The 279,485-nt window shown below is 44.0% G+C and overlaps 19 protein-coding genes and 1 non-coding gene across 34 annotated transcripts; 9 read left to right on the top strand and 11 right to left on the bottom strand.

Moving 5' to 3' along the window:
• The first annotated feature begins 13,793 nt into the window (after nt 1–13,793).
• Nucleotides 13,794–31,657, top strand: SLC25A43 (solute carrier family 25 member 43). The gene is made up of 5 exons (XM_062502928.1): nt 13,794–14,065; nt 16,535–16,776; nt 17,794–17,966; nt 29,676–29,810; nt 30,872–31,657. The coding sequence occupies exons 1-5, from the start codon at nt 13,794–13,796 to the stop codon at nt 31,073–31,075; spliced, it is 1,026 nt and encodes a 341-aa protein (XP_062358912.1). The 3' UTR covers nt 31,076–31,657.
• Nucleotides 31,658–34,125: 2,468 nt separating this feature from the next.
• Nucleotides 34,126–35,856, top strand: SLC25A5 (solute carrier family 25 member 5). The gene is made up of 4 exons (XM_062502852.1): nt 34,126–34,236; nt 34,353–34,839; nt 34,955–35,095; nt 35,699–35,856. Exons 1-4 carry the CDS (start codon nt 34,126–34,128, stop codon nt 35,854–35,856), a joined length of 897 nt encoding a protein of 298 aa, XP_062358836.1.
• Nucleotides 35,857–41,641: 5,785 nt separating this feature from the next.
• On the bottom strand, nt 41,642–45,668 carry STEEP1 (STING1 ER exit protein 1). Of its 2 annotated transcripts, XM_062503096.1 has the most exons (7): nt 44,738–45,668; nt 44,370–44,487; nt 44,184–44,225; nt 43,942–44,080; nt 43,324–43,413; nt 43,110–43,202; nt 41,642–42,385 (listed from the first exon to the last, which is right to left on the bottom strand). In XM_062503096.1, the coding sequence occupies exons 1-7, from the start codon at nt 44,859–44,861 to the stop codon at nt 42,323–42,325; spliced, it is 669 nt and encodes a 222-aa protein (XP_062359080.1). In that variant the 5' UTR covers nt 44,862–45,668; the 3' UTR covers nt 41,642–42,322. The 2 variants fall into 2 exon arrangements, with proteins under 2 accessions (XP_062359080.1, XP_062359081.1); XM_062503097.1 differs by lacking the exon at nt 44,184–44,225.
• A 274-nt stretch (nt 45,669–45,942) lies between these two features.
• On the top strand, nt 45,943–53,489 carry UBE2A (ubiquitin conjugating enzyme E2 A). Of its 2 annotated transcripts, XM_062503098.1 has the most exons (6): nt 45,943–46,134; nt 46,416–46,496; nt 46,606–46,631; nt 51,682–51,771; nt 52,813–52,901; nt 53,301–53,489. In XM_062503098.1, exons 1-6 carry the CDS (start codon nt 46,091–46,093, stop codon nt 53,427–53,429), a joined length of 459 nt encoding a protein of 152 aa, XP_062359082.1. In that variant the 5' UTR covers nt 45,943–46,090; the 3' UTR covers nt 53,430–53,489. The 2 variants fall into 2 exon arrangements, with proteins under 2 accessions (XP_062359082.1, XP_062359083.1); XM_062503099.1 differs by lacking the exon at nt 51,682–51,771.
• Nucleotides 53,490–56,023: 2,534 nt separating this feature from the next.
• On the bottom strand, nt 56,024–70,431 carry NKRF (NFKB repressing factor). 5 transcript variants are annotated; one of them, XR_009933661.1, is made up of 4 exons: nt 65,875–66,107; nt 61,463–61,584; nt 56,714–59,422; nt 56,024–56,112 (listed from the first exon to the last, which is right to left on the bottom strand). XR_009933661.1 is itself a non-coding variant. In XM_062503077.1 (4 exons), exons 1-4 carry the CDS (start codon nt 70,414–70,416, stop codon nt 57,438–57,440), a joined length of 2,301 nt encoding a protein of 766 aa, XP_062359061.1. In that variant the 5' UTR covers nt 70,417–70,431; the 3' UTR covers nt 56,590–57,437. The 5 variants fall into 5 exon arrangements, 4 of the variants coding, with proteins under 4 accessions (XP_062359061.1, XP_062359057.1, XP_062359058.1 ...); XM_062503077.1 differs by lacking the exon at nt 56,024–56,112 and adding an exon at nt 70,408–70,431 and having other exon boundaries at nt 56,590–59,422; nt 65,875–66,059; XM_062503073.1 differs by lacking the exon at nt 56,024–56,112 and having other exon boundaries at nt 56,590–59,422.
• On the bottom strand, nt 68,131–93,943 carry SEPTIN6 (septin 6). Of its 4 annotated transcripts, none has more exons than XM_062503080.1 (11): nt 93,809–93,943; nt 87,445–87,559; nt 80,350–80,545; nt 79,013–79,199; nt 78,621–78,782; nt 76,173–76,269; nt 75,739–75,907; nt 74,701–74,833; nt 73,855–74,045; nt 71,904–71,947; nt 68,131–69,098 (listed from the first exon to the last, which is right to left on the bottom strand). In XM_062503080.1, the coding sequence occupies exons 1-10, from the start codon at nt 93,833–93,835 to the stop codon at nt 71,944–71,946; spliced, it is 1,281 nt and encodes a 426-aa protein (XP_062359064.1). In that variant the 5' UTR covers nt 93,836–93,943; the 3' UTR covers nt 68,131–69,098; nt 71,904–71,943. The 4 variants fall into 4 exon arrangements, with proteins under 4 accessions (XP_062359064.1, XP_062359063.1, XP_062359062.1 ...); XM_062503079.1 differs by having other exon boundaries at nt 68,131–70,174; XM_062503078.1 differs by lacking the exon at nt 68,131–69,098 and having other exon boundaries at nt 70,469–71,947.
• Nucleotides 93,944–96,785: 2,842 nt separating this feature from the next.
• On the top strand, nt 96,786–97,796 carry SOWAHD (sosondowah ankyrin repeat domain family member D). Its single transcript, XM_062502943.1, has one exon. The coding sequence runs from the start codon at nt 96,786–96,788 to the stop codon at nt 97,794–97,796; it is 1,011 nt and encodes a 336-aa protein (XP_062358927.1).
• Nucleotides 97,797–101,934: 4,138 nt separating this feature from the next.
• Nucleotides 101,935–103,935, bottom strand: RPL39 (ribosomal protein L39). Its single transcript, XM_062502771.1, has 3 exons — nt 103,853–103,935; nt 103,544–103,647; nt 101,935–102,250 (listed from the first exon to the last, which is right to left on the bottom strand). Exons 1-3 carry the CDS (start codon nt 103,853–103,855, stop codon nt 102,202–102,204), a joined length of 156 nt encoding a protein of 51 aa, XP_062358755.1. The 5' UTR covers nt 103,856–103,935; the 3' UTR covers nt 101,935–102,201.
• On the bottom strand, nt 102,367–102,498 carry LOC134050269 (small nucleolar RNA SNORA69). Its single transcript, XR_009933680.1, has one exon. It is a non-coding gene; the product is annotated as a small nucleolar RNA SNORA69 (small nucleolar RNA).
• A 180-nt stretch (nt 103,936–104,115) lies between the features above and the next one.
• Nucleotides 104,116–111,261, bottom strand: UPF3B (UPF3B regulator of nonsense mediated mRNA decay). The gene is made up of 10 exons (XM_062502769.1): nt 110,983–111,261; nt 110,659–110,765; nt 110,440–110,546; nt 109,590–109,688; nt 109,134–109,244; nt 108,405–108,448; nt 107,580–107,768; nt 106,935–107,086; nt 105,916–106,228; nt 104,116–105,089 (listed from the first exon to the last, which is right to left on the bottom strand). The coding sequence occupies exons 1-10, from the start codon at nt 111,160–111,162 to the stop codon at nt 104,943–104,945; spliced, it is 1,449 nt and encodes a 482-aa protein (XP_062358753.1). The 5' UTR covers nt 111,163–111,261; the 3' UTR covers nt 104,116–104,942.
• Nucleotides 111,262–111,408: 147 nt separating this feature from the next.
• On the top strand, nt 111,409–112,331 carry NDUFA1 (NADH:ubiquinone oxidoreductase subunit A1). The gene is made up of 3 exons (XM_062502770.1): nt 111,409–111,650; nt 111,846–111,935; nt 112,233–112,331. The coding sequence occupies exons 1-3, from the start codon at nt 111,549–111,551 to the stop codon at nt 112,251–112,253; spliced, it is 213 nt and encodes a 70-aa protein (XP_062358754.1). The 5' UTR covers nt 111,409–111,548; the 3' UTR covers nt 112,254–112,331.
• Nucleotides 112,332–113,515: 1,184 nt separating this feature from the next.
• Nucleotides 113,516–115,929, top strand: AKAP14 (A-kinase anchoring protein 14). The gene is made up of 6 exons (XM_062502795.1): nt 113,516–113,707; nt 113,832–113,952; nt 114,025–114,116; nt 114,273–114,452; nt 115,412–115,464; nt 115,796–115,929. Exons 1-6 carry the CDS (start codon nt 113,516–113,518, stop codon nt 115,881–115,883), a joined length of 726 nt encoding a protein of 241 aa, XP_062358779.1. The 3' UTR covers nt 115,884–115,929.
• Nucleotides 115,930–116,187: 258 nt separating this feature from the next.
• NKAP (NFKB activating protein) lies at nt 116,188–122,448 on the bottom strand. The gene is made up of 9 exons (XM_062503032.1): nt 122,201–122,448; nt 121,681–121,761; nt 121,254–121,327; nt 120,929–121,048; nt 120,098–120,143; nt 119,592–119,707; nt 119,368–119,443; nt 118,773–118,922; nt 116,188–117,515 (listed from the first exon to the last, which is right to left on the bottom strand). The coding sequence occupies exons 1-9, from the start codon at nt 122,446–122,448 to the stop codon at nt 117,341–117,343; spliced, it is 1,086 nt and encodes a 361-aa protein (XP_062359016.1). The 3' UTR covers nt 116,188–117,340.
• A 122-nt stretch (nt 122,449–122,570) lies between these two features.
• Nucleotides 122,571–132,473, top strand: ZBTB33 (zinc finger and BTB domain containing 33). Of its 2 annotated transcripts, none has more exons than XM_062502973.1 (2): nt 122,571–122,663; nt 127,477–132,473. In XM_062502973.1, exons 1-2 carry the CDS (start codon nt 122,636–122,638, stop codon nt 129,516–129,518), a joined length of 2,070 nt encoding a protein of 689 aa, XP_062358957.1. In that variant the 5' UTR covers nt 122,571–122,635; the 3' UTR covers nt 129,519–132,473. The 2 variants fall into 2 exon arrangements, with proteins under 2 accessions (XP_062358957.1, XP_062358958.1); XM_062502974.1 differs by lacking the exon at nt 122,571–122,663 and adding an exon at nt 126,751–126,769.
• Nucleotides 132,474–135,962: 3,489 nt separating this feature from the next.
• On the bottom strand, nt 135,963–158,563 carry TMEM255A (transmembrane protein 255A). The gene is made up of 9 exons (XM_062502929.1): nt 158,506–158,563; nt 154,309–154,451; nt 149,802–149,864; nt 145,097–145,186; nt 143,301–143,363; nt 142,203–142,291; nt 139,554–139,716; nt 138,140–138,283; nt 135,963–136,121 (listed from the first exon to the last, which is right to left on the bottom strand). The coding sequence occupies exons 1-9, from the start codon at nt 158,561–158,563 to the stop codon at nt 135,963–135,965; spliced, it is 972 nt and encodes a 323-aa protein (XP_062358913.1).
• A 2,525-nt stretch (nt 158,564–161,088) lies between these two features.
• Nucleotides 161,089–170,395, top strand: ATP1B4 (ATPase Na+/K+ transporting family member beta 4). The gene is made up of 8 exons (XM_062503013.1): nt 161,089–161,145; nt 164,005–164,167; nt 166,741–166,869; nt 167,696–167,800; nt 168,056–168,252; nt 168,882–168,938; nt 169,615–169,710; nt 170,234–170,395. The coding sequence occupies exons 1-8, from the start codon at nt 161,089–161,091 to the stop codon at nt 170,393–170,395; spliced, it is 966 nt and encodes a 321-aa protein (XP_062358997.1).
• A 4,112-nt stretch (nt 170,396–174,507) lies between these two features.
• Nucleotides 174,508–186,368, bottom strand: LAMP2 (lysosomal associated membrane protein 2). Of its 2 annotated transcripts, none has more exons than XM_062503083.1 (9): nt 186,146–186,368; nt 184,982–185,100; nt 184,227–184,440; nt 183,432–183,593; nt 182,570–182,787; nt 181,926–182,045; nt 181,574–181,652; nt 180,621–180,788; nt 174,508–174,790 (listed from the first exon to the last, which is right to left on the bottom strand). In XM_062503083.1, exons 1-9 carry the CDS (start codon nt 186,366–186,368, stop codon nt 174,648–174,650), a joined length of 1,446 nt encoding a protein of 481 aa, XP_062359067.1. In that variant the 3' UTR covers nt 174,508–174,647. The 2 variants fall into 2 exon arrangements, with proteins under 2 accessions (XP_062359067.1, XP_062359068.1); XM_062503084.1 differs by lacking the exon at nt 174,508–174,790 and adding an exon at nt 175,521–179,430 and having other exon boundaries at nt 186,146–186,220.
• A 9,769-nt stretch (nt 186,369–196,137) lies between these two features.
• Nucleotides 196,138–219,813, bottom strand: CUL4B (cullin 4B). The gene is made up of 20 exons (XM_062503082.1): nt 218,729–219,813; nt 215,972–216,087; nt 211,353–211,456; nt 210,383–210,452; nt 209,827–209,900; nt 208,637–208,799; nt 208,447–208,536; nt 208,085–208,167; nt 206,967–207,034; nt 205,757–205,875; nt 204,732–204,924; nt 203,556–203,660; nt 203,149–203,259; nt 202,332–202,417; nt 201,658–201,765; nt 201,297–201,410; nt 200,272–200,377; nt 200,025–200,197; nt 199,346–199,498; nt 196,138–198,208 (listed from the first exon to the last, which is right to left on the bottom strand). Exons 1-20 carry the CDS (start codon nt 219,258–219,260, stop codon nt 198,113–198,115), a joined length of 2,664 nt encoding a protein of 887 aa, XP_062359066.1. The 5' UTR covers nt 219,261–219,813; the 3' UTR covers nt 196,138–198,112.
• Nucleotides 219,814–219,981: 168 nt separating this feature from the next.
• MCTS1 (MCTS1 re-initiation and release factor) lies at nt 219,982–228,505 on the top strand. 4 transcript variants are annotated; one of them, XM_062502911.1, is made up of 7 exons: nt 219,982–221,760; nt 221,950–222,269; nt 222,948–223,100; nt 223,790–223,887; nt 224,968–225,101; nt 226,144–226,211; nt 228,287–228,505. In XM_062502911.1, exons 2-7 carry the CDS (start codon nt 222,259–222,261, stop codon nt 228,366–228,368), a joined length of 546 nt encoding a protein of 181 aa, XP_062358895.1. In that variant the 5' UTR covers nt 219,982–221,760; nt 221,950–222,258; the 3' UTR covers nt 228,369–228,505. The 4 variants fall into 4 exon arrangements, with proteins under 4 accessions (XP_062358895.1, XP_062358896.1, XP_062358894.1 ...); XM_062502912.1 differs by having other exon boundaries at nt 219,982–221,568; nt 221,690–222,269; XM_062502910.1 differs by having other exon boundaries at nt 219,982–222,269.
• A 2,535-nt stretch (nt 228,506–231,040) lies between these two features.
• Nucleotides 231,041–232,903, bottom strand: C1GALT1C1 (C1GALT1 specific chaperone 1). Its single transcript, XM_062502930.1, has 2 exons — nt 232,817–232,903; nt 231,041–232,403 (listed from the first exon to the last, which is right to left on the bottom strand). Exon 2 carries the CDS (start codon nt 232,396–232,398, stop codon nt 231,442–231,444), a length of 957 nt encoding a protein of 318 aa, XP_062358914.1. The 5' UTR covers nt 232,399–232,403; nt 232,817–232,903; the 3' UTR covers nt 231,041–231,441.
• Nucleotides 232,904–279,485: the final 46,582 nt, after the last annotated feature.

The following is a 279,485-nucleotide window of genomic DNA, read 5'->3' on the forward strand; positions in this document are numbered from 1 at the left end:
GCAGGTTGACATGCACTGCATTTTCATCATCTAACACTCTGAGCTTTGCTTAGACAACCATTCAGATTCCTGGAAGCACTACACTGAGCATAAGTTCAGTGAAATCCTTCTTCCCAAAGGCCAGCAAGTTTTCAGAAACACCTCTAGAATTGTGAATAGAAAACAAAGATTCTTCTACTGTGGGTTACACAGAAGATGGGACTTTTTCACATTCTGAAATCTATTACTTCTCAAAATTGAGTATAAATGTCCCACACACCTTCCAGTCCCATCATTATACCAATCTGATAGAGGAGGCAGTTCATATGCTTGCTCAAGGACTGACAATTGGGTTTTTTCCCTATGACTCATTATTGGTAAATACTGTAGTTAACATGATTCCCTGCATTCAGTCTAAGTGTAACACTCCAAGATTTCAGTCCGTGTCCTTTCAACTTCTTTAGCCACTAGTCCATGAAAATTTGTTCTGGCTCTGGGGAAGGTTTTGGTCCTGTTATAAAAAAAAAATATTCTGCTTTTGTGGCTTACTACACCAGTTAAATATTTTAACCAAAGGAATTAGCTAAGCAAAAAGAAAAAAATATCAAAAGCAACCCAGTAGTTCATATACCTTTTAATGATCAAAGGGTTTTCTTCTTCCACTTCTTTATAAAAACTTCAGAGCAATAATACAGTAGCTGTTCAGCATCCTCTTCTGGGCTCTCCTCCACAGAAATTATCTGAGAAGGGGTTTGTCTGAATTATCTCAAGAGGAAATAGAGGGCATCCTCTGACATCTGCATCCATCTCTCTTCTCAACATTAATTTCCTCTCATCTCCTGTTGATAAGAAAAAGTTATTTGAAGTGAGTTTGTCAGGTGGGCAGGGAGGGAAAGGGAAGTGGCTGGGAGGGTATCCACCAACCAACTGGAAGCACAGTAAATTGTAAAAGAGGCTGTAAGAACAGCCAGTGGCAATCCTGTATGAACATCAGATATATTTTAGCTGTGTCAAAATTTACTCACCGGAGACAGTACTTCCCAAACAGCTGTGCCACACATTGAATTGTCTATCAATATTTTAGTTGTCTAAAGCATGTTGTTAGTATGTATGTTGTTAACAGAATAACCACCCATCTGCTAATGCCCAGGACAGATACTGTGCCACCCAATTAAACAGCCAAATGAGAAGTTGCACTGTTGTGGGTTTTTTTGTTTGTTTTGTTTTTTTATGCCTTATGCTTCTACCTTTTAAAACCAAAAACCATTCATCATTCTAAGAACTGTGGCAACCTCACCTGCCACAGACCTGTCAAATTCAGTCCCCTTAGCAGTGGTGTCCCTCTCTCCTACCTGTCCTCTGGAGGGTCTCCTGAAAGGGCGAGTCATCATGAAGGGTAACATCTGGTGCTGCCATGGAAGCATGAGGTGTCTTGAATTTCACTTTTTTGTGCAACATTTTCTTACATTTTCTCTGTATCTTTCTGAGCGACTCCAGCTGCATGCAACTGTCCGTCTCTGAAAAGCCACATTCATCAGGTAAAAGATTAGAAGAAAACTTTTTTCGCCTTTTCTTCATTTTATGAGCATTTTTCTCCTTTTCCCTGGATTGTCTCTCACTTTTCTTTCCTTCATACCTTAATTTACTACTAGACCTCTTGCACGACTTTTTAAGTTTACGTTCACACTGCCTTGCCAAGCCCTCATGGACAGAATAAGAACAGGAATTACATTGGCTGATTTCTTTCTCTTGACCTTCCAGAGCTACATTTTTATGGCAAACCAGTAATTTTCTTTCCCCGGCCCTTGCAGGCAAGCACCCTTTATGACAACTGCTGTAAATATCTTCATACCTTCTTTCTGCTCTCTTCACTGAGCCACCACATGCCTCTCTAAAGTACTCAGAATCACTGATCTCTTCCAACAAATCCTTTAATCTGCAAGCAGATCTACATGTTCCATATGGTATAGTGCCTTCATCTCTACCATCTTCTCGTTCGAATTCTTTATTATGATTAACAGTAGTGCACTCCAAAGAATGATTCAGTGCAGCATGTGGTAAGTTATCAACAGGGAGTGAGTCATTCCTCTGCATTTGCAGCTTTTTTGCAAGTTTGCCCCCATGGATCTTGCTTTCTAACACTTCATCTGTTGACTCAAGTTCCCCAAGAGTGATCACCAGCCTATAATTACTATCACTACTACAATTTCTCTTGTGGAGGTGTTGTACAGGACTCACTTCTCTGAACTGCTGACCATGTTTGTTAATCAAGCTGATGTCAAACCCACCATCATCATCAGACACCACTCGCTTCCACCTGGACTTGTTTGCAGTGGTTTTTGGCTCTAAGCAAACACGTGCATAGTGTGGTGTCTGATAGTAGTTTAGTAAATAATGGATGAATTCATCAGTCTCATAAACCTTTTGCTTTTTGCAGTCATCTTCCTCAGACGTTGTCTGCATGTGAGCTACATCCAGCGCTGGGTGGTGCCTTCCATGGCGAGGTTCGATGACCCTGCCGTCCTGGGTAACCGTGATCAGCAAAGGCCCACAGCCTTTGGCGGAGGAGCTGCACACATCTCTGCCAGACAGTCCATCAGAGCTCGGGGCTGGAGAGGGATCATTTAAAATTGTCCTGACTATGTGACAAGTAGGTGCATGGAAGTTACTCACATCTCCTTCCTCACAACATAAACCACTACCTTTTTGGGTTAACGGGCACTTAAACTCCTTACGTTTCAGCTCTTTGCGCGTACGATAAAGAGAGTTAATCAGCTCCTGCTGTATGTCTTTAAATACTGTTTCAGAAAATGAATCGTCTTGCTTTACACCCAGTGAAGGATCCACTTTTTGACTTGCCAACTGCAAGAAAATAGAAATGCATTTAACACATCACGTTCGTAATTAAGAAGGCCAATGTCAGACATAACGGGGCCCTAAAATTCACGCAGAATAGTGAGAACAGCCTCTGACTTCCTTTAACTCATAGTAAATTACAGTCCTTTAGAAATCTTTTATACACACTTGCTAAAAGCTGCAAGCAAATTTTTCTCTGCAAATAGTGGAGACCAAGCCATATTAGAAATTAAAACCCCTGTTTTCATTTGAAACCTCTTTTGCCCAAAGCACTAAGCTAAACCTGCAAACATTAATCTGTGTGCTAAACACTCACATTTTTATCACTTCTCTGCTGACTTTTTCACTACATTATCTGAACCAAACTGAAATAAACCTGGTAATGAGTGCTGGCCAACAAAAAGAGAAGATGCTATTAGAAATGCAATGAAATGAAATTATTGGTATAATCTGTGCCAATTTAATTCAGTCACTTGTAGACCTGAGACCAAAAAAAAGTAGAGAGAGCATCACTTATGTCCCCATTCCAAAATTCCTTGCTTGCAACACTGGAATCAAGTCTAATAGAGCTAATACAGCCTTTCCAGGCCTATGTTTTACTCAGTAAAGACAAGGTCTTGAAAAAGCACCAAAGGCAAAGCTTCTGGGTAAAAATGCAGTACATTTGCTCTCAGGGCAAGATTGAGAGCAGATTGTCACAAGACATGGGTCTCAGGCCTTCTCAGTGTTCAGTCAGCCCCAAAGCAGTCTTCTGAATAACATCAAGATACCAAATGTCTAGTGAATTATTCAAACTCTAATAAATACCCTTAAAAATTTAAAATATGTTTTAAAATAGTCTTACTTTCACACGATTTAACAGCACTGTAAGCAGTCTGACAGACTCCACTCTTCTCTGAGCTAGCAGGGATTTCCTTTCTTCCCATTCAGGCATATTCTCTGGCCACTGCTGTTCTTCAGCTGGTACCTTCTGCTGCTTTGGGGGATGTTCCTCATCTCCATCTATCTGCCTCTCTTCTCTCCTCTCGAGCTTAGCTTTCCTTTTTCTCTCTTGAACTTCTTTTCATCACCAAGTCTTTTTCTAGGTAATTATCAATATGGGACAATTTAGATGACACTTGTTTTACATTTTGTGTCCTGAAGAATTGGATGTAAATCTTTGAACTGCTAATAACAAGCAAACAGTCAAGAATCACATGTGGCTAACAAGGAATCTCATTTTTTTTAAGTAACATGTTTAAAAAAACAAATTACACACACCCAACTGATCCCCACAGTCAGAAAGTTGTCTCTTCAAACGGTTTGTATTCTTGGGTTTTCTTTATAAGCACTGCCAAGACAACAGCATCACATGATTGTTTGTCCCCAGGGACACAACTAGAGACTAATCACTTGGACCTAATTCTTAAATCAACAAATCTCCCCTACAGATTAGCATGAGGGTCCCATTTAGGAGGTATTACAAGAGTAATTCAGGGGTTATCACTGAGCAAGGCTTACCTAGAGCCAAGGCCTTTTCTGCTCCTCACCCACCCCACTAGTGAGGAGGCTGGGGGTGAACAAGGGAGGAGACACAGCCAGGACAGCTGATCCCAACTGACCCAAAGAATACCCCAGACCATATGGCTTCATGCTCAGCAATAAAGCTAGAGAAGGAGGAAGGGGGGCATTTGGAGTGACAGCGTTTGCCCTCCTAAGTCACTGTTATATGGGGTGGAGCCCTGCTGTCTTGGGGAAGTGAGGAATTAATTCCTTGTTTTGCTTTCCTTGTGTACATGGCCTTGGCTTTATCTATGAAACTGTCTTGATCTCAACCCTCGAGCTTTCTCACTTCTACCTTTGTGATTCTCCTCCCATCCCGCTGGCGAGAGGGGGAGGGAGTGAGCATTTGTTGTAGGACTTAATTACCAGCTGGGGTTAAACTACAACAGGCTATCCACCACTTTTTGGAACCTGCCCTGTAGAAAGTGTCTCTACCAAATAATTAACATGACACATCACAAAAACCTCCAGAAAACTCAAGGAACAGTGTTCACACAAATGAGTGTTTAAAAATAGTTTTTAAAGAAGTATTTGAATAAGGAAGAATTAGCAACAGAAGCATAGCATTACTTTTAGAGACCTAGCATTAGATTCACTGTGCTCTGCATTCTAAGTGTCTGTTTTTTTTTCAAGGTGCATAACGTGATTGATTACTAGTGACAGTTTAGGATGCCATCCAAGAACATTATCTAAAGATTAAAAACTTCAATTACTACTATTACTCATATGCAAATTCAAGAACACTGCACTAAAGACATCAACAGTAAAAAACGACACGCAAAAATGGGTAAAGACCGAAAAGAATTAATTTCATAATTTTAGACTTTCCAGTCAACTGGGAGGCACTGAGAAATATACATCACATTAATTTTATTTCAGGGCATAAGGATACTGATTTAAAATGTTGCACCATAGAGCAATAAAGCCAACATGCAGAACCTTAAGGAATCAATCCTCAGAACAACCTGAGAGCAACGGCTCTTTGACTTCACTGCAGGCCCAGAGAATCATAGAATAATCCAATCTGAAAGGGACCTCATCTTACTCCAGTCCAACCTTTCTCATAATCCTGACCCCTGCATCTGATGCCTTACATGCAGAATTATCATTATGGTTTTCTTTCCAATATATAAATTAACAACTGCACAGTATTGTTTCAATTTCTCCAACTCCTGTTTCCTCAAAGCCTAGATTTTTACACAGCCACTCTTTCTGTATTTTACTTGGTATGAGGAAGTGTAACAATCTCAAGAAAACGGGACATTCTCTAAAAATATACTCTCACCTTTCAACCCTCTCTTTTTTTCCCCACCCTTTTTCGAACGCACTCCTGTTCTTGCAGTTTAGTCTTTCCAGGCTTCTCTGTCTTATCGCTCCTTCACTAAAAATGTCTGGTTGTGTCAAAAGCTACCTGTCACAGAAGCAGAATCAGACTTAGCAGCACAGTTTGCTGGATATTTATATAAACAGACAACCTGCTGTGCAAATGAGGACCCCAGGTGACCACCAAAATACCACTACACTCATAAGAATGCCTCTCTCTACCCTGACATACCAGAACTTCTGAAGCCCATACTGGGTTGTCAATCAAGTACAAACACCCCTCTCCCAAATGCCTCCTCCTGCTGTGACATCAGGGGCTCACAATCTGACAACATACCTTTGACCAAAACTGTTCCTGGTAGGCTCTTCTGGGGACTCAAAGTTCAGCATGTTCATCACAGCATTCCTAGTTGCAGGAGTCATGCAGTTCTGCCAAAACTAGAGTTCACTGACTCTTACAGCAACATCTTTTGGAACAAATGCTTGTTTGCTTGCTTAAAAATTGATGGATTCTGTTGATGTGTGCTGCATTTCATGAGCTTCAAACGCCCACATGTGAGCATGTTAAAAGAAAACACTCAAGCAAGTTGCATCGAGGTCTATCTACATAGAAAAAATAAGTAATAGGAAGTATTATTTCTAGCACAGAGGGATATTTCAGGGTCACAGTTTAGAAATTACTAGTTGGGAGGAAAAAAATGAAACAGGGTACTCCCTAGTAAGTGCTTACGGAGGTAAACCAATAGAATGCTGAAATTAAGCTTACAGGTTGCACATTTTCTTTTATAACACCACACTAGGCATAACACTTCAGAGGATTCACCTCCCAACACACTTAAACAAAAAGGTACAGACAAGAGAACAGGTACCATTCTCTACCGAGTCATGGGGCAGCTACACTTACTTCATATTTAACAGTAAGAGACTAAGTATCTTTCAGAGTCTCATCAGTTCCTGAGATTTCCCAGTTTCAGTGCCAACTATACTGAAAATATTGACAGTCTTTAGCTTACCAGAGAATTTTTTCAGGAAATCAAAACAGTATAATGCTGGGTTTTAATTAAAGGACTTAAGTTCAGATGCCTGAACTCCATATATCAGTATGCCTACATCTAGTACACACAGGATAGTCACACATGGATTTTTACCCCTCGCATGCTTAATTATCCAGAAAGTTTACAGAGAGGCTTCCACTGGTTATCAAGAACTTTTCAGGCCTAAATTCAAGGAAAAAGAAACAAGCTGGAAAACCAGAATCTGCACCAGTTTCTTCCACAAAGTCTCAGCACCTAGTTACAAGTAAAGCTTAGTGTATTTTGATGCTGTCCAAATGCTATATTTTTATTTTATAGACACCATTTTAACAAAAATACAGACTAAATCAAATGGAGAAAAAAAAGGATACACCTATAAAGACAACTGCAAGAATGCCACATAAAAGCTTCTACTGAAGAAACATGGAAAAAAGTTTGTAAGATGGTTTTCACAGGTTATAAACTATACTGTTAGTACCTGAAAGATGCCTGTTTGCTTTCAACATGGGAATGTACAAGGGAAGACAAGCACACAAACTGTTTTATAAAAGAAGGTGACTACACTTTATTGAGAATGACGAAGAAAAACACATATATGTACTGGAGAAAAAGCTAGTGCAATTAACATTAACATAAAATAACCAGGAATCTCTGGAAGCACCAGCTACTGCACAGACTGCAGCACTGAATCACTCCTCTTAGGGAATTGCTGCCAAATGCACTCAGAATTAACTGCAATTTTGTCAGGCAAGGCTGAATCTCTTAGGATTAATCTCTTCACACAGCTGTGTATGGATACAGACACACCTTCAGTGTCTCATATAAGCAAAGCAGATACACAAAGTACTTTCACAAAACTGAAACAGTGAGTACTCTCTAGAGTCCTTTCTGCCCACTGTGCATTAAGATAAAGAGCTTCCTAAGGCTTTCCACCAAGTAAGTGCCAACTAAACTTCTGCCACCCCACTAAGATTTGTGGTACAGCAGGTTAAAACATGCAGGACACTGTTACAACCTGAAGAGATATGAATGTCAAGTTTGCAGACCACCTGGTGTACACAAAATCTTGTTCTGTTTTGCAAGTACATCTTCTATTAACCCAGCTGATATATTATCCTGCCCTTGCAAATCTTGTTTCACTTCTATCCTTGCACCATCACAGCTGCAACCATCTTCCTACTACTGTAATAAATCACCTAAAAGCCCTAATCTCCCTTCAAAGAGCTGAGTAAGCTATAGTGGTTTGCTGGTGCACACCATTACCCTTGCTCTTCCCCACTTTTGTTCATAGCCAGGAGCTTTTAAAGCATCAGAAATTTATTTCTCACTACATAACTGCGTACAAAGCACAGAATTATTAATGGCTGATCCACTGAACTGCTGCTCAGCAGCATGGCCTTTTGGAATCAACCCTGACATATCAATAAGCCACTGTCTTAACTTTAACTGTTGAAATTGACAAATCACAAGGAATTTGACATTCAACTCCTTTATCAAATTATTATTTCCTTTTGCCCACTCTGCCATGGTAAAAACATTTGGAACACATCTGCCCTTGCACTAGGATTTACTACAATAACTGCAGGGTGAACTGTCCTTATCTTACAACACCCTAAATTGTGTCACCTAAATTCATACTTAAAACAAACTTACACTTGAAAGAAAAAAAAACAACCTGCCAATATCTAACCTGAAACACTCACATAGTCTATATGAGCAACATGCAAATAGTGGGAATATTTGTTCCAAAGGCACCCCTCACATTTGCTCACTGCACTGCTAGCTCTAACAGCTCTTGGTTTCCCTGCTCTCATGGACAATGTAGTGCCTGAGCACTCCCACCAGCAGAGGTGAAGGCAAGCTCGAGGCAGAGGAAATGTTTTAATTCTGCAGAGATGGGCATGCAGGAGCACTACAAGCTAATGCAAAGTGGCAACTGTATGTATTGATTCACAGCAGCAGTTTATCATGCAGGGGAAAAAGGCTGGGGTTGTTTAGCCTGGAGAAAAAGAGGCTTGGAAGGACCTTATGGCTCTCTACAGTCACCTGAAAGGAGGCTGGATCCAGGTGGGGGTCCGTCACCTCTCTCACGTAATGTGAGAGGAAATGGCCTCAAATTATATCAGATGAGGTTTAGATTGAATATTAGGAAAAACTTCACTGAAATGGTGCTCAGGAATTGAAAGAGGGTGGAAACACAATCCCTAGAAGCCTTCAAATGGTTTGTGGGTATGGCACTTGGAATCATCGTTTAGCGGTAAACACGGTAAATGTTACTGGTTAGACCCTGCGATCTTAGACGGCTTTTCCAACCCCAGTGATTTTGTAACAAGCACTTACCAGAAAGTCTCTTGGAGAAGTTTAAAGAGCTTTAAACTGATTTTTAACAAATTAGTTTTTTCGAACCTGGTCTACGCAAAATTAACTGAAAAGGAATGATGATCAGAAGTGCCGCTACTCTCACGAATATTGCAATAAAGGAGCGTTTCGAAGCGAACACTCCCAGCACCGCTGTACTCCACGCTGTCTGAGGTGAGGATAAAAAGAACGCCAGCCCCGGTCCAACGGACGGAGCCCCTGAAGGCCGCGGTTCCCCGACCTCCGGCAGCCCCTCAAGCCGGGTGCCGGCAGCGCCGGCCGAGGGCAGCCCGGCGGGCAGGGCCCGGCCCTCGGCGGCTTCAGCAAGGGCCGCGGAACCGCGACCCGGGCAGCCCCGCTCCCCCGTCCCGGCTGCGAGTCCCGGACAGGTGCGCGCCCAGCTCGGGCTGCCCGAGCGCCGCAGCGGCCGGGCCAGGCAACCCCCGCGCCGGGAACCCCCGGGCCCAGGCCCGCCGCGCCCTCCGCACGGGCCGGGGCTCCTCCGGCCCGGCCCGGGGCCGGAGCAGAGGGAGGCTCGACCCGCCCGTGCCGGCAGGCCTGCGGGGTCCAGGCAGCCCCAGCGGAGCCGCCGGGAACCGCCCCAGCAACCGCGGCAACTTTCCCTGGCGGAGCGAGCGGAGCGGCGCGGCGCGGCGCGGCCCGGCCCGGCCCGGTCTGGCCTGGCTTGCCCCACCCCGGCCCGGAGCGCCCTCCGCCGGCAGCGCCCCATGCCCGCTCCCCCGGGCCGGCCTCTCTTACCCTCCGGCCGCCGCGGTACCTCCGGCCCTTCGGCCGCCACCCCGGGGCGGAGCGCCGCAGCACCCGTGAACCCGCCCCGGGGCGCGGCTCCTCCGCTCCGGCCGCCTCCCCACACTGCCGTGAGGTCTGTGGGCATTTCACGGGTGTTCTTGAGGAACGATTTACGGAGCGAGTCCCAGGCGGTGCCAGTGGCTGCTCTCTCTGCCCGACCTTCGCCCGTAACCTGCACGGCCGGCCTCGGCTGCAGCCGCCTGCTGCCGGCACCTTCGGCCTCTGGGCATCGTGCGTGTGTGCGTTGTATTAAAAATAAGCCAAAGAGAAAAAGTTACTCCTCGGCAGCTGCCTCGCTCAGGCAGAGCAGATGCTTGGTTGTGATGCAATACGGTGTTTTCCTTTGTCCTGTAGCAAAGATAGTTCATCCACCAGTGCTCATGAGGGACAGGTGTGTGAGGGTTTATGTCAGCCTTTCCCTGGTTTAGTACTGGCTTGGAAGTGTTTTCCCGGTGGCAAAGCGCTGTCTGTGTCGTACGGCTGTCGGCTCCCAGTGTTGCAGCACTCGCCCATGTGCAGCTCATGGTACTGTCCCCTCTTTGGTTGTTCTGAATTTACCATCCCCGTGGAGATTCAAGGCAGGGTAGCAGGGTAGCCATTTTTCAAATACTTCCTCAGTTTTCAGTTTGTTTGGTTTTTTTTTTTTTTTTTGTCTCTTGCAGTATTCTAAATGCAATTGTTCAGCTACATATATATATGTATATACACACACTTTGTTAAAAACAGGCACTTTTTCTCCTGGTTCAATATAGTTGTGACTAGGACAAGTGATGATAATGGGATATACACAGGCCTATGGGCTGCAGGCAGAAGGGGTTGTGCAACCATTTATATTTTCAATGGTCTAATTGCTATGTGTGTCATTACAACCTGAGACCAATGGTTACGCATATATTTACTGTTGGAGTGCATTGTCTGTCTTTTCTCACTATACAAGTTGGTAAGACAAAGATACTATGTTTGCCAGCGAATGTTTTTCTGGTCTGGTTGCCTTCCCCACAGTTGCTGCTTCTTGTGTTAGGAAGGTTTCCTATGAGTTACTATACGCTGACATTTGTTTGAGGGTTTTTTTTATCTTGAAAGATAAAATTGTGCTTTGATGATACAAATTTCCAATATACTCTCTCTACGTTCTGTGTTTGTTCTTTCCTTCTACATAATTTTTCCAAACCCAAACAGGCAAACTGGCATTTGAGATCAGTTTGCAGCAGCAGGGTCATATATTCCCCTTCTGCTTTTCCAAACCAGCAACAAACTGAGAAACTTTAGTGTTTTAGCTCTTGAATAAAAGGTTTAAAGTTGCCATACAAAGCTATTTCTTTCAAGATCTGAGAGAATGTCCCCTGGATGCAGAAAAACAGTTCCTTGCCTGTATAATTAAGCAAATTATGTGTCAATACCATCTATTTTATATTCTGTATTTCAGGGAGCAAGCCACTGTAAACTGTAGTCTTTTGCCATTGGGGAATATCCTGCCTGCTGGGATTGAGCACAGAGCTGGAGCAGTATCAAGGGTTCCTCTGGGAAAGAAGTCAGGGAATGCACAGAGCGGCATCACAACCAAATGAGTTGAAAGCCTGGAAACCAGGGCACATAGACAAACTTCTCTGGAAGCTTCAGGATTAGGCTGGGGAGGAAGATGGTTGGAAGAAACTCTGAACATGAAGCTTGTTTTAATACATAAAAGGAATACTCTTGGCCGTGTTTCTGCTTGTGGCTTGGTAATGTTATTCCAGGAATTACATCTGAATGCTACATACTGCTTAAGTAATGTAAAAGCTAAGATAACTTTCCTGACTGAGGATATAGGTATAGGTCTGCTACCACTAGTTCGTACAGTCTGTATGAAAACCCAAACCCCAGAGCTGTATTTAATTTTGAAATAAAAGACTGAAAGACCTGTTCCAAGGGACAGTAAGAAAACTCACATAGTTTTGTTTCATAAATAACAATGATACAATGATACAACCTTGCTTATTGCCCTTTGCTGCCATTGCAGGTTTTGACTCAGGAAACTAAGTCATGCAGTGCTGAAATATTCTTTCCTTAGATACTAATGTGATCCGTTACTGAGCGAGAGGCAGTTCACCTATGCAACTGCTTTCTAGCTAGGAACAAGTGAATAATGGATTGAATGATGCCATTCCCTAGCTGGCTGTACAGAACACTTGTTAAGCTTGCAAGTCTTTAAGGTAATATTTGAAAGTACCTGGTGGTCTTTTCTTTTTTCAATGTGTCTAACTTTCCCGTCCAGACTTTCTAATCCTTCTGTATGGTGATAGGTTTAATCTACAAGAAGGTTACTTCAGAAATACTTTGTATATAAATGGGTGATTTTGCTTAGAGGGAAGGGAAGGGAAGGGAAGGGAAGGGAAGGGAAGGGAAGGGAAGGGAAGGGAAGGGAAGGGAAGGGAAGGGAAGGGAAGGGAAGGGAAGGGAAGGGAAGGGAAGGGAAGGGAAGGGAAGGGAAGGGAAGGGAAGGGAAGGGAGCTGCCATTGGTACAGACAGTTTCCACTAGATCAGGTTGCTCAAAGCTCTATCCAGCCTGACCTTGAACATTTCCAAGTTTTAATGTATGACTGTTTTTATTTTGTCAGCTCCCTTTACAAAAGAGAAAAAATAACAGAGACTCTCACCAACAACCACCTTCTCCAAGGATTGTTTTGGGAAGCTGAAGTCATCTGGTGATTCATTTTATCAGCCAGAACAAGTATGTAAAAATTTGCCCCAAAATGAGTAAATGGGAAGACTGTATGGAAAATAACTGTGCTCAGTAAGAATCTTAAATTGAGGTTTTTCTGTGCAGATGAGCACAAAAGAAAAACCTTGGAAGAAATATCACCCTTTTCTTTGAAGTCTTGAAGTAAGGTTTGAAATCCTCTGTTTCCAAGCACCATGAATGTATAGCAAGTTATACACATGAATTGTTGTTTTTCTCCTTGACAGTTAAATGCTTTCTCCTCACCAAGAAAATACAACACCATAAATAGCTGAGTTCCTGGAGAGAGATGTAATTCTAGAGAGACGTCTTTCAGCTCTTTTATTGATCTGGGAATAGTGCATTGGATCAGCAGCAGAGCATTCTTGCCAAAGGCAGAGTAAGAGTCATTTGACACTGGTCTGCTGGATGCACTGAAAGAAGATACTGAATATAGCTTTCAGTTTGAGTGGAGATTTTTGGTTGCTTGTTTGTTTGTTTTGGGGGGTTTTTTTGGTGGAGTGGGTTGTTTTGTTTGTTTGGGATTTTTTATTATAAGAAACAGAACATCCTGTTTTGGAGCAAATCTCTGTTACGACCTCGGTACTGGCTGTTATCTCCTCACTCCACAGATTCTGGTCTCCTTTCCACTTTCGTCTCTTCCCTCCCTGTGCCTCGTTTTCTTTTCTCTGGCCGCAAGTTAGGAAATCCTGAACTAACTGACCTCGTAAATCTCATTAATGATGTTCACTCGGTTACTCAACACAGAGTGCTTCAGGAGCAGAACGCGGCGTTTTGTGCAGTCGTGCCGTTGCTGCATTCCCTGTGGAAATACGTTTAATTGTAGAGAAAGGTGTGCGCTCGCTCCCTATGGAAATACGTTTAATTAGCTGGGTCACTGTTGCGAGGGCGCTTTTTTTCCGGCTACATAAATGGCAATAATGTAAGAATCCGTGAAGTCAGGTGCAAACAGGAGCAGGGGCGGGGTCCGGGCTCACCCGCGGGGAGGGCCGCTCCGCTCCGGACATCCGCTCCGGGTTTTCCTTCCGCCTCCACAGCGCGCGCCACAGCGCCCCCCGGCGGCCGAGGCGGGCGGCACCGCCCTCGCTGTGGCCGCGCCCCGCCGGCCCGGGCCGGGCCGGGCCGGGCCGCTCCCTGCGCTCCGCTCCGCTCCGGCGGGGCCGGCGCGGCCATGGCCACCCTGCGCCGGGACGGCCGGGTCACCGCCCTGCAGCGCCTGGGCTGCGCCGGGCTAGCGGGCGCGCTGAGCCTCAGCCTGACGGCGCCGCTGGAGCTGCTGACGGTGCTGGCGCAGGTGGGCACCTGGCACTGCCAGCGGGGGCTGCGCGGCGCCGGGCGCAGCCTGTGCCGCACCGAGGGCGTGCGGGCCCTCTGGAAGGGGAACCTCACGGCCTGCCTGCGCCTCTGCCCTTACAGCGCCCTGCAGCTCGCCGCCTCCCGCCGGTAAGCGACCGGCCCGCGCGGGGCTCCGAGGGCTCCGGGGACCTGCGCTCCCCGCCCGCCTTCGGAACAGCGGAGGGGAGCGGCTGGAGAGTGCTGAGTTCAGTCTCATGTCTCTGTCTCTGCCGGGTGGTCAGCTGGGTGTGCGCCCCTTCTCCCCGAAGACGCGGACCGTTGCTTATAATTTTATTTACCTAATTTATTCAGCGCGTAGCGATTGTTAGGGCCTGGTGATATGCCGGCAATTGCTTATGAAATCATAGATATTCCTCACGTTATGGAGGGTCGATAGTCTCTTCAAATTCTTTTGCTCAGGTTCGTTTAGAAATGGAATTACAGTGCAGCTGTGGCTGTCAGATCTGCTCTTTGCAATCAATTCGTTTAATTAATTTATATGCTCTCAAGTATTTATGTTGTCTGTATCAATGAAAAGAACAAAATCACAAGTCAGATATTTTACCCTATCATGCAGGAGTTGAGCAAATTTGATTGGTTTTGACGTTGATATGTGACATTATTTGTTTTAAGATCTTGTTCTTGATAATACACAGACATTAAACTAAGCTAAGTGCTGGAAGGACTGCAGCAGGATGAACATGAAGCTGTGCTGATGGAGCCCTGCCAACTGTCCTGTTTCCTAGGATTTCCTTCTGCTTCTGCTGCCAGTATCTCTCAGCCTTTGCAGGGAGTGCGTGACTGCACACACCGGAATGTTTTGCCACTCTGGGGGCTGGGCTGCCTTTTTTTTTTTTTTTTTTTTTTTTTTTTTTATTGCATTCAGCTGTTCCTGGTAGCACATGACATTTCCACCCAGCTGGGCGATGAGTTGTTCTGTTCTGGGCAGCAGCACAGCCCCCCTGGCGCTGCCAACCTGCTGGGTTTGTCACTCATCTGCCCCAGCAAGTCACCAGCCCATCACTGCCTGCACCCTTCAGGAGACCACAAATGAAGTCACCCTAAAACTGGGTCGCTTTTTTGTGCCACAATAGAAACAGTGGTCAAACAAAGAGCAAGATAATGTGAGTGGGAAGGCACAAACAGTAATTTAAATGTAATTTAGAGTTCATAGAAAAGGCAGTGTGTTGCACCAACACTAAGCAATTGATTTTGAGCAAAGTAATTTCATTGTTTGTCCAGCTTGAAACAATGTATTCATTTTGCAAGGCTAAAGTTTGTGTCTAGTTTGCACAGGGCGTTCTGAATTAGGGGTGGAAGTAAACTGTCAGGAAATTAAAATCAAGATGCTTATGCTTAATCCTTGATACAATATTAGGGGGTTTTTGAAAGTCTTTTCTACTGGAAGAATGGTGTGCATAAAGGCAAGAAACACAAAAAGAGAAATGTTCTAGGGCAGCTTAGGTAAAGAATCCCAAGAGGAGCCGGACTGAGCAGAGTCAGCTCCCTGGGAACGGTGACTCCCTCCACTCCCTCCACACTCCATGGACTCTTTTCTTTCCATGGTAGTTTTGAATGTTATCACGTAGTGCCTAGAGACACCCCACCACCTTCCCCATGCATTTGTGCACACACAGGAAAATTAGGCAGTGTGGGTTTAGGGGCTGCATAAAGCACACAGGAAAAAAAAAGGTTCATGGCCTTTTGCTTCTGCCTCGCTGGGCTTTCTGCCCTGGGTGCTCCCAGGGCTCAAGACAAGTAGATGCATGGACTTTTAATGCAGTATAAAATGCACATTTATGTGAAAAAACATCAACTGAGCGAGCAGTGACCTGTAAATATTTGCAAATTATTTTGTTCTGCACATGGTTACACCATGCGGGTTAAATGTAGATGTGCTGTTTAGATGTTTTACTTAATGATACCAAAATAGAATAATACATTTCTTTACCTCCAGCTAAAACTCTCAAATGTTTTTACTTGCTTCTTGCTGCCTCCAGGACATTACTCCCTGATGTAGAAGTTTCCTGTCATAGAAAAGTCCTTCAGTGCACCATAAATGCATGATTTGTATGCAGCTTTTAAAACTGTGTTTCAATTTCAAATTTCCAAATCAGGACTTAAATTTCTGAGCATAATAGTGCCTGGACATAAGTCTTCTCTAGAGGTGTGTCCCTGTGAACTTTCCTGTCCTAACATAAGAAGGTTCAGTTGCTCTCAGGAGGCCTGTGATGTCATTATCTATGTACTTCCTCTTATGTGATAACCTTAACTAGCAGGTTGGACCAGTGTCTTTAACTGATGATCAGATAATTTCTTGCAGATGTGTTTTAAATCATGGTAATTTTCATCCTGTATATGGAAATGTAAAAGAAAGATTTTTATCCTGTAGGTGGATGTTTGTGTGGTGTTACATATAATAAGGTCTTGGATGAATCACATATCAAAATTTCAATTCTTGCTGCTGAAGTGGCTTGTGGACAGAAGAACATTTGCATCAAGAATCATCTGCCTTAATTTTTCATGTGTTTTCTTCATAGTGCCATTAATAGTATTTCTTTTATGTGTTTGCTTTAGACTGGTTACCCTTTTCATGGATGAGCTGGGCCATATCTCCCACTGGAGAGCCATCATGGCAGGAAGCCTGGCTGGCATGGTTGCCACCATCGTGACGTACCCCACTGATATGATTAAAACAAGGCTCATCGTGCAGAACCGGCTGGAACCATCTTATGAAGGAATTCTTCATGCTTTTTACAAGATTCATCATCAAGAAGGACTCCGTGCATTCTACCGTGGTGTTTCACCAGCAATATTAGGTAAAACAATATGGGGGTGAAATCACCTCACTGTCTGGTTTTTGTTGCAGCTGTGTGGTGTGATCACTTGTTCACTTGATTTCAAAAGCAAATAGGAATGTTCTCTTGTAGAAGATGTGGAGATTTGCAAGGCACTGCCTTGCAAATATTGATAACTTTTGCTGCAGCTTTATTACTTCTAATTAGGACCAAGTGTGTAACATTTTATATATGGTTAAGTGTTAAGCAAAATACTCTTTTCCTTCTTTTGTAGGTGATCTAATTGTGCTTGGATGTGCAATTTTCACCATTTAACTCTTAAAACACATTTGTATACACACATACACGGAATGCTTGTAGTTCCTGTTGAGTGTGATAGTGTCTCCTGAGCTGTTCAGTGAAACCAGTGTGAGCTGTACTGTATAGTAGGTGTGAAAAGTGAGGATGAATTATATTTTCTCTTTATTTAATTTTTAATTATTTATTTACTCTCCATAGCCTTTAAAAAATGCCATTTAACTGAGTCCACTTTTTCACAGTATGGCATTAAATAAAATGTGTAACAACAACAATAATAATAATAAATGTATAATCCCGCATAATATTGTATAAAACTGATGAGAGCATCAAGCAAGCAAAAGAGGCTAGAAGTATCACTCATGAGCCTGAATGAAGTCATAGCTGTGTTTACCTGTGCAGGTGCTAGGGTTGGGTTGGTCTGGGAAAGAGCACGTCACAAGAGAGAACTTGGAGAAGTACCTGAGCTGTCAGGAGACTCTAGCAGTTAATAATTCTGACAACTTGCACTTTCTAATAGGTGAATGTATGCCCCTATCAGCATATCTAGATGGTACCATATGGGTGTTTGGTGGTAAACCAGGGACTAAAGAGTAAAGTTCCTCAAAATCTGGATTGGGTTTGTTGAATGCGAGGTGTCAATTTGCAGCAGCTCCTCCCATCTTTCTTGTTATGTGATAGGCAGCTCTCTTCTCTTAGTGTACAGTGTGTTGATATAATCCTGTCTGGTTTGCTTTCTAGGTGCTGTCCCATTTTCTGCAGGCTCATTCTTTGTTTACATCAGTCTGGACAAAATCTGGCAAGAACCCATAGTTCGATTCACCCCTCTTCAGAACTTCATAAATGGCTGTGTAGCAGCTGCTGTGGCACAGACACTTTCTTTCCCCTTTGAGACTGTCAAAAGGAAGATGCAGGTACAGAACATTCATTGTTACCAGTACTTCATCCTAAGTGCTTTGTGCAAGAGCTTGGGACAGGACTAGCCAGGTGATCATGGGTGCCACTTTATTTCCCCCACCAGTTGCCTAAAGAGACTTTGGTTTTGTTGAGTTTTTGCTCATTTGTGTGTTTTTTGTTTGTTTGATGTTTTGGTTTTAAAGTCTGGAAATCATTGCTACAAATGGGTTGTTATACCTTTAATGTGACTTCAGGTACTATCATGGGACATGTGTATGCTCTCAGACTCCATCTCTGTAGCTTTATTTCCTTCCTTTTTCATAGCAGTTCCATCAAATTCTCAAAACTCAGAATTGGCAAACCATCAGTGAAATACAGCCTGAAAGTTTGCCAGCTGAAGAAATTCAGTCCCCTTGGGGTGGGCAGGATGAATGAGATCCATGTCATTTTCAGAGCCTGTGTGTCTGCCATTTATGCCTCACCACAAAACAAACCTGCTCAGTATTAAGTCTGAAGGATCATAACTGTCCTTGTTCTTATTTCTGACTCCTCTGGTTAACAAGTGACTTCCCAGCTGCAGGTGCTGCTGTTTTCCTGGAGCATAAGCAAAACAAGAATTACTATATCTTCCTGGTCCATTCTCCAGAACTTTAACGATAATGATCTAAAAAAGACCTAAACCCCACAAAACAGACACTGTCCCACAGCTTCCATCTCACTGACATAATTCACTTGCTGATGTTGACTTTTCATTAGAACTTCATCAGTAGACAGTGAATAGCTTTCATCATATGGCCATTCTCTGGCAGGGGCATATGAGTTTGGGTTGTCAGCCTAGCTCCTAGGAGTGCTGATTTATGGGAGGATTTTGTGATCTTATTAGAAAAACAGTTACTTATTGTGGCAGCCTTATATAGGTCCTTGCCTCCTTCATCAAGTGGTAGTCTGGTTGGCAAGCCACAAGGTAGCAAAAGGTAAGTGAAACTGAATTTCCCTCCCCTGCTCTCCGAGTTCCCCTTTTCAGGGCTCAGATGCTGTGTCACAGGAGCCTTCACTGCCCTCTCTCCATCTTGTAGCAGAGAACCTCAGCAGCAGGAGTAAGGGCTTTTATCAGACCAGCTCACGTAGCTGATGTATCCAGAAGTCAAGATTTAAACTGAGCTCTTTCATCAGGTATCTTATAAAATATTTCAGAGAATAAAGAGACTCTGAGCACAAAAACTGGATCATTTTATCCAGCTGTACCAGTGGGTATAACGAAAGCAAATACTCCTTACCAGCCTTTTACTTTATATCCTTAGGCTCACAGCCATACTGTTGCCCAGAAGAATAAAAGAAAATAAAGGCGTTTACTGTGCTGTTTCCCTTTTAATATTTTCTGTGGATGCAAGAGTTACTTGAACATTCAGCTTTTGTACTCAGTTCAAAAGTAGGTTTTGGCTGTAGCTGGCACGATGTTTTGTGTCAGGCTGTGTTGTGACAGGCATGTGAAGAAGTGGTACAGGCTCGCCTTTGATTTTCCTACCACTAGGCTGTGCTCTTTCACCGAAGGGAGGCTTAATCATCTGCTCAGTACTTCCAGCAATACGAGAACTGATTTTTTTGCCTAAATATGTAGGACGTGGAGAGGCTAAAAATACTTTGCAGGAAAACAAAAGGCTCATCAACAAAGAGAGTTCATTTCTCCGAAGTGCATTGCAACACTGAATAGTGATTTTCTGAGCTTAGAGAAACACCTCCTGTTCAGTGATTTATTCTGAAGGCAAGGGAGAAGGTAAATGTATTTCAAAAGAATGAGCTGCCTAGTGTGAAATACTGTAATTTGTTGGGTACTGGAAATTACTTAATTCAAGTAGAGTTGTCCAAGACCTGTTGAAAATTGTAACCCACATTGTTACCAAGAGCACACTGGAAGTCCTGCAAGGTTATCCAAGAAATTTGGGTTTTCCAAAAAGCACCAGGGTATGGCCCAGCTTTGCAGAGATCAGCTCTGCTTTGTGCTCACTGGTCTGTGCAGTTTGTAGGGTGGTGGTCAGAAGAGAGAAATGCCTAGTACAGCACCAGGAAAAGTATCATGCAAAGGGATGGACCTTGAAAAGGGGGCGAATAAAGAAAAGGAAAAGAACTCCAAGACATCTCAGAGTTCTGTAGAAAATGGGGGAACAGATGCTTTTGATCAGTTTTTTTCAGACATTCTGAGCAGCATTCTGAGCATTCTATTTAGTGATTCAGCCTTTTGGCTGATAGAAAGAGGGGGCTATCAAAACCTTCAGCTACCTCTGGGCCTTGTGTGTGCTCTGCAGTGCACATGGAGATGTGCTGGACTTTTCTGAAGCAGTGAATGCTGGGTTCATTGTGTATGAAGAGGAACCCAGCACACTGTGGAAGTCAGTGTCAGATTCCTTTTCCCTCCCTTTTGTCCCACCAGTCTGACAGATGGAGGGAGTATGTTGCTAAAGAAGATTTTTCCAGTGAAGCTGCTGGTGATGGAGAGCCAGGGAGTTGTAAGACGATCTCAGGAGCTTCAAAAACTAAGAAACTAGGACAGAAGGCTCCATTGATTCTGGGGTGGAGTACAAAAATGAGACCAGGACACTCAGTTCAGATCTTTACCTGATATGCTAGGCAGTGTTAGAAGAGTTAATTCCATTCATCTCCTCATCTGGACAATGCTTGAATTGTTTGCATAGACTTGGAAATTAATTCTGCTGTGGGAGGAAGGGTAAGGTGCTATTTTTGATCACCATTGTAATAATCTTGTTTCATCCTTTCTCACTTTACATATCTGAATCCTACACTTCTGACGTTGGCTGCTTCTGTCACTGACAGCTGTGGGAGTAGGAGCTGATTGCCAGCAAGCAGTTCTTGGGGGAGAATTGTGTTTTGGTGATGCTTTATGATGTCAGATTTGCTCTGTATCCATGGCTTTGCTCTTAGAATTAGCTTTATCGAGTTTACTTTTTTTAAAAAAACGCTGTGCTTTCTATATATACCTGAATGTTTTTCTTAAAAGAAATGCTAATTAATATGAGTGAGTCTTACTGAACATTTGAATCCTCTATGTTGTGCTTATCCTAATTTTATTCCTTTGTCTTCCTTTTTTCACTTTGCTTCTGATTGGCATGTTAGAGAATTCAGAGGTACTGTATGCATGTTTCAGCATGGAAATATGGCTTTTGTTTTGTATCTGTAGGAGGGGATTCATGAAAGACAGGGTTATGTTCTACATTAAGCGTTTTCCTGACTTACTTTTATGATGTGTCAGTTTCTGAACAAAAACTCACTGATCTTTATATCATTCTGACTGTTATTCTTGAATTTCTTTTGTTACCTCACAATATACTATTCTTTGTTAAATCCAGTTTCTAAGCCATATTCAAGTACTGCCCTTTTTACCTTGCATAGTTCCATACAAGAACACTTTTTTCTTTTTCAGTTTTTTTTCCCTACTTTTAGCAGGGAAATTTTCCTTTGAATGACTCTGGATCTAAGGAAACACTGGTAATGTTTCTACTTTCCTACATCTTTTTTGGCTGATGATAACCTTCATAAGTGCCTATTGGACTGGGCTGTGGCATTTCAGTAAGGAAAGATAAATTTAAAGCTGTTACAGGCTGTGCAGATTATTATTAGAATGGCATCCATCCCAGGCTATGTACGGAACTGAAAACATATAAACACACAAATGGTCAATGCAAAGCCAATAGCCAGCCAAGTCTGGCACTTTGCTCTGTGCTCATGACATGCAGAGGTGGGCTCAGACACCCCTGAGTGGCATTTCTCAGCCTCCATCCCACGTTGACCTGTGACCTTGGTAGTTTTTTAAGCAAAATGCACAAAGATCTCCTAAAGCTTCATAGATACTCTACAGTTACTCTCACCTGCTTGCATGAACAAACTTGCATGGTTTTCAGAAGCTCAGCCCTGTCTCCAAATTTTAATATCTTGGGCTAAAACCTTTATTAAACTCTCCTTCACCAGTAAATGCTACTCAGGTATAGCTTTGCCATCAAACACTTGTGATATAGAATAAATCATACTGCTAGTAAGGTGTAGGATTCAGCACATTTTTGGTGTTGACTACACTGCATCCTCAAGCTGTGAGGACACCTCTGTGGGGAAAGCATTGTTCAGTGCTGATCTTTCTGTTGCAAAATGCAGGCTTTGACTTTGCTTCACTCCTGCAAACAAACAGGCTTACTGTTTTTGGTTAGAGTAGATTGTTGCCATGCATCACCCAAGAAGTGGCCTCTTTTCAAATTCAATCAGTTTGGCCTGGCTGCCGATAAATCTGCAATGTGTTTGGGGGTTTTTGTTGGATTTTTTTGTTCATTGGAACACAAGATGCTCTGCAAATGTGAAATCTTGTACATGTGAATGTTGTAAATGCTGTGCATTAATAATGTGAAGAAAACTAAGCAGTCATTTCCTTTGTGAGGTACCCTGTTTAAAGTAAAAAACTCTCTTTTGAAAGGAATACTGTTATTTAAGTATTTATTTTAAATTAGTCCTCTTGCATGGTAAAAGTCAGTCTAGCACCCAGTGGCTGAGTTATATAGAGTTTTGTAAAAGAGAATGATAAATGTTCCTTCTCTCTGCTGAGATGATGAACAGTGTTCCTGCTTTGTGCTCCTACTTTGCTTAAGCATGAGTGACTTGCAAAGAGTTCTGTCACTGGGATACTCACTGGGCTGGCATGCAGCCTCTGGAACCTCACAAACTGTCGTGTCACTGCTGGTGGTGAGATCTGTGTTCTTGTCAGCTGAGAATATCAAATTATTGGAGTCACGACCTGGCTTAAAACTAAGAAGTCCTTTTTGGATCATGTTGTTCACACAAACATCTCAAAAGCGTACATGCTCTGAGACTTTGGGCAGGAAGATTCTTTAGTAGTGAACAGCATGAAACAAAAGTTTTCAGAGATTGAGTAATTTGACCACATAAATGCCATAGTGTGGAAGCAAATAAGGAGCAATATTACTACTTCTAATATGATTTCCTCAGTGAGGCTTATATGGTTGCTAGCTCTGTCCTTGTCCCCAAAAGCTTAAGATTCTGTTGTCCAACTTCAAGTAAACTTGACAAAAGCATGGAGATCTGAGAGATATGAACTTCCATCAAGTGTTGTGAAAAAAAGTGCACAGATAGGTGAAAGATTTAGAGTCTCATCTCTAAGGGCGAGGCTGCAGTGTGAGTTCTTACTTTTCTTACTTCTCTCTATGATCTCATGCTCACCTTCTTCTTGCTGCTGGGGTTCAGGCATCAGCCAGGTTCCCATGCCCTGGGTGGTACTTGAATTTGAGACCAGCCTGGCTCCTCTGATTATCAGCAAATAGGTAATAAATTCTGGTTGTGGTAAAATCCCTTCTCTCGTTCTCTTTTTTCCTGTGTCTGAATACTTTGAGATGCCTGCAATTTTTATTGTTTCATTGATGTTGTTACAAAAATATTTTGTACCACTTTCTGAAGCTGTTGCAGAATCTTGCTCTGCTGCTTAGGGAAGTATTTGGTCTGGTACATGGTTGATACAGTGCCTGAAAAAAGCTGTGGAGCATAACATAAGCTTTGCCTTCTGTTACAGCCTAGATCAGCTTTTATGAATCTTAACAAATCTCAGAAGCATTTCTCTTAGATCCCCAGACTTCCACAGGAGAAAAGAGAACTGACATGAGAACTGACTGTCTGTCAAATTGAAACACTGAACAGTGTTAGTAGGAAAACTGGATAAGAGGAAGAAATTGTAGATCAAGAATTGGAAGCAGGACTGGGCTGCTTTAACTGTGAAGTCTGCCTTGATTCTAAACCTGTTCATCCAAGAAGCTGTGGAGTGATAATTATGTAATACCTTGAGGTAGATTAGCTTTGCACTGCAACACAGTGGCTTGCTGAAAAAAAGCAGGAAAACACATTGCACCTGTTTGAAATGCAGGAAGTCTGACGAATGGCAGAATGCAGTTCTCTCCAAATGCTCTTCCCAGACACTAATGCGGCCACTGTGCCCCCAGACTGAGATTTGGTAGTGCTATCTGATCACATCTTCCAGCCTCTTCCAGCCACCTCATCTCTGTCATCAATGTGTTATGAGTGAGAGCTCTTTAATCTGCTTTGGGACAGATCAGATGGGTTAATTCAGCCCACGTTTTTAAACTCCATAAGCTCACCCAGCAGACAGAACCTGACACAGGCTGGATTCGCTGCTGTTCACACACAGCTACTACAGACATAATTTCCAGGCAGGAGACAATAATGTCTCTAGAGGTACAGCTATTATTGTTACCCCAAATGTGGGTACTTTTGCATCAGTTATACAGGGCAGCCTCGTATCCATTTATCTGTGCTTGGACTGATGAGCCTATGACATGTGAGATGACTAATTATGGAAAATACTCCATAAACAGGAGCTAAAACTTGATTGACACTTGCTTGATGGCCACAACAACCTCCTGCAGCACTGCAGGGTGGGGACAGAGTGGCTGGACAGTGGCCAGGCAGAAAGGGACCTGGGGGCACTGGTGAACAGCTCACTGAGCATGAGCCAGTGTGTGCCCAGGTGGCCAAGAAGGCCAGTGACATCGTGGCCTGTATCAGGAATAGTGTGGTCAGCAGGACAAGGGAAGTCATTCTTCCTTTCACAGGAAGTGTGGACACACCCTGAGTGCTGTGTCCAGTTCTGGGCCCCTCAGTTTAGGAAGAATATTGAGATGCTTGATCACATCCTGAGGAGGCAACAAGGCTGGTGAGGAGCTTGGAACACAAACCCTGTGAGGAAAGGCTGAGGGAGCTGGGGTTGTTTAGCCTGGAGAAAAGGAGACTCAGAGGTGACCTTATCACTCTCTACAACTTCCTGAAAAGTGGCTGTAGCCAGGTAAGGGTCAGGCTCTTTCACCAGGCAGCACTGACAGAACCAGAGGACACAGTCTTAAGACTGAGTTAAAATTCCCCTGCACCAGGGGAAATTTAGGTTAGTTGTCAGTAAAATATTCTTCTCTGAAAGAGTGATAGGGCAATGGAATACTCTGCCTGGTGAGGTGGTGGAGTCACTGTCCTTGAATGTGTTTAAAAAAAAGACTGGTCATGCCACTCAGTGCCATGGTTTAGTTGATGAGGAGATGTTAGGTTAGGTCATAGGTTGGATTTGATGCTCTCAAAAGGTCTTTTCTGACCTAGTTAAGTCTGTGATTCTTTTATAGGTGATTTATTTTGATTTAGTGCAAATCCTCAACTCGTCCACTTAAGGCAAATGAAAATATGTCCTGTGAAAAGCCTCAATCCTGTTAAAAATCAGTTTTCTCCTCACTTCCTACATGGACAGCAGGAGATGCAGGAACTAGCATTACCATCCACTGTGTGAAGTATGGGACCAAGCCAGTCTGCCTAAGAGTTTGTGCCATTAAATAAATTAGTGGTAATGTGCATGAAAATGATGCACCCATTTGTAGGGCTTCAGCTGAACCATCATGAGGCATTTGGAAGCCACCCAGAGCTGCCCATGCAAGAGATTTGCACTTGAGGAAAAAGACTTCCACATTCTGTATTAAAGACTTCTTGACACAGCAGGTGTTAAAGCAGAGGAAGCTTGGGCTCAGCAGCAAAGGAGGGATTCTACAACAAACTGTGAAGCCTCAGGGTACAACAGGCCTGGTGATATATATTTAAAGCAAAGAGTTAAGCTTTTGACCAAGCACAAAAGTGTTTTGCTCACTTGGTGCCATTCTTCCCAGAAAGGCATGATTTGGCCCCAGTTCAGGTTACTGAGGAAGGGACACAGTGTTCCTGGAGTGCAGAATGCTGGAGGTCAGCTGTGCTGTGCTACTCTGAACTGACTGTATCCTGATAGCTTGCCTTGGTTTACCTTCCTCTGTGCCTGAATACCTTTTGGTGGACTTTAACCAGGGGTAAGTCATCATTACCAAACCACTGACAGGGAATGCCTGCTAAGTAAGGCTGACCTTTAGGAGGAGGAATTGATTAAGCACAAGAGGATGCCTTTTTCCCCGAAATATTGACAGATATTTTCATTTTATTTTTTTTTTCTCACTGTAGTGGAATGAAACACTCTTTCAAGCATCCAGTCTTCACTTGAGTGAAATTTCTGTTGACTGGAGTGGTAGTAACTTGAATGAAAACTGCAGTCCTTGACCTTCAGTTTCCTTTGAACTACAGCTGCACTTGCCTGTTGCATGTGCCCTTATTAACACAGACTGCAAAGACTTCTTTTTTTAGCTTCCAGATTAAGAGTGTGAACTCTTGAGCTGTGTGTAAATTGTCTTCCTATGCTTTTTTTTTAAGTGATCAGAAGTGTAGGACACCTGAATCTGCTGAAAATATGTACGTAACAAGCTGTTTTACTTGTATCCACCGTCAAGGTAGCATACCACTGATGACAGCTATTCACTGTTAGTTGTCTTCCATACTCTGTGCCAAGAGTACTGCATACTCAAAAAACAAATAGTAAATATTTGTACCAACAGACTTTATGAACAGGGAAAAGGGAGGAAGTATATTAAATAAATATGTGAATTCATAGTCTCTGATACATGTGAATACAAACAATTGCAAATCAAAATATCCCAAAAAACATGTGAAAAGTTTTCACCTGCAGCAGAGAGGGGCTGAGGGAGGTTATTCAAAAGGTCTGTGAGATCAGTTCCCAAAATGGGATTATGTTGTTGTGGCAGTTACCTCGTAATGCAGACAATGACAGAGATGGTGTCTGAAGAGTCTTATCCGGCAGTCATGACAATGCACCCTTATACAAATATTTTGTTTATTTTAAAAAATATAAGTGCAGGTGGTCAAATATTTTTGGTGCATGTCTCTCTTGGGTTTAGAGTCTTGCAGTAGAACAGTGCTACCTCTGTGGATGTGTTGCAGTGACATAGTCAACTTGGTGGGCTCTGAATATAAAAATACTGTGTTTGTGAAAGAGCAGGTGGAGCTAATTCTGCACCTGATGTGCTTTAATCATTTAGAGAACCCACTGTCCATCGGAGGTAAAAGGATAAGCAACTTAGCCCTGCTACTACTATGAGTAACACCTTGCTTCTCTGTTATCAGCACAGGGAGCTGTATCCTCAGCCTCCTGAATTTGAGACAGCTGCAACTGGGAGGAAGGAAGTCTTTTAAAGAGTTCCTAACAAACAGGTTTCCATGCAGCAGCCTGTAGCATGAAAGTGTCAAAAAGCAAGGAATTCCAGGTGCTTTGAAGTGCATAAAATTCTCTGTCATAAAACTGACCTTTTTGGAATGAGATTAGCTGTTTGATTTGTATGTCATGGTAGGTTTCTGCAAAATAGATAGAGAAACCAGTTTGATCTGTTTTGTTGCATCTGTTTTCTGGCTCTGGTGCCATAGGGTGGTTGTGAGGGTTGCAGTGTGGTGGACATGCTTGGATGCAGGACCACCAAAACCCACAGTAACTGTTTTTCATCAACAGCAGTGCCAAATGTCACACATTTGCAGTATTATTCTTTTATTAATACATTTTAACTTAATTTTGCTATGTTCCAAAATAGTGAAGTTTTAACTATACACTGATACAGTTTTAGTTTTCCTCTTGCAGTAGGTGATTCTGAGATGCTGTGGACAATTGTTATTTAAATACTGTGTGTAGGGTCCTAGAAGCATACAGCTCCTGTAAAGCAGAAAGGTTGGCAACACATACTTCACAGACTGAAATCTTAGAAACAGCTCTATCTGTGGGGAATGGTGCTATTAATAATTTCAATACATCTCTTAAGAGGTCAGTATCTATGGGCAGATTGGAAATCTAGAGATTTGATCTAGAAGTTCCTTTTCAACTGCCTTCTGGAGGTGTTTACTGTGTTACTGAAACCTGCACTGTCCTTGTGATTTCTTCTGGTGTTGCAGGAAAAAGTACTGTAATCAAAACCTTTGATTTGTGCCTTTGCAGTGTGTACAGTAATGAAGGGGATTAAGTCAAACTCATGCAGTTAAATTCTGGCAGGCCATGCCCTCCCCCACAAAGGGACTGGAAAAAAGGAAGGGAATCACATGTTAATAGTATTCTTGTGTTCTTTAAACATTTCAGAAACCTGTCTTTCTTTACTGCTTGGCTGCTTATAACTTCATTGAACAAAAAAAAACTTGTGGAACCTGACTGATAATTCAGAAAGCAGAACAGGTTTTGAATCCAGTTCTATGACTGCTGTTGCATTTTTAGGGATACTTTAATAATTTTAATTTTCTTCTAAGCATTGCTGGTGCTAATATCACCATTCTTATGGAACTGGTTTCTGAAGTCTCAGTTGGAGCACTCAGCATCTTCTGCAGTACAGACATGGAAGTCTTTGTGCAAAAGGTTTTTACTTGTTACCTGCCGTAAGAGGTATTTCACATGCATTTCAATCAGGCAGAAAAAAAAAAGAAAAAAATTATGATATGTGTTTTTTTAGATAAAAAAGACATGCCCTTGGTGTGAAGGGTTATAGGGTTTTTTTTCAGCCTTTAAATTTTAACAGTAGACTTGCCAGTAACTATTTGATTAGCAATTTTTCCTATATACTTAGAGTGTGAGTTTTGAGCTGTTTGACTTTCCAGTATCTCAGTTGCCAAGTACTTGAAATGCTATAGCTAACGCACCTAAAAAATGTCATCACCACTTGTCAATTGATAAGGCTTGTCATCGGCTTAGCAGCTCTGAGAAGCTACAGGTTAGTCTGGACAGGGAGTGAAAAATCACCATGCTGTATGTGGTTTCAGATCAATGTGAGGATCATGATATCCATATTAATCAATCAATTAACTGCACAAGCCCCATTTTCATCAAACTTCTACCTTAGGATGATCAGTTTGCAAGTCATCAACCTGTGTTCTGGGGCCCCTGACACCGAAGTGTCACTTGCCATGTGCTTGAGTGAAACACTGATTTGTCAGTGGAAAATAAAACCATGGCTGCATGTGCACAGATGGATGAGGATGGGATTATTCAAGGTCACGTTATCCTGTCTGTGCTAATGCAGTAGGAGATTAATGAAGAAAGGATTTAGCTGTTAAAAATGACCAACTACACTTCTTCCATGTGAACAGCCATGGTACTGCAGTTGGAAGTTCAGCTGCCAGCCAACAGGATTCTCCCCAGCTAACTTTAACTAGTCCCTATCAACTGAACACATTGATATGGGAGCATGGGTACCAACTGCTCATCTGCAGCCCTTGGTGGGCCTGAACAGCGTGGGCTGAAATCTCCATCCTTCCATTTCTGCTCTGCTGCTGCTCCTCAGCCTGTAGTATGGTTCATGCTTCTCACAGCAGTGCAGACACAGCCTCAGCAGCCTGACACAAGTCAGCTGTTTTGATCAGAGTTACAGGAAGGCAGTGTGGTTCCAACCTTCCCTCTCATAGTGTTCTACTGCCAGGAATGTGAAATATCTCTACCTGAACCTGAGCAGGTGGCATGGGGCTAATGGGAGATGTGGCTCTGGTTCAGATGGTCTGTCCTCAGAAGGGTGGGATTTATTGCTAGTAGTGACATGACACAAAAGGAAGTGCTGTGTGAAATTACTGTTCAATTTCATACCTATAAAAGAGTGTGTTCTTTCCCTTTTAAGTTTATTTTTAAATGCAAATTAGATACCTTTGGGAAGCATCCAGATCAGTCTGTTGAAACCTGGTGTTGACTGTTCTTATATACCAGAATGGAGAAAATAATTAATTACTTTGGTTTTTCTCTGCTTGTTCTAAATCCCCCGGGTGCCTCTTTACAGGCCCAGAGTCCTTGGCTTCCCCACTATGGAGGAGTTGATGTCTATTTTACTGGCATGTCTGACTGCTTCCGGCAAACTGTGAAGAACAAAGGTGTGCTTGGACTTTGGAGTGGACTCACACCCAGTCTGCTCAAGGTGAGATTGTACTTTCAACCCTGTCAAATACTATCCTGAAGGAATCAAGACAGTTTTGGACAGTTGGGGATAGAAAGCTTATGACATACCTTTGTACTTAGTAGCTTATAGATGACAGAATCAGTGACAAAACAGGTTATAAACCAGTCTTGGAACTTGGTTTGGTTGTATTTCCCCAAATGCAAGCTTGGCCTCTTGATGTCACCGCTTGAAAGTTCATTTCAACATCTTTGAAGAAGGGGTTGCTTCTAACACACAAGGTGTGGAATAGATGGGGAATTGCAAGCAATCCATGTAGGACAGCTAAACAAATTCTCCTTCTGACCTGAGCTTCGGTAATTTGACATGTTGTAGTAAGCTGTAAAAAAAAAAAAAAGTATGCTTGCATAAACCACTTGCCCAGAATTCCAAACCAGTGCTTTCAGACAGCCATTTAATGCTTGTGTATCAGCTACTGCAGCCCTTGCTGAGTGGAAAGCATGAAATAAAGCATGGAAAGTTAAACAGAAGGTCATTTAATTTACATAAATATGTTTTGTACTGCTGTGATGAGGATTACCTACATAGAGTACTACAGGTCAGCGAATGAGTGCTAATTGAGTGGCAGTGGGATTGATTGTGATGGCTACCTGTGACTGCCTTACCTTGGCTGATACAAAGCCAGCAGCCCTGGAGCTGCTGGTTCTGTGGGGGGCAAAGGAAGAAAATTGTAGAGTCACTCCAGTATGTAGAATAAATTCTACATTTACTGACAGGATTTGCTGAGATTGCTTAGGATGTGCTTGGGTATTTGACAAGTTCTGGTAATCTACAGGCTAGCATAGACCTTCTTCCCATATTGCTATAATTAGTTATGTAACAACAATAAACTCCTACTTTTAGCACACTGAAGTTGCCAATGTAGTTTGAGATGAGACTGATTTTATATAAATGAGGACAAGGTCTATTAGTGGATCAGATCTGATGTCCTAGAAGTTCCTTTTTTTAAAAAAAAACCATCTAAGCTATGGATGCTACTAGTGAGTCTAATTTTTTTTTTTCTTATATTGCTTTTCTATCAGATTGTGCCATACTTTGGTGTTATGTTTAGCACCTTTGAATTCTGCAAGCGGGTTTGTCTCTACAGAAATGGTTATATTGAATCTCCTTTAAATTACAAGCTAACACCTGGTGTTGACCAGAGCTTACACCCACAAGAACTGAGAGAATTGAAGCTCCTCCGAAGGGAAAATTTTGAGCCAAGGAAATCAACACTTGAAAACTGACATCAGAGTGTCCACTGCAGCTATTCAAATACCTTTCTTAAGGAACTTCACAAGAAAGACATGCTGAGCTACAGGTACTGACATTTCAGAGGACTGCATGGTTCTTGTAGTGAGATATGTGACAGGAAAGAATAAATCTGTATTGTATTTGTTGAATGGATATAAAGAATACGACTGGCAAGCACATACTGAAGAGCAAAGATGCAACTAATTTTAAAACTATACTACTGGAACTTGAAATGACATTATTATAGGTGCTTTTTAAAACTGAATAGCCATTTGAGATTAAACCAGTTGCAGAAAGGCAAGAGAATAGAGATGGGAGTGTGAATTGTCTTCAAAAACATTAAGAAAATGGCTTTTTAAAGCAATCTGAGATACAAGTCACCAAAAATAATAGAATAAAATACATGCAATGTGCAAGAACTTCTACTGACATCTCCAGGTTTTTTAATGATACTGTGTGGATGTGGCATTCTGCAGAGTCAGAATTATTCTTAGTTCAGTCACACTCCCAAATCTACTCCTAAGTTTTTGAGATGTACTTGAGAATAATAATTTTATCTGAATCTCCAGCATAAAGATAAATGTGTGCTGCTCCAACTGTCCTTTTGCTAAGACAGAAATGTAATGTGCAAAATGGACTGTAATACACTGGAATGACAATCTCACAAATTTAAATGCATACTCAAAAATATTCCTCCCTTTATCATGCATTGTTACTGCATGTATGTGAATTATTCCACCCTTTGAAAAACAATTTTCCTGAAGTTCTCTAACTGAAATATTTCCTGGAAAATGCAGTTCTTAAATATGTTAGATATTTCAGAGCCACAAACTGTCATGTTGTTTAGTTACTTTCAAAGCTCTATTTTTTCATTAGACCACATTTTAGTTCCAATGCACAGACCTAGGCCTATTATGCTGCTCTGAACTTGCACACAGAATAGCACCACGCACACCACCTGTGATTGATCCACTTGAACCATGTGCTCCAGGGACTGCAGACAGGTCCTATAGGTAGGCACCTCTGCAAGAGCACCAGGTTACTGCCAGTGCCACTGCAACAGATGGGCCTCTTGGGAGCTTTTGGACAACAAAAGATCATCTCGTGTTATACCTGAGGAACCGTGGTGTTGCTCCAGTTCTTTTGTAGTTCAGCTATGGAATAGCCCCATCCCAGTGCCTTCTGATAAAAAACCCAAACCCCTGCCTGTGTGGGAAGCTGGCTGTGCCCCTGGCACCATGGGAATCACAACAGCTCACAAATGTGTGTGCACGCTGGCTCCAGCCTGAACTGCAGCAGCCTGGGCTCAGCACAGCATTTGATGCTTTACACAGCTCCTCATCTGTGTTTTTGCACTGTTTACAACCTCTGATGGATGAAAATAAGTAAATCTCAGAAACTGCTTGGTTAGAATATGTCACAGCAGGATGAGGCATTGGCAAATGCATGCAGGAACAGTCTCTAACTGTGGAGAGAAACTTTCAGAAAGATTTGGGATAACTGTAAGGCCTGCCTTGCACCTAGAAATCATTGTTGATGTATCTTACAGCTGAAGTCTTATGGTATCTCTCTTAATGGACTTGTTCTGTTCTGCTGCAGTGGTGCTTCATACTGATTTTTTTTCTCAGAGAAGAAATGCAAGCACAGATAGCAAAAAATTAAGATGGTAGAGAGCAGATCTGGTGGCTCATGCATCACATTGAAGTTGTAAGTGCTTTTGGTTCTAATCAACCTGCCTAGTGACCATGATTCTCTGTGCCTCAGCTTTCCCATGAGCACAGTGCAGGTAATAATACTGAAACTTTCTGGACATGTATGGATATGAGATAGGAATTGTAAGCATGTTGGGAAGGAATGGATTTCTTGCCTTGCCCAAGCATACCTGTATGTTTTTTTACTAACACTGTATTTCTAAATAGATTTTAAAGATTGAATGGCTACATATGAATGTCTGATCAGCTCTTCAAACCTTGTAAGAGTCAAGTGAGTCAAAACATTCTCTTATTTCTGATGTGCTACTACCACCCTTGTATCCTAGCGCACTCCTACGACCTATCAAGCACTAACCTTTCATCGACAAAGCCCGTCCTTTGTGATCACCAATATGCATGATAAATCCCCAAAAGGCAGCACTAAAGTATTTGAGGTGTCACTGAAAGAAAGCCCTTCATCAGTGGATCACTAAGATGTGAAATGGTGTATGTCTACGAAGAACCATCAGTAGAAAGGCTAAACACTTGGTTAGGCGAAATTCTACTCCAGTGACGTTTGGATACCGCTGTGTGATGGGTGGGGGGTGTATTACCTGCTGGGATGTGCTTGTCTGAGCATCTCAACTGAGCTCGGCAACTGTGACTGCAGAAGGACTCCATACACGGCCTGGAGCTCGGTCACTGCTGGAGCCCTGCGTGCAGGGTGACAGTATCCCGAGGGGTCTGTGAGCAGAGAGCTGGGCTACAGCTGGCAGAGATGGGGGCCTGTACGTGTCCGTAGATGAAGCAGTCTCAGAACTCGCCCCGTTCCAGCCTGCGCCGCGGCTGTGCCGTGCCCGGCTGCTCTCGCCATGGCATTGGGATGGAGCAGAGGGGCCGAAGGTCCTGGTCACGGATGGCCCCGTCACTGCCATGTGGTGTGCCCGGGGTAGGGATAGGCGGTGTGACCGGGCCGGACCCAAATGTATGTCCCTCCCGCAGTGCTGGTGGGATCCTCCATGCCACGATGCCCCGTTCCAAGGTGCTTTATCCTGGGATCTCCCATTGCGCGGTACCCCGTCCCGGTGTGCTCCATCCCGGGACATCCTGTCCCGGGGAGCTCGGTGCCGGGCTCCTCCATCCCGTCACCTCGGCCATGTGCCCCCCAACGGCGACCCCGTCCCCCTGCGGCGGCCACGCCCCCCTGCCGCAGCCAATGGGCGGGCGGGGAGCGCGCCCCGCCCACCCTCGAGCCCCAGGCCCTATATTAACGGCCATTGCGGCGCCCCCCCCTCAGCGCCGCCTCCCGCCTCCTTCGCCCGCCGTCGCCTCCCGCTCGCGCCGCTCCCGCCATGACCGATGCCGCCGTGTCCTTCGCCAAGGATTTCCTTGCCGGCGGGGTGGCGGCCGCCATCTCCAAGACCGCCGTCGCCCCCATCGAGAGGGTCAAGCTGCTGCTGCAGGTGAGCGCCGGTGGCCGGGGCCGTCCGAAGGTCGCCGCAAGGAGAGGGGATGCGGCGGCGGTGGGCCGGGGGCTCGCGGGGTAGCGGCGCTGACAGCGGCATCTCGGCCCCTGCAGGTGCAGCACGCCAGCAAGCAGATCTCCGCCGACAAGCACTACAAGGGCATCATCGACTGCGTGGTGCGCATCCCGCGGGAGCAGGGCGTCCTCTCCTTCTGGCGCGGCAACCTGGCCAATGTGATCCGATACTTCCCCACCCAGGCCCTCAACTTCGCCTTCAAGGATAAGTACAAGGAAATCTTCCTGGGCGGCGTGGACAAGCGAACCCAGTTCTGGCGGTACTTCGCCGGTAACCTGGCATCTGGGGGTGCCGCGGGCGCGACCTCCCTCTGCTTCGTCTACCCCCTTGACTTTGCCCGAACCCGCCTGGCAGCGGATGTGGGTAAAGCCGGGGCTGACCGGGAGTTCAGTGGGCTCGGTGACTGCCTGGTCAAAATCTTCCGCTCAGATGGCCTTAGGGGCCTGTACCAGGGCTTCAGTGTCTCTGTCCAGGGCATCATCATCTACAGAGCCGCCTACTTTGGCATCTACGACACTGCAAAGGGTAGGTTAACCAGAACGGAACTAAAAGGGAGATGCTGGGCTGTGTCAGGCCTATAGTGCATTTCGACAGTGCTGGTGGCTAACTTGCCGTTCTCATCAAAGCCTCTCTCCTGCAGGCATGCTTCCAGACCCAAAGAACACCCATATTGTTGTCAGCTGGATGATTGCTCAGACCGTCACTGCTGTTGCTGGTTTGGTCTCCTACCCTTTTGATACAGTTCGTCGTCGCATGATGATGCAGTCTGGCCGTAAAGGAGGTAAGTTTCTACCTCACTGTGTAAGAGTTATTGGGCATCCCTGAATCAGTAGCTGGTGGTAGAGCTGAAGTGAAGGCAGAGTGGCTTGGCTTTTATCAGCCTGTGTAGCTATCCTCATCTCTTGCAAGCAGGGGTGTAGGCGGGGCTGTGGAAGCAGATATCGGGAAGGGGCACGAATGGGTTGGCCTGTGCAGCGCACCTGTAAGGCAGCATGCATAAGTCAGGTATATGTCAGTAGGTAGGAACAGCAGAACTCGCCCAAGGATGTTGCAAGCCTGTGTCTCTGGGCCAAGAAAATACAGCCTCCATAGTAGGTACAACCTGGCCAACTGTGCAATAACTTTTGGGTTTGGAAGTGTTGGTATCAAAGCAAGGAGTTGCTGCCTTCTGCTTGAACTGGTCTTTCCAGTGTCTCCCAATGAAGCAGCAGCAACACCATCTCTCCTGGGCAGTCTTGTCCTGTGATGTGCTAGTATTGGAGAAAGTCAGCCAAGAAGTGGGATGCACTTGAGGTTGTAAAGCTAGTAGATACACAAGGCTATTTCTGACCTGGATGTTTGGGTTCGTGGGTATCCAGTTCCTAAAGCTGTCTGTCTCCTGCAGCTGACATAATGTACTCCGGCACTCTTGACTGCTGGCGGAAGATTGCCCGGGATGAGGGCTCCAAGGCCTTTTTCAAAGGTGCATGGTCAAATGTACTCCGAGGAATGGGTGGTGCTTTTGTCTTAGTCCTGTATGATGAAATCAAGAAGTATACATAAGTTGTTTCCTGTTGTGAGCTGGCATGTTGTTCTATGTAATCTATGACCGTTCATGGACTTGTTTGAAAACCATCTAGTTACTAAACAGTGGTGGCTGATGTTTATACAGGTTGGCATGGAGCAGGGGTGACTGCCTGCCCTGTCTTTATCAAACTATTCCTCCTGATGGGACTCATGATGATTTCTATTTCAGTCACTCCTGGTTCAACAGTACAGAGAAATAAAATATGAAACCAGTTGTCCTCATCTCCTGTTTGTTCTTACAGCAGTTGAAGTGTGAGGGGGCTGAGGGTCTCAGCAGTTGTAGAGGAGGAGGAAGATGAACCATCTCCATCCTGCAAGTCTCAGTACCTGCTAAGTACTGGCAGGGTAAACACAGTGCAGACTGCCAAGGAAGCTAGGTAGTGTCTCTTCCTGGGGAAGCCAGTGGTGTAGACTGGAATGGGGACTGGCAGCTCTGAAGGGTTCAACCATCTGACCTCCCTGAGATTCCACTAACCAGGGATGATGGACTGAGTGTGTACCACAGTCCTACCTCTGGTCTTTCTACTCCTGGAAGCTCATGAAACCTGATTTTGATGGTGTCAAGTGGCTAAACTGTCTGTAAAGAACAGCACTCCCTATGGCACTGAATGCATGATAGGCTGGAAGAATTGTCTAAGGGAGTGTTTGCTGCTCCCTGGAGGTGCAGAGCTTGGCATCGTGTTCTCTGTCTTAGAAACTGAGCTACCTACTTGGGCATGTAGGTAGCTAGAGGACACAAGTGCAGTTAATTGCTCCTGTTCTGTAGCTTCCCTTGCTCACACAGAGGGTACTGGGCTGTGGGGATGCAGCAGCTGAGCACAGACAGCTTCTGTACCAGCTGTGCTTGCTGGGCAGGGAGGTGTATTCCCAGACTCATTCCTTACCCTTGGAACTTAAGGTTAAAAAATCCAGGGGAAGGGGAAAATTCCTTTGTGCTGCTGGAACAATTTGGGGAAAACTGCAAGATGGAGCAATGTGTGTTGTGGCCTTTACCCAGATATTTCTGTAGGTCTGCGAGTCACCCCAGTGTGAAGCTGCCTAGTTTCTGCCTGGGGATCTGGAGTGGTGAGTGGATGCTCTCCTGGTCTTCTGCCCTTCAGATCAGCGAGTCTCCTCACCTCCCCCATGCCTTTGGTCCTTTCTGGCTGCCCAGGCCTGCTCAAAGCAGTTGACTTCAATCACTGAAACAAATCTCAACCACTGTCCAAGGCAGTTAAACAAGACCTTGTGTTGTGAAGGGCGAGAGGTGTTTTTGTTGCTGGAATCTAAGCAGGGTGGCCAGGCATGAGAGCACAGCACCTTCCTGCTGCAGGTGGGGTTGGCTTGCCAGGGTCCCTATGAGTGGGCATGTGCCTTCCTGATGGGAGACAGTCTTGTGCCTCACAGTTGAGCCAGCTGTCCTTGCTGATGATTTTCAACTGCCCCTGAACTGATGCAGTGTGAGATCCCCCACTGCCTGCTGTGGATATGAAATCAGCTGTAAAGGTAAGGTGCGAAGCAACGCCACAAGTGGTGGGCAGTGCTGGGGGCACTGTGCCATGGGACAGCTTTACCAGGGAGTCCTCTCTTGTTGTACAAGTGCCAGCTTATTAATTAAGGCCTCTCAGCCTCCTGCTGCTAAGATCACCTGGATTTCAAGGGCTGTTCTGAAATGCTGCTGGTTGATGAGCATGGGGCATCCTTTCCTGTCCTTTCCTCCACAGGGGCTCCACAGCCAGGCCATTGGCACAATAAGGTAAGTGCATAATTTCTTCCTGCACATGGTGGTGGGTGTCTGAGGTAGTAGCTGGGCTGTTGTGCCAGGCTGAAAACAAGCTGAGCTGGGGGATCCCTAAGTCCTTAAGACCCACAGATTGTGCACTGGACTTGGGGTGCAGGGCTGGCACTGAGTGAAATGGGTTTTAGCTAAGCTACCTGACCTATTGTCTGCGTTGGGGATTCAGGAAACAAGAATGTGTTTCACAGCTCCTTTTTAGCTCTGGCCGGTGAGAGATGCAGGGTAGAGCCCACAAGGGGTTTTTCCTGCATTCCACTGTTGGGTAGCACAGGCTGCTAGGCCTTTCTGGGGTTTTAACCTCCTCCCTCCTGGCAGCTCCCTGGGAACAGCTTTATCTGGGGACCAGGATGGGGGTGCTCAGCCGCTGCTGTTGCCTGCCACAGGAGCACACTGCACAGGGATGAAGGGGTTTGTTCTTGTGGGGAAACAGGTGTGAGAAAGGTGCTGGGGCCAGCCAGTGGCAAGGCAGCAAGCTGAGTGCAGTCCCTCCAGCAGCATTTTGTCCACTGGGCTGTGCTGCCCCAAGAATAATATAGATGGGGGTGGATTTTCCTTTTAAGTGTGATTCTCCTGTGGGAAGGGCTGAACGTCACACACGTCATGATTTCCTCCACAGGAGCTGTGTCCAGCCTTAGTGTATCAGCTGGTGGGAAGGGATGGGTGAATGCCTGTAATGCAGGTTTTGTCTCAGTCCCTCACCCAGCAGCCATAAATCCCAGGCTTAGGAGGTGCTGACACAGCACAGCTGCACAGGGGATCGTGTGACACGTTTGTCAGTGTCTGGGGCAGGTGGCCATCAGTGCAGGATGGTTGGAGTAGCTCAGTGTACACCAGCTTCTCCCAACTGGGCTGTGTGCTGAGTCTTGCAGTGGAGAACATCCCACTCCAAGGATTTGACTTGTAAAAGACGAGCAGAGTGCCAGCTCATCCACTCCACTGTCTGCTTCAGCAATTGTGGGGTCACTCCAGGCTGTGTCTCTGGGAGCCAGGAGTGCCCCTGCCTCAATGTCCTTGTCACCTTTGGTAGGCATTGTCCCAGTATCTTTCATGTGCTGCCTGCATGACTGGCAGCATCTGGTGCAGAGGGGCAGGAGAAGAGGCAATGCTTTGTTATGCAGGGTAAAATCAGTTGTTCCCAGTGGGGGTTGTTCCTGCCACTGCCCAGCAATGCAAGATGCCATCAGCTGCCCAAAGCACATGTATGGTGGGTTGGGCTGTAGGGACAGAGCTAAACTCACATGCCTGCAGGGACACAGGCCCAGTTCTGCACACCCTGGATCCATACCAAGCTGTTGGGGGTAGTGGTTTTGTGAACAATGAGTCCTCAGGACCTGCCAAGCCCGCACACCAAGACTGGCAGCATCAGGGAGGTTCTGGGAGGGGTAATCCCACCAGTGGTTTACTGGTTGTCGCTTTCTGATTCTGCTGGGATTGACAGGAGTTACAGCTCTGGCTGCAGGCATGGGGATGGAGTTTTTCTGGCTGATAACAAAAGAGAGATTGGCTGCTTGTGCCTTGAAATCTATCCAAAACCCCAGCATGCTGTGGCCAGCTAGGTTCATAAGGATTCCTCAGCAGGGAGTTACAAGGCTTCCATTCCATCCTTGGAGCCTAGCCCCCGGACCTTTTAAACAAGCCCATAATTTTAAACTTTTAAAATGCCTGGACATGGCAAAACCCCATGGGCTCTTTAGGATAACGCCAGCAAAAGCTGAGACTATTTCGATTCAGGCTGATAAGTTAGTGCTGTTCCCAAGCTGATCACTTTGTCATACACAGTGTTACGTGTATTTTATCAGTACAACAGTCCAGGGAGTCAGAGTGAGCCATCTGCACATCAGTCAGTGAGTAAAATAGCACAGAGGTGGAGCACAAGTAGAGCTTTAAAGGGTTGGCCAGAAATTTTCCCTCAGGGGGCAGGCAAGGAGGATTCCATGCTGCTCCCCAGGCACAGCTATGATTAACAGGTAGGAGGCTGGAATCACTGTTACCACTTCTCTTGAGTGTTCACAAGTTCCATGGAGGTTATTTAGAGGTTAGGGGGAACCAGGCAGCATTGTTATATCCAGACCTGTTCTGACATGGTAAATCAGACTAGGATTTTGTGAAGGTGCTTGGAAACTGGTCTGGACCAAGTCATGAAATGCACTAAGGTAAGTCTGGCCATGTGTGCCATTACTTTTGGAATAGAGTCCCTCCTTTACTTTTATTTCACATTTTGTCATACTTCTGCATCTGGACAAGTTCCTATATACAATATGGTGCTCAATTAAACAAACAAATCTATCACCTTTATCTACAGATTTATAAAAACAAATGTTGACTTTTACAGTAACATGAAAACTGACTTTTCTTTGGTCTGAATTCTGCTACAGATTGTCCATTTGCTACCAGAGTATGGGAAATCCTGCAGGATAGCTGGTTTTATCTGTTTTAACAGGACATTTCATCAATTGTTTGAACTTGGTGACTCTACTTCCTGTTGCTACAGTCAGCTAATATATTTTGATTCATTTAGATTTAGAATGAAAAACTGAACTTGATTTACACTGAACTAGCTCCAATTGAAGTAAGAAATATGTAAAAATGTATTGGATTAGATTCTCTGTGTTGGAGTTGTTTCAGCCATGGACTGCGTAACTTCTAGAGTGTATCAAAAGCACCTCAGAAGAAATGAGGTGCTTCCCTTTCTGTTTGGGTCCATGCACAAGTCCTGAGCCAAACTAGGCAGATTTCCAATGACAAGAACGACAAACACTGACTGGACATGGACTGGCCTTCCAGAAGCCTGTGCTGTGTTGTAAGGTTCCAGGTGGCAGCTGAGTAAGTTGATGGCAGAAGGTAACAGCTACTTTGTTAACTTGTGCTGAGGTGGGGCGCTCACCAGATTTTCTTTGTGCCTCATCAAACTGCAAAGGTGGTCTATCCTCACCTGGCAGCCCCTTGACAGCCCGTCAACAGCTCAAGCCTTTAGTCACTCCCAACTTTATCCCTGACAATAAATCATATCATCCCAAAGTTAACTTCTTCTGGTGTCACTTGAAGCAAGACCACACTTCATCCTTGGACAACTGGAGACTCAGCATCTGCATCCCAGCACCTCTCATGGGGTTCAAAAACTATTTTCAGATGTGAACGTCTTTTACTCTTGCTTGGGGAAAAAAAATCTGAATTTTTATAGTGACCTGCGGCTACCCCAGGCTTGGCTCGCTCCCAGAGGAACCCTGAGGCCCTCGCCTGGCCGGACTATGCTACCACACTGGGAAAGGGTTTGGGTACCCACGCACATCTCCTGCCCTTCCCAAGTACTGCACACCACCAAGGGCCTCTGACCATAGGCTTCACATTAGCAGGTGATGAGCAGGGAACAAGACCAGCACTGCATGAGTTAATGTGAACACCTGCTTACCAGCCTGGCATTAAATTGTCACAGGATCTACAGATCCATCTCTGCTAGCTCTGGGCTCTTTTACTCCTTGTTTCCCTGAGAAAGGACAGACAGATCCTTAGGAAAGCAGATCTGAGTCTTCCCAGTCAGGGTTATAAAGCCAGATGGAATATCTTTATTGATTATTGGAAGTTTTCCATAATAATTGTGGGAGATGGAAGCATCTTGTTCATTGCTCACTTTTATGATGTTTACATGGTAGAGTACGAACACCTCGGGAGAGGTATTTTAGTTCAAATTCATAACATGGTATTTAATCCAACTTAGAGCACTGAAGACATGGACTAGAGAGCACTGTTATTACATCACACAAGAGACACAAAGCACTATTACCCCAAACAAGGTACTTTAAAACCTGGTGTGTAATGTTGTTGATCCAGGTCTTTAGTGGTCAGTACATTCCAAACAAATTTTCCTTCAAATTTCACAACTCCAAATACTGATGCTGTTTTACCCAATGGGCTGGCTAGTTGAGATGTGCAGTTGTATTTAATGATCACTGGCTGTATCAATAACTTCCAACCATGTACTTGAACTCATTAGTAGCAGTTTTTATTTACAGTAGTTTAAAACAGGCTTGGAGTTTTTTATTCTTTTATGTGACTGTTGTGACCATGTAATTCTGTACAACTGCAGCCTTGTGATGTTCAGCAGGAGTTGAGGCTGCAGTGCTGGCTGCCTCTGGCAGGACAGGGTGAGCAGCAGCACCATGCCCAAGCCTTGCATCTCCGTTGTTCCAGACTGTGTTGGAATGGCATGGCTCAGGCTGCTGCACCTTTTGGACACATTTAAAATAGTAAAATGAACAACAGACATAGAGCTTACTTTTGTAAGGATTTCTCTGTTGTACAGTTACCCGTCGTTCCAGTATATTCAAGGAACCACTTTAAAAAACTCCAAAATTAAAAGACAGGTATGTAAAGGTGAACTTGGGAAGACACCCAGCAAAGTAAATATTCTACCTGGAACAGCCTGCTCATAACACTGGGTCTGTAGAGAACTGCAGTTTGTGCAAAGTCTCCAGTGCCATTGGAGTTAAGACTGGTACCCAGAATATCACTTATACAGAGGAATACAGAGAGGTTCTCATCCTCCAAGCTGGCTGCAGCACAGTGTAACTCTTGAACATTGTCTGTTACTTCTGCTTTGTTGACAGGACTGTAATAGCTCTTGGTAGTCTTCTCCTGTCTCCAAATTCTCAGCAGATACACAGCATTTCATTTGAATTGGTTATCAATCAGGGTTCCCTTCATCTTGGCCTTCTTGGCTTCCAACTCAGCCTGAATAGGAAAATTAAGGCAGAATTAAATAATGTCTGGATAATTTTCATTTCAGTGCTCCAATTAAGTTTGCTCTTCTTTTCAATTCCAAAATGCAAATGCAAGTTTTCAATGCAAACTTTTCAATTCCAAAACCAGGAGAAAGAGTCGCTCAAGTTGCTTTGCTGATGTACAAAACAAGGACCATCTTTAAAATCGTAAAAAGCCCAACTGCCCAAGAGACAATTTCATACTTTTTATCCTCAGGCAGAAGCTGCATATTTCCTCCCTCTTTCCATCTACTACCCTCCTGTCACAGGATGTAAGATCAGTTGTGATGTTCTTGCCATTTATTCTTTGAGTGCCCCTTGCAGTAGCAGCTAGGCTGCAGATCCTCTGCAGGAGCCTTGCTGTGCCCTGATGTCTCATGGCAATGACCTGCCCTGCCAAGCAGGCAGGAAAACACAGGCTGGCAAAGACATGGCCTGATTTCTCCTTCCCTTGTTCCTCGTCCAACAGGTCACAGAAAGCCTCCCTGCAAGCACTCTGCTGGCTGCTCTTCAGTTAGCTCTCCAGGCACTGGCATGCAATTTTAAGTTCAGGAAATCTCATCTTCACAAAGCTGCAAGTTGCCTGTGACTGTACCAGGACCTCTCTATACCTGCAGTCTCATCTGCAAGACAGGTTTTGTGTACAAAGCCAACACATCTCAGAGCTTTGTGTTCAGCACCAAAGAAAAACTCACCAATTCTTGTAGCCTTTTCTTACTCATGCCTTTGCGTTCCAGCTGTTTCTCAATCACTTTTGCATTCTGTGCATATGAGTCTGCAATCTCCCTCTGAAATAAACACATCAGTTTGCAACAGCAAACCCCAAATAACATCTCATCCAACCAGTGAGACCACTGTTGGCTCTGCCCAGCTCAGATGTGGCTGCCACTAAGGGCATCCAAAACTCACCGCTTCAATTTCTTCCTCCTCTTCATCAATTGTGGAGACTGTGACAGAACTGAACTTGCCCATGTCTTTGGTCCGTTTGGTCATCATCACCTGGGCGAAAAAGAATAATGTTTTGTTAAACCTTGGCAACAGTTGTGCCAGTAGGGATTGCCTCCTCCTTCCAAAGCTTTTAGGCTTCTTATGCAAGCCATCAAGATTATCTGAACTCTGTGGGTGGGAAAGGGGAATTTATGCTCAGTGATTTCTGGGCTTAGAGGTGTCATTACCAGAAGCAAGCTCAGTGATATACAGTAGATGAGCCAGACGTTGGAGAATCACTGTGCAGACTACCAACCTGACCAACTTAAAATTGGAAGCTTTCAATTAACTGTGCCTAAACAGCAGGCACAGTCTAGATTTTAGAGTTTATTTTGCTCTCCTTTAGTGCTAGGACTCCACGCTGCAATGACCTCTGACAAGGAAAACTTATGGGAGACATGGACAAGACACCAAACTGAGATATTGTTCAGAAGTCCTTTTCTTTTTCTTTTCTCTCCCCTCTGTCCTCACCATTAAGTTATTTTATACACAGCACCTTTAGGAAAAAAAAATATATCATTTTCTTGTAAAGCAAATTACCTTTTTGGGAGGTTCTTGTTTCTGAGTATATATGTTTGTTTTCCCAAAACCCTGGCCAAATTTGACCACAGCCCCATCAACAATGAATGTCACAGGAGCATTTTTCTGTTGGTGTTGATAAAAGAGCAGCAGTCCACACCTGCAAACAGAAATATGCACCGCTGAGAGAAAATCCAAATTCTGTATTCCTATGGTTTCCTCATAAAAAGATTCTAAAAGTCACTCAAAAAAAAGTCACTCACTTGCCACACTTCTTCCTGAACTGCCGCTCTATGCCTTCGGGTCTGGGGGAGAGAGGCAGCGCTTGAGCAGAGCGCACGGACACAGGGTCTCCGTGCCCGGCTGGCGGCTCCCAAACGGGCGGGGAAGGCAGCTCCTTCCCCGGGCCTGGGAGTCAGACGGACGGGGGATGCAGAGGCCGGGCCCACCTGCGCAGGAAGACGCTCTCCTCCTCCTCGGCGTTGCAGAACTTGTGGGCGTGCTTGGCGGCGTCCATCACGCGGGCGCGGTCCCGCGGCCGCATGGGCAGTTTCTCCAGCTGGCAATCTGCGGGGAGCGGCGGGGCCGGGCTGGCGGCGGGGCCGGACGGGCACCCGCGCCGGGAACCCGGAATCCGCACCGTCACCGCTCATCCCGCTTCCCGAATCCGCATCCATATCCCCCATTCCGGTCCCGCATCCCACACCCATATCCCACATCCCGGCCCCGCACCCCGCCGCCTCTTCCCCAGGCTCTCATCGCCGCCAGGCCGCGGCCTGCTCCTCCCTGCCCGGGCCGCGGCCTGCCCCCGGCTCACCGAGCACCAGCACCATCTGCCCGCACAGGCAGTAGTAGACGTGCAGCGGCTTCTCCCCATCGTCGTACTCCTCGCGGTCACGGGTGTCGGAGCACACGACGGACCGCGACACCACCTTGGGCATGGCGGCGGCGGGCTCGGAGCCGCCTGGCCCGGCCCCGCGCACCCGGCTCCGCCCGCCGGGGCGGCCCCGCGGGACTCCGGGGAGCGCAGAGCCCGGCGGCTCCCGGAGCTCCTGCGCCTCCAAAGGCCGGGCGCGGGACAAGGTTTTTGACAAGCGCCTGGAGCTCGCACGGTTCTTGCTGCACAGGCTGGGAAAGGTCCGGAACAGCAGGTTCGCAGTGCGGCCGTGATAACAATGTTAACTTTCTTTCTCTGGGTTTTCTCCCGTATCTCTTTCTTCAGCAGCCTCCCCACACAGGTGGATTATATGACATCACAAATGAGGAGAAGCTCGAGAAACAGAGCCCAGGCAGCCTGTTTTACACGACGGTGGAGAGATTATTTATTTCCAAAAGCTGTTAAAGAAACGTAGAAAATAACACTCTCTGGGGAAACAGAAAATGCAGTGCTGTTTCTGACAGCGATAGAATCGGTTTCCTTCACAATAGCGGGTATGGGGCTGTAGTTTGGATTTGTGCTGGAAGCAGTGCTGATAGCTCAGAGATGTTTTTGTTACTGCTGAGCAGGGTTTACCCGGAGCCAAGGCCTTCTCTGCTCCTCACCCCAGCCCAGCAGCGAGAGGCGGGGTGTGCACAAGGAGCTGGGAGGGGACACAGCCAGGACAGCTGACCCCAGCTGACCCAAGGGATATCCCAGACCATGCGGCCTCATGCTCAGCACATACCTGGGGGAGAAGGAGGAACGGGGGGCATTTGGAGTGATGGCGTTTTCCCAAGACACCGTTGCCTGCCCTGGGGAAGTGGGGAACGAACTCCTTGTTTTGGTTCGCTCGTGCGCGATCCTTTGCTTTCCCCACTGAACTGTTTTGATCTCAACCCGCAGCGCCACCGCCCCCTTCGTGACGCCACTGCTCACGTCACGCCCCCGCCCTCCGCCGCCGTTGGTACCGCCCCCCGCCCTGGTGGTAGAGGCTGGGCCGGGGGCTCAGCTACATCCGGCTCCGCCCCCTCTCCCCGCGCCGTTGGTACATCCCGGGACCGTCCGGCTGCCGGCGGAGGAGTCGGTGCAGCCCAGGTTCCCCCTCCCCCTCCCCCGCGCCCGCCCTAGTGGTAGAGGCCGCGATCGCTCCTGTCCGTCAGCGCTGCCGCCGCCTCAGTCGGAGCTCGAACCTCAGCCTCGCCCGGCGCTCCCTCCGGCAGTGTATGCCTGAGCTATAACCCTCAGCCCGCCATGTCCACTCCGGCCCGTAGGCGCCTCATGCGGGACTTCAAGAGGTACCGAGGCCGCAGGCCGAGGGTAAAGGGGCGGGCGGGCGGGAGGAGGACGAAGGGCCGAGCGCTACCGGGGGAGGAGGGGGCAGCAGAACATGGCGGCGGGGCAAGGCGCGCTCCGCTGATTGCGTAGCGCGGGCGGCGCAGCCTGGCGCGGGTTACGCCGTTTGCGCAGGCGGCCGCTGCCGGGCCGGGTTGCGCCGTTTGCGCAGCGGCGCCCCGGGTTACGCCGTCTGCGCAGCGCGGGGGGCGCGGGCCGCGCTCACCGTCCCTGTGCCCCGCAGGCTGCAGGAGGATCCCCCGGCCGGGGTGAGCGGGGCCCCCTCTGAGAACAACATCATGGTCTGGAACGCCGTCATCTTCGGGTGAGTCGGCAGGGAAGGGGGCGGCGGGCCGCGGGGGCCGCTCAGCCGCCGGGGGGTTGGACTCGGGCTGCCAGCGGGGTAACGCTGTGCTTTGCTTTCCCTTCTCCAGGCCCGAGGGGACCCCTTTCGAGGACGGTAAGTGCGGCGTGCGGGGCTGGTGTTTGGCGTTCTTGGGGTAAACTGCTGCGGGTTGACACGGCCTTGGTGTTAGTACCGTAGGCTCTGCAACAGGTGTGGGCCTGGGGATGGCGGGGGGGCCGTGGGTGCATGTTCACCTGACCACTCACGTGTGTGCCTGATTTATGTAAATATTATTTTTCTAATCCTACTCTCAGAAGGTGTTGTGGATTCAGATTGCTGTGTTGACTTACGGAAACGTACAAATTAGCTTGTACGGTCTTGCTTGTAATGGCTACATCTGTTATAAGTTATTTTAGGGATCTCTACGAACTTTTCTGTTGAACTCTGGATCATGTTTTTAGGGACATTCCTGTTTGGGTAACCAGCGATAACTTCGTATAGAACTGTTATCTTTTGAGTTCTGTTTTTTTTCTGATGCTGGAAGTGCTTTGTGAGAAAGTTCCAACGTGAGTCAGCTGAAGTAGGAAATGGGCTGAATGTTGGAGGAAGTTCAGAAGAGTGGCTTTTTCTTGTCATTTATTTTGCTCTGCTACAATTGATATCATTCAGGGCTTAAGACTGGAAAGACCTTTTAAGTTTAAAAGCTATTTAGACAGGTCCTGGTGACGTACGTGTAGTTTCCATCTGGTCTTACTGATTTCGATAGGTTTACTGATGCTGCATGAGTACTTAAACATCTTGTGAGAACCTGTTAGACATGAAATACTGTCTTAAGTGAAATCAGTGATGCATTTTTTAAAATACTTTCAGTGTAGGCTATAATTAATCTTAGATCTCCATGACTCATGACAAAAGCATAGGAAAAATTCCTTAACTCTTACGTTGTTCTTGGCTAACTCCCTTGTCTTTGTTTATCCTTGGAGGTAGCACCTGTGGATGTGCCTCTGAACTGCAGATTTTATTTTTCTGTAAAGATTTTAAAGACTTTAAATATTTCAGGCCTAAGAAAAAAAGAAGTGAGTCTTCAGAGTTAATGTATTTCATTAGTTAATAAATTTGCTGGAGTAGCTGCTTCAGCAGTCTAATGTTTAGAACTTGGACTTGAAACATTGCATAATAGAACAGCTACACTAAATGTATGTTGCTGTACCCTTAAAGAAGGGCTCACTTAAACTTCTGTGGGGGTTACTAGAGCTGCTTAGGCTCTTGGAGCACTGCTGCTAATAGAGTGAGTCACTGTTTGGAGCAGAAAGCTGTCTCTTTGCAGTGTGCTAAAATGCAGGTTCTTGCCATGCTCAGACTCTTCCAGTTCAGCATGTGGTTAACAGATGCTGTAAGGGCTTTTTTTCCATATATTTCCATTTAGTTGCAGAAAGTTGAGGACTACTTTGAGACCCCTGACATACTTTTACCTCTGTGCTTTCTGAGGCAGCATTGTGTCCTTATCTTGGGTACTGAGGACATGTTGCACTCACAGGAGTTTGAGGTTCAGACAGGTGCTTGAGGCTGCTGCTGCTGTCCTGCTTTGGTTGATGTCATAATGTAATCTCAGGGTGTGATGGAATGCTCTTTTCTTAGCGAACTCTGTGTTTTCACACTGTGTGCTCAAGAAAACAGATATGTCTTGTGTTGCAGGATATCTGCTTATCTCCTCACCTCTGGATGTATCTTACCTTACTAGATAACAAAGCACTAAGTGGTGCCTGGAGATAGGGCTTGTTGGTGCCTCAGCTGTGACTGGAGTAGCACAGTTCAGATAATGGTAGTGCAGTCCAGATGCAGTTCAGCTCCGTGTAGGTAAGAGTAAGGAAATTTTAATTTAGTAGTATGTTAGTTTGGACTTGCTTTGCAACTGCGCAGCTCTTGTAGGTACTCTTGGGTACAGTTCACTGTACTCAAAGGTACAGTGAAACTCTATAATCTATCTCATGAAGCCTTTGCAGGTCTGTGTTCTTTTTCATTTTCAGGCTCCTTCACTCTGTGGTGATACTCTAAAATTTCAGGTAGCTTAGTTCTTGTAAAAGTAGCCTGTGAAATTTCGGGGAGGGAGGTTGTTAATCTAGAAGTATAATGTCAGCATTGAGAGTTACTCTTCTTAATCCTTGTTCTGGTGAGGCCCTTCTCTGCTTGCAGCTTCTGAGGCATCGTGGTTTGGGCTGCAAACCTGAAGTTGAAACGCATTTGTTTACTTGCTGTGCAGCATTCTGCAGCTGATACTCCGCCTTCTCCACCCCCGGCCTTCCGAGGGTGTTTTCACAACTCAGTGTGCAGGCTGGCACAGCTTAGGAGCAACCACTAATTTAGATCAGCAGCATAACTTCCATCTTCTGGCTTAAGAGGAGTCAATTGCAGGTGTCTGCAGTAGGACCCTGGGGATATTTATCCTGCCCTTCACCGTATTTCTAAGAATCTTTGTGTGTGGCATTTTAAGTGGCAGTGACAGCACAGCTGTGGAAGTCCATGCTGTTCCAGTCCTTAAGACCTGTTTCTCTGAAACTGGATGGTGATACTGTGGTTAGTGTAGGATTCCTGGCTCAGAGAGATTTAAGTAGTTCAGCTGCTGTAGTATCCTTCATTGCTGTGATTGTGCAGGAGGCTTGAACAGAGAACACAAAGCATTTATCTTCTGTGTGGTTTATGACTTGCTTATGGAATATGGATCCTGTATCCTTGTGCAGGAGTGAAAGAGCTCATCCCTGTTTTTTGGGCAGTGGAATGGTGGGGTTGCTCTTGGGAGCTGCAGTGAGGGGCCCTGCAGGGACACAGGCTCTGCTCTCTGGAGTTGCTGGGGTTGGTGCACAGGCTGTGCAGAAGCCTCTCTTGGCTGTGTCAGGGTCTCAAATCCTGAGGTAGAAGTGATCAAGGTAAGTACAGGGCAGAGAAGGGAATGTTCTCCTAAGATTAGTGGTGATTCAAATACCAATAATGACAGTAAATATGATAATTTATGTTTTTAAAATGTCTGTCTAGGGTAAGTTGTGAGGAAAAAACAGTTGAAAGTGTTAAAATTAGTGACAGAAGAGATTGGACACTGAAGGCCTTGTCCCCAGCAGTGTGTTGTGATACCTGTTGTGGGCTTTCAGTGTGAGTGACCCTTGGACTTCGATGTGTCAAATATCTGGATTTGCCCTTTAATAAAGCTCAGTAGTGAGGGTTTGCCTACTGTGGATCATTTCCAAAGAGCCATTGCCACTCTAGGCCCTGACTTGGAAATCTGAATAGTTCGGTAATCCAGCTGGATATTGCTCCAGATGAGCCCCTTGCTCAGGTTTGTGTTAAAAGTAGTGCTGTCCTGTCTCTGGTGAGACAATAGCTTCCCTTTCTTTCAGTAGTTTTAAGCAGACTCTTAAGACCAAACTGCACCTGTTACTGTCAAACCTGTGTGATGGTTTGTACTTGGTTTTCAGTCTACTGCTTGCTTAGTCATTCCTTCCTCAGGAGGAGGCTACTAAGAACCAGAACTGGGGCAGGGAGAACTGAGAATATGTACAGTTAAATCTCTAAGCACTTGATTTTAAGGGGCTGATGTTTTCAGCTGGTAGAAGTTGTTGCTGACTTCCCAGTCCTGGGTTTCAAGCTGATCTCAGACCTGACTTTGTGCCTCTGGAGTAAACTTGGAAAACCCCACTGCAGACTTCCACTAATTTGAACAATCCTAGGTCCACTGTTCTGGCTCTTTTGTTTCACAGTGAAAGAGCATAGTGTTGGCTCTCTGCTGTACATTGTTAGGCTGCTAATAAAAAATACAATCATACATTAACTTATTTTTAGGGTGTCCAGACCTCCTGCTGCTGTAGGGAAAGTGCTAAAGCGTGTGTGCCCTGTCTTCTTTTGCTAAGTGGAAATTCAAAACAATGACCTCCATTTCTTCCAACTCAGTGTTACAGTTTATCTCCTTCTAAAGAAAGGAGTCCATAAGAAATCTTGCAGGTCCTTGCTGATTTGGGGGGGAAGAAAAAGTAAAATTGAAAATCTGTTCTCTGGCTCACCACTTGTTAGCACGTTTGCCAGTGAAACAAAGGAATAATTTCATTATATTAGTGCTAGAAAACTCCATCAGAGTAGGAAGCAAGGACAATGAGCATGGGGGAGACAGGGGGAACCTGTCTCATCACTGATACATAAGGATGCCCTTTCAAAAAAGGCAATATGCCCTGCCAGCAGCTTGTTCCTGTTACAACAACAGCTGTTACTGTCAGGTGCAGTCCTTGTACAGGAGAGCTGTGTATTTATAGGAAGGTGCTTCAGATACTCTCTCAGGAACATCCTAAGATGCCTCTGAGGCTGGTTGCTCTTGGTGGTGGCGTGGTTGGAAGGAGCTCACATGGTCTGCAGTGTAGTAGGTAGAGTTCCTTAGCTACTGAGCTGAATCCGGAGTTGTCCTTAATCCTCTGAACCCATACATGCAGCTTGGTTGACAGACTTATTATTCCCAGATTGTCAGCCTCAGGAGCAGGGCTAAAATAACTTAACGTTGGTGAAGGCTGTTAAAATGGTAGGATCTCAGCTACAATTTTCTGTTTCTGCTTAATCAGTCTTTCTCTAAGGATGACCAGTTAGTGTGAAGTAAATGGTCAGGTTTATATTTTAAAGTGTCAGATTTGGATGCTGAATTCAGTGCTGCTTTTCTGCAAGACCCAAGTACTTTACAGTTGTTGAGAAACATGACTTTTTTTTTTAAGGAAATAAATTACAAGGTCCTTGCCATGACAGCATATTCCATAGATAGGGCTCACAGAATGACGTTGTGTTACACAGATGGTTCTACACCCACTGCTGTTTATTCAGTGTACTGGGATTAGGCTTTCTGGAAGAAAACCCCAAGGGCAGATTTATTTCCCTACGTAAACCTTTTGACTGGTATTGCCAATAAAAGTAAGTCACAGGAAATACTCTTGTACCAGTACTGTCTGGCACTTCAGTGTTAATGATTAACTCCATGAGAGTAGAGGAATTGCTGTGGGATTGCACAATGTGTGTTCCATATCCAGCATGCCTGTGTGTGCACAGTAATGTCACCGTGTATTGTGGGGGAATGCTACTTACTCACCCCTTGTGTAAATTCATGCTGAATAAAGGTTGCTTATCTCTCTTTCAACTCCAGGAACTTTCAAACTTACAATAGAATTCACAGAAGAATACCCGAATAAGCCACCTACTGTCAGATTTGTCTCTAAAATGTTTCATCCAAATGGTAAGTTACTTACACAATGCTTGGGTTTACTTTTGCTGTTTTGTTGGATGTTTGGGGGAGGGGGGGAGGAGAGAAGAGAGGGCTGGGGTGTTTTGTTATAGCTTGCTGTATAAAAGGTCTGTTTATTATAAAAATTTCTGCTATCTAATAAGGCAGCAAAATTCCAATGTGGTTGTTTTGGTGAAGATGGATATATGAGCAGTGCTCAGGCTTGAAAAGAAAGGGGCAATAAAAGGAGCCTCTTACCTTTCAGTAAGTACTTACTGTACTTACAGCACAGTACTGATGAGACACTCAACTGCCTGTTAAGCCTTACAGAAGAATGTTTTGTACTTAAATAGCAGTGCTTTGGACTTCTGTCTGTATGTATTGTAGACATAGCTTAGTGATACTGGTGGATGCAGCTGTCTTCTATCACTTTTCTTCTCCAAAATGCCTGTAAGAAGGATACACCATGAAATACAGTGTTAGGGTCCAGCTATAGCCAGTGACAGTAAGGTTATTTAATTAATCCCCTTCCTTGGTACCTAAAGGCTGGAGAGGTATTCCTTGCCCCCAAACAAGCTTTGTGCAGAAATACCAGAAACCTTCCAACATGGCAAGTGTGGGTCCATTGCAGTGAGGGAAGGTTCTCCTGTAGCTGCTGTGAGTAAGGTGACTGGACCCTGTTTTAGAGGCTTCATGGGGAAACCTTGAGTGTGAACAGCTGTTTGTGGGTGTTCTTTGTATAGTTCACTTCTGGGTAGCTAAAAATATTTTTGCCTTGAAATCTCTTCATGGTTTCCCACAGCAGTAGTTGCAATGATATAAAGAAGTTTGTGAGAGAATAACCAGGGGTTCCGTTTAAATACTTCAGGCTTCTGTGGTGAGGAGCTTCACTGCTTCCTACCTACAGGCCTGTTGGCAGGATTTCAACCTGTCAGACACTATGGACTGCTGCAGTGTGTCTGTACACAGGTTTTCAGGACCAGGCAATACTAGGGAGAAAAGCCAGTAGCTGTACAACTTGTGTTTTAAGCTGGTTTTTTTGACCCTTTCCAGTCTATGCAGACGGTAGTATATGTCTGGATATCCTTCAGAATCGCTGGAGCCCCACTTATGATGTCTCCTCCATCTTAACATCCATACAGGTAAAAGAACTCTGCATGAAGAGACAGAATTACATTAGGATGCTTTGACAAACACAGCTCAGGAAACTTTTTTTTTTTTCCCCTCTCCTAAGAGCCAGTATAGCAGCTACACCTGTATACCATTATAGCAGCTACATACTGGCAAAGTGTGAATCCTTCCCAGGTGTAAACTGGCCAGGCAGTGACACAGGTGGTCACTGCAGGGCACCCCCTGGGATGCATTGCTTGGCTGTCACAGCAAGTCACCTGCACTGTGCAGGAGTGACGCTGGTGGCCAAAGCCTCTAAAGCCTTCCAGCTGCAGAGATGCAGTGTGCTGCACCTGGGCTAGTATGGATAGTCTAGAGGTGTTGTAAAACTGTACTTTGCAGTGCCTAAGGATCTTTTTCTCTTTGCACAGTCCCTATTGGATGAGCCAAATCCGAACAGTCCAGCAAACAGCCAGGCAGCTCAGCTATACCAAGAGAATAAGCGGGAATATGAAAAACGGGTTTCTGCAATAGTAGAACAGAGCTGGCGTGACTGTTGACCCAGGATGATGCAAATGAACACTCTGTTGATGAGGAAAATAAACAAAGTGTCCGAGTCATCTTTTTCCTCCTAGCATTTACTTTGCAAGCAAAATAGCTGTTGTGCTGTTGCCACCCTCCCTTGCTGAAGCTTCTTCTCCTTGGACATCAGAACACACCCACTTTCAAGTCAAACGTTCTGTACTTGGGTTACTTGCAAAAGAGTTACTGATGCTGAATTCATTTTCTGTGGTCCCTCTCCAGTCTTAGGGCAGTATTGTGCATTTCTGTAGTGTACACTAAGCTTTTAATTGTAATTGTGTTATACACAGTGATGCTTATGTGTAGCTTGATAAAAGGGATGTTTATATACATACACATTTTTTAACTGATATTAACTAAAGTGCTGATGTGTCCAGGCTGGTCACTTACCTCTACTATTGATTTAGACCCCACTGTGTTTGTAAGTACTGGGTGAAGAAATCATCTTTAGTTTCCCTTTTGTATTGGTTTATCAACTCCTTTACTCATGTTTAAAAAAAAATCAACTCTTCGATTGATTCCAGTTCAAAGATTTAGTAAGACCCTGGAATACTTGTTAATTCTGCACTTCACATGCAAGATTTATGTACAGATCTACATAAATTACTACAGCTGTGGTACTTTGATCTTTGCTGAGGGTGAGAAACAAGCCCCCATTTTTTTTTTTTTTAATTGCTATTTTAAAAGACATGCCTATGGACACTGGCAGTAGGTTTCTATAGTCTTGTCACTGAGGCATTACTGGACAAAACTAGGTAGAGCTGTGGTACTCAGCAAAAGGCCTTCCACATTAAGGAAGGGGTACAACCGACCTGTTCCAGCAATGGAATTACTCTCCTTTGGTGTCTTTCTCCTGCCCCTTACCTTTAGCTGAGAAAGATAAGTTGTTCGGGATCTAACTTTGTCTTATGGAAAGTTTGAATTAAGTCCAGGGTAGGCACTCAAGTCTCTGCAGTTTCCGCTCTTTGTAGATGACCGTGTGGTTTGTGTGAGCTACTGCTGCATGCTTGAGTTCATTCCCTTCAGTTTTATGAAAGTATTTTTTCAATTCTGAAAAAAAAACATTTGTAAGTCTAGTCACTTTTTTTGTAAGGCAAGTTTGTACCTTTGGATACAGAACCTTAAGCAGCAGTGTGGGATGGAACCTGCAATTGTGTTGTCCACTGTTCCAGTGTCTTTTGTGTGCGCATTGGTCTGTTAGTTGAGAACTATAACTTTGCACAAGTAACCCATGTAAGAAACTGTACATTTTTCAAAAGTTGTAAATAAAGTGTAACCTTAGTGCTTATTGTATAAATAGGCAATAAGTGTATAACTGTGCTTATTTAACTGGGCTGCCAACAGTTGGGTGTGGGGTAAAGCTCCAGCACTGTGCAGTACTTCCTCCTGTGGGGAGACAGGGCTGCTGCACCTGCAGGAACAGCAGGGCAGGGACGGGGCTGGGGACAGAAAGGAGCCCGTGACCCTGAGTTAGTTACAACACAAGCTCACTTGATACAGGAGCTGCATTTGTTTTCCTTTTGTGCTAGCAGGTTGAAAATAGGATTTATGAGTGGCAGATAACAAAAGCTGGTTCTGTTGCTGAGCTCCACAATTAAAAGTATGCAGTGCACATTTGTACCTGCAGTGGCAACAGCGTGTACGCTGGAACAGCCCTGTGCCTTGTGTGGAGCAGCTGTACTGCCTGCTGCAGGCACAGCCCCTTGAGGGGACCAAGTCCCTCTAAGGCCACAGGGGCCTCACAGCAGTCCCACCGTTCTTGTGGTTGTTCGGCTAGTTTAAAAAATGGAGCAGATTCTCAAGGCAGCCAGAACAGAGCAGCACCGAGGTGCCAAGGCGGATCAATGCCACCTTCAACCTTGCCCCAACTCCACTTACTCACAGACTCCATCACCGCTCCGTGCTCTCTCCTGAAGGCTGAGGCTCCGCAGCCCCCCTGGGGACAGTGACGCTGCCGTTCCCCACGGCCATGTACGGCCCCAGCAGCCACACCCTGAGCCCCCACCAGGCCCTGCACAGGCACCGCGGGTGGCAGAGAGGGCACAGCCACGACCCGGGACAGGGAAGGCATCATCCTGCACAGCCTGACTGGGCCAGCTGCCCCTGCACAGCTAGAGACTACAGCTGGGCCCCACCTCTCCCAACAGAGGCATTTTTCATCTTGAATACCAGTGGTGCTTACTGCCTTCCCTGGCATCACCAAGCTCTTAACAACCTGTGCATACCCCAGTTAGGGAGGAGGAGCTTCAGTTTTCTTTCCCTAGAAAGTACCAGGCTTCTTCAACTCCTACAGCACCATCTGCTAGAGCCCAGTGTTCTTGAGAGCAGAATTCAGACGTAGGGAGAAGAAATAATGCACAGAAAACAACCCCAAACAAAATGGAAAAAAAACTACTTCCAGAATTAAGTGCCGTATTACTTTTTCACAGCAGCAGCAAGTTGCTACTCAGCAGACCACGCAGGCAGAAGCTGTGCTGCAGCCAGGAGGAGAGGAGAGGGAGAGGGAGAGGGAGAGGGAGAGGGAGAGGATGCTTGCTCTCTGCTTTCTGAATCTCACCTGCCAGGGCAGTCTCTCTTCTTCCTCCTCATCCTGCAGGGATGACAATCCCCCTTCCTGCTCACCACTGGGACAGTCTGAGGTTAGACATCCTCACCTCAGCCCTAAGGGTATTTAGAAACAGAACAAGAGGTGGGAAAAAAGGTAGAGGAGGACATAATAATTTGGAGATGCAAATATAAGCAACAAAAAACTGAAGGTGATGGCTGAGACACAGCAACAGGAGCCCAAACAAAAGCAGTGCATTAGGACTGGCTTAGCGGTACAGAGGCATCTGCAGACCCCACTGCTGACAGAATAACCAGCATCTCCAGGCATGCCTCACTCCTGGCTCTACCAAGGTCAACTGCTATCCTTTAAGCTTCCCAAACACGAAGTGAGTGTTCTCCAAGGCTCAGAGCACTGTGTCCTGTAACCCTGCCGGCAGAGCAGCGCAGATGGAGCTCAGAGGCTGCTTCTCATACGAGGGAAGCCCTCTGGCCTCCCAGGGGCATGAGCCAGCCATGGAGAGCTCCCACACTCACACATGGTCAGAGTTCCTGGGGAATTGCTCTCCCCAGACACAAGCACCAGTACAGGGATGGAGCAGAGAAATAACCAGGCACAGATTCGGTTTTGTTCAGGATTAAAGAGCTGATATTCCAAGTAAAAAAATAAGTTATATAACAGTCCCCAAGCATCTTTGAGCGTGGGCTCTGTATTTACCTCCAGTTTTTATATTTCACACTTCACTGTGGTATCTGCACATGTCCACCGTTCTCCAAGGTAGAAACACGCTGCAATTCTCTCAGTCCCATTCACAATGAAGATACCTTCAATGATTCTCAGAATGGGAGACTCAAGATCTAAATCTATGAATAAAACTACCACTAAACTGGTTAAGGTTTACATTCTGTACATACACACACAGCAGAGACAAAACCTCTATATATGTATTCCTCAAAATAATCAAGTTTTCACACTTTTTTTAAATACAAAGTGTGACAAACCCTTTTTTTTTCCAGAAATAAAACTTTATTTTTGTTTGTCATTAATACCAATTTTACATACAAGTTTATGCCCCCAGACTGCATTTCCTTTGCTTTTTAATTTTTTTAAGGGTTTTTTTTTTCCTTCCTTGCTCAAGAAGAAGGGACCTTAATTTCAAATGGTGTCAAATTCCTTCTTGTTGGACATGTGTGTTTGCTATTACAAAACCATTAAATTGTGAAGGAACGAGTAATATCAAAGACACATACAGTAACAGCACTACTGCTTTTGGGTTGTGCTAATGCGCTTGAACAGAATTCGGTCGGTCCTAAACACCTAACAACATTTTAGAAATTATATTGCCAATAATGTCATTATTACCCACAAGAAAAATGCAGCATATCTTTCTTTAGTCGAGTGTCCAGGAAACTCAGTCTCTGGTCAAAAGGGACACATCACCTCAGTTTGCTTGGGGCATGATAAGCTCGTAATGCCCAACCTGGCCTTCCTGCTTCAGCTGGTCTAAGAGATCTTCCTTGCGCCGCTTCCTGCTCACCACCAAGTATCTGTTGTGTCCCTGCCCATGGGATTTACTTTTAAGACCATATTTTTGGGCAATTTGATGTATCTGCTTCCGCTCATCCATGGTCAGTTCTCTAGAGAAAGTCAAGTCAATGTGACTGTCTGAGCGTGCATAGTTTCGAATAATCTCTTCGATATCTCTCTTAGCGATTCTGTTCACCCTTTCTACATCAAGCCCAAGTCCTTCCCTTTTGAACTGCTCCTTTACTGAAATGGGCTCTCTAATTCCTTCACCATCCTTCCCTAGGCCACCACCTGTCCAGCCCATCTTTCTTAAAATTTGGTTTCCAATGTTGTCTTCTTTGATCTTCTGTTTGAAAGCCTCTTCTGCTGATCGGCCTCGAATCTCATTTCTGGAGATGACGTCTTCGACAGTGCCTTTCTTCAGGTTATTAACAACAGTTGGCTGAGTCTTTTTGAGGATTTTCACAGCTTCCTCTGCTGCCTCATGCTTGACAGATTTCTTCACTCCAACTGCTTCTGCGATGAATTCATCTTCAAGCATCACCTTGCATTTCCATCGCATGCCTGTCATCCTCTCGAAGACGTACTCCACCGTCATCTTGTTGAACTGGGCGGTGTCGTTCAGGGTACACACCGGGTTACTGGAGTTCTCATAGATCACCAGGTCCTTCAGGTCCTTCTTCCTCCCAGAGCCCCGTGATGAGCAGCCCACTTTCTGCACCTGGGTCACTTTGAGGGATGCTATATTTGACTGCATCTTCTGCAGGATTTTCAGTGCCTCCTCAGCTGCTGCGTGCTTGCTGGTCTTTTTTGTGCCAAATCCCTCGGCCAGGCAGTGATCCTGGAGATAAACCTGACAACGCCACGAGCGGTTGGGCATTAATTCATACTTATATTCAACAGACATTTTGTTATATGAGGCAGAATTGTTAAGTATTCCTATTGCATCACTGGCATTCTCTGTGAGGACAAAACTAGTCCAGTGTTTGTTGGTATTTGCGGAACCTTTCGTGGATTCACTACCAGGCTGCATTGGGACACAGTCCCTGTTGGCAACTACAAACTCCTCATGAGGTTTGAGCGCGGGAGGGAAATCTGGGCGACACACACCTGCCTCACACACTACCAGGTCCTCATGGTAGGTGTGCTTGAACTTCCGCTGAATAATTCGAACTTCCACGGATTTCTTCAGCAGCTTCACGGCCTGTTCCGCGGCTCGATCCCGGGATCCGTTCTTGCTGCCGGCGTAGCCGGTGGCCAGGTAGACGTTCTGACATCGCACCTCACAAGCGAAGCCATCGGTCAGGAGCTTCTTGCTCTTGGGCAGGTCAGCAGGGGCGATCTCTTTCAGAGGAACATAAATATATTCAGGGTTTGTCTTGCATGCCTGAATTGAACGTGTCAAAAGATACGTGAAGTTAATTTTATCCGTCCCAGTGTTTCCATCTGGATTAGTAAGATTTTTCCAGACAGCTGCTGACAGTTTCTCCATAAAGCTCTGCTTCAGCATTATTGCTGACGGAGGGAAAGTCTCTGATGCAGACGGGGCAGTTGAAGGGGAAACAGAAACCTGCAAGGCGCTGCTTGTGGTAGAGTCCACATTATTCACAGCCTTCTTGGCTGCTGCTGCTGGGCTTGGCTTTGCAGGCCCTGAGCTGGAGAGCTGGGGATCCACCTCTCGTGCATTCACAAAAGAATTTGTACAGTTTTCAGTTGGCTGTGCCACGCTGTTTGTATTTGACTCCTGGTTCACCTCCTGCGTTTGGTTATCCAGAGAATTGTCCTTCCTGCCATCCTTCTCAGCACTGCTGACAAAATGTATGGGCTCAAAGCGTGGTCGCACTCGGAACCTGGGGGCCACCTTTTTGGGTGGCTCAGGAGTAGCTTCTGGCTCTGGACCTACATGATAGAAAAAAAATTACACAATTACCAATATGTGCTATGACAGGGAGACAGCATTTTCAGAAAGTGATTTTCAAGAGGAGCCTGCAGGCTTTGAACACAGGATTTGCATTCCTTAGCCAAAATCCAAAAGGTTTCCTTCCAAAAGACACTCACAATTCACCAAAGACAACCAGTTATTCTTGTGCCGGTCACTAGAGTGGTATTTTCACCTTCACAGCTACCACACAAAAATCTCTACATATTTAGTCACATGATGCTGCCTTCCAGCATTGCACACTGACCCATCTGGTCACTTCTGAAGTTAATCCCTTCAGATCTACTAAAATAAGTAAAACTATGACCAACAAGACAGAACACCAGAGCAGGACTAGAGCCTCAGCTCTGATTCTGCTCCAGGACTGCAGGATGATGTCAGATAAACTACTTTGTCATCAGGTCTCCTCATCTGAAGTGGAACACAGTGGTACCAAACCCTCCTTTCCAAAACACACAGGGCTGTTACTGACTTCATAGAAGCACATTTTCTCTCCGTGTAAATGCTTTAGGCTAAAGGGCAGCAGCAAACATGAAGAAATCTGCCCGAGCCTCAAGGGACAGCTGCAGTGACTGAGGGCCCCATTACTGACAGACCTCTTGTTTCTTCACCAGAAGAAGTGCAAATTGAGACTATACTGGTGTGCACAGCTCCTGCAGAAAGGGAGAATCATATAGCTGACAAGCAAATATGTTACATCTAAGAGATGGTTACACAAGCCTTCTCCTGTGAAGATTCAGCACCCACATGCTGACGTGGTACATGTGTGTAATTTCAACGGAGGAGCAAAAGCCAAACTCAGTGCCAGGAAATGCTGCCTAATCCAGTGCCAGTGTGTGCGGCCCTGCTGTAGGTCAGGCTGTCTAGACATCAACCACAGCACAGATATCACCACCCAGCTTGCTGCAGGTGAAAACACCTGCACACAACGTCAACAGCCCTTCCTTAGTACTGAAATCTGGTGACAAAGCTCTTATGCATTAAATCCCTTGCCCATCAGCTCTGATGAATTATGGCACAGTTTGCATTTCTTCCTCTGCCTGTTTTTGATGGTTGCACTGCAACAGCACCTAAAGACTCTTGCCATCAGAACAGCTCATTATGCCATCTATGCAACAAGCCCTGGAGAACCTTCAGGGCTGATGCCTGTGACAGACAAAACACAGAAGAGCAGTATCTCCTCAGTTTTGCAGCTGGCCCATGGAAGCACAGAAAGACTGCTGGCTGTCAAAGTAAGGGAAGCAACTTTGGCACAGCTAGAAATTATATCCAAGCCCAGAGGAGTCCTGTGCTGTTTGACTATTTGTGCCTTACACAGCCACACTGCTGACTGACACAGGAGCCTGCCTGCACCCAGACACAATTCCCACCCCTCTCCAGAGGGAGGACAGGCAGCTCTGAAGGTGCCACAGAGAAGGCAGCAGATGGAGCCAATGAACTGCCAGCCCTCTCTGCCTGCTGCATTTCCTCCACTGGAAAAGCTACAGCTGGAACACTGATCCCTAAGACCATGAGACTGGGCTGACATATACAGCACTCTTCTGGGCCCAGCAGGGAGGAAAAAACTCCCAGAACTACATATCATGTCTACTTCCCATCCCCTCAAAGCTCCAAGCAGATTGTAACTCAAAATCAATGAGCTGAACCTCTCTATGTGCATGTACAATCCTTCCTTGGGTCAGAACATCACCCCTCACACAGCAAGGTCAGACAGGTATTCATTTCCAGACACCATCCCTAGGGGAAACCAATTACCTGATAACTGAAATTAAAAATGGTATTTTCTTAAGCAAAGATAGAACTCTGCGTGAACCATGCACACAGCAGAGGAGGGGGAACTGCTCTGCAGTCCAGCAGAGCACACCACGGGCACCTCCCTGCAGTTTGCTGTGCTGGCTGTCCTGAAGGTGGCCCCGCGGCACACTGGTGTCCCCACACTCGCAGGGATGCCCAGCAAACAGGGACAGGGAAGGGGTCATTAACAGGGCAGAAGTACTCACTGTCTGATGGAGAGCGGTATCTCTTCAGCTTCCTGTTGGGCACCAACTCGTACGACCTCGTTTCCCCAATGTCAATGCCTTCAGCCATCTTGAGAACCTTCTCCATGACCTGCACACCGTATCTATGTGGGTTCAACAGCAGAACACCTCAGAGCCAGCCCCATGGGGCAACACACATAAGCATTTATTATGTAAAACAAGAACTAAAGCTGCCTGAGACACAGCAGCAGGTGCAATGGAAATGCTCCTCTGATCCTGCTGGAGCAGAGCACAGCACTGACCACTGTCCCCCTGACACAGCTGGTCTGGCACGGGCATACAGCCACACACCAGCTGATTGAGTAAACCATGTGGCCACCACACTGACAGTGTTCTAAACTGAAATTTAAATACGTTAGCTGACAAAACACAGCATTTAGCAGAGCTGCCAGGAGCACTAATAATGAACACTGGGGTGTGAAGCAGGAGCAGCAGCTTTAGTGAATCAAACACAGGAGCTCCTACTGGCACTGCTCCTGTGTGGAGCAGCAGTCAGAGCCTGCATGTCACCAACACTGCAACTGCTATGTCAGGTTACAAAGGTACTACTCAGCTTTCATCAACCACCCTTTAAAAAGCCAAACTAAATTCTGGCTGGGTGCTGTAACTGAAATGTTTTAGGTTCCCGAACCATGAGAGAGGTGAGGTGGCTGTGAAAGCTCTGAGTAAACCCTGACCTTGCTGCAGCACCCACAGTTTCACTCAGGCAGGACGTGCATGGAACAGCCCTGTCCCATCCCTCTAGGCCTTACATCCCCCACCAGCTCAGTTTTCCATTGCACTGGGGATGTCACATGATTTTGAGCAACTTACATGCTGAGGCTGAACAGGAAAAAACCCCAAACCTTTCGATCCAAGGAGAGCCTGCAAACACAGCCTGACAGCAGCCTCTGCCAGCTCCACACCATGGTTCAGAAAGGGGGAAGAGCAATGCTGTACCTGCTCCATGGTATGCACACCTTCCAAAGCCAGAAAGCATCAGGGCACTGCCCACAGACAAGAGTCCCAACAGACAGGGCTGCAGTGATTTGCACCAGCTTCTAAATACTGCTGTTCCAAGGGCTCCGGAGATCTACTCAAGCAAGGTTTTTTCTGCTCCTGATTCAGATGGCCAGGAAGAAATTAGATCCAGAAATTCCTGGGTGAGAACTGAGCACACACTACTGTCTGAAGCAGGGACTAGCACCGTCCCTGCTTTACCAGTACAGCTCAGCCCTCAGTGGAGGCAGTGGAATGGGAAGAAAATTCCAGGAGACATCAAAGGGAGATGAGATAGTGGTGATACCCATCACCGTTGGGGGTTAGGACTTTTATTTCTTTCTCTGGTGAAACTTTGTCCCATCTGTTGCTAAGAGACAAGAATGAACCACTACTTAAGAGAGACTAAAGAAATAGCCAATGTGAAGGAAGTGTGCAGCTTGCTACTATTTTACCTGTGGGATTTTCTCTTTGGAAAGACAAAGATACCATGAGATTTTGGCTGGGGGTGAGAGGCTGGGCTCAGCTCCTCTCCCTCTCTCGCTGTTGGAACTGGAGGACAGTTGAACTGTTGCTTACTGCGGGGAGAATTCACTGCCACCGCCAGAGTCCAGCCCTGTGCTGCCTCTTCTGCTGTGGGTGAGCCTTTTCTCATAAGAGCAGCCACTGAACTGGGACCTTATTAACACCTGATCACACTGGAAAGGAACTTCACCATCTATTTGAGTGCCTCAGGGGAAAAAAAACTGACTCCAATGCCTCCCCCCCTTCCACAGGGTGCATCTCCCCGAGGATTTCTGCTGCTGCCTGGGCCTTTTTCACTACACTTTAACCCTGCACTCCAAGTCCACCCGTGCCAAGGTTCCCCAGTTTCTGTTACTTTTTGTTTGCCCCCCCCCTCCCCCCCCCCCCGGGGAATCGCCGCCCCCGCCCGGCCGGGAGCCAGCGGCGCCCCTGCTGGCCGTGCCCGGAACTGCAGCGCAGGGGAAGGAGCCGCAGCCGAGAGAGGCTGTCCTGGGTTTGTGTTCTGTTCCTGGGGCTGCTGCTGCTGCTGCTTGATCGCCTGGTTCTACATATACACAGCAGCAAAAGCTGCTGCTCTTTTACCGTGGCTTTGCCTGAAAGCCCCGTAATTTCAAAGTTATAATGATTCAGAGGGATGGGGGTATATTTTTCATTCCAAGGGAGGTTCCTGCCTATCTTGGCAGACACCTGTTTCAAACCAAGACATACCCTCATCCTCTTGCATCAAAGGGGAGAGAAGTGGGAATCATTTTCTGTCTGACAGGGACAAGATGACATTGCCTGTGAAGGACAATGTCCCTTTCAGCTGGGTGCAAGAAAACAGTGTCAAATTTGACACCTGTCATTCTTCGCAAAGGATGGAGATCTTTGGCTCTCATATTTCTGCTGGATGTGGGGAGGAGATCAACCAGTCTCAACATGTGTTTGTCTAATCTGGTCAGAGGAACCCCGTGCCTCCAGCACCTAACTGAGATCTCCCTGCTGTGACTTTAATAGATTATCCCTTAACCTGATCCCAGCAGCTCTGGAGCATAATGCTTTCCTGCACCACTGCCCCCATTCACAGACACCTCTAACATATCTGGGAATAGGAGCATCTTCTCTCATCCCCACTTAAACTAAATGGAGCATTTTACTTAATCCCTTCCTCATAGACCATGTTTTCTAAACCCTCTGGATGCTCTCCACATCATCTCCCAACAGAACACTCACTCAGACTTCCTTACAAAGACTCTGATCTGTTCTTCACAGAACAGTCTGAGTTGGAAGGGACCTATAAGGATGATCAAGTCCAAGTCTTGAGTGAATGGCCAATACGTGGAGTGAACCCACAGCACTGTTATTATCAGCACCCTGCTCTAACTAGCTGAGCTACTCTGACAAACAGGTTGTCTTCAGATGCCAAGAAATCAGCATTAGGAAAACAAACCCCAAACCAAATTCTAGCCAACAAACTTAAGAGAAAACAACAAAAATCCCTCAAACTTTGAAGCTATTTACTTGATAAATCAGTAAACATCTCTTCCCAAATAGCAAAAGGCAGCTCTAGGGAATGCAATGGGTCCCATTCTTCCCCAGGCAACTGCAAGTAAAGCTAAAATTGCTTTAACAGTATGTTCCCATGCAGTGCTCCCGGCCAGGCACACCAGCTCTGGGAAAACATCTCCACTGATAATGTCTCCAAACTGCATCCTGCCCAAATCTCATCTCCCCTGAGAGCTGCAAGTGAAGGAGTCCATCACAGAGAGTATGTGAACTGATGGACTTAAACTGTGTCACTTTTTGGGATTTAGAACCTTCCCACACAGCTGTTCACTTCTATTACCAGCACCCTGTAACTGATTATTGCACCATTCCCAAAAGCCGAGGTACAGAGAAGGTCCCCCATTAAGACAGTATACAAACACACTAAGATGGACTACACAGACTATATGAAAAAGACATTCTCAATTTTAACATATTGCTCAAGCTTTGGAATTTGAAACTATTTTAAATCTATGTTTAGTTTTTGTGTTTTCAGAGCAGAACAGTTTAGTGCTTGACCTGGGGGCGGGGAGGGGGGGTGAAGGAAACAGGCAGATCTGTATTTAAAGATACTGATTTTGCTCTAGAGAGATGACACAAAGTATTCCCCCACAAGGCTGCGGGATGGAACATTATTAAAAGTCTATCAGTGGTCACAAGCTCCTCTGTCACGGCACAGTTTGCAGAAGTTGGTCGTTAAGCAACTACTTAGGTCCTTCTGTCCAGTTAAAAACAATCACATCATCAAAGGTGTCAGTGGAACGTGGGTGATGTTTCTGCAGATCTCCACAATCTGGCTAGGGACAGTACGGCTAGGTGAAAGGATACCCCTTCCATTCTCCACGCCTATTTCTCCCAGAAAAGCTGAACGTTATGGGGACTGTACAGGCGGCTTTGGGCTCAGAGGGAAACTCTTTCCACACTTAAATGATACAGCACAGCACCACAAACTTAACGAGTCCTGGGGGCGGGACATCAAGAACTACTTGCAAAACACACACAAACTTTTCCAGTAGCTTGCTCCCCTCCACATACAAACACCGGCATATTCGAGCAAACAAAACGGGCCAGGGACAGAAGTTCTCTTGCATCAGCCCCTTCCATCCCACCTCTTCTGCGGCTGCTTTCTAAAGCGCATCTGGGGCAGAAATTTGGCCGCGACGGGAGCGTGTGACCCTTCCCCCCGCGGGGGCTCCCGTCCCGGCTTCCAACTTCCACCCTGACTCCTGCCCGCAGCACGGAGCCCCCCAAAGCCCCGCCGTCCTGCGGGGTACCCTGGCTGACACCGAGCGCCGGGCCCGGCGAGCCGAGACCGCCCGCCGCCCGGTGTGTCCCCGGGGCCTCACCTGCAGCCCATGAAGACGTGGTTGGTCCAGAGCACGGAGAGCGCCAGCAGCTGATCGATGGCGGCGCCGGGGTACGCGGGGAGGTGGCGGAGGATGAAGCGGCGGCGCAGCGCCCATTGCCGGTCGGTCTCGTTGTACTGCCGCCACTGCTCCAGCACCGGCTCGGGCACCGCCTCCGGCTGAGGCTCTGCCGGCGGCGGCATGGTGGACAAAGGCCGCGGGGCCGAACCCCGCCGGGGGCGCGGACCCACCGGGCCCGGGGGCGTACGGCGGGACCAGGCCCCACGTGTGGACCAGGCCGCGGCTCGCTGCGCGCCACCGGGAAGCGCCGGCCCGCCCCAGCCTCAGCTCCCCCGCCACCTGCCGCCCCCACCCCGGCCCCGTCCCCTGGCGGTCCCGCCCCGCAGGTGCCGTCGCGGTGCCGGTTCCCCTCCCCTCACTCGCGCGGGCCCGAACGGCGCGACCCGGCCGGCGCCGCGTCACGTGACCGCGCGTCAAGATCGCGCGAGACGCCGCGAGACGCGGCCGCCATGGCGGGGCCGGCTCCGCGCGCCTCAGCGCCCCCTGGCGGCGGCTGCCCCGGGCGGGAGCGGGGCCCGAGGGGGCAGGGGGCGTGACCGGAGCGGTCCCCGAGGCACCCACGGGCCCCGGGGTCTCGCTCCGGGGCGCGCCCGCCCTCTCCGGGGCCCGGGCATCTACCCCCGGCCTTGCCGAACAACCGCAGTTACCCCAAGGGCGGCTCTGCTCGGGGCCGCGAACCGCCATCCTCACAGGGCTTCGGCTTCCCCGTTCCCGTCCGGAGCCCCGGGCCTAGCGCCGCCGGCCCCGCGAGCAGCGCGTGCACACACACACACACACCCATCACAGCAGCCGCGCTGGCTTTCGTATTTTTTATTTAAAACTTACATGAAAGTTAGAAAGGTAACAGGCGGAACAGTGCCGGTTCCTCAGTGTTTGCCGTGTAAATACAGAACGCGTACGTCCATTTGTAAAAAGGAAACGAGGCCGGCACGGGACGGTGGCTCGGGAAGCATGCGGGGGAGGGCAGTGCAGCACCGGGGGCGAGCAGTGCCCGGGCGGCTCCAGCACTGCCGGGACGCTGCACCCCGCTCAGGGCGGGCATGGATTCATCCTTACACCCGCCCCGGCACCGCCACATTCTCCTAACTTCAAAGAACAAGAGGAAGTGGAGTTAGGAAAGAGAAAGTACCACTTGACTCGCGTCCACCAGCCAATGGGGCTCTTTTAACAGGATGGTGAGACACAGGAGGACACCAGTGAGAACACACAGTTCTTACTTTATTTCTTTGATAAAATTAAATATTTCGTGGCTGCCTACAGAGCAAGTTGCACCGTGTTTATATTTCCTTTGAATGCATGGTTTCCAAAACCAATCAAACAACAGCATATTGAAAATATTCCTTAGGCTTCACACCTCAGGGAAGCCCATGACATTTATATTATTAAAGACAACATTAGAAAAAACATATGCCCATAACAACGTTTGAAAAGGTATTCGCTACATCATTAGTCCCAACATCACATTTCTGCAGCTCTTCAAAATTCCAGGTCATCAGTTCCCCCCTCATCACCCTGTCTTGTCACACAAATTACAAGACACTTCAATTTTAAGTATCATGCAAGTCAGTAAAAGAGCTTCTTTCCAAGACACTAACACTGAAGATTTGTTTCCCCCCTCCCCAAACATAAGACCCTTAAACTCTTCTAGAAGTGGCAGTCTTCTCCCTCAGACACAGTGCAGCTGGCGAAGACAGATTAAAAAAAGCTACAGAAAGAGAAAAGGGGAAAAAAGAGAAAAAAACAGAAGATTAGCAAAAAGAGAAAGGCATTTAAAAAGCAAGAAAAAGACATGCAACATGGAAACAGTTGACAGAGGAGAGATGGAACCTCCTTGTGGTACCTCAAGTACTTCAGGGAAATCATACAAGTAAAAACCTTTTTTTCTTTAAAATCTTTAAAAAGATTTCACATAACTTTAAATAACATTCTAATAAGGCAAATGGTCAAGAACAGTGACCTGCAGTAAGGTAAAATAAGTCACATTAAACTGTCCTTTTATCAGATAATCAAGGAATCATTAGCAGATTAATATTGACTGGTCTGGGGAGCAGGGAAATATTCAAAAGTAAAGGAAGAAGAAAATATTCAAATTATTTTAACTTGCTAAAAAAAATCCCAAACAAACCACAAAGCAATCAAAGAGATCTGTGGGAAATGAAATTGTATTTATGGTGAAACAGAATGCCTGAGAAAATACATTGCAATCAAGAGTTTGGACTGCCCTGACTGCTGGGAGCAGAAGGCCAGGCCATGGTTTGACCTGGGGCTGCTGCTATGAGCAGGAGCCATGCTGACCCTGTGCCAAAATGGCTCCGGAGCCTGTGGCATCACCCAGAGCACTGCTCAGGTAAAATCTCAGCAGCAGCTAGCACTAAACAGCATCACCTATCAGGGCTAGGCCTCACATCTGCTTATCTTCTAATAGCCCAGGATCTGGAGGGGGTTTGTGGAGGCTGTCTGGCAGCACACATCTAATCTTTCAGCAGGGGCAGGACATGTGGATTCACCATGTACAGAGCACTGAGCAACTGAAGGATCGGGACCACAACAAGCAAGTCTGAAATGGAAATGAGGATTTACATGCTAGTCTTCAGATAGCATGACTTAGCAAAAGAAAAAAATAAAAGCAAAAGAAAAAAAGACAGATGATGTCAGGAAAATGACACCAAATATGACAAGAGAAGTGTGTTTTATCTCTCAACTACATGATAATTAAACTAAGATGGTGTTGTCATTTTAATGTAATCAATAAATATATTTAAACTGCACTGTTATTTTGCCAGCAAAAATAACTCACAGAACTTATTTCCATATACCTTATTTAGCTGGATGGAATGAGACCAGAAAAAAGGGGAATCCATTAATTGTAGGGAAAAAAATATGGCAGGATTTAAAGTTGTAGCATCCAGAACCTTGTTATGACTAAATTTTACATTGTTTAATAAAAGCAATAACCACCAGTACATAGTAAAGACAGAATCACAACGAGGAAGGACATAGGAGAGAGCAAGGATAACACCCTGGAAAGGTTACAGCTGAAATGCTGTCATGTTTTATTAGACCCTCCGATTTAACAAGAAAATGAAAGTCCATTCCAGGCCATTGTATTCAGGGGTAATTACTCAGTACAGAGCCATGGGTTACTGTAAAAGAAGGGCAAAGAAAACAAAAAACAAAAGAAGTAAATGTTAACCAGAATTCACTGTCCGATGAACTCTTTATTTAAAAACAAAACTCAGCCAGAAATACAGAGAGAAGACACTTGCAGTCAAACCACAGTTGCACTTCGCCAGAGTGAACTCCTGGCCCAGTGAGCAAAACACCCTCCTTTTTAGTGCAAATCTTGCAATAAAAACAAGGCTTTTGCTGAATAGAAAGCATGAGAAAAAACCTGCCAACGTTTGTACAGTTCTAAAGAAATGCCAGGTTAAAAACAAATGAAGGTAGGCTTTTTGGTTTTTTTTGCATTAAAACCAGAAATCGTTGAAATCACTGAGAAGAAAGCCAATGAAACAGCATCGTCTTTCTTCAGAAACACTGATTTGTACAGCAAGGTGACCAGCTTTCCCTGAGATTGGATCCAGGATGTGCATCCAGGTCAGCACACTGAGAGGGAGACCAGGCAAGAAATCCTTCATGACCCCTGCAGCATTCAGAGAACACTTAGTTGCAAACCATGGATCCAAATTTGAGATTTCCTCAATCCTGGGAGGTTTGGATTTAGGCCTATGCCTGTGAGGATGTCAAGTTTTGCAAAAAGTCCTTGTAAGTTATTTGAGTCACACATGGCAGCGCAGGGGGTAATGAGAGCTTAGGAACAGCAAATTGACATGGGGAGAGGGCAGCCAGTCTCTGGAGACAGCACATCCCACCCCACAGCAGCACCGGGCTGCACCTACAGCAGGAGCTAAAGGCACCCCCCAAGCAGCTCTGACAGCACGGAGTGGGGGAAAAGCTGAGCAGGGCAGAGAGGACACTGGCCCAGGAGCAGTGGGAGTCCTGCTGCTGCCCAAGGGGCAGGAGGAATCTGGCACAAGCCCCTCTGGCCAGCAGGGTCCCTCACAAGAACAACCCCAGCAGCCAAGAGCTTTGGTTTAACCCCGAGTGGTGAGCACGGGAGAGGAGCAATGGGAAAGGTGAGCAAACAGGCACAATGGCACAGCCGAGGGTGGGGCATTCGCCTCTGGGGCCAAGGGAAAGGTTCTACAGGAAACCCGAACTGAAAATGAAAGAAAAAGGCAGGTTAATGGTTTTATGGATTAATGACAAAAAACAGAATAAAAATACAAATTTTCCTAATGTGCACACACACAAAAAAAAGAAAATGTTGCTAAGTGTTAATAAGGTTTAATCTGACTACAAAACATGCTTTATGCAGACACACACACACTCAGCAGTGGGATGAACCAAATTTATTTTCTAAAACAATCCTTTCCCAGTTTTGCAAGCTACAGGACTCATCAACTGTGACTTGTTTGTATCCTTGCAAAACAGTGAAGCCCTGCAACACTTTATGGATCAATATGGAGAGTGTTTTTCTAAATCCTGGAAAAGTACCACATATACATATTTAATTTAGCAATGACAAATGCCCATTGAAAAAGGCACTGTCTGCATTTGTGTAGTGGGAACAAAGAACTTCATTTGATTCAAAACCCAGCACACAACAGTGTACAGTTATGAGGACTGCCAAAAGCAATCCAAAACCAACAAAAATCAGTAATGTTCACTCTAACTGCACTTTAGCTGTGCCTTCATATTCAGCACCAGAATGAACACTATTATTCTTTGAGCTTATTTTTCTACGTTCAGAGCCTGATAAGCAGAGAATTGTTCTTTTCATTGTTCTACAGTTACCGTTGGCAGCAGAGACATTCATTCAACTGGACAGCTCCAGATAACTGCAAGCACCAGTTCAAGTCAGTGAAAGACCCTTCTGAAGCTCCTCTGTTAAGTGGAAGGTCCCATTTAAATTACATTCAAATGCCCCTCACTGACAGCATGATGTTTACTTGCTTTTCTGTTTCCCTTGGTGGAGCTAAGGGGAAGGAATCCTGGAATCAGCTTCTATCAGTTTAAGGGCAGACCATAATTTAGTTTGGACTATCCAGGAGAGAATGTAAGTCTTAGCTTTGTCTGCAGGGAAAGGTGAACTCGAAGATGAGTTTTTAGGGTATTTTATAGTCTATTTCCAACAGGGAAATAAATTCCTCTCTTCTCTGAGAGGCCTGTGCACCTCAGCCTGGGGCACTGTCACACTTGCCTTGGATAATGAGTATTGCTGCTCTGTCAAGAAGCAAGACATTCCTGTGGGAGGTTTCCTCTTCCTCTCACCAGAAAATCACCAGCAAATTAAAAATGCTCAATTAAACCCACTCAACCTAGCTGTAAGTAGACCACTGTCATTAGCAGTTTAACTAATAACCCTAAAGAGGATGACAGAAACTAGTCTTTCATCTGCCTTCACTTCCAGTGTAACCACAAGTTAACATTACAGCTTGGAGGAGTGGGAGGGAAGGAGGAGAAAGGTAAGCAAGAGACATTCATGGCTAGCTGGGCTGTAGCATCAGCACCACATCTCCATAGCAACTGTTGCCATAGCATCAACATAGCCTGTATGATTGAAGAATATTCCATCTCTCTTAAAAATAAATTATAAAGAGCCAATGAAGTGCTGGGAAGATTTAAAAGGAAGAGGACATAATCCTTATTTTTCTATGTTCCTTATCCTCAGTCTCTGAATTTAACTTTGCAGAATCTTTAAAGATAATTATATACTTTTTCTACAACTGCACATGTAGAGAGTGACTGGTAGAGCACATATAGTGGGGGTGAAAGCAGAGGAAGACAGAGATAATACTTATAAGCTTCAGGACTTGCACACAGTCTGCTTTTCTTGGAGAGGTAACTGATCCCACTGTGAGGTTCTATTAGTTAATGACGCTTACCAGGACAATGTGCCTCATGCACCATGCAGCCAAACAGCAGCTAACTGTAAAACAGCACACATGTAAGACCTAATAATGATGATAATGATGTAACAACAACAACAAAAAAAAATCAACTGAGTCATGATTAGTGCAAATTACAGAGCTTGGGTTTAAACAAGTCACCTGTGAAAGAAAAAGGCTATTGTACTGCCAGCCAGTAGTAAACAAGCTACAATTAAGCTCCAGCTTGCAAAATTCATGGATTGTTGAGAAAAAAATATGATCTAAATACTGAAATCCATTATTAAAGACAATCAGAGAAGTTACAGAGCAAAGAAAGCAGCACCATTTCTAGCACAGCGATTTCCCCCAAGGCGAAAGAGGCTTCCTATTATTTTTCCAAGCCTTACTGAAGCACTGACCTATCTCTGTGTCATGGAGTTTTCTGTGCCCTTAACTGACAAGGACAGTACCAAAGCTTTTCTGTATCAATATGTTTGGTGTCAAGGAAATGTTCTGAGATTAGAACCTCTTCAAGGACCAAGAGTTTGACTTGGGTCACAGCAACTAATTATTGATACTATAGGGCTGTTGCCTCCCTGTTCTGCATTTCTGACCCTGACTGATCTCAAGGCTGAAGTCTGCAGTCCTGAGTGAGCAGGTGTCTAAGGATTCTAAGCATGAAAGAACTCTGGGTATTCCTCACACAGTCCAGGCTGTAGAGAGATGTCTTCCCCTAGTCTCAGACTCCTCAGTATGAAAAGATATTAAAACCCCCTGAAGGTGATTCAAATGAACAAATCAAAATAGGCAGCAGAAAAAGGAATGGGTGAGTGAGAAAAGGACAGCAATAATTGCTCATTGCAAAAGAATCTTCATGTTGAAGTAGCTTCAGCTCTAAACTAAAAGACTAAACCAGGATCTCATTCTTGTAATTGAGCTTCTCCTCCACTGTCTCATTTGACCCAAGCTTAACAGCCACAGGTTTTTCCCTTGACAAACAGTGCTGTCAGCCCTTTGGGCATGCCCCATACTGTCCAGTTTAACAGCACTTCTTCATGTACTTCTTCATGTGCATGGTGCAGGCAAGGACTGCCCCAGGGCTGAGCAGAGAGGGGATCATGGCAGTGCTACAAAACCTGTTTGTCTGCACTCTGCTCTCTGCACACCTGCACAGGTGGCACAGTGCTCCTTTTGGGAAATGTACCACCATGAGAAGGAAGGGAACTGCTCAGTGCTGGGAGAACTGGGAGAGCTGTTTCACTGTACAGCTGGTTGCTCTTGAGCAACTGCAGAGCTTCAGGAGCCTGGCACAGGCACTGCAGACAGTCCCGATCCCCGACCCTGGATTCCTGTCACACCAGTCCCTGGCAGAGGGAATCCCTGTTACAGCCATGCAATATCTCCCACTGTTTCTGTGGAGGGCAAAAAGCTGATTTAGGATGGGAGAAGAGTACTAGTGCTAACAAGTTGTTATGACCGGTTCCCTCATTTTGAAGTCTTACATTCTGCAGATTCCAGAATTCAAGACTGTTAGTCTCCATGAATAATTTCCACAATCTTTTCAACCTAAACAAATAAGAACCTGAGTGAGAACATGCTCGTCTCTGAGGGTAATGAGACATCCCTGCTACCCACACCCTAGCCTTGGCAGCTAGTATGGTTCCACTTCTTTATAAGCACTGAGAGACCAAGGGAGGAGCAGGGAATCTTGGGGAATAAAAACAAATTCATCCCCTCCCATGCTGACAGAAGGTAAAGAGAGATGTTAGTACTGCTCCCTGCTCTTCAGGATGACAGCAAAGGTTACATGCCTCCAGATACTGCTCAGCCTTATTAGGGATTAAACCTGGCTGCAAACCTTCCCCTGATAAGGACTGGCTATGTTGGGAGGGAGATATGAACATGAGGAAAAACAGTAAAGGAGAACCATAACCAAAAAGCAAATACCTCTGGGTTAGTAACTTACTTTTTCCTTTCCTTATCCCTTTTAAGAGTTTGTGATCCTCCAGCCTGCTGAGCCTGTGACTGAAGCAATTCAGCTGCTGTCTTCCTTTGTTTAAATGCATTTACTTCATCATCCAGAGACTTCTTCTTATCCTCTAGCTTCTTCTTTTCATCCTGATGCAATTTCTTCAGACGATCAAACTTCTCATGCAGCTAAAGGGAAAGGAGAGGTGAGCAGGACACAGCACTACCAGATACTCTGTTCACAGGAAAAGAGGTGGAAGGATCCCTTGAGATCTGAACCTGTGAACTTCCATTGGTCTCCACATCATTTCTAGCTCCTGAGCTGCCACTGCCCAAAGGGCAGGGAACAGCCTCCTTCCACAGCAACTAACAGGCAGTGTTCTAATAATGCATCATTGTGCAGACTAAGAACAGAGGATTGGGAGAGCATAAGTGTAAAACAAAACCCTAATCCATCTCCAGGGGTCTCTGCCTTATTCCTCTTTAAAGGTCAGTAAATTAATGGATTTTTCACAATCCTAAGAAGGTTGTATGGGTGTATTTTTTTATAAAAAAAAATTCAGTTCACAGGCTTCTTCTCTCCTTGACTTTCACCACACTGCAACTTTCCATCAGAATCAAGACTCTAGCCCTTTCCTGGTGCAATAAGTTGTACACAACAAACACTGTGATTCAGTTTTGTCCTACAGACTGAACATCTTAACATCCCCATCCAAGTTAAACCTCAGATTTCTTGGCAAGAAAGTCCTAAACCACACTGCAGAAAGTGCTTTGGCAACAACTACCTACTTGGGAGTGAATCTATCACTCACAGCCATGAAGACACAAGTACTTCAGTCTTTACCTCTTTTTCAGCCTCCTTCAACTCTGCTTCTTTTTCCTTGACCCTCTGGACAAACATCTGTCTCATTGCCTCTTCCTTTTTCTGCAGTTCTCCCAGAAACTCATTTCTTTTGGCTTCATAAGTTTCTTGTAAGCTGAAAAAGAAGGAAAGGCCAGTGATAGGACTTGGGACAAAATGCTTTCCATGACCCTCTGAAATCAGACCCTCACCATGACTATTGTCTTCCACACAACACATTTGTTACTCATTCATCCACATATGCCCAAGGTCTTCTTTATCCAATGATTTTTGGCACTTCTCTGTATGTTGAATGTTGGGCAATTCAAAGAGACCAGCTGGCAACAAACACTAGTTCAGAGGAACACTGCTGTTGATGCCTTAAGATTTTAGCCTTTATATTTTTCAAATCCTGTACGGCATTAACGCATAATTCTAAACTCCATATAAAGTGTTAACTGTCTTCACATTTTGGTCAGACCAAACAATCCCTCTGGGCCTGAGATCCAAGGACACCCTACAGCATCAGGCCCCAAAAAGTATAAACAAAAGTGAATTGGGGAGGAGCAAACTGGGGGTATACAACTTGATTACCTGAAGCCATAATTGGAGGATTAGCACCTGATATGTAAATATATAAAACTTAGAGCTGTCTGAAAAACTCATGAGCATCATCCATTTTGTGTGTAGCCCCTTAGGGAGGTTTTGTCTGCCCTTAACGTACCTGAAGGCTCTTCATTAATATATCAGCTTTTATCCTTTTAATTTTGTCTGGCCTCTGTTTCTAGGTAAGCCCAAGGCATCACCGTCTTTCTGCAGCAGACATTTCTACTCCCATACTTGCAGATTCAGTCAGTCCTGCACATCCACCCTGTATATTCACCTTCTCCTTTGCTGAAGACTGGATTTATCTGACCTGGCAGTTTTTCTTGCTGCATTGGCTTTTCCCGTGCTCCCCCAAGGACACACATACACCCCCCCCTCCCCCACCACATCCAACAAAGCCTCTCTTAAGCTCTCCTGCCTCTCCTGGCATCTCACCTAAAGGGTTTGCTGTCTGGATCAGTGTCCTTGAAGCCCATCTCTTCCAGTTTACATCGCCTGTAGAGCTCATAGTGGCGTGTGTGGGTCTGCTCACGAAGGTCTTCCATGTTCACACGGATCAGCATCTCCCGTAGCTTCACAAAGTCACAGTGAGCTTCATTCTCCACTGTAAGAAGACATGGTAAGGAGGAAAATGGGGACAGAAACTAAGATCTCTTCCCACATTCCCCTATTGTCTACTCCTCCAACAGGTTTAACAGCCCTTCCAAGCAGAGAAAACTGGCGCTATAGGCCTGACACAAGGATTTAACAAAGGATAATTCCCCATGGATGATCAAGTCCAGCAGGCCCTTGCTCTTTTTATGAAAGCCCGCTGCCTGCTTGCACAAGTGTCATCATTCATGCCAGGAAAATCCCAGGGCTCAACTCACCCTGCACTGTGCCCCAAGGATACTGACGAGCTTTCATCATTTTGTTTCCTATTTTCAGCTCCTCTGTACTCCCAATCACTGCAAATGGCAAGTGGGCCTGGAACACATGTAATGATATCCACGTTAGTCGTTCTCAGACCTGGCTGACCCACCAGCACACAGAGATGAGCACAGCCACTGAGCAAGACAGTCATTATGCACATGCTAATCTCAGGGAGTCTAGTCACTGGCCTCTAGTCCAAGACAAGGGGTAGCAGGGTGGGTCCTTTTTTGGAAACCTTGTTAGTGCTACCACTCTATATCCTCTACCTGGCTGATCCTCCCAGCCACAGAGTCTCAGGTGAGATGAGCCAGTGCAAGACTGGCATCAGAGTGACAGCTGGAACAGAGTGCTGCGGCTCAGACTGCGGTGCTGTCCCAGGGCTTGCCGTGCCTAAGGAGAACATCTGCACAAGCACAGAAGCAGTAAGAAGTCTTGGAGCCCTCTGGATTTTATTCCCCCCACCACTCCTTTAGCTCATGCTGGAGCACAAGACACCTTGATTCATCAGATCATGAGATGGAAGTCCAGACTTCACCCCCAGAGTAACATCTCCTTCCTTCCTTCTTGCTGGTCAGGAAGGTCTGAACGTGTCCCCAGCCACCGTGTCCAGTGTGACCCAAGGTCACACTCTTCAAGCTGAGATATACACTCCCCATTATACAAAGGCTAAGAACAAGAGGGATTTGCTTTTCAGAAACTCAGAAATAAGAAACAGTCACTTCTTAGTAAAGGTGATCTCTCTGCAGAAGGCAAAAAGAGACTTGCCCAGTGCAAGCTCAGCAAAATTGGAACTGAAACCCTCCCAACACCTATCTAGGTTCTGAAGATCTCACCTTACAGTCTTCTCATTTCCAAAACTCAGGCAGCCAAGCAAACCCCCCAGACACTGCAGCATGTTTCTGTAAGCAAGCTTTCTCCCCACCTCCCTTACTCCTGGGAACTATACTGCATTTTGCCAATATACTGCAATGAAGTCAAGTGCAAAGTTTCAGCACTTTTGAGTTCTCAGCTCCTTGCACCAACCCTTTCTGCTGAGCTCTGTGAAGTGACATTTGTTAGGCAAAGCTTTTGAAGTGCACCAAAGTCTGAACAATTGAAAGGGCTCAGGAAGCCAACTACATGGAAGATCAGTGACCCTGGATTGCTCTCAAGAGCAGGTAGTGAATTAAACAGGTTATCCAAAAACTTGGACAAGTTCATGACAGCTGGTACAAGCAAAAGATTTCAGAGATCATGGTCTTGCTTTCAGAGTGTTGCTTATACAGTCAAACTGAAAACGAAGCAAAACTGCCAGCAAGCACTCACAGAGATTGGCTCTTCCCCCTTATCCCTCAGCCCCCTGCTCTCACATGGGACACACACATAGTATGAGTAATATTTGTCTTATGTTTCTAATAATACCAGTATTTGGATACAAGTTTTTCAGACCTGCAAAATTCCAGCCTGCTTAGTCCCCATAAACTTGGTAATTCTGACTGTAATGGAGGATTAAAGAGTTGATTTGTCTGTGCAGCAACTGACACAACCCAGAACATCTGCAACCCGAGACAGCAATTCCCTCCCAGGAGACAAGTAAACGGCTGAAAGGAAAGAGAAGCAGAGGTTCACTTCCACCCTCAGAAAGGCTAACGCTGAACTGCTCTGACCAGGAAACCATCACTGACAGCTCCTATGTCAGGACAAACTTCATATTTCTTTCAGACCTCTCCAGAACACTCTACAACTATTAATACTAAATCAAGAGGTGGCACAAATGCACATGAGCTAGACCTCTACTACATCCACAGCAGTAAAGCAGTCAACTTCCCCTACTTGATTTCTGGTGAAAACCCTTCTGGAAAATGGGACCATGGTCAGGATGTGCTGCTAGAAGGGCCAAGGGACAGCCTGCATCATCCTCAAGGAGCCATAGACAGTCGCCCGTGATGCTGGGAAGGCCAGAGCCAGAATGGGCACCTGCAGGCACCTCGAGGCATGCCTGGCCCAAGTTGTGCACAGTTTTTCACACCTTGCTGGTTAAGCTGTGTAACTACTTGCCACAGGATCCTGGAAGTTTACTGGTAGGAGGCCATCAGGCGATGCACAGGACAGGAATAATGAGAAACCCTTGAACTGAAAAGGGTTTTAACACTGATTTCTTATATGGCCCTCAACAGTTATGCACAACAACAAGGAGGGTATTAAAAGTCTGTTCTCTGACTAGAAAAGCCCACCAGAGAGGCAGTAGTCTGCCACAAAGCTCTCCTAGCGTAGGATGACACTACAAGGATGAGATTCTTGTGAAATCCTGTTTTTAAGACACAAACCAAAAGGGAAAGTAGATTTAAGAAACATCCCGATATGGGCCACCAACCTCTACACTGACAGTGCTGTGCTGGGAGAGGAGGAAGAACCAAGTTACTTACATTCATTGTCCCATTTATCTCTGCCACTGATTCATCATCTGTCGGGAACTGGTAGATCTGCACCCCATTACTGACCAATTCACTTGTGATTTTAATTTTAAACTTGGTCAGCTCACTCTTGGAAATGGCATCAGATTTGGCAATGATGGGAATGATGTTCACCTAGAAAAAAACAGAGGTATGAAGTAATCAACTTTGCTCCTGGGAATTTTTTTAAGTATGCAATACTTCCTTCAAAAACTTGTAAGTACTCAATAAATCTACAGAATTATCTGCCAACTCAGTCATTTCCATCAGAAGGGCTATTCAAGGTGGGGAGATCCTCTGGAAAAGCAGCAGCCTTTCCACTATGCAAACAGTAAATCTGCCCAGCAAGAGTTACTTGTGCCAACCTTGCTGTCAAGCTTCTTCATTGTTACCAAGTCCAGGGATTTCAGGGAATGGCCTGTCGGAGCAATGAAGTACAAGCAAGCGTGGATCCGGGTGTCATGGTAGTTGTGCAAGACCCTTTTTATCTTCAGTTCTTCTTGCAAGTAGGCTTCAAACTGAGCATCAATGAACTCAACAATGGGCTTATAGCTGTGGTGAAAGGAAAAAAAAAAAGCTATACATCTCACAGTCAGAGAGCTAAACAAACAGGACAGTGTCCCTTGGATTGCTTTTAAGATACAAGCTATTGATAGATTTTACTTTTCATTTTCCACTTTCTGAGTCCAGTCCTCTCTATCTCCCTTATTCCCCACCTGTAAGAAATGTTAAAATTGCACTGCTGACAGGAAGACATGGTCCTACATCAGACTCTAGCAGCTTGTTTGTCAAAACACAGTACTGGACACACCAGAGGACAGCAGATACACCATCCTCTCCAGGGAAAGCAGGCTCTCATATTTTGAAATGTGAGGGTGAGAGACTTTCTAATACAAGGCTAATGTAGACTCATTTGCAGCAGTGTGTAACCCTTGTTTTCACTCAGGGCTTGCTGCTCTCACAGCCCCAAGTGCTGCTGGTGGAAGACATAGCTTCATTCAGTATTGCCTTTGCATAGTGCTCTGAGGTAGGAAATTCCTGCAATTCCCTTGCAAGGCCTTCTAAAATACAGAGCCTGCCAGACTCATAATATAAAGGACATCAGTGCATTTTCAACAAACTTTAAAAAATATCTAACAGACCAACAAGAAAGTAAATCCCACCAGCAATGTCTTTCTTGAGATGCACCTTGGAGACTATCTGGTGTAACTGCACATCCCTTAACCAACACACTCCAGCCACTCTGGGATGTGAGCTGCCACAGATGCTCCCCCAGGGTATCTCACTGCACATTTATCATGCTTCCTTTGGCTCTTCCCATGGTAGAGCCCTGCCAAAAGTGGATATTAAACCAAGCAGACACTAAACCAAACTAGTGGTTTGGTCAGCAGCTTGAGGTCAGCACAAACCAAAAGAAGCCCAAATGCCCTGGAGCATTTCAGTCTCCCCACCAGATGAATTTGAGCAGAAGGTTGCCAGCAGGGCAGATATTGCTCTGACAGCATGAGAAAAGCTGCTTTATAGCTGAAGCAGTGCTGACACTCCAGAGCCTCTGTCCTCTCTTTACCAGTCCAATTCCAAAGAGGTGACAAGGACAACTCCTAAAGAGCAAGCAGGAAAACTCCAGTGCAGTCAGGCCTAACTAGGGCACAGGGAAAATGAAAAGCCAGGTCACGATATCGCCTCTCTCCCCTACACTCACCTGTCCTCTTTGTTGATCTGATCCCCAAAGCCCACTGTGCTCACAATAGTCAGCTTGAGGTTGACATTGCTCTCCTGCAGGTCATAGGTACTGGATTTCAGCTGGACCCCAGGCTGTGAGTGAGATGCTGGGTCACCTTCAAACTTGGTGTTGAAAAGGGTGTCCATGAGGGTGGACTTACCAAGGCCAGTTTCCCCTATTGGAGAAAAAGAGAGTTGAAACATTCTGTTGAATATTAATATGGGTTGGCCTTTCAGATTCCAAACATTAACAGGGGTGAAATTGTAGCAGATGAAAGCAGATCTCATGCTCCCAAGGGAGCGTCTGGTAAACAGAAAGCCATGAACAATGGGAGGTCTGTATTCTGGGCAAATTACATTTCACAGTCTAATGGCCCTTAATGTCATTAGAAAATAGAGATGAAAAGAAAGAGGTGAAAAGGCGAAGGGGAAAGCATCGTTCAGATCCTGCTTAAACCCACAACTACACTACAGAAGATGCTGTTTCACTAAAAAGTGGGAGAGGAAATGGGGCTTACTGCCATTTCCAAAAGAAAGCTGCTCCAGGATCAATGTCTCTAATAAGCAGCCACAGAAATAGCTTCCTTCAGTGCAAAACCCCTGAGAGCTGGTTCAAATCCCACAGCAAGTTTTGTAGTTGGTTTCTCATAATGAGTTGGAGAATCGGCCTTCTACACTGGGAGGGGGCATTTTCTGTAATATCTGGTTCAGGGGCTACACGAGCTGTACAATATTGCAAAATCAGCTTCCAAAAGTTCTGCTAGTATTGTCAGTATTCTGCTGGTATTCTATCAGTATTGAATTGCTATTTGGTTTTGATTTATCAACGGGCAACTATTTCCTTGTCTATAAGGAAGAGACAAATCCCAGAGACCAGTCTTCAGTTTGTTTTAGATACATCCCAGGAAGAATAAAACAAATCCCTCTGTACACACATTCCACAGGGCAGCCTCCCTTACCAGGCTCTGACAACAGAGTCAGCTCTCCAAGCTCACAGGATCTGACTTCCTACGCAGTCTGGTTTGTTGCCTTGTGAAGGCTGCTGTGTTTTGGGGAAACAGCAATTTCTGAGCTACCCAGCCGGCTTTTGGAGAAACTTCAGGAGCAGCCAAACCCCACCCTCTGTGAAAGCTGCTCCTCCAGCCTGCTATGGGACCACAGGGAGACTGTGTCTGACTGCAAGAGCATTCCCCTCCTGCTCCCAGCCCTCTGCTCCCAACCAAAACAACATCACCATTTTCCCACTTTGCTCAGAATAAAAGAGCTTCTTACTTTTCTAGGTTTAGAGCTCTGTAGCAGATCCAAACTTGCATGAAATGCCCAATTCAAGAAGAGGAAACTCCTCCCCATCCTCCCCTATCCAACTGCCCAAATCTCCAAGCCTCACCCCTGCAAGCAGGCAAATTCCTCTTCTGGCCTCAGAAGGAATTTTCCTCACTCAAGGCTGAAGTACATGGCAGAGCAAGGCAAACACAGAATCATAAAATCATAGAATGGTTTGGGTTGGAAGGAAGACTGTCTAGTTCCAAATCCCCTGCTCTGGGAACTGAGCAGTCCCTGATTGCCAGGATGACATATCTAGTATCTTTCCAGAGGCAGAAAGATCCATTAACGTTTCAAAGTCAATGTACACCTTGAGCTGCAGAACTGCCTGGGAGTCAGCTGACAGCTTGTGCTCCAACACCAACCAACACCAACTGCAGCCAGAACAGTCATCAGTGCAGTTTCTTTTTGCATCCATCTGGTTTTCAATCCGAAGGGGAGAAGGAGGAGTCAGCACCAGGAGCTGGCATTGCTGCAGTCCCTTGTGCTACCTCAGTGCATCAGCTGCACCCACAACAGCACTGACCAGAGCAAGGGAGGGGAACCCAGCAAAGCACAAGGCTACCTCTGTCACTGGAAGAATAAGCTGGTCGAACAAGCCCTTCATTGACTTGGAATCTCATTGTCTGGACTTGTCAGGGACCATTTGCCCCCACAGTGGAGCAGGTGCACAGATCAGACCAGAGCATTGCCATGGTTTGGACAGGGATTTTGGGAGTTAACAGCCAACAGCCTGTATGACCTCCCAGGCTGTTCTCTGGGATTCCAGGAAAACAGCAGTGTAAAAAAAAAAAAGACAAAAATCTAAACAGCCTGAGAAGGCTGCAGCATTTCCAAATCCCCTGCCAAAGGATGGGTGGGACAGAGCAGAGAGCTGGCTGCTTGCCTGTGAATGCCAGGAACACTGATGGAACATCTCAGGATAGGGGAGTCCCTCAGCCCTGAAGTGCAGGAGCATCACCTATGCACAGTCTTGCAAAGCCTCCTCTTGTGCCACTGCCCCACCTCCTGGAGCAGCTCCAAGGCTACAGGACAGGGTGACAGGGGCGCAGTAGTGGAGACCAGGGCAGGGAGCTGCTCTCTGCAGTGCATACACAAGGTCACCTGTAAGCCACACTGGCGTCTGGGCAGACAGCACCCTGTAGGTCACCTCTCATTCCTGCCTCCCTTCTTCTTTTGGGTGAAAGATGTTCACATGAGGCCACATCCTGAACCTGTTAATCATTGCCTACTTTAAGTCCATCAGTTTTTCCCAACAGGAGTGACTTTAACTGTCAGAGGGGCTAGGATAAGTGTTTAAGAGATGTAGAACATGCTTTTACACTCCACCTCATTCCAGCTATGCAGGGCCAGCAAAGGCAACTTTGAACTCAAACACTGAGTTTTTCCTTTTGTAAGGGAAAGATCAGAACTGTGGCATTTTTCCACAGGTAGGAGCTGCCTATCCAAACACCTTCATGATTAAAACATACAGGGACTAGCATGGCATCTCATATTAAGTCTGCACTCACAAATTTACATTGAGCCAGCAGATACCCCTGTCCCTGCACTGTGTAACCCCACTGACTTGACACAGAACTAAAGCCTGCCAGGGAACACAGAGAAGAGAGGAAAGACTGTCTCAGCTGAAAGAATGTAAACACTGACAGAGTGACACGAAACGGTAAAAGATTAAACACTCAAAGTATTCTGCTGTGTTAAATATGAGCAGAGAGAGGGAACAGTGCTATTTTGAAGGCCAAAATTACAGAAGGAAGAATTTCTGAATCTTCTGGGAGTTTCTGCCTCACACAGAGGCAACTTTTTGCTGTCTGGAAGATGTGAATGGTGCCAACTGCTTCTTGTAAGGACAGAAGTCCAGATGGAACAGACAGTCTGATAAAAAGGACAAGTGGTCTGTGTTGTTCCAGCCAATGCCACTGGAATCCTCCCCAAAAAACTGAAATGATGAACAGGGATTAAAAGAGGCAGAATTACTTTGAAAAAGCAGCAGTGTACACAAACCGAGTGAGAGGCATCCCTGGCAGGGAGATTATTTCCTGATGTCAGGCTTATGGACACATGTGATTTGATCTCCAAAACCGTACTTAGGGATTATGCAACTCGACAGTGGTCTGCTGTCCTGAAACAGGGCTGACAAAGCTCTGTGGGGAGGACATGACAGAAAGAGTGACCTTCACTGGTAGAGTTCTGCACCAGGAAGATGTGACAGCAATGGAAAAGCTTGAGTGTTGTACCTTTCATCATGGGATGGAGTTTTGCTGTTAAATCTCACAATTTTCAAGGACATAAAAAAAAATGGCCAGAGCCACCGCCACAAGGTCTGGACATGCTGCAGCCCTACATCAGTGCTCAGAAAGCACCATCTACTCTTAATGCCCAACAGCCCAGCTGTGCTGGGCTCCCCACACGTCCTCTCCTTCTCCTGAGACATGTTCCCTGTTCCAACTGCATGTGGATGCGGTATCTTCACTGCTCTATGGAAGCACTTCATCAAATCTCACATTGATGGAACAGGGGTGGCACCACTTGAAAAACTACAGCTGGGACAAGCTCCTAACTTCCCACACCAAGACAGGCATCTTTTGTGCTGAATGACCTTTCATGACTTCTTTTCACAGAACTTTTAGCATCCTAAGCACCTGTAGCAGTGAGATGAATTACATACCACAAAAGCTGTACCTTCTCATTTTGTGCCTGGAAATTTAATGTGCTTCTCCCTAACATGTACTAAGTGAAACAAGCAACTGCTCACTGCCCCCCTTTCCCACAACACTTTAAGAGGCCCCAGTCATATCCTCATCAATTGACTCTGGGGGAGGACAGAGGAGTCCTTGGAGTATTTCCCTATTCAAAGGCAGGGAGCAGCTTTCACAAGAGCTTCCTTTCAGGAGCAAGCAGTACCTGTCCTTCACAAGATTAACAACCGTGGCTCCAGGTATCAAACAATTATATTTTAAAGAAAATGTATATGAATGCACAACCTTTTCATGTGTAGAAATGGGAGCTAATCCAATGTAGCAGGTTTGTTGAGACAAGCCCCGAGGCAACTCAGACTGATAAGGCCACCTCTCAAGGAGAGAGGGGAAAAATAGTTTGTTTCATCTGACAGGCATACAGAAACACCACACAACTCCCCACTGCCAGGCAAAGGCTAGTCTGCAGGGGCAAGGAGAGCAACAAGGGCTCACAAAATACACTGAAACACCACCTCAGAGGAGCACCCAGCTCCCAGCATCCACCTCAGGGCACCAGCAGCACAGGGCAGGAGAAGCCTGAGGAGACAGATGGCTTTTTGATTAGAGAAACTGTTCCCTCCTCAGCTGGTTGCACCAGTGATCACAGAAACAAGCACTAGACAACTTCCAGACTGTACAGCTCATCACCCCAGAGAACTGCCTGCTGGAGAGCACCAGGAATCCTGTGCACATCCCTCCCTCCTCCAAGGTGAGAGCTCATGCACATCACAGGCTCACTCCTTTGCAGTGAGAGACCTCAAACAGTCTTGGTACAGTCCCGGGGGAAAGTGAAGTATTTCTGCCACAAAACAGCCTTTCTCATTGCACAGTTAGAACAAATTCCCTGCAAATCCTGGGAGAGAGGAAGGGGATTAAGTTGGGATACTAGTTTAATGCAACGACAATTTACCCTGGCAAAAACTGAGAAAGTTTACATCAAAAACCAGCAGCTTGCTCCTCCTCCTCTTCTTCCCCTATTTCACTGAGAAATAGTCAGCACAGAAAGTCTCAGCCACTAAACACTTCTCCAGCCTTTGCACTGAACTAAGAGGCAAATAAAAATTTATCATGTAAGGTTAGGAAGAAAATGGTTGTGCTGAGAAATAAATGATCAGAGAAATGATCTGCAACCCCTAACATCTAAAGAGAGGTCTTCTCATTTATTCCAGCTTTGAGCATGAGAAGAGCTAAAAACTGCTCCACTCCGGACATGCTGCTGAGAGTAATTTCTGAAACTTTCCTTGGTTTCTCCAGCAAGAGCTGGAGGGAGTGGTGGCTCAGATCTAGTATGACACAGAGTAGAATTATAACTGGATTTTTCCTCTAACAGATGCCACACAGCTGAAAAACAGGGGGCAGTGACATGCCTTTCTGTCATGCTTAGTGGACTGTCTATGGGATCCTCATCCAATCTTCATTTGTTTCCTTGTTCTTTCAATTTTTGATCCCAAACTCTGCTGCACAAGAAAAATCCAACAGAATGGAATAAATAACAGGTGAACACTGGGAATTTTTATTTTCTTTTCTCAGGATGTTTAAGTGTGGGGGAAAGATTTGCAAATCTTTTTCTAATTAAGTTTATTATATTTTTCTATAAAGTTTCTTTATTTCAAGATTGTGTTATTACTATTCATAAAAAACTGACATTAGTAACTAATGTACATTGATCTTGGTGAGTCCTTGTTATTCACCTCAAAAATTACTAATGCGTTCCATTTCTGCTCTGCAAAGAGGAAAGGACAGGCATTCAGCTCCTCTCCACACATCAAACTGAAGACATTAACTACAGGAGGCACCCACTGCTACACCTAGAACTTGAAAAAAAACACTGTAGCCCAGTAAATGGAAAAGGAAACACTTTTAGACTTCAGCCGTGGCACAGGAGTTTCCTTAGGTCACATCACATTTGTGTTCTGCAGAAATCACCTAGAGACTCATCCTGACAGTGACCTCCACTTGTCAGCAAAGTATATCATCTCACAGGAATGAGGTTGTAAGGCAAATTGTCTTCTCAGCTCCATTTAAGAGGACTCAACTGTCCTCTCCTTGCTCTGCTACTCTCGTTTCAGACTTAACCCTGTCCTGGGCAAACACCAGGTCCACACCATGAGCTGCATCTCTCATGTGAGGGGACAGAAAAGCTCTGTGTGCATGCAGAGCTGACCACCAGCTGAGTCCCCAGGTGGCACCCACAGCTGCTGCTCTCCCCTCTGCCACACCAGGCACTGCTGGGATCATCTGCAGACAGGGCTTAGTCTGAGCAGCCATGGCCATGCAATAACCTCCTGCTACCAGAGGCAGGGCACCGGCGGCAGCAAACCCATCTGACAATTATTCATTGCCTATTTTTAATTTCCCAATTCACCTTCCCAAACTATGGTACCAAAGCCATACAGGGTTTTATTTCTGTTACCTAAGAGAAGGGATTATTTGGGATCCTAACCCTGGGGAAGACCTGTGAGATGGGCTGCAGGGACAGACACCAAGTCCTGCTACAGTGCCAGGCCCCAGCTGTGATTCACACCACATGGCAGCTTGGATAATTGTCAGAAGAGTTAAGGCTTGGCCAGACACTACCTTAATTCAAGTATGCACAGAAGGGAGGAGAAAAAAATAGCTTTTAGTGATTTAAGAGGAGCATGACTAGTATTTTGTTAAAATAATAATAATAATTATTATAATAATAAATCAGTACTTAACCAAAAAGACCTCATAACAAAGTACTCTGGTATGAGTACCTATTTCTTTTAGAAAATGTGAAATTCAAACATATGAGTAAAGGAAAGCTCATAATAACAGCCTGTGGTTTTAGGCATTTTATTTCACTGCTTGGTAAAAAGCCATACTGCAGAACCCCAGCAGGGATTTCCCAGAGCACCAGTAAATCTTGTTACTGAAAATAGAACAGTTGGGGAAATTTAAATCAAAGCTACCTTGTTAGTGCTGTAAGCTACAAGCTACATCCAGCTGCAGAAAACTTCAGCTAGAGAACTTCCCAAAATGGAAATACTCACCCACACACAGGATGTTGAAACAAAACCCATGATTAACTGACTTATTAACCAGCTGGTCAGGCAAACTATCAAATCCTACGTGTCCAGAAAGCGGGACAGTCCGGCAGCCTTCACCCTGAAATACAATGAAATAGTTGTGTCATTTTCAAGCAAAATACACTTCTCTGTATAAAGCTTTAAGACCTCCCAAGTGGAATCAACTGCACAGTCCAAGCAGAGATTTGCACAGATCTGTCAATCATATCAGCACACTTCACCCTTCTCTAAAACAATTTCAGAAAGCACAAATAGAACATTTCATTTACCAAACATCTGAAGGTAGGTAGCCCTGAGAGAGCAACACTAAATTGTGCAAAACATGCACACAAACACAGCTGCTGAAATGAAGAGGTGAAAAATACTTGCTTCTTAAAAAATATGTGGAAACTCAAGTCCCACCTTACACTGAAAACAACAAGAATCCTCTGTGCTAAGAAATGTATTTATGACACCACTTCCTACAAGCCTATTACCATTCACTTTATGTGAACTGGAACTCACATGTAATTCCCATTCACAGCTGCAATTACAGAAAATAGCTAGAAAGAGTAAGAAAAACTGCACCTACAGGAAAACAAAGCAGAGAAAAAGTGTCCAGAACTGAACTGCTCATAACCCCACAGGCCTGAAGGAGCCTGCCAGGAGGGTTTGGGAGTGGAGGTACCCAAGCCTCCTGCTGTGGGGCAAAGGCTGTTCCTGCCTAGCCACCCAAAGGACTTCCTGAGAAGCTGTTCCTGCACCCTGCTCTCTCCTGTGCTCAACACCACTAATCTGGTCTCCCCAGCCAAATGGAACATGTGGTGCTCCATGTCCAGAACATCCACAAGCTTCGGGAGGGAAGTCAGAAATTTTCACCTGCCCAGTCTGTGCCACAGCACCCTGAATCCCAACCCTGCCCAGCTGACACTAAAACATGACATGTGGAGGTTTAGCCTCAGAAATGGCACAAGGCAAAATGAAGAGTCAGTGCTGCACCCCTGTATTGGTGTGTACTGGAAAGTTGTCCTCCTGCAGCCTCAGAAAGGTGTTTCCCTCTCTGAAGCAAAGGCTTTTCTTTAAAATGTATTTTAATGTGAAAATCAGAAAGTTCCTCTTTAGCTTTCCAGTTTGCAAAAAATACTACAGCCAAAAGGCAGTGGTTTATAGGGTGTGATTTTGAATTTATTCTTTCACAATCATGCTTTCACGTATCTTGAAAGCCCGTTTATAGGGACAGGCATACTGGTTTTCCCTCTTCTGCTCATGGCACTGCTATTTTAGGCTGGGAAAATATCCCCAAGGAGTACATTTACTACAATAGCCTGTCAGTATGATTTCTTGTCTTTGTTACTGTTTTGCTGTTGTGGGTTTGTTTTGGTTTTTTTTTCTTTCAGATATGAGGCTCCAAATACACTTCAATCATTAACCATATTTACCAGTCTGTGATGTGTAAATATGTTTCCCCTTAGCCATATTTTGTGTATTAGTCTGACTCTTCCTGACAAGATGTTCACCAAATATGGCGCTTCATTAATTCCTGAGCACCTTCCCTCCTAATGACATGTTCATGAGTAAGGCACTCAGGCTCCCCAGCAGATTCTGGTTTTGCCTACTGATAATGAACTCCAGGAATGCAGAATCAGGTAAAGTAGAAGAAAGTGAGACTGTCAGACGCATAGATTTTGTGACAGCACACTCAAACTCTCCTAAAATGCATTCACCAAAACAAAATCCCGGCACTAGGGAATCTCATGGCAGTGTTGGATCTGCAGCAACAGCCCCACGAGCTGATGAAGAACAGGTATGGGGACTGAGCCCCCAAAGGTGCAAGAGAGAACCACCAGCAGATGGCTCCTGGGGAAGGAGAAATATCAAGTGTATTTTTAATACTCAGCCTTAAAACCACACCACTGGAAGACTGCTTGAACACTACTCTCCCCAGGAAGCGTGGGCAGGAGTGTGGGCTCTCATTAAGAACAAATCATCCCCTCATCCCTAAATATAAGTGTGATCCAGATGGAACAAAATAAATGGTAGAAGTTAAGCCACTTTCAGCTAAGAGGAGGTATTTACCATCACACAGAATTCAGCCTGCAAGTAATTTCCTGTAGGTTCTTTTTCTAGTCACCTGTGGTTTTACAATGCAGTTGAACTCATATCTGGTACAGGCCAGGAAACAACTACTGCAAAATGTGTTTTCCAGTCACAGGAGCTAAGCCTCCATGTTAAGTGTGCAGCCATAAGGTATATTGTGCTACTCTGTCTAAAAATCTACAGCCTCCTTGGCCAAGGCATCAAGAGATTGGATGCAGCGGGGAAAAAAGGAAAAAAAAAGAAAAAAAAAAGGAATAATGTTTTAAGATCAGTCTGGTTTTGACACACATCACAAAGTTGACAGCAATTAGCAAACCAGTGGAGAGAAAAGAAACATTTTCTGTCTGATGCACCAAGAAACAGTGCAAGTCACCAGTCTTCAAGCACCAAGTGGTATCTCTGTACCAGAACACTGCTATATATAAACAGCACCATCATAAACAACATATGAACACATTGATTAGTCATCCTGGGTGTATATGAAATGTAGGTTTGGATCCCCTTGTTCATCACTGAAGGAGAATATGGTAAGCTTATAAACTTTTTTCTGATAAGGTGTTCAAGACTGTCTTCCATCATTCATCTTCCAAACCAGATCAAATTTAAAACATATAAAGAGCTACCAACAAAGTAAGCAAAGTTTAATACTGTACATGTGTAAATATTGTAGGCGTGAAGGCTTTTTCCAGGAGCATCAGTGAGTGCTGGATGGCTGAGAGTCCTTTGTACTCTCTATTTTAAGGTTACATCTTCTTGGAACAAAGACAAAGATGGAATCTCTGGAAAGCCAGTGTGAACACTGGCACCACACCAAGATACCAGATGCCTTTCTTTTCCCCATATACACGGAGTGACCCTCTGCCTAGACAGAATGGGCTGTTGTTGCTTGGGAGGAAGTGAAGCATGTTTGTCATAAACAAGATGAAATGAAAAGAGCAAAAAGAGCAACACACTCTCTTGCTGTATTATCAGGCAGGGCTATTGAAGAGTGAAAGTAAGGAGAGTGAGGAGCAGCCACTTGGAGAAGCTACATTACTTCTTCCTTTCTTAGAAGGATTTATACAGCCTTTTGTAAGGGCTTCTCCATGTCACAGAAGCTGCCACTACCTACTCTAATTCTTACAAAAAACTATCTGAATCATATGGAAAATACAAAGATGTTATAATGAATGACAGCAAGCCTGAAAGCAACATACATTAACTATTAGTTTACATTTAAAGGGGCAAGGTTTAGTCTTCAGGTGTTTGAATGACTCCAGTGTCCCTGGGATGAAAAAAACGATTAGAGGAAAATCTTGCTGAATGCACATCTGTGCCCTGATCTGCTTAGCACAACAAGGAGGTACAGCACTGTCATCTCCCGACTTCCACTGACCCTGAGAGGCCACTGCCTCCGTGGAGATAAAGCAGAACACATGCATTGGTGCTGCCCATAGCAAATGTCAACGCTGCATATTCGGGACTATGTCTGTGGCCAGGTCTAAAGGAATGGTGAGGAAGGATACCACGGCAAAGGCAAAGCCTCCGCTTGGTGATATTCAAGTGGAGCACAACAAAGAGAAGAAAGAATGTTATAGCTCTAACCCAAGGGACCCAGTGTCCAAATGAGGCCCACACAGCATAAAACTGCTCTCAGAGGCTGCAGTACAATACTTGATCTAGTTGAGTGCTTCTGTTCAGGACACTGACAGCTGACACTTAGTACTTCTGACACAATTTCTCACCTATTCCCAAATGAGAATCACTTCAAACCCTGAGGCCTTGGGGAGTCCCTTAGGAAGATTTCCAAACAGCCACAACAAACATAGCAGCACCATCCTGCAACAAAACCCAATCAAGCAACACTCACAGAGCTTCAGCATCTGCCAATGTTCACAGCAGCCACCTCCTGCCCCTCTGCTGCCCTTAATGCTGAGACCTGGGGGCTTACCCCCAAACCTGAAACAAGTCTTGCACAGGAAGTCAAATGGCAAATGGCAAAGCAAGGCAGAACCTGAACTCAGGTTTCCACACCACAGTTCCTCACATCATCTTTAAGTCAGAACAACATCAGATCCCTTCTCATGACCTTGGTGTTATGGCATTCACTTCCCCTGACTGCATTTAGTTCTGATTAAACAGCAAATTAGAGCAACACTTGTACCAATTATTTCTCACTTGTACAAGTAAGTAATTCTCCTATGCAATGAAAGAATTATCCAGCACAGTATAAACATCCTCCACAAGATAAATGTTAATCAGGAAAGTCTAGATAAAGACTTTGTATTATTTTTCTTTGCTCAACTGATAAAAGATCATCAAGAACATAAAAGAAAAATACCAGAAAAGAAAAGTGGAGGAGGGGATAGAGTTTTAATCCAGGCCCCATGGAAAGCAAGAAGTGTCTCACCAAAGGTCCTGACCACCAACCACCCTCTCCAGAGGCACTGCATCACTCAGCCATTCAACATTCACTAACAGTCAAGTGCTTCCGAAATCTCCAATTCTGACAGCTCTTAAGATTACACTTCTTTATGCCTCTGACAAAAGGCTGCAGAAACGCCATGCAGTTTGGATACATTCCCAGGAGACATCTCCTCCAGCAGTTAAAAGACACATATCACTACCAGCAGCCGCAACAATTTTTCTGACCTCTACTGGAGACTGAGACTTGGACAGTGTCTGGCAAGCCAGTCCTCTGCACCCATCCTCCCCACTGGAAGAGTACAGGAGAAGGGGCTCAGCTTGGTGGTGACAAGGCCACCCTGCCCACTGGGGAGAAGGGGGTTTCACCAACCATCCCTTGTGATAAGTGTGGGCTTGATCAAGGGCTCTCTGGGACAATGGCAGGGTGGTAACCCCAGCTCCTCCACAAACCCAGTCCCAGCTCTCACACTTTTAACCATTTTGGCACACACAGAGCCTTCAGCACCACCAGGACATTACAGCTGACTGACCCATGAATCAGACATGACCAGATGCCCAAGACCTTGGCTGACAAATTATCTGTTCATAAAAGGACATTTTCAATTTGCAGCACACTAATTTCAAGTCTGTCTCACAGCCAGCTTTCTCTTTTGCCTCCAAAGGGAGGCTGTGCTGTATCATACATACATTCCAGGCCACAAGCAGATTTCTCAAACTCCTGTACATTACCTTAGGAAAGCATAACGCCCAATTTCTTTAAAAGACAGAGGAGCAGTTGAGTCACTTCACATATTTTGGCAGTCACATACAAGGCAATGGGTATGTCCAGGAGGAAATAACATCACAAACTGGCAAAGAATGGCTACATCTACCCATTCAGCAAGACTAGGTCCATGCTAAAACATACTGCTTTGAAGATGAAATTGGAAAGCATTCACCCCAAGTATTACTTCTCTATTAACACACGGACATGAAAGTTGGAAGCCCATCAAACCACAGACAAAACCCTTCCATATGCAAACGCGTTACAGATGCCTCTTTAGCGTTTCTCTGACAAACGCAGAGGCGGCTCGACTCCCTCTGCTCCTCTTCTGGATATTTCTCCGCAGACACACGGAGATCTCGTGCCGCGCTAGGCAGGCGGGCGAGCACGGCGGCACCCGAGGACACTGCCGGGAACCCTCGGGGACAAAGCGCAGTGGGGACACGGTGCTGGTGTTCGGCTCCCACAGCTCCTCCGCGGCACACGGTGCCAGACTGGAGACCTTCCCTTCCCGCATCACGCACTACCGAACGCGGGCCGACGGTTTCTTTGGGAGGAGAGCAGCATCTCCGGACAGACAGGGATGCCATTGCCGTGCCCTGGCCCGGCGTGGGGCCCCCAGACCTGGGTAAGGGATGCATGGCCGGGCCTCCCCAGCGCTGCAGCCCGGCCAACCCCGGGCAGCGCTGCAGGTCCGGCCGTGGCCGGGCCCGGGGGCACCGGCGGGGCAGGACCCCCGGCCCGCCGCGGGGCGAGCAGCCCAAGGTCGCCGGGCCGGGTTGCAGGAGGGGGGGGGAGGGGGTACCCCAACATCCTCTACCCCAAGTAACCTCAGCTCCCCTCGGATCGGCCCCCAAAGCCTGACCCTCCGGGAGCCGCCGCCGCTCCAAACCGAGTCTCGGAACCCGCGGGAGGCCCCAGGCCGGTGACCTCGCAGCCCGCCCGGCGCCCCCTGATCCTGCCCCGCCGCCTCGGCCGCGCCCGGCTCTCCCGCCCCGCCGTCCCGGACCTCTTCCCGGTGCCGGCCCCCCGCCCCGGCGCCGCCCAGCCCCCGCGACGCAGCGGCCCCGCGCCAGCCCGCACCTGCCGCGCCACCTCGGCCGCCGCCATCGCTGCCCGCCCGCCTCACGTTCCGCCCCGGCCTGCGGGCGGCTCCGGGCGCGCCCACCGCGGCACCGCGCGGGGGGGCCCCGCCGCGCCCCCGAGCCCGCCCTGCCCGCGCTGGCCGCCCCGCCCCGCCGCCCCCCCGCCCCGGCTCGGCCCCACCGGTCCCGCCGGTCCCGCCGCCGTGGCCGCCGCGTTCTGGGAGGTGCGAGGCCGCCGGTCCCTCCCCGCGGCGGCCCGCGATGGTGCAGCCCAGGCTGCGGGCGGGGCGGGCAGCGGTTCGGGGCGGCGGAGAGAGGGGCCGGGCGAGCGCGCAGCTCCGGCCAGCGGGTCCCGACCCCCGACCCAGCGGGTCCCCGGCCTCGTGGGCCGCCCGGCTGCCTCCGCGGGCCCCCGGCCCCTGCCCGCTCCCAGCACGGGGAAGGGTTCTCCGCTCCGACTTCTCGGGAAGGCCCAGGGGGAGCCCTCCCGATGCCCCGCGGCCCCTACGGTAAAGCGGGCCGGGCCGGGCCGGGGCGGAGCCGTGCAGCCCCGAGGCTGGGCTCGGCTTCGCGGTTTGGGTCCGTTCAGGTCCCCCAGCCTTAGCAGATGAGTTGCTGTTTCAAGCGAAATGTCCGTGCGGGTCGCGCACTTGCCTGTCCCAGGTCCGCTGACGGTTCGGGTCCGCTCGGGCACCCGACTGAGTGCGGCTGTACCGAATTCCCTCCTTGTGGCACCACGTCTCCTTTTCGGCCCCGCTCGTCCCGGCGGTGCAGCCTCAGCTCCTGGCCTATCATGAGCACAGCTGCCGCTTCGAGGGTTTGTAGCTGGTGCCGCTTGAGTTTCCCTTCATTTGATGGCAGCACAAGCACCAAACAAGGCTGAGAGAAAGGAAACTCAGTCTTTCCCCAAAGTAACTTTCCCGGCCCCTGGACTCTTGAGTAAAGTCCCCAAGATGGTCACCTTGGTTTTATCATGGTCAGAGCTCACCGGAGCGTTCAGTCGCTAATGCAGGCATGACCACAGTGACTTCATTCCCCAGGAGCAGCTCCATATTTCCCTCCTTGCTTTCCCCAGATGCCACCCAAGTGCTTTCAACGGTTCACCAGGATCTCATGACTGTGTGGTTCAAGTTCTCTGCTTCCCTTAGCCCACAGAAGCCACCAAAACCCAGTGACTAAACCAGGCAGCTCCAGAAAGGGAGCAAGGGGACAATTACGCTTTCACCACCAGTTGTTTAGGGTTTGAGATTATGCCAACTCCCCACACATCCCAGAAAAACTGGTCCAGGTGGTTGGGAAAAGGCAAAGGCCCTCAAGGGCTAACGACCAGCTCAGGGCAAGTCAGAGCAGGGCTAAAGCTTAGAGAAGACAGAGAAATAAAGATTCAAGGGGCTGGTGTGGCTTTTAGCTGCCTGACCAGCTGCAAAACCACCTGGTGACAGTTTAGCTGTGGGTGTCAGAGCAGTCATAGATAAGAAACTTCTGGAGAGAAAGAGGACTGGGAGGTTTTGGGGCAAGAGAATTTTTGCCGATTTCTGACAAAATTAGGGTACAGACTACTGGTGGCTGCAGCTGCCAGCAATGCCAGGCATGGACTATGTTACAAGGAGAATCATGGCAAGAGAGGAAGGCCAAATTCCCCTTGGGATAAAACACTGGGTGGCAAAGGCCCAAACAGTGTCCCAGGTTGGGTCTCCCTTACATCAGAGAGACCCACCAGCCACTGGGAACATGGTCTCTTGGAGTAGTAACCTGGGTCTTCCCAAGCACAGCATCAAGGAGAAGCATTGCATTCATGGGGGGCTATTTCAGGGGGGCTGTAAGGCAATTGCTTCAGTAAGACAACCTTGGGGTGCTGCTGGGGTCAGAGGAAGTGTCCTGGAGCCAGTGTTGTGGATTTACACACGCCAGACAATGTAACAGGGATTGACCCTAGGACCCTGCTAAGAATGCTGGGTTCAAGTAAATGTTTCCAATGAGTCTTTTGTTAGTTCTTTGGTTACAGCTCAAGCTGATGCTTCCAGAGAGGAGCCCCTACCCCAATTCACACCTCTCACTTATACCCCTGACACTCATCACCCAGTCCAAGTCAAACACTAAATCCTGATTGTCGGTATCTTGATTTCTTGCTGGGTTCACTGGAGCTGGGCTGGCTGCCTCCTGATGTCACTTTATTCTCCTGGGATTGTCTCCTTGGTCCTTATCATCTCCATTCTGCTCATATCTGCTGAATTCCAAGAGTGCTTTGTTAGCACCATTGTTTTATCAAAAGTTTATGTTTGGTCAGCTCTTATGGCCTAAGGTTTTGGCTACTTCAGGTGCTAATGCTAAGCCAGCCATGTTAAACAAGAGTATTCAGGCAGGAGAATACAGTTCATCAACTTCTGCTGTAGCATCAGCCTTGAGCTGCCCAGGACCCCGGTGCCTCCGTCGGGTCCCACAGTACTGCACGTTCCCTGTATTCCCGCACCCTCCTGTATTCCCTTACTTTCCCCGTATTCCCACGTGTTCCCTGTATTCCCACACCGTCCTGTATTCCCTTACTTTCCCCGTATTCCCACGTGTTCCCTGTATTCCCACACCGTCCTGTATTCCCTTACTTTCCCCGTATTCCCACGTGTTCCCTGTATTCCCACACCGTCCTGTATTCCCTTACTTTCTCCGTATTCCCACGTGTTCCCTGTACTCCCGCATCCTCCTGTATTCCCGCACGCCCGGTGCGCTCCCCTGTGACGCCGCGGGCGAGTGTGGCCGGGGGCAGAGCCAGCCCATGTTTGAGGCCGTGCCCGGCACCGGCGGCAGCCATGGACACAGCGTGACCAAAGGTCACCGCACCGCCCCGGCAGCGCCGCCATACCCTCCCGCCGTGCGGAATCGGTTCTTCTTTCGCCTAACGCCGGGAGGGGAAGCGCGGGGTGAGTGCTCGGGAGCGTGAGCTGTGCCCTGCTGGGGACAGCCCTGCGAGAGGCACCGCCATGGCCCAGCAGGAGCGGGAGAAGAGCCTGGCAGAGCAGAAGGTAGCTGGCATCTCCCAAAGGTTCTCCTTTCTGGATGCCGACCAGCCCCGAGGTGGCGGCCTGGTCCGCAGCTCCCATCTCTGGGCAGCCACCCTGGGGAGCAGGGATCGATTCCATACACTGCAGAAGATGGACACCAACAAAAGCATCGACTGGGGCAGGCACAGTCTGGGGAGCTGGGGTAGGACTTCAGGCAGGTTCTCCGTTAGCCCCAGCAGCACCCGGAGGAAGGAGCTGAAGGAAATCCTCCTGCAGAGCAACAGCCCTGGCAGCACCATGCGGTTTGCCACTGCTCAGAAGACATCCAGCAGCAGCAATCTTCCTGCAGGGCTGCACCAAGAACAGAAGCCTGAGCAGAGCCCTGATCTGCTGCCCCTTGTCCTTGATCCCCTGGAGCACGCGTGGCTGCTGACGGTGGCCGAGGGTGATGCAGACAGCATCATCAAGCTGCTGGACCTGGATCCCAGCCTGCTGACCAGGAGAGACTTTGTGACAGGCTTCACTGCTCTCCACTGGCTTGCCAAGCATGGCCACCATGAAAGCTTCATCCAAGTCATCTCCCATGCCCAGAAGAAAGGCTACCCTGTCAACATGAACATCCCCACAGCCAGCGGTGGGCTCACCCCTTTGCACCTGGCTGCCTTGCAGGGACATGAGGTGCTCATCAAGGTGCTGGTGGGAGCTTATGGGGCAGACACCAGCTGCAGGGACCACAATGGGCGCAAGGCTTGGCAGTACCTGCCAGCAGATACTTCCAGGGACCTGAAGGAGCTGGCAGGGGCCTTGGAGGAGGACTTGGTCCAGCTGCAGTCTCACAACACCAACAACAACTGTAAGTCATCCAGAGAGGCTGGGGCAGGGCAAGACTCTGTGGACTCCAGGGCCAAGGGAAAAGCCCAACAGTCCTGGAGCCTGTCGACCCTCCGAGGCTTTGTTAGACAGGCATTGGCTTTCTTCCATGAGCGCTGAAGCTCTCCTGGCTCCATTCACCGGTAAACCCGTGCTGGATAGCAGCCAGAAAAGCCTGCAGGGAGCTGGGAATTTGGGTGCTCAAAATTCTAGCCAAGTGAGGGTTAAGCCATGGCAACATGGCCACCCTGGGTCCTGTGGTCTTTTGGGGCTGTTCTGGTGGGTGTGTGGAGCACCATGGCCATTGGGAGCAGTATCTTCCAAAAAACTGCCTGTCTGCAGAAGGGACATGCCCCATGCCCTTGTGGACGGGGACTCCTTGCTGCATCCCAGCAGATCCCCATGGTTGGGGCTCACATGTCAGCTCTGCTGTGGGGAGCTGCTCCAACACCCCATGTACCCACAGGAGAATGCTGACCCACCATGTGTGGATTCCATGCTGTAAATGCTTTCCAGCTCCCTCTGAGATCCCCTCATCTCTGCCATATGCACCTTCTCTGGGTTGATGCTTGCTTATGACAGCTGATTGTAAAGCTGATTCTCAGTAGAGTAAGAGCTAAGGGCCCTATTTTGGGAAGAGTCCAGGCCAAGAGAAGCCTTTCAAAGTGTAAATCAACTCACATTGGCAGCCCTTCCCTTGAGATCCCCATCCCAGGAAGCCTGACATGCTCATCCTCAATAGAAATGGGGGCCAGAGCAAAGAAGGCAGGAAGGACACAAGGGGGGGCAGCATGTGGTGGCTCCTGTGGGGATTAGAGTTCAGGAACAGTTCTAGATGATTCATTCTCAGAAACTGTGGAAAAGGTATGTGAAGGCTGTGAGATTATTTTTATTGCTACTGAGATCATGCTCAAAAATGAAACTGATGAATATTGCTGCAGCAGCATAAAAGTGCATGTGTATCTTGGTCACTGCATTAAAAGGGCAAAGCCTCTGCTCGCCTGTTTGTGTTTTGTTCACCAAGTGGAACTCTGCCCTGATGATTTCAACCTGCTTTTTACATTCTCAAAGGACTGCTTCAAAATATCTTCAGAAAAACAACAGCCCCTTCCTCTTTCTCATCAGCATGAGACTATTCCTACACCCTTAAATAGCAGTCCTATTTGAGAAGAGCTTCTCAGATAGGAACTGGGGAGTTTCTGTTCCCCAGGGCAGCCCTTGCAGGGACAACTCCTTGAGGAGGGCAGTTGTGGTTTCTTTCCAGCTGCCTTTCAAGGGGCCTGCAGGGGTGACCGAGGCACTCAAGGTGATCTGGCCTGGCTACACAGGTGCTTTTGCATCTTGATGCAGAAAGATACACAAAGACACACAGTTTCCCTTGGGAACTAGAGCTGGGGGGCTTCACAGATCCTGAGCAAACTTCAGTTATATTCAGACTGTTTTTTGAAATGATGGCTTGGACACCAAAATAACCCAGTCTGCAGCAATGACATGTGGAAGAGCAACCTCCACATTAGTGAACAGGGATCCAGTGACTGGATAATGCCCTGTCCAGGTGCCTGGGTGGACATACAGCAGCAGATACATACAAAACACACTAGAACTTCATTGAATGCCTGATCTACAACAGTCTTGTAATGCTTTAGCTCTAATAGATTGAAGATGTTGGCAATGCAGCTCCTTCTGAACTGCTGTGACCACATCCATGCCACGGGAGAGCTGGCTGGCTTCTCACAGGTCTCCTCCTGCCAGCATCAACTCTATGAACAGCACTGGTGTGAAGTTCTGGTAACCAAAGTGCTGTTGAGAAGACAGACAGGACTCATACAATATTTTTTTACCTATTAGTCTTCTGTCACCCTTTTGTAGCTGTCAGGGAAGGGGCACAGGATGGCTCTTACATCCTCCTCTGAGTAAGGCACATAGTAAACAGTGGAATTAATAAGAATTTCCTTGCAGGAGCCATTTCCTTGGCAATAGTACCTGTGGCTTAGTCATGCTCCACCCAGAAAGAAGGACTTAAATGTTCCCCTTGAAAGTAAAATTTTGCTGACAAATGCTGCACCTAAATACAAGAAAATGGTTTTCATAATTGCCTCCCCTTGAGAGATAACCAAAACCCTCTAAAGACAGCTTTTCCCCCCAACTTTTGGTCATGGGTTCGACCCTATATTCTGTACTGAGACAAATTAGGCAGGGACTTCAGAAAGAGAAGGACCAGAACTCTGCTTCTCTAGATGTGTTACAACATCTTCACCATGCCAGCTCCTGCCCTGGCTGGGTCCCTTTCCATTGACAAAAAAAAACCCAAAAAAAAAAAAAAAAACAAAAAAAAAAACACACCAAAAAAACCCACCTATTTTCTTCTAGTGACCCACCCCTTTGTCTTGCTGAGTTTATTTTCTTACCTACAGAAACGAAGTTGATTTGGATATAGAGACATATTAAAAAAAAAAATCCTCAAGTATACAATCAGCTTTAACTTTGCTTTTCACTAAGAAAACAAAACATATCCACCAAAATCAATGGACTAGAATATCCAAGTATTTTTTCTTTACAGCTTCTGTTGATGTCTCAGTTATCATGTGTTAGCCCAGTTGTGCAGATTCTTTATCCCCCCTCACAGGGAGGAGAGGGCAAAGAGACCTGCCGCAGACAACAGAAAACAACCAAACCCAGAGATATTTGTTTGGTTGAGGTTCTGCAGAAGACTGAGTTTAAGCCAAGTTTAATTTGTACTAAATTTACTTTGTGTTATCCCTTAATGTCCAGTTTGAAAAGCAGATTCAATCAGAGAAAATAGTACACGGGGTTATTTTCCAAACCAGCTCCTTAGTAGAAACTACTTCCATCTAATAAAAATATTAGTCATGAGATTAATAGGGAGACTTTCTAATAAGTAGTAATAAGTTGTTCAATATTGCTCAGGGAAGTTTTCCCACAAATGCCACGGAAAAAACTGTCTCCCTAAAATTATTGTTCTCCTCCTCAGCCATATCCCCATAGATACAATTACACGGAAACTCTATGAGCAGCTTTGCCTGCCAGCAGTGATGTGGAGAGGCTGGAGGTTTGCTGAACTCCAATCCTCAGCAGTACTGTTATTTCCTGAACACTCCCTTCAAGAAGAGTGCAGAAGAGATTTAAAAGTCATTGAGGTCAAAGTGGCTGCAGCACGCGAGCCTCTGTTGAAACATCTCTGGCAATGCTGTTTGCTGCTTTCCTGTTGCAGTGACTTACTGCTTCCCCCAACGATGAACTTAAGTCCAGACTTACCAGTCAGGGTAAGAAGGTAGAGGATACCTCTGAAGTATCCCAGCACTGCTCACCCTGACTGACAGAACCCTGCAGCACCCTTAGGAAGGACAGACCTCATGACCTCTAAGCCAGATGCAGATTTCTTAGCATTCACCTGTTTGGTACATGCAGTGCCCAGCGTTACTTGCTCTGAGTTGCAATACAAAGGAGATAAATCTGTTAACCTTCAATGTGAAAAGCAGCAACACCGAAGGTATGGCAACCTGAATCTTCCTCAGGAAGCTGCCTCTCAGGAACAGATCCATGACCTGAGGCTGAACCCAGGAATGAACCAGCACCTTGGCAGCCCTCAGGGTCAGGATGGGCTTTGCCGCAGCCAAGAACAGGCTTGCACCAACAGGAATTCACACCAACAGAGATTTCCTGCTGACCAGAGCAGCTACCCCAGCTCAGCTCTGCAAACGGAAAGGACTGAGTGCAGGACCACAGCCTCCTCCACTTCCCCATAGTAAATTGGTTTCACAGGCCCCAGCAGAGAATACCAGCACGGGGGAGGTGGAGTGCCAACTACCCAAAGAACTTTAATCCATTTTTCCTCTCCCTTTTTTGAAGCAGCTGCAAATTCTCCCTTTGAGCCCCATCTTAAATTTCTACCTGTCTGCTGAGAATGTTTTACCCTAAGCTGCACCTGTGGTTGGTGTTGATTTATCAAACCAACAGACTCCTGAACAAAACTCACGTTAATATTCTAGGGAGTACACAGACATTATGTACTACACTCTACAGTACTGCATTTTTAAGAGATTTTCTTCAGATTTGATTTTTTTTCAAAACTGGTACTTTGCTCCTGAAGGTTTACAGTCAAGTGAAAAGGAAGACACAGCCTACTCTACCTGAAAAGAGCTGCCAAGGTTCCTCACATTAAGTGAGAATACAACTAACATTACCGTGAATTTTATTGTTACAAACACACCACATATATATGAAATAATTTTCAAAATGAGAGTCATTCAGGTCCATATTTATTAGTAAGCCTGTGCACTGTCAATGCTCATGGTGATGCTTGAAAGAACACTAATAGAACACAGTCTCCATGTTTCAGATACAAAGATTTTCCCAGTTAACATCAACATCCCAGACCAGCCTTTAAAAACCCCACACTGGGGACTTCAGTCCAGCACCAGAGAAGAAGGAATAACTTGACGAAGGTGTTATCAATCTGACACAGAAAGACCAGTGTTCATTAGAGCTCCTGGGACAGTCTCTCTTACAAGCCCAGTTTGGTCCTCCTCCAGTGTCTCCTTTTGGAGTTGTACCTAAGACAAAATCAGAGTGAATTAGCAAAGTGCACCCACACATTTGTTAAAACATGAAATCAGAACATCACAAGGAAAAGTCTCTTCCACGAAAGCACATTCATTTGTTAGCATATACTTGTCCATGTTAAAAACAAATGATTTCACCATGGTGTGGGTGAAACCACAGACAGTGTTAACAGAGTTGCTCTCAGCAGGAAAATGGCAGCACTCCCACAGCAGGAAGCACTGCAATTGCAGCCTGCTTTAACACAAAGTCTGGACAGAACCCATGGCCCAGCTACTCAAGTGCCAGGAGACAAAAGTATGCAATTTTGCCCTATGGTCAAGTATTTCTAAGTACTGAAATTTAGCTAAAACATAAGCCAGTTCTGTTTCAACTGTTTTTCCGTAATCTGGCATGTGGAGGACAAGGATCGAGCTGAGTGCACGCACCACTGATCCTGCCTACAAACAAGTTGGGAAGGGCTGCAAGAACAGAACCCAGCAATGTTGTGCTGGGTCAATGCCTAAGCCAGACAGTGCTGCTGTTGCTCTCCTCACTGCTCAGGACAAAGAGAGAAAGAGAAGAGGGAGTTCTGTTGCCTTAAAAAGCCCAGATGATGCAGTGTATGAGATAAAAAAAAAAAAAATTATGCTGCAGTTTTCAACCGGAGGGCTTGGAGAGGCACCACCCTGTGCACATCCCACGTGCACTCAGCATGTCACAACACTCAGCATTTCCCCAAGCATAATGCTCGAGAACAAACACATCAGGAAAGCAAGGAACTATGGTAAATTAATTCCATAATCAGGTGCCGAGCACCTCATACTATCAATCTGATTTCCCATACATCCAACAAGTCCTTTGCTCCCTTATACACCATCCCCTGAACCTCGGAGCACCCATGCTCAGGAACTGTTCCTTGAAAATGCAGGAGCCCAAAGGGGCAGCCACGAGAGAAGACAGGTATTGGGAAGGGGAACGTCAGGAACAGAAGCTTCCAGGGAACAAAATCTCTGGAATAAATAACCCACACGTACAGTTCAGGTTTTCACTTTACATGTACCATCACTGAATGTCTGGGGACACTTACAGAACAAAACCAGTACAAAAGAAAACGGCATGGAAGCCCCACACTACCTCAAGAGGCCTCACCTGCCCTACCATCTCTGTACGGCCCGCACGGCCACAAAACTCTGCTTTTGCTGGATAAACGCCATGGGCTCCCGCCTGCCGCCCGTACCGCTCAGGCCGCCTGACTAAGCCTGCGCGGCCGCAGCTCCTCAGAGAGCACCAGCCAAGCTCGTTACCTGATCTTATTGCCGGTTTTCATGCGAATCCACTGCGGGATGGGCCGATTCTGCTTCTGCTTCTTGGCGAGGAAGCGTTTAATCTTGAACGTCTTGTGCGACGACTGCAAGAGAGCGCAGCGGTCAGTCCCTCACCCAGCCCCGACCCTGCCAGGCCTCGGTGAGCCGGGAGCGCCGCACCCGGCCCCCTCCCGCTCCCCCGCGGCCGATCCGTCCCGCTGCCCACCCGCCGGGACCCCCGAGCGCGGCGACCTCGAGGAGAAGGCTCGGGGCGCGGCGGGAGGACGCGGATGGCCGCGGATGTCTCACCATGGCGCGGAGCGACGCGGCGTCCCGGCGATGGCGGCGTCCGAGCAGGCGGAAAGGGGGCGGAGCGGCGAGAGCGGAGCGGGCGCGAGCGCCCCCTGCCGGCCCGGCGGTCCCGCACGCAGTGAGGGACGGCGGCGGCCGAGCGAGTTTGTGCGAGTTTATTTGAGTTTAGTACAAAAAACAGCTATGACTAAAATTCGCTAGCTTGGGAGGAGCTGCTACTGGCGAAGTCTCGTTCTGGGCTGTAAAACAATATTTCAAGTTATGAGGGGAAAAAAAGCAGTTCCGAGAGGGCAGGAGTTCAGATGCGTTCCAGACTTGAGAGAAGGGAAGATGCTGGAAAAGAACAGGATGCCCAAACCAGCTACATTTGATTTAAAATAAGCATTTCAGTGTACGGAGACTTTACACGAGAATTTATCAAGACATATTCAACTATTAAGCCAGCTTATTCATACACTCCAACTTAAGTTACTTTGTCCAGAGAACCACAAAAGAGGACGGTGTCTCTCCCTCCCTAACATGGTTACTGCACTGCCAGATGTTCTGCTCCTTATGTGCCAAAAGGCTGCTATCCACCGCTACCTCAGCAACCCCAGCCTGTGTATGTGTCTCAATGCTAGACTGACACACTTCAGCTTTCACTGCCTCATGTAGGAGCACCACACAACACAGCAACACCTGTGTTAACTCCAGGCAACTCCAAGCTTGCTTTGCTTAAGTGCATCCAACACTGGCTCTAACTGCCTTAGAGTAGAGCTCTGGCTCTTGATCCAGGTGTCATCCCTTCCTGACTGCAACTCATTTATTATCAAACTTAAGGCCATAAAGTCTTTCTATTTCGGAAAGATTCTCTTCTCTGTTGTAGCTAGATGCTGGGCAAATAAGTTCAAATAACTGAAAATATTACAATGAGAACACATTTCAAATTCCAAATCTACAACTGAGGTTCTTTAACCAGAAACATCCAACAGCACAATGCCCCCTTTTCTTCCTTTGTTCCTTTTTCGCTCCGAAGGCACTTCTGGATTGCGTAGTACATGCTCTTTGGCTGCACAGACAGTCAGAACACATAAGGCTGGCACATCAGTCACTCCTCTTCCTTCGTGTGACTGCTCTCACCCTCTTGTTTCTTATCCACTCCCTGGTCTGGGGGCTTTGCAGCACTGTCTTCATACTGACACAATCTGCTCCGGCTTCGGGCTCCGGGCTGGTACAGCTGCATTGCTGGGCGATCCTGAAATAAATCAAAACTATTTAGTCTCTTTCATAGCTCCCTGCTCTCAGGGTTATTATGGCATCACTTCTATGGTATTAGAAATGGCCCAAATTAAAACTTTTCAGGCTAAGTTTAATTATTCCACAGTAGTGGAAAAGTAACTTAAATTGTCCCAAATCAAGGTTGTCTCTGTTGTAAAGCAACATCCCTGTTCAAGCCACAAAGAACACTGCTCATACTTGACATTATTTATAATGAGTTTCCTGCTGAGTTCAGCTCACACTCTCTGAGAAGAGTGGCCAACATCAGTTTCAAAACCCTGAGTTTCATTTGTACCTCACAATGTCTTAGTGATACAGAAAACAAGCACAATGATGCTGCAGAAAGAGATTTTGTAGAGTACATAAAATACACTCAAGACATTATTTCTTGAGCCTAGAGGACATGCCATATTCTGCTAGTAGCAGTTTCCTATTTTAAGGAACCTGCTCAATCACACTCCCACTTTGAGATGCATTTTCAGGCACCTATAAAATCAGCAGACACAGATTACTGATACTCTACCAACACCTTAAAGAGATAGGCTACAGAACAAGTCAGCAGATAAAAAGGAATCAGTATCTTACAATTTAACCCATGCTTTCTTGGATTAGTCAAGATTACACAGTGACAAGAAATACCACTATTAAGCAAATTTTAGTGGACATTTCTAGCAATGGCAGTTTGTTGCAGAACACGGAGAAGTTTCAACAGAGAAACCACATGGTTCTTTCCTTGAAGTGCTTTTATCCTAAAATCCACAGATCCCTATGAATCAAGACATGAATGTAAAGAAATCCAGCACCTTGTTTCTGATCCGATCCCTCTTAATTGTATCCTCTTTTTTATCATCTTTGGTTACTTTCTCAGATTTGTCCATGCTGCTGGTAAAGTCTGTAAGATCACTTTTCTTTCCCTTTTCTCTGAGTAAGTCTCTCTCCTTTTTCACTTCCTCTTCTTTTCTTCTAAAAACCTTCTCTTTCTCATAGCGCTCTTTCTGCCTCCGACGCTCCTCTTCTTGGCGTCTCAGTTTCTCCCTCTGTGCTCTCTCATATTCTCTGTCTCTGTCAAAATCTCTATCTCGGTCCCTGTAGTCCTTTACACACTCATCTTCTGATCTGTATGAAAACAAAACTGAAAATTAAGCTCAAAAGATTCATCAGACAGAGCTGGGAGATCAATGTAATAGTGGTGTAAATGTGCAATAGGAAGATGACACACTGGCAGGTACTAGGGAGCTGTTGGGAGGCTGTGGTAGCCCAAGTCATGCATGACAGCCAGAGAGGACACTGACCACTACAATTTCCCAGCCTCCTACTTGCATAGCTGGCTGAGTCTATTCTGGCTTCGAAAAAATATCTGAATTTGTCTGCCTTATCTGTATTTCTCACATGGCAGAACTGAACCTTGAATAGACCATGGAGCTGTTGAGAATTACATTTTCCACTTTGACTTTTTACTTAGAGGGACTGGTAATTGGAGAACATCTCTCCTCTTGCTATGGTTATAATAATTACCTCATTGCAAGGACAGTACTCACAGCCTGCTGCAGTCACCTACATATGGGCTTCCTTAGTGGAGTTTCCATAATGAGTTGTAAAAATATTAAAATCTGTCCACTAATGAAGAATTTCCAGGTAATTCACAGAGCTTTCTGTAATCATGGGGATGTGCACTGGCACAGAGAACACAGCCCATGCCTTATATGAATAAAAGCATTTGAAAGGAATTTCAAAATACGGTCATGGCAGAGCAGCCTAAGCCTCAGTACAATCAGGAAACAAGTTATAGATACATATATATTTATAGCAAGTACTAGAATACTTTTTTGCCTTCTCTTCTTTTGTCTCCCCATCAGATCGTTTGGCAGATGCACTACTCGCAATTTTTTCCTCCCTCAGAGTCTCTTTTTCCAGTTTCTTGGATTTCTCTTTTCTCTCCAAGTCTTTTTCATCTTTTTCAGGCTTCTTAAGTAGCTACAAAGAAAACAGAAGTCTCAACTAAAAAGCTCACTCTAATGCATATTGTCTGGCACAACACCGAAATTGTATCAAAGGAACCACAGTCCAGTAAGAAGTAAACATTACAGAAATATTACTGCAAATCACAGTATTTCTAAAAGCTGGAGTGTATGAGTAAGCATTATTCACACAGCGGACTAGAATTTTTCTCCTAAAACAGGCTGTTTTAGAAAGCTTAAAAACAGTCTCCATTCCATAGTGAATTCACAATCCTGTTTAGCGCAGCATGTACAACAGTCACGTGACAAAAACTTTAAGTATTACTATGAAACATTACAGCATGTAAACCTTTACAATGCCTGCTACTGAATATTACAAAAAAAAATGGTCATTTACTAACACCAAACTCATGATTCTTCAAACAATACCCAAAGTACATTTTGAGACTGATATACAAATAATAGGGGAAAGGGAGTGTAACAGTTTATAATAAAGAACTGTTCTAGACCTTAATCTTTGGTTCTTCTTTTGATCTGTCTCTTTCTTTTTCTGGGCATCTGTCTATTTTCTTCAATTTTTCTGCTTCTTTTCTCTTCCTTCTCTCCTCCTCTTTCCATTTCCTTCTTTCTTCTTCTCTTTGTCTTTTTCTTTCTAATTCTCTCCTCCTTCTCTCCTCCCTTTTTTCTTCTCTCAGTCTCTGTGTGTGTAAAAGCAAAGAGAAGTTAAGTGTCTCTCCACACCAGAAAACATCTCTTCAAGCCATCAAACAACTCACCTGAAAGCTACCTCTATTACAAAAGAAAAACAAACAAACAAAAAAGTCCTGTCATCTCTGAACATCAACTTGAACATGTTGTAGCAGTATTTTTTTTACTCATAAGCCTTAACTTGTACTGTCCTAAAAAACTCAAATACAAGACTGGCCTCAGCCTTTATCATTCAAATTTTAATTAAATCTGCCCCAGCTCTGATTTTCTCCATTGCTAGAAGTTAAAATAACATGTGCTAGGAGAAAGATCATCTACAAGGACCTCAGCCATACTGCACTAAAAATGGAAGCACTAAAATGGAGTCTGTTTTCTCAGTGCAAAAAGAGGTGTTTTGCTGTGACTGGAACGTACACAAAGCAACACCATTCCAACACTCTAATCCTTTAACCTACATGAACCAGAAGCTACAAGTTGGGTAAAAAGCTCCTTCTTCAAAAGGAAGGGCAGAAATGTATAATGGGCAGAAACATGTATAAAAGGGCAAAAATGTATAAAAGGGCAGAAACATATAATGGGCAAATTGTATTTGCAAACTACAAGAAAATTCTGGAGGTAAGTCTTACCTGTTTATTTTTCAAGAAGTTCAATAAAGGAGTAGTCTTTTTAGCTGGAGAATAGATAAAACAAATGTAAATATTTTACCTTGTCCAATACTGTAATACCCATGACAAAGCTCTATATTATGTGAAGCAGCCTTACACATTCCTCTGCCTGTCTCCTCTCACATACAGCAATATAGCAGTGAAACAAGCATTCCAAACCTACCTCTAAAAAGTGGCAACTATTAGGATTCTATAAACTTCTTTAGGATACTAACAGGATATCCATTACACCTATGTTGACATTCAGTCTGCATTAGGCTTTTCCCAGACACTCTCATTTTTAAAAGAGATGCCTGTAAGATACTTAAAAAAAAAAGCAGCTTGGCCATTTTTTGGTGGTATTTTATCCAACCACACTATCTCTTGACTTGTGCCTGCGTGGAACATACTGATCACAGTACTGTGCATTAATCACCACTGCATCTCACTGAAATGCAGCCAGTCCACAGCCTGGTCTGGCTAACAAATATCTGCAACAGGAAGGAACTTCGTCATCTAAAACTTATACCTACAGAAGAATTTAGAGGATGGGAACAAAACACACTGAATAATATTAGCCTAAATGTTTAACAAATACTAAGCAGGCACACAACAGAATTCAGTCTCCTCCAGACAGAGCTTCAAATTACACAACATCTTTGTTTCCTTGTGATCTAGGAAAGTGTAATTATAGTACACAGATTTCCATACCTATTAGCTCTTTGTTTCTTGCCTCTATTTCCTCCAACAAAGTTTCAGGAGTGGAGGTTAATTTTTCATCATCTGCACTGTAACTTTCCAAAAACTTCTTGTATTCTGGATCTACACAGAACAGAAGGGGGGGGGGGGAGGGGGAAAGAAGAGATACTGTATCATGAAAAGTATTTGCATCATGCACTGCTCAGTTATATTTACTTAAGTTGGATTGTTCATTTGCCACCTTTTTGTAAATTATCAGCTCTGTAATGAACTGAATGTATTATGTTTGTCTGGGACAATCATATTTAACAGATTTCTAGCTGACAAAGCAGTGCTCATAAACTCCACGTATAATTAAGCAAACAGCCTATTGATGGGACTATAGTGTCATAGTAAAAACATTACGTTCAAATTACTGCCAAGAGTTGCAAGTGTACACATGCAAAACAAACTAGCTTGCTGTTATACCATCTTCAATAGTTCCAGTTTTGGCATCCTTTTTCTTACTCTTCTTTTTTGCAGCTTTTTGGAAAGGTGCAAACTCAACTATGGCAGCATATTCCTGACCTGTTGAGAGAAAAAAAATACATTAAAATAAAGATGAAACAAATATAAAACAGATTATATTGTCCAAATCTAAAGCAGGAAGGTAAGCCTCACAAGAAATATGCAATACTAGAAGAGACGACTTACACAGCATTAAAAAAATATTGTATTTGGAAACCCATTTAATAAAAAAAATACCTCACTGTACAGACAGAAGAAATCATGTCCTTCACACTCTCACTATGTGAGAGTGACCTTAACACTAAAAAACCCAGAAAATTCACAGACTGACAAGAAGGACATACTAGATTTATGACTGCCCATGACTGTCAGTTCAGCCACCTCAGCGGCACCATACCACATAATGACCTCATCCTACAGACTCTGCATTCATTATGCAAGAAATAATATTTTAAGTTAGTGCAACTGAGGCAAATCTAAATTTTGGACAAAATACAGTAGAATGAAACACATTCCAAGGAGGCTTTAAAGCTTTATCTTTTGACAAGAACACTACATCTATGGCTGCATAAATCCAGCTGGGTATGGCAAACACAGTGCGCTGTTCGATTGCAAACCAGCTCCTTTAAAGGACTTAGATGTTATTGGAACTATGTATGTGTGTATTTCTAGATGTATTGGAATTATTATTTGAGGCAGTAAACCCAAACAAGTCAGACGTGGTTGCTCACACCCTCCCCTCCAAAACTCAACCAGCACACGGCACAGACAGCAGGGAAACAGCAACATCCATCGAGTACCATTCACTTGCCTTTGTGATCAACAAAAACGTAGCCGTCGAAGCGATCCCTGAAGAGGACTATGTCTTCCTGGTTCTTGAAGTTGATGTAGGCTCTCGAGAACATATGCGGGTACAAGCTGCAGAGACACAAACCGAGAGCGCTGGGCTGACGAGGCGGCGGCGCCACTGGGGGCCGGCTGGCCGTAGCGGCGGCTCCCGGGAGCGCCCGGACTGGGCAGGCGGCCGTACCTGGAGTCGTTCGCGAAGAATTCGAAGTAGTCGTGCTCGGGCAGAGGCTGCAAGTGCTCCTCCAGCTGCTCCTTCGTCAGGCTGGGTGGCAGCCGCCGGATCACCACCTGCGGCACGGCAGGACCGGCTCTCAGGGCGGAGGGTCATTACCGCGCCTCCCCCGACACGTCCCGTCCCAGCAGGCCCCCGCAAGCGGCCCGGTAGCGGAAAAAGGTCCCGTTACAGAGGGGGGGGACCCTGTAACCGGAGGGAGGAGGGGCCCGTTACAGACGGTGAGCCCCATTACCGGGGAGGGCGCCGTTCCCGGCGGCGCGCAGGCCCCACCTTGCTGAGCGTCTCCTTCTTGTCCTTGGGCCGCTCCAGGCGATCGAGCTCGGCGGCGCCGGCTCTAACATCCGTGCCAGCGGCGGGGCCCGTGCCTGGTCCCGCGGCCAGCAGAACCCCCAGCCCGGAGGAGGCCCCGCGCCGCTCCTTGGGCCTGGCGTTCTCCTTGTCCTCCTTCATCCTGATCCCGATCCTGACTCCGGGCCCGGGCAGCACCGCGCGCACCCAAAGACCGCCGCCTCTCGCGAGACTGTCCCTTAGAGGTGCTCTGCCTCCGCCGGACTACCACTCCCAGCGTACACCGCGCCCGCCACCGCTGAGCCCGGTGGGGGTCAGCGACCGGGACCGGGACCGGGACCGAGAGCGGTATCGGGCGAACTGGAACCCGGGCACGGCCTCGTTTATTGCCAAGAGGCTGTTCCCCGGCAGCGCTGTCGCTCCCGCTGCCCGCTCGGGCCCGCTCGGCTGTGAGGGGGCGCGGGGCAGGCCGGGAAGGGCGCGGGGCAGGCCGGGAGTGCCCCGGTACTGGACACGGGGGCAGCGGCAGCGATAGCAGCACCGGCGGGATGTGGTACGAGATCCTGCCCGGCATGGCCATCATGGGCGTCTGCCTCAGCATTCCCGGCATGGCCACCGTCTTCATGCACCGCTGGTGCCACGGCGACAAGGTCAGCGGGGGGCGGGGCGGCAGGTCCCGGGATCCGGGACCCTGAGGCTCCGCTTCCCCACCGGAGCCGCCCTTATCCCCCAGTCCCCTGCACCCCTCTGGGATCCCTTCCCTCCAGGCGCTCTCCTTACCCCGCGCCCCGCCTTCCCTCGGGAGCCCCTTTCGGAGGCCTTAACAGTCAGTTCTGTGCCTGCAGGAGAAGAGGATCGCCCGCTATCCCTACGAATGGACCCTGATGGAAAGGGACCGGCGGCTGTCGGGTGTCAACAAGCACTATGTGTCCAAGGCAGGTTTTGGGGGCTCTGGGCAGGTACCGCCGGGGGGAAGGGGAACCCAGACGCTGCTCCCCCATCCCCGAGCTCTGGGACGGCTGCTGAGGTGGGCACTGGTTGCTCTTGGGACTGTCAGATCTCACTCGGTGCCTGCAGCTGGCCTGCCTCTGGTGATGTGCATTTCAATTTTGTTCTAATTAATACCTGGGCAATTAAATACAGTTTGAAAATCTGAATTTTCAGATATGCCCTGTTGCACATTAGTGGCAAGAATGACACAAATATAGCTGGTATTTTTTTTGCTTTTTCAGGGTCTGGAGAACATAAACTAAGGTGTCGTCAGCGCTTTGAAAAATTCTTGTGTCTGTAGAAAATTGTTTCACTCTTAAATAAAGCTATACATGTGTTCAGCCCTTGCATTTCTGTTGCTGTGGTGGGTGACCCTTGATGGACACCCAGTGCCCACCAAAACCATTCTGTCATTCCCATCCTCAGATGGACAGGGAAGAGAAAATACAATGAAATGCTTGTGAGTTGAGACAAGGAGAGGGAGAGACCATTCATCAATTACTGTAACAGGCAACTGAGACTTGATTCGGAGAAATTAATTTAATGTCTTGACAGATAAGAGCAGGGTAACGAGAAGTTAAATCATAAAACACCTTACCCCCACTCCTCCCTTCTTCCTGGGTTCAGCTTCACTCATTATATTTTCTGCCTCCTCCCTTCTGAGCTGCACAGGGTAATGGGGAATGGGAGTTGTGGTAAATATCATCCCATGTGTCTGTTGCCCCTTCCTTCTCAAGGGAGGACTCCTCCCATGTGAGACTCCTTCACTAACATCTTCAGTGTGAGTGCTCCCCATGTTGGTCATGAACTGTTCTAGCATGGGTCCCACGCATAAGGTGCAGTCCTTCAGGAACCAGCTACTCCAGCAGCGTGACAATTCCTGCCAGCAAACCTGCTCCAGCGTGGGCTCCTTTCTCCATGAGCACAAAGGTCCTGCCAGAGCCTGCTCCAGCATGAGCTTCCCACGGGGTCACAGCCTGGGTACATCCACCTGCTCCGGCACGGGATCGTTCCTGAGGTGCAGGTGGATCTCTGTTCCATCACGGGCCTGTAGGAGCACGGCTGCCGCACCATGATCTTGCAACACGGGCTGCAGGGGAATCTGCTCCGGCACGTGAAGCACCTCCTACCCCCTGCCCCAAGGCCTCTAGTCATCCCGGAAGAGCAGCTGCTGGGAATTCAGTGCCCTGTGATCTGCTAAAACATTTCTGGCTTTTCTCCTACAGTACCCGTGATCCTTTCCCTCTCAAAGTCTGTGTGCTGCAAGCGCTGCTGTCCAGAGCCTGCAGCACCTCAGTGCACCGGGCTGGACAGAGACTGTGCCTGGCAGAGCACAGGCTGGAGGCTGCTTTAGCTCCCGAATGGTAAAACTCTGACAAGCAGAGAACCTGCCGGGATGCTACAGCTGTTTTCTTGCTCCTACCGATTTCCCTTCCCGGGAGGCAGCGGCTGGCGGGCGGCGTTTCCGCGGGGCGGGGCAGGGCAGGGACCGCGGCGGGGCTGCCGGGAGCGGCTCGGGCTCGCCATGGTGACAGCGCGCCGCTCGTGCCCGCGGGGCCCCGCACAGCGGCTGGGACAGCGCCGGGCCCGGACGCAGCTCCCCGGGGTCGGACACAGCTCCCCGGGGTCGGACACCGCCCCCGCCGCGCCTGGGAACCCCCGGCCTGGCCGGGACAGCGGGACAGAAGCAGCCTCCGCCCCGGGTGCGCCAAACGGGGTGAGCACGGCCAGGTTAAGAACCAGGGGAAGGGAGGGACTGCCCGCTGCTCCCTGTGTTCCTCACACGGGACTGCAGCTCTCAGACCAGTGCTCTCTGTGTTTGTGCGTCTGTCTCTCTAAAGGTGAAGCCAATGGACAAACAAGAGGAAAAAGCTGCCAGTGAGGAAAAAGATTACATCCCCCCTGAAAATGAGAGGAGCAGTACAGAGGAATGTCTTCCAGAGGTCAAGGAAACAGAGAAGGGTATTGTGTTTGCTCTACTAGAATGTATTGAGGTCTTTTCAGGAGGATTTGTAAGCATTTTATCTGTTTTAGAATCCAAGCACGTCATCAAAAATATCCCGTGGACCACATCCAAGAACTTTACAGTGGAGAGAGGACGGCAGCAAATTGAAGAACTAATTTCTGTGAGTCACAATTCCATACACTCAGGAAGGTCACACATTCTCGCTGTTAAGAAGTATGGAAAATTAAAGGAGAGCACTTCTGTTCCTTTTTAGCATTACCCTCAAGTCAGCTGTACTAGGCAGAGGGAGTCTTAGTGTGATGCGTTTATTCAACAGACATGGCACATTCATGAAAACTGGCTTCACCACTCAGAATTTCTCGAGGAAGAAGAACTGAAGGACAGCAAGAGGTACCATTACAGAGCTTGCTGGGGCCTCCCAACACGCAGAAAACCCATCCCACGAGCAACAGCAAGTGTCTACTTTGTTATAGTGATCTCCAAATTCAAACCTGATGTAAGTATTTAAAAATTGTGTGGATTGGCCAGTCCTTTAAGGGACAAGAGTCCAGTGGCATTCCTGAGACAGAGTAATGCCAGGATAGTGGAGAGACTGGTGAGGAGCCAGAGCTCTCATGAAGATGCTGACAAGGCCTGGACACTGCCAGAACGATGGCAGGAGATTTAGGCATGGCCTAATAGAAACCATTGGTTGGCAAGCGGAGCAAGGCACAGAGCAAGAGGCTGGGTTAGTTCCCAAATCATCGACTGACAAAACTTGACAAATAGAATCTGTCAGGATCCTACATCTGCCTTCCTGCTCTTACAGTCTTCCCTTTCCAAGCAACAATTGTTCTGGGCAGCTGTAAGAAGGGCTGAGTAGAGGTGAGTTACAGAATGAGGGGTCACTAGAGAAGGAGTGACACTTAGCTCTTCAAGCTGTCTCAGAATCCCTTTCCTGATCAGCCTGAAGTTTGCACCTGTACAATGAACTCTTGCAACTCAAAAATAAAAAAATGAAATAAATTGCACTGAGTAAACTTCTTACCTCCAGGCTTAAGTCATACTGAACCTTAGTGTTTCTACTTAATGGCTATGAATCCCCAAATAATAGTCTCTGGTTTAACCCCAGCTGGCAGCTAAGCAGAGAGCTGCTTGCTCACTCCTTCCCCACTACCATGGGATGGGGAAGAGAATTTAAATTGTAAAAAAAATGTAATAATATTAAAAATTAAATAGAATAACAAATTGGGGAAAAAAAAACTACTGAAAAAACCCCATGAAAGAAAAGTGATGCAAATGAAAACAATTACTCACCACTTGCCAACCAATGCCCAGCCAGTCCCTGAGCAGCACCTTCCCTTCTGCCCCAACCAAATTTCAAAGTTATTTTTAAACAGTAGTTCTCACTTAATTACAATGTCTCATCTTTGAGGGGCTGTACGTGCCCTCTGCTCTGTTTCTGCTTTCTTGCAGACTGCACCTGTGGAGGTTTTCTACAGACTGGAGTCCAGCAGGCTGATCCGGAGGTAAATGTTACTACTTTTCTGTTTTAGCAAGCTTTTCCACTCCAAAACCAAATAGGGAGCTTGATGTAAATAAGTTTGCAATAAGAGCAGACAAGTGGAAGTTGCTGTGTGAAATGAGCCTGCTTAGCACTAGCTTCACCCCAAGAGGCATGAATAGCCACTCTATGGGCATCTGCATTCTCCAGAAACTTTTCCTGCTTTACATGGGTCTAGGTGGGGTCTTTATTGCAGCAGATAGCCTTAAGTGGTGAGTAAAGGGCAGCTCTCAACTGGCCAAACTTGTATTCAGTATTATGCTTACAATCTACCCTCTTTTTATTCCATTCTCCAGGCCAGAACAGTGTCAGTTTAGAGAAAAGTGGCTTCAGGACATAATTGAAAATAAAATAGTGTGCACAGAAAGACTTGCTTCCCGATGAACAGCTTCAATTCACCATTATCAATACTCTGTTATGGAAAACCAAATAAACACAATGAAGAAAGAAAAGCTCTTCCTTAGCCACATTTCTACTTTGTGCATAGATAAAAAACATTGAACCTGTGCAAAATCAGCTATGCCCTGACATGGCAGCTGGCTATGTGTGACAGTTCCTGGCAGGTGTGGGTGGGGACAGCAAGATGGAACCAGGTTCCAGAGTGTAAATGGGAAGAGGCAGCTGGGCAGGATTTGCTGTTTGTGAATGCCAGGTCTGTGGAACTCCAGGGAAAACATTATAGGACTTTAGGACTTTTATTTTCCTGATACAAATATACAATATATCTGTGGTGCTAGACTTAGAGGAACAACAACAAAAAATTTAGGAGAACAAAAAGAGAAACAACCCACCTCTCAAAACAATTTTGTTTTTCAAAACATTTGAAACAAAGAAGTTTGAGGAGGTATGTGTGGAAATATGCAGTTGAATCAAAGATAACCACCACATAAGCACTGCCTGATGAGCAAAGCCTCCAAGCACAGAGTTTAAAGCAAGCCATGTAATATTGCTGAAACAGTAAAACAGACCAAAGTAAAATACTACAAGAGTTAAAACAAGGGTTTAATCCAGAACACTTCCATAAGCAAAAACATTTCAAATAAATTGAAAGATACATCCTTGTTACCACCTGCATACATCCAGGGGTTCCAATCACTGCACCCAACTGCACTGATGCCTATGTATAACATAGGAGAAAAAGAAGCAAGCAACTTAATTCTTAAACAAGTGTTTCAGTGGACTGAAGATCAGACCCTCCTGTTACTGTTACTTTATACCTCAGTTGTGATCTGCTTGCTCTAAAGCAACTGAAGCCCATCAGTATTAAATTACAAAGTCATTTACAAAATATTTACATGTCTGGTTTGAATAGCAAACCAAACTCAACTGTTTTGAGGAAAAACCTAAATCTGAAAGACTTGTGAAAAAATAGTGAAATGGACAGTCCTGGATCTTAAAACAGGAACTCAGCAGTTCCTTCATTTTTGCTACTGGTGCTAGTAGCTTGTTAAAGGTCTTTGCCAAACTAAATGATCCTATGATTAATAAAAATAAATGGAATAGAAAAATCACACATTGGCATTAGGTAACAAAGTATTCCCATGGGATCCTTTGGCTTTGTCTGATTCAAAGCAAGTGCAGAACATTGACACCTCTAATCCCCCCCAGCTCCTCCTGCCTTGTAGCCTTTCTCTTTACAGGGATTCCTTGTAGATGGTAAACAAACCATCCAAGAAAACACAATGAAAATCACTTTGTTTCCTTGACACAAGTAATTCACTCCTGAGGCTTGGCCCTGTTGGGTGAAAGGCGCTGCAGCACCTGCAGCTTTTTTCAAATCACAACTGGACTGGGTTAGCTGCCATGTGGCGCAAGCTATGGTGTACAGCTCAAATGAAGCATTATTTTTCCTCTTTGCCTTTAGTCTTTCTGTAGACCATCTCTCGAAAGCTTGCAAGGATCTTATTCTCTCGTTTCCTCCTCTCCTCCTGGTTGAAGGATGCCAGGGCTCTCTTTTCATCTGCACTGTAGATCTGATTCTCTTTACGCAGACGCACAGCTTCCATGCGCCGATGTCTGCGGGGGAGAACACGGGCTATGTCAGCATGGGCAGAGGGTGCCAGTGCCCTGCCACAGCTTCCAGCCATCAACTGGCCTGAATGTGTTCAGGGGCTTGAAATAAAGATACTGAAGTACTAAGGCCTGAACAACGGGCTCCGAGCCAAAGCTGACCTCTAGATGAACCTTCCAACAAAATGTTATATTTGTAACCATGCATTGAGGTAATATGCATGATCATGAGTGAAATATGTAGTATGATAAGAATATATTTATCTTTCTGCATTTAGAAACAAGACAAAGGCATGAAATCAGACATCTGGCCTTGTCTGAAGGTATATAATCGAAGCCAGCTCCCTTGGTTCCTCCTTGAGCCCTGGCCAGGCTTTGGGTGGAATCCAAAAGAGAATGAAACTATGTGTTCCTGCACTAGAAGCTATGTAAGCTTGTTTATTCTACAGTCTAAAAGCTGGGCCCTCTCACAGTGAAGATGGAGGCCTCGCCTACAGGTGGACACACCACGTAGGAATTCCCTGGAATGGTTCTCCAATCCTTTGCTGTGACTGGGGCTCCCCAGCTGATGTGCAGATCTGGATGATAGTAAAGTATTAGGGTAACTGATGATGTATCTTTCGTAATCACTCTAGGCCATCTTTTGCACTAATGATTAGGTGCATTATGTAGCTTATCCTTTGTAATTCTTTGCAGTTTTGCACTGTAGCAAATTATACTTACTCCTTAAAGTTGGTATCTGCATCTTTTGTGCTGACCCTGCCAACTGGCAAAACACATACCTAAACTAGATAATCCAAACTGCACACTAACCTTCCCAGGAAGGAGTGTGGCAGAGCAAGGAACTGATTTCTGGGGGTCTGTTCTCAGGCAGTTAGCCAGAAGCCTCCCCTACCCTCAGGGTGTCAGCTGCTGACTCACCAAAATTTAACTGAGATTCCCATTAGTCATAGAGAAGAAAGTGCCCAGCACATCCCCAGGGCTGTCCAAACAGACCACCTTCAAGCCACCTGACACAAACACCTCCTCATTTGAAATAATTAGAACACTATTGCCTGTGAAGAACTTTTTCTCTTGAGGAGAAAGCATCCTTGAAAAACTCACTATCAATCTTTAGCAATGGGGAGTTTAATGTAGATTATTGAAAGCAGAGCACCTTCTCCTCTATGCTTGCAAGTACAGCTTGGAAGCAATCTTCTGTTTACCCAGCAGAGAAAGCAGCTCCTGAAAACTCCACTGAACCACTGCCATACAAAACCATACCTGCTGCCACTCATGACATAACCAGAGCTCTCGAACGATGCAATCTCTTCACTTGTCAAGCCGATTTCACCTCTGCGGGGAATGCGTTTCCCTGCCTTTACATACTCTGCCATGGCTGCACCTTCACCAGGCAGGAGGGCATGTCCATAGCTAAAAAAACAAAAGTGGTGATTTCAATAGTTTCAGATAGCTAAGCATTCAACTTCCCTGTTCACTACTATATACAGCTGCATTTTTAAACACTTTCTTGTTCTTTCCCACATACTGGCCTGTTTCTTCCATATGGCAACACTAGCAACAGCATCTTAAATTATCAGCTGAGTTCATCCTGATGACACTACGAAGTCACAATACTTCAGATCTTTAGAATAAAGGCAGTTACAATTGATTTTTCTAGGAATCAAGGCTAAAAAGCATAAACCAGACTTTTCTACCCAAATTCAGGCCAGGGGAAAACCTAGCACCACTAGAACTTCTGTCTGAGTTTCTGGCACAGCATTTCTCCCTTTGCATGCCTTATTGTTGCAACAGTCCTTTTGAACAGTAACTTGATTTCCTTGATTTGATCAAAGTATCATTAGAGCTGGCTACTCACTTCAAAGGCCTATCATCCTGAGATGCATGAGTTTTGGGAGCCTCCGGTCCAATCAAACTGTCAGCTTCAGTATTTTCTGGAACAGTCAAATAATGAGGAAGATTAATTTATGCCCATTGGTCTTTGTTATCAAAAGTGTTACACAGGTCAGCAACACCTAACAATGAATTCACAAAAAGGACATCAAGAAGTTTCCACCCAAGTTTAAAGTCAGGTGAACCTACTTGACCTCTCAATCCAGAGATCATCCCCTTGAAGCATTTCATCATCAGAATCTTCGCTACTTGAATCACTAGATTCCTTCCTGCTTTTCTTAGTTTTCTTTTTCTTATACTTCTTCCTGTGATAAAGACAGACAGACATGCTATTTATCAAAATTTAAGATGAAAGAAGGTTCTTGGAATCATACTCAAATAATTAGTTTCTCAAGGCAACTTCCACCTATAGGAAGACTGGCTGTCTGCTGTTTCATACAAAACACTTTACAGCGAAGTCAAGACAATACATACATTCTGTTTTGACTTTCATAGAGCATTAGAAAGTGGCTCTACAGGGAGTTGTTTGTGCTGCACAATTGTGTAGATTTAAATAAAATCCACCGAATTAATAGTATTTGACAGCTCTTGCAAATTATCCAAGGTTCTCAGGCTCCCTCAGGGCCTGCAAAGAAAACTGAGCTGCTCTCCACCCAACAACAGCCAGAATGACACACAGCAACCATGATACTTACTTTTTGTTCTTCTTTTTTCTCTTCTTGCTTTTCTTTTTATCGTCATCTGAAAAAAAAGAAAGTGTATCTTTTATCAAAAAGAAATTATTAGCTATAACTAAGTAGTGTACTCCCCTGTGAATAGCATGGCATGCCTTTTACAGCCCCAGTGTTCATCAAGCTGTGGGCTCTTTGAACCCTAACCTCAAGCTTAACTCCATCACCAGGGATGGTGATCAAGATCAGAAAGATGTAGGAGCAGCACAGTTAGGGCCTTGCGAGGATTACTTTGGCATGCCTTTTCCAGCCCCAGTGTTCCTGGGGCTGTAGGCTCTGTGACTCTCTCAACCCTAACCCTAAGGCTAACCCTAATCCTAGCCCTAGCCCTAACCCAAACTCAATACTATGAGTTTTCCGGATCAGAATGATGCAGGAACAGCAATGTTGGGCTTTGCTGGGATTGCCGTGGCATGCCTTTTCCAGCCCCAGTGTTGCTGGAGCCATAGGCTCTTTTACTCTCTGAACCCTAACCATAAGCCTAACCACTCCCTTAATGCTACTGCTAAGAATTACACTAACCCCTACCCCTACCAATTAATTTAATCCTAGCCCAAACCACTACCATAACCATTACCCTAACCCTGAGCCTACTCCCACCACTAACTGACTCCACCAGAATGCCCCAGTACACACACTGATGGGACTTGTTTATACTGGGAAAGCATTAGTAGAAAGCTCCCTGCAGTACTAGTCAATATGAAAACATACCAAACAGATCTCTGGCATGAGAGGCCCAGTGGATGCTAAATTCAGAAATCCCATTTCCTGCAAACTGAAACCCTCTTGTCTTACCACTAGAGTTCTGCTCAGACTCTGAGTCACTGTCACTGTCCTCAGAATGTTTCCTGCGCTTTCTTTTGGATGCTTTACGTTTTTTCTTTTGTCTTTTCTTCTTCTTTTTCTTCTTTTCCTCTAGAATGTTTTTAAAGACAGCGTTACAGAACAAAAACCATCTAGTTCCATATGTATTCTTTGATCTTCCCAAAACAACACTCTCCTTTGAACTGGAGCCCACCCCACTTACTTCAACCCATCCAAGCCAGGGAACCTCCTGCAAGCAGCAGCAGCAGATTCTAAGCCACAGTAGCTTCCCATTTTCAAAAAAGCTCTGCAATACCTTCTGAGCTGGAATCTGAAGAACTACTCTTAGATTTTGCCTCTTCATCTTCTACCGGTGTGTGCTCATCAGAACTGAATAAAATAACAGTTTGATACTTAAAATCTGTTTTGTTGCACTCAAGATCAAAGGTATACATATGACCAAAGATAATTTGAGTCAATCCTTGCAAGGGAGTAAAATATTAAAGAGCTATTTTAGCCTGGGAACTGCTGTCAGAACAACAAGTCACTTGATCTACGATAAATCACATATTACATAACTGGTACGTTGGAATTATTTGGTGGGAAAAAAATAGTAATCTTCAGAAAGGAACTGATACAATAAATATTGTGGCATCACAACCAGTGCAAGGATAAAACATTTTTATAAATGGAACTGATATATAATTAATATTATAAAAAAATGAAGAAAGAATATGCCTTACTCTGGGTCAGGAACTTTTGGTGACAGGCCCCAGACTTCAGGTGCCCCCAGTTCTCCAATTCTCTCTCTCTCATTGAGTCTCCTGTAAAGAAAACACTCACTGACGCCTGGTTTGTAACACCCACCACACAAATATTTTAAGTCCTACACGTTAGTGTTTCTATTCGTCTAAAGCAACTACAGTAAGAATAAGAAACAACACGTAGCAAGGAGCAAGTTCGCAGGCGGGCAGTCCGGCAGCAGAGCACCGCACACTGCAGAGGATCGGGGTAGCAGGTGTTAAATCCCCTCCAGCCGAGCTCCGTCCCGTCCCCCCCGGGCGGCCCTGCCCGCGGGGAGCGCACGGAGAGCCCGTGAAGGGGCTGAGAGTTCGTGACGGGGCCGAACGGAACCGGGGCCGTACGGAACCAGGGCCGGCCGTCCCCGCAGCACCCGCAGGCCCCCGCCCCTCCCGGGAGCGCCGTCCCTTCCGCGCGGAGCGGGGCCCGGCAGGGCAGGCCCGGCCCCGCGCCGGCGCTCACCTCTGCCGGAGGATCTCCTCCTTCTCCTTCTCGTAGTACTCAGGCCATTTGCCGTGGTGATGGTGCCCGTGGTGCGCGGAGGAGCGCGGCGCGCCGGGGCTCCGGGACCGGCTGCGGCTCCGCCGGTGGCTCAGGCGCCTCGGGCCATTGCGCTCGCGGGACCGGGACCGGGAGCGGGATCGCGAGCGGCGGCCGCGGCGCTCGGAGCCGGCGGCGGGCGGGGAGCGGGAGCGGGACGCGGGCGCCATGGCGGCGACAGAGCCGCTTCCGGCCGCTTCCGGCGCCCTCCCGGCCGGGCGGGAGCGGGGCGGGAGCGGGGCGGGAGCGGGGCGGCCCCGCCCGCGGGGTCACCGCCCCACCCGCCCGGCCGGCAACGCGGCGGCGGTCGCGGCGGCGGCGGCTCCTTTTGTGCCCCGCGGCGGCCGCCCGGCAGCGATGGACGCGAGCACGGCGGCGGCGGAAGGTGAGGCGGTGACGGGGGGCGAGCCGCGGGCGGGGGCCGGTGGAGGCGCGGGCCCGGCTCCGCCCCGCTCCGCTCCGCTCTGCGGGCGCCGGCGCGGGGTCGCGGCCCCGGGAGCTGTCCAGGGCGGCCCGGGAGCAGCACTGCCCCACGGACAGCTCACCGTGCCCCGGCGGGGTTCCCGCTTCTTGCCCAGTCACGGCCCGGCCCGGGCAAGGCCCGGTTTCGGATGTTCGGCCGCCCGGCGCCTCCCAGCGCGGCCTGACACGGCGCCGGCCGCTCCGGTGCAGCGTCTCAGCGCTAAACTGACAGGAAGGGAGGAAATGGCCCCAAGTTGCGTCAGGGGAGGTTTAGGTTGGGTACAAGCACATGAATAGACTGCCCAGCGAAGTGGTGAAGTCACCATCCCCGGAAATGTTAAAAAAACGGGTGGAGATGGCACTTCAGGATGTGGTTTAATGGTGAACATGGTGATGGTGCTGGGTTCACGGTCGCAGTCTATAATCTTAAGTTTTTTACAGCCTTAACCTTTATCTGTGGAGATGATACAAATGTCAGATAAGACAGCCGCTCTCCTGTTAGCGCCCTTCCCCCTGAGGTTTGACCACATTGCCTCGGAGCCTTCTCAAAACCCCGAGTTTGTGCTCAGCTCTGGAAAGTGCAGTGGAATATCCCTGGGTCTGGACAGCTCTGTGTGAACGGGGCATTTTGGACAGCTGCTCCACCCTGGGAAGCCCATGCTAGTTTATGCTGTCTAGAAATTATGTCAGGGTATGTCAGATTCTTTTTCACAAATGAAACAGTATTTTAGAGCCCAAACCTACCATAAGCAGCATAAAAAAATCTGTTAGCTGGAAGAAGCCTATTTAAAATGTGATTTTTTTTGTGTGTGCAAGTAACATTGTGCAGAACAGGGAGGGAAGAGATTTACCACACTTTGCCCATGTGTGTGGTGTTACTGTCACCTGTGTGATGACAGCTGGGTTTCTCCCTTGTTTTCATTATTTTGGCAAACAGATCTGACTAAATGATGCCTAAAACATCTGCCCCAGGAGCACTCTGCACCTGTGTTACCTAATATAAGGTGACTTGAAGTGCTTTTCTACACAAGTTATAATGTTCATGCAGTACGTAACAGCATCTACAACAACTACTGTCAATAAAAAGGATCACTGGACTCTTAATTCATGTTATATGAGGCTTCATATTATGGCATGGGTAGGAAAAACACTCTCCGAGATTTCTTCAAAGCACAGTGTAAATTTGTGTTTTAGAGTCTTTCAGAAGCAGTGATGTTTTATTTGAAATTCCCCCAGTGGGAGAATATTTCTGTCCTTAGAGGTAGTCTTAGGTAGAATAACTAGTGAATTTCAATTTTATTGAAAGCCCTTAACTGTTCTGCTTATAAAATTTAATTTATTTTATTGTAAAATACATGTTTTCATGATGGAGAATGTTGCTTTGTCTCTCAAATTTGTCAGCTCTTTAAAAGAATTTTCTATTTTCACAAACTGGATTTTTTTTGAAAACAAAAGAGCTCCTCAAGTTGCTTAATTGAAAACTCAAATTACTGAATTGCATACTTTTTTGTCTTCTTGCAAAAGCCTGCAGGTAAATTTATTTAAATATGTACTTCATATTTCAGAGCCTCCGTCCCAGACTTTTTTTGATCACTTCTATACATTAAGATAAAAGTTGCTATTGGGTCTCTTACCTAGTTTTCCAGTTCCAAGAATACCACATGTAGTCCTATATCCTAGATGTTTCTTGTCAATATCTTAGATAAAATAGTTATTTTGTATTATTAGTTATATTGTAAGGTTTCGCATGCCTTGAATCAACAAATACTTTCTAGGCTTATTTAAAAATAAAAGTGTGAAAAACTAGGAGATGCACCCTGACAAAAAAAAAAAAATATATATATATATATATCTATATAAAGCACATTGAAATACAGCTTTCAGGTGCAGCAAGACCATGGCAGCTTCAGTCAAATTGGCTGAGCTGGGGAGAGCATATTAGCTCTGTCCTGACTGTGGCAATGTGACAGTGGGTTCGGATTTTATAACTGACAGATGGAGTTGCCATAGAGAAAAAGCTGCTGTGAGAAAGGTAAAAGTGGTGCAGCTTTCCCAGCTGATTTTAAATCAGGCAGCATTTCCGTGCCTAAGAATAAGTGGTTCAAACCTGATTTTTGAGATCTGGTGATGCCTCAGGAGCAGGGATCCTTCCAAGTCAGTGTTCATCTGTAGCTGTAAATTTTCCTGTTAATTGTTTAGTATTGGAAGAAGAAGTGAGAAGTCCTAAAAGCTGGAGGATGAAGGCTAAGAAATTGTTTAATTTAGGCTACCACACATTTTTGTAGAAAAACGCACTGTATTAAGTATTACAACAATTATAGTATTATTTTCATTTAATATAGCCTCCTGTGTAAAAATTACTAAGAACCTGTATCAAATGAGAAAAGAACTGAAGAAAAGTCTATGTTTTCCCTGATGAGTATTTTCTATTATTTATTCTTGGTAAAACCTATAAATAAACAGAAACTGGTTTTGTAACATATAAAATCTGAAGACTCGCTTCCAAAAGGCACTTCTCTTAGTAACTATACAAATACAGGGAGCCTGGCAGGTGATTTTCTTGCTAGAAGAACTCATAAACCTGGGCAGGATCATTTCATTGCTGATTTATGTAGTGAAGGGTTGCAGTAATTTCTGCCAGTGTCTGTGGCCTGTTACGTTTTCTGTCGAACTTGACAGGACATTTGTTCTTGTCAGTTTTGAATCTTAAAAAAAAATCAGGCACCCCTGTGGTTCAAATCCACAGAATGCATGGGGGAAAAAAAAAAAAAAAAGAACAGATCAGTAACCCAACATGAAAAATATATTTTATGATCTTGCTGTTCTTTGAGCGTTCCTGTACAGCAGCAGTTTCCAAGAGGCCGCACTGTGGAGGTATCACTTTCGTGGCCACATATCCAATGTTCCCAGAGTCAAGTGCCCAGTCGCATTTTGTCAAAGGTACTTTGTGTCAAAGCCGTAGGTGTCTGTAGAGCTGCCGGCAGAGTCTTACACGTGTCCCTGTGGTGCAAAGAATTCCAAATAAATGCTCCCGCAGCACGAGCAAGGGCGCTCAGGTGCGGGTTTCAGCTCCCCTCGGTGCTGGGCGGAGGTGCCGGCTGCGCCAGCGCTGGCAGAGCAGCGCCAATGCCCCCGGGAAGGAAATGAGAGTCGGCGGGAAGTAGCGTCTCTACGGCCTTGTCCACACGGTCAGCCGTGAGGCGGGCGTGGGGCTTTACTGCCGCCTCCGCCCGGGACACGGAGCGCGGGGGAGCCGGAGCCAGGCGGGAATTGCCAAGGCCGCAGCAAGGCCCGCGTGCGGGACCCGGGCCGTCCCAAGGCTTGCGCTGAAGTAGGGTCGGGGCCGCACTGTCAGCACCCCGGGGTCCGCAGGAGGCCTCCTGCAGGCGGGGGGCGGTGAGGCGGGCGGCGCGTCCCAGGCAGCGCGTCCCGGGCAGTGTGCGGAACCCCAGAAGCGCCGAGCCCGGCGGCCTCGGGGCTGCCGGCGGCGGAAGAAGCGCGGGACGGGCCCGGCCCGGGGCGGGAGCGGCGGCAGCGCGGCTCGGCCCCGCCCCGGCCCGAAGGTTCCCGAGGCCGCTCGGGTCAGAGCGGAGGGCAGCGCCGGCGGCGCCCCCCGGCGGCGGTGCGGGAGGCGGCGGGGCCCGGCCCGGGGCGCGGCGCAGGTAACGCGGGGAGCGCGGGCTCGGGGGGCTCGGCTCGGCTGCCCCTCTCGCGCCGCCGGGGGCTCAGCCCGGCTCAGCGAGCGGGGAGCGGTGGACGGGCCGCCCGTCAACCCGGGCCCGGCGCTGCCAGGCCGCTCCCCGAGCCCGCTCCTGTCAGCGCCGCCGCTCCCGCTCGGCCTCCGGCCGCGGACCGGCCGCTGCTCCCCCGGCGGCCCCGGTCGGAGCGCGCGTTCTCCCGGGCAAGCCCCCCGGGGTCGCGGGGGCAGCCGGGCGGGACGCGCTCCTCCGGCCGGCGTGCGGTGGCCGCGGAGCCCCGGCCTCGGCGTCTCATCGGCCCGGCCCGGCCTGCGGAAATAAAGTTCTGCAGGTAAAATTAGAGCCTGTGACTCGCTGTTCTATATTTTGATGGGTTTTTTTGCAGCTTACTGGGGGGCTTTGAATGGGCAGCGCTGACAGATGGGTTACTTTGACTTAGCAGATCTGTTTTGTTACGGTGGGGCTTTGGTGTCTCGGTTTGAAATACAAAGCCTTGCAAATATATGACATGGGGTTAAAAAAAGTTTATTTTTCTGGGGAAGGAAGGAAGTGCACTATCCATAGCGTTTTCATTAACTCAGTTGGCTGGTAATATACAAACACATAGCTTTTGGTGTCTGGCCATAAATATCTTCATGTTTTTGGGATTCCTCATAGCAATTTATGGAATATTTCACAATTATAAAGAAATTACTAATAATGTTTAAAGATGCTTGAGGGACCCAAAACTTTCATCTTCTTGGTTTTATAATTAACCTTATTTGCTGTTGCTTAAGATGAGGTGTTGTTTCTGTTTCCAATCTTGTAAGAACAGAGGATATATTCAGAATTCAACTTACCTTGTGTAGAAGGCGAAAGGACTAATAACAGTAAGAAACAAATTTACAGAGTGCAGTAGCACACCATCTTCTGAACAGTACCTCAGATTTATTTTTTCCTAAAGAAGGAATAGACAGTAAATATGTGAATGTTGTGATGCAGTTAAAACTGTAAATCTGCATTTTTACTGATGTGATATCTTTTGCTTTCCCTTTGTAGGAATGGAGGGGAAAAAACTTATTTCTGCAACAGACACACAATATTCTAGTGTGCTCCTTCAGTCTTTGAATGAGCAACGTGGCCATGGACTTTTTTGTGATGTTACAGTCATTGTGGAGGACCGGAAATTTCGAGCTCACCGAAACATCCTCTCAGCCTCAAGCACATATTTTCACCAGCTCTTCTCAGTGGCTGGTCAAGTGGTTGAACTAAGCTTTGTAAGAGCAGAAATTTTTGCAGAAATTCTTAATTATATTTATAGTTCCAAAATAATCAGTGTTCGATCTGATTTACTTGATGAACTGATTAAATCAGGGCAGGAGCTGGGTGTTAAATTCATAGCTGATCTGGGCATACCTCCGGCTGAAGGCAAAAATGTGCCAAGTGAGGTCAAAAACAGGGCTTCAGGAACTTCAGCTTCTAGTCCAAATCAAAGAGATGCTGAAACACAGGTGACTGCAATCAGGCCAGAGGGTCAAGAGGCAGCAGATGGGATGCCAGTTATAACACAGTCATTCTCCTTACACGGCATAGAATATGAGACTACAAAAATTACAGTGAGCGATTCAGATGATGAGGATGATGATGTAATTTTTTGTTCTGAGATTGTTCCTCCAAAAGAATGTACTAAAGACAAAAATGCTACAAGCCAGAACCAGCCTTGCTCAAGTCCAGCTGGAGCTTCTGACCAAAAATCCTGTGGCAGTGGTGGCTCTCCCCATTTGACGAACACCTCAGCAGCTCAGAACCTCACTTTGTCTGCCAGTCAGCTAAGCCCAAACCAAACACAATCAAGTGCTGAATCAGTCGTCCCGGCAACACCGCAGCATTTTACTCCTAATATCATTGTGCTAAACAAGCCTCTGCTTAACTCATCACTTGGTGCCAGCTCCTTGCATCAAACACACATGACTCCTACAATTGATTTACTTGAGGAGAGCCAGCAACCATCCAATAATGGCTACGTAACTGAAGTGGAAGCAACTGCTGTTGATGATGAAGAGGTTATTGAAGATGATGTCGATATCATTAGCTCCTCTAGTCCTGCTTCGGTCAGCAGCAGCTCTTTGGTTCAGCAACCTTCTGTTCCTAAGGCAGCGAGCACTGAAGGATCAGGTGTACAGAAAAAACAAGTTGTTACATTTACACAAGAGCCATCTGCTAAACCTGGAGAATTTAAAATAAAAATCTCAGATGTCCTTTCTGGAAACAACAAGGAATTAAGTTTGGGTCTAGCATCAAAGAATGTGGCAGATGGGCAGAAAATCATAACATTAGATACAGCAACTGAAATAGGAGGCTTATCCACAGGCTGCAAGGTTTATGCAAATATCGGTGAGGATACCTACGACATAGTCATCCCTGTGAAGGGTGATTCTGAGGAAGGGGAAGCCAAGTCTGATGACACACCCAAAAAGTCTGGTGATGAATCTCCAAAGGGGAAACGTATGAAAGTAAAGCACGATGACCACTATGAACTCATAGTGGATGGCAGAGTCTACTACATTTGTATCGTGTGCAAGAGGTCGTATGCGTGTTTGACAAGCTTGCGGAGACATTTCAACGTGCACTCCTGGGAGAAGAAGTACCCGTGTCGCTACTGTGACAAAGTTTTTGCTCTTGCAGAATATCGTACCAAGCATGAACTTCACCATACCGGGGAGCGAAGGTACCAGTGCTTGACGTGTGGCAAATCTTTCATCAACTACCAAATTACGGTCTCCCACATCAGATCAGTTCACAGCCAAGACCCTTCTGGGGACACGAAGCTGTACCGGCTGCACCCCTGCAGGTCCCTGCAGATCAGACAGTACGCCTACATTAGTGACCGCCCCAGCAGTGTCCCAGGGGTGAACGAGGGGGGAATTGTCTATCGTGTTGGCTCAGGGAAGGATGGCACTGAAGGAACATCATCCAACCCTCCAGCCAAACAAATTACCTGGGATGACATTTTCGTTCCGCAGGGAAATGAAACAATTTTTAAACAAAACCCGTCAGAGGGAAGTACTGAATTCGAGTTTGTGATACCAGAATCTTACTGAATTGTCTGAAATGCTGGGAAAAGGATTCCGTGCAGGAGCATTGCAGCTGTTTTAACTGAACTGTTGAAATTGCTGTAAAATCAAAGGTTTAAGTCAAAAGAAATGAACTTGTTCTACCACATAAGCAAACGGTAGTGCTTAGATGGACCATATTAACTGCAGTGATTTGTGGAAGCAATTAATCAGAAATTTTATTTTAATAGAGAGTAAGACATTTCTGAGGCACTATCAGTTATGTTAAATTTGATCAAAACATGAGGATTTGTGGCTTAAAAATGTACAATTCCTTCTAAAGAGCTAGAAATATTTCTAAAATAATTGAGGTATTTCCTGTACCCGTATTTACCATGTAAGCCCTTTCTTTCATGTTAGCACTTTAATGCTGAATTCTGTTTAGATGTTAACGAAGAAAACAACGATTTTTTCATCATAGTTGCTTGGTCATGGAACAATTAAAAAAATAATACCACAACTCACTTTTGTGAGCAAGGGGCCAAAATACATGAACCCCTTCTACACTGGAGTAGTCTGGTTTTGAACTAGCATCTTAATTCTGCTTTTATAAATATTATGAATTATCTGTCTTCATGCAAAAAGTCTCATCAACAAGCAATACTCCATTGAGGCTAACTTGAACAAGCTTTTCTTACACTTGGCAGTATGGTGAGCAAAGTATTCAGTGTCTTGGACCATGATATTTTTCTCTTTTTGCAAGGGAAATAAACAAACCCCATGAAGCTCAATAGTGAAGAAGTTTAAAGCACTTAGGGAGGAGATAATGTTACCTTCTTAAAGCTTAAGAAATACTGTTGCATTTTCTTACTGCTGGAAAAAATGCCAGTAATTAGTTTGATATAAAGTGTTGCTCATTTTTTTTTCCACTTCAAGAAGAAAGGCTTCAGTCCAGAATTTTGAAATTTATGATAAAAAAATATAATTTTTTTTTAGCTGAAGTCTTCTCAAAACTATTAATTCATGTAAGTGCTGTATTGGCTTAGCACTGGGACTGCTGAAGATCTTGTATGTTTGGCTAGATCTTACAAGTGTAACAGGAATTTGTATTTCCCCCCACACTTGCCCCCATTTATTCATTTTGGAAGATGAGGACTGAACTAGCAACCAGAAAATACCCTTTATTCACCATGACCCAAAGTATAATTTCTCTGCAGTTGTCTAGTTATCAGATGTTTTCAGGTTTGAGTTTACTATGTTGCTGTTTTATTCTCCTTGCAATTGGTGCCTGTTTAAGCAGTTAAAAGATTAATTAGATGTCCAACTTGATCAGGAAATGGTAGAGAAAACCATCTGTTAACTGGAGTCATAGTTTAGCATTTCAGAGTTAGTGACTTGTTGAATTTTTGTAAATGGTAATATGAAAACTCCTCAAGTTCTAGAGGTGACTGAGAAAGGCTGTTGTGCATAGTGCTAGTTATGGAAACCTTTCATTGTTTAAATTGCAGTTACAGATTTCTCTTTTTCATGCTTTAAGTTAGCATCTTGATTTTATGACTTTCAAAGTTAAATGTTTTAGACATACAGTACTCTTCACAGAAAGGCACTTAAATGGTAAATGGTTCAAATATAAGTTGAGCTACAAAAAAGATACTAGAAATTCATGTGAGCCATGATGGGTGGATGGGAGGAGGATTTATTTATGTGGTGCATGTAATGCTCAGCACTTCTCTTTTGTCAGCCAAGAACATGATACACCTGATTATTTCCAGATCATATTGCAGACCCCTTTGAATACAATGGGTCATGCTTTGAATGTGAGATGTAACTGAGGTGGCATTTCTGCAGTCAAACATTATCCTCATGTGACATGACTGTGGATTGCCTGTGTTGGAGGTGGCTGGTGCTGTGGTGGGACTTCCTGAACTTTGTGACCAGACAGATGCAAAGTTATTTTTGTTATTGACAGGACACATGCTTAATTGCAGAGTAGTCTTGAGTTGAAAGGGACCCACAAGGATCATCGAGCCAAACTCTTAAATAAATGGTCTGTGCTGAGATCTGGAATTAATTACAAAGTGCAGAATTAAACATAATGGCTATCACTATTTGCTGCTGATATATTTAAAACCTTAAATTAAACTGTGCCTAGTAAAGGTCTCTTTTTGGAGGAAAACTGGAAAATTAGGGCTTTGTAACTATTTTTGCTAGAAGACTCGTGCTTGCATGTGTCTCAGGGTCTTCAGTTTTCCTTGGAAGTGATTTTTGATATCCAAAGTGCAGAGGTATGTAAAGCATTTTTAAAATTTCACTTCCGGTATTTATTGTTTTGGAAACATGTTAAATCCATTATTTGAAAACTTTTTATGGGGCCATGATTAAGCTTTTGTATTTAGATTTCTGGCCATTGCACTTATATTTCGTGGTTTTGTTTGTTTTTGTAAGCATTTAACTTCCAGAGTAACTTAATTAAAAAAAACTTCTGTAAATATTAAGAAATTGGTTTTGGAATAATGGAAGAAAAAGGTTGAATCTGACAAAGCATATGTATAGAAATGAAAAATTTCAACAGACTAAGGTAGCAAACTTCACAGTCATTTATTATGCATATAAAACCATTAACAAATCTGCTGCAGAATATAATAATAGTAACTGCATCCTCACTGGTTTCTTTGGGGATTCACACCATAACATTCCACTATGTGAACTAAATAAATACTGAATAACATCTACTGCTTATTTATTTTGTTCTGTTAAGGCATGCAGCTTATAAAAAGATGCAGAAGCTGACAACTATATACACTGAATTCTGAGTTCTACAGCTATTGCCTAGGAAGTGTTCTATGTGAAACATTCCTTGGTTTTCCCCAGTCTGTGATGTATATAGTTGTACAGTCTTTCCTTAACATACTTTTTAGAGTTGTGTTCTACTTTTCATTAATCAGTAAGTGATATTAGTTCTTAGAGCTTTCTATGGCAAAAATAAAAACGTTTAATTCTCAAGGTGGGTGTAATATATTTCTCTTCAATGGCAACTCAGTTTCTATAGTCTAACATGTTTTTAGCTTCCTTTTCCAGGTCTTTGGGAAGGGGACAGATCCCACTTTTTTTTGGGAGGGGGAAACAGGGAGAGGTGTTTTTATTTGGGCCTTAGTTTTGTTTGTTTGTTTCAATGCTGTTTAATTGGTTTTGTTGAACACTTTCCAAGAAAGCAAATTAACCCAGCAACTCCAGTGTGTTGTGAGCTGGATGCTGCAATAGATGGGGTAGAGGGGAACTCTCAGGACAGGCAGTTCTCCTGTGGAACAGTCTGACCAACTGCTGGCATTGCAAATGAGCTCAAAAAAAAACTTACCTAGTGACTAGTGCAGTGCTTTCAGCTCACTTATGGTTTGGGCTCTTCTTACCTGCTGCTGACTGGTTATGATTTATCAGAGTTCCATTGGTGGAAACCCAGGGCCAACAGGAAATAATTGCTTACTTTGTGTAGACTTCTTATTACATGTAAGGAATGCAATTTAATAAGTAACATATCAAATTATGCTCTAGATGCCTTTAGGTCCTTGGCGTAGGGCTTCTACCTTGCTCTGCTGACATCAAGGAGCAGCTGACATCATCAGGACAGAATTAGGCCCAAAGTAAGCAAAGGAGACACCGAGACTCCACTGGTTGGATTATTCAGATCTGTGTTAAGTGAAAAATCAGCAATAATAACTTCACAGAGCTTGAGGTCAGGGCACCAGGTTATGTGGGTAAAACTGCAGAATTATCAAGTGTGGAGGCATGAGCACCTTCAAAAAAGAACTGAAGGAGTTTTTGGCTAATCCTGGTAGAAATATGTCTCCAATATAGTGAATAGAGATTGGGGGGGGGGGGTTGTTTGTTGGGGTTTTTTTTGCTTTGATTTTTTTAATGCAAATTTTGCTCACTTTTTTCAAATAATCTTAAAAATGCTTGTAAAACATTGCTAAAATGTAAAAGAGAATTGGTAAATGTTTACAAAAGTCACACAATTTTATTTAACTTTGGGAAAGTAATAAAAGGATACATATGAGTCACAAACTTGACATTCTCATAAGAAATGACAAATACAGTGCAGAATGTTGCAGTTACATTAAATGCTTAGTTTTACTCAAGCAGAACGAAACACGTAATTCAACAGAAAATACCACCAATAAGTTTTTAAATGTGAAATGTACTTGTCCTTTTATAGTGAATTTAAAGCAGCAATGTAATTTTTGCTAAAATACTCTTTACAAAAAAAAAGATAATTTAGGTAATTTCCTAAGGTTAATATTTTTCAACTCAAAGCCAATAGCACAATTTGTCTCCTAATTGTTTCTCTGCCACTAAGTTATGTTCTCTTCAGGATGTTCAGTCCTGTCCTGTGGTGTCCCCTAGTCCTTCTAGCCCTATTTAGTTGACAGGCACAAATGGTACGGTGTTTGTCAGAAGTAGGACAGGACTGTTAGCTTTTATTTCAAAGATAAAGCAATAATTTTTTTTCTGATACTAATGTGCCCTTCTGATCATAGTTTTGTGGGAAGTTTTATCAAGAGAAGTACTGTCTGTTTTGAAATTGCCCATGATCTCTTTATCAAGATTTAATTCAGTAAAATGTAATATAAAATGAAGGATGCCCCAGTATATAAATTGATTTCCAGTACACAAATTTATAGGAGCTGCACTTCAACATTCTATAGTGAAACAAAGTGCCACCAGGATATGTTTTACGTACACTACTGCTTTAAATCCTGTGAGCTGCATTCCTTTCTTCAGCTGTTTATTTTCCCTTCTTACTGGAGAAAAGTCACGCTCACTTCTGGATAAAGTGTCGTCCTTTAATGAACTAATATACTGATTAGTATTTGACAGCAGAAATGATAGTTAATATGTAGTCTAGCCTATAGGCTTTGCAAATGCATAGGATTGAAAACAGCATTATAAAGTGTGGGTGTACTTTGAAAAGTGAGATCAGAGACTTCAGTGTTTGTTTTCCATGTTTACAGCATTTTAATTTTTTTTAATAGACTAAATGCGGGTGCCGTAGTTTAAAATCACATTGGATTTTCCCCCAACCCACCAGCATCTATTCCATTTTGATGCTGAAAGCCAGATTTAACTTTTAGGTACCTTTTTGTCTGCATCAGTTGCAAGTAAAGGAAGGCAACTGAGGATTAGGGTGAACAAAATGATGCCAAAGGAAATTATATCTTTAGGAAATTATGAGTAAGATGTTAATGTTGTTTTTTATCCCTGAAGTAAGCAGTTGAGAATGGTCAGGTTGAGCAACTCGGTTGTGAACACTGTCATCTGAAATCACTTCCTGGAGTAGAACCACACTTTAGAGGTCAGTGTGTCACATATCAAAGCTGACCTTTTGTTATGCAGGATGCATGCAAAATCTGCTGGAATCTAGATCAATCAGCACAGTCATCATCTGAAGATTAAATGAAAGTCACAACAGTAATTGCAAATTCCTCAGTTTCCTCCTATATTATTACAGGGTGTTGAATTTCATCTGTGTGAGACTTATACCTTGGAGAACTAGTAGTGGATATTCCTTATGTGCAGCCCATAATACGGCTATTAAACCAGTGCTTATTCAGGGTGCTAATCCAGTCAATTAAAAAAGTTGAAAGTACAAGCTTAAAAAGAAATTCCCAGTCACAGAAATGGTAAACAAACAAATAAATAACATTTTCACTGCACTGTTTCAGTGACTTGTAGACAGTTCCTGATGTTTTTTATAGGAATACAAGGACAATTTAGGCAGTGCAACCACCCAAACTGTTTGACTTCAGCATTACTTACACAGAATTGAGAGAGGGACAACTCCATTTCATCTTTTATCTCAAGAAGAAACCTGAAATAAAAACAGCTTGCCCCCCCCCACACCCGCCCAAAGCAATATTCTGATTGTTTTCCTACACACATGAGGCTATCCTATGATGTTATACTTTTCAATAGGGCAACTCCCCTACTGTCACAATTCCCCCCCAGATCTTTCCAGTACGTTGCACCAACAAGTAATGTGAGCTAGGTCTTGTGTTCTCCCACTCAAAATCCCAGCAACTGGAGCACAAAGTACAAACAAAGCCAGTGTTGAGTTGTGCTGTCTGCAAGCACCCTCGTCTCAAACAGACTGATAATCTCTAGCAACTGTTGATCCTGACTACCCTTACTTCAGCTTGGTACAACATTTGTGTTGGATGACTTGATTAAAGATCAAGGACTACATGAACCAAAGAGGCTGAAATTTAGATCACCTGCTACTCACTGTCTCATTAAAACATCAGAAGTCTGTCCCCTTTGTCATAGGCCATCATTAAACTTCTGAAATAAATCTTGCAAAAAAGGACAGTCCAATCTAATATTTTTATTTGCAATTACCTTCTGTATTCTCCTGCTCCCTCCCACAGTAAAATATAAATACAAAATGTTCACACTTATTTCAATGGCAAATGTTTTTTTTCTTCTTTCCCACATTCTTTATGGTGTGTAAGGTGGTGGCTTTTCAAAAGGTGGGAAGTAGGGTGGCGAGTAACGAGGCGGTGCATTAGAGGCCCACATATAGCTGGGAGATGGTGACAGGGACTGGGGGTCATCAGAGAGGCCAGAAGGAGTGGAGGCTGGAAACACGCTGGAATGCTGCAGGGAGACAGCAAGGGCTGTAATGTAACCATTTCCTAATGGAAATGACTTTATCAAAGCAATATTTAATTACCAAAGAGATCAAAATTAACATTTCAAGGTTCACCTCAGCCAATCAGGTACATATGAATAACACTTCAGATAACTTGTTGCATTCAAGGTAAGCACAGCCTGTAAGTAATGGTTTTGAAAAATGAGGCTCCTTAGATTCAAAACTGAAGACATTTTTTAAAAATTCTCATCACTTCCATGTGCCTGCTGCATTTCACAAAGACTGGACAACTGAAAACTGATGAGTTCCTCTCAAATCTTGGGTGTCACACACCAGCCAGTAGCAACAATGGTTGCTCCAACAATGGACTGCTCCAAAAACAAGAGAACTGAGTCTGCCATTTTAGAGTTGTGTGTGAAAGCCAGGTTTTTGCAAGGGCCCAGGCTTCCTTAGGAATTCTGGTGTGTTGTTTTTTTCCTGTGAAAAATGCGTGGAATGAGTGGGAAGCATTCTTGCACCAGAGGGAGTGCATCCTTTGGAAGGGATTTGAGAGGCACAGCTGGGCTTGCTCCATGTGCTATAGGATGGCAGGGGAGAGGAGTCAGGGTGGTACAGTCACTGCTTGGAGTAGAGTAGGGCTCAAGGCAAGAGAGTCTCCACAGCCAGAGGCTCAGATAATGCTCCCATGCAGGCCCCAAGTTCCCTGGAAACTATGCAAGGCTCAGACATGGAATTTAATGTTAAAGAGTGACTTGGCTATATTAAATTTAGATGACTTGAAATTATGCCCAGCTTTTGTACTGCCTCAAAATCCAACACCTGTGCTCACAGCAGTGAGACCCAGGCCCTTTGATCTGTCCAGCTGAGTTCTAAGTGTTAGCAGAGCCCAGCAGTACTTCCAGTTATAAAGCAGGGAAACCATCCATGCTGAGCTCTCTGCAGGTACTGGGGCTGCCACACTGGCAAACTCTGGGTCACACAGTTCTTGGAACTGCTGAGAAACTGAGAAAAGGACTTTGTAGCAGTGTGCAATGAAGTAGGCATTTTTGTAACTGCAAGAAGTTATTTAGCACCAGTGACTGTTCCAGGTTTTATTAATTTCAAAAATGAATCACAAATACGTCCTAGAAGTTCTGACATAAGTGTCCAATTATATTTAGGAACCCTGACAAGAGCATGGTCCAGGGGCACTAGCAGCAGACCCAGGAAGGTTTAGATTTATGTTACCTCTAATGCATGGCTCAGATGAGGGACGTGGTGGCTGTCACAGAGCACACCTCTTTGTTGATGACCAAGATCTTAAACTCTTGCTAATAAAAATTAAAAAAAGTCTCCAGTCCTGGTGGTTGTGCGATGTGTCAATTAACATCACCCCTGTAGTAACATCTGAAGAGCTGAGAAGGAAATGTTCTCATCTGCTTCAACAAGTGAAAGATGATGTTGACAGCAAGGTTCACATGAAATCACCACTTCCAACAGCACAGCTCCATAGCTCAAAGAGGAAGGGATGCATTACAGCAGAGGTGATGCTTACAGGGACCTCTCTTAGGAGAGCTGAAGCATGTGGAAAATAACCACAACAAAATAGCTTTTCAGGCATCATGTGTCTTCAGGTTCTCAAATAGCTTGTTTCTAAAAGCTCATCTATTTCTCTAAGACACAGTAGCTGGCCTAATAAGATCTAGCACCTGAACACCTGGCTTTGCCTCTCTCCTCAGAACACTGCAGTGCCAGAGGCAGTGCCTATTTTTAATGTGATCTCTACTAGTAAGTGATGGGGAGGCAGGCAGGCAGAAGGTCCTCCCTCTTGCCTTCACTTCAAGGACAGCTTTCAGGAAAATACTCCCTTAGTAAGAGAGAGAACTGCCAAGGATCAATGCCTAGTAGGAAAAAGTTGGTATTTTCTGCAGGAACAAGAAAATTAAACTGTTTGAATGACAGGAAGACAGGCCTCCAGAGTCCTGCAGACTGGCTGGATTTAACCTTGCTGTTAAACAAGGAAACATCCTGTAATGCTGCCCACCTGAAAGTCATAAGCAGAGTAGGGGGGCAGGTGAGGAGTGCTGTGGTAGTAGGAGTTGTAAGATGTCACTTGTGGCCTGGAGTAGTAGGTCACTGAAGGGTGTGCATTCTCAACAGTGCAGTTCAGCGTAGGGAGGGAAGGAGTCTATCAAAACAAAAAGAAGAGAACATGAGACTGCAAACCCAGTCACAGAAAGATGACAGCTGAATGAAAGCAGAAATTATTTAAAGGAGCACTGTGTGTCTTTAGACCTCAACTCTGTTAAATTGGCAAATGGCAATCCAGTTCCCTCTCAGGTAGCAGTTAATTCCAAAGTAATTTCATTCCAGAGCCACTTATTTCGGATCATTTGTTTCAGATTCCATAGAATAAGCTGGCAGTAGCCCAGTGTACACCAGTACTCACATAGAACAGATTTACATCTTTACAAATAGGTGAAATTACTCATTACTTCCAGATTACTCTGTTATTTGGTGCATTTTGTGAATTGCTGTTCATTTCTATACATCTTTGTTTGCAGGCTCTCTGGTGGCTCTCTGGTGTGGATCAAATCTTAAAGGGCTATGATGTACAGCTGGGAATGTGTCACCTGTTTTATTTGGGAAGATATTGGTGAGTCTGAAAAGAATTCAGAGTTCTGAAATAAAGTAGCCTTAGTGCAGGGCTCAAGATTTCTTTGTAAGAAAAACATATAGCCAGGAGAACAGATTTCTTTTCTGTGTGACTGTTTTTGTATTATTCCAAATGAGCCACAAGCAACCAAAAAAGCCCCAAAAGTATCTGTTGAACATTCAGTTCTACCCATTCATTTGTGCCATTTAAAACAAAACCGTATGGAAGGTAACAGGCAGCCTAGTTAAGTGAGGGTATTTCAAACTCACATTGTTAGAACAATATTTTTCTCATTATCTGAAGTTTGGTTTTGATCCCCAGTTCCCCAGTTCACTCACTCAGGTTCTGCACCATGAAGAAATTAGATGGAGAGTTTCGGCTAAACACAGCTGCTTAAACAGTCTGTAAAACTCAGACTGCTACTATAAAATCAACAATTAATGAGCAACCACCACACTTTGCCTTATAGAATGTGAACACTATGAAAAGGAAGATCAGTTTTTAAGAAAGAGCTTATTTTTAATCATCCTGGTATTGCCAATGCCTCTCTGATGGTTCCTTTTGAAAATACAGTCTCCCAAATCTGTTAATATTTTCTAACTGTGCTCAGGTGGTGACAAGATCAGAAAAGTGAATCACTTCCACTTTTTCATTATAGTTATTTCTTGCCCTTCTTTCCACCCTGATTGAAGTAATACAAAGAACATTTTCATTGAAATACCAATAGTTTCCATTATTATTTTTAAAGGCAATTTACCTGATTTGTTTCCTTTAATGCACAGAGAAATTGATATCGTCTTACCATGTCTTTAAAGCCTCCAAGTATTGCTGCTGTAATGATCCCTAGGAACAGCCCAACTATGTTCAGAATTGTTGCCGACCAGAGCAAGTGGTAAAGGTGGATGATGTCCTGGCAGCTGCTGACATCAATGTATTCATAGTACCCTCCAGAAATCTCTACTCTGCTAGATTAGGAAAAAAACAACAGTAATGATAAAAAAATGAACCACATATATAAAACCTAAGCAGTACTGCTGGACAGTAAAATGCATTCTGCAACTCAGTGATAACCTGGACCTTACTACCCGGGAGGGGGATAAAGCCTCCTAGATCCCATGCTTGCGGCATCCACGATCTCCCTGCACGAAGTGCTCTCTCTGTTCTGAAACAAATTACTTCGTGTCTGAACCTGCCGTTTATTTCTTTCGTCTGGAATCTCCACAGAGGTCCTGGAGGCTTACCAAGGATGAAGCGGCCTTGGAGTCACCCATGGGAATCAGTGTGTGGCCCGAGGAGCAGCAGGTGCCCCCAGGCACAGAGCAGCTGGGTGGGATGGCACGGGCTGGCACCTCCTCTGAGCCTTTTCCACGTGCAGAAGAGAGAGAGAGAAAACCCTGTCAGATCTGGTTAGGTCATTGTTTTGGAAAAGGAAAAGCAGCTCCTGCACGTCTGGGCTGAAGTGTTGCAGTGGAATTCTTCGGGAATGATTTCTCTCTGCCTGCCGGGTAGGGAAGAGGCTGGGCCTCAGCACAGCTGGCCAGATGTACAGGCCTACAGCAAATACCCCTTCAGAAAACATATTTATCAAGGACAAACAGTACTGAGATCTTATGAATGATTTATCTCCCAGCTCGCACACGGAGTTAGGCTCAAAGCACATGAGAAAAGGGGGAAGAACAGGCTCATATCTAAGTTAAAGAAGCAGGAGATCCAGGTTCAGCTCCTCAGCAGACTCCACAAGGCCTGCAGAAAACTGCCCCCTCTCACAAGAGTCACTCTGCTTTGCTGATTACTCAACTTCTACCTCTTTACCCTTTTTATTCCCACATTTCATTTTAGCAGGCCACTGCAGGAGACATTGCCAGGGGAGATGGGGATTTCAAGCAGAATCGAGGCAGAGCTTAACTACAGGTTACAAAAAGCTGTGCTCTGGCTGGCACGAGCTGTGTGTAACCTGAGCTCTCACCGTGATCCTCTCACAATAAAACCTGTATGGGCTGTTTGCAGGTGCTTATTCCTATGGAGATGTGTTAGAGCACAGACCTCTCAGTGAGGACATCCCGCGTTGTTCAGCAGGTCCTTATCAGCGGGAAGGGGCTTGCCCCATGCAGCCAAAGCCAGGGGTCCCAGCATCAGGAAGAATGCAAGATTGCTGTCACATTTTCCATCCTTTACAAGGGCACTAACCAGTCTTGAGTGTCCGCGCCTCTCTTACTGAGAAACCATCCAGCACCTCCTCAGTGCAGGATGTTTGTGTGGTACTAAGCAAGATTAAAATAGCAACAACTGATATCTTTTATCAGAGTGGGGAAAATGGGTCAGGGGCAGGTTCCATAACCAGGACTGTGGAAAAAAAAGCAAACAAAACAAACCAAAATACCAACAAAAAAAAAAAAAAAAAGGAAAAAGACATACAGAAAAGCTTCAAGCTTTTCTATTCCAATTAGTTCTCAGCATTTCACTCTCTTCAGCTAGTAAAAAGAGATTGTTTTGTAAGCTACTCAAGGAAAGCACGAGCTTCACCCCTCTTTCACACACACAGTGTCCTACAGAGACCAGGCATCACACTTCCCAGCACAGGGAACCACCCACCCTCTCCCAACAGCAGCTTTTGTTCTTGCTCCACCACAGTCAATGATTTAAGTGGAGGCCAGCCCAGCTAAGTACTGTGAGAAACGCTAAGCCTGAAAGAGCCCTAGGCAAGAGCCAGCAGTAAAAAAATCAATTTATTAATTCCTTGCTGACACACATTAAGCACTCCACAAGGTATAAGCAGTGCATGTTGTAAATTAAGCCGGCTTAGGTACAGTAGCCAGATCTCAGTGGTGTGATCATTCTGCTGTGGCTCTCGATTGGTAACCACCAATTGCTTATTGACTTATTGCACAGTGCTGGTTCACCTTCCAACCGTGTGTGACCATGAAAGACATTCACTGGGCAGAGGGGACACTGGTTTATGAAAGCACAGATGGCACCAGCCTGTTAACTCTCCTCCCTGTTAGCAGGGAGGGGAATGGAATAGTGGCAAGGTGAAGAAAACAGTGTCCCAGTTTTTTTGCATCTTCAGTATTCTCAAAGGAAAAAAAAAAAGCCAAAAAACAGTGCCAAGAGAGAAGGAAGGTGTTAAGACAAGCAACACTCAATAGGTGGAAAACCTGAGGAGGACACCAAGCATGAAAGTCATGGAAACTCCTGTAGCCTCCATTTTTCCAGCTGGGCTGGCCCAGAGCATGCTCACCCACAGCTGGGAGGGCCTAGGTGTATTTCACACCCACCTTTACTTGGTTAGCTTTTGTTTGGGGCTGCTCCTTGCTAACAAACTCAGCTTAAGGTCCCTTCCCACAACAACCATCATTAACTGATACTATCCTGCAAACGAGCTGCAAGCTATTGCAATCGAGCGTGACCACTGCTGCCCTACCCATGGCCAGGAGCGGCATTTTTGGCTTACTTCCCACAGTTGTACAGGTCACAGCAGAAGCAGGTATTGGTTTTTATTTTCGGTGTGCAGGGGGCACGGCGCTGTGGGTGACAGACCGCCTGTGTGAATACAGAAAAAAAAATACATAAAGCACAGACTGACACAATCCCCAAACACAGTTTCTGCTGTTGTTTGGCCTGCTCTACATGTAGATTTCTCAGTGATCTCCACATTAGCCTCAGGCAGCTTTTCTTTCCTTATCTTACTCCCACAAAGTCCTGCTTACTGGAACAGAGATGCACTAGACTAGAGCAGAGATTTCCTTTTGCTCTGGGGAACTCGCAGACAAGCACGTGCCTGCAGAGGAAGGAGGTTTTGCAACTCTTACACGCAGCCAGGGCGGTTGCTGAACTAACGCACCTCACCCCAGGGCAAGGCAGAGCAGAGAGTTGTCAATAGCATGGCCCAAATTGAGAGCAAGATTTCTATAGTGGTGCAGAACTGACCAAAGTGGTTAATTGTCTGAGCCTGGGGGTGGTGACACCTGAATTCACATGGACAGGCTTCAGCCTAGCATGTAACTTTGCACCCTCAAGCAGGCCTTCTAATTTGGTATATAGTGGTTATTCAAAATTACCTGTGGATTTGTGAGTAAAGCTTTGAGAGACAATCAGTGCTCAGTAAAGGCAGACAAAGACATCTATACACACTATCAGTATGTGGCAGGATCCACATACTGGAGCCAACAGGCTTCTCTTGGGAGAAGACAATAGGAGAGGTGCAAAGGCTGGTACTTGTTGCCCATATACAAAGAAATTACTGCTGCCTGAAATCTCAACCCACCACCCAGCTCCTACAGTGAATGCACAGATGAAGATCTAGAGAAACTGGTGAATTTTCCTGTCCTACATCCCCTTCTCTACATTTGCTCCTTCACTACTGAGCCAGTACATGGGGGAACCAATCTCCAAGTGCTCCCAGCATCCTGCTCCCAACCCAGGCCCAGCTTCCCACCCCCTCCTCACTTTGCAGACCTCCAGGACACTGGAGCAACCACCTGGCAGCAGGTTCCTCCACCTGCACCTAGAAGCTGGTCCCTTAACAGGACACAGCAGAACCCGCTCTCACCTCTGGTGGGGTTGTACTCTTGGAGTAGTACTGACATCGCCCTGCATACAGCGGCCTCAGATCCTGCCAGAGAAAAAGCACCAGGTTTAGCCCTGCAGCAAAACCAAAATCACCCAAAGGATCTGGGGAAAGGGACAAGGCTTTAGAGAGACCCTGATCTCGCACCAGCATCTCAGTACAGCAATGGCTCTGCAGCCCCCTGAGCCCTTGGTGATGTTTAACCCTGGTCTTTGAGGGCATGGAATCGTTACAGTCAGCATGGGAGGTGCAATCTCTTAAACTGGGGTCTTCGGGTCATAGTGGCCATCCTGAACTGAAAGATTTATTCTTCATCCTGCAAGACACATCCCAGGCCTGCCTGACCTATTTCTGAGGGTTCTTCTTGCTGAATCATAGCAATTTTTCATTAATTGTTGGCAAATTTGTCCGTCATGTGCTCTTCAGTGTCTTGTGGGAAAGCTCTGGAGGATCGTCAACATTGCAGCCTGCAAATATGCATTAATGCCTCCCTCTGGGGCAGCTCGATCTCCAAGGCAAAACTTCAGGGAAAGCACTGCCAGAAGTGTATCCACATCAGTGAGCCCTTCCCAGGAGCAGCCAGACTGGCTCTCCAGGTGTCTGATCCAAAGCTCAGGGTGGCAGGGCAGTGGCAGCAGCTGGCAACAGGAAGAATGCTTTGTGCTGGCATGGCAGGAGCATGTCTCCAGCAAGGTGGTGACATTTTTAGATTGTCAGGTAGTAAAGTGAGGCCAAAAGCCATCTGTTCATCAAGAGGCAGAAACCAAAGCCTTTGTCAACACAACTGCTCAGCTCTGGTTGCCTCAGACACGCAGCCACCCCCAGAGCCATGTCATGCCACAACCCAGCCCGTGAGGTCACACCCTTGCAAAGGGGGTCAGAGATGGCCCAGACTTGCTGGTTTCATCCAGTCAGACACCCATCACACAACTGAGCAGAACTGCTATTTGGTCTGGCAGCAAATCCTGCCATGCAGCCACCTTTCCACCACTGGAATACGCAGGGGCAGGAAAGAGTATAACTACCCAGCTGACACAGGGAGTTTCCATTTCATGGGTAATTTTGATCCAAAATTCCTTTCTGTTCTGATCCAAATAAATTCCAAATTTATTTTTTCAACCCCGTTTTGCCAAAAATTTCAAAAAAAGTCGTCAAACTGCAAAGTTGCAGGACAAAAAACTGTTTGCAGTTATAAATTTCAATCAAAAAGCTGAAATGGAATTGTGTCTTTATTTCTATACTAATAACTAAAGCTTCTGTGCATCCCACTATAGTAGTGATTGGTCATGACAGCAGTAGCTCATAGTTTTTTTAAGTCACCAAACAGAAACTGAGAGCATGTTGCAAATGTTTCCTGTTTATACTGTAATGCTTCAGTGAGCTTCCTATCAAATTGCTTCATTCTACTACAGCATCTAGTGATTCCCTCTGCATTAAGAACTAGCTCTGCCTACATTTAAAACAAAATAGATGTTACTGCTTGCATTTTGTCCCTTGGTGATAGTTGTAATTCACACTACGTCTTAAGTGTTCTGATACTCAGTAAAAACATAAAGCCAAAAAAACCTCAAAGCAAAGCTCTGAGATCTTAGTGCTTTCTGCTAATTTTTTTTTTTTTAATGATAACACTTTTCTAAAGCTTGTGATTTAAAGCAGCATTCAACACATGATATATATTTACAGATTTTGATGCATCCTGATACAGGATTGCAGACACCATCGCTTGTTTTCTTGGAGTAAAAGCATTGCAGGACCTGTGTTTTCCTGGGAGCACTTACTATATGTCTGGCAGCAAAGACACCGTCTACTATGGCGCAGCAGAATGCAGCGATGACACCAAAGCTGATGAAAACGATCGATGCAACCAGCTGAGGGAGGAAAACAAAACAAAGTATCATCTGCATCTCCCCAACCAAGTGATTAGTTCCCTCTCCACAAGGATATGTAAACTACAGTCGATAAGCCCTCAAGCAATCAATGACCCAAATTTTTGCCCTGGCTGCACAGACAGGTCTGGCTGAAGGCAGTGGGATGTGTGTCTGCTCTGGCAGAGTGGCAGGAGCAGGAGCATTGTTCCAGACTGGTTCTCTGGGGACTTGATAGAGTAACACAGGTTTTTCCATGACTCCAATAAGCTAAACTTGGGCTGAGAATACACCTCCTCTTCTGGCTTCTGCTGTCCTTAACTCTCCCCTAGAGAGATAGGAGAGAATTTCTTCTCACCCTGGAGCTCTGTGGTGAGCTGCTCCTCTGAACACTTACTGAGCTGTGAGGATACAGGAGACTGTAGTGTGTGAACCTCTCTGCTGGGACTGCACCTTCAGGGAGCAACACTTGGATGCAGGCAGGAGCACAAAGTCATGAGCAGAAGGCAGGTGGCAGAAGGCAATGGCACCGATGCCATTGGTGCTGCACACCCTCACAGAAGCCTGGCTGGGCTCCTCGGTGCCAGGCTGAGGCAAGCACAGTCCATCCAGCCTCCCACTGCAGAGCTGCAAGGAGAGAGACTTCCCTCCACCTGCAGCTTGAGAAGTGTAGTCAGACAGGCAGTGATCCTTTTCCACTGGCCCCATCCTGTCCATTCTTAAAATTAGGGTAAAGCATTCAGCAGGTAAACCAGAAAAAATCTCCAATCCAGGTATGAGAAACAGTGTCTGTTCCCACTATGCCACTTCAAACACCACCTCTGCCAAAGAGCCAGTGCTCAACTGGGGGAGCCCCTCTCACACCTGAACTCAGCTCAGCTGCTGCCAGTGGGCTCCTGACCAGCATCTCACACACAACTCCCAACACTGATCCCAGTCCTCCATGCCAAAATACACTGGGGATATCAGCAGGGCTGCAGAGGGAGGGCAAGCACACCATTCAGACAGAGAGGTTCACAAAACGCAGCTTGGAAAACAGCTTTCAGCTTGGAAAACAGCTTTCAATATTACTCCATATATTTTGAAACACATTATTTCAATATATTTACAGTATTTCAGTGTAAAGAATGGGAAGCTCCCTGGTGATTTTCCAACTCTAGTGACCACAGCCTTCAAGTGTCAGTTGCTGGCAGCTGTTAAAAACTATTTCTCCACAAGTACAAAGGTGACTCTGGTCATGGGGGACCTGTAAGCAATAGTAAAAATCTCTACAGCCCAAATACAAAGTTAACAATTAACCTGGCCATCACTGACAGATATCTCAGGTCTCCTGACTTGGGGATGTTTGTTTTAAAGATCCAAGTACTAAGTTTGCTTGAAAACCTTGGCTCCTGCCAACCGCACAAAGATCCAGTTCTCAGAAAGACAAGCCAACCCCCTGGACAAATACAGTCCAGAAGGATCCTATCTGTGTTTTTAAAGTACCTCAGGATTTTCAGGTTAATCACACTGGTGTTATCTACATCTAAGTGAAAACAGATCTTGTTCCAGTAACTTCCATGTACCAACCAGATCAGCTTGAACAATGACTGGAGATGCCAAAGGGCTCACCTGGGACAGTGGAGATGGCCCCTGTACAACTGCATACTTAAAAATGAGAGAAAATAAAATAGTTTTTTAGATAAGGCATTAACAGACATTAGACCTGCAGTAGCAGAGAAAGAAGCCTGTGAAAGGATCCCAGCGCCCATGTGAACGTGTCATGATCACAACAAGCTGTCACTGGAATATTAGATGCTGTGCCACAAAGTACTTGCAGATGGCAGCAGGTGACAAGTTTTCCAGGACCAGATCCTACAGTGACCCTGTTTCTGTCAGCTGTAAATTGCATTTCTTTCCCACTCAGCCCCACCGTTTGCACGGCGGGATCCCAACTCACGCTATCCATTACAAAGTCACACTGTCTCACTACCAAACCAGTGAAACCACACAAGGGGAGAAAGTCTTCTTGGTGGAAGACACAAGGTTTATGGCTTAGGTTATTTTGTAGCAAGTTTCGTTTTTCTCAGTACTTTGTTCCATGCACACATTAAAGAGGATATTCACTTTAAATAGAACGAGCCTTAGAGATGGGAAGTGAGCCAAACATTAAATATACACAATTAGGGAATTTGTTGGTCATCTCTGCTTGCAGATAGGAGCTGCTAATATGGTGGTTTAAAAGAAATACAAAGTTAATGATATTTCATAACACCCTTACCAAGAGATAAGTATCTGGTGCTCACTTTAATTACATACAGTTTTCTCCCTCTCAGATGCAGAAAAAAAAGTCTGAAAACCAAACACTAAAAATTTATGATAGAGAAAAAAATCAAACAGCAAATAGAAAAATACAGATTTAAAGGAATGAAAAAGGAGGTGTATTTACAAACAAACTGTGGGACTGATGGTAAATAAGGCCAGACACAGAGAGGTGAAAGAAGCAGTGGGGGGGAACCATAAATCCCACAGGAATTCCACTGATTGACACAGACTGTTACTCAGTTGAGACTGTGCTAAATCTCTGCATTAAGAGAAAAAGAACAGAGACACAAGGAAAAAGAAAAACAGGAGGGGTATACATTAGAAGGGGGTAATAGGCATTTTGGGAAGTCTGTACCTCTCAAGTACCTCTGCCAATGGGGAAGAGAGGGAAATGAGGCTGGGAAATTAGGATAAAAGAGACGCTGTGTCCCCCTAAAAATTTTGAAGGACCCCAGGGGAAATGTTCCATGGCTTCTCCCTTTATTCAGATAAAGTTACAGAACTCCTCTGTCTCCTTTTTTGGATACAAACCTCTAGTGTTTGTGGATTAATTTTCCTGACAAAATTAATTTTAAAAATCAGTTTTCAACTTGCCAACAAGATTTTTGATTTGGGGTTGATAATACCGTAACTGTAGCAAGCAGAAGTCCCTCTTTAGAGCTGTTTGATATTAGTGATTGATGTTCACTCATGTAACTCCAGATGAAGTCAGCCACACCAAGTAGCATTTGGACAACAAAAGACAAACTGGGTTCAGATAGTGCAGGAGCATCCTGGGCTGAGGTTCCCTTTAGGAGATGGTACAGCCCCACATGGCCTTTGGAGGTGGTGACTCTTACTTTCCATGGCACAGATGACTGTCATAAAGGCATGTAAACTGCTGACTCCTCACTTGGAAGCTGCTGAGTGGGCAGTGGGGTGTGTGCCAGAGCTGCCTGTGGTGCAACTGGCCCTCCCTGTGGCCACAAATGCTCTCCCTTCCCTTCTAGAGGCATGACATGGAAGTCAACACGTTTGGGTGGGAAAAACCAGAGAGGTCTGTTCCTGTCAGCAGTCTGGGGGAAGTGAGACGTGTCCCTTCAGGTTAGCTCTCATCAGTCACACTGGCTCACTCCACTGCTCACACTGGCCAGTCACCTTACAGACAGAAACATGCACAAGAACACGGCTGCACAAGTTGCTTTTGGATTTTTCTGCCTTCAGGTGCACAACAAGCCAGACCAAGACTGCCTTTTAGCAAATTAGGACACAGGGGAAGTTCAGAGAAGTTGAAAAAAAATAAATCCTCCATGGCCAGTGGTACACAGAAACATGCAATGGACAAAGCTGCCACTGTAAAGTGCTCCTGAGTAAGGAGGACATGTGACTAAAGCACAGGGACAATAAGTGACAGCTACGTGTCCTCTCTGTGATCAGAGTGGAGACATGCTCGCTCGCTGCCAGCCCAGGCATCAGTGATGCAATCCCTGCAAAGCTGGGTCATGAATGTTTTTTAGGACACAAAATGATAGAGAGATTAAAAGAATAAGCACAGGCTACCCAGGGTTTTTCAGAATAATCAAACAAGTCAGAGCCACACTGTCACTTGTGAGCACTCCTGTGAAGAGTCCAGGACTGGCACAATATGGTCATTGCTCAACCAGACACTGACATGCTGCTAATACATGATGAGCAAAAGGCTGAAACCCTGCTAGGACAGAAAGAACCTGGATATGTTGCTCTTGCAGAGCCAGGGTGAAAACAACAAAAAATATCCACTGGGAAACTCACCTCCCCTGCACTCTGTCCTACTGTGGGAAAGGCAAATGTCATCTCCTTCAGGGTCTGCCTCACCCTCTCCTCCTACTCTGCAGGGAGCACGCTATTTGCAAAGCAAAGGAGGCACAAAGGCAGGCTCTGGATTTGGACAGGCAGGAATTTCTCCCATCTGCCTTTGCCGAACCTGCCTTTGCCTTGATCAGCAGTGCACTCTGCTAATCTGATTACTGAGCCACTTCCATCCCTGCCAAGCAGGCAGCAGCCCAGCAGGACAGGCTGCAGGGCCATCACGACCTCCCTTGGCTCTCTGCAGCCTCACACGAGCAAGGCTGGAGGGATTTTGACGCCTGGGGCTTGAGGCAAGCACCGGGGAGGGGGATTGCAGCTGCTCTCCTGAGTAGGAGGCAGAGTGCCCACAGGGTGCTGCTCCTAGGCTGCCAGAAGCCATCTCCAGTTCTCAAGAGATATGCAACACTACCCTGGAAGAGTTAGGAAAACCTAAGACAGTATTTGAGTTACTGTCATTTTTTAAGAAAATTTTTTATAAGCAACTTACCATTTGTCTTTTGTTTTCTATCAGGTTTGATCCGATTATTCCAAGGAACGACCCAAAACCAAGCTGAAAAACAATGTATTGTTAGCATTTAGATCAGGATGATACCCGACATATTTTACAAGCAGAGAGAACACAATTAAATCCAGAAGCAGCAAAAGAACATTCTGCTGATGTGTGAGCACTCTTCCTTCAGCAAGAAATCAGAGGAGTCTCTTGCTAGCAGGAACTATCAGGTGTATCCCACATGACACTAAAAGCGTGTGTAGAAACCAAAAGGATGAGTTTTGAATTCCATCCCCCCCAGTAATGCTGAGAAATGGCTGGTGGATGAGGATATGCATTGCTGTCTTGGAACAACCCTACAAACCCTCAGGAGCCTCCAGATGCAAACCTAGAAGAACCAATGCACAAAAACCTCCAGGAGCAGGTTTTTGTAACCTCCCTGAGTATGTGAGAAACCACCTCAGTTTTCAACTCAGAGAGTTCCTCAGCGTGAAGCATGAAATAAGGGAGAGTTATACTTTGGAAGATTTAGCAGTTTTCTGGTTTCTCTTACCCCTGCCTCATTTCCAGGGCTGAGAATATATCAACCAGGATGTTCTATTGGAAGAGCTCACACTGGCCCAACAGAATAAGCTACTGCAGCAAAAGCCAAAAGCACCTTTTCTTGCTGCTGTAACTGACTTCTTTTAGCTCAGTGAAGACAGCCAGCCCCACCTCCTTTCTCCATAGCCTTAAGCTACACTAAGAAGTTTCTAGGACAGAGCACACCTCAGCCAGGACAGAAACAGGGACTTCAAGCAGGAACCATGGACTAAGAGGGGAGATGCAAGAATAGTATTGTGTCACACTGAGAAAGGTCTTTGGTTGGTGTAAAGCATATCCAACCCCACTTCCATGGGTTGGCAAAATGAGAAATGCTGGAAAAGTCCTACAGCTGGATCTGTCATATTAAGGAGGTGCAAATCCAGGCAACAGACCAGGGGCCAGTCAAGATCCATGTGAGAATGCCCAATAACTGGCCAACTCCCCAGGAAGAAAAACAAGGCATGAGACAAGCTGTAGTGATTAAAAATTGAGTCAAACTGGAATCGATACTTTTAGATCCATAAATAGAAAACAAAGGTTTAATGAATCCAAGAGACAAAGGCATGTGCAGAGATTAGCAGACACAAATGTGATGTAAACTTGGGCTTCAATCTTCCCTTGCCCTGCTTAAGTCCAGCAACCTTTGGTGCAGTGCTGCAGGCAGGGAGGGCAGCTGGCTCAAACAGCAGGGATTAAAGTGGAGCAGCTGATCAGGCTGCTGCTTCCCCACTGCCTGGTTTGCACACTGAGCTCGTGCAGACCACTGTCCCCACATCAGGCTCATGGTGGCAAGCACAGCAACAAAGCCAGGGTCTGTTCACCACTGGGGTGACAAACAGGCAGGGCAGAGACCTAGGGCACTGCTGAACTGCCCCATACTGACCTGCCAGTGCTTCTGGGCTTATTATTTAGCTTAGGAAAACAACACCCCCACATTCTTAAAGTAAAGGGAGATTTCTAGTAAAAGTCCAAGCAAAAAAATTTGGGAGATCCAGGAATTAACAGTGATGTGGATCCAGGCGTAATTTTCAGTCTGGTGATATTTAGCAGAAGGAACTTGTGTGGTAGCACACACCTACGGCAAATGCTCAAGAAAAATGCTTTTCGTCCTTTGAGCTTTAAGAGAAATATCCACATGGTGTTTCAGAGCAGCCTCAACCCAAAAGCTAAAGTGCTTTAGATAATTTAAGATAATTCAAAAAGAAGAAATTAGAGCAAGTCTGTACATCCAGCAGGTGAAGACCAAATAAATTAGTGGGCTCTCATTGCACTAATGGAAAAACTACTCATTCTTTTATGGATGGGACAAAGATCTTAGTAATGTTTCTCAGTTACATCATTTATTTGCAGGTGGATGTGATCCCCTGGGATGTCTGTCTGAAAGGAGGACAAGATACAAAGTGAATATGCTTTTCCAGAGTAAAGCCTCAAGCCAACAGCCTTGGCAAGGAACCATTACAGAAGAGGTTTGCCAGTGAAAACTTAAGAAAGGTCAGTCATTTACACAGATTCTGGCAGCTGTAATAACTTGCTATAACAACACATGTATCTCACAGTCTCCCTTCCATAGGGCTCCTTGTCTTCTGCACCTGAGCATTACTCTTGTCTGCTGAACATCACTGTGGTACTCTGGGCTTCCCTGTCCCAGGTCAGTCATCCAGTCACAGGTGGGGGAGGACACTTCCCACAGAGACACAGCAAAGGTATTCACTGATGTAGTTGTAAAGATATGGGTGGTCATGAAGGATGGCAAAGGCACCCTGGCTACAGGATGTCCCTGGACCCTCTGCTTCAGCTTATCCAGTTTTATCAATGAGAAACTGAGCTGCTAGGGAAAAATAAAACAAACTTCAAACCCTCAAAAAACCCAACTAAACAAAATCCTACTGATGTGTGCAAGGTCTCCAGTGCCTGGTTCTGTCCTTCCTTGGAAGCAGAGGCCTGGGAAGATAATCCCCTGCATTGAAGCAAACATCTTTACTTAATTCTTCCTTGCACAAGAGATGCTTGCCCAAGAAACACAAGTTGAAGGAGGAAAGAAGGGTGGTTTTGGCATGGCAGCAATGAGACATCTGAAGTCTGAGTTCAAGAAGAATTTGGACAATGCCCTCAAGCACATAGTGTGATTCTTGGGCTTGTTCTGGAGTTAGATTTGATGATTCTGATGGGTGTCTTCCAACTCAGAATATCCATGAGTTTATGATTCTGTGTTCCATAAGATGGTTCCAGCTATGGAACTGGTTCACACACAGAGAAGCCACCCAGCATACAAAGAGACTTCTGGCTCTATCTGCTTGAGGACAACTCACCAAATACTCCTTCACCACAACCAGCCCTTTTTCCCCAGTAAAGGGAGAAATCCCAGCTTGTTATGAAACATCAGCTATTTTAAGCACTTTCTGAAGCATCCAGCAGCACACTGAATTGTTTTCCTGTGCAGCAAGACAGGTGAGGTCATCACACATTTCCACAGAGAAGATTAACGAATCTAGACAGGGAATTTAGTGACAAACAGAAATTGCCAGGGTGCCTCTGAATAAAATAACGCCCTTCCCAAGTCCAGGAATTCATTAATTCCTTAAGCAGACTAAACCTTAAAAAAGTGTAAGTGATGCTGACGTTCCTGGACCATAAATAGCTCAGGAGATGTCAAGGGGACGTGAACAGCAGACTCTGCCCATTTGCATCAGTCTGCAGGACCTGCTCTGAAGCACGAGGTTCAACTCAGGCTGGCACAGTGCAGAATAAGTGTGGAGAGTCTGGAGGCAGTGTGTCACCTTTCTCAACGCCTTCCTTCTATAATTCTCTTTAAAAAAGATCAGGCCTAAATGCAGGAGATACTGGGACAAGCCAGAAAACCTAAACCAAAGAGGCCCAACATAATCTGTAACAATGTTCCACACTGTAATGGTTGTAAAGGGGCTTTCTTGAGTCATAAAAGAACTTGGGCACAGAAAACTATAAAGCTCCCTGAGACTAGCGATGCATGGCAAATAAATCAAATAGCAATAAGACAAGAACAAGTCTCCACTTGGTTATCTGGAATGGTTTCAAGCTTCCAAATTCAAGGCTCCAAATCAAATGTTCAGCATCCCACAGCTGTTACACCAGGAGCCTCTAGCTGGGGCTACTGGCTGCATTTAATCTACTGAGACACATAATTTGATTTCAGTTCAGTGCTTCTTTTTCAGCATGTCTTACACATGCACAGGAACAGAGCAGGACTTGTTTCCCAGCTTGGGTTAGACTTCTGCTCATGCTGGGAAGGTCGTGGCGTACTTGCCCCTCATGCTTCTGTAAGAGAGTATACATCCAATGGCAGGAAGGCTGGACACCAGTGGTCTTCTCTAAATTAAGCCGTTCGAAAGCTACAAGATTGTTCTTTCCCATTTTCAGCTGCTGATAACAAAAAAGAAGAAATGGATGTGCTCATGACTTTGATGTACCTGCTCCCCTGGCAAGCTGCCATAGCTCCACATCCAGGGACTCCAATTTGTTAAACACTTCTGCAAGTAAGCTTTATGACCACAAGTTCATGTTACCAGCATTTCAAGACCTGGTATCTCAACTGCTTTTGGCAGTAAGGTCCTTCTTTGCCTTACTTCTGCCTGGGCTTAGTGCGATCTATGTAAACAAAGTTCTACAGTTGCTTCGACTGACATAAAATCTATTTATCTGTCTCACCAATAACTCAAAAGCAGATTATTACCTAAGCTCAGAGGAAGCTGCCACTTGGATGGGATTTTTGCATGGGAATGTGCAGCAGGTGCAAAATAATAATAAAACAAATAAATCAAATGGTAATGAAGTAGCTGAGCAAAATATTCAGGACAAGATCACCCTTTATAACATTTTCAGTATTACAAGGGACTTTGTAGGCAATAAGTTTTCTAGACCTACCTAGGAGTTCTATACTTACAATAACCCCTGGGTAATAACCTCCAACAGTCACATTTTGGGTTCTTGTTGTAGCAGCTAGGCCCACCGTTAGAATTAATACTGACACAATGAGGAGAGTCACAGTTACGTAGAGGGAATTTCTTTTTCTTCTATTGAACGACCCTAAAAACACACACACACAACAGAATTTGCTGATTCCATCTGGGGAGAGTCACAGCACCACAAATTTCTCCTCCCACTGCCAACCACACCATGGTGAATTTCCCTTCTTCTGACTTGGGAATATTTTTGGGTTTGGCTGTCACTTTTCACCTTCACTAACATTGCTCTGACATAGATGAAGAGAGCGTTAAGAACTGCAACTCTGCAAAGCTCATTTAGATACACTGGAGTCTCCCAGCCCCTCTGGCCTGGTGCAACTGAGCTAATGAGAAGTATTCACATTAGACATTTATATACTTTCTGATCTGTCTACTTATGTCAAGCTAAATAACCCTACTGCATGCTTCTTGTTTTGAGAGGGGAAATTTGACTGTAATCATAAGGCAACCACAGATTTCCATGCAAATGAGACATCACCAGTAACAGCCACTTCTCCTCTGCTTTCAGCAAGGACCAGGTATTTTTAGATGCTTGAATAATGAATTTGTGGATTAGTAAAACTCATCCACAGCTGGCTGATGATGAGGGTTTTTTTTCTTTTCTATATTTATAGATCTCCCAAAAGAGAATAAACATGAAAGAGTGATTCCACCAGCCAAGAGGAAAGCTGGCTGCAACACAACACTCAGAAACATCTTTAGGGGTGTGTTTGGTCTGTGTGCTTTGCCATCTTTGCATCGCTTCGTGGAACAATCCTTTTGAACACATTTCATATATTATGTAGATACAACCCAGCACCTGCAAGAATGGCTGGTAGGAGAGTGGACTGTAGGGGCCCCTGCCTCACTCCCTATGGGCTGCTGGGGCCACCCTGAATCCCATTCCCACAGCCTGGGGCTCTCCAAGAGGCCCTGGGAGCAGGTAAGGGTATTCCTACCTCAGCTTCCCAGCACTTCTCTGAGTGTTTCAGAGAAGGGCAGGAATGTGTCCCAAGGGCCAGGAGCAGCTTTCATCATCTCTGAGCATATTCCCTAAAGCAAACCACCTTGGGAATCCCCACTTGATAAGGGGCTCCCTGTGCACAGTGAGATAAAACACCTGCACAAAGTCCCTGACACATGACTTGGTCAAGCCAAGCACAACCTCCTTGTCCAAATTCTCCAGAAACAGGAGCAGGCCAGGCCCTGCTGGCAGCTTTTTGTCTCAAAGATGCACGCCCCAGGTGCCCACAGGCCCTTGTGTAGGGTCTGTGTATTTATGCCCGGCAGATAAAGAGATCCTTTCACCCCAACAGCTACACTGATGCAGCCATACCAACACACACATGCTGCTACAAGTGATCTCCCTTCCACATGGACAGCTCTCCACAGGGGAAAGCACAGCAGCTCCCCAGTGCTCCTCCACACCCGCTCCAGCCCGACCCAGAGCTGTGCTGCACGGCTGCCATGGGCATGGGGCTGCATCATTTCACCCACAATGACCAGATGAGCTTGAACTCACAGACAAGGGCTAAACTCTGGGCTTAAAAGCCCAACAGAAGGAGAGCGCAAAATCACAGAAGGGTAAGGATGGAAAAGACCACTGGAGGTCATCTAGTCCAATCTCCCTGCCCTGCATGAAAGGAAGAGAAGTTTTTATTTTAAAAGTCTTTATTTAAAAAAGGCACCATCCTTTCTGACTGACCTGCTGTCTCTGGGAGGAAAGCTCTCCACCCACAAACCTTCTGCTCATGTTCCAGAGCACAGGTCTGACTGCACAACTGGGACATCACTGGTCCAAAGAGAAAGGAGCCTGACAACTGGTTAGTCCTTAGCTGGAATAAATAGCTAGATTGTTGATAATTTCAAACAAAAAAAAAATTAAATAACTGCTAGAGAACCCCAAGACTCAGGCTGAATATTTTATCAATGATCCTTAGTCTTCCTAGCCATGATTTACAGGCTGGAGATAAAGGTACATGACTGTTTGCTGCAGGTTGCATTTGGGGTTATTCTCCTAAATTTGCCAAATAAGTTAACAATATAAAATCTAGGCTTCTAAATAATTTAAAAAAATCATTAAGGGATTGATCCACTCTGTATTTACTGCCTCACAAATACTATCACTGTGCCACACTTCAGTTTCAGTGCAACCAATGAAATGCAAGTGGCCCATAAATGTCTTAAAAAATCCATAACAGTGAGATGAAAACTGGAGAAAATTTGCCATTTCTTACATAGATTAGTTCTGAAAGGTGAGAAAGGATGAATCCATCTTGCTTCCATAGAATTATCAAACTTCTGATTACTGCTACGGTTTGGCTGGCAAATGAGCAGAGGGTAAGTAAGTCCAGCCACATGTTCCTTACACAGCTCCCAGTGTGCACAGTCAGGCTCTGGGTGTGCAGATGTTTGCAGGGCATGGCTGGGTGGGTGCTGTGGGCACATAAGCACATCACTTACACATCCAAACCAGTGCTTCTGCACTGCCAACACAAATGCTGCAAAAAGTTACCACAAAAACTACTCTAAAAGAAGAATTTGTCTTGAAATGCCAATTATAGATGCTGTATTTGTTTCAGCACCATCATGCTTTTCACTCTTAATTTCTATGTTGTTTTCCAGCTTAGGACTGGCACATACCAACACTCAATAGAGAACAGAAACAAAAGGTTTGAACTGGAAAATTTCTCAAAGGTTTCCAATATTCCTCATAAGATTAAAAAAATATTTAAAAAGCTCTTATTTCAAGTTCTGACAAAACTAGCCATAATCTTCTGATTTGATACTGAAGAGAGATGTCAAACTGAGGAGATAATGTGACTACCTCCACTTCAGCTCTGTAATGGAATATTAATTACATTTTTTTTGTTCCTTGACAATACCTTGCTATGCATGTAGAGAGAAAGTGGTTTTGTACTTCTGTAAGGATGCCTGTGGCTGCTTCAGCATACATGGACTCATACTTAGTATCTCTCTGATAGCTGCTTAAGGGCTGCTCTGACAAAATGCTCTCCCTCAACATTAATTTCTGCTAAAAGTACTCCTCATCAGATCATTTTCCTCTGTGCTCCTGAGCTTGGTATAGTTCTATGCACAGAAGCTGAGCTACAGCAGCTTTGTTATCTCTGCTTTTAAGAGACAGCAATAGCCTTTTCTCTGTGATTTATCACAAAGAGATACCCCAAAACTTGCAGTGCCTACCACAACATAAGTAGACAAGGTGATCCAAAAACACTGTGCTTAACTCTGCTATGGAGCTGTAAAGAAATCAATGCTGTCCATAGCCTGGCTATTTCTTTTGCTAAAATGGCACTCCAAACGGCACTGGTTTTAGAATGATCATTTTTCTTTTAAAGCATCAGAGGCATCCTCTTGTTATATTTGCCCTATAAGCCACTCTAAAGGACAAGGCTGTAGCATGTTTTTCCAGATTACTTTAAAAGTTTGCAATAATGCATATCTTTGAATTGCCCTTGATTCACTTTTTTCCCCCCCACGATTATTAGAAGAAAATGGACAAGATGGCACAGAAACACGACCGACTTCTCCATCTTGTTCTTTGGGGGAAAAGCCAAAAACGAAGAATAGGAGCAGAGCAGCTCAAGGAAGAAGCCAGCTCTAACTTTTGTCCCGGGAGAGCCGGGGGCAGATGGCACCGAGCCTTCCTCTTCCCAGCCCCTCTCCTTTCGTCCCATTTTTTTTCTGCTAAAAAAGGCGTCACGGTGGGAGCTGTGATCCCACGGCAGAGCTCCGGGCGCGGGCCCGGCAGCGCAGGGACGGGGGCTGCGGGGCTCCAGCCCGGCGGGGGCGGTGGAAGGGAGGGGAAATCTCGATGAGGTACGAGGGGTCCCCGACCTCATCGGGGTGCGGGAGGGCAGCGGCCGCGCTCGGCCCCGCTCCGAAGGATGCTGCCGCTGCTGCGGGGGCCGCAGCCGCCTCCGTCCGGGATGACCCACCGCGGGGTCCCGGGGGCTGCGGGGACACTCGGCCGAACCGGGGCGGAGGGAACGGCGGGGGGGGAGAGGCGGCCAACGCAGCCCCGCGGGGTCCCCGGGGACCCGGCGCCCCGCACCGCCAACCCCGCACCGCGCCCCCCGGTCCGGCGGGATCTCCCTCCCCGGCCCGGCACTCACCCACGGAGTCGGGCAGGGCCACGCCGGCCGGGCGCTGCTGAGTCAGGGCCTGCCGCATGCTGCCGGCGCTCCCGCAGCCCGCCGGGCCACGGGCGGCTCAGCCCCGGACCGGCACCGGCCCCGCCGCGCCTGCGCCGCGCTCCGCCCCGCCCGCGGCTGCCCCGGCTCCGAGCGGCTCCTGCGGCTCCGAGCGGCTCTGCCCAAAGCGGCTGCCCGGCCCCGGGGCCGCCTCGCAGAGCCCTTTCCCAAGGGGCTTGGGGAGGGAGGGACGGAGCTCCTGTCCCGCCTCTGGCAGATCTCGGCGCGCTCACGGGCAGTTCGGCCGGAGGGGTTCCTCGCCTCTCTCCTTATCTTTCTCCGTCCCTCTGCCTTCAGCAGCTGCCACCCTCCTCCAGTCCAGCTGCTCCAGGACATTCTGTCCTCCAAAATCTCCCTGGCTCCTCTCTGTTGCCCCATTCTCCCCATCTCGCTCCTCCCGGAGGGGCAGATGACAGTCCCGGTCAGCCACCCCGACGCGGCCACGGGCTCAGTGTTTCATTTCTCGGCTCTCTGAGAATTCCGCTCCCGTGGCAACGTCTGTCGCTGCCCGTGCCCTATTCTATGGAGACAGCAATCATCTGCAATCTCCGTGTCCATGGCCAAGGAGCAAGAGCAGGCCCTCAGCCTCTGTTTTCCACATCCTCTCTGCAAAATGAGGATAAAAGCACCTTCCCAGCAGGCTTCATAATTGCCTGTAAATCATTCTAAAGCCCTGGGCTGAGAGGTGCTAAGTACAAATCATGTAATTATTTCAAGCATATTTCATCAAGTTAAAAGAAACTAATACTATCTCTGCTTTAAAACCCCCACGCTTTTACTGGATAAGAGCTTAATGACCAGCTTCTCCCAGGAGAAAAGGGAAAGTGTACACTGCCAGCGATGCAAGAGGCAAGTTACAAAAGCCCAGATCAATTAATGACAAAGAACACATCATCTCCAGAGGAAACAGCGGCTGTTTACCTCGGATGAACTAGAGGAGCCCCGAACTCAGTGGCTGTGACAGAGGGGCTGGTACTGGTCTCCTGCTCAGTTGTCCTCACCCTGTGCTAGCGATGGAGGACACAGGTCTCATCTCCCTCCTCCATTCCGTTCCGTGCCAGGGTCGGGCTGTGCAGTAGCACAGGGCGCGTGTGCTCCCGGAGAGCTATTGGTGCCCTACAATTGCCCATGCCATGTTGAATCCCTGCATCCCATTCCATCTCCCGAGCTTCGGGAAGACAAGCGCTGTCCCACGGCACCTGGCAGCCTGGCCAGGAGATCCAGCTGTGGGCACAGCTGTGGGCAGAGCTGCCGGCGTGCTCTCTGCCGGCAGGGTGGCTGCGGGCAGGCACCGGCCCCGGTACCGAGCGGCAGCCCCGGCCGGCTCCGCGCAGCCCGGGGCAGCTGCCAGATCTCTTTGTGTCCCGCTGCGCCCATTTATTAGCACAGCCGGGGAGCGGCTTTCAGCCATGCTCCGGAGAGGAAAGTGAGAAATGGTGCTTTGCCGGCTGGGACGACACCGTGCAGTCCTGCGGGAGGCTGGCACAGATATCCCCGCGCCTTCGGGCAAAGTCCCAGCCTGGGGCAAGGCAGGCTTTCCCCACCCTTGAACAGGGCCTGGCTCTCTGGCGAAAGGAAGGGCCACCGGTCCCATTGGAAACGGGCCAAGAGAATGAGCGGGTGGATCGTGCCGAGCTCAGGCTGGGACAGACGTGTAAAACGAGCCCCTCTGCTCCTCGAGAGCTGCGCGAACACAACCAGGGCAGCCCCCGCACGCTGCCACCACACCGCTGGAGCTGCTCCAGCGGCAGGACTGCAGCACTCACCCCGGATGTCCCAGTGCATCATCTCGTGCCTGTAACTCACTGATGGAGGAAGATCTGACACTCCCCAGCCCCGGTCTGCGGGGTGTGCCTCTGGATTTTGTCTGAGAGGCTGTGGGTAGCTCTTAAACCTGGGGCGAGGAAACCGGGACTGTGAACTCCTGGCTGCTGTCTCTGTTCTCGGGGATAAATATAGAACTGCCTGCCCCTCTCACTACCCCTTTCACCGCAAAAGAGATTTCGCAATCATTAACCCCGGCCCCGCTGAGACTGACAGGCACACATTGACCGACACTTCTCGCCATCGGAAACCCCAGCGATTTGTTAATGTTTATTAACAGCTACACTGTCTCCCGGGGGAAGAGCTTGGCCTCCCCATGTAGGGCGTTGGTTGGCAGTGATGGGAAGTCAAATATGAGGCAGGATGCAGTGAGAGTACTGCAAAGGGCACCAGATGCCAGAGGACTCAAGATAGGATCCTGCTGCGTTGAACTTACCCCCTTTAGTAAAGCAAGTTATTTTTTGATGCACTCCTGAACAGCAAAGATCTGCACGGTAGGGAGGGAAAGCAGCTTTGGTCCCACAGTCTTGGCATAGCTGCTGTTTTAGGAGGTGCTGGTGAGCAGTGCTTGGGGAGGGGGCTCTGTGAGTCTCTGAGAGCCAGGACGACACGGCACTCACACAGGAGCCAGTGCTGCTGTGCTAACACTCACTTTTTTTTTTTGGTGCTTCCCATCCAAGAATGGACAGCAGCACCAGTGGCATGGAGGGTCAGCTTAGGAGCCCCAGCCAGAAGGTGGTGAGTATTTTTATAGCCTCGTTTTAAGGGTGAGGTGGGAGCTGCTGCAAGGACCTGCTTTGTGGCTGATAAATTTATAATTGCTTTAGGAAATGCTGCTTTGTCTCTTAGGCAAAGCACTTTGTGTGGAAGGGGGAAAGGGCAGTGGCAGGTCTGGCCAGTGGTGCTTGGTGGTGAAGGGGACTAGAAGGGACAGGAATCCCTGGGCAGGGTGACCCTCTGCATGCCTGGATTTCAGCAGGAGGAATCTAACACAAAGCTGACCTGATCTGAGGTGAGAATGGGGAAAAGCTCTTGGCCTCCTCCAGGACACCCACAACAATCAGCACAGAATGATTTTGCCAGAGATGAACCCCAGATTTGTTTTCCAAGCTGTCACAACAGGGCTGTCCAGTGTCACAACATATCATTCTGTGGTTCTGTCTTCTCCCTGCCCCACTGCACTCCTATTCCAGCTCCTGCCCCTTGTCCAGGTCCAAGGGACTGTTCCAAGACCATCTCTATCCTTGGCTGCAAAGATAAATCACCTGTGCTTCATTCCACCTAGCTCCCTAGCTGAGACATCTGCCAGGCACCTGGTACTGAGATCATTCTGCCCAGCTGCCCCACAGAAACCCATGGCAAGTGCTTGGGGCTTCTTCAGGTTCTCTGGGCTGCCATGGAGCCCTCGTGGCCTTTCCCAGCCAGCAGGATAGGACCCTTCAGCAAGTGAAGGGCCACACAGCATAGAGCCAGGAGAGCTGGAAACTTCTCTCCTTGCAAAAGCTTCATTCAGTTCCCAGGGTGAGGTCCCATGATGGGGGAGGCTGTTCCCATATCCACCCCACAGATTTAAGCATTTGTAGCAGCTTCTGAGTGTGGGCTCTTGCTGCCTCCAGCAGAAGTTTGTATGAAATTCAAAGGGCTTTCCCCAGTGCAGCACTAAGCATTGGTGTGGAGTTCATCTGGGCAGTCCCCCCCTACTCTGGCAGTCTGAGGAAATGTTTCCAAAATATCTGCTGGTAGCTCTTTTATTTAATGGGGAGAGTGGGAAGAAGAACACCTCCTCTTCCCCCTCTTCGTTGGTCACTTGCTCCCTTGCAAGTGTCCTGGCAGGGTACAGCCCCCAAACCTCCTGTCCCATGTCCCTGCTGGTGACTTGTGCTGGAGCTGCTGCTTCCTGGCTCCAAAACCCACTGCTCTCATCCACCCTGTACCCAGTGTGCCCTGTGTACCCTGCACCTCAGGCCATGCAGGAGCTGGCTCAGGAAGGCCAGGGCTGTGGGACCTGCACCAAGCACCGCCTCAGCCATACAGGCAGCTGTGGGCATTTTCTGGCAGCAACGCTCTGAGCAGGAGCACTCCCAGAAGAGCTCCACCAGGGCCCTGTTCAGAGCCCATCAGGGCAGTCAGTGGGATGGGGATGGCTTACAGCCCCCGCTCTGCACAGGCTCCCCAAGGGACACGTTCAGGCTTTGGAGCCAGCATTCTCTCCACCCCCCGCCCTGTTCTCGCTGTTTTGCAGGGTTTGTGTGCCTGAGCACAGTTTAATTTCTTGCCCCCAGTTCAAAGGAGTTTCCAAGCAAGGCTTTTGCCAAGCTGTCAGCCATGTCCCAGCTCACCCAGGGAAACCCACGGCTTGAAAATATCTTATCTGTGGGTCCTGGCTTCTACAGGTTCTCTGTGCCCGGCAGGTTTCCATGACCCTGAGCACAGACACACAGGGGTGATCCTGCAGTACTGCTGCTGTGGATCCATGCCAGGAGCAGGCACAGCAGGGACAGCAGGGACAGCAGGGCAGAGCAGGGACAGCAGGCACAACAGGGACAGCAGGAACAGGATGGCACAGGAGGGCACAGCTGGGCACAGGAGGGACAGGAGGGGACAGCAGGGACAGCAGGCACAGCAGGACAGAGCAGGGCACAGCAGGGCACAGGAGGGCAGAGCAGGCACAGCAGGGACAGCAGGGACAGGAGGGCACAGAAGGCACAGCAGGGTACAACAGGGACAGGAGGGCACAGCAGCCCCGGGGAGCCGTGGCAGGTTCAGAGTGTGGCCCTGACCCAGTCCGGAGCGGCTGAACCCTGCAGCAGCGTTTGCATTAAAATGAGGGGAGGTGATGAACCCATCCAGATCATAGCATCCCCCAGCTCTCCGGCGGTGCCTGTCCCGAGCTGAAAGCAAGGTCAGCACCATCTCCCACCAGCCTGCTTTTGGACACCTGCCCGGATTCAAGGGGAATTAAGTACAGCTTCACAGTACAGTGTCTCAAGTGACTCTTGCCCAGGCACAGGTACAGAGAGATTTGTGTTCCTGAGTTCTGGACAAACAAGTTTTCACCCCTTAGGCAAAATAGAAACTCTTGCAACCTGGGGAGATGCTTTCCCCTGGAACTCACTGTAATTTAAAAAGTAACAGCACAGGGATTTCTTCAAAGACTGAATACTTGCTCACATGCCAAGAAAAACAAGCTGGTTGATCTCTTTAATACTGCTGCCTGCTATCATCTGTGGCAGCACGGAGAATGTGCACTTGAACTCAGAGATGTTGCAGAAGTGTGGGAACAGTCCCAGCCTTCCCAGATCACAGGTTTTCTTTGGTCATGTTCATGCAGGTGGAAAAAGATGAGTTTCTGTAAATGCAAGCACAAGGAGACAGTACCCAGTGTGACAGCAGTGACGTACATGTAATGGAAAAATGGATGCTGGGTTCTAAGTGATCTTAAGTTGGAACAGCCAAAACTGCCTCTCTTTAACTCAAGAGTGATGATGGGAAAATGGAAATTTGAAACATTTCCAGATATTAAGTGCTTTAGCATTTATTTTTGGCCAATGAGAAGTTCAGCTTGCCTGTGGGGGTTGTGTTCTGCAACTCTTCCAGGAAAATAAGCATGAGGAGAAGGTCCAGAATCCTGACAGAGAGAAGGACGAGCCTAAGGCAGACATGGGGAGCAAAACCTGGGCAGACCTGGCTGGGGAGATGAAGATATTCTTGTGGAACCCAGAGGAGAGAACGTGCTTGGGAAGAACAGCCAAGAGCTGGGGTAGGTCCTTGCTCAAGCCCCACTTTATGGGACTGTTGCCTTTTCTGCTTCTGCAACAGGTTCACCTGCCTGTGAATGTCCTTGATAGCCTGGACTGACCACCTCTGCTCATTTCTTTAGCGTTATTGTTTCTAACTAGTGCAGTAAATAATGAGAGAGGAGGACAAGCAGAAAAACATGTAAAAGTTACCCTTGGTCTGGAGGTTAATGCTGATGGAGAATGTGAAAGCAAAGATTTCAGGCTGCTCAGACCATGTCCCAGAAAGAAGTTTAGAGCCTGGGCAAGCATGGGAGCTGCAGGTCAGTCTGCTGCAGCTGTGCACCTCTGTTGCCACCAGCACTCTTGCCCCTGCCTGTGTAAGTCAGGGACCTCTGGGACAGCCAGGTCCCCATCAGGTTGGTGGGGGAAGAGTGCCCGGATTGTGGGGCAGGTTTTTGTGGAGGATGCACACCATGGGGCAGAACAGCCCTTCCTGTCTGAATGAGCCCTGACTCTAGAAAGGGAAGGGAAGGGATGGGCTGGTCAGCACTGTCACCCCACAGCTTCCCAGGTAGTGAAGGGTGCCCACAGCAGGACCCACAGAGTTGTCAGAGCAGTGGACTGGGGTGTGTCAGCTCTGCTGGTTCTGAGGTGCCCTGGGTGGTTAAAAGCAGCCTGTGGGGTGAGAACTGATGCAGGCTTGGTCCAAAATCAAGGTGCCACAAGCGCACATGATGCCCTCCACCTTTGCAGCTCTGTTCTGCCAGCACACAGCTCCCTTGGCAGAGTGAAAATCCCAGCCTGATCCAGAGCCACCTGTACATCCATGTAAGGCTGTGAACTTCCAGGGGCTGCTGCTTGGTGTTTGGCACTTGGCTGGTACTGGCAATGAACCACAAGCCCCACAGACCTCCCTTGCCCCTGCCAAGAGCTCTGGGTCTCCTGTAAAGCACGTGGTGATAGCTGGAAGAAACAAAGAAAGCTGCCCACTGGTACCAGAAGAGTCTGAAAACCTGCAAGTATGAGTCTGGGACAGACCTTGGCATTCACATTTGTGCTCCTGTGTCCTTTGCTGGCCACAGAGGCAGACCAGTTTTTCTGCTTCTTTGCTGGATGGGAATGCATAGACCAAAGGATGGTAGTCCTTAGTGATGTAGGTTTGGTTTTCTGGAGGCCCTTGCAGGTCCTGAGAAGATCCTTGGGAGAGGATTTGCTCAGTCTGGTGTGGATGTGACCTTGGCAGGCTACTTCTGGCAGTGCTAGCAGCACTGGGGCAGGTGCGGCATCCTCCTGTCCCCTGGGATCACTGTGCTGTATGAACCCCCTGCCCATGAACACATGTGCCCTTGGTGCACACACATGTGCTCATATTTCTCTACATGGGGGCAGGAGAAGCTACTATGAAAATAAAAAATTATTTTAAAGTGAGAGCATTTGGAGGTGAGTGGAGATGAATTTTCCCACTCTCATCTCATGGGTGGGGAGGAGGGAATTTTCCCAGCCTGAGGCTGCTCCCCTGTGCTGGCTCTAAAAGTGTCCCCTGGAATGGAGGCCTCAGGGGACAAAGACTCACCAAATGCAGGGAGACAACTGGTCACAAGGTCATCACCAGAAGCCCCAGCCCCTGGGTAAGGCTGCACCCCCCTCTCTGCTGGTGACAACACTCCCTGCTGCACTGCAGGAAACATGAAAATGGGAGAAGTAGTGGTAAGATGTCGCAACAAGCATAAATTTGGTGCTCCAGCAGCAGCTCCATCTCTGCCAGGCTGGGGCAGAGGCACCATCAAGCATCACTGTGGCAGGGCTGGACATTGTCCCTTCTCTGCCACCAGCAGCAGTGATGGTCCCATCTGCCCCAGCTTAGCACTCAGCAGGACACAGCCCCACAGTAGTTCCCAGCACGGTGGCCCTGGCAGAAGCACGGCAGGAGTGCACATCTGTGTTCCCAGGGCTCCCTCTGAGCTGACGGAACGTTTCTCCTGGGAAATATTTGGGTTAGGACTTCACTTTGCTTTCTGAGCTTCTGGGTTTTATTCATAGGCTGTGGCCTCTTGAGACATCCTCAGCCATCAGCCTGGTCCAGAGGAAAAACAAACCCATTCCCTGAATGTCTGGGCTATGAAACAGTCAGTGGTGCTGCAGCCCTGAGCAATGCTGCTTGCTCTGTCCCAGCACCAGGGTCCTTCCCATGCAGGAGACTGGAATCAGGCAGGAGCATCGCCCCACAGCCCCATCAGGAGCTGGGCTGATGCTACTGGGTACCTTTGCATGTTACCATGTTGGGTCTGTCTGTCGGAGAGAGCTGAGGCAGGTGGACACACAGACCTGGTCCTGACACAGCTCTGGGAAGGACCATGCAGCAAAAGGTACACAGAACCAAAAAGCATCTACCCCAGCCCTGGAGCAGTTGACAGTCCCAGACCCAGAAACACCAGAATCTGTGTGCAGGGCTGGGTGTGCAAGCTCTCACCTCCACCATGGACTCAGAGCTGCAGAGGACGCTGAGCTGAGCACGTCTGTGCATCCCTGTGGGACACATCCCACGGGATGTGCTCTGGTTGCCTTAACAGTGACATGCCTGTCTCTTTTGCAGGCTTGATCTTACTGTTTTACTTCATTTTCTACACGTGCCTGGCAGGAATGTTTGCCTTTTGCTTGTATGTGATGTTGCTCACACTGAGCCCCTACACGCCCAGGTTCCGGGACCGTGTGTCTCCACCAGGTAGGTACCCCAGCCAGCCTGGCCTTGGGCACCTCTGCCCATCAGTGTCCTACCAAAATGTCATAGCTAGCAACTCAGGCAAAGCCCTGCTGGAGCTGTGCACTCCTACAGCCACCCAGCCCTCCCTAACACAGGGTGTTCTCACCTGAGGGCACTGGCAGAGCTGCAGGTTCTCTGCAGAGGATCCGACATCTTCTCTTTCCCCATGAGAAGCACTTGCCCTCATGGTACTAATTGTTATTCTAATTGCACTGTTTATTGTCATCATTATTCTCAAGGCAAAAGCCAAGTTTGCGTATCTCATAGGTCATGCTAATGAATTTCAGCTGCTGGCCTTTTATAGCTCATGCCTTCAAAATAAAATGCAAATAAAGAGTAGCTTTTATGCATTATTATTTGGGGGAGTTCTGGCAAGAGAGTGTTCAGAAAATCCTTTTCCTGTGTCAAACACAGCATTTTCTCTGTTGTTTGTTGTGTTGTGTTCCCCTTACCCTGCTCCTTGTCTGGAACTGCCCCCCCAGCTGGGAACACAGGGGACCCACAGCCTCTCTGTGCAGCCCCAAGCCCATCACTAACCCACAACCCTGCTGAGACTCTTCATATCTCCCATGTTTCCAGGGATATTTTGATGTGCGTGGTGTTCTCCAGGGGTGAGATGAAGGTGAGGGATCAGTAGGTTGAGGAGAGAGTCAATTTGTGAGCTGGTGCTGCCTCTCTCATGCCTGTGCCAAGCCCAGTCACGATGCACCAGCCCCTGCAACACACAGCCCAAGCCCATGGCTGGCCCACCTACATTTACTTTATCAGGGTCCGTCTCCTTTTTCAGGAGTGATGATCAGACCATACTTGAATGGGTTCACCATTGCCTTCAATGTCTCCCAGCCCAACACGTGGCAGCCCTATGTGGACAGCATGCACCACTTCCTAGCAGGTGAGCTCTTTGTCACCCTGGGAGTCATGCTGAGGTTGTTTTTATCCTCATGCATGCGGTGCGGGAGTCTCCTCCTGGGCACCTCATGAGCCACATCTGGAAAGGGAGGCTCACAAGGTCATGGGAACTTCTGTGGGAGGGAGCTTTGCCTTTCCAGGTAAGAATTCCTAGTGCCCTTGACATATGGATATTCTCTGAGAGTTTGGGTCTGTGCAGGTCGCAGGAGATTTTAACAAGTCTCTTGGTCCCCACCAGCTTATGATGACAAAGTTCAGGAGGAGAAGAATATTGAATGTGTCCCAGGACAGTACTTCATCCAAGGGGGAAATGACAGTGAGGAGAAGAAGGCCTGCCAGTTCAAGCGCTCGCTGCTGCAGAACTGCTCTGGCATTGAGGACCCAACGTTTGGCTACTCAAAAGGCCAGCCCTGCATCCTGCTGAAGATGAACCGGGTACAGAGAAAGCTCCTTGTTTTAATTCCTTTCTTTGGGGCATCCCAGTGATGAAGACCACACAGGGACTGAAACACCTTTAGTTCTCAGGCCCAGTGAAAAAGGGAACTAGAATCCCCAAACATTCTTGCCATATCTTCTAGAAAACATTTTTAAAACTGCTATAAAACTTGCTCCATTTGATTTGCTGAGGTCTTAATGCTTGGAGGGTCTTCTACCAGGCCTTCTTCATGAGGAACTGGGCTTCAGGGGAACACCCCAAACTTCAGACGCTTTACAATGGGAGTGTTTTAGAATTTAATTTGATTTAATTTAAGTATAATAGCATGGTAGCCCAGTGCTCACTGCTGGGAAAATAAGCATGGAGGGGATTGTGGACTGTGTGGAGAATAGGGTGTATTACTCCAGGGGATCTGGACTCACTCTCTTCTCTGCTCTGTCCCTGCTTTCAGGCACTCATGCATGGGCAGGTTGCACTGTGTGGGGTGGCAGACCCTGCTGCAGGGACACACAGCTCCTGTCTTGAGCAATGTGTCTGGCACCTAGAAAGGTTTAAGCCCCAGAGAAGAGAGGCAGCACATGCTTGGCACTGCATTTCATACAAGCTTGGATGTTTTTTGTTTTTGCAGATCATAGGCTACCGCCCTGGTGCTGGGGTCCCCGTGAGTGTGGACTGCAAAGTGCAGGTACTGCTTTCAGTGCTCAGCAGCATGGTGGGTGTGAGGCCAAATGTCTCCTCCTGATGGACCTCAGCACAATTTGTCCTCATTTTAGCCCCAAACATTCATAGGACCCAGTGCTGCCCATGTGTCTGGGCACAATTGGAGGCTGGCCTGCTGGGAGTGCCAGAGGTCTCCAGTCTCCTGCTTCCCACGTTGCTCCTGCAGCCTCATGGGCACCACCATGCTCAGCTCCTGGGGCAGCCTGTGGGCCTGGGTGCCAGGTCCCAGCTAGAGCCTGGAGCTCAGTGGGAAGATGTAGGAACTACTCATGTCCATCTCCATCTGCATTGCAGCATGCTCAGTCCTGAGGGCACCCTAAAAGCTAACAGCATGGGGGGAAGGAAGGGCTCCCACTGGCCAGGCAGCTACTGGATCACATCCTTAGAGAGCAAAGGCACAGTAAGGAATCAACAGGCAGCAAACTGTAACCCTGCCCATGCCTCCATAGCTCCACTCTTCCCTGGCTGGAAGCAGGGCAGTGACTGGACTCACAGCAAAAACAGCACAGCTGAGCTCTGCCGGGGGCTGGCAATGGACATTTGCTCTGAGACAAGCTCTGAAGGGAGCTGTATTTTGTGTCCCATATCCTATTTGTGTGCATGTGCCTCAGGTTTTGGTTTTTTTTTTTTTCTGATCACAGAAAGGCAATGAGAGTCACCTCAGGTCAGTGGACTTCTACCCTGGGAACGGGACGTTTGACCTCATGTATTACCCCTACTATGGCAAGTTCACCCATGTGAGTAAGGGTCTGGCATCTCTGCTATGCTTCCTTGGGAATGGGAGGGCAGGAGCTGCTGCACAGGGTCCAGATGTGCTTTCAGGCTATTTTGGGCAGATGCAGGCAGGACAGAGGCCACGGGCACTGGGATTACAGTGCTCTATTTTTGTGTCTGACAAACAGTGAGTGTGTGTGAGTGTGTATCTGTGTGTGTGTGTAACTGTGTGTGTGAGTGTGTAAGAGTGGGTGTGAGTGAGTGCATGGAAGTGTGTGTGGTTTTTAGGACAGCAGAAAGCATTTAAGAGTCCCATGGTCTGGTGTAGTCTTGGCAATGACCCCAAGAACCAATGTACAGTGATCCCATCTTGCTAAAGCATAGACACAGAAAGGCTCAGCATGCTGAGGGACCCTGATGGCATCAGGCAGACACTCACAGATGCCTGGAACCATGAATCATTTAGAAATTATTTTACCGAACATAAAAGCCCTGCCTGCTTTTCTGCTCCCTCAAAAATTACACTTACATCTCCCTTCTTTCCAGGTCAACTACACCTCCCCTCTGGTGGCTATGCACTTTACAGATGTGCAGAAGGATTACTTGGTTCCCATCCAGTGCAGTCTGAATGGGAAAGGAATTATCAACGACCTGAACAGTGACCGCTTCCTGGGCCGAATCATCTTCACACTCAGCATTGGGAAGTAGCCCCTGCCAACACCAGGCACCTAGGTTAAGTCAGTCAGAGGCTTCTTACTTTTTTTAAAGCATCAAGCCAGCATTTTTTTCTGCTAGGAAAAACAGGCACATGGAGATTATTGTTAATTTATTTTTGTTCATAGTTAGGAAACCAATGAGATACAATGGAACATGGATCCACATTTTTAATCTTCTGATGTAAAACATTATTAGTAAAATTTAGAAGTTTTCCTCTGGGGAGAGAATCTGCAAAAGATTTCACTTTTGATTGGAAAAAAACTCTTGTATCCAAATGCTATTTTCATAAGGTCTTTTATGAGTGATCCCTGTGGAATGCATCTTACTTGGTTTTAAATTTTATTATTTAAATAGTTTTATGTGCATTTCTCAGGCAAAAGCTAAAAATGAGGTAGTTTGTTAGCACTGTTCTTGTTAAAATAATAAATAGCAAAAATTCTGGATTATGCCTGCAATAACAGAGTTGAAAAGTGAAAATGGCAGCTCTCAAAATGCTTTCTAGGATCTCCAGCCCCAGAAGCATCTTGACTGCAGCATTTTTCAGATCTTGTTCAGCACACCCAAGGTCTTGAGCAAAGGCCACAGAAAATAATTTTCCCTTGAACCCTTCCAGCTGTTCCTTTCTAAAGTGGGAAGATGAATGCATTTCTCCCTCCCTCCTCCTCACTCCAGTACTTCTCTCGGCCCCAGGAATCCTCACCCAGTCTCTTGGACAGGGATGAGTGAGAGGAGCTCTTCTTTCTTGACACGGTGCCTCCTGATGGGGCGCAGAAGTGCCCAAAGTTTTCAGACCTGTACTTCCCCCTTTCAGAGAGGTCACAGCTATAATGCTGCAGCAAAATGCAGGGAATTGCTCAGTCCTTTCAGGTTTAAGGGGTCAGTGTTGGGGTGAGTGAAGGCATCAGTTTATCACCCTCAAAGGCTGATGAAAAACAGTGTGCCTCCCTCAGATGTGACAGAGACCAGCTGCACTCTGCTTGGTGGGAGCTATAACACAGAAGGACAGGACAGGACAGGACAGGACACCTTGGGATAATGTACTACATGGAAAGCATAATTACTAAAATTACTGACTGAACAGGGGCATTATGGTATGTTTGTCCTACATCCATAGCCAAGGAACTTTATCTGCCATTATTTCCTGATCTATACCAGTCTCTAAGAAGTGATTTTTTTGTATTTAAAATAAAGTGACTACAGTAAAATCAACTCTATGGTGGCATTCTTGAAACACTGGTGTTCAGAGATGCAGTTTGTGCTGCCAGTTAGGGACTGAATTTCCAAGCAGCATGTAAAGACATCCTGGAAATCTGAGCACTTGCTAAACTTCCCCAGGCCAGAGTTCAGGAGTCCAGTACAGTAAGACTCACTCTTCACCAAGCATCACCATCTGGCAAAAATTATTTATTAAGAACCATTAAATACCTGAACCAGAGGTAGTTCAGGAACTAATTCTGCTCGATTATCATGATCCAGATGGCACTGATAGAACCAGGGCAACACATTAATTCTTCCTGCACAAATTATGCAAGGGCATCTTCTAAGCAATGCAAACTTCTAAGCAATGCCAAATGAAGAGTCTGCTGAGGGAGTGGCTCTTCTTTTGACATCAGAAATAAGTTAACCCACAAGCATTTCTCTGCCTGGCAATTGTTATAGCTCTTTTAAAGCATCTGTATTTGTGGAGTCTTGAAAGGAAATCAACCTCATTGTATTTCATGCTATCAAATTAACAGACTTCACACTAGCAGTAAGATAAAACTTTACTTAATATCTATTCCCTATGTGTCTGTTGGAAGCTATTCCAACAAGGAGGCCCTTTAGCAGATGCTGGACCCATGCTTTGACCAAATCAAAACAGAAATCAACTGATTTGGATGTAAATGTGTGCAATAGCTTACAAGCAAAAGCTTCTGTTTCCCCACAAATATCCAGATCCAAGCACATTGACAATCCCTCTGGAAAAGCTCTCAGAAATGGCATTCATGTCTACTTACACTGAAACAAAGCTTTATAAACTTGATAATTAACTTTATTTTCCATACATATATTCTGCTGTCAGCGTATTTGTACAGTCATTTTAAGATCTGGAAAATTGTAAACACCACTCTTCATGCTGCAACAACCTTAAAGTGCTGGATCAATTTTTGACTTCTGTTGAAGCTCAAAATAATACTTTCTATGTATATACAAAATATATATATGTATATGTGTTTGCACCTAGGAAATGACCACATTTCACTGAGATAGCCTAGCAAAAGTGTTATCAAATATTTCAGTCTGCAGTCTCAGCATGAGAACATAGCTATGATCCATCTGCTGGCAGCAGAGAAGCACCACACTGACAAGTGGGTGTACTCATAAAATGCCACCTGAAATAATTCCATTTAACACTGGCAGGGAGATCAAGTATTGCGAGAGCAAAGGTACAATACAAGAGACCAAGACAACCAAACCTAAAGTATGCAGTCCAACTCAGCAGAATTTAATTACATTCCTAAAAAAAAAAAAAAAAAAAACAACTTGGTCCAAGAACCCATTTGTACAATGAAATCACTTTTGTCAGAATCAGGTAGAGTGTATCTTTGGTCACTGTGAGGACAAGAATAATTGAATGTACTGGTATTTCTCAAACATCAAAACTCTGGAAAATCCCCTTCCCTGAACATACAGCTATTGTGAGTTGCTTAAACGTCAGTGTTGACTGTCACCTTTGTGTATGTGAATTACTGAAGGTGCTTTCCCCACAACATGGATACAAGGTCAATGCACAAAGAGATTAAATACTGAAGCAGCTTTAGTAAACATCTGCTGCAGAGGACAGAACTTCGCCCACCCTCAGGGTTTATTGGCTACAATAGGCTTTTGCCAAGATGGACCAAAAAGGTTTAAAGAGCAAGACTCTTCTTTTATTCCATCAACGTGAACCTGATGGGAATGAAGCAGAACACAACCACGAACTACTAAATTAGATTTTGGTACAGATTAGATATGGAACATAGAATGGCAAAGGTATGGCACTAAGAACAAAGAAAGCATCTTCAAACAGGTAAGATGCTCTTTTCCTTTGGAAATCACTTTCTTCACTATACATATATTCACTTCTGCTTTACGATCAGCATTCCTCATGCTAGAGATTTCATGCTATTACACTGAGACAGCAATAATGAGGAAGTTAAAAGCAGATTAATTCTATCAAACCTGGAAGGTTTTATATCTCCACTTGCACTCAGAGACCACAGCTTCTCATTGATCCTGTTAATCTATGAAAGCTGTCCAAAGGAACTGCAGGAATCTCTGAGCAATCTGTGTTCTTATTCAGTCTGAGCGCTCTCAAAATACTTTTGAGCCTCACATGGACCAATGCTGTATAGTTTATTTTATGTTCAGAATCAAAGCTAAGAGAAGACACAGCTAGTCAAATTCCAGCCTCCCACCCTCATTTCACAATTGAGCTCAGAACAAAAGGAAAAATGCAGTTCTATGAAATAGCACAGGAGACATATCCTTCAGCAGACTGTTGCCTTTTCTGAGTAGCCAAAGCTCTCCCGATATGAACCTTATCTTGGCAAATTAGACATCATGGTAGTGCAAAGCTATCCAACTTACATTAGCAGTCAGCTTCTCCATATGATGTTAAACAAACTAATTTACAAGAAGAATCAGATGTTCTTCTCATATTATGTCTGGATATTAGTGAGATCAGGTACTACTTTTACATTCACAAATAGGAAACTCAGGCTGATTCAGAATAACAGCCATATGCCAAATTCCCAACAGAAGTCTGTTGGGAGCTGGGCATTTATTTTCCCACTGCATGTATAGTCCCTTTTGACACAGCATTCACACTTTAAATTAGTTTAGCTGTAGCATTAACCAAGACAAACTGTAGGAATCTATAAATTCTCTTGTATAAAAAGATTAAACAACAGAGAGTTTTGTAGATGTCTTCTTTACTAAAAGTAATCACATTTCCCACAAGGACACACCAACTCTGCTCAATTCTCTGGTCCTCAGAACACTTACTTTCTCCAAAGTCATACAGTAGCTTCTGCAACTCATCTTCAGACTTATGGTATGTTATTCCATCATGAAGTGATTGGTATTCTGTCATGAAGTGATTTAAACTTTTTAAAATAAAGAAACCTTGAATTAATGTGTTTTTTCTTTTAAGGAGCAGGTCAGGAAGTCTGGCAAAGGGAAAAGAACAGGGAAGGTGGACAACAGAGATGGAATTAAGAGATTATACAGACTGATAGCCAGTACGACTTTTTCTTCTTCCAATGATATAAGATATAAAGACAAGAATAATAAGGAATCCAAGCGCCACGCCCACTGCGATGGGAATAAGAAAGTTCAGGTCAGAATCAGCAATGCATTCTTCAGCTGCAGAAAGAACAAAAAAAAAAAAAAAGCAAGGAAGAATAAATTAGTAAGGGAAATCAAGCATTAGAAATCAAAGAAAGCAAGGAGCAAACAGGCATTTTTGAGAAATTACATTGTATTAGATACAATAATACATGTAAAGTAAAATCAGTATTTAGTAAAGAATTGATGGAAAGATTGATTTCTTTAAATACATTTACTACATACATCCTTTATATTGGTAATGTGCTTATTCTGATTTGTACATTTAATTTCAGCTTTCTCTAGCAAGCAGAGGATAGATTAGAAATGTGAGGACAAACCAGCAGTCTGAGCACGCATTAGCTGATCACACTTCAGAGTTAGCAGCAATAAAGCAACAAAAACCCCACACTGGTATATTACTGTCCTGTCTAGGGGTCTTCCCAACCCTCCAATCACCAGCACTCCTCTGGGTTCTAAACATGAAGACATAAAAGACAATCCAAGTAACAAAGCCAAAACTTACCACGACCTACAAGAGACAGCCAAGATAAATGTGCCTTCAGGCACTGCACAGAAAACACTGAAAGACTCTGGTGGGGTGGGTAACTTTATTTTTCATGCAGAAGGGTTATTAGTTTCAGCTGAGAACTACATAGACCTCACTGAAATCCACATGAGAGGGAAAAACAGAAGATACATCCATAATGCTACAGTCGTTTTTAATATAAAGGTTGTAAAACATGTAAGGAGCTCCTTGCTGGTAAAAACACTCATCAATGATTAGCACTCCACACTGAGAACTGGTTTCAAACTCGGGGGCAGTGCTTGGCATCATAACCTGTTTGTAAGGAGAGCAGAGCTCCACCTGCCTGTGCCTGGAGAGGTTTGGTAAGGCAGGAGGCCCTGCCTGGGTTCTCCAGCACTGGAACAGTGCCTGACTTACATGCATTTCATAAAGTGGCACTCCTCGTAAAACTATTTTGTTTGAGTTTTTAATTAGGACAGAGCATCACACACACAGAGTCAATGCTTTCTCAAAAGCTGGCTGCTGTTTTTTCATTGAATCAGCATTAATTATGGGAAATGTATTGTCTTGCTTTAGCATTTACAGTCCAGTACACACCTGCTGTGGCCCCTTCCCGAAATTCTATACAAAGCCTTTGACTAAGAGCAAGGAGAACAACATGTAAAGGCTCAACAGCTGGAGATACTGAACTCAGACTACCTTAAGATGTCTACTGCCAAGTAGAGCAACACTTAGAAGGAAAAAAAAAAAACCACAAGAGGAAAGGAACTATGCACCTTACTCTGACTGAGAGAATATTTAAACACCTTAAAGAGAGACATTAGTTTGATATTTAGTCATCTTTGTTCACTAAATACCAACACAGACAATTAGCTAGATACTGGGTAATGGGTCATTAAACACTAACACTAAATATGAATGGATTTGCTAAGGATGAAGGTTCCCAGCAGGCAGTGACAGAAATTCCCTCTCTTCTTCAAAGGAAGGAGATGGGTGCAGTACAAATCACACTGTGGCACTGTTACAGGGAATTCCCCGGGTGAAAAAGGGGTTAAGGTTTCATACCAGGAACATTCCATCCTTGCTGGCACTCATCTATCCAGGTATGGCTACTGCACAGTGATTAGAAGCTTCAGAGAGGTGTCTTCAAGTGCAGAATTGGTAACTACAGCTCAACACACAGCAGGGCCAGCAGGAACAGCTTTTTCGACAGACATGGCTGAATGTGTCTCCATTCAAAAAAAGTCAGACGTTTTTGGCCCAAAACTGTTTTAGCCCCAGTATAAAAGCTGCCTTCCCTTTTAATTCCAATCATGAGATTCAATGAATAGCCCCAAAGTTTGTGTTTTATTAATGTATGCTAAGGAATAGAGAACACTGTGATAAATAAAAAAAAAAAAATTAAAACCAGCCAATCAAAAAACCAAAACAAGGAACAAATGAACAAATAAAAATGGCCCTTGCAAAACCCCAAACCCATCATTCACTGGCTAGAAAAGTTTCTTTTGAGGACTCTTAGCATGACATCTTTAACCTAAAATATCAGAAATATTGACATTTTAGAATAAAATATTTAGTAGACTGTGTATAAGGTACTAAACCAACCACACTCCATAATTGGTTACACACATTAATATTCCACATCCACAGGTGTTAAATACATCCACAATTTAAATGCTGTTTCCACAGACCAGAAAAAAATCAGCCATATAACAGAATCTCAGATACAGACTGATTAGAATTCACCTTACTCATTGAATTTATTTTCTTTAAAAAAGGACAATACAAGACATCTATTTTCAAATCAGTTAAAAAATGTGAGCAAGTTTCCTTAAGAAATAGAACAATCTTTATTTTTTTAAAGCACAGGTTAAACAGATTGACAGTTCCCTATGGAGCAATACATAGAGGAAAACTAGTGGTTTTATAACAACAGGAAGTCAGGTGAAATTGATGTTTTTTGAACCAGTTACCTGCACATCAGTCTAGGAGTATTTAAAACTCTGAGCCAATATACTTACAGGTTTTTGCAATGGTATTTCCAGTGTTGATTTTAGGAATCAATTTGCATGAATTTTCTCCATTATCATTTGGAAACTGTGTACAGTTCAAAAATTTGCAAGGTCAGAAGAATAGTGTGATGATTACTCCTTAACAGAAATGTGTGTTTAACTGGTGCCACTGAACATCACTCACAAAAAAAAGGAGCTAAAAAATCTATATGAACTTCTGCATTTGAGGATATATTAATATGAAAGTCATTAGATCCATTTTCCAAAATTAAAATGGTAAGTCTTGAAGCTTGTTTCATGATTAAACTTATAGCAGTTCCCCACTTTCATTAAAATGCATTTCAGTAACTGATGCAAAATTCAAGCTGTAGACTACAAGCTATAGTAAGCATTATCCACCCATACATGCTTCCTTGGCTAGTGTCAAGAGTAAACTGTCTTTACAAAAAAAAAAACCAAACCCAAACCATTACTGAAAGAAGTGTATTTTATGATTTGTATACAAACATGCCACAGACATCTCTACAACCCTAGAGAACACTAATAAAACACTAGAGTAGCTTTGATGCAGGCTAAACTCATTCTAAAGAGGGAGACAATGTTATGTTCATTAAATAACTAGTTTAGGCAGCTCATGTTATGACATATGCAAAAAAGCCACAATTATCTAAAAGTCTAAAAGACTTCTTTTTTTTTTCCATGCAGTAAGAACATGTATTACAGCACAAGGAGCCCAGAGGAAAGTTGTGCATCAAGGGTTAGTCTCTACAGAGCTGCACTTTAAGAACAGTCAAGTTGCACTGCACTTTTTTAACCTAGTTATTCTTTTCATACAGCAAGGAAAAACAGGTGTTGTGGGTCCATCTCAGACTTGTTTGGCTTTTGCATTCTTAACATTAATAAATGCTACACTGCAACCAATCCAACACAAAGTACATTAAACATTCAGAGTGCCAATGGCGGGCAGTTACAATGTGAACTTTGACTGGCAAAGAACCATTCAAGATGAAGATTTAAAAACAGCTCAAGCTGCAACAACAGATACTGGCTCATTAAATGAAAGCATCTTTAAACAATGGTCATTCAAAGCAACAAGACAGACCAGTTCTGTGCAGAGTATGGCATGAAGTTAAGTGCACTTTAAAGTTCTGGAATATTTAGAAAGGTTATTCCCTTTAAACTGATGCCAGCAAAAAAAAAGCTTGCATTAATTTAGCGAAGTCTGCCTTAGGTGAGTATTTAAAATGATTGCCAAGGTATAATAAAGAATTCAGTGCCTAACAGGTTTTTTTTGAAAGCACCTGGAAATGGCTCTGAAGTCTTCCCTTATATTCACCATTTGGCAAATTACTCATTTTATTTGTACAGCCATGGTATAGGAATGATTCCTGAAATTACACCAAGGCAGGAGTAAATTACTCAAATCCTGACAAAGGCAAGTAAGTTACTGCTGCCACTTCAAGAGATCACTTAATCACCAGCCTGAAGTTCAGTCCTATGGAAAACAAAGTTGCTATTGGGCATTAGACAATCCTTGTTAAATACTATACAAGTCAACAGAGTGACTAATGCTGCTAGTTTAACCCACAATTATGACAACTAAGGAACGCAGAGGAAAGAAGCAAGTACAAATTCTATGCTATTCTGGGAGATGCCCAATGCACATCAGTTCAGAACGTGTTCTTGTTTCAGGCTAGTATTTGTAAAAAGCAAAAATAAATCCTAAATGCTTTAAGATTTTTGCAAGATAAAATCCTTAGCCTAGCAATTCATCCAGTATGTGACATCTTCAAAGCAGCTATGAAACCCACATCATCTTCTTAGGGCAGGAAAACAAAGTGTAGTTCTGCTTCATCTGAGATAAACATTCTCCCTTTATTTCTCAGCTCCAATTAGCTGTGGCTAGTAATTACTCCTAAGTTTTGGGTCTTTTTTTGGACTTCAGAACTTGCACTTGCTTTGTTTAGAGTGAAATCATAACAGGAATCACACTTAGATTCACAAAGTTTGATATCCAGCATAGCTTTTTCTTCTGCCAATTATGTAAGCAACCACTATAATGGCAATCAAGACAGCAAGTGCAGCACCAACTACAATTGGGATTAGAATGCTGTCATCATCCAGCGAACACTCCTGGGCTGTAGGTGAGAAAAAGGTTGCAATAAGGAATAAATAAAGACAGAATACTTGCCAAATGTGGTATAAAAATCTGTTTTCCTTAATACAAAGGTGTTAAAAAATCAAGTATTATTTAAAATGAGAAAACTGCAGAGGTCTCATCAATACATTTAGCATATTTAATCATTATAATTAATTTAAGCATTGATAACCTATAGCAAGTTAAGGATTTATAAGTCTTCTGCTCACAAGATCTGTACTAGGCAAGGGAGCAGCCATTCTACCATGTTCAAGAACCACGCTTATCTATTTCATACTTAAGGCAAGTCTGGCTGGTGCTTTCACTCATTAAGGATAAAAAGTGACCTAGATTTGGTATCAAAAATATATCCAGAACAAATACATTTTACACAGATAAAATAACTATAATTGGAAGAAAGCTAGCTGCAACTTTAACTGCAGAGTGAAATGGGTCCCTAACTCTTTAGAAAGACTGTTTACCCTACACACATCTGGAGAGTTATCTTCTGTCTAAAATCATAACTTTTCAATCTATGTGTCAACAGATCAGTCTAGTCCAGTAAGATTGTGCTGCAAGTATTAGCATTATGCACAAAGACCAGCTTGCACTAAATATTAAGAGGTAATTTAAGACATTTCAGTTTTCTCCAGACAAGATCAAGATAATGCAGCAAACAAACATTTCAGAATCTCACTTCAGTTCTGGATATTCAAGACTGCTTCTGAAAGAAGCTCTGACAGTTCATTCTTTCCCAACACTCCTATTCCTCAGACTGAGAAGTAAAAAGAAACAGAACACCTAACAGTATTCCAAAAGTCCATTTCTGCAAAAGTTCTGTCCAATTTTCTTATATATCTGAGCTAAAAAAAGCTGTATGTCAAGAATGTTGTCAGGTAACTTTTAACCTATGCTGCACAATGCTTAAGTCCCCCTTTAGTGTCTCTAGTTCATTCAAGTTCAAGTGAAGAAGAACCAGAGACACTTAGCAGACATTTTTTAAGTGAGAACAAAGCTTTGCATGAACTTGAATGTCAGTCTCAGAACTTTTCTTCATTCCATGTATATCTAAATATATTTTTAAAAACTGGAACAAGAACTTCCAAGACAAAGTGCTTGTACCTAATGCTGGTGCTTTTTAGCAAGTAAAAATTTTGCAAGCATCACTAAGAACAAAAACGTAACTCTTACCTGTAGCAAACTTATTTGCCTCCACAAGAAATGGCTGAATCCATAGATTAAAAGTATGTACTTGAACATCCTCACTGATCTGAAGAGTTTGCTCCTTTCGGCACATGTAAGAGCTACCAAGGAAAGCATCCCATTTGCTGAAATTGCTGTTATCTGCACTTGAAATGACTAAACAAAGAAGGAAAAAGAAGAAAGGGAATTTGTGTGTTCACTTAAAATGCAAGGCAGTTGCTAATACAGTAAGAGTGAGTAGCTGAATCTAGAAGGGCCAACATCTCAACACTGACTAGTCTGAAAGAAGTAGTGCAAAGTGGGATTGATCTGCTTAACCAAAAATCAGACTGAAATTATTACAGTACTTTGCAGTAATCTCTCGTTCATCTGTATATGACATTAGGCTTTCCTTGTACCTCCACTCATCTCAGTGCTGCAGAGTTGCAAGTGCTTTAGCTTTAATGCTCTTTAATTGCTGTAGCTATGATAATCAATTAAAGAAAAAAAAAAGAGAAAACATATGTTTGTTGGGAAAAAAGTACACTTTAGTTTTTGAAGGACTGGCCTGTTTTTAGTGAGAGTTAAGCACAAGTGGCTGGAAGATACAGCAGCATCTTCAATCAAAGACAACAGCTAGTTTAGGGAAAAAGCTTCAAAGTTAGTACAACTGTATTTCATACCACAAAAAATTACATTGCTGAAAAGAGTTATAAAGAAGCCCTCTTAATTTACAGTGACTCCATTAGCAGAAGTTTCAGGAATCATAGAGTGGTCCCACACTGCTGTCTAAAGTAACTCTTACAGCCATTTCTGCTTATTACTTTTGTTCATACCAACTTCTAGACATAAAGTAGAAGCTAACAGTATTCATGATCAACACTGAAAAAAAAAGCCAGAAGTATTTGATGCCACCATTAAATAAAATATTACACTTGTTTAAGGCAGATATTGTTTCTTACCAGAACCATTCAGACGGTTGAGCAGTGTAACATTCACCTCCCTCAGATAAAATTTTTGTACACTTGCACTTGTATTTTTCTGTTCAAGAAGCAAGAACCAAGTGTCAGTGCGCAATTCTGCATTTGTAACTTTAACAACACATGCTTTACAAAAGCCAACACATTTACCAGTATTACATTTTCAACAACTTTAACCCAGTTCTCCGTTTGTCTTGAGGCACTCAGCTGGCCAGTTCCACTTCCCATATGGGAACAGCCTACCACCAGCAAGCAACAGGAGGATCTTACTACAAGTGATCACCATGAATGCTGTTAAACGAAAAATTTGTTTAAAATTAAATAAGTTACTTACAACAGCAAATGTGAAACCAATCAGTGTGCTATTTCCATCATTCAGTTTCAGAGTGGCTGTTGTGTTACCACAGGCACCATCTGCAACAGTTGTCTTTGGATTGATGTTGATCAGAAGAGGCTGAAAGACAGACAAAGCACATCAAAGACATTCAGCTGCCTTTGGAATACATTGTCTCAGTCAGGATCAGTCCTGGGTTAGAAGAGCTTGTCATAAATACAACAGCAGGAAGAGTTGATTTTGGCTGCTATGCAACTAAGGTTGAGTTAAATTTACATGTTGGCAGTACTGAAACAAGCAAATTGCTTGAGAAGTGTTACTATGTTCCCTAACACAACAGGCTACTCTCTGAGGGGAAAGGCAGTATCTGCAGAAACAACAGCCATAACAGCTGAGAAAGTTCCAGACTTTTAATCATGCTAGGTAAGTCTAAAATGATTCCAATAACAAATTCTCTTGACTCCATGTAAGATTTTTAAGACAGGTATTATGTGACAAAACAATTCTGATGTCACGGAGGTGCTATATATAATACTTAGAAGGAGTTCTGGACAGCCAGCAGTGTACAAAGCAAATACCCTGCATTCAGATTTCACACCAAATAACTACAGAAACTTCTACTCTTCAAAAGAATAAAGAACCACCTTGTCTTGAGAAACATTCAGTTGCAGCCCTACAGTTGCCAGGAAACAAGTTTTATTTCCACTTTTGAGAGAGTAGTTTCCCGTGTCTGGATTCTCCACAGGTTTGGGAGCAGTTGTTGGAGCAGGAGACAACGTAGTCCTAGGTGCAGTAGTTACATTGGCAATAGTAGGTGAAATGGTAGGTGCAGAAGTAGGTGTATCAGCAGGACATCTAGACTCTGAAAAGACATTTTAATCACCATTTCATTGCTGAAGTCTTATTACCCAGACAAAGTACAGCTGCCATTTATTCTCAGAAATCAAGTAACACTCAGTTTTAAATCCACACTCAGTACCACTTGCCTCTAACACATGGAAGCAAAACACACAAAGACAGTTAAGTTGTTATAAAAGTGTGACATGTATTTGCTGTAGACCAAGTACGTGACTCTATATACAGCAGGATGATGTGCTTGTCTCTTTTCTGAGCTATGAGATGAGACAACAGGCTCTGGACTACTGATATGCAACAGCAGAGGCCACCACTGGAAGTGGAAAGCAATCAGCTAAAAACCCCTCAAACTCAAATTATTTACTCAGCAACAGTAGTTCTGAAGTGCATATTCTTAATACCCTAATTACTGGAGTACATACTTGAGAAGAATCCCACCTTGGCATGCAAACAATTGACATTACAGCACACTACTAAATCTGTTCTCCTAATCCATTTTTCCAGGAACAAGGAAAGAAATACTAGAGGATATTTACATGAATATTATTAAACACAGCACATCTTAGAATTGGTGGATTTGTTATTATGGGACTTTGCCCCCTGCACTAAGGGGCAATACAAAAAAGCTCTTTCACAAACTGAAATGCTCACCTTTTTTACTGACTGTGCCATTCTGAACAAAAGCCTGCACGGTAACATTCCAGAAAATCTGTGTTGCATTTTCTGCTTCAACTAAGTAGGAATTGTGACACACGAAGACAGTATTCAGTTGAACTGGAGGCAAAGGATCCCTCACAACAACGGTAACTGGTCCTGCAATTAAGCACAAATGTTTTAGCGCCTTAGGGACTACAAGAACTTAGAGGTAGTGTTATGTTTAATACAATTTCATAAGACGAAGATTAAGAGATAATTAAATTTAACAATCTTAAGCTTTCTTGAATGTTTTTGCTACGTGTCCTCATCTGAAGCACTAGGCAATGCAGGAGTAACCAAGCTTACAGAACTAGACAAGCCAACTGAAAGGTGAACCCTTTTAGTTATGATTTTAAAGAGAAAAAAATTCTATTATTAGTATGCATTAGTACACAGACAGCCTAACACTGTATTGCTTGGTAAGGTAGGAGGTCAAGCAGTGCACACCAAAAATTAATCTTCCATGCACCTGCTGTCTACCAGCACCTCATTGATCAAAGCTGTTTATCCTTCCCTTTCTCTTCCACTTACAGGAATTACACACTCAGTGAAGCCATTTGGCCTGCACTGTTACCCAGCGGGCAGGAACAAGGAACAGCAGTTGGCAGCACCTGGTACAGAACTCATTACATTCATTACTATCTCCTGTATCCCTCCTTCCTCAGAAAAAGCCAAGCCAGGTCAGGTACACGAGGTCTGACACTTCTGGCTGAGACTGCTTTGCAAGTCAGATTCTGCACCGAACGTTACCTTTTCTTTTAGCGTCAGGAAATACAGCTGTGTCATTGGTGTTGTAGGTCAGTGTGATGAAGTCTCCCTGATAAGTTTCATTGTTTTTTGTGATGTTAATGCTCCAAGAATGACCTTCTCCAAACTGCACTGCCACAAGGGCAGCTTGTGTGTCATTGCCACAGATGCTTCCATTGTGTGTCACATTTGACGACAAATTCAGAGTTGTGTTTTTCTAAAACAAAAGGGTAATTTTAATGCATTCACATGCAACTCTTCCCTATGACAACATTATAAACTTGCTGGAGTTAGCTAAAACCTTGCACAAGATAAGTGAGATTATTTTAGGTTATTCTGGAAAATAATGACAAAGGCTCCCTGATACCTGCCTGAGAAAGGAGCTGTATCAGATTCAAGTGCAAAAGTACAGCTCTAACTTGGCTGTAAATCACCATGTTGAACTGCAATTACATTTACTACTTGGGCTAAGTGATACTAACTGCTAACTGATACTGGTTAGACTTGGTGAGTTTTATGTACATTATTTAAGTGAGAGCAACAGGGTATGACTTGTATGACTGAGTTTGTACCACAGTTTGAATGACTGAGGACTGAGAACTTATTCTTTATTTTATAAGGATGATATAGAAATATTCTCCTCAACTGACTTAGTAAAAAAAAAAAAAGTAAGAAATCCAACACCCTAGCTAAAAGAGCTTAAACTTTTATTCAGGTCAAAATCCAGTTCTCAGCAAGAGTTACTCCCAAATACTTACATAATCACCATTGTTTGATTCATATTTTATCAAGAACCTCATCATCCAATCTGCGTACAGGCATGTAGCATTAGAAGCATCCTTTATATCTACTTCAACTGCATAGGACTGGAAAAAACCTGTAAGACATGATTATTAGCTATTAAGACGTTGTTTTGACTTCATTTTCTAGAACCACTTAAGAGGACAGCTCATCACAAAGCAGTAAATTATGTCAGGACCATATTCAATTTACCAGACACTGAAAGAATAGCTAGATTTCTAAAAATTACCAAAAATAGAAAGCACGCCATGAAACTGTCACAGCTGGCAAAAATTGAGAGAATGCTTTACAGTCTGTTTACCTGACATAAACTAATAATCTCAAAGTGTTGAGTGCCCAACACTGGCCACTTCTAAGATTTGGCTGGACAAGGTGTTGGGCCATCTTGTCTAGACCGTGGCTTTGCCAAGAAAGGCTGGACCGGCTGATCCTTGAGGCTCCTTCCTCAATTCTGATTCTGAAACAAGCACGAGCTTTCTGGTGACACACCGGGTAAACCAAAGGGCACGAACACAGCACTTGAACAGCGTGCTGCTTGTAGACCAGAGTCTATTATTTTGTGTGTTGTATCAGTGATTACGACTCCGGCTGACCCCTAAGAGATGGGATCGGCATGCCTTCATTGTGTTTCCACGATTTCCAGTTCGAAAGGCACGGGCGTTAAATTGCTTCTGCGTTCTAAGATAAGTTTTCCCAGCCGCTGTATTCCTGACCTGGTGAATCCCGGCACAGCCGCCGCCGTGCCCGAGGCCCCACGCCGAGAAGCGCTGTCAGAACGGCCCGGCCGGGCCGCTCGGGTCAGCCCGCGGTCCCGGCTGCCGGGCCACGGCCCCCGGCGGAAGCACCCGATGTTCCCGCGGCCTCCCCGCACGGGGCCTCGGCCTCGCCGCTGTCCCCTCCCTCCCGTGGGTGGCGGCGCGGGGTGGGGAGCGGCAGCGGCGGCGCCTCCGCCCCGGGGCCGCCCCCCGAAGGGCCGAGACGGCCCCGGGAACCCCCCGGGAGCCCCGGTGCCCGCGCGCCGCCTCACGTGCGTGACGGGCCGAGGGCGGGGAGCGGCACGAGCCTGCGGGGACACCCGACACCCGCTCCCCTCCCACGGGCCCCGCCGCTGCCCCGCTTACCAGAGACGCCGAGCAGCAGCAACGGCAGGAGGAGGCGGCGGCAGGAGGAGGAGGAGGAGGAGGAGGAGGAGGCGGCGGCGGCGGCGGCGGAGCGGCGCGGGCCCATGGCGGTGGTGGCGGCGGTGGCGGTGCTGCTGCTGCTGCCGCTGCCGGCGGCGGGGACACCGGGGCACGGCGAGCGGCCGGGGCGAGCGGGCGCGACAAAAACCTCGCCAGCGGTCATGTGAGGGGCGGGGCCCGCGCGCCGCCAGCCGCCGCTCAGCGCCGCCGCTCGATTCCGTGGATCGCGGACGGGCCGCTCCTCTCGCGCCGCCTCGGGCGGGCGGGTCTGCTCTGCTCCCGTTACCGTCCCCGTCCGGCCGCCGGACCGGGGCTGTGCCGCGGTGGTCTCTGCAGGGGCACGGTAGCGGCGGCTTGTTCTGGCCCTCGGCAGCGTTTGCGGTTTGCTCTGGGGCTGCTGTAGTCTGGGAAAGGGTAGATTACAAGAGATGCGCATCCAGAGAAGTTTAATATAGAGGCTTTCACTGAGAAAAAAAAAAATAGAGACTAAAGATAATGCCCATGTTTGCAATAAGTGCGAAGGGTTAGTGTGCCCTCAGTCCCCTCTCCTGGCGTGCTGTCGGTGTCCCGAGCCGGCTGTCGGTGCTTCCATCCCTGCCGGGGACGGTCCCGGGCTCTCCGGGGCTCGGTGCCTGCGCTGGCCGGGCAGAAACCCGCTCCAGGCACGGTCCCTGCGGCGGGGAGGGCATTGCCACCAGCGCCCGGAGCTTTCTGCGTGCTTTGCTGTGCTGAAAGGCAGCAAGTGGGGCAGAAAACGGTTGGAGAAGACGGGTTTGGTGCAAATGAGGGAGAGAAGAGCTTGCTGGAGTGAAAACTTGGTGGAATTGGGTTCGAAAGGTGCTACAAAATGTGATGGATGCTGGATGGCACCCTGGCACTATTGATTAGGGGGAAAAACCCCCCCAGACCCCACACACGAACAAAACAAGTCAAAAAGGCTGGCTTGGCAGAGAAAGAGGAAATGGAAGAAGACACTGAGTTTGGGGGACAGCAAGGCAGATGGCCTGAGGAGACAGGAGCTTTGTGCTCAGAAAGGAAGGGCCCTCTGGAACGGCATATTCCTGTTTCTGATCCTGTGGAAGAGCTGAGGATTTTGAATAATTGAGCTCTAAGAGACATCCCCCACCACGGGGGAAGAAAATGAAGTCTGAAGAAGACAATAAAACACATTGACCTGATAAATGAGACAGCTGGAATGTAGATGGTGTTGATACAAAAGCAGTTATGCAGCCTTGAAGAAGTGGAAATAATGCAATTTGTTATCAAAAGGCAGTTCATTTCTCTCAGTTGTGCGCTTGCAATCCTGTACTTTCCCATAATGTCACAAACCTAAGGTGGCATGTCAGTGCCACCACGGAAACCAGGGCATCAAACAAATGAGGGTCCCACACCCAAGGGATTTTGTGGTCAGACAAGTTCACTGCTTCTTTGCATTTTTTTGTGCTTAATAACTACACCTAGAGCACACTCACCATGCATGTTACATACCTGCACATGCACTTGTCTAAGCACAGCTGCATGCGACTCTCAAATTAATGTAATTTCAAAACACTTAGAGTAAATTTATATTCATCCTTTGGGCTTAATTGCAAAAAGAAAATATTTGAAGAAATAAACTTTATGTTTAATAATTGACTTGCTGTAGGCTGTAGGGAAATGTCAGGAACAGCAGCATGGATGAGACCATAAGTTTTGAAAGCAGCAAATCTTTCTCACCTCCACCACGAAGAATGGGGCATTTCAGAGGATAGGAAGAGTCCTGCTCTGGGGATTTTGTATCTCCTCAGGCTTCATTCCTTTAGTACAAAGTTATGTTTTTGAAAAGTGGTCTCACAAGGAGTTAAGAGCAATCAAACTAGGGGGATTTGACTATTAGGAGACAGACATTGAATTAAGCTTTAATTAATTGGAAGAGGAGAAAATGATTGGTCTCTTCAGGTAGTTCACCGAGTGGAATGGCACCTTTTGTGTCTGCTGGTATATTTACTTCAGGACTTTTGTATATGCATTGACATGTTCCAACACTCCCTTGTTGTTAGTGAATAATTCTGAATATTTGGATCTCTTGTTGGCACATAGGAAATGGGCTCTGAAACAAGTGGATGTTCTGCAGACATAACGGGAAGGCTGATTAACTTGTTTCCTTTATGCCAATTTAGTGAAGCTTGAAATGAAATCTAATGGCAGCACTCACAACAAGCAATTCCTTTTCTATTTAATAACACAAGAGAAATCGCAATTGGTGTGGAATTAAAAGAACGGTATCATTTATTTAATTTAGTAGAATGGAAAATATCTCACTTTGCACCAGAAATATCATCACTAATAACAAAAAGCAGGTAATTTCTCTGTTTGTATGTGGTTACTTCACCCTCCCTGTACTCCATCCCTGCCCTCCATCCCTGCCATATAACAGCCTGGTGTGATGTTATTTTACATGATCTTGCCATCCTGAGCTGTTGTCATTGTCACACAGTCACAGAGGGACTGATGCACCTGCAGATGCAGGAAGAGATGGGACAACCACAAAGGCTGTCCAAGGGGTTTCTGCAGAATCCTTGGGGAGACTAAAGGATCAAATTCCACCTCCAAGGAGTTGGCACAAATACCTCGTGTTCATGTACAGGAAGATGTTTGTCCAACAAAGCTCACATGCTCCAGCCATCTGGACATGATAAAAGGTTGTTAAAAGCAATGTACTCTTTCCTTTTCACAGAGATATTCTCCTCTTGCAGAAGCTTGCAGGAGGAAGCTTGACAAGATAGAAGCTTGATTTTGGCAGTGCTCTCCCTAAACAGAGACTTTCCCAGCAGTTTCCAAGGCTTATCTCCTCTTTGTAGCTCTGGGGGGTGTGAAATGAAGCTCTGTTCCTCTCATGTTTAACAAATCCTTCAGCTGTCCTTTAAAAAAGTTTAGTAGTTAGGGTCAGATGTTGTCTGATTCCTCTTTAATTCCATAAGTTATTATATTCAGTGCTTGTAGGATTTAACCTCTAACAAATATCCACTGCATGTTATTACTCACTGCATGAGTAATTTCTTTATTGATTGTGGCAGTCTTAACAATAAAATTTACGTGATAGTTGGACTTCAGTAACATAAGCTCAAACTCACATTCTCAGCTGTTTTCCTTTAATGAGAGAAGAGTGAATGATTGTTACCATAACACAGAGAAAATGCCTTACCCTCTTGCTTAGTAGAGAGAAATGATTTTGCAGTTAGCATGATTTTGGGAGACACTGATGGATGGGAAGCTGACCTGGGTTTTGTAAGATATGTTAGTAACAAATATTCCTTATGTTTATTACTGGCTGTGAGAAGGACTGTAAGGTTTCTGTACAGCATTACAGTCTTAGTGCATGTTATACTGCCTGACATCAGTTGTTTTAAGAAGGTATTGACATGTACTGAGAGCAAATATGCAAAATTTGTAATTACTTTTTGAAGCTTTAGTTCATTAAGGAATATAATTTAATGCATAATTTCATTTGCATCATATGCTTAATCCTTCATGAATCCTTTATCAGTTTCAGCTGTTTAGATACTATATCTGTAATCAAACTTTTCTTAGCTCTGAGACTTGCCAAAATTGATGGATGTGTGTGCTCAGAAGCAAAGTGTCCACTGTTTAATGGAGCACTGAGTAACTTAATGTTTCTGATTCCTGATGCAGAAGAGTAGAGGTTGTGATAAAAAGAAGAAAGAGATAATCAGTAGGACATGCAGTAATCCTGACTTTGTATCTTTTTGTATCTTTATTGATTATTTTATGTATCTCTAAAAAAGGGCAATTCCTGTCTTTTTTTAGCCAGGGAAAACATTATGGCAGAACTGATTATTCCTTCTCAGGAGTCAGAGAAATTATTTGGTTCCATTTCATGTGGAAGGAACGGACAGAGGAATATTATAATGCTGGCCAGAGAGGTCCCAGATTCACTCGGCAGAGGGGGATGAATCATAGGGACTTTCTTGGGACTGTGCCAGCATCTGAGAGTACAGCTGTTCAAGAGTTTTCCTTCTCACACAGCCCAATGTGTAGCCCGTGGGCTGAGGATTTGGGGTCCGCAATGGCCATGGGCACTCCAGCCCGGGGTGACACCTGCAGTGCCTCGGCTGAGCCGGGCGTGCCCGTGGCAGGGCAGGGATGCGCTGGCAGCTCCGGACCAGTGCTCCCGATCTCATCCCAGCGCCGGCCGCGAGCGCACGGCAGCGCAGCCGAGCTCTCGGGTTTTGGGGGAGGTGGAGGTAGGAAACCAAACCAATAAACGCTGCTGCGAGAAACTGCTGAGTCAAGACTGGGGAAATCACGTGAAAAGCCAAAAAAAGAAAGCTTGGTGGGGAGACGAAGAGATCGGAGGGCAGGCTGCGAAACTTCCTGTAAAACCTCTTGTAAAAGCGCTCGTGTCGCGACGCAGCTGGGAAAACATTCCCAGAGCAGGCTGGGAGCAGAGGCACAGGCGTTTCGTCACAGCCTGTTACACAAACACAGCTCGCACACAGCCTGGGGTCATCCTGTGCTGGAGCTCGGGGCTAAGAGCGAGGCAGGGGCTGGGCCATGGGCCAGACGGGCCGCAGGCAAGCTGGCTCCGAAAGGTGGCACTTCTCCACAGAAGCCAAACTCGCGAGCCCACTTTGCAGATGTCGTTTTGGAGGGCAGATTTGGCACTCCGATGGCAGCCAGGATTGGAGGAGGGTGCTGGGGCAGCTTTGCTGTCCTGCTGGTGCCCTTCGGTGCTGCGGGGCGCACGGTGTGGGGCTCCCCTGTTGCTCAGAAACATTTCCAGCTGCTGCTGGATGCGATGTGCGCTGGAGCACTCAGCAGCTGTGTTAACATGTAGCAGTAGATTAGGTTTATGCATTCTGTGAGTCAAACCAAGCTGCTTGTAGATGTAGCTCTGTTTAACGTTAAAAAAATAAAGAACTTGCTTGACTGACAACATATTCTTTGGGCTTGTTACAGCAAAGTAGAAGTGTGTCAATACTCTCTCCCTTTTGTGGTTTGATCGACATACCGAGCTAGCTTGCTGGAGATATATCTGTCAGCTTCAGAGCAGAAATGATTGTGTGAAAATGGTTCTGCACAGGAGGCACCTCCCACTTCCAGCTCTTACGAAAGATGTGCTGGCTTTTTGTGTAACATTTTCTGAGAGATTTTAGCAGGAAAATAAGTTACATCTAAAATACAAGATGTAAAATACAGGGCTGGGAGAGAAACTGGGTATTATACAGTTGTTTTCATAGCTGGATATTTTAACTGCAGGACTTCAGTGGTACAGGATCCCTTGTGACCTAGAATAACATTACATCCCTTTTACAGAGAACATAATGATATTTGTAGTTAGGCTGTAGTTTCCAGCTCTGACAGAGATCAGAAACCAGGTCTGGCAAACACCAGGCTAATGTGTGTTGTCTGCATTATCCTGAAACAGAGCTCTTTGGGGGAAAGATCTCTCTCCAGTTTGAGATTGTGTTTGCTTTGTGCTTTTGGAGCTGGGATTGGAAGCCACAACTGCTGCTGTAGGAATAAAAAGGGAGAAACTCAAGGGGATACACACACAGTGCCAGTTCTGCAAGTGACAGAAACACAGCCCTGTGGTTGCAGAACTAGTTCTGACCTACTCCCCAGCCACATCCTACAAACTTTATCTGTCCCATTACAAGGTTTCAGCTCAGCTCTGCAGAGGTTGTGTTTTGTAATTTTTGTTCCAGTCTCATGTTTGAAAGCTCCACCTTCTCCCCAGCACACACATGGTAGAACTTGGCATGTGCAGTGCCCTGTCCAGCCTTCACTGAAAATTAATAGAGCAGCTTTGCCTTGAGCCTCAAACTAGCACCAGCTGAAGGACTTCGTGGATGTAATTAAGGGCCTGCTTTTGACAAAGGTCTCTAGTTTTGGCCATGATAATGATTTTTTTTCAGTTGTACCTCAAGCTTCAGAGACTACACAAGGGTAAAACAGAACAGGCATTGTGATAATTTAATGGGAAGTTCAGTCCAGAAGGGGAAATAAAGCTATATATTAAGTGAACATGTTGCTAATAATCCAGCACTGATATTTCACGCTTAATTAAAACTACTTACTACTCCAAATAGTAACAAGCAATCTATTCCATATTATTTCAGATGCCATTTACTTGCATGCTAGCCCCTGTCTGCAAAGTCATAGTGACTAAGCTTTGTGAGGAAGAATAGGAGCCCTTGAGCTCTGCAAAGGCCTGGGCAGTGACCCTATGCATTCCTTAATTGCATAACACATCTAAATGTTAGATCTACTGGAAAGCAGTTACTGCAACTTCCTTGTTACTGCAAATATCATTAGATGGAAGAGAATCTGTAGACTTTTTTGAAAAGACAAGATTGTGTATCAAGTTATGATTACTCAGGTATTTTAACTCAGAAGTACTTAGTGATAACCGTTTTCCTCCAGCTCTAAAATACAGGTGTTGCAAGCAGACAAACAACTGATTGTTTTAGGGAGTAAGATAAAGAACTATGAACAGTTATAGAGAAAATTAGGTTACTTGTATTTTCCTGCCTGAATAGTCTCCTAAGGCTGCAAAAGCTGACCAAACTTTTGATCTAACAAATGAAACAATGCTGGTTACAAAAGAACTCTTGGAATTCAGCAGATACAAGCAGAAGGGACATGATAAGGATCAAGGAGACAATTCCAAGAGAAATAGCTACAGAAGAAGTGGCCAGCCCAGCAACAATGGAACCCAACAAGAAATGAAGAGTCCACTGACCAGAATCTAGTGTTTGACTTGGATTGGGTGATGAGTGTCAGTGGCATAAATGAGAGGTGTGAACTGGGGTAGAGGTCCCTCTCCAGAGGGACCAGTTCCACCTGTGACCAAAGAACTAGCAGGAGACTAATTGGAAATATTCTCTTGGACTTGGCATTCTTAGTGGGGTCCTAGGATCAGACAGTTACTGTGGCTGGACTGTAAACCTCTAGCAATTGATAAAAATTTAGTATTTGCCAGATGTGAACTACTTTTCCTCAGCTTAAGAGGTCTTTTTGCAGTGCTACAATGTCCTACTGATTTAGAAAATTCACTTTCAAAGTTATTTTTTTGTTTAATTTATATCCTAATGCTGTTTTTCTATAAGCAGCAGCAAGACAAGCTATGAGTCATTTGAAAGGTGACCTTGTACCAGGAAACAATTACTTAACCAGGAGAAAAACCTGCTCCTTTGTAGGTTAACCAACATCCATTGTTTCTCTTCCCAGTTAACTCCATGTATTACCAGATACCCTTTTACCCTTTGCACAAAGTTCAATGTCTCTCAACCACTCTAGTTTGAAGTGTTCATTGTTTAAATGCTACAGTATGTCCAAAGGCCCTGGCCTCTTTAAGGGGCAACAAAAAAGGCAAATCCAAAGCTACCATCTTAAATTTGACTTATCATCAGTTTTTCTCAATCTGGAGAAAGTACAGCAGCATATATTACACTTCACACAGGAAAAGGAATGAAAGAATTCACTGCTCTCTTTTTTTCTTTTTTTTTTTCTCAGAGTAGACAGATAATCTACCAGTCTCCAAACAGTCATCTGCTTCTGTAGGACCCTTTTTAAAATGGAAAATATAGGAAATATTCTTTTTAAGGAGAAAGTGTTGGTGGAAAAACCATCCCAAGCATTTAGATGCCTCCAAGCTTTAAGACAGGAAGGAAGCACCTGAGCAGGACTTGTGGCAGATGCTTCCCAGACCTGTCTCAGCCCAGCTGCCCTAGGACTGTTGTGTGGTTCCAGCAGTGCAGGGTCAGTCCCCCTGCAGCCTGTGCCAGCCTTCCCCAGAGCACCTCACAGGATCAGCACCTGCTCTGCTACCGATATCCCAGTTTTCAAAATTCAAAATGGAAATTCAAAACACTCCACCTCCCCCCTCCACCAAGTCCTCAGGACTCCTGAAGTGGGAAGGGCTAGGCTGGACACAGTCCTCCTGCTCAGATTTAACCCAGCTGTTCAGGGAGAAGAAGAAAAATCAAGAAATGGTCAATTGGCAATTCTTAGTAAGAGAAGCAAATTCCCTATACAGCTCTGTCCTTCATACTTCAATAATTATTCCACAGTCATTAAAATAATGATAAAGTGGGAGACAAGGAATATTCACACAACAGGAGAGGTGCCTCCTTCAGGAGCAGCAAGCCACCACCTCTGGCATTTTTGTGTATTTCTGCCACTTGTACACATTCTAATCCTGATTCAGAGTCTATTAGGATGCTTATTTCCTTCCCCTCCAAGAACCATAGAAAACTTAGCAAAAACCCCAAAATAATAAAAATTCAGGAATGGAAGCCACTTAGAAAACTCATGGGATTTTAATGACTGAATGGATAAGGAACTACTTATTGTATTTAAGTAGCAAACAAGTATTTTGCTATCAAAGCACAAGCTAAAGGATTTAAAGAAGCCATAAACAGTAGTAAGCCCAACATACAGAACTTGGAGTAAGAAGGCATTTTACACACAAGAGTTTATCAACACAAAACTGTTTAATATTTATTAAATGACACAAAATACCTAGATAACAGACTCACTCTCTGAAAGGACATGTATTTACATTATTTACCAACTTAAGAAAGACTCTCTGTACCCATATCAGACTTATGAAACATAAAAAAGGTTTTGCTGCTTTTTGCATCGAAGGATGCAATGGTGATACATGCCCTGTTTGCAAGTCTGCATAAACTATAAGATTTTTGATGCTGTGAAAAAGCACAGTTTCATAATCTGGTAGCTGAGGGAAGAGGCTTCTGAAAAGTAACAGGGTTAGTTCCCCCCCACTCCAGACACACTCTCAAGACTGTTATACAAAAAGTATATTACATTTTTGAATGCTGCTGTACTCTTACAATTTTAGTGTAACGTTTCAAATAAAATGTTCTTCCTACTATATGAGAGCACTAAAAAAAAAAAAGAAGTGGTATTTAAACATTTTTTTAGATGCACTTTTTTTTGTTTTAAAATAAAGCGTTAGGGCAAATGATATGTCTAGGGAAAAATGAAAGGCTGACAAAAAAAAAAAGCTGAAACAAAAATATGAAGAACAGCTAAAGCAACTTAATTTGCTAGGGTTTGTTTCTTTTTTTTTATTAACTATTTACTTTGGCACCTTCATGTAAACTATAGAACAAAACAACGTTTACAACACATTTGCAATTACAGCATTTAAACAAAATGGTCACTTTTGAAACCAGCCAAGACAAAAAAATAGTCCATTTATGGGTATAAAGATTAAAAAACCTAAAATATATATTTCTAAGAATAATCTGCAATTTCTTATGAACAAGGTGCTATAAACTGCATGCAAGAGTCAAGATTAAAAATGTGTGGCCAAAAAGACAAGCTGTGTTCTAGCCAGATGAGTTGTGGTCCAAGCCCATTTCAGTTTTTTCTTACAGAGATATATATGGCTCAATAAGCAGGCACATGATCCCAGCAAGAATTTGCGGAGTTGTACAACGACAAATCTTGGCTGCAGCTTTGTCATCAACCAGGAATGAGCAAACCTTAGCAGAAGAGATGAACAAGTTCTTGGGGAAAACCCATGAAGCTACAAGGAGAAGCCTTGCCTCCCCTTGCTCACTCCTCCCCGGTCTAGCCAGGGTTCTCAAAGTCGATTCTTTGGGTTGCTTTAACTGGATTGCGCTTAGGGTCTGCCTCAGACTGTGAATTCTCATGAGATTTGAAGACATTTTCTGCATGAAAGTTAGTGACATAGACAGGAAAAAAATGAAATAAACCTACAGTCCTTAGCAGTTCATTTGACTAAATGTGACACTTGTGTAGTGAGGGAGGATTTTACCACTACAGGTGTTCACACATGTAGTAGTGTTAGATTTATATGTTACAACAGACTGAATGGAACCAGCTCAATACATGAGCTCCTCTCTCCCAAAGAGTTAAGTCTTCCACTTCTTCTCCACTTCTCTTTAAAAGGAACCTTTTATTGGCTGAAGATACAAAACACATACAAGAAAAGGAACACTGAATGTGAAACACAGAAGTTTGGGTTTTTTTAATGGTGGGGGGCTTTCTTTCCTCCCCGTGGATCTCTACTGAACTAATACTTGACAACTTGCAGGAGGAGTCTTCAAGGTTCTTACCATGTAACTCTGATATCAATATTTGTCTCTCAGAGGCAGGGGTGGCCCTGGATGTCTACCAGTGGTTATGCTGCAATAGTGTTGAGGGGCAAGGCAGATTTTCTGCAGATTGCAAAGAGCTGTATGACTGTTAGTTGAGGGTGACTGCAAATAATATAGTAGGAAAAAAAACACCCACATTTGTTTCATCTGTCAGCTGATGACTGCATACAAAAGAGCCTGAGAGAAAACATGGCTGGAGAATATATGGAATTAAACAGTAGACAAAAAAAAGCACTAAGGAGGGGATGTGTCAGATAGAAAACACACACACACACACACACTCTCACATATGTGCACCCCTGAATGTGGGATCACAGTGATAGAAGTTATAGGTCATAGAGAGCTAAGTTACACTGCCATTAAACAAAAGTAACATCTTGCTTTCAGAGATCTGGTATTCCCCAGGACTATCAGTGCCTGAAAGAGGATGAGGTTTTTCATTGTGCTCTGCAACACACCTGATCATAGGACTAAAGCCTGGCTGGGTAAGGAAGAACTGGAGGAGTTCCTTTTCTGCTGACACCTTTTTTCCCATGTATTCCTGGCACATGCTGCTGTAAGCAATAAAAAATGTATTTTGTTGAAACAAAGCTCTACATTCAAGTGACTTACTCTCCCATGTCATATAAAGATGCAAAGAATGCTCTCTGGTCATCTAAGAAAATATATTTTAGATGCCTTGTAGCAATACTTAACTTACTATATGAGAGGTAGGCTTCTGGGTTCTAGGAGGCCTGCTAGGCTCTAGGGCTGAGTTCTTAAAGCTTTAAGTTAAAGCAATCCAAAGCAGGGCAGTCTTAGAAGAGCTGCCCTGTCTAAACCTTGAGGTTAGTTCAAGTTTAGAATGTTGCAAAGCAAAACAAGTATTAAAATCCATTTGCAATTTTTGTTCTTACAGCTTTACCACAATAACAGTGTGGCTTTTCTGTTAATTCATCTCTTTATTCTAGAGTATTGCTGCCAAGAGGTGAAGGCCTCCTACCCATGACTAGTGAAAACGGTCACTTCTTTCATTATGGCTGTTTTATGCTTAAAATTCCCAAAGGTGAACACCAAGTCTCACAGGCAAGCCATATAAATCTAATCTGAACTTGTTTTGTTGTAGCAGTTATTTAAGAATGGTGTTTGTATATACAGTATATATGCCCACACTGCAAACTTTATACATTGTTTTATATTGGCACCATTTTGTCTTAATTCCAACGAAGAATATTTTCCATTAGATTAGCAATAAGCATAGCTTGGCTTATTCCCCATTTTCCCCCCTCAAGAGAAAAAATCCAAGTGTGGGCATCAACCAAACCAATGGTATGTATAACTGAAATGCATTCTGTACAGTAAATTAAAAGTTTGCATGCAGTTTAAGCATTTTAAAGGCTATTTTCTTATATTAATGAACCTTCTGTTTCCATTTAAAGATGTGAAAGGTATCTGTCATATATCAAGGGACTCCTCATTAGACCCAAAGACAAATGGAATCAGAAAGACCAGGTACTTTCTTTCAGCTTTCTGCACATCTTACTAAATAACATGCAAAGAGTTCAACAGCATTCTTCTTAAAATGTAAATATTACTCTTTAAATGGGCATGTTAACCACTGAAAGAAGTCCACTCTACTATACTTTTCCATTACACTGCTTTCATTCAATCATCGGTAGTATAAAAAGTCAATTAATGGGATCAACAGGCTAGTTTATCCACTGGCAACTGTGTAGGACACCAAGTGTGCAGTAAAACAAAGGCCAACATATGTTTATGCAATATAGTTGTACTGGTTCGGGTTTTCTTTATCTCTTTCCATGTAGTCCCTGTCAATCAAGGATTCTATTCTCTTCTTAAGGTCAGCAGGCTGTAAAATAAAGCACATGTCAGCATTATTACTTTGCAGTCAATGCTTCTCGGCTCTTTATTTCCACTTGGGCCAAATATCTATATTGCTCAAGATGGCTGAGGAAACAGAAATCCCAGTTAAAAAAAAATCCTTTAAAGTGTTAGGGCTTCTAAAGTCTGCAATGTATAACTGATAGAAGAGGAAAGTTACAAAGTTAGCTCATCACCTGCAACTAAACAGATGTTTATAGAAAGGAAAGATAGTTGATGATGTTTGAACTGAACTCTAAAGAAGTGCAGTTTGTGCACCATGTACCAAAATGTTTCCATTTCTGACTTTTAGCCAGTAAAACATGGTAAATGTTTCACTTCCTCTTGAAGCAAATGAGTTTTGCAATAGTTTGGGTGCCCTTTGATTTTGTTGCGTGAGGAACTTTATAAAAATGCCTCATGATAACAAGCGAGGAAAATTATTTAAATAATCTGTTATAATTTTACAAAGCCCAACTGCAGTTTATGCAGTACTTACAGACCTGCAGGCATTCAACATGGCAATATGATGGAATGAAATAACAGGAGCTTTTATTTTACACTTCCATAGAGAGAAAACACCATATGTTTAAATTCCAACAATGCATCAAACTATCTGTTTGAAAACCATTTCCGTTTGTACACAATAAGCCAGTCATTTTATATTGCAACTGTGGGCTTCTTCAGTTTTGAGACTTCACCAATATTTGATTTTTATTTCTATATATATGTGTGTTAATATATTAACCAGTATAATCCATCCCCAGAAAAACCACTGTACTTCAAAAGTATCAACCAAGTTAAGATTGTAATGCAGAACTGGTTTTGAGATCTGAAGCATTTTCTCCTTTGCTCAAGAATGCTTTGCCAGAACACTGCAAACAGTGGAACAGCAGCAGCAGACAAAGAAAGCCAGCTGCTTCCTTGCTCCTAACCAACTCCAGGGCTGGAATCCTTTGGTAACATGTTTTAATAACAACTGTCACTTTGAAAATTCCTGAAATTGAGTATTTGTCCATTATAATGCTAAAAAGATGCACATTTTAGACAGAAGCACTGTTCAGCTGAGCAGGTCAGGGAAGATAAAAAACTAATAATGCTTTAGAAGTAGAAAAATCAGTACCACCTTGACTGGGAATTTCAGCTGGTTGTAGACCTCTGACACAAGCAGGTTATGACTCAGTGTCTTGCGCATTTTCATGATCCGCACAATGGCAGCATCAATCTGGTACTGCCGGTCCTGGAACACTCTCTCTGTAGTGCTTGCCTGTTCCTCCACCTGAAGGACCCATTTAGAAAAGTTCTAATGAGAACACCAGTATTGTCAAAACAATTCTTTCTGTTTCCAAGACAATTCTCAGTGTAAGACAGTGAAATGCCTGTTGTCAAGTATCTGACATAAAGCCTTTACAAATATGAAGACTGATTGTCTATTTAAAAAAAATTGTACAAAGAATTAAAACCTTTGCACAGATTTTACACTGCATGGCTGTCAGAGAAACAAGTCCACAGTGAATTTTCCATGTTCCCGAACGGTCAGTAAATCTCCATGGAATGATAAAGGACAAAAAGAGCATTTTAGAAGTGGAACTTCTCTTAAACTTACTTAGAGACATCCAGCATCACTGGTGTCTTAGTACAGAGGCAAACATTTAAATAACCGCTGTCATCCAAATTACATGTGTAACCCTGACAGAGATATCAGTATGTACATGACAACCAGGAGGAAAAAAATCTTGTAAAAGGGCAGACAACAAAGTTCTTAACCCAAGGATCTAAACCCCAGAGGATTAAAAAAAATATACCGTTTCTTTCATCTGAATTTGGTTGATTTTTATCCTGAAGAGCTTATGTCTGAAATCATCATTACATGTGAATTTATCACCATCTTCCACATCTTTGCCTTTGGGGCTTTTAGTCAGTACTCTGGCTTTGCCACAAGCCAGAGATTGGAGTGTCCTTCTCAGCTCTCCATCCTCTAAAGCAGAAACAAGTTGTTTAGGTCTTTTTAGTAAGAACACTTGGAAGTACTCGCTTGTTTTCAATACCAACCTATCCCAGTGGCTTGCTTTATCTCCTCTAAACTGAACTCCTCTCCTTCATTAAACATGAGCAGCACCAGTGTCTGGAACAAGGAGACCTGAAGTTCTTTCTTGCCCTGTCACAAGGGAAATAAAACAGACATCACCAGGCTGCTTTTTCTGGGAGGTGAAGGGAAAGGAATTAGTGGAACATGGGAAACAAGTCACTCTTGCATGTCAATTATTTCATTAATAGGGTATTATTTTATTCACTTGAGAATATGGAAGAATAGAAGATACTGGTCACTTGTGTTTACTATGAAATGCAGCAGAAGCTTAAGGCCATAAGGTTGGACTATTCCATCCAGTGACAAAACTCACCCAAGATATGCATCAGATGACTCCAGACAAGTCTCAAAGCACTGAGTGCTTAAAATTACAATTTGGAAGACCTTTAAGTCAAAATCTAACACAAACATTAGTTATAAGGAACCATAGAATCTTAGAAACAATCAAGTTTGATAATACTTGTCTTAATGATAACTTTTTCTGAAAATGGAAGTGGCAAGCATTCCTATTTAATGAGAAAATTTTGTGCCCGTGAAGGAATGCTGAAGGGGAATAGCTGGAAACCCTTATAAGACAGTTGTGTTCTTGTACAATCCAGATTTTTTTTCTTTATTTCAGTAGTGAAAAGCTTAGTGAAGATGCTTAATGTGATCAGATGAAGTAAGGCCATCAAAGAAACATGGCCCCTTTTTTGTTTTTCCCACTCGAAAAATGAGGGCCATTCTTAATTTGCAGCTAAAGCCACTGGATATTTTTCCCAACAGGCTTTTATTTCCCTACCAATACAGAAATTGGGTGCATGTTCTTAGACATTAACACATCTCAGAAACTACCAACTCTGAAAACTTAGCAGGAGGTTAAAAGTAATTGTAAAAACAGTGCTAAGTTTTCCATCACAGTACAAGAAATCTTCCCCATATATCCCTAAGGTACAACCCAGACTTGAAATCAACAAAACAAGAGGAGTAATAGAAACAATACACTCACCTCTTTAAATTCTGCTTTTAGTACACAGTGTCCTAGTGTTGACTGCCATTGAAGTTTCCTACCACTGTGTTTTCCTAAATAAAAGGTCTTGAAAATCTCCTGTAGTTTTACCATCTAAAGAAAGAAAAATCCCAAACACTAAGACACAATTTCTACTTTAAAAGCATCCTTCCCTCCTCCACAATCAATTAAGCCTTAAATCAAGGTTTAGAATGATAAAGGAAATTGCAAGAAAACAAATTTCATTTTAAAAAGTTAGTTCTGCAATTCCTTCTCTATGCATATTGAAAACCAAATGTTAGTGGATCTCAAGATGCATTTCTGACAGACAAATACTTGTATAACCCATGATGGTCATTACCTCTGGGGGGAGGTGGACCTCCATAGGCACATAGGTTGGCCAATAACCCATAGTCAGAATATTCACTGTTAGTTCAATGTTGCCAGGGACATTCTGATTTTGCATATACTGTAAAGAGAAACAAAATAAATCAAAATAGAGCTATGTTTATTATACATATTTCAGGTAGAACTGAAAAGTTAGAACAGGCATTGAAAGAGCAGAGAAGACAAGTGACTACATGATGTGTTTGTTATATTGCAAGTTACATACAAGAAAATTAGGATAAGAACAAGCACTTTTTTGAAGCTCAAAAGGCACTTCCATACAGGAAGAAAACAGCAAAAGTAGTGTTTTAGCAGGCTGAGGTGAAGACCTATCTAATTAAGTGTGAATGGAGCAAAGAATGTTAAAAATTGTTTGCAATCTAACATTACAAAATCACCAGAACTAAATGTGCAAAAACTTCCAAGCCAGGCATCAGAATACAGTAGTGTAAAAAATGTCTTGGAGCTGGTGTTAAAATGTTTTTTTAAGTTTACAATTCTCCTATTGCTGTGGGTGCTGTTGTGTTTGTTTGTGGAGAAGCTTGTCTCAGGCTTTTTTTTGCTGTGTTTCTCAGGAAAAACATTTAATAAATTCAGTAAAACTTTCAAAAGCACAGACAGGACAGACAGCAGGCTTTCCCTCAGTACCTGTTTGAATTGTATCATTATATCTTTTGAAAGCTCCATATCTTTAAACATTCCTTCAAGTTTGCTGGTGAAAGCAGCTCCACATTCTATAAAAGAGAAAATGTAAATATTAGAAATCAATCTGTTTATTTTCAACACCTCAGAATAGTTATTCTAAGTGCCAGAATGTACTTTTAAGCAGGATGACCTTTCCCAGCTGTTTTTCTTTACATAAAGACCTGGAATCTAATTAAGGTACAGAATAAGTTTACAAACAAGAAAGAGGAAGAAGCTTTAATGTGGTAGCTATTTTGCAACCCAGTTGTTTTTCCACATGGACCTGACTTCATCCTTTGACTATGGTGGCAACCAGTCATTCAGGTGACAATTCCAATCCCTATCAGCTGCCTTACAAACTGTCTCCTGATAATAAAACAAGATCAACCTCTAAAAATCTTAATACCCAAAGGCTCCATCCAATGAAACAATGAAAACCAGACTAGAGAACACCTGTCTGTTCTCTAGGCAGTGAATAACAATTGGAAGTTATCTTTAAGTTCTCTGATTTACTCATCAGGGAAACTCAGCTCTATCCCACAGGCCAAGATATACCGTGCACTTTAAGTTCCTGGGTTTTGGCTTTTCCTGTTATAATTACAAAACTAAAAGCAAATGAATCTCCTCAAAACCCACCAGACATTCAAGACCTGCACAGAGGCTTTTGCCCTCATGGAAAAGGGAAATACCAACAGCCCTTCTCTCAAGGCCTGTTATAACAACTATACTTTTAAAAGAAAGCTGATGGATAGAAATGATGGATGGATGGATATTTACTTACCATGTTTGAGCTTGGAAAGCATAGATTTTTCAGCATCTACTGATGCACTCTTCCCAACTAATAGTCTCTTTGCTAGATCTTTTTTATAAAAGGCCTCAAAGACATCTTTTCCTGTAAGATATGAGATTTGAAAGTGATCACAAAGCACTGCTGGTTTTAAACAAACATTACTTAAAGGAGACCAAATTCAAACTCAGAAAACCAAAAAGGGCCTTCATACGAAGATTTCCACAAGTTTTGTTACTTGCAATTTGACAGGCAAAGTAGTTAAAAAGCACTACACCAACAAAACACATCCATAGACAAACACCTGAAAATGTAACCAGACTGCAAAAATAATCTCGAAATACCTTTATATTACTGGTTAAATGCCTCTATCCTCACAAAAAAAGTTCCCCAATACTTACCATATATGAATCTAAATATGATCATAATTTTATCCAGCATTTTTTCAAGTTCTTCATCAGTAGCTTCTTTGTTGCCTGCACGAAGCTTTGAATCTACATATTTAGCTAAAAGAGTGTTGAAGAATAGAGTTTAGCACATGCTTAATATCACAGTGAAACAAAGAAATCTCTAAATGTAATATTATGAATTCTTGAAAACAGAAAGGATCCTGAAATCACTATCAGCCTCATAACAGCTATCTTGATACATCTTCATAGAGTTTACAAAGTTATAAAAACATTATAGCCTAGTATCTTTTTTCAGATAAGCAATGACTGCATCTTAGTTTTATTATCATATACAATGTTAAAAACATTTTGCCTATGAAAAAAGTCTTGGTTTATGTTCTGATCTCAAAGTAAGGTCACTGCTGTTGCAGACTGACATGGCTGTAATAGAAGCAAAAAGATCAGAAGAAAATATGTAAATCAGTTATTTAAATGTGTTGAATATACTGCTGAATTTCTCCAGTTGATCATTATTTTGTTTTAATTTCCAGTTTCAATCAAACTAGATTATTTGCTTTAATTTCAAATGGGCTGGTAAGCACATTACAGTTAGGGAATTAATGCAAAAAAAGGAGGGCACAAAGTATCACTCCACAAGCCAAACAGCACAACCAATTGCAAAGCAGGTACTATTCACCATGTGGAGAAATGATTCAAAAGTGCCGAGTACCAGGCATGTAATGCACAAATCTGTAAATAAGGCTCTTTGCAAACCACAGACTGTCTCCACACCATGAGAGGTTCAGTGCATCCTCAGCTCTCTTCCCTTTCACATAGTAAACCCATAACAGATCTGGGCACACATTCTGGTGGCACAGTTACGTAAACATCTGAAAAGATCTAATTATTAGCAGTATTCTCGTGTCTGGACACCAGTCAGTTGCTGGAATACCCAAATTCTGATATTCTGCACTTTTCTATAGCCTAGCCAGTGATGTGATGAACAATTTGCTTTTAATGTTTGATGCTACCCTCCCAAACAATTCCATTTCATCAGGAGGCACAGCAGATCCCCAATCTGATGTACACTGAGCATTTATTAACACATAATTCCAGCATATCCCATCTGTAAGTGCATCAGCAACTCGGCACCCAAATTCTCACATGAAAGAAATTGAAGAAAATTACCTATGAGTTCAGCTGGCTTATTTGGTCTTTTGTTAATGAATGTCTCAAAGGCTTCTTTCATGGCATTTACAAACTTCTCATTCTTGAGAAAGCAAACATCAATAATATGGTCAACTTTGTCTTTAAAATCAAGAAGTTCTTGGACCATGGTTTTGTCTTTTTCAGGATTAATTACTATGGTACTACCAAATGCCTGCAAAAATAAAATATATCTTTCAATTAGCCTGAATAATTAATTTAAATGACAAGACTTCTAAAATCTCAAGTTATCTTTGTAATGTACTGTTTCTGGTACTCATATTAGCTCCAGTAACAACAAAAGTACTACTTTATTATGTATTACTGTATTATGAAGTATTTACTATATAATCACCCCTAGGCCTTGCATATTGATTCAAAACCAACTAATGAAAAAGTGAATGGATTCAGAACTTCTGTAAAAAGAAATAAAGTTTTGCATGACAAATTAACATACCCTTTTCAATCATCTATATCCTCAGGTTTTACACTGGTAATGCTCCCACTAAATTCAGTTTTGTTTAACAGTACTCCATTGCCATTCCAAAACCTTCCTTCACATCAACCATATTTACTGTGACATTTTCACTGAGAAATAAAATGAATCAGCCTAACTGATATTCAGGTGCTTTTTGAACTTCAACTGGTTGGCAACTTAAACTGCCACTCATTCTCACAGGAAATGTTATTAGGAAGAAGACAAACATTCTGCCATCATGAAAATAACCACTGAAGAAATTCAGTTGTCCCACAAGCTAACTATAAGCAAGATTATAAAATCCAAATTTATTTGAAGTTAAATAATTCAACTGAAAATTCAATATTTTCTTCAACAGTTACTGTACCTTTCCTGGGATATTTCAAAAACTGTCTATTAAATACATGTTTATAAGCAAATATATTCAAATTTTAGAAAAATGCAATAGTTTACAGAGGTAACTCACGTATGTGTGTATAAACCTCACTGATACAACAGTGATATCTGTTCCAGAGTTCCAGAACAGTACCTTTATGTATTCAATCCAGTGCTGCAAGAGAACCTGTACTCCACCTCTCACACGACTGAACAACTGATACAGAAGAGAGAGGTCTTGAATTCGGTTTTCATCAAGAAGGTGATTTAGACCTGCAAATGTGAGAATTTCAATAGAAATTAAAACCAGAGTAACCTAAAGAAAGGACAGCTTATTACTATAGTGAGGCTTCTTCAAAACTAGTATTTTTTATCAAGCCATTAGTGGTGGTGGTTTTTGTTTTTTATTTTAAAATACCTAATACGAGTACAAAATATCTGACTGAACTGGTTGAAACCTTAAAAATCTTATTATTGAACATGATTTTATTGCACTTAGGCTACATGTACTTTACATAACAACCTTATCACAACACCTTTGCTTACTTCTGCTTAACTTTTCCCTAAAGATTTGAAAAGTTTACACTGTACTGATCCATAGAAAGGTTCCTTGGCAAGACAGCTGAGTCTCAACTCCATCTGTGAAATAAATTTTACAGATGCTTGAAGGCAAGCAGCTTCAATAAGTATCTTCACCATTCACTTTTTAACTTTCTGGAGAAGGCCTGATGCTCTACAGCAAAGTTCTAAGAAAGCAGATTGGTAAAGATCAAAACTCTCCTTAATGAAGACTTTGTTACAGAGGTGCAGGAAGATGCTCACATACCTGTTTCATTCAGAATCTGGCTACTAAGGACTTGATTCCTTTATTATTCAACTCCTGCTGCACCTGTTTCTATTTCCAAATTACCTCTGAGATCAACAGAGGGTCACTTGACTCCAGAGAGACTATTGTAGAACTGTGGCAATGTACTCCATAGCTCACATTATACTACATTTTTAAAACAAGTTGCTTTTTGTCAGGAGCAACTACTCAGTATCTCCCATTTCTATTACAGCCATAATTCAAATTAATAATTCAATTTCTTTACCTCCAAGTCTTTGAAATGCCACTTAACACACTGAACTTGAGTCTCCTGTTCTAGTTTTCCTTTTGTTTTGCTGTGTATCAGGAGACAGCACAGTGTCCCCTTATCTCCAACAAGGAGAATGGTCAGTGCTATTTTGGGAACTGAGGAGCAAAGGGAGTTAACAAATGACGTAGCTTGTCCCCCCAGCACCCAAATCCATCACTTTCTTTCAGCACAGGAAGTGAAAGCCCAGAAGCAGTAATTAGAAACATTTATATAAAGAAGAAAGATTACCTTTCTGAAGAATGGCTGTTAAATGTTCACCTAGAAGTTGCTTTTCTACAGTAGCAATTAGTGGCTTCCTATAGAAGAAATGTTTAGAATTACTTTCCTTTTTTCCATTACTGACAGTTTTAAATCCTTCTTTTGAGATTATGTTAATTACATTATCATTGGGAGTGCTCTAATTATCTGCAGCCAAAGACCTAAAATTATTGTACACATATTTATCTTCTTTCTCTCCAGTAAGCAATCTTTTTTCTGTTTGCTGACTGATGATTTTAATTCACACAATAAGCCTGCTGTACATGACCTGTAGGCAGATGGACAATGATTCCATCAGTGAAGAAGTTGGGGAGAATTAATCAAATAATATGCCTAATCCCATATTGTGGGAGGACATTAATGTCCTGGGAGACAAACCAAGGAGAAATAAAAACAAATTTCAAGTCAAGAGGTATTAAAACAAAACAGGGAATTGGCCACTAATACTGGCGTGGAAGAAGGAAGCCACTAAACAAGTTAAATGCTTTTAACAGCTGAAAGAGGAAGGAAATCAAAACGTATGACAGTAGCAATAAGACATCTCCCTCAGAAAGCTCTTGACGTCAGTGACCTACATCTTCTCTCAGACACAACAGCTATAGCTTTATATTACAGGACCTCCACCTGACTGTGTTGGAGGAAATTCTGCCTCTAAGCTAAGTAGAAAAGACTGAAGAAGGATATTATTCAATAATTTCCCAGACTCTATATACAAATATTTTTTGCAAATATTCGGAGGCTTTAGCTTTAGAATTTTCTATGCTGAGTCTTATTTTTTGCAGGTAGGACAACAGTTGATTAATTACATTTCAGCAGGAAAGAGACATCTGGGCTGGGAGTGGCAGCCTATTTTTTACTTCAAGCAACTATTTAACAACATTTATGCCAAAATAACAGTGACTTAGAAGAAAAGACTATTAGCTGTTTGAGCCAAGACAGTGCTTTTCACTGTAAACATGGAACCGTGGGAAGTGAAAAGCATTTGAAGGTCAGTCAATAACAGAAATAAACTGCAGCTACTTAAATGGCCCTCAACAGAAGAGGAACCAAACAGCTCATACCACCAGGCACAGAGAGATCACACTTACTGTGTGCTCTGATCTAAATAAGTGATTATTCTGTCTGCTTCTTCTTCCAAGCGCTTGTTGACATGGTGAAGATATTCTGGAACCTGAAAATGCCAGAGTAGTTTTGTATGTTAAAAAAACAAACAACAAGAAGGGAAAAAGAGTGACAGTACTGGTCTGACAGAAGTAGCAGCTCTAGTTTTAATCTGAAATCATCAGCACTGTGACTGAAGGCAACTGCACGTGCATTTCCTTTTTCAGAATACTATAAAATAAAGGTCACATTACTGCCTTGTACGCTGCCTAAGGCAGTGGAATATTTCTACTCCCTGACACGTGCTTTGAAATTAAGCACAACAAACACTGTGAAACATCCAAAATACCTCTCGTTCCTGCATAAGCCTCTGTCCCTCTGCTGCATACAGGCGATTAGTCTCTTCCAAGAATCTATGTTCGAAAGAGTCTTGATAAATCTGGGGAAACAACATGACAGCAATCCAGGGTAAAGCTCACTGAGCACTAAGTAAGAATTTGAGCTATTTAGTAGTTTAAAGGTGAAAGAAGTTTACTCACCTGCAAGTCAGAAAGCATGCTCAGAAGGCTTCGCAGTAAGCTCCTGTCGATAGCCTCACCATTTCTTTCCCTCTCGATCAGCAGAAGAATGCCATCAATCGTTTTGTTCTGAACCTTCTGATCACTGATTATATGAGTTCTGAACAGTTCTAGCCCCATATCCCTAAAAAGAAAGCAAAGACTGCTCAACAGATGGTTTAAGAATAAATCCCAGATATCTCTTATTAAAACACGATCTAGATCTAATAAAGAGGCCAATACCAGCATTCTTGCAATTCCTCATTCCTCTGCCTCCAAATCACTCAAGATGAACAAATACATAAACACTAAAATAAACTATGACACCGTACCAACATGAAGCTACACATTTTAAACACAAACGTAGGTATTTTTTCCTAAATAACCATGTAGCTTTTGCAACATTATTTTTCAGTTGGTTGACAGGATGTTGGAACATCAACCTCCATGAAAAAAGAAAAATATCACCCTGGGTTCCAATTCCATTTTGGTGTTGGACAACATTCCTTTTTTGTCCATCACTTACTAACCTCTAATTTTTAGGCATGGCTTAGAAGAACTCAGCGACGTGACAGACAAGGATCTCTGCAATGACCATTCCAGTAAAAACCTTACACGAATTTGAAACTATAGGTATGGCCACTCTTAGGATAAGTTAGGCCCTCCACCAATCTCTTGCAAAGTAATTCAGTTACCAAAGAACAGTAGGGCATACACTAATTATTCATAATACAAGGAACAGAAGTTGAAGTCCAAAAAGCATATCTTGCTTTTATTTTTAAGTAACTTTTTATTTTTAAGTAACTCTTTCCTTCAAAGTACTTATACAACTTGAAATACTGTGCCTGCTAAGGCACTTACTGGGCACCCCAAACCCTTGCATTTCAGTTGTTGACCAGACCCCTTCCTTTAACTGTGCCAATTGGAGGGTGATATCTACTTCACTAAAATTTGGGATCACAGCTATTCTAGAATAATCCTACAATCTACGGCAAATAAATCCAAAGTCTTCCTTTGCAACAACTCGTGCATTCACCATGTAATTTACAGGTCACAATAAGGTTTACATTAACAAAATCCACCTGAAAATCAGCAAGATACAAGCAACAGTTGAAATAAACCCCCAAAAAATTTCCTGCACCCCCAAAAAATTTACTTCTTTGTGCCCTTACCAAATAGATGGCAGCATTGAATTCTGAAGTACGTAAGTTCGATCCAAGAACAGAAAGATACTTCTAATCATAATCTGTCACGAGAAGGAATAAAGCAGCCACAGTCATTTAGCTCTTAAAACTGAAGAGCAACACCAATTATGCTCAACAACAACAATAACAACAAGAAATCCCACCAATCAGTTTCAGGCAGTGCTTTCTTAGACACTGCTGATTTATTTAACATCTTCTTCCAATCCCCGCAAGGTGATCAATGTGACAATTCACATAGTACTGTATAACAGAACAGCTCCTTTAAAAATAAAGGAGCAAGGTTTGCATGAAAGTGACAAGGAGGAATTAGGGGTGTGTGTGTATGTCCAAGATTAGACCCATATGCCAAGAAACACACTACAGGCAAGCATTTTCACAGCTTGATTTCTAACAAACTAAATACAGCTATGTTTCACAAAAAAAACTTACATAAATTTAAGACATTTCAGAAGTTTGAAAAGGAACAAAGTTAAGCAAAACAGGCTGACAAAGGAACTGGTTTTCCTTAAAAACATAAGCTTACCATTTGTCTGCAGTGATCTTGCCAACATTTATCTATTTTCTTCAGAAAAAGGACACTATCCAATGAATCCGTGAAGAAATCATTAAGAAAATAATGATTAATAGATGGTGTAAGCAACGAAATGAATCAGCTTTATTATTTTTAAAGAGACTTAAAGAGAGCACAGCAAACTCACCTACTACCAGAAAGAACCAGTTAATTTCTTGCAACACATTTATTTTCATTTTTAATGGGGGTCTTCATGTTAATAATGAGAAATCAAAATTATTTTAATAAATTTTTAAAAAGTATCTAAACAGTCTTGAATATTTTGTTTGATCCCCCATTCCTGGGGAATAGAACAAACATACATATCCCCATACCTCAAAAACCCAATACATGGAAATGCTCACCAGTACACTAATTTTTGACTCATTTTAAGAGTTAACCTTAAGAAATAAATTCTGTCCTGCAAATTTATGTTTTATTCAGCTCACTGCATAGGTCTGATACTAATTAACATCCACTTAATAGGATGTCAACCTGATACAACTCCAAATTTCTGAAAAGAAAACATCAGAATCAGACATTGTACCAGACCACCATTACTTTTCAAAAAACCCCTAACAGCTACTTAAAAGACTTTTCACTTTATCTAAGCTTGTCAAGTTCAATATAAAAAAGCCTGACATGATACAGCCAACAAAGGTGTTTTAAGCCTTGCTGCAAATCTAGCACAAGCTTCTCTAAGATGTCAAAGTGCTTCACAAATACCAGAGAAACTTTCTCAAAATCTTTTCAATGGTTACAGACATAAAGGAACAAGCAGTGTTCTCCTAGGTGCCACAAAGAAATAAAAGCAAAACCAATTACACAAAACCTAGGAATTCAGATTACCATGGCCTAATGTCATGAATTAGTCAAAGAAATCCATCACTATATACATGCAGGTAAAACAATTTTGGCTTGTCAACAGCTAAGAAAAGGATATTCTCTGAACTGGTGAATTTGTGCTTTAATGTGGTCTTCACAGATCTGCCTCAATTGTTTGTACAAATTTGCAGAGATTTTGTAGGAGCAGAGATTTTCAACAGCCTGAAGAAAAAGAGAAACAGAAACAAACAAAAAAAAACTTGTTATATTCTTCCATGTGATTTCACAAGAAAGGAGGATATCCCCCCACAGACAAGAATTCTGCTTCTCACAGCTTTTAACACAGTTAACTGCTGCATACAAAACACCAGAGACAGACACAGCCCTGCAATGGCAACAGGAGATAAAGGTAGGCCATGCCCTGAACAGCTCACAGACTATCAATTTAGCTGGAGTGTCAATCTCTCACATGGAACTGAAGGATTGGCATCTCAAAAACCAAGGATGTACTTTAGTATCTTCCAGCAGCTGGCTGGGCTTCATACGTCAAAGCAGTCACTTACAGTATTAATTTTATTAACTGCTGTGCTCTGCAAGTCACACTGACATTAGTGGAAAAGCACTGCCAGATTAATTTCCTTTTGCAGTCCTTTCCTTGATTAAACTTCCCTCATCCCCAAAAGTACATATGTTATCTATCTTATCTATCCATCCACCAACTCTGTGCCTGAATAAGTTTAATTATAATCCTGAATATTAGTAGCATGACTACATTTACAGTGACAATCCCAGATTTCTAGATCTCATCAAGTATTAGAAGAATTATCACTGTACTCACAGTAAAAAGTGAAAAGAAGTTTAATGGGGCCATGTCTTAGAGACTGATCAAGCAAACAATCATTCTTAAGTCCATTAGTGTATCTCAAGACTTTTAAAATTCATACCCATTGTCAGAACTTGAAAGCAACTAAACAACTCAAACTCTGCAGGCCAGCGAAAGACACAGTAAGGGATTATTCAGTAAAACATCTGTAGAAGCTAGAGGAGAAGCATATTTGATTTTCAATTAAAGCTTTGTGCTATAATTTACTTAGTGACAAAGACTGTGTTGCTAGTACGACCAACTCCTTGAGGAAAAAAAAAAAAAAAAAAACAAAAAAACGGACTGGAAGGTAAAGTTTGTTGCCCAGCACCTGCAGGCAACCATGGAAGGACTGTGTAGCTCAGAAATGCACAGAGCAGATCTATGCCATTACACTGATATTCCCTCATAGTATTTCCCAACAGTCCAAATGGAAGCAGACAGTGAGCAGTCACCACTAAAAGCAGCAAATAATCAAAATAGCTAAACAAGAATTCTTTGGTTCACCCTAGGATACCAACAGGAATCATTCTGAGTGCAAGTACACTATAGCTAATACTGGCTCTAGCACACAGAGGAGTTAAAAAAAACCCCAGCCAAACACAAACCAAACCCCCACGAAAACCAAAACCCCACAATAAAACCATCCTACACAACAATAACCTCAAAACCCCCTTAACCTGCATGAGTTTAGTGTCAGAAGTAAACAGGTATAGCAAGAGAGTGAAAGTGCCAATTAACCAAAACAGGTCTGAATGAAGACTGTAAGGAAAGCCAAAATTATCACCCAAGTATACATATCTTAGTATTTGGAAATAGCAACAGGTTTCACTTGCAGCCTCAACACTTAAGAAACATCAAACAAATAGAATAAAGTGATGGGAAAATGTGTTCTACAGTTCTCTGCTCGGAGAAGGTTATGGGCACTGCTCAACTCTATTCTGCTATTGTACAACCAGGTTCAGGCAGCAAACCAGGATATAACCTGATACCTGAAGCAGTAGAACAAGGGGATGGAAAACACAGAGCTTGAAGAGCCTGATTAGAACTTCAGCAAGTCCAGTCTTCCTAGGTTTCTTAATTTCTTCCACTTGGAGAAGCCAACTGAGAGCTGGGAAGGTGAATGTTTTGGATGGAACTTGCCTGTAACCTGCAGAACCACCATTACTCTGGCTTCAACCCACTAACTCAGGACACCATCAGCCTCTTCCCTGGACTTCTGGTCACCTCATCCCAACAGTGTTACAACTGCTGCCTATCAAACAAGTACTCTTTAACCATGCTGCTCTAAATCCTTAAAAGAATTAGCCTCTGCATGGACAAATGCACAAAATTAACTTTTACTGAAATACAAATGTATTAATATACACCTACCTTTATAGAGTGTTCATATAAAGCTGAGCTTTTACATTTGTCTAGCAGAAATTCCAAGATGTTAAACATGACTTCTATTATTGAGTGTTTGAACATAAAATACAAAATTTCTGCATCTTTGCTTATGACATGCACAGAAATGCTTGCATTTTTAAGAAATTAAGCCCCTAGTGCAATATTATGCTTTGCTTAATTATTAGTGTTAGATAATGCTGATTGTTCATAAAATGTATCAACATTGATACATGTAAAAACTTTAGTTCATAAAATTATCTTGTTCTGTATTAGTGAAAATACATTTCTGATCAGGGAATCTGCATCCTAATGATGGTCAGAAAATCTGAAGAAGAGCCCTATTTCCTTTGTGTAACATATGAAATTTGATATGGTTTCCTGTTCGGTCTTTTGGTTTTGTTTTTTCTTCCCTTTTAACTGCAGCACCTACACCCGGGTATGTATGGTAAGGAAAAAGAAATGAACACAACTCTGATGAGAGAAAATCAGAACTTTCCTGAAGTACTTAACTCTGATTGATTAAAAAAAAAAAAAAAAAAAAAAAAAAAAAAAAGAGATATGTATCAGGTACCAAAGATCTAGATCTCTACTTGCAGGTACTAATGTAAGGATAAGTATTCTATGAAAGAAGCATTCAATTCTGAAGCACTTCAGCCTACTTAAGGATGGAAATAATTTTGTTTCCTGAGGAGGAACAATGCAAATATGAAGCTTGGGTCCCCCACAGAAATAAAGTTTCAAAATATTTGCCCAGTGGGATTTTTCCAGCATAGACAAGAGTTAAACCAAACACAAGAAGTTTAACTCCATTAAAAAAAGCATTACATTCTTTTGAGGTGTGCAGCAGAACTTTGGCACACTCTTTCGTAATTCCCCTCTATGTTGGATAATGGTGTCTGCCAAAGCATATTTGGGATCAGATCCTTTTACCAAGCAGCTGTTCAGAAATGACATTAGTTTAGTTAGCATCTAAAAACACTAGTGATTCCTATTACTATTTTTAAATCAAGACACTTATTTTTAGATTTATATTTTAAAAATCATACTTGATTGCACTCTATTTCACTGAGAAGTATATAAGTAATAACAGTGTTGAATCACCGACACTTAAAAGAAAAATCTTATTTTTTGTTTTCTGATCACAAGCGACATAAAACTAAGCTTGTGGTAAGACTGAGCAGAAATTTTAGCAACACTGTCAAACAGTAGCAAGTATTTCAATAGAACTCTGTTTTTTTAACAATTTTGGACTGCCTTCAAGCACTTAATTAACAGTTATTTGCACTATCATTCACTCTAGAGTAAGTAATTTACAATACCACCCAGTACAGTCAGTTGCAATTTGCTATCACTTCACCAAATTTTGCAAAAATAACAATACTATCTATTATTCTGACAAACTATTAAAAAAGCAGTACTTTTAGTTAATTAATTGAACATTACAAAAGACTATGGTGATCTTAAGAATGCCGTGGAGTGAGGAAGAGCAATTAATTCTTCCTTAAATCTGTCCCCAAGCCTTGTACAAACAGGATTTTTTTCCCCCCATATACAAATGCAGCTTTTGTTGAAAAGGGGAGGGCAGAGGAAGAAAAGACACTAAAAAGAGATAGTGAGAAGGCTATATACACACACAGAAGAACAAATTAAAAAACTAACCAGGTAATAAAGGCTTTAAAAGTAGAGTAAAAGTTCAAGTGCTTCTTAATACCCAGCTAAAGCAGCACCGTTGCTATGCTGCTAAAACCACAAGTGACGTTAGCAGGGAAAAGGTAAGCAGGGGGAAATCTCCCCAACACATGCAGCTGAAAAAGCAGAAGTGGAGTTACAAAGACAAGCTTTAGGAAATACATTTCAATCTGATCACTTCCTAAAGTACTTAAGAAAACACAATCAGAGCTGTTGCTGGCAAAAAAGTTTGATTCTCAGCTGTTCAAATAGAAAGAATGCTGCAACGCTCAAAAATTACAATCAAACCAAAATAACACAATTCAGGAAGGAAAAACGGTGTTCCATTTACCTACTAGAAGTCAATAGAAAGTTTCAGTTTTTAAGTGATTTGTGATACTTGATAGTGAACAGATCTTTCTTCAGAAAATAAACAATATTTTAGTAGAAATCATCTTATTCCGAAACACCAATATTTGACGATTTTGCATTTCTCCTTTAGCAGATAAATACCACAACCCCCTAAACAAGAAAGGGAATATAGCTCCTCATCTTAGTTAACTGTCATCAGCTGCCACAATGGAAACCATACCTTGGGTTTTGTTGTGGCAAGTTAAAAAAATACGGGTTTGATGCTAGGTCTTGTGAAACTTTTAATTTTAAAATGAAGAAACTATTTGGTGGTAAGTTTTTCAATGATGAAAGCAGCTATCAAGCAAAATGCCATGTTCTTACCACGATATCAAGTGTTTTAAGCAAAGAAATCTGAGAACAAAACAAAAAAGCCCTAAGCCATTACTTTTACTTAATGCACTTACCTGATAGAGCTCTTCTAAATTGTACTTAATTGAAGTACTGTTCTGGATAGCTTCTACAGCTTCTTTCAGTTTTTGCCAGGTTTCGTCTGTGTAGTTTTCAGGCAATTTGGGTTTATCTTTAAAAGAAATTATATAAAGTTTGAGAACTTGTTTAGATAAAGCAAAACTTCTTACAGAAATGAAAATGATGTAGCTTTGAGAGAAAAGAGGTATGGGCTGATGGTCCAGCTTTTACACTTACATGATAAGCAAACATTTGTGTAAAAACAGTATCTTACCCGCATTTGAAAGAATAATATTGAAGAAATTCAGCTTTGCTTTTCATATACACACTACAACACTTGTAGCCCAAACAGTACCTGTGGTTTACAAAAATCACAATCCTGTGTCTGAGCAGCTCAAGAAGGGCTAAAACCTCCAAGAATTATCGATGCCTTCCTTACACTCTCATTATCAGGACAGCAGAACCAAAACAAAGGAACATAAAAGGAGAAAATGATGCATTAAAAGATACACAGTGGTGTGTACCTTAGTTTTCAATTTACTGCTCATTAATTCTACTCTGTACTACCAGTTGGAAATAACTCCTCAAGAAACACTCATGGAAACACTGTAATTATTGTACAGGCTTTATGGTCTCAAGGAAAACCTTCCAATTTTAAAGGAATCCATTTATGCCTCTCTTGGGTTTGGCCAGTGGATATTTTGTAAGAGTTAAGCCTCTTTTATTGTTCAAACAGCTCCAGATCTGATGCTCTTCATTATTTTTTCTGGCTCATTTTTACAGATGCCCCTGCTCTGCAGCATCTTCAGCAAGACTAAATCATTTACAACATGCTGACATATTCCCTGAGTCACATCACCAGAATATAAGAACTATTTTAAAATTTTATATTCTTGTAACTACCTAAAGTGACCATTTTTGTTCGAATAAGAACATTCCCAAATTGAGAAGACAGAAGATGACACGTGCACATTCATGCTACCAACAGGTGGAACTGGCCCAGAGTTTATACTCTACTAAAATTGACTTTTACACGCCCAAAAGTAAAAAAAAAATCTAAAGCCTTATCATCTCCTTAGAAATAACTAAGAGAAAGAAGTAATTATTTTGCTCTTCCAAGCATTTCCCTACAATATGGGCAACATCCCAACATTAGCTGCATCATCCAGATCTAGAGACAACTAACTGTGGACTTGCCTATTTTCACTAACAACTCCTGAGTATGCTGCTCAGCAGTCAACAACAAGGTTATGGATTCTAGGAAGCTATTTAAGTTGTAAAGGATGTTATTGCTATCACACTAAGATACAGACAAAAATCTTGAGATTATTATTCAGTTTCTGAGAGTAAATAAAAAGCAAGCCTGTCAGAATACTGAGACATCCTTTTTAAGCAAGTGGGTCAATTACCAGTTCATAAGCAGTGATGATCACAGCACCATGCAATCCATGACATTTAACAGATATTTTAAACGTGAGAAGTTAACTTCCCTTAAAGATAACAGTGCACAAGCAACTGAAGAGCAGCCTATAATGCATCATAGGTTTGTATTTTAAAATAATCACTCAAATGATGATGCTGTGATGGGCAGAGAACATTTTTGAGAATTGGAACCTTAAAGCAAAGAGTTACAGTGTGATCATAAATTCCTGCAAAACAATACACTGGATCAAATAATCCTAATCCTTAACTAATGCAGTATCTCTACACAACATTTGTGTAGATTGTGTATTTAGCAATTAATTTTAATTTGGGTAATATCTTCTACCCCTCCACTAACTCAAACACATGAGGAGAAAAAAACAACCCAAGAAAGCAAGGTAGTGGACTATTTTGGAAGACGGCAAGAGGCAGAAAATAAAAAAGCCCGTGATATCCTCATCTTTATAGGGAAAAATGGCAGGATTTTAGCTCAGCTTTCCTATCTGTCTATGTCTATTTTTCTTCACTAGAAAATGACGGAGCATGACATCAGACAAGTTTAATTTCTCTACTTCACCTTGGTCTGTAGTAACATTATTCAAAAATCTCAAACACATGTTTGGAGAAAATTTATAAAATAATGGAAACCTGTAAAGTAAGAGTTAGCTAAGACAGAGAAAATATACTACAATTAAAAATTACAGTGAGGATATTACAAGGAAAAAAATTCAGCAAAAATCTGAACTACATACTTTAAAGGCAAGTGGGGAAACCAGAAAGGAAATCCACCATAATAGCCTGATAATCACCTTAGTTTCAACATTTAAAACTAAGCACAGGCAGATTATCCTATAAACAGACAACACGGATAGAGGCAAGACATGCAGATTCAAGGCAAATTAATAAAAAACAAACCACATTCTATGCAAAGACGTATTATAAACTGGACTAAAATACACACTGAGCTCTGAATCAGGGGTACTACAAAAGAGGTATCAAATGTTAAAAGTTTAAACAAATGTGATTTACACACTTAAGATAGTAAAACCTTACACCTAACATACAAATTGAGGCCTTCTCAAGAGACAGAGTGAAGAGAGTTTAAAAAATAATTCCAAGCAGCAAAGCGTAGCTCAGGATGTGTACATGACCAGGCAAGCACACATCAGAAATCACTATTCCCCTTTACATAAGTATAGAAATGTTCACCACAGAAAAACAATTCTTGCAAAACCTGGAGCTGTTTGAAAGGAAACAGTTTTCAGCCTGAAAACAAAACACTAAGTTGAGTGTCAGCTCCCCACAGGTTGTGACAAATTATGGCCTGTTACCTTTAAAGTTCTTGATCACTAATTTCTTGGCAGAGCCAGGTTTACTGTTGGCGAAACTGGAAACAGTAGAGGAGGCAGCTTTGGTCAGGCCATTTGCATGGTGCCCCACAGCCACTGATGAAATTAAAAGGCTTTTATTTTTAAGCTGTTGCTGGTGCTGCTGATGCGAAGAGGCAGCAGGAGAGGAGGAGGAAGAAGACTCTTCAGCCATCTTCACATCGAGTCCAATAAAATCCACGGAGTCCTCAAAGCGCAGCTTCTTCTGGAGGTGATGGTTGGAGGAAGCAACCCCTGAGGAGGAGCACGAGGAAGTGGTGATAACAGAGGAAGATGATGAGGAGGTGTTTTTGGAAGGAGAGGAGGCGCAGGAAGAAATGGAATCAAATTCTTCTTTTTCGGAATTACTGTTGCTGCTGTTATTTAACTTTCTCTTCTTGCAGGAGGAGCTGCTGCTAGTGTTACCATCAGTAGCAGGTCTGACCTCCTGGGCTGCAGCTGGGGGGTTGGGGGAAGAGAAACCTGTGGGAAACATGAACACACAGAAGTGAACAGGCTGAGGGGCATCAAATCCTTGTGGTGTGACAAAGAGAGGGGGAGAGTTTTAGGGTCAGTCTCTGTTTCCTGTCTCTCGGGGGGAGGCCTTTCAACTCCTCCTTCTCATCAGTGGAGTTCTTCCGTATTCCTTCTCCTTCACGTTCTTCTTTACCGAAGGAATCAATTAATCTCCTCTTCCCCTTTTCTTTATTACTTTGGTTCTTCTCGTAGTTTGTCTCTGCCTTTCTGCTGTTACTCTTTTCCCAGCGGAGCGTTTCCGTTCCAGCCTCTCGCCGCCCACCAGTTTCTTTCAATTCTCTCCAGCAGCAGAATTCCCCACGGCTGCCCGCTCCCCCGGCTTCTCCTTGCGCTCCCCTCCTGCTCCGGCCGCCTCGTCTCCGCCGAGCAGCAGCGGGGAGAGCCGAGAGCGGCTCCCTCTCGCCTCGGCTCCAGCCCCTCGTCCCACACGCCTCCCGCTCTGCCCCGCGGCCGCTCCGCTCGGGCCCCGCTCCCCCCTCTCCGCCTGCGCCCGCGCTCCCTGAGGGGGGACGGCCCGGCCGGGTTGTTATTGTCACTGCACGGCAGAGGGAGCGCAAAGATGGCGGCGCATCCGCCCGCCGTGCATGACGGGGCGCGGCGCACGGAAGCGCGGCCGGGAAGCGGTGGGACCGCCCCGGGATCCTCCCCGGGACCCGCCCCCGGCCCCGCCGGAACTGATCGTGGCTCGGAGCCCCCCGCGCCGGCGTGGGGCGGCCCCTTGGCACGGGAGCGCGGGGCTGGGGAGTTCCGTACCGGGGTCCGTCCCCGCCTCAGGCTCCGGCCGCGGTCCCTCCGGTGCACGGTTCGGGGGAGCTCGGCCCCCCCGGAGCCTGCGGCCTAGGCTGAGGCCTGTTGGTTCGGAAGTTATTTTTCTTGCACTTATTTATAAATAATCATTTAGCGTCAGCTTTTTAATATTATTTCGATACCTATAGACTTGCGCTGTGGTTTTGTTTTATTTGTTTTGTCATTTTTGGAAGCAAGAACAGAAGTTGCAGGCCTCTAGAGTCTCTTTTTTGATGTTGGTGGATCTGTTACCAAAGTGGCTGTAAACTCCCTTTGTTAGGAACGTTGTTAGAATTCAAACACTTTGAGAAATGGCTGTGGAAAAAATTAATAAACCAAGTGATGAAGTTTTGTTCCAGGAGATTCTCCATGGACTTCAGCCAAGAGCACACACCTGCCTGCCTGACAGCAGAGCTCCTCAGGGGAAGTTAAGTGGCACTTGTATCTTGGGTATTGGCGGACTTGCCAGTACTAACAGACCTGACAATACTAACTTGTATTGGCAGACGCTGGTACATAGAGATAGGAATGTAATGTTACTGAGGTTCTGGAGAATATTTTATGACTGAGTCACTGTCGGACAACTCGCAAATGCCATGCCTGTGATGTGTAGAAAAGTACTTTTTCCAGTTAAAACAAATACAAAAAACAAACCAGCAAAAGAAAGCTTCAGTCTCATTTTGACTGGCTTTGGAACAGGTTGTATGGTTCCCAAGGCTACTAAATTATTCCAAGTCAGATGTAACAGAAATAAACACGTTTGCTAAGTAGAGAAAACTTACTTGAGTATGCTGTAGTTTTCCTCTGTTCCCCAGTGACTGTCATGTTCACTTAAGCAAATTAGATAAGAGGTGTAGAGATGTAAGAGATGCCAAATTTCAATACATTCTTGGTTCATTGAAAGGATTTGATTTATGAAAAAAGACATGAGTAACAGTCCCTTTTCCTGAAGTTGCTGTCTGTGCACTCATTCAGGGGTGGGTCAGTCAATGACTGTCACATCAGTTAGAATATTCAGCTTTTGGATATGCGAGAGCAGGTGGAGGCAAGGTAGAGTGCTGGGGATCCAGGAGGAAGCCCCGTGTGATGGATTTTCCCCCTTTTCCTACTGAAACTTAAGGGGGGTGAAATCCTAAGTCCTTTCTATTTAGCATGTGATCCTGAGGGGTAGTGTCAGGGCAGTTGCCAGATATTCCCCTTGCTTTGTCAGTCTTGTCCAGCTACTATGCTTTTAAAATTCTGTTACTTAGAAGTAACCCTGCAACCAGAACAAATGTCTCCATCTTTTTGGTGTTGAGGCTGAACAGTAACACTGAGAGCTGTGTTTATGAAGTCCAGCCTAGGTCCTTAGAGCCTACTTCAAAAATCCTATGTACAAGCACGTTTAGATTGGCTGAGCAGTTACCTGGCCCTGAAGTCTGCAGCTACCGCAGCAAAAAGTCTTTGGAAGAGAAGATGGAGAAGTTGAAACCAGACTCAAGGTTAGCTCAGCCCTGAAGGAAAACAATGGTCCAGCTGCTTTAAGGTAGTAGTACAGAGGTAAGATCTCCCTTTTGACATAGGCAGTTTTTTTAAAATCTGGGCCTAATCTTGCTGTTTTAGGCAGGCATGAAACCAGTGGCTCAGGTGATTCAAGAAGGGTAGATGTTTACCTTGTGTTTCTATCGTTTGAGGTAGAGTATGATTTTTTCATTACAGTTTTAAAAATGTGGTTGTTTGCATGGCGAATTATTGATGAAAGTTCAGATGGCTTCTGCTCGGCTAGTTTAAAGATGTCGGTGTTTTTTTCCCGTTAAGCGTATTTTGTGTTTAAACGATGTCAGTGGCTATTAGCACTCTGCTCTTCTTATTTCATCTAAAAGCGGTATATTACCTGGGAAAACAGCGCCGTGCCTGCAAGTACCAAGCACCCGGTCGCTGTGAGAGCCCAACAACGCCGCCGTTGTGCGGGGGGCAGCGGGCGGAGAGGATGCCGAAGATGCCGGCACAGGCACCGCCTCGGCGCACGCCGCGCTCCGGCTGGCCCCGCCCGTTCCGCGGTGATGGAGCGGCGCTTCCGGCGGGCGCGGAGGGAGGGACGGCCCGGCCGGAGCCGCGTGTGAGCAGCGCCGAGCCCGTGGGTGCCCGCCCGCCGGCCCCGGCCTCCCCGCCCGGCGCCCCCCGCCCGCAGGATGTTCAAGAAGTGAGAGTGGCCGGGCTGGGGGCGTGGGAGGCGCGGGGGAAGGGAAAGGAAGGGAAGGGAAGGGAAGGGAAGGGAAGGGAAGGGAAGGGAAGGGAAGGGAAGGGAAGGGAAGGGGCCGGGCGGGCCCGGCGTCCCCTCAGCCCCGGCTCGGCTCGGCTCGGCGCTGCGCTGGCGGGAGCGGCCCCGCGGCCTCCTCGGGCAGCACCGCCCGCAGCCCTCGGCTTTGCCTTGGGCACTCGCTCATTAAATGGAGCTGAGTCATTAACTTGTCCCAACTTCGGGTGGTAGAAAGCGCCGTTCGTACTTCTGTGGTGGACGTGAAGGATTCGTATCCCAACAGGGCTGTGGGTGTTTGTGTTACCAGCAAAGTAGTCTTGAAGTTGACTAAAATAGCACTGTGTGCCAAGGTTTATCTGTGAGACTAAACACTTGTTTTGTGGCCGTACAAAAAGTTCAGGGATGAAGACAGGCTACTAAGGGGGGACCCCCTGCCTTCCCCCAGCCCAGCGTTCCCAGGGGACAGATTTAAGCCTCATGAAATCTTGTATTTGATAGTTGGATTGTCAGTCTGCTATTAGACTTCTACAGTGAATTTATAAACATTTCTGAAGACAGCTGCTGAAAAATGTGTATTTTGTGCCACAAATTGTGCATTTCCAAAATACTTTCAATTGACAGATTTGATGAAAAGGAGAATGTATCAAACTGTATCCAGCTGAAGACTTCAGTTATTAAAGGTATCAAGAATCAACTGATAGACCAGTTTCCTGTTATTGAACCATGGCTAAACCAAATCATGCCAAAGAAAGATCCAGTCAAAATAGTGAGATGGTAAGTATCTTATCTCTTAAACTTTGCTTTCAAGGTGCTAAGATTGCTTCCTTTGTATGTTTACTTTGTACAGTAGACAAACCTAGCACTTTTGATAGGCATCCATTGTCTCTTAACAGCTAGTAGTCCATGTTATGGCCACATTAGAACATTGGCATGTGCTCATTGTGCTTTAAAGGCATGTGGTAGTAGGATGCTTGAGGAACTTAAAAATACTGCCTAGTAGTTAATGTGCAGTGTGCTCAGGGTCTCTCTAAGGATCAGCCTGTTGTTGAAGGGAAGCATTCAGCTTTATGGACATGGAAGCTCAAAATTGTTTGGATTTCTGTCAGTAACATTTTGTACTATTTTTGGGCTTCCATATATTATCTTGATTGTTTTCCCTTTTTTGCTGAGTTCTTTTCATTCACTCTTTGTATTGCATTCAAAAAGCAATGCTAACGAAATGCAGTTTGTTTTTTGGTCAGTAGGTTTCTTTTTTCTCAAAGGGGGAAGAAATGAACAGGAGACCACTGCTGAAGAACAAGTCATACAAAGAGATTATATTTTTATATAATAATAATATATAATAATTTGACCATTTTTATTCTCAGGTTCTATGATTGACCAGATTCCATAAAGTAAAATACTGTACTTAAACTATAGACGGGTTAAGTAGCTCTTGGAATTTTTTTTTTTTAACCTTGCAGTCATGAACATATAGAAATCCTCACTGTTAATGGAGAGTTGCTGTTCTTCAGGCAAAGAGAAGGGATTTTTTACCCGACGCTAAGGTTGCTTCACAAATGTAAGTTTCCTGAGGCTGGTCATGCTGGGAAGAGAAGGGTGACAGTGGATTCCACAGGACATCCATAGAACCAAATTAAAAAGAATTTCCATTCCATATATTCAATGCCTATGCATATTCCAGAATAGATCTTAAAGATAAAATATACTTTCTTTACTGGAGTTTATTAATTTTCCATTTTGCATGTCTGTGTTAATTGCTTCCATGTTATATGTTAAGCAATCTGAACTTTGGTAAGTAAGAATTAAATTGTGCAAAGCTCTGTAAAAAAGTATTTAGAGGCTCCCCTAGGGCAGAGATATACATTTGCTATTATTGGTCCCTATCTTTTTTCTTTCAAGTCTTGTTGTTTTACAAATACTTGTAAGTTCTTACTAGAAAAATATTCTGTCTTTCTGAGTTTAATGATGTATTGTATATCTGTCTCCTGTAGGAACTTAGGCTGCGTGCTTTTTACTTATCACAATTTATTCTTGCAGTTTTTTTTCTTGCTGTTCTGCTTGATTGTGTCAGCTGTTTGGGATCCCAAAATCTTATTCAGTCAGATCTCAGTGTAGGAAATACTTCAGAAGGGTGCCTTCACTTGAAGGATGGCTTGGAGAGCTGACAGCTCTCATGAATTTTGTGCATGTTTGCCTTTTTTGTTCTGTTAACGTTAAACTGTTTTTCTTTCATGTTGGAGTAATTTGTAAGAGTACATGGGGTTTACAGGATTTAAGACCCCTTGGTTTTAAGATCTCTTGGGATAGGCACTTGGGTGGTTGTTTTCCCTAGGGGAAAATGGTTGCTCAGTCTATGGGTCTATGAGTGTGCAGGAGCCATAGCCTAAATGCTGGATTACCTTTGGTTCTCAGATAAAAGATGTGGTGTGGGCAGACAGTACCTGTGTCCTTTTGGGTCAGTATTTGTGTCCTTTTGGGATGGTACCACCCAGCTGCAGCTCTGGTAATTGTTTCTCAAACTTCCTACCCTTGCAGGACACTCTATATCTAATTGCCCCATTTAAACTGACTTGATAATGAGCTATTCATGTTGTCATGGTGCTGTATTAATTGCAATGCTGTATCTTTCCCCTCCTAGACCCATTTATTCTCCCGCATCAGCAGGTTGATAAAGGTGCCATTAAATTTGTCCTGAGTGGAGCTAATATAATGTGCCCTGGCCTGACGTCTCCTGGAGCAAAGCTTTACCCTGCTGCTGTTGACACTGTTGTTGTATCCTTCTTAACTATGGATTATTGCTCACTGTCAGATGAGTTAAATTTCTGTTCTTGTGTTTCAGTTGATCATTATCTGTATTACTTTGGATTTTAATAGAATTTAATAAAATAGCTAGTAATCAGAAAGGAGCTGCAGAGATTTAGATATTGCTTGGCAAGGTTAAAATCGTTCATATTTTTTTCATTCACTGTTTGTTCCAAACCACATAACTCTTCCTCCTGTACCATTGGGTGGGTGGCTGTTCCATTTATCTCATTGGTAAGAGGAGCTTCTTAGTGATTTTATGCAGAACTGTAAAAGTTGATGAAGTGCAGTGTAATGTGTCCCCTGCCTCCTTAGACAATCTCATATTCCCTTCAGAAGAATTCTCTCCCGTTCCTAGGGAATTAGGAAAGATATCTAGGATCAGCTTTACTACAGTCAGGACTTGCTCTATGTGCCTGATGAAGTTAGCATATGTAAAATGAGGAAAGTGTGCTAATTCACTCATTATATTACTGAGAAAAGAACCCTGAACAAATACAGCATTTTTAACACCAAGCTGTGCTGCTTTTATTGTTAGCTATATTGTTTCCTATAGAGGCTATAGGAAAAGATCAGCAGTTAACATCATGTGTTGCTAAGCTCGGTAAAGGACACATGTGATTTTTGTACTTGTGGTTTTTAAATTGATGTCTCAGTTCTTCTGTGCCTTGGAATCGAAAATGGCCCCACAAACATGTGCTGCTTTGTTCCAGAAAGGCAGAGACTGTTGTCTCTGTGTTAGGCACAAAGGAAGAAATGTAGCACTGGGAGATTTTTTTTCTGTAATTGCTGTTCCAAGTTCATAAATACATGCTTTGTTCTACACACTGATTCAGTTAAATTCAGTGCATTGTTTTGCTTATCTTTAAGAGCTGGAGCTCTAAAATTACTAAAAGGTTAAAAGTTCAACACTAGCTTTTGAAAGTGTTTTTGGAAATAATTTCTTCATATTGCTTTTAGTTTTCTGAAATAGTTTAAAAAGAAATCTGTTTTCCTTAGCAGTATTTTGTAGGCAATAATGGCAGAAGGAAAACAACATGCATTATGTGTGGGAGTAATGAAGATGTCAGCTGAGGACATGTAAGTGTTTTAAAATGAAATGTAACCTGTCCCATGTTATTGTTCTTATGTTTGTCTGGAGTATAAGCACCACTGTCAAGGTTACTGCAATGCTGTTGCAGCATGTGTTGTTCAAGCAGAGAGTTTGTAAGATTTCATTTTGTTGACTGGTATTCAGGGAAAGAAGAGGAGGCAGGGAATGTCTTCTGTCCTTATTGGCAATCAAAATAGTTCTTTTCATGTGAATATGGATTTTAAGACAAAACATTAGTAGTACTACTGAATATTAGTATTTCTAGTACTCTGATCATACTTTCTCAAAGACCTTGTTAAACAAAAGCATACTTTTATCAAGTACTTACTACCTGGACTAGGCAAGAGATATAATTTGTATTTAGAGGATTGAAAACAAAAAAGAGATTTGTGTCTGCAGGAACAGCAGAGACTCAAGTCCTGCTGGAGCTTGGTTGCCTGTCTAGGTTTTTTTTTTTCTCTGTGGCTTGCTCTTTTCCTTTATGAGTGTACCCACATGCAGTGTTCCTGCTTGATGTGCTAACTTAGCTGAGCCTCTTGTGAAATTTAGAGATCTGCTCAGGGATAAACTGAAAACTATTTGAGATGGAGAAGAGATACAGAAAATGGAAATGGATGTTAGTTGTTCTTGGCTTTCAGATAGTGCTAAATTATAAATAGCTAAATCAGTTTGTCATTTTAAGTTCTATTAACATCTTGCAGGATGTGAGGTGCACCCAGCCGGTTGGGGCTGCGTTGGTTTCCAGACCCGTCTGTCACCTGTGGCAGTGAGGAAACTTTTTTGGTGAAAATAAGTTGCTCTTTTTAATGTGGTTAATTCTCAGCAGAAGCCTGTCCTAAGCCGCAATAATAACATGAGGCAGAGAGGTGGGAATGTCTTAGAGGACAGGGATAAAGTGGGACTGCTGAAACCTGGACTTGGATCTGTTCTAGCTGTTGACAAATTACATTCTTCAGGATTCTTTGTGGTGCTTCAAAAGACTCTGAGAGTAAGAGGAAAGAAAAGCTACATGTGTCCCAGTCCTAAGAGTGCAGTGACACAGTGAGACATTGCAAACCAAGGTCCTTTGTATACCCAACTTCAAATCCACTAGCCTTGCAGCTGAATGTCCTGTTCCTGTGAGAAGAAACATGAACTGGAAAGTGAAATTATAGTCCTCTCTGCAGCCTGTTAGCTGCTGTTTTGTGTGACATTGTTTTACATTTTTCTGATTTAGGTAGTAGGATTTCAAACTCTTGGTGTGATTACTACATATAATGTGTTAATATTGTGTTAGCAGCATTTTCCTTCCTGATTACTTTTGGACAGGTTGTGTAAGTAATAGAACACTTGGTGTAAATAGAGTAAATTATATTCACCAGGGGCATGAAACTTGTTCTCACTCCCAGAAAGAGATTTGTCTTGTTTATTGTGGAAAAACTATTTTTTTTTTAAACTGGAAAAATAAACACATTCAATGCAGACACAAACCAGTGATTTTTCAAAGATGTCATGACTCAGAACATAGTCAATACTATAGAGGATAGCATGTCTGTAACAAGCTGCAAGACTTGGCACATAAATTTAGCATTTTTAATTCTTTATTAAGTGGGTAGATGACCTGCAACTAGAAGTGAGGCAGCTCACCTGTATTTGATTGTGTCAGTGGCACACTTGGAACCAGAATTTGTTAGATTCCACATTCTGGTCATCTTGTGCCACATCCTGTGCAGGGAGGGGAAGGCTCATAACTGCTGTGATACTTTGATAGAGAAATGGTAAAATTAAGAGGAGTAGCAGAAGTGCTGTCTGAAGAACTGTGTCCCACAAAGAAATAGTAAAAATACTGTGGAAAGCTGCTGAAAAAAGTGGAAGGCAAATATTGTCCTCTTATCAGTCATCAATGTGGGCACATGTAATAACAAATACTGTTTCTTGTCCACCTCCTAGGGAAGTTAATGGCTTTATGGCTGATGGCTTTCCCCTTCCAGCTGACAAATGTTGCACTTTCTACTTGAAATAGTATGTTTTGTAGTGCTGTTTTATTTAAGCTAGCTAATACTGTATGTTTTTCCTCCTACAGTGAGAAAGTCAACAAAGGGATTGGTATTGAAAATATCCACTATTTAAATGATGGCCTTTGGCATATGAAGACATACAAGTGAAACAACAGGAACTGTTACTCCAAAGGAATGCACTTAGATTAAATGTGGACTGCTTTGTAATTCCTTGTTTTTAATGTGACTGAATGTACAAATTATTTTGTTCTGTGGCTATGCTAAATAAATCAAATGCAAAAGTACTGTTAGGCTACAATAGTTTTGTAGATTTTTTTATTACTGTTAATTTGTTTTGTCTTAAACCTGAATCTTCCATGACTGAAGATATTTGATCAAAGATTCTGCATGGAGTAGACTATTTCAAATGGAAAGGAGGAAAAAGCCAAGAAATGTTTACATTTTTGTGATCTAAGAGTAATATAAAGTGTGTATGAAATATAAATATGGTTTATAAAACCTCTGAAGCATTTCAGATCTTCTTCTGATTGACATCTTGTTAGTCTACCTAGTTTCTTGAATGTGGAGAAGTCAGGTTTTTTGACATTTTTTAACTTATTAAGAGCATTAACTTCATTTTACATAAGGATTTTTTCTTTTTAATATGCATTTATCTGTATAGGATTTACGAACTCAGACTGATATGTGGATTAGAAATTCTTTTATGGTGGCTCGTATCTGAAGACTGTATGTATGTTCACATTTCTACCTGCCAACACTTTGATACTGGTCTCCTTCTAGTGGAGTTTGTAGTAATGCTGGGCACACTCCCAGTGAAGTGTGCACCACCCTGGTGCCTGATGCTCTCTACTCCCTGTGTGCTGCCTTATTTTAGGAGCAGAAACAAAATCACTGTTAAATAAAGGCATGACAGCAAAACATGTTTTTCAGTGTAGCCAGGAGCAACTTTTTCAGGTGGAACTTGAAGAGCTCTCAGCTTGTGCACACTGCCACATGTCTCCTTACAGCTACAGAATGGGTTCAGGAGCACTGTGTGTCTGTCTGGATAACCCAATCCTTTGTTCAGCATACCCAAAGCTATGTCTATGGAAAAATGGAATACTGTAATAAATTAAGGAAACTTTTAAGGTCTACCACTCAAAACTGTCTCTGGAAGCATTTATTAATATTTCAAGTGTTTATTCTAACACATGCATTTTACAACAGCAGAATGCAACTTCATGTGCTAGCGCATTGTCTTAGTGCTGTTCTGCAGGCTTGATTTCCCCTGGGACCTTTACAGATGATAGTAGCCAAGGTGTTCTCCATTTGATTCTAAAGCAAAGTTAAAACATGGCAGGACTGTATTGCCTAATAAATGCTGCTTTTAAAATTCGGTAAAATAATTTACAAGACTGTACTTCTGAAAATGATGGTACGGCTAAAGCTATCAATGTAGGAAGACAAAATTTAAGGAGTGTTGCAGAAAAAGTTCTGATCACACCTCAGACTTTCAGAATGCTGGCGAACATTTCTGTGCGTCTTTGATTTCACTGTTAATGTACTGATTTCTGGTAAGTACTTATGCTTAAGGATTTTTTTTTTGGTGTAAAATGACCTAATCTTACCTTTTTTGGTTTGCTTTTTACTCTTCCATCTTGTCTCTTCCCATTGTCCCACAGCACCTCAAATCTGTGATAAATGAGATTTTTTCTTGTTGGAATTTTTTACTCTTTCCTACAACTGCTGTTGCTGCAGGGGGTCAGAATTGTTTTTAATAATCAGAAACACTGAAATGGCTTTATCTGTTTTTTTCAGTTTTTGTAGCTATATTATTCTGAAAGGGGATACAAGTCAAATCAGGTTTAATTTACATACCAGTTTAGCAAAACATCAAAGGTACAAGTTTTACCTAGGTTTTGGGCAGTAATTGTGTCTGTTTATGTTGCTGTCAGCTGAGCTCTGACAGGATGACAGTGCATCTTGTCTCACCTTTCAAAAAGCAGCTGAGCTGTGGGAACTTGTTTGGGGGTCTGAGCAGTTGTCTTACCTTTCTTGTCAAAACCTGATGCTTAAAAATCATTATGTGGATAGTCTCGTCAGCTCTGAAGCAGCTGCTTCACCTTCCCATCTGCCCACTTGCAGCTCAGGGTAGGGTGTTAACTGGTGGGTTAAAGGTGAGGTAACACAGTTTGCTCCCGTATTTTATGAATATCATAGTACCAACAAAACCTGTGATAGTTCTAGATGTAACAGATGGATCCAGTACCTTCCTGAAGTCTTGAAACACCCATGTCAGGTCAGTGAATTCTAAACAGAATACGTACTGAAGTGCTGTTTGCATATGCTGTGAGTGGAGTGTGACACACAAACTTGTGTAAAACTGAGTGCACTCCAATGTGAAAAAAAAAGGAAAAAGAAAAAAGTAATTAAAAATCACAAACCAAACACCAAATTGTACTGACAATTAACCAAATTGTAGTGACAACTTCTTCCCTGTAAACACTACTAGCAGCTACTAACAGGAGTAAAAATAATACTGAACCTTTATTCTAACATGCTTATAGAGTGAAATTTTAAATGAGCAATTAATCTTGTGCTAACAGACTCCCTTGACCATGTTAATACCTATTCAAATACAGTTTATCTTTTTCTTTTGTCTGCTTAGAAACAATAGTCCAAAGGGCACTTGATACTACTCTGCTGCAAGATTTCTTGTCACCTTGCTTCCTGCTGTTAGAAGGCTGCACATAAGCTGGCAGGTGCTGTATAAGATAATGTGTAGTTCAGTGTAAAAGAAATGCCTTAAACTTACAGTCTTTGAGACTGAATCTGTAGTCAGTTTTATTGATACATCTTAGAAAGATATAAAGACATTCCAGAAATACCTGGATGAACTGAAATAATCAAAGTCTTGCAAAAATATATTTGTAGGAGTAGACTAAAGTTCATTTGAGTGTTCATTAATAAATATTTACATGTACAAACCCCCCCCTATAAACTTAATCTTCTTTTATATTAAACATGAACATCTTTTTATCATTTCATTCCAGCACTGCCAAAAGGCAGAAGCATTTCTTTATAAAAGATTTAGAAAAAAATTCTTCCACTTTTAAAATTAAGAGCTTTACCAACCCTCAGTGTGCAAATAAACCTGTACACCAGTACCAGAATGTGTCAGTACAACTGTGTGCTGTGAGAAGAGCCGACTCTACGGTTCCAGGCCTTCCCTGAGGACTCATCAGTCATTGTCCGAGCCTGGTGGGGGCAGGAAGACCAGGGCATCACTGTACGAGTGGCCGTAGGGCCTGAGCCTGTACACCCCGTACATCATCACGTGCATGTGGTTGGGGGCCAGCCCGCTGAAGGTGATGGCCATGTCGGAGCAGCAGCCGTCCACCACCTGCTGTGGGTGAGTGGACATGGCCTCCTTAATGAGGGCCCCCACGGATTTAGTGTTAAAGACATCCTTCCCTTCTGCATCTTCGGCGTTTTCGGCAAACACGCCGGTATACTTCAGGCAGATTGCCAGCTGTTTGTCCTCTGCAGGTTTCCAAATCATACCTCCGTGCTCTGGACACTTGTCAGGGTCTCCAAGAACATGGGAGAGTCGTCTTAGTGATTCAATACTTAAGACGATTCCTCCCTCACCATCTACATACTCAAGGTCACCAGATTTCACAGTGTGGCCTATGTAAAAAGGCTGTGAGGGGTCTTTATTCAGTAAGAAATACTTGAGATTTTCAATTATAGCAAATGTTGTTGGATATGCAAGGAAGAACCAGCTGAATTCATCCTTATAGCGTTCATACGTTATCTTGTATGCTTTCCGCATCATCACCCACATATCATTTGTGTTGACGGCAACAGAATCAAACACTTTGACATTTTCCGAGCTGTAGAATTCTGCCTTGTCGCAGTGCTTGCTCCAAGTCTCCCTTGCTGCAGCCCAGTGCCCCAGATCTTTTGGTTTGACAAGGATGATACAGTAAACATGGATGCTTTTACTAAGCTCCACACGTTCACCTTCTGAAAGGTTTGAGACATCTTCCTTGTTGGGAGCCTGGATGTGGTGATGCTCGTGGTGATGTGCTTTGGTCCCATGGCCCACCTTAATGTGTCCGAGGAGCGTAACCAACATGCAGAAGGCTCCTCCAAGCACCATACCCTTGATGAAGGAGCTGCTTTCAGAAATCATTTTTCCTAGAAAAGAGACGCACTGTGAGAACTTAAAGGAATAAATGCACTAGCGCGGGTTCCTTATGGTTCTAAATCAGTCCTCATTTTCTAACCCCATCTGCAGTTCCCTTATCTCCCGCACCAGGACAAGGCTGGTTAAAGCGGTAGCGATATCCAGGTTCCCGTCGCGGCTCTCGGTAAAGCTACGACACGAACCCTATGCCCCGGCCCCGCCGCCTGCTCGCCCGCAGCACCGAGAGGCCGCGGGACGGGCTCGGGCGCTGACGCGGCCACATCGCGGCCCGCGCGCCGCAGCGTTTCCCGGGGAGCCCTCCCGGAGCCCGGCCCCGCCTGCCCCGCTCCGCGGCGCTCGGTGCCGGAGCCACCGCGGCTCCCCGACCCCCGGCCCCGGCAGCGCCGCCGCTCCCGCCGCTCACCACAGCCGCGGTCCCGGCGATCCCGCAGCTCCCGCAGCTCCCGCCGCTCACCACAGCCGCGGTCCCGGCGATCCCGCAGCTCCCGCAGCTCCCGCCGCTCACCACAGCCGCGCGCACCGCCTCTTCCTGCGCCGCCGGAAGCGCCGCGCGGCAGCCCCGGGCTCTGCGCGCTCGGTGGGGCGGGGAGCGCCGCCTGGCGGTGCGCGCGCGGCCCCGGCGCCCTCACGGCCCCGCCCGCCCCGCGCGCTCCCCTCCCGCGCGCTCCCCTCAGCGTCCCCGGTGCTGCCGCGCCGCTCTCGAGCCGGTCACAGAGCTCTGCGGCCATGCCCGCGGGTCCTGCCGTGCCAGCGCGGTTGTTAAAGAACCTTCCCAGTGTGAGCGTTTACAAGACCCTTGGCAGTCACTGCTCGGACAGAAAGAAGCCTCTTCACGGCCGCTCCAGTGACACGACGTGTCCCCCGCTTGGCTCCCCACACACTCCACCCACACAGTCAGACCAGCTTTCCTCACCGGTTCGACCCCAGGTTTCCCACAGCTGAGCCTCAGATGTCCCATAAAGGGATTTATTCCCGGCACAGCAACACATAAACAGCTCGAGTAAGTGCGTCCGAGGAGGATCCCAGTTAAGCAACGCCTGGGTTTAATCCCGTCACAGTGGGTCCTCCCTGCCCCTGTCTCTGTGTCCATCCACCTCACTGGCACCCGTCTTCGTCTCCTTTGTTACCCAAAAAGATCGGGAGTTCCTGGCTCCTGCTATGTCTCTGTTTCCATTCACCTGGCTGGCATCACTCATCTTTATGCCCTTTGTTATCCCAAAGGTTGGCAGTTCAGAACTCTCCTCGGGCTCCTACCCAGAGCTCAATCCGCATCTCAACCCATATCTTGCAAGAAAAGTTCAACTTTTTAGCACAAACTCTGCTTTTAAATGAGAAGATACATGAATTGGGACAAAATAGTAAAGGAAAGGCAGAACTGTATCCAGGATCAAATCACATATAGCCAAGTATATCTAGGATCAAATATGTATCAAGAATGTAAGTATCTCATATATATCCAGGGTCAAATCCTGGGGATACTGCCATAAATTTCCTAACCAATACAATAAACTATGCTTAAAGCATGGTACATTTCACTCGTTTGTCCACCTCCCGAGCAGAGAGCACAACACACACAAAGTTAGTTAATATTTAGAATAAACAAAAAAACTTATTTACAACTAATATTACTTTTTCTTTCCTTCAGTGATAATTTTTCTTGTCTCCAGATTGTCACAATCTCTTTCTACACATCAACTCTAACTTGGAGTTGACACCTGACTTGAACAAGCATCACAGAACAACAGTTTGCTCCCTTTTCCCACCTGCCTCTTGGGAAAAAAAAAAAGAAAAAAAAAAAGGAGGTTTTGCATGTTCTGTCTCTTTGCTAGCTGATCAAACTGTACCCTTAGGCCAACACAGTAATTAGGATAAAGTCCTATATAGGTTTTCCATATATTGTAAGGTATATCCTGGTTGGAGGAATTTAGCAGGTTTTATTTTAGTCAATTTACAACTGAAGTGTTCTGGATTTTATGGCATTGGAGTGTCTCAGATGCCTCAGTTATTTGTTAATTTTTTTTTTTAGGCTTCTGGCTGTACTATAGAATTCAAGGCTTAGCAATGTTATATTTAGCAAAAAGACCTGTATGACGATTGATTGCTTAGCTCTTCTGGGCCCGGGGAACAATTGGTTGAGGTTCAGGTAAAAATGTTACAAAATAATTCCTTTGGTTGGGTCAGTGCATGTCCAAAATGGCTCTGTTCAGTGGAACTAAATGCCAGTGATAGGAGAGTACTGTCAGCTTGTATGGGTAGCTCTGTTGCTGCACTAGGGGAACATCACTCATCCTGTATTTTCCCACTTGACTGCTTTAAAGGAATTTGGACAGTCACGTTTTTATCACATACCAGAGACTGGAGATGAGTTCAAAGCTTTTTTTTTTTTTTTTTTTAGTATCTCCTGTTTGCAGAATCAATTGTGGCTTTCAGGGCTTCAGCAGTTGCTTGATCATGTACTTTAGAGAGATTTCAACGAGTTGCGACTCACTGCTTCAGCAGATGCTTCGACAAATTGTTTTCCTGCTTAACTTCAGTGAGGTGCTTTCCAGGTCTCTGACAGAATGACTAATGTAGCTACAGATCTTGACTGTTGCTTTAATGTCTTTTAAACACTGCTTTTATCCAGCAGTAGATCAGTGAAGAGGAAGTCTAAGCAGCATGGAAATCATGCTATAAACCCAGAGAGACACTCTGGCTTTTGAAATGGTTGCTTGGTCTTAAAAAGACTAAAATGGTATCATAATGCATTAGGTCTCACAACAACAATTGTTAATTATATTGGAGCTCATTTAAACACACATGTACTCCTGTTAACTGTCCATCTCAAATTTCTTAAGAACTTCAGGGGACAAGTATTTGAAGTCACTCTGTCATTGACTGGGAACCAACAAAATCTTGTTACCGAGAAAGGGCCAGCCCTAAGATGGAAGTTAAGTGAGGAAAGTCAAGGGAAATGCTCAGTCACATCGTAGGAATGAACCAGGAGAACTGGCTCCTCTAAGATCACTGCAAATGGCACTGCATCAGTTTTGTATTAAAACATGCACTCCTGTATTCATAGAGAGTATTGCTGGATTTCAGCTTTGAGTACTGACTTGCTGTCCATGGAGATATTCATTAGCTACAACTTCATCCCTTACTTCCTACTGATCCTTCATAGTGTCTCTACCACCCTCTGGAACAATAGCAGCCTTTGGAACCTACAGACCTGTGTCAGGATCTACACTGCTGACAGATAAGCTCCATGGTTCATTGCTTATCTCCACAGACAGAACTGTTTATTTGTTATTTTCTATTTGTCTTTCTTCACTGGCTGTAGCTGATTTGCCTCCTAGTTCTCTTTCTTGCCTCCAAGGAAAGACATCAAACATGTTCTCGCTGTGTGGTGCAAAATATCCTTGAGAGATTGGCTATTATCAAAATATATTTGATAGGAACTTTGTTCCAATTAATGTGAAATGTTTCAGCTGACACATGAATTGTCATCTTTTACAGGCACTGCTTGTTAATGATCACAAATGAGTGTCCAAACCCATCTGTCTTCCCGTTATGTATGTGTGCAGCAGGGAGGCTGAGCTGGAGCCTGCAGTTGCACTCAGAACAGGTAACTGAAGCCAGGGGAGAGCTATTGCAGGTGTTTCTGAGCAGTTAAAGCACCACCTGAGCTACATGTTATATAGAAAGAACCCCTAATTAGGAAATACTGTTGGAATTAAGAGAAATGCAAAGGTGAAGTTGAACTGGGACAGCTGACCTTGTTGTCACATCATCCATATATTTATAATGCTGAAGCTACTGGAAAATGCACAAATTCTACCCAGTCCATTTGACTGCATCAGAAGAGGGGTGCTGTTATAATGAAAAGGGAGATCTTAGACAAGTCCCTGCATTTGCTCAGGTCTCTGGCAGTAGGCAGTAGCTTTATTGAGGCAGCCAGCACCCCAAACTCCACTCTCACTTGCAAGTCCTTAATAATGACCAATCAGGCCTATTGCAACATGAATTACTTATTGAATAGACATAAGGAAAACAGACATAAGACTTTAACAAGCTTACTTACAACACAGGATAAACAAAAGAATTACTAGTAGATAAAAATACAGTGCATTATAATAAAGATATCTATGTTACAGCTAGTGAAGAAATAGAGTAGATTAGGAGCCAGTATCACCAATGAATGATGGTGGTGTGCAAAGAGTCTCCTAATTTCTCTCAGTCCCAGGGAAGTATCTCAATGTGAACGTCTCAGTGTTGAGAACTATCTACACACTCAGAGTGTATAGGAGATTTCTGATTTCATTAAAATCATAGTGGTCTTTTAGAGTTGTAAAAAGTGCTTTTCTGTCAGTCACTTATTTTCTGGTTTATCCTTTCCCACCATTTAAGGAAGGATGTTTATTGCTGGCAAAGGGAGTTTTCAGCTGAGATAATTAATCCTAAGACAAACCATTCTGGCCTAGCTTAGCCATGGGGGAAGTAGAGATAAGATTTTGCTGTATCAGGAGGTGAAAGATCCTGTCACAGGGATCAAGTATGGTTATGGTCTGAAGGCTGTAAACTCACCTTGAGTAACTGAACACCCAACCAACAGAGATGGTGGACCAACAGAGATGGTGCAGGAAAAGGGCTTTTAAGAGGAGGCCAATTATGTTCTGCTATGGTACAGTTCCTTCCAATTGTTTCATGCAGCCCATAAAGTGTATAATTGAACAAATGTATCTGCTGAGGTCTTCAGTCCTATTGTTGAAAACTGTTTGGGAATCCCTGCTTTGAAGTCATAAAATAGTGAGGTAGAGATTCTAGTTTGCAGGAAAATAAAGCCATATTTCTTCATTCAGTTCACAGGCACCTGCTTGGCTCAGCATTTGTTTTGGAGGCAGATGAATTCCTGAGCCAAACTTCAGCTATCTCTTCTGAAAATTTTACCCTGCATTCTCTTCTTCACTTTAGTTTTAATTCAAGAATCTGGAATCTGAAAAGACACAAACTCTTTATAGGCCTTGTGCATCTGGAGTCACATACAACACCAAAACCTTGTCATTAGTGTAGGCACTGGACAAGGGAAGAAAGTTTTAAAGCCATCAAGTGTTGTATTTTTAATACTTACTTCAAAACTCAGATTGAAGTATTTACCTTTGAAAAAGTGTTCTCTCCCATTGTTGGACAAAATGTGGAAATTACATTGAAAGTTACCTCCTATAGGAGGTAATGCATAATATGATGTTTTAGCCTTGAAATCTGTTAAATTGATGAACTGTGTTAAACAATAGTTTTAAATAGCTTTTCTCTCCTCTTTCTTTCTTGAGCACTGTCAAGGAAGGGCTTGGCATTAAAATGGCTATTATTTAGATGATGTCTTCAAGCACAGGAAGGTATGTGAGAAGGAAAAGATATGACTCCAAAAGAGCTTTGGACTGTTGTATAATTTCTTAAGTTTTTCATGTGTGTTGCTGAATACAAAACCCATCTTATTCTCTGAGTATGCTAAATCAATCAAGTGAATGCTAATGTCCTGCTGGCTCCAGCAATTCAGCTGGAATTGAACTATCAGAGACAATGCCTAGAGCTGAGCTGACATCATTGTGAATGGCTCCAATGCACAAATACAACAGAAAGAGAATATAAACTAGACATTTCAATGTAAACTCTCTTAGAAGCACAGGAAAAAAAAAATTAATCATCATTGATCAAATAGACAAAAAAAAAAAGAGGGAAAGATAAGGAAATCTTATTTTCAAGAACCCAAAGGAAAAAAAAAAGTTAAGATGAAAATAGCATTCTACTAGAAAAAATGGGTTCTTAATAGGCCTTTGAAATAAAATGCATGGAACAGTGATGAAGTGATTTTGCAGCATCTTTAAGGAGCTTAGTTTTTTTGATCTGGGATTATTTGAAAAAGGGCCTCTGTAGAAAATTATGGTCCCAAATTATGATTTTATGGGCTCAGATTGCATAGGTTGGAAGCACCATTGTGAGCAGCAGTGACATAGACTGAGAAGCCAGAAGGGGAACTTTGCTCTTCTGGAGCTGCCTTGATGACATTTATGGACATTTATGGAACCTGAGCACAGGACTAGGCTTGTGTTTTGGTTAGCATGGATTCTGTTCTAGTGTCTGAGAAAAATCTATTTTAGACATTGCCTTGGTTTGGCTACCTGCAACCTGGAGAGACACAAAAGCTTCTGGCATGGTATCTTTTGTAAAAGGGCTTACGGTGAGTAAGTTACTAGATGGAAATACCTGTGAATTTATGTTGGCATTAACCCACTAAGGGAAGAGAAGAAAGAGGAAGGATGGAAATAGAGCATATGTCAGGCCTGAATATCAGTAGCATCCATAAGATGTTTCCTTGTATACCAAATTCTGACATCTCTTCATTTTGCTAAGGAAATGGAGGCTTTGAAGTACCAGATTCTCCAAGAAGACATTTGCTTACTTATAGCAATGTTGAAATAAGAGACTTCTGAGCTGTATGTGTAGAGGCAGAAATGTCTGCTAGATACATGTTTGCAACAAACTGGAATTACTAATGATGTTAGAGCAGAACTCAGAGCCCTGTACTGCAGCTGTAGATCTGTGATGGAGAGGAGATGAACCATGGACATGAAATGCCTGGTCCTGTGGAATGGGAAGAACTGTTTCATCTTTCCCTGCCAGCTGAGAACCTGTGAAAGAGAGACTGGTTCCGTGTGGGAGGAGATGCTGTCACTCCGGTGCTGTGATCAGGTGTAGAAGCTGTTTAGTTTCTGGGGAAGCAGTGATGTAAGCAGTGCCAATGGCAGGCACGTGGGAGCAGGGAGCGGCATAGACTGCGGGCAAGAGAGGAGTGGGCAAGGTCTGAGTTTGCTGCGTCTGAGATCTGCAATGTGTTAGATTTCAGCCTATTTATCATTAAAAGAGGTGTTGATAGTGATGTGTTGCCTCACAAGGGCTCGGCCTGGCCAGTCCAAGCCTGCTGCCTGGTTTATTTCCGTTTGGTTTGGAAAGAGTGGGCTGTATTTAGATTTGCAGCTTGCACAGCTGCTGTGCTGCAGCTTTCTGCAAAAGCTGTACTGTTGACAACTAAACGACATCAGTCCTGTGCTCTGCCTTTTACTGGCCTTTATCGAATCCTTTAACAAATATATAAAAATACAAAGGTGCCACTGCTCCTTAGCTCAATGGTGGTATCTACAGTGTGACAGAGGGACAATTGTATGGGAGGGGGCACCAGGAGAAAGGTCCCTGGAGATCCCTGAGCCTACAATACTCACTACTACTCCTGCAAAGGATGGCAATGATGGGACGTGAATTCTGGTTTGTTCGCACCAGCAGCACCTCCCAGAAGTCTTGTGAAGGAAGTGAGGAAGTCATTGCCACTGCTGGATGGGGCTGCAGGTGCAAATATGTCACACTTCCTAATTCCTGGCAAAAGGAGGTCCCAAGGCAGTAAATAGAGGGTTTTTCTGAGAGGCAAGGCAGAACTGCTATGTGCTGCATAGTCTCCTCTCTTCTCCCCTAATTTCTATAGATCTTACATATACTTTATACTCTTTATGTGGGGCTTTTGTTTTTAATATATGCAATATCTAACATACTTATAATTTGGTGAGTACGCTCATGGTTTAAGATGCTGATATGCTGGTACGTGGGTAATTGTGCTCTAGTTCCTGCCCATATATAAACATCTATCTTAAGGTAAATAAAGCAGTAGCTGATGCTTCACCTCTGGGTTTAAATTTCCTACCCCATTAATCTGAGGAATCTTTCTTGAGGAAAAAATTATGCATGCTTGGATCACTTATATCATACAAGAGGAGGTGAAACTCCTATGACAGAATAGAAAACTCTCTTTAGGAATGTGAATTGTCAGTGATGTACAGTATCTATTCACAAGATGAAAAATTGAATTAAAAGTAATAATTATGTGCTGTTTTTGCTGCTTAAGTAGGTTAATGCCATTATGACTGTGCTACTTAATGGAAAAGCTTAGAATCAGACTAGCATGGGAATACTAAAAATTTTAATGGATTTCTGCTCAAGTAATTTTTTCTATTATGAAACAAACCCACAAAATATATAGAACTAAGTCTTTGGATTCAATTATTAATTCTCTCTTCTAATTTGAAGAGCAAAATTATCACTTAACAGCAGTTCTCTGAAATAGAATGTTAATGATTCTAGTCATCTCATAGTTGAACGTATGTTTTCCTGATCAGTACAAAGTTAGAAGATTATCAGTGCTAAATCAGTTTTAATTATTAATCTCAACCAGGTAAAAAATATAGAATCAACAGCATGTCTTGAACATCTGTCAAAGAAGCTGTCAGAAATGTTCCTGTGGGTTGTCATGTGTTACCTGGCTTCTCTGCATGAGGAAAAGGCTTTGGAACATGGTATTGGAATGAGACTGTAGATATAATGCATAGGAAGAAAAATATGCTATGTACCTGGAGGGATTCTTTTGGCCTGATCCCAGCATTTTATAGTTCTAAAACAAACTTGATGGGCTTCATCATAATGTGATCCTGTCTCCCCAAGAAAATTTGCAGTAGTTTAGGCAAAATGCTTATTTTATCTTGGAAGGAAGAAAAGGAAGCAAGTAGAAGACTGAACAGTTGCGCACCATCCTTTTATGGGTTACAGGTTACATCCTTTTACAGGTGCTAAAGCAAATGGATTGTGGTATTGTGGTGGTTTCTTTTCTAGGATTTTTCTGGATGGATGTCCATCAGGAATGACACCATGATCAACATGAATATATCTCTTAATACCATTCTCCCTCCTCAGCCTGAAGTGAAAGGGAACTGAGAGTGTAAGATCAAGCCCTTAATTTGTTACTTACACTTGATTTAAAGCTTTATTGTCCAAGGTCAAGCTGAAAGGGTAACAGAATAATTCAGGGCTGTGAACAACTCATCGTGTTAGACAGAAAGCAATTGGGTCCCAGGCGCAGCATGTTAGAACTTTGCCACTTCCTTTCTCTTTCAGTTCTCTTCTGCCTTCTCAGTCCTGTAAACAGTCTCTTCATCCCTTTCTGTGGGTAACTGAGCTTCCTTCCTGAAACATTCCCAAATTCAAACTGCATTTGGCAATCATTCTGTATTTATGCTTGATACAAAATTTTCAAAGGAGCTTCACAGACACTAATCAGGGTAAAAATGAAAATTTAAATCTGTCTTATTATAAAGTTTCCTTTGGAAACCATTTAATTTCTTACAAGCACGCTTTGGCAGATGATGTAGCCCTTATAGTAATAAATCACAGGAACATGAGACACTTCACTGCAGCTGTGACATGGCTAGTTAGGATCCTATTCAAGAAAAAGGCTTAGGCAATGTATTTTCTTTCCCATACTTTGCTGTACCATTTCTCCCCCATACAGTTCAAGTGAAAAGACTCTCAGAATGCTCTTATAATTGTCTCCTTAGAGTTATAATCTGCAAATGCTTTTTACTAAAGGATAAAAATACCCAAATCTTAATGGAGCCTTTTAAAATGGCACATCAGTAACCCTCCAACCTCCTTCATGGTTTTGTAAATCTCTTTAATAAGGGTGAGAAGCAGCTTACAGAGGTCTCTCTGATTAAAGGTTTGACCTGGAATTACTTTGAATTTGTATTATGGAGTCAGCAGGTTTACTGTGGTAAGTCTTAACAGAGAATATTTTGAAGTGCTTTGCAGGTAGAGCTGTAAAGACAGTAAGTATTCTATAAAACTTGATAAAACCACAGCAGAACCAGTTAAGCATCAGGGCTTAAGGGCACTGTGTTGGAAAGCCATATCCACAGAACACAGGGAGCAGGACGCCTTACTAGTTTAAAACCTGGTTTAGAAAGTCTTCTGAGCAGGATTATATGGCACTATTTCAAGAAAAGGAGGCTGGATGCAGTCATCAATGGCCAGGGTTTCTGCAATATTATAATCACTAAAAGAATAACAGTACTAAGAAATTACTCAAATCATGAAGAAATATAGCCAGGACAGTGAGTTTCATGGAAATGAATATGCTCAGTGCTTTATCTCTGTGCACAACTTGGCTCAAAGGAAGCAATCAAGGACACAAAAGCCTTTTTTTAACCCCACTAATTTTCAGTTTTATATCTGCAAGCTTCTTAGAAGGTGTTGTTCTCCTGAAGGTCACCTAACTCTCTGCTGACAAATTTATTTATTTTTTTTTGTCTGTGATGGTCCTGTAATTCTGCTGAATGGAAATGCTCCTCTAGAGGATGGGTGGCCTCTAAGGCTTGGGTAAAACTCAGTATGGGACACCTGTATTGTGCAATATTTAATGGTTGATTTCGGGTGTATTTAGGAGCAGAGCCATCCAACATCTACAGTACTGTCAGTCTCAGAAAGGTGAGATTTTAATTGGCAATGTCCCCTTTCCTTAATTTTTTGCTTTTGTGGTTGGACTTTTCTGCATGAATATACAGACAGCATTCCTGTAACTGCCAGCCATGGACAGGAAATTGCAGCTTTCAGGAATCAGCTTGCAATATGGATGGTGTTTGCTTTGGAGAGTCTGTTTGCTAGGTCTGTATGTCAAATATCAGCACAAAGAAATCACCATCTCGCTAACAGTGATGATATTTTTCATCCTTTTACATAGGGTGTCAGAACCTTCCCTCCTTGCTGCACCCAGATCCTGCTGCTCTGCTTTTTGCAAGGTGTTAGGATGTGCCCTTGGAGACCTGCCTTCTACTGGAGGCAGGTGTGTGAAGCAGCCCGAGGGAACCTGGTTCTCCTGGTTTCTCTCACCTACCCAAGGTCCAGGACATGCCACCCAGAGCAGCTCTTCCTCAACACACAGGGTTGCTCCACACTGGCAGTTTTCTGGGCAGAGAGGTAAGCACTGCTGATGGGGAATGGGAAGAGATGAGATGAGATGAGATGAGATGAGATGAGATGAGATGAGATGAGATGAGATGAGATGAGATGAGATGAGATGAGAAGAGAGGAATGTGTTTTTTCTGTCCCAGCTGCTTGAACAGAAAGGTTGTTCAAAGGGGACCCAGATCTGGAGAATGGAATCAGGGAGAACCCTCAGATGGAGTGGGCAGAACACAGATGGTGGAAAACAGAACATAAAAATGGCACAGCAGAAAGCTCTTTTAACTTTAAAGAAAAGTGAAAAGTTTGCAGCTCATGAAGGAAAGCCTTTCCAGGGGCTGTGGGTAGGGCTTTTTGCCAGTTTTCAGGCAATGTTAAAACCCCAGACCTCTGCTGTCTGATTTTTTTTTTTTTTTTGCAATGGCAGCATTAAAGACATTGTAAGTACATTATTAGGCTGTTGTGTATGACACATGCACATCCTATCTTGGAACTTGGCAGAATGTAGACAGAATTTTCTACAAGATGAGCAATGATTTTATTCCAGTTTATCAGAAACCCCTAGCATTCTCTTAGAATAAACCCCATTTCTACAGACTAAGGGGAAACTGAATGCTGATCTGTTTAGTCTGAGTAGCTGGTAGCAAGGCTGAAATACTGTTGAGGAAGGTATTGCTGCTGCAGAGTTGCTTGAACAAGAAAAGTATCTAAGGTGATCCCAGAAGTCACTGGTGTTGACAGTACAGCTCAGGTGAGTACATGCAACACATCTGATGGGACAGGGTAGAGGGTAGACAAAAAGCACTGGCACTGCTGCATAGAGAGAGCAGTGCCAGGTGCACTGTAGACTTCCTGAATGCTTTAGAGTTTTGGGATAGTGAAGTTTTCTTACTGTTATTTTTGAAGAAAAATTGTAAATATAAATTCCTTAAAGAGCAGTAGTAGAGTATCTACCTCCATATGTGGCCAAATAGGATGGTTCAACAGTGAGCGGAACAAATGAAAGCATTTGACTCATTTTGCTCTTCTGGGATGCATTTCCTTTATGACTCCCCAGCAATGTACACACATACTCCTGGAGAGAGAGAAGTAATCATTCCTATCTGTGACAGCCTAGGCTTTTTTTGGAAGATACTGCAGTATTTAAGTTTACTCAAATGCTGGATAGCAGGAACCAGGACAAAACCTCAGTTCTCTGTTCAGTCCTTATATAATTGGTGGGCTGGAATGATAGTAATAAAATGAAAGGGCTCCAGGTCATTGTTGCCTTTTGTGTCAGTAGAAAACACTGTCCTTCATCCTGGGTTTGATCCAGCACCAATTAATATACAAAAACACCCACCGTATTTTCTATTATATTAGTTTCAAAACAGTAGCAGATTATGAGGCAAGTCCAGCTGTCTTTCAGGTGAAGGGGATTAACCAACCCTTCCCTGTTTTAGACATGTAATCCTTTAGTCCTCTGACCACTTGTGTTGCAAACATCCACCTCTTTCAGCTTGTGTACTTCTGGGGGGAACACAAGCCCCTGTCTTTGGATACTGTGTTGAAAACCTAAGCAGTCTCTGTATGTGCACCTTCATGCACAGAAAGCTGGAACAGGAAAAATAAAAATGCTACTTTCTGTTCTTTTTAACTCTTACATCTGATTTTCATACTATGCCATTTTCTTATCTATTCTACTGGGTGCTTAGGAGCCTTTGTTGCTTCCAACATTCAGATAGAATGAAACTATTGCTTAAATGAATAGCTTCTATCCAAACTAATATTGCACCCAAAATTTCTAAGATTACTGTTTCTTTTGAATACTTAGACCTTTAGTGCACAGGAAAGGATGATTTTTCTTTTCTTTTAATAGCCAAGGTTTCAAATATATATATATATGCTGCAGTCATCTAAGATATCACATTTAGGCATCTCCTCTTGCTCCCTTATCAAGGACCTCAGAATGTTTTGTGAAGTTATTATCAATCCAGATGTAATGAAAAAGAGACATAAGAAATGTCAAAATGTCCCTGGCAGATCTGAGGATAGAGCTGCCCTCTGGCTTCCTATGGCACCAGGCAAGCCTCTTAATTTTCCATTGCTGATGGTACAGAAACCTCTATTGCTCAGGAACTCATCTCTGTCCAGCACCCAGAAGGCAGTGGGGAATTCAGCAGGAACTAGCTGGAGTAGCAAGTGTTGGAAGAGTTGGAAAAGGCTGAAATGAAAATTAAGACTGAAGACAAGAGATCACAATTGATGGAGATTTGAAGGGAAGTGGTTGAGAGTGCCTCCTGCAAATGCAGAATTACACATACAGCCTTTAATCACCATCCTCAAGCCTTTCTGATGTTTTCCTGCTACATTCAAGGAAATAGTAACCCTGGCTCAGCTGACAAATAGTAGTTCATTAGGAAATGGTAATTTGATTGCTTTTCATTATCTGTCTCTGTTCTTGGCATCCAAGAAAGTAAATATTCTAAATTTGTCAGGGAAATAATGTGGCAGCAGTGTTTTTAGTGTAGAGGTTTGAGTGTTACATGAAGTGAAAGAGGAATAGAGGAAAGTTGATAGCTCAGCAAGGCATTGAATTGGTACCACTTCAGAAAGCTTGACGGATGAGACAGGCTTGAGAAAAATAGGTGAATCAAAGCTGTAGTTAGAAAACCAACTCAGTCCCAATATACCAGTTTCTTCTGTGCTTTAGTAACCATACCTCTTTTGATTAACTTGCCTGGCCTTGTCTCAGGAGATGAGGTCTGTAACAATGATAGAGAACTCCCTTTTGAACTTATGTAAGCTCACTCTGCAAAAGGATTAAAATTGGATTTCAGTGGAGTAGCTTTGATGTCTAGCATCAGGCAGAGCATTGCTAGCAGGATAGATGTCTTGCCTGGTGTCTGCCTCTTGAGTAATGTGCTACATAGGTGCTTCCCATTTTTAGGGCAGGGCTGCTCAGACTGCCACTTGGAGGCCTGTTGTGGCTTAGACTCTCCCTCTGTGAGCTGTCCTCACAAGTGGGCTGTGCTGGTACCAGCCTGCCCCTGGCTCTCTGCCTTTGCGGTGTCACCCTGCCACATCTGCTGTGGGAGGACAGTTCTGTGTATTTGTGGTACCATTCTATGTGCTGGCAGGCATCCAGAGGATTTGCACCTGTCTGCACTTCTTCAGCTCTACAGCAAACCCAGCACATTTTTCTCAGCTGAAGAAACTGCTGTTCTGTACCTGCAGAACAAAGCACATTTGCTTAGGAGGTGTCAGGGCTGCGTGTACACATGGCCAGCCCAGCATGGTGGGAGATGTCGCTGGGCTCTCTGACCCTTACCAGGCTGAAACTGGGGAACTGACCCAGCTAACCAAAGACAGGGTACTTGTGTCCATACTGCATGGTGGGACTGTCTTGCAAAGAGCCTTTGAATGCTGAGCTCTATTCCTTCCATACACATTGCTCCAGAATGTTGTGCTCAGACTGGGTTGATGAGTACTCAGAGTCAAGACTGGGGGAATGTCCTCAGCAGTGCAGCAGTATGGAAAGCAGAAAAGGCCTTGACTCTGTGCAAACCCTGCTTGGCAATAACAAAAGCCTCTCTATATTATCAGCTCTGTGTTCAGCAAATCTAAAATGCAGCCTCATACCAGCCACTGTGAAGAAATGAACTCTACCCTAGGCAAAACCAGCACATCTTCCTTCAGGATTAACTTTGTGGAGGCAAGTTTCTACTGGATCTTCTTTTAGATAGACTTAGAAACGGAACAACATGAAACTTTTCTGGGTAATTGTCACTAAAGTTAAGTTGCTTTCCATCTGCCACGGGGTCAGTGGACTGTTGTCTTGATTGCATTTGTTTTTAAGCAAATATCTTCATAAGGCAGAAAGTAAATAACAGCCAGTCAGCTTCACCTCAGCCAAAAGAGTGCTGCCCTTTCCTATGCCTGCACTCAGTGCCATTTCTGTTGTGAGCCACTCCCAAGGGCTGGATTAGCATCCTGTTACAAGCTTTTATAACATAGAGGGAAAGCAGCCATCAGAGGAGCTGGCTGTGTATTTGGAGAGAAAGAACTGTCTGAAAGCTTCATTCTTGGTTAAGGTTAGTCTACTACCTGTCATATTTTAACTCCAGTTGCCTTTCAAGCAGACATCTAAACTCTTGCCAGTAAGAGATATTGTAAGCTGTTTTGTTCTGCTTGAGATCTGCAGTTGAAAGACCGGTGATAAAATCCCATACATTAAATTACAGTGGAAAACTTGCAGCATGATACAGAATGAACTGCAATGTTGTATGTAATAAGGCTCTTGGCACAGTATTAGTCTTGGTCTGTGAGGAGGATTCCCACAAAGTAAATTTTAAAAATTGCACAACATTTCCTTATTCAAGGCATTTATTCTATCTCTGTCAGCTCTGCAGTGTCTTCTACAAGATTTCAAACCAGATCTATACATGGCACAGCTGAACAAAAGCAACTTGGGTGAGACCTTTTGTTAATGAACAAACTGGCTATACAAGACTGCTTTAAAGTCTTTGCTTTAGAGCTTGACTGCACAATAGATAAAAGATTTGGGAGTAACAGGGGAATCAATGTTTTCCCACTTTTCTGCTTTTTTCTGTATAATCAGTGGAGATGAAAGTGTATGCTGGGTCCACCTCAGCATGGAAAGGCACGAATAGGTGAGTGCTCACTCCTAGTTAGTGCCTCTGTGCCTTCTGAAGGAGATGACAGTACAGCTGTACTGCAGGAAGGGATGAACTCCTCCTGCTCTGAAGGACTGGTGCTACTCCTCCCATTTCCTAGTTGTGCAATTAGAAAGATCTAGTATTTGCCTACAGTTCCTGTGCCTGGCTTCTTCTGCATCTTAAAATAGAAAAATAGAAAATAGAAAGGACAAGGGCTGACTTTCTCGTTGGCATTTCTCTTAACTCGAGAGGCTGAGTTGCAAGTTGCATGGATAGAGGGGCTGTGAATGACAAAGGATAACTATGCTGGTGGGGCTGTACAGAAGTTTGGTAGGCAGCTCCTACAGCAATTAACCCAGGGCTCTGCTGGCTCCCACTGGTCCAGTTTGCTCTGGGTGGGTTGTGGAAATTATCTCCACTCACAATACACAATGGAGCACAGTAGCCTATTTCAAGAACAAAGTGAAATTTTTGTAAGTACAGCTAATGGACTGAATGTTGGATGTAGAGCCCACACAGGTCACTCAGTGAAGCTGAAATAGCATCATGAGCCTTAAACCCTGATAGCTTCCTGGTTCAATAGTGTCCCTAGAAATAAAAATCTGTCTTTCTAAGTTCTAGTGAATGCCAGGCTGCAAGCTGACTGTACTCTTTGACAATGAGATGAGGTATTAGGCAGTGAAAAGCATGGGTAGGAAAGCTCTCTTGGCCCTTGCTGCCTTTCTTCTTGCTGGATCAAACAAGTGACCCTGAGGCTTGAGAATACTGTAAAATAGCAGGAGTACATGGGTCAAGCCTAACTATTCTAGATGGAGTAGGGACTAACATGTTTGACTCAATTTTTCTCTTTTACTATTTTACTTCTTCCTGGGTTATTTTGTTTCTACTTTAGTTATATTCACATCTGTTTCTCAACAGAGATGTTTGTTTTTATACCTGGGAGCTGAGACTTTTTGTAGCAGATGAGTTATAAAGTACTTAGTTAGAAGGATGGAGAACAGCTTGAAATGAAACCTAGACCTTCCAGTGAGAGTGACATTGTACTTCTGAGCTGTACAGGCTGTATTGATTAATTCATGCTGCCTTGAAATGCTATTGTGCTACTTACCTTAAGTCTAGCAAATGGTGTTTTTATAATGAAGTGGAAAGGGTTTGAAATAATGAAGCACAAAAATGATCACTCTGCTGGAGCAGTAGAAAACTCTTCTTAAATACAAAGTGGCCAGCACAATGGCAGAATAGCACATCACAGAGACTGCTCTGCTTTTTTCCATCTGAGATAAAAGGCAATGTCTAAAATGAAAATGACAACAAAATAAATATACTTAAAGCACTCTAGACTCCTTGGTCAATGTGATGAGTAAACTTAGACAAGGAGTGGTATATCAGAAAACCATATGGATTATGCTCTATTTGAAGAGGAGTGACAAGGGAGTTCTTCCTTATTCCCCCAAACCCACCAAAACCAAGCCCCCAAACAGTCAGGCTATTTCTTGACTATTTTGAAAGCAGACAGTCTGTCATGCATCTAGCTCAGCTGGTTTTTGAGAGAAAGGAAACCAAATTTCTTAATATTAGTGGAATAGTGCTATGGGTATCCATCCATCTTGTGGCATATTCATTGTAGGAAGAAACTGGAGGCAGAGAGGAGAACGAGAAAGGAGACTTGTCAATATTCTCATCTGTATAAAATAACTTTGAAAATATTTATTTGAACAGAGGGGATCACACCCTTTGAGTAAAGGGGGTGAAGCAAGGGTGTGTAGGTATGAAGATTTCATTGTCTTTGAAATAGTACTTTCTAGCAGCAGAAATTGTCATCTCCTAGTCAGAATTCTTAATTGCTTTTATGTAAAACAGTCAAAACCTCCAAAATCAAACCCCACTTTCATGGTTCTCAACTTTTATATATCATTCTCTATTTCATACCCACAAATTAATTCTACAAGCTCCAAGTGACTTCAGCTGGCAAACCACCAAAAAGTAGTTAATGATATTTGCCCCTTACAAATGGGAGGGTCTTAAGATCAGTCAATTTTGAATTGTAATCATCAGAGATGTTGCCTTCTTACATTCCATTTGAAGACAAGGGTAGCTGGAGAATCATCTCCTAAGAGAGGATTCAACTGTGTTAGGCTTGGTATGGTGCTGTGCTTACACAAGTAACCCAGCTGAGAGCAGGAAGAGGAGACTTTGTCTCTATCTGCACCTACATTTCCCAGAAAGCCCTAAATTACTTGCTAGGAATAGAAGCCAGGTCTGTGCTGTTGTAATGATGTTTCTCTGTATTTTTTGAGATGAACACGTTTAAACTTACCTAGTAGCCATAAAAATCAGTAAAAATTACTTTTTTGAAATAAAAATGTCAGCCCCACTTTTGATTATTTAAACGGAAATAGTCACCATGTGCTGCGTTAGTGATGAAGCCTGTGCAGCAGAGAGTTTTAGGAGATTCTCTGTATTCTCAGGCCAGCACTGATTGCTACTCTGGAGCACAGTGATCTAAAATAATAGTTTCACTTTATTAAATTGTAAGTTTCTCCCATACAAACTATAGCCTAGAGAGAAGGTTTTTTTAGTACAGTCTTAAGAAGTCAACAGTCCATTGCTTACTTGTATATATCCTTGACTGTGGAGACAAACGGTACCGTAACTACTCTGAGTCCCATCCTTGCTCAAGGAGGCAAAGTATCTGTCTAATTAAAAAAAAAAAAAAAATAATGATTATTTGACTAAATTTTTCTGTGTAACCTGAATTCGAGAACTGTGGATTTGTGTCCCAATGTAATATGGATGCAATTTCAAAAATCAATGCATAAAACAGAGCTTAGAAGATAATTATATTTAACAGGAGACAGAAAATCAAAACAGATTCCAAACAAATTAGAAATCAAGACTGCAGCAGCTTAAGCTGAGTTTGTCTTATAGGGGAAGCTTATTAATGTAAATAAGGAGACGTTTTTTGGCCAGAATTTCCCATCAGTACTATTTGCCAATATAACATCTCTGTTCTGTGACTTAGTACAGTGGTACATGTAGCAGATCTACAATGGTAAAATGGCAAGAAGTTAATTAAAGCTTCTCAACATGCTGGAACTTAAAATATATTGGAAGGTGCTAATACAAATGCTGAGCACTTGATTTGTACCCATATCACTCAACAGAAGCAATATAACTTTTAGTCTAGAGAAATATTCTGTATTTTCCAGATCTAATAAAGTATATTGGATTCTTAATTTGTATTAGAAAATGATCCAAGTACTTTGCATTTGTTTAACCAAATGGAATCTTAACCATTGCTAAAATGAAAGTGTTTTACATGTCTTACATGTTGCACAGAGAAAGATCTACCAAACATGTCACTTTTGAAAAAAAAAAAATCATCTATGGTTACAATACAATTGAGTTTGGAAGCAAAGAAGCAACAGAAGGACTGTTTATCTATTTCTCAACATCAACATAGCTGAACATGAGAGTTAGAATGGTGACTTGTGATGCTGAAGCATGGAAAGATAAACCTGTTCTAATTAAAAAAAAAGAAAAAACACAAGATGAAGAAGAAAAAGAAATTAATTCAACATATGGCAGCATATTATGAAGTTGTTTGGGTGTCTACACCATGGTGAGAGTAGGAATATCTTCAATGTTACAGATTGAGAGTGGATTATATTTTACCCTGACTTTTAAATTGATTCCAACACAGATTCAGGTGTTTCCCCAGTGCTTTCCTTCAGGCAACCTGTGTTGTAATGGCAAATGTTTTATGTACTTCCCTGTTTCTATGCCCAGTTCTGCTGCTTGCCTTCCTGATCCCATACCATTCCTTGGTGCAAGTATTGATTACTCAGGTGCCTGTGTTTTTTATTTTTAATGACAGATTTTTTTTCTGTCTGAAACAGGTGAAGGAGCTTGCTCAAGGTCAGATGGTTGTTTACAGCTATCAAACAGTCCATTAAATGTCTGCTCTGGGTACATAAGATCTGTGGGTCCATTTGGATGGACATATTAGAATGTATTTAGTGCATTTAAGCACCATAGTGCCTCTTCTCCCATGAGTTACTGCAGCATTTTCTCTGTTTTGTTTAATTAATTTTGAAAAAGAAAATGTTTAATGAGCCCCACTTGTGATTTTCCAACTGTTTGTCTGGCTGAAAACTGTCATTTCCAAAAGGATGTATTAATAGTGTTGTTATCTCTTGATCATGTCAATGTTAATGCATGTATGTGCTGTTTCTGCCTCATTTCCACATAATTACAAGGCTGCATTTGGCAAATGAGGGTATTTTGCTTTCTTGATTAAGAAGGTTCTAACAAATTTTTGTATGCTTGTAAAACATAGCTTATGAAAAGAGCTAGTTTAGAAGAGAAGCCCAGCAGTAGAGATTCTTAACATTTCCCTAATACTTTTCTCTGCTGGGCAGAAAGTGGTTTGTGAATGCTAATGAAATCAGTTTTGCATTACCCCAGTGAAGCAGCTGTGCATTATTCCTATGAGAGGGTGGAGGCACAGCATGATTAAGTTACTTGTCTTGATTCATATGGCTGCTGGGATTGCAGCATTTGCTCAGGTGTTGGCTTTCAGCACTGGGTCCAAGGACCAATCTGGGACACAGTACAGGTTGGGTAAAGTTTTTAATCTTTCTTCTGGAAGCTACTATTTTGTGTCCTTAAAATTATGTTTTTGTCTAAATTCAAATGTCTCTGCTCTTTATGGCTTGTAAGTTAATATCCAGATCATGATATGCATGTGATAAATGCCTGATTCTTGATGTATGTATTAGAGAGGATTGGACTGAAGGTATTTCTCCCATGGTGGGCTGCTTCAAAACATTGTCATGAAGACTTGGATGGTGCCTAGGAAATGTTTCTCCTTCAGTCAAATGAGGCAAGAAAAGAGCAGGGTGAGCTTCTTAATGTGCTAGAAGAGACTATACTTATCACATCTCCCGCATCAGAGGGAATGGATATGGGTTATATGTGAATTCCCTTTCTTTCCATGCTGATCCTTGCCTGGGTCACAGAGGGAAGAGCTGTCTCTTGCAGCTGATCTGTGGTGCCCCATCATTCAGTCATCTGGTGGAGGCTATCATTTAATGATATTTTTTTCTGATGGGTCTCCCCTTAGAGCTCTGGCTTTGTCAGGATTGCATGTTTCAGACTGGCTTCTTCTACTGTAGCATTTGAAAGGAGCAGTCTCACTGTATTCTCTCTTGTATACTGCTGATTATGTCTTAGTAAGTTTGTTTGAGTAGCTGTTGTAGTTTTCCTTGGGTATTATTATAATAATATTTGTCTGTATGGTCTTCAGAATTTTCAAAGTTCTCTGAGGAACTGCAAAGTTGAAAAGAGTTGGCTACAGAGGGCCTAAGCTCTTCCTTGATGTAATTAATATGTCCTGGGTTCTATTGGACAGATCCATGTTCAGCTCAGGAAAGCTGCTGAGATCATCCACCCACTCTCTTGGAGTCAGTGGTGCTGCAGGTGCTTTAGCAGTGCTGAGTCCCTGACAGCTTCAGAGTCGATACTCCTTTCTATGCGACCCTGCAGAGAATGGCATAAATTAGGGCCTGTGCAAGGAGGCCATAAACAGTTTAATTTAGTGGATGGTAAGTACTGCTGATTTCCCTGATCCTTCCAGATTCTAATTCTCTAAGCACCTGTGTCAATGAAATTATGCTTAACCCTCAGTTTACTGGCAGTGTTGCTGTACCTGGTAACAAAGAGATACTTGTGATCTCAGGTGTTTTGGAGTGGACAGCAGCAATCAGGTGAATGAGAGGCTTGATTGTAATGCAAAATGCTCTGTTATGTGCTAAGCCTGATGTGAGAAATAAAAGCATGCTTAAAAGAAGAAGGATGCCAGCAAGCAGCAACAGGAGCGTGTCCAATGTGCAATTGGAACGTGTCCAATGCTGGATGGCCTACTGTGGGAGAAGGAGACACCAGAGATTGTCTCTTTCATCTGAAACTGCTGTTCCCCATATGACAGCAGGGTCCCTGAAGCTAAAATCTGAAACAGATAATTTCTGATGCTTTGGGAAGGATTTCTGGTTACCCAGAAAAGGGGAAAGTGAGCAACTTTTGTCAGAGTTAACAAATGAGCTGTCAGAGACTGTGGAACAGCAGCTGATGGGGTTGTCTGGGAGTGGTGCAGCCTGTGTTGACCCAGCTTGTGGGTGAGTGTTTAGAGTGCTGAACCACATCCCCTTTAGAGCGGGGACCAGAGGGCTCCCATCCCAGCCAGTATCTGCTGAGAGAAGTCAGAGAGAGTACAATGTTTTCACTTTGGGATTTGGGCACATTGGGCTAGGAAGAAACTGGCAACCTTAAGCTATATATAGAATAGAAATAAATTGAGGGAGTGATGAAGGAAGGAAAGAAGGAATGTAATCTAAGTTTGTTTCCTCTTCTGGTGTACTGTGCTCCTCTCTGGTCAGCAATTGTCTAAGTACTCAACACAGAGTAGACCTGCCTCAGTTTATAAGAGAGCAAGCAATGCTTTTTCTTCTTTGCCCAAAGCAGCCTGTTGCTAAAGCATCACACTTGAAAGAGTGTGCTTGACTTTCCTCTGGCAAAGAGGAGTCTGAACCCATGACTTTCTGTGTACTTGATCACAGGGTTGGTGGAGCTTCTTTATAGCAGAGCATAAAGTTCCCAGTGACTCTGTAATTGCTCTTTTCTGGCCAGGTTAACAGCTTTTTGTGTGTTAGTAGAAAACACTGCAGGTTGCAATAACAGCTGGGGAAAAGTGTTCCGAGAACAACCAAGAACGGTTTGTGCTTCAGAAAAGACTTTGTTGAAGAAGTTAGTGAGACCTTATGACTAATGTACAGAGGTCCATGTCTGCACCTGAAAAAGAAAGCACTTTGGAGAAATGGGCTTTCTGTGCTCTTAGCCATTCCCACTGGAGTCCTGTTGTGCTCTTGGAAATTCCCCTTACTTACCACAGGAGCCAGACTTGTAATGATTGAGAACCCTGAACATCACAGATAACACCACCACTGCCACCCAGATTCCTCCTGCTGTGGTTTTTAGTTATTCTGCTTCTGGACTCTATAATGAGTGGTGGCCCTGGTCCTGCTGTGCATTACAACAACAATTGGGTTATGCTTCAGCTGAAGCCTCACCAAGGGCTCTGTGTTCAGTGAACGGACTCTTGTGATTCCCCTTGTGTAGGACACCAAGGTTTGTGTGGTGTGTAGGAATCCTGGGAGTGTTGTTCAGGTACCACAAGGCAAAACAACACCAGAAGGAGGCAAACCACAAAATTCTGTGGTGATGTTTTGTGACTGCAGCTTTAATTTCTTTTGAATTGGTGCATTTATTGTTGTGCTGAAAGAGCACAGCATTGCAATTAATTGGGCCTTATTTTTCTGGTAACTGCTTAAACCTTAATATCCTGCAAAGCATGGTATTTTTCTGTCAAAAGGGAAGGTTTATGGTCTGTATTTCCATAGAACCTCATCCTTAAGGAGAAACAGTCCATTACACAGAATAAATTTCCTGAATGTTTATCAACATTATTTCCTTAATAGAATCATTAGTACCACAATATAAAGAAAAGTGCCAACTAACCAGAAAAATGCTCTGTGGGTCTCATGGTGCAGTTTAATGCTGTTGTGTACTTATAAGCAAGGAAATCCATCTAAATTTATTTTTAAAACTGGTATCATGTTAATAAGCTGAAGGTTTCCTTAAAGCAAGGCTTTAGGACAGTCAGACCCTACTGAACTTGTAATTGCTATTTGCTGGCAAGGTCAACAACTTTCAAATCTCAGTAGAATACGGAATGGTTGCAAACTATGCTATCCAAATACAACTGCAAATATATCACCCTCTACCTCTGTTCCACCTGCACATCACAAATAGCTACAAGAGGAAAACATCTACTGCTGAGCAAGAAGATTCCTAAATGATAGACATCAATAATTTAATAAATTGTAATTTATTATGTCATTACTCATTGCACTATGGGTAAAATGAATGTTTTTGTGATTTGCTCTTTTTTCACAGTATCACTATAAGTAGAGGTTCTATTTTTAAAATTTTTTAAAATTCCTGCAGATTCAGTGCATCTACAGGTGGCAATATATCACAGCAGTATGAGCTAGTATAGGCAAAGAATGGCAGGCTGAGAATTGCTGTGCTCACAAAACCCATAGGCAGGCAATCTCTAGAGCACTCAGGACCCAGAGAGGAGTGGGGAATATGTACTTTTGGTTAGATAAGTAGTTACTTACACTGGCCATCAGGAGTTTTATTGTGCATTATTTTTCTTTTCAATTTATAAAGTAGCTGACCTAAGGTTTGTACCTCATTCTGAGGAGAATCTGTGTAGTTTGCATAACTTGCCCTGGAAGAGGCTGCTGAATGCAGTGTGCCATTGTAACAATTGCTATCAAGGAGAGGCAAGGTGGTTTGAGGATGTCTGTACCCACTAGACAGTCTGTTCACTGCAGCTTAGTGTTGAGTAAAATCTAATTTACTTTGTGTCAGAAGCCAGATACTTCAACCAAAAGGAACCCTGAAGATAGGTTGTTGCCCTGGATGTACAGGCTTCCATAACCCACTGTAGTAATATTGCTTATACAGTATACAAAAGCACAGGACCTATCCAGTTGAGTTTTAGATGTCACCAAGGATAAAGCTTCCCTGCCCACTTTGTCCCCTATTCTGGTGTTTGCTTACCTGCATGGTGGGAAAAAACCCCAAAGACCCAAATATGCACATATCAAAATTTCAAGCACTGGTCTTAATTTGGTGTTGTCTGCACACTTGTGGAGAGTGTTGTCTAGTTAATTAAAAACAAAACAAAGTTTAAATAGGATTGACTCTAATATCTGTCTCAGGAATGTTACTAGTGGCACCAGCTGGATGTGGTGCTGTTAATCACAAGGTTGGGGCTTTTCAATTAAGCCAGTTTGATGTGTTTATAGGAATAGGGCAGTAGGTGATGACTTACATGTTTCACCCTGCTGCGTGTAGCATGCCTGGATCTATTTCCTGCTCTTATTGACTGACATCCACTGAGCCCTCCCCTCTGGAAAACAAAGCAGGTGAGCCATGTTAGCAGTATATGTCACCTTGTGAGCTGTACAGTCTTAACTGACATTGAAATATATCTTGGTTTGAAGGTCCCTTCCCCCCCCCCCCACCCTTCCTTTGCAGAGCATCTATGAAAACAGGCCATTCTGTGCATTGTATGGCTTGTAATTTGGAAGCAACAGATTATCAGCAACTCCAGCTTTTATGGGTTTGGGAGCAAGGAGTCACTAAGCTGGTGCTTTGTGTGTGTAGAGGACCAGTGGGTCAGGATGAGGGTTGGACAGGTGTGAGGAAAGTAACACGCCCAGAATATCAGCAGGGACACCCACCATAGCTCTCTTTGTTCGGATTCATTGCTTTGACTCTCTCCTGCCTATGTTCAATTACTGGGGATAGCCTGAGGGACAGGGTTGATTTCAGAGCAAGGTCTGGGAATGGTTTGCTTTAGCAGTAATGTAGTTTAGTACAAACAGATAGAGGTTACTTGGCTCCTGTTAATTGCTTTGGATACCAGGTGCTCTACCCCAATGCTGGGTAAACAAGTGAGATGTCAGGGAGCAGTGAGGTCATACTGCTCTGCAAGGGCAGGTGAGCTGGGGAGCCAAGGGTGATGCTGAGCCTGGTAGAGCAATGACCTCCCAAGCCAAGGGTGTGAGACCTCTCCTGTATCTTTATCTCCTGAGATCTGGCTGCTGGGATCACTGTGCCAGGTCAGAGTAGCCTTGAGTAGCCAAACCCTGCCGGGGAGAGGTTGCAGAACATTTTGATGTTTGCATTACTGCAGGAGGTGTGAATCTCTCTGACATCTGAAACTTTGTAGGTGCTACTGAAGATTAACTGTAAGACTTGTTATTTTATCATGTGGAGTGTTTTCTTATGGTTGATAAGAGGAATTAGGATTTGAAATTTAGTGTGTTTTATCTAGCGACAATCATCTGTGAGACTGGCTGTGCAAAACAGATGATAGGCTGTTAATGAAGATTTCTCTGATATGTCTAAGACCCGAGTTATGTTGACAGCAGACAGAAATCAAAGGAAAATTTTGTGTGTTTCAGCTACAGAGTTGACAGAAGGTGAATTTGAGAGCAATAAACCCATCTTGAGCATGATTTCTAGACTATATTATGGGAACCTTATTTCCAGATTAATATAATGCAAAAGAAAGGGGGTAGCCTTTACACATCAAGAGATCAAGTCCATAGCCTGGTCTCTCAATCTGAGCACAGGACCATCTGTTTCTTGCCAAGTGTTGGCAAGTGTCAGCTTTTATTGCTTTCCATCTTCCTTGCTGCTCAGGGAAAATTGCTTGCTAATGAACAAGAAAAATCTCCCAACATGTACTAAACATAGAGACTTTTCTTTAAAACTTTCCAGCTTTACTAGGAGGTGTCTAATCTTCAGATATTACCAAATGATGGTATGTCTCATAAATAGCTGTCATGTCTACTGTGATCTGATTTTCTCTGCTCAGGAAAATGGCAGCATATTTGGAAAACAGATGGCCTTAGTCATGGTTCTGCTATTCTGCTGGCCAAATGACGAGGCATCTCTTACTTTTATTGCTTTTGTGCTATTTTTCTTGCTGTAATGTTTTTATGCTTGTTAAAATAATATGGTTTTGTTGCATTGTAAGTGGTTGTGTGGTCATACTTTCAATTCAAACTGGCTTCTGTTTGTTCTATGCAGTTACTATTCAGAAATTTAATGATACTTGTTTGTTTTTCCAGATGCTTCAGTAGAAATGTTATGTGAAATGAAGTCTAATGTTAATCTTTGTGGAAACACACTTGTAAATGCCATTCTTGCTCAAAACACTGCTGCCTAATGTCGCTCACTGCTTATGATTTACAGTTAACTTTCCATCTATCCGACAATGCTTCTGTCCAAACCAATTTGATTCAAGCAGTTTGTGAAGCATTGCACTGGATGTTTGATGAAAGTCAAGATACTGCATCTCCTTCTTCCCTTCAGCTATTGTTGATTTTGTTTTTTGTAATTTGATCACAAAAACCACTCAGTCTTCCTCGTCCAAATTTGTTTTATTGGCTGCTGTGCCATTGCAGGCAACAGTGAGCATGGGAACTTCTTCCTGGATTGAAGCCAGAAAGTTTCTATGACATTTGCCAGGGTTGCTGTCATTTCTGCCTACACAAACAGACATTACTCTCTAGGTGGTGGAAGTGGAAAAGACCACAGATGACAGTGACTAAAACACAAGATACAGCAACTTTGAAAAACATAGTCAAAGGAGTTTGTACTTCCTGGTTGGAATAAGTCAGAATTATAACAAACATTGACAAATATAAATTCTCTAGTGCTCCTGCTCCTGACCAGCACAGTAACCTACTGCAGTCAGCTCTGTACAGCATCAACTGACTCTGCCACTGTCTGTGTAGCTCTGTATCTTCCCAATGAGCCTGCCAGCCTCCTTTCAGAGGAACCTGTGGCTCTGAAAGTGCCCCTTAGACCTGCTGTAAGTTCTTCATATCTGCATGCTTCAGAGTTAGAGTGAGGGAATCAGACAAAATGGGTTTATAGTTAGAATCCAAGTGCTCAGTTAGGAAAAGTCTTCATGTACGGGAATACTGCAAGAGGAAAACTTTCCAAGGTTATCTGCAGCTCCTGAACTGAGCAAGGGTTAGAGGAGAATGGGGTTGAGCCCAGCAGCCTTCTGCAGTGCAGCTGGAGTGTGCAGGGTACAGTTAGTGTCCAGCTGGCACTGTGTTCCAGTGTGATCTCTGCTTTCTTGGCAGAAATCCTGTGCTGACCAGGCTTCCCTTGACACCTCTTGCATTTGGAAATCCGTGTGAGAGCAGTTGCTGTTGCAGCTGTTCAATGTGCAGCCTTGCAGGAGGAACTCCTTGCATGTGTCTGAAAGGTTTCCTGCTGGGGCACAGAGCAAGCTGCTTTTAGTGGTGTCATGTTCTGATGTTGTGGGGAATCACAGCATTGCTGAGGTGGTGTGCTAAAAGAGTATATAGGTTGTTTTTTTTTTTCCCCAGTGTCTCTTGAAAGACAAGAATTCCTGCCTGTGTTTTGAGTTTGTGCTGCACAATATTTGCAGCTGGCAATTTGCACAGGACCTATATCACATGCAGAATTTGTGACTGTGGTTGGGACTGTACATGAAATTGTTATCTCTTTGAGGGTCAGGATCACTGCAACTGTGTTGAGAGCATCTTATTTCTCTCTTCTCCCCCCCCCCCCCCCCTTCCCCCCACATACCTTCACTGGCTAAAACAACCCAATATGCAGATTTTTCTGGAAAACTTGAGCAGAAGATTGGAAAAAATATTCAGATTAATAACATTTCAAATAAATGAAATGGGTAATGTTCCCCTGAGCAAATAGGATTTATAGTAATGTCAATATGTGTGTGTGGGGGGGGGAAATACCAAGTGTAATGAAAGAAATATTGGTGGTTTTTTCAAGCAATCACTGTGTGAAATATTGTCTTTGGGACAGAAAATTTACCTTGATGCTAAAGTAATGCATTGGGCCTCTTCCTGTCAGCATTATATCAAAGCTTCAGTCATTTTTCATTCCCTCAGGCATTATTTTCCAGCTATTGTCCTCCATTCATAACATATATTTATAGCTGGAGATTTTTCATAATATATAAAAATGAGGAAGCTGCCACAAAATGGCTTTTGGTTTCCTCTGAGGCGTACAAAATAGATGTTAAAAGCAAGTGATTTAAACCAGCAATTTTATTAAGAATGTATTATTGCCATTTGTAGTTTTCACAGTTATTCTCCAGAACTATCTCAGGCTTCCAAGAATGAAGCATTAAGCTTTGACTCTACAGCTTTGTTTTTAGTTTATTTTAAACTTTGAGACAACAAATCTGCTGGACCAAGTTTTTGCCAAATAAATGTGTGCCAGACTTACGGCAGCAGAGCTTCTGATTCAGTCTGTCTCTCTCATTTCAGTGGGAGACAGTCAGGACAGGGAAATGAAGGACTAGCTGTTTTCAGGTACCTAGTTATGCACCATATACCTAGTTACATACCCATGCGGGTTTATGAGTGTCTAAGGAGATTGTGTTTTCTTGCCATGGGCTTTGGAAGGGAGCAACCTGCTGAAAGTTGCAATAATTACCAATTATCACTTGGGAAAATCATCTATGGGCCAGATATGTTTTTCCAAATCACACAGAAGCTGGAATGGAGCAGGAATTTCCATCCAGATTTCTCTATTCTAGCTGGTGACTTCCTCCATTTGGAGGTGTCTTGCTTTAGGGCAAATTTGGGAGGAAACCTCTCAATGGGGTCCCTCTAGGAAACAGATTCAAGTGCCTCCTCCCCCAACTGGTTTGGGAAAAGATTTCTTTGGGAGACAAGTGTAAAAAAATCCTGTTTATTTAACAGGCAAAGCACTCCCTAGCACAAAAATGAACAATACTAAACAGCAAAACCTCTCTCCCCTCTGAAGAGATGGGAAATTCAGCAGAGTCCTTTCTGTGGGTTGCAGCCTGGCTCACTCAGGCTGTTCTCAGTCCCTCCAGAGCTGGGAAATACCACAGCCCAGGCCAGGCTGGTGGGACACTGCTGTGAGCTCCTGGTGCTCCTCTGGGTTTTCAGTCCCCAGAGGAGGTTCGAAAAATTCCAAATAAAAAAACCAAAAACAAAAAAGCACATTCCAGGGAACTTTGCCTCAGCTAGCTAGAAAAAAACAACCAAAAGCAAAGGAGAGCTCTCTCCTACTGTCCACTGCAGACAACTCAGTCTGTGTGAAGGATGCAGGGGAGCAAGTGCAGTCTCTGATAACAAACTCTGCACCTCTTCTCCCTACCTTCATTCCTGAAACCAGCTTTAAAGCTGCAGAACTCAATATTCAACACCAACAGAACAGATGACTGGGGATAGAAGCATCATAAAGTCACCCAGGACAGGAGGCCAGGCTGTGCCAACTCTGGCTTGCTGATTTGGGGTAATAATTGGCATATTGATCAAGGTCTCTTTTAGCCTTTTATTTGCTTCCAAATGATTAGCATGTGCCAGGCTGTATTTCACTGGTCACTCTGTTAAAATGGTAAACTGATGGTGTTTAATGAAGACTGATTGCATAGGCCAAGTAATGCTGTTGGTAAGCATGATAGATAATTCAATATGAAGATCACAAATACCTGAAAGAAGGAGAAATCCACCCACTGTTATTGGTGAGAGGAGTGACCATTACTTGAACTGGTAAACTCCTGAAGTGACAGGACAAGTACTGGCTCTTAGGACAATACGTTCCCATTTGTGTTGTAGGATACCTGGCAAATGCAATATGTGAATAATAATTTAAAAAATTTAAAGATGTCAGTGTTTTCTATGTGCTTATTCTAGTCCATGTGCCCATATGAATTACTTGATGCAGACACCTTGTGAGCCAGAGATGAAACAGGCCTTTGTGGTTGAGGAAGGGTTTCCTTTGTGCAAGACATAGCATTGTGTCCTGCTTTTGCTGGATGCATGTGGGATTGGGGTGAAAGTGCAGCTGCCATGCACACCTCTCCTTTGCACAACAGCCTGAAGAGAGCTGGGAGAGAGTTTCTTCTTTGAAGGTTCTAGGACGTACTTTTTTTCCCCCCCTCCCCTCTAATATTTGGCTCGGTGTTGGCTTAGGTAGTTCATATGTATTCTTGCTCTTCAGTTGTTCGTGGAGGAAGGAAAAGTAAGTGTAGAAAAGATTTTGACACTTCAGTATAAGCTATTGAATAAGTTGACATTTATGTCAGAAATAGTGGGAGAAATTCAGTTCGAGTTAGAAGTAATGTTTGTTCTGCACACCCTGCCTTCTGAGCCTATTTACTGAGAGAAAACATTTCTTTATATCTCAAGAAAGATCTTCATGCTACATTATGTCATCAAGAAATTATATAATAAATTGCTATTTTGTCATTAAAACTGTTACACATATTTTAGGAAACCTGCACCTTCATAAATAAAGCAAAATAGCAGCATTAAAGCAGACAGGATATACTTCAGGGTAGTGACTAGATCACTGCTTTTTCATCTCCTGTTTTTATTACTCTTTGCTTCTTCTGATAGCTTCTTCAGGGGAGATTTTAAAAATGGATTGCTTGTGATGTTCTTCATTGTCAGATATAAATAAAGGAAAGCTGCTGCATGTTATTTTGTTGGGAGCTTCTTGCAGAGCTTTGTAATCAGGGCAATTAGAACTTTGCCTACAGTTTGTCTTTTGGGTTTGCTGTGCATACCAATTTAATCAGTCAAGAACTGAACATAAGTGCCTGGCCTCTTTATACATCTGGAGCCTTGCTCAGAGAGTAATGGCTTCTAAGCTGACTCCCCTGGAGCCTACATTATTTGTGATAACAGTTTTTCTTATCCCTTTAAGATTATTTTGAGGGCGTTTTGCTTTTTTTGCATTTTTCTGCATTTCTTACCTCAGTGTATGGATGAGAGTCTGTGGTGAATGATGTAAAAAGCCCAGAGCTATTGCTGTTACTGGAAGGACATGAGAAGAAAGAGGCAGTAGAAGCTGCCTGGAAGAGAATAGCCCATCTCAAGAAGCTACAATGCTTCCAGAACTTCCTGGAAATGCAGTATTACAGTAGAGTCATAATGCTGGGATAGGTGCTTGTCGTTGGATGGGGGGGAATGAGCCTTGGTGTGTTCAGAGAGTAGTTTAATCTCTGCTTTTCTCTATCCAACCTGTTGACAGTGCTAATTTTGTGAGTGTTCTAACAATCCTCTAGGTCTTGGCATAATGCTGCACTCTAGAGCTTCCTTGGTGTGTACAGTATTGGTTCTCCTTTGGAAACATTTCCTTTGCAGTTCTAAGATTATTAATAATCTTAAATTTCTATTTAGAATTTGAGCGTTAATAAAGTCATTTGTACATTATGAGCTGTAGCCATAGCACTTGGCAAAAAACCCCAAAATCCTGTGTCCCAGGATTAACCTCTTGTTCTCATAGTCGATAGAAACTAAAAATTGATGCTGCTTCAAATATATTTTTTTACTTTATGTAGCAGACATGGTGAAAATAGTAATAAAGGGTGTTATTGCCAAATGTGCCTGATTTGGTCTCTGAAATACACATAAGAACCAGTAGATGAGTTTTCATTTTGCCATTGGTTTACTGAAACTGTTTAATTGAGAAAGAGAAGCAATATATGAGTATATATTACAGAATAAATGTTTTTATGGCACTGTTAAAAATAATACATTTTTAAAATACTATGCTACGTTACTATTCCAATGTCAGCAAAAATTTGGAGATTTTTTCAACTCTTGCTGAGGTGAACTCTAGCAGATGTGGCTGTGAACTCTAGCAGAACTGGGGGGGCTGTGCTGGGCAGCTTTCCAGGGAGAATGGGAGGGACTTGGACATCCTTAGAGCTCCAGTAATCTCAGTGTTCGTATCTTCAGGAATTTCAGAAAATCAGCAATAGATACATTTTGTTGAAAACAATAAGAAATATCCTATAGCATGCAGCAAATTTGTATTTTTTTTGTCATGGATGTTGAGTTCTTTATTTAATAAATGCTATTAAAATAACAGTGGGATGTTAAGTATACAGTTGTGTCTTAATAGAAGTGTTATCCATTAGCTGGCAGATCATAATGTTGTGTTACAATGATGGCTGGAATGGTTTTTGTCACATCTGTTGCAGATTTGGCTGCACTGTTGTGGCTGATGTTGCCTTCTGGGATGATATCCTGACTGCTGATTTGACCCTTATGCTGGAATTACATGCTCCTAAAATTAGGTGTGGGTAGAGAATGTTTCTCAGGCAGGTATCTTGAGCAAGACCCTACCTGGTAACCCTTCTTAGACTTGTTTTCTGGATCAAATTTAATGTGTTTTCCCTAAAGCATTCCCAATGATAAAAGCCTTCCGAAGTGCTGTGTCTGATCATGTAACACCCAAGAGGGTGCTAAAGGAAGCAATACGGAGAGGCTGATACAGAGGCTACAGCAATAATTGACAAATTATAGGAGATGGAAATATCTAGGTGAGATAATGCCAACTGCAGTGTGTGTAGCAAAGGTGGGTACCTCCAAGTGTGTCCTGTCTGCGTGTCAGCAGTCTGTGCTTTAGAAGTATCCCAGCAAGTAGCTTGTTTGGCATATGCTGAGATGCTGAAAATACAAGTCTTCCCATCAAATGGAAGTGTTAGCATTAATTTTTGTCGGTAATGTTGTGCCTCCTTAGTATGATCTGTGAAAGGCTACTTGTGTTTCTTGCTCCTTTGGCTACTTTTCGAGATGATAGGGGAGGTGTCTGTGGAGGGACACAGTACTGCACAGGTAAAAAACCTGGGGATAGGAGGAAGCATTGTTAAAGTCAAGAAATTAAGAAACAATAAACAGAGCTAGAAAACAATTGAGAGGGAAGACTTAGCTGTGATGTAAGACATGAAGGTCAAAGGCATGGACTTTGGCCAAGCTACAAATGCCACCCCCAATCAATTACTCCTTCTCCCAAATCCTGATCTAATGGTCAAGTGAGTGGTGATGCCTGAAGAGCATCCTGGAGCAAGTTAGGAAATCTTGTTTCTCTAATTAGTAAGGCCTCTGATATGATGTAATAAGGTAACATCAAGAATAGTTCTTCATCCAGCATTATTTTCTGACTTTTAGAGATATTTAAAACAACTTTGTCCACTACCAGAATTTACCAGGAGTGAACTTCTTGAGATGCTTCTGTGATCCTTCCGGTGATGTGGTGGAGTGACAAAGCAAGGAATGGTGAGCTGACAGTGGAGTGAAAATATGGCATGGGATGAAGAGAGCCTGGGAATAGCTGTTGCCCTGGACTTCTTAGAGCTTTATTTTTCCTTGATATTTTAAAAAAATTGAAAAGTTGTTCTGTAGCAGTTAGGACAAAAAACACGTATCTGGGAAGAGTATGTGTGGATCCAGGCGTTTGGTCTTACCTGAGGAAAGTTCAAGGTCAAGCTATTGTTAGTTATCTAATTTAAAAATGCAATCTGGCAGTGAATGATTTTCTTTTTCCAGTATGAAATATTATTAAACTTGTACCTCTTATCTGGATCTGTTGGCAGTATGGGGTTCTGCTACTATATAAATTATCAAATTGACTATTTTTCCTTTTAATTGCAATTACTGCTCTAATCAATAGTATGATTAACACCCCCCCCCCCCCCCCCCCCCAACATTTGGAGCAGTAGAAACTGCAAGGTGTTTCCTCCTCTTGGTAGTGCCAGCACACAATGAACATCAGTTGAAATGATGGAAGTTCAAGCACTGAGAAACCAAACCATGGGCCTGGCTCAAAGTTTTGTGTTTTTCCTGCCTCCTGCGTGTGTTGTTGTGCATGTCTGTCCTTCCACTGTTACTACAAACAGTAACGCTGGCAGGGCTGATGTCACAGCATGACTTTACCCTGTGTAGAGTTTCACACCAGGTGGTTATGAATGGGAGGTGCCAGCTGACTGTGAGTACAGGGTGATGGCTTTGTTGGATCCTGCTCCAGATCCTACTCTTTTTCCCAAGACACGACTGTAGATGTCAGTGTTTAACTAGCACAGTGCTACTGACTGGCCTGCTGAGAGAGTTTCAGTCAACATTTCATTCTGGCTTTTTACTGCAAGGGGAGAAATGTGCTTTCCAAGCTGGGACTTGGTGCCTGAAAAGAGATGTCTTGCATGGAAACTGTCTATGAAACAGTGCTTGATTTGATAGCCAGTTTCCCCTCATTCTTAACAAAATTCCCTCTGTGACCTTGTATCTTCCCACAAAAAAAACCCTCCAAATTCAATTACAGGATTGTAAACACCTGCTATAGATTTGAAACTCTGTGTTTCAGGTTCTTTTTGACTTGTGGCCATACTGTATTGCCAAATTGTATTCACGAGAAACATAGAATAGTTCTGCATGCTTTTAGTATTTCCTGAGTTTGTAAATAGTATTTTGACCAAGGAGTTTTTGGACAATAGGATTTATTGAACTGTACAAGGACTTGTACAGTTCAATATATGTTTCTTAATGCGATAACTGAAGCTCAGAGAAGGCTCCTGTTAATACCAGAAGGCTGTAACTATAGAAAATGATTTTTGAACAATATATGAATCTTTAATTGTACAATCTCGTTAAGCACTGACTTTTTTAAAAGTCTGATTTGACAGGCACTGAGTATTCTAATTAGATTCTCCTTTGCCAAACCCAAAATATGTTTTGAAAGTGAAGGTGGGTTGAAATCATCAAGTTTTGGGGCATATGATCAGTTGTGGAGATGAATTCTTGTGTTATGTGAAGGCTACTGGTTAAAATATATGTAACAAGTACATACTCTTTCCAAAATAGATATGCTGCGTGTATTACAATGTAAAACACAGTTAATTGATAGTTCTGGGTCTGATTTTTTTCAAGAGAGCAGGCATTGCATTTTATACTGGGCTTCCAGGGAACTGCATCCATCCAATAAAATCTTTCAGTTAATGGAGTAAGGTGTAAATAGGACTTGAATGCAACAGGCTCTGACTGCCCACTGCCAGAAGTAAAACCTTGCAGAGTGTTTGTTGCTGCATACTCACTTCAGTGTTTTTTTTGTTTTTTTTTTCAGAATTCTAGTTAAAATTTAAACAGGTCAGTAATATTGTCAGTTGTAACTGAAAAAGATGATGAATTCCAATAAAAAGAATTATAGGGAGGATTTCTTGTGAAAGAAATGTATTGGTAATATTCCCCATAAGAAACTCTGAAAATGCTATAGATGAGACAGGTAGGGAAGTCCTTTAACTTGCATTAAACTTGTATTTAACTTGTATCTTGGTATTTCTATGCCTGGTGTGGAGGAAACGTAGAAAAAACAAATTCATCTGGTGCAATTTTTATGACAAGGTTCCTAGTTGGGGAAGATTTGTCCAAATTCAACCAGACTGCTCTCAAGCACTGCAAAATCCCAGCTGGGACAGACTTTACCATCTATGTCCTAATATCTCTGACTGTTGGAGAATGGGGAATGTTAGCTGGGTGTTTCTTTCCCTGAGATCTTCACTTTGCTCTCTGGAGATTTGTGCCTTGGGTATGGAAATGGTTACTGTGGGCTTTGCATTTGTGGGGACAGGAGTGCAGAAAATGGGAATGGAGTGTCTGCAGGAGACTGAGTGCTTCCAGTGGAGAAAATAAATGCTACTTAGCAAGGATCTGAATTGATTTCTTCTGGAATATTGTGTACATATCTCATGACCCGTATCCAAGGAAAATAAACTGGTGCAAAAAAGACTTGCTAGTGTGATAAGGAAAACAGAGGGCTTACTTTATGAGCGGAGACTAGAAGAGGTTGGCTTGTTTGCTAAGCATAGTATTGCAAAGGCCAAGAGGGGGATGTGTTTGCCTGTAAATATATCTAGGAGATAAATATCAAGCAGGGCTCCAACAGGAGACCAGCTAAAGCTTTGTTGGTAAGGGCTGTTGCCTTTGCAGGGGTATAAAACTCTATTGTTTTGCTGGCTGTGAAAGCAAAAGCCCTGGTGTTGCTGTCCAAGGGCAGTGGTGGCACATGAACCACAGTGTTGCAGGTGGTGATCAGGCAGCAAAGGACTGACAAGTAAAGGGGTCTCTGATGTTTGAGGGGAGGGGGGCAGGCCAGCCCTTTGACCAGACTGGTTATGATGCACAAGGACCTTTCTGTCTTTGACAAATGGAATACACTCATAGGGTCTTGTCTTGCTGTCTAAACATGGGCAGCTCAAGGATTTCTAAAGCAGATGCAGGTCTTTCAGAAAGGACCATGGGACGCCCCCTGTGCAGAGGCTGTTCTCTTTCCATGCCATTAATTGCCAATAATTTAAGTGGTGCAGCTTTGCTCTGTGAGCGTATCTGCACACAGAGACCGAACACTGCCTGGGCCAAAATTCTGTCACCAGGAACCACTTTCAATTGCAAGCTGACTTAGAGGTCCTTACAGAGCAACTCCCAGGGAAACTGCTTCACAACAAGGAGAAAAATAAAGAGAAAAGCCCTCTCTCTGGGAAGACTTTCTGGGTTATATCCAAGCTCTGGACCACTGTAGATCCTGTTCCCTGTAGGAAGGATGTATCCAATTTTCCATGTTGAATTGAAATTCAATTTTAGCCTGAGCATCATGTGTACTCCAGTACCTTATGGAATGATCTTTTTCCTTTGCAAAAACACTGCTAACTGTATTGCTGGAGGAGATATCTTGATCCTAAAACACTAATTGCATCCTGTTTGCATTGAAGAATTTGTTCTGCATTTGTGAATCATCTGTGAGAGCTGGTTGTGATTCAGTGCCTCCTACAATCACACCTGGTCAGGCCTTCATTTGCACAATCTCCATGGCTGTGTTCAGCTGAAACAGGATTTCATCTGTTGGGCTGAATCTGTTGATTCTTAGGGCTGCTGTAACTCGGAAGAAATTTGTTAGGAGAATTAAAACCTGTGCATCCCAGGAAAACTTGGAGGCTCAGGAATCCATTACTTCTGTACTTTTGCCTCTTGCAAGAATTGGTGTCCGTAGGGCAGGTATGCTGCATATTTTGAAGTGATTGCTGCAGGGGAGCAAATGTTCTCTCTACATTAGCATTTTAGCTTTAAGAATGAAGTTTTGAATTTTGTATCAAAAATGTCCTTGGTTAGAGTACCTTTGTTTGCATCATGGGACTGTCTTGGAGCATATATTCTAGTCTACTTTTCTTTTGTATTCTGCAGTTCACTTTCATCCGATCTAGGATTCCATTTAATATGCTCTGATGACCAATGAGCCTTTTTGTCAGTGGGACCAACAAGATTTGAGCTTACGTGGAATCTCTCAGAAATGTGTATAATGCAATTATTTAGTCTTTAGCACCATCTATTTACTCTGTAGATCTGTTCCCACTGTGCTTTTCTATTTGTCAGAGTAAGCATATTACCTGAGGCATATGCCACCTTCAGAGCTGGTTGCAAAGAACTGCTCTTAGGCAGGAATTTTTTCAGTGTCAAGAAGATAACCCTATGGAATATATGAAGATTCTTAGTACACGGTATATTGTTTTAAATATGTCAGCTTTGTGGCCTCTCTGTGGAAGTCTGGTTGCACAGAACTTATTCAAAGTTTCTTCAAAAAGGCTTTTCGGTATTCAGAGTGAGTATTCAGCACACCTAGAAACACAGGTCAGGAATTGTGTAGGTTAGCAGTAGCATACCTGGCAAAACACAACACTTCATCTTACAGGGTGTCCCCCAAGTGGAAACTGTAATATCTAACCTTTCATTACTATGAACATCCTCATGACTGTGGGTGATTTCTGCTCCCTGCTTCTGTTTCTGTTCCTGCATTTTCTGCTTTCAGTGTCAGCAGACAGTGCTTTTCTGGGGAGAATGATGTGTTTTGTGGGCTCTAGTAGCAGAGGATTACTCATGGTTTGCACCTCTGGATGCTTCTGAAATGGAAGTGAAAATAAAGCTTTCACAGGACAGGGTTATTATCTTTCTCATATCCAGTTAGTTCTTTTGCAATACATTCAAGACAGCCCTCTGGAGCAACTGTCTGGAAATCTAGACGAGTCAAAAAACACTAAGGGGATAACCAGTGTACAGGACATAGAGGGGAATAAGACATTTTTTAAATAATTAAGTCAAGGAAAACCAGTGGTCTTTTCAGCTTATTTGTTGTGAAGGACAGATGGAATTACTTTTTAAGTTTCACATGCTTTCAGGAAGCTATATACACACTTAAAATCAGGGCAGAATTTGGCCCTCTGTTACACAGCAAAAGGTGATGATGGGTCTACAAGAGAGTTGTGTGATGTTAATTCCTAGGAAGTAGTTTTTAGTTTGGGGGCTTTTCAGGGCTTCATAGCTCTCCTGCTGTATTCCTTGGTAGTGGTGGGCTTGCCTTGTGGGGCCATTGGAATGCTTAATGGTTGTCAGGTTCTCCTTCACAAAAGATCCACGGACAAAAGGAAGTCTGAGTCTTCAGAATGGCTTCAACCTTTACACTTTGTATTGGGAGAACACTGAATGAAAATCTGTGACTGACACTAGACTGACAGGTAGTTATTTTCAGTTACAAGCATTTTGACTTTTCCAATCATCTGCTAGAGTATAACCAGTCCCAAAGGCAGGCAGAAGAGCCTCTGGACTCGTTGTCCTCTTTTCCTTTTGTGTTCAGGTACTGTCTGTCGCAACAAGTACACTCAAATATCTTGGCACATTTTGTGCCAGTGCTTTGCTGCTTCTGTAGTGAAGGGCTTCATCCTGAGCAGTGACAGTAAGACTGACAGGCAGGCTGTCTGTTCAAACCATTCTTTTCTAGGCACATCTGCCCTTTGGGTAGCTCAATAGATGCCTGCTTTCAGGTAGTTTATCTGCAGTAAAGAAATTGTTTGGGTTATCCTGCTAGTGGGGGGAAGAACTTGCTTCTGGAATTATTCTCTCTGAATCCCAAAGACAGTTTGTCCTTATCAAGTGATAGAGACAGGCTTGAAATAGAGCTGTAACCTGACTTATGTTGCTGGGTCAACTCCCTGGTAAGCAGGACAGTATGATGCAAATCAGTGTTGACTTGACCTTACATAACATTTTTGTCTTGGCTAAGCCTGGACAAGTACTCTTGAAATACTCACATACAATTTCACCACCTTTCTAAAAAACTGGAACAATAACTTTAAAAGTTAAGCTAATGGAAAACTTCAGAGATATGATGCGGATTTTCATTAAAAGAATTGTTTATTTCAGAAATAATGTGTTGGTTTTACCCTGTAGACAAACTTAGCAATTTCTTGTGGCTTGCTCCTAGGTACTTTAGGCTTTTTTCTTTCTGTGTTGGATGTATATTTGATATAATATTATTAGACTTGCTTGAAGTAATCCTTAGGGATAGTTATTCTTTCCATTAGATCAATAACACTTTCCTACTAAAATGCTTTTTTTGAAGGATAGTCATCCCAAATGTGGTAAGCCCATTATAAAACCCTGTAACTGTTAATTAAAACAGATTGAGGTTTGCACCTTCTGTTATATAGTCATATTTGGAATGATATAAAATGAGAAGTTCTGTACAGGAAAGATTTTTGCTCAGATATTGTAAGTGTTGTCTCACCATCCACTTATTTCCAAAGAGTGATAATATTACCTGTTTTTCTCTGAAGTTGTAGCTGGCAATAGATATGGTATGTGTCAGAATGCATTAATATTCTAATGACTGTTGTCATGACTGAGAAAAAATGCTGATATAATCAGTGTGCAGGATAATGTGCATGCAGACCTGTCCAGTTTAGGCATGACTGAACTGTTAATCAACATGGTGTGCAAGAGCAGGAGTTATGAACTCACCAGGTTACCAGCACAGTAATTCTCTCTAGAAATTCTCTGCTTTATTTGCCAGACATAAAGAATATTTTTTTGCAGTAGAGCATGAGGAATGGTTTGTTGGAGGCTTGGCCTTGAGAGAGGCAGCCTAGAGTGCCAGTCTCCAGCATAAGTACTGTGAGTAACTGGAGGTCTGGAGGCTGAACCAAGTGTAGAATTGTTTCACACTGTCTTGAGATATGAGAGCTTTGTTTCACCCCAAAGCAAAAATCCTAGTCAACTATCCTTCTAATGGATAGTCCCTTCACTTTTCAGCTCTTTTGAGAGCTTTTTTGAGAGTTTAAATGTTTTGATGTATTTATTTTTTGCCAGTAAGTGGGGTTTGAATCTAGGAGTTTACTGTGAAGCTACAGAGAAGATATAATATTTTTATCATGTAACTTTCATATTCATCCTTAGTCCTTGGAAACCATCCCCAGACCTCAGAAGGTCACATGTGGCATAGGCAATTGAGAGCAGCTTTGTTGGTGCTAAACACCTCTGTCCTTAGCAGGTGCTAAAGTAAAAGCCTAATTTGTGGAGATTATGTATTTAGATATCAAAGGAATAAATTTTTAGTTTCAGCTGCTTGTATATTTTTGATGGTGAGCCCTTTCTTTTCAACCCTGCCTGTGTTGAGGGGTGGAAGGAGTTTGCAGTGTGGTGTTTACTGAGTGTCTGACTGTTCAGCCAGTCCTCCTCCTCCTGCTACAGCTTGTATGTGAGACCTGCATGCAGCTCTCTCAGTTTGAGCTACATTCTGAGCCTTCTCCAAGGCAGTTATTTTACCACTGAGCAAAAAATAAAGATGCTGCTTACTGGACATGCAGTTTGCCCAAAGTAATGTTTTACAGAACAATGTTATTGTTATGTTTTTAAGTGGTAAGAGCAGGGTGTATGTGACTGGTGCCCTGACTTTGCTAGCTGAATTTTGGGAAGGAAAATGAGGCAAAATGTAGTCACTTCTTCAGATAAAACCACTTGAATCAACAGTTCCATGTCACAGATATTGCTAGGCACCGTCCACCTGTCTTGAACAGTATTTTGGTTTGCAAATGACAGCTATTACTGGGTTTTGAGAAACATGGGCACTCGGAAGCTGTGGGGAACTGTGGTGCCTGTGAGCTGGGGTTCATTCTTTGCCTCTTGGTCTACCTGAAAGTTCAGTGCATGCTTTTTCTTCTGGCACCCCGGGGCTGTGCATACTTATTTTAGAGCAGAAATACAAATTGCCATGAGCTACATTTTCATCATCCAGTATACCTCCCTAAACTTTTGGGACAAACTCCTCTCTGCTGCAAACCTTGCATGCTGAGAAGCTTCTGTGGGAATGACTCATTGTGGGCATAATAAAAAGGTTAAAAAAAAGAGTAAATATTGTGAACTGTGGCTTCAGCCTCTTGACTTCTGACTTCAGGAAGAAAGGCTGCCTCATGACTTGTTCCAGTGTGGGGTTCCTGTGCCCCGTGGACCTGTATTGAATTTCTTCACAGTGCCCAATGCATTTATCTGCTTAGCGCTCTGCAAGGTGCAGTGCTGCTGCTCTCCCCAGGAGTGGGCCAGTGCTGCACAGAGGAACTCTTGTCTCTTCCAAGTGACACCACCAGTGACATAAGGATTTAAATCGGGGGCTCTCAGTGGGTCCCTGCTCAAACTGGGCATCTTCTCTTCCGCCTTGCTGTGCCTTCAAATCTGGCTTTTAACACACCACAGGCATTTAATTATTTCTTGGTCATTGCTGACTTCAGTAATTGTCTGGAAAATTCTGAAAGAAAAAAAGTTGTCTTTAAGCCTTTGTAAAAAAGTTCTTTGTTTAATCACTTATCCAAGCTTCTGGGACTTTGCTACCTCTTTGTTAGCCTGCTGGGGGAGAAGGCCAGTTGTGAGTTTGTGTTTGGGACTATTTCAGCTTACAGGCCCTTGAGAATATCCTGCTGTTGAGTGTTGGCATGGATAATGTTGCAAATGCATAGTTTTTTGCGTGAGAGTGCTATTTTTATGAAGAAAACATGGTGTTGGAAGTTTCTGGACTCTTCTTGATTTGATGATAATGATAATTTGATCAGAGTGCTAGTAAAACAGTTATATGTCTTTTAGTGTAGCCATATGTCCCTAAAACACATGTATATGCTTAGGGATGCTTTGGTCTATAATGGATACTAAATATTGTACTAGCTTAACATGATGTTTTCCTGACCAAGTAATCTCACTGTCTTTTAAACCTCCTGATTGCAACAGTGGGGAAATGTGTATGTATGTATACTTTTTTCCCCTTCTTTCTGAAAGAGTTTGGTGTGAGGCAGCTGTGATATTAAAAGTGGTAGGAAGTTTTTGACTGTGATTACAGTGCTGCTTTAATCTTGTTCTGGAGGTGAATTTAGACAAGCAAACTATTGCTTACAATATAGTCAAGTTTCACTTAATGTGGTGGGATTTTGACCTCTCTGATTTCTGTGGATCCCTGATTTGCTTTATTGAGATTGATTCTGAGGCTCAAAAGGAGAATGGCTACTGAGACTTCACTGGTTAGAGGGAATGTCTGAGTCCCTGCAGTAGCATTAATTGCTGCCTGGAGCAACTCAATAAAGGAAAGAAAGAAGCTGGCATGTCACTGAAACATTCCTGTTCTAACAGATTTTGAGGAGCTAACAGAAGGAAAATATAGTGCTCTTTATGTAACATTGTTTTGTTTACTCCTAATTAGGAAAGATCATACTGAAATGACAGTTTTTAATATTTACTTTTCATTTTGCTTTTCTTGAATTGTTTTAGATTTCTGTTGTGCCTTTTAGGGATTTTTATATCTGAGCACTTGTGTCAAAGGAGAAAAATGTATTATTGTTGTATGCTGTTGTTTTTATATCAGGGAGATGTGAAATATTTCAGGCAGTGCATTGCAAACTACTGGAATGGCACTCTGTGTTCAGAAGTGGTGATTTGTGCTATTTGTTCTTAGAGGAATTTAATCCTTAATTTCTCTTTTCTTCAGCAGTAGTTGAGTATTTGTTTTTAAAGTTGGAAGAGGGGTGTATTTTTTACCAAACAATCCTGGACATCCAAGTGTGTGTTCTTGGTGTTTAGCAAAGCAGGGATAAGATTTTAGAATGAACTTGAAAGTGTAAAGCTGTGTCAAGATTTATTTTAACTGTGGAGTAGTTCAACATGGAATTTGAAGACTTTTCTACTGGAAGAGTTCCCTTATTCTCATTACTGTTCCTACCTAGGTTTGAACATACTGAACCATATCCTCAAGCTGAACCATATCTTCATGCTGAATGACTTGCAATGCTGATATTTGTTCTGATCTGCTCAAGGAAGAGTGATAACACCTATATTTTTAGGTTTTGCCTCTACTGATGTATCTGCTTTAATAATGCAGGATTTTCACTATTTTAGTGCCTTTAATACATTCTCTGTCACTGTTATAGCTCAAGATGAACTTTAAAACCAGTTTTGTTATAAAGGGAATAATAGAGGGTAGAGATGATTTGCTTGTGCAAGAATGTTGCTTTTGTATGTTATTATACTAGGATATTTGCACTTGAATGAATGCAGGGATGTAAGGAGGGTGTTTTGTTCCTGCACAGTTGATTTGTATGTGCAAAAGCAAGTGTACACTTGTGTTCAATTCCCTTTCTGTAATCTGTAACATGCCTCTGGGGCTTCTATGGTTTTGAAAAATGTGTGTGTTCGTTGTTTGTTTGTCTCCCCCCACCTCCTGAGTTATACAAAAGTTTGGATGGTGGTTTCAAATGCCTTTTTAAATTTTTTATTTGAGATCTCCTTGGTGGCTTTGGTGATCTTGCACAAAAGGGAAGGAAATGCCAACCAAGCTTTTCATTTAAGTGAAATTATTTGGAAGAGCGTTTCTTTTAACAAATTGTGTAAATGAAGGAGGCTCAAATGAAAAGACAGTGTCTAGAAGCAGAACAATCAGCCTGACTACAGAAGAGGGGAAGTAACTAAAATATTTATTTGTACTAGGTTGGAGTATAACGTATGTTAGGCAGGCTTGACTTTTTTGAAGCAAGAACTTTACTATGACATGCTCTGCTACACGCAGCAACAAACACTCCCTAAAGCAGAACATCAGACAGAACATTCCGTGAGCACAGGGTGGTGGATGCAGGATCGTGTTTATTTAAAAAGAAGTTGGCATTTCTCAAAAACCATGGCAAATATGCCGTTATTTTTGTTTTCTACACAACCTGTGAGGTATCAAACATGTTCTAATGAGATTCAGAAATACCAAGCTTATAAATATTGATAGGGAAACGTTGTTCACATCCATGGAGAGAGATTGCGTTTTGCAATTATACAGCTTCACTCATGTGAACTCTATTGCAATTTGTTCTTCTGTCTCCTTCACAGGAGAAACTGTTCACAGTTACAGTTCAATCTCTGTTCTCAATCAACTCTCTTTTGCCACCTGCATTTCCTAGTTGATGAGATATTTAAAATTGCCTGGTGTTCAGAGGATGCCAAACAGGGAGATTTCAAAGACTTGTGTACAAAGCTTATGAGGAGACAGCAGGTGCTTTTCTACTAGAAGAATGTAAAAAATCATCAGTTTGTCATTTTGAGGAAAATTATGTATTTTTAACCAAACCTGCTAAAATACTGATATGTTAAAATTTACTTTTTCACAAGGTTTTTTATTTTTACATTTATTTCAGGGTTTTATGGATAAATTCTGTGGAATATTCTCTAGGACAGGTCACAGCACATCCCAGATAAGACATGTTATTGTGAAAAACTGTGCTGCAACCCAGTACTGTGTTATAGTTCTTATATCAGTTGCAGTGAAACCATACAAGATTTTGTCTGTCTTTGGTTCATCACAGTAAAATCCATGAGAAACTTCCAGGCCTTATTTAACTTCAGACTTATGACTAAAATAAAACAAGCTCCCAAATCTCATAAAATCCAAAGGAAGCAACACAGTACTTAGTTTTCTTTGTTAAATGTCCTTCTGCTGATATTTTATCAGGTGGACTTAATTGTGAAGTCTGTGAATATTAAAACTGACCTCCTTTCATTATGGAGATGTCTCTCCTTAAGTCTGACTGGTGCACTGATTTGCAAGTGACATGTGAGTTCACAGATTGATTTTCATTCTTTCAGCCTTCACTTAGATATATTGGTTTAGATGCACTAGAGAGAATCTGCTGTGAAAGATGGATGACAGGTACACAGCCTCTTGTAAACTAAACCCTGTATGTAATCTTATGCTGCTTGTCTACTATCTTTGAAGCAGAAGACAAAGCTTTTGAATCTGATTTGAAATAAAAGATATATCAAGCAAGTGCTTCCTGGGAAAAATGACTCATCTCTGCTGCTTACATATAACCCTAGTCAGAGAAACTGAGCTTTGCAGTACCTGTTTTGAAACACAAGCAGTAAGACTGCAATACAAAGTGGATTGTAATAGACCTCACATCCAAAGGATGTTTGTCAGGGCATGGAGGGCTGTTGAAGCTGGCTGGCTGTAGTGCTCTCCCTGGGTTTTGTCTTGCAGAGCTACTGGGCACAAAGGTCTGTGTGCTCCAGCTTCAGACCCCTGAGCACTGTTCAGGATCCTGCTGCTCTTTGCTCTTGCCTGACTTGCTCTTTTTCCTCTTTGCTGCATGGAAACCCTATTGCTCTTCAACTGCGGGGCCCCTTTCAAGGGCCCTTGCTGTGAGAGAATAGGTGAAAACCATCACGGGGACTGGCTACCATGTGAAGATAAAATAGAAGGATAAGAATCCAGCGGCACTTCATTTCCTGTGCCAGCCACAGGCTGCTTGCCTGCTATCCCACAGCTGCCTTTATTTTTGAATCTGCTGACTATAATTTTCTATGATTCTGACTTTGTTCTTTAAGTAGAAAACAAGAGCAGGTCACACAGTGAATAGATCAAAGCTGCTTTAATAGTACACTTTTTGTCAGATGTACATACCCATAGCAGAGCTGTATTCAAACTGAATGCTGTTAAGCTTTTATTGGTACCCAGTGAGAGCATGTAAATACATAAGATATTGAGGTAAAATTACATCTTGAAGTTCTTGCCCTCAGAATTATGCAGGCATTGCATTGATTTTCAGTATATATTGCAGTTCCTTCATGCAGAACCATAATGTATTTACTTACTATCTTGTAGAAGGGCTTATGAAATTACTTGCTTCTGGGAGCATGAACCTGTGTCAGAAATGAGGCAAAAATCAAACACAAGCAAAACCCTAGATATCTCCAAGTGCCTGAAGCTATACTGTCCTAGGCTGTGATTTGGCAAAAGAAGCAGGGGCATCCCAGTTAAGCACTTGTACTTGAGTCTCTGCAGAAATCCATACCAAGCTGCAGAAGGGGATGGCTTTTTAGGTGCAACTTTTCTGTAGATGAGACCATTGAGACTGACACACTCTTCTGTCAATCTGCCTGGAGACTTTTCTCTTGACAAAGTGAGCAGCTTCATGTGATGGCCAGGGGTGAATATCACAGTCAAGCTGCAGAGAGAAAATATTTGTGGAAGGAATAAGACAGAGGAAGATGAGCCTCACTTCTCTGACTTAGCAGAGCATGTCTGCTGGGTCACTGAAATATGAGGTGAAGTTAAAACAATATGAACTTAGAAATTGTTTTTATGATGTGCAAACTGTTCTGATAAGTGTACTTCGAGGGAGAAACCTGCTGTGGATGGGAGCTCCTCTGGGCTTTGTGCCAACAAAATAATCATATGGCTGTGGGGGGTACCATGCTGTCCCTGCACTAACAAATTCTAACTAGTGGGTGAACAAATGTTTACTGGCAAAAATTTAGAGAAGTTGGACTCAGCAATGCATGAATATGATTGTACATGTTTTGGCCTTCTTGGACCTCGGCTGCATCAAGTGGAAGTTCCATGGATATTATCCTGGACTTTAGCATACCTGTTTGGGATGAACATTCCCCTAGAATACTGCTGTGCAGGGAGCCCAGGATATTGGAACAGCCATGTGGCAAGAGGCTTTGTCCACATGTGCTTTATTAAACTGACACAGTAAGTGTTAAAAAAGAGGTACTTTATCTTTTGTGTATAATGAAATTATTTTTCTGTGCAATTAAATACAGATACAAATACAACATTCTTCTTTCTTTTTGTCCTTTGTGTTGGCAGTTACAGTCATTCATGTCTCTGTTCCTTTTTTATCCTTTTATCTCCAATACATTTGATTTTTACTGATGATCTAGATGGTCTCTTCAAGACCGTGTCCCCTGCTTTAAACTATCCTTTGTGACAGTGGGTGTTCTTCATGCACAT

This window comes from Cinclus cinclus, chromosome 15 (assembly GCF_963662255.1).
Source record: "Cinclus cinclus chromosome 15, bCinCin1.1, whole genome shotgun sequence".
NCBI classification, from domain to species: Eukaryota; Metazoa; Chordata; class Aves; order Passeriformes; family Cinclidae; genus Cinclus; species Cinclus cinclus.

What these genes read in the sequence shown, in the direction of transcription:
- SLC25A43 (XM_062502928.1), top strand. Translation starts at nt 13,794, where the DNA reads ATGGCCACCCTGCGCCGGGACGGCCGGGTCACCGCCCTGCAGCGCCTG. An exon ending in CAGCTCGCCGCCTCCCGCCG is followed by an intron (nt 14,066 to 16,534) that starts GTAAGCGACCGG and finishes TGTTTGCTTTAG; the next exon opens with ACTGGTTACCCTTTTCATGG. An exon ending in TGTTTCACCAGCAATATTAG is followed by an intron (nt 16,777 to 17,793) that starts GTAAAACAATAT and finishes TTTGCTTTCTAG; the next exon opens with GTGCTGTCCCATTTTCTGCA.
- MCTS1 (XM_062502909.1), top strand. Translation starts at nt 222,895, where the DNA reads ATGTGTATTTTGTGCCACAAATTGTGCATTTCCAAAATACTTTCAATT. An exon ending in GCTAAGGTTGCTTCACAAAT is followed by an intron (nt 223,888 to 224,967) that starts GTAAGTTTCCTG and finishes TTCCCCTCCTAG; the next exon opens with ACCCATTTATTCTCCCGCAT. An exon ending in CTGCTGTTGACACTGTTGTT is followed by an intron (nt 225,102 to 226,143) that starts GTATCCTTCTTA and finishes AGTATTTTGTAG; the next exon opens with GCAATAATGGCAGAAGGAAA.
- STEEP1 (XM_062503096.1), bottom strand. Translation starts at nt 44,861, where the DNA reads ATGCCCAAGGTGGTGTCGCGGTCCGTCGTGTGCTCCGACACCCGTGAC. An exon ending in GCAGATGGTGCTGGTGCTCG is followed by an intron (nt 44,488 to 44,737) that starts GTGAGCCGGGGG and finishes CGCTCCCCGCAG; the next exon opens with ATTGCCAGCTGGAGAAACTG. An exon ending in AGAAAAGGCTACAAGAATTG is followed by an intron (nt 42,386 to 43,109) that starts GTGAGTTTTTCT and finishes TTTCCTATTCAG; the next exon opens with GCTGAGTTGGAAGCCAAGAA.
- UBE2A (XM_062503098.1), top strand. Translation starts at nt 46,091, where the DNA reads ATGTCCACTCCGGCCCGTAGGCGCCTCATGCGGGACTTCAAGAG. An exon ending in CTCATGCGGGACTTCAAGAG is followed by an intron (nt 46,135 to 46,415) that starts GTACCGAGGCCG and finishes TGTGCCCCGCAG; the next exon opens with GCTGCAGGAGGATCCCCCGG. An exon ending in CCATCTTAACATCCATACAG is followed by an intron (nt 52,902 to 53,300) that starts GTAAAAGAACTC and finishes CTCTTTGCACAG; the next exon opens with TCCCTATTGGATGAGCCAAA.
- ZBTB33 (XM_062502973.1), top strand. Translation starts at nt 122,636, where the DNA reads ATGGACGCGAGCACGGCGGCGGCGGAAG. An exon ending in GAGCACGGCGGCGGCGGAAG is followed by an intron (nt 122,664 to 127,476) that starts GTGAGGCGGTGA and finishes TTCCCTTTGTAG; the next exon opens with GAATGGAGGGGAAAAAACTT.
- RPL39 (XM_062502771.1), bottom strand. An exon ending in AAAACCGGCAATAAGATCAG is followed by an intron (nt 102,251 to 103,543) that starts GTAACGAGCTTG and finishes ATTTTGTCTTAG; the next exon opens with GTACAACTCCAAAAGGAGAC.
- ATP1B4 (XM_062503013.1), top strand. Translation starts at nt 161,089, where the DNA reads ATGGACAGCAGCACCAGTGGCATGGAGGGTCAGCTTAGGAGCCCCAGC. An exon ending in GGAGCCCCAGCCAGAAGGTG is followed by an intron (nt 161,146 to 164,004) that starts GTGAGTATTTTT and finishes CAACTCTTCCAG; the next exon opens with GAAAATAAGCATGAGGAGAA. An exon ending in ACTATGGCAAGTTCACCCAT is followed by an intron (nt 169,711 to 170,233) that starts GTGAGTAAGGGT and finishes CCTTCTTTCCAG; the next exon opens with GTCAACTACACCTCCCCTCT.
- TMEM255A (XM_062502929.1), bottom strand. Translation starts at nt 158,563, where the DNA reads ATGCGGCAGGCCCTGACTCAGCAGCGCCCGGCCGGCGTGGCCCTGCCC. An exon ending in GTTATTACCCAGGGGTTATT is followed by an intron (nt 149,865 to 154,308) that starts GTAAGTATAGAA and finishes ATTGTTTTTCAG; the next exon opens with CTTGGTTTTGGGTCGTTCCT. An exon ending in TTGGAGGCTTTAAAGACATG is followed by an intron (nt 138,284 to 139,553) that starts GTAAGACGATAT and finishes TTGTTTTGATAG; the next exon opens with ACTCCTTCCCTCCCTACGCT.
- C1GALT1C1 (XM_062502930.1), bottom strand. Translation starts at nt 232,398, where the DNA reads ATGATTTCTGAAAGCAGCTCCTTCATCAAGGGTATGGTGCTTGGAGGA.
- NDUFA1 (XM_062502770.1), top strand. Translation starts at nt 111,549, where the DNA reads ATGTGGTACGAGATCCTGCCCGGCATGGCCATCATGGGCGTCTGCCTC. An exon ending in GCTGGTGCCACGGCGACAAG is followed by an intron (nt 111,651 to 111,845) that starts GTCAGCGGGGGG and finishes CTGTGCCTGCAG; the next exon opens with GAGAAGAGGATCGCCCGCTA. An exon ending in ACAAGCACTATGTGTCCAAG is followed by an intron (nt 111,936 to 112,232) that starts GCAGGTTTTGGG and finishes TTGCTTTTTCAG; the next exon opens with GGTCTGGAGAACATAAACTA.
- CUL4B (XM_062503082.1), bottom strand. Translation starts at nt 219,260, where the DNA reads ATGTTTCCCACAGGTTTCTCTTCCCCCAACCCCCCAGCTGCAGCCCAG. An exon ending in TCAATGCTGCCATCTATTTG is followed by an intron (nt 208,800 to 209,826) that starts GTAAGGGCACAA and finishes CTTTCTTTTTAG; the next exon opens with GGATATGGGGCTAGAACTGT. An exon ending in AAATTCAGATGAAAGAAACG is followed by an intron (nt 199,499 to 200,024) that starts GTATATTTTTTT and finishes TGGGTCCTTCAG; the next exon opens with GTGGAGGAACAGGCAAGCAC.
- AKAP14 (XM_062502795.1), top strand. Translation starts at nt 113,516, where the DNA reads ATGGTGACAGCGCGCCGCTCGTGCCCGCGGGGCCCCGCACAGCGGCTG. An exon ending in GGTCAAGGAAACAGAGAAGG is followed by an intron (nt 113,953 to 114,024) that starts GTATTGTGTTTG and finishes TATCTGTTTTAG; the next exon opens with AATCCAAGCACGTCATCAAA. An exon ending in TCTCCAAATTCAAACCTGAT is followed by an intron (nt 114,453 to 115,411) that starts GTAAGTATTTAA and finishes GCTTTCTTGCAG; the next exon opens with ACTGCACCTGTGGAGGTTTT.
- SLC25A5 (XM_062502852.1), top strand. Translation starts at nt 34,126, where the DNA reads ATGACCGATGCCGCCGTGTCCTTCGCCAAGGATTTCCTTGCCGGCGGG. An exon ending in CATCTACGACACTGCAAAGG is followed by an intron (nt 34,840 to 34,954) that starts GTAGGTTAACCA and finishes TCTCTCCTGCAG; the next exon opens with GCATGCTTCCAGACCCAAAG. An exon ending in GCAGTCTGGCCGTAAAGGAG is followed by an intron (nt 35,096 to 35,698) that starts GTAAGTTTCTAC and finishes TGTCTCCTGCAG; the next exon opens with CTGACATAATGTACTCCGGC.
- UPF3B (XM_062502769.1), bottom strand. Translation starts at nt 111,162, where the DNA reads ATGAAGGAGGACAAGGAGAACGCCAGGCCCAAGGAGCGGCGCGGGGCC. An exon ending in AACTGGAACTATTGAAGATG is followed by an intron (nt 109,245 to 109,589) that starts GTATAACAGCAA and finishes TGTTCTGTGTAG; the next exon opens with ATCCAGAATACAAGAAGTTT. An exon ending in ACTTCTTGAAAAATAAACAG is followed by an intron (nt 107,769 to 108,404) that starts GTAAGACTTACC and finishes TTACACACACAG; the next exon opens with AGACTGAGAGAAGAAAAAAG.
- NKRF (XM_062503073.1), bottom strand. Translation starts at nt 66,077, where the DNA reads ATGCCGCCGCCGGCAGAGCCTCAGCCGGAGGCGGTGCCCGAGCCGGTG. An exon ending in CACGTCTTCATGGGCTGCAG is followed by an intron (nt 61,585 to 65,874) that starts GTGAGGCCCCGG and finishes GAACCCACATAG; the next exon opens with ATACGGTGTGCAGGTCATGG. An exon ending in ATACCGCTCTCCATCAGACA is followed by an intron (nt 59,423 to 61,462) that starts GTGAGTACTTCT and finishes TCTATCATGTAG; the next exon opens with GTCCAGAGCCAGAAGCTACT.
- SOWAHD (XM_062502943.1), top strand. Translation starts at nt 96,786, where the DNA reads ATGGCCCAGCAGGAGCGGGAGAAGAGCCTGGCAGAGCAGAAGGTAGCT.
- NKAP (XM_062503032.1), bottom strand. Translation starts at nt 122,448, where the DNA reads ATGGCGCCCGCGTCCCGCTCCCGCTCCCCGCCCGCCGCCGGCTCCGAG. An exon ending in TTCAGATTCCAGCTCAGAAG is followed by an intron (nt 121,049 to 121,253) that starts GTATTGCAGAGC and finishes AAAACATTCTAG; the next exon opens with AGGAAAAGAAGAAAAAGAAG. An exon ending in GTCTGAGCAGAACTCTAGTG is followed by an intron (nt 120,144 to 120,928) that starts GTAAGACAAGAG and finishes CTTTTTTTTCAG; the next exon opens with ATGACGATAAAAAGAAAAGC.
- SEPTIN6 (XM_062503081.1), bottom strand. Translation starts at nt 93,835, where the DNA reads ATGGCGGCGGCCGAGGTGGCGCGGCAGGTGCGG. An exon ending in AGATAAATGGGACAATGAAT is followed by an intron (nt 76,270 to 78,620) that starts GTAAGTAACTTG and finishes CATGTGTTCCAG; the next exon opens with GCCCACTTGCCATTTGCAGT. An exon ending in TGAAGGAGGCTGAAAAAGAG is followed by an intron (nt 74,046 to 74,700) that starts GTAAAGACTGAA and finishes CTTTCCCTTTAG; the next exon opens with CTGCATGAGAAGTTTGATCG.
- LAMP2 (XM_062503083.1), bottom strand. Translation starts at nt 186,368, where the DNA reads ATGACCGCTGGCGAGGTTTTTGTCGCGCCCGCTCGCCCCGGCCGCTCG. An exon ending in GCTGCTGCTCGGCGTCTCTG is followed by an intron (nt 185,101 to 186,145) that starts GTAAGCGGGGCA and finishes CATGTCTTACAG; the next exon opens with GTTTTTTCCAGTCCTATGCA. An exon ending in TGGCACAGTCAGTAAAAAAG is followed by an intron (nt 182,788 to 183,431) that starts GTGAGCATTTCA and finishes ATGTCTTTTCAG; the next exon opens with AGTCTAGATGTCCTGCTGAT.